Below are 244165 nucleotides of genomic sequence, written 5' to 3'. Positions count from 1 at the left end.
CGAGATTTAAAAGACTGTTACTTCATAATCGAAAAAGTAATAAAAAAGAGGAAAAAATCGGACGGTCGCGTAGAACTGTATGTCAAGTGGCAAGATTACGACCCTACATTTAATTCTTGGATACAAGAAGTGGATTTAAAATGAGTTTTTACGTAACGCTACCTTCAGATTCCTCGTCATTATATTACCAAGATAATAGCGTTGGTAAATTTCGAACGTATTTAGCTGAACCGTTAAGATTTGAGGAACAGTACGAAGTTGGGTTAGCGGAAATAAGCTATCCTCGGACATGGCATAACGTTCGAAAACCTAATCTATTGGTTATTAAAGACCCTCTCGAATATGATAAAATGACTGATAACCCTCTAGTTAAAGACCCTCTCGAATATGATAAAATAATTGAAGTTCCCGCGGGTTTTTATAAAACTCCGGAAGAACTATTACATGTTATGAACGTCCACAACCAAGAAGAAGAACAAGTTACATTCGCTTATTTAAATTATTCTAATCGAATTAAAGTTAAATTGCAACCGAAAATCAGAGCTGTAATTGGCCCCGATCTATCGATTTTACTAGGTTTTAAGGATAGAAGAGATAATGATTTCACCATTTTAAATTCAATGATAACCCCCTACCCAGTTGATATGAACGCTGGGTTACATTCCTTATTCGTTTATTCCGATCTGGTTGAAAATAGCGTTGTTGGGGATAGTTTAGCACCTCTATTAAGAATCATAAGCGTCGAAGAGAAAGCCGAGTCTAATGGGAAAACAACTACAAAAATATTTTCACAACCTCATTACCTACCAGTCGTGTGTAATAATATTAAGACTATAGAGATTAATATAACAGATGATTTAGGTGAGCCAATACAGTTTCATAGTGGAAAAGCTCACGTTGTATTACATTTTAAACCCCGTAAAATGTGGACTTCACTATAAACCTTTAATCATTCAGGACACACCTTCATTCTAGCTTAAGAGAGCGAACAGTTAACATCATGAGGTCTGAATATTCACCTTCAAGAACTGATTATGAAAGTTACTATTTAAACCAGGTTGGTTTCGGTGGAATACCTGTATATAGAGGTTTAGCCGTGCAAAGAGGACATGGACTAGGAAATATATTATCTTCAGCGTTTAGATTCGCGGTACCTTTACTGAAGAAAGGCGCTACTTACTTGGGAAAAAAACTTTTAAGTACCGGAGCGAAAGTAGCGACCGATGTTGTTAGCGGAGTCCCAATTAAAACAGCGCTTAAATCGCATTCTATTAACGCTGGAAGGGAAACTTTAGCTTCAGCAGCTGATGAAGCCATGAGACTAACATCTTCAGCTACGGATCATATTAAAAGAATGACGGGTTCCGGAAATAAAAGGAAACGAACTCAATCGAAAAGCGCCATTTCAACAGCAGGCAGGATAGCGAAAGGACGGTTCCCTAAACGTTCTGATATATTCTCATAATGTCCCTTTTACACCCGCACTCAGTTGAGTGTATAAATTCCGAGCTAGATTTGTTTCAAGTACCTATGACACAATCTTCGATTATTGGTGGAGAATGGGTTGAGTATAATCCAATATCAAATATAGTTGATAACGCATCAATTACATTTTCTATCAACGGTAACTCTGAAACGTATATAGACCTTTCACAAACTTTGCTGCACGTTCGAGTTAAGGTAACTAAAGATAATGGTCAACTACCGCAACCCGCGGTTCCAGGTGTTGCGGGTGGGGCCGCCGGAACTCCAGCCGACAATATCGCCCCCGAGAATTTGTTTCTTCATTCGCTTTTTAGCGACGTCCACGTATTTCTTAATGAAAGATCAGTAACACCTTCCAGTCAAAATTACGCTTATAAAAGTATGATACAAACTTTATTAACGTTCGGAGATTCTGCGAAAAAAAGTTATTTAACGAGTTCACTTTTCTATCGGGATACGCCTGGAAAGTTCGATTCATTTTTCGATAACGATGGTTTCTCTAAACGAGCGAGTTTAGCGCAAAAAGGGGCGATTGACTTGTTAGGCGTAGTCCATACTGATTTATGTCAACAACCACGCTTTTTATTAAATATGGTTGATTTGAAATTTAAATTCGATAAAAATAGAGCAGCTTTTTGCGTTCATTCCGACGTAAAATGTAAAGTGGAGATTTTATCAGCTTCCCTTTATCTGAGGAAAGTTAAAGTGATACCGGAACTATCGCTCGCTCAAGCCAAGGCGTTACAATATGGAACCGCTAAATATCCTGTAACTCGTTCGGAGTGCACCTCATTTTCTATACCCGCTGGACTTATGGCTAGTGTGCAAGATCATTTATTTACCGGACAAGCACCTAAGAAAGTTGTTATCGGGTTTGTGGAACAAAAAGCGTTTCTAGGAGATTTGAAAAAATCCCCGTACAACTTTCAACATTTCGATTTATCAAGCATTGGATTGTACATTGACGGTAGCAGCGTCCCTCATAAGGCGTTATCTCTAAACTTTGAGGAAAATCTATATATTCAAGCGTATTGCAATCTTTTCATTCAAACTAATCAGTGGAACGTAGATGAAGGGAATCAGATAAGTCGGGAAGATTACCCTAACGGAAATTGTTTATTCGCGTACAATTTAACCTCGGATCTTAATAACAACGCTAATCACTTGCATCTTGTAAAAAACAGTAACCTGAGATTAGAATTAAAATTTGCAAAACCGTTACCGGAGACGATTTCCATTCTAATTTACGCCGAGTTTCAAAATTTGATTGAAATTGATAAAAATCGAACCGTGATTTTCGATTACAGTAATTAATGGATTCGCTACAGATAACTAAAATACTTGAAAAAGATTTAAGTACTAAAAGTATATTTCAAGGCGTGTTCGCGGCTGACAAGCTACCTAAATACGTAAAAATATTCCCTTCTCTATTTATTGTAAATACCGATACGAGTGCTGAACCTGGAGAACACTGGGTTCTAATATATTTTTCTAAACATAAAAATTGTGAATTCATGGATTCCTTTGGAAACCCGCCAGATTATTTTAAATTTAATGACTTTATTGAACGAAACAGTAAAACTGTAACTTTTAATTCTAATCAATTACAGAGTAATTCTAGTAATACGTGTGGAGCATTCTGTATCTATTTTGCTATAAACAGGTGTAAAGGAATAGAAATGTATAACATTGTGTCTAGGTTTAAGAAAGATAAATATGTAAACGATAAAATGATTAAAGAGTTTATGTGCAAAATGTATTCAATAAAATAATTTTTTACAATTTATAGCAATAGCAGTTTTTTTTTTTATATATACATAAATACAAGCATTCATTATAATTTTTCAATATCTTTATGACCGTGCGCTAATGTACGAACCCCGCAGGGTAGAATGTATCTCTTATCATCATTTGGTGATAAACAAAGTTTTCTAGTATTTATAGTAAATAGTTCATGCTTGAAACTAGCTATACGCATCATCTCGGCTGACATGGTTTCTTGATTAAAAAGACAACGTTCATAGTCTTCGTGGCGGATGACGTTTCTAATAACGTTCATGGCAACGCCCTTACAAACCTTTTTATGGTTTAAAATTGACTCTAAAGATTTCCCCAATCGCAACTCCTTTTCTATCTCTTCAGCGGTCTTAGACTCCCCGTACAATTTAATAGAATAAAGCTTTGGACGAAGTCCTACAAAGCTTTGAATTAACTGCGAATTTGTCTCGTCTTTAAAATAACCGAGAGCTTTTTTATTCTGATTAGAATGAAGGAAATGCGAAGGTGGATAATCAGAGAAGTCAAAGCGGTTTTTATGAACTTCAAAGTCTTTATAAACATCATCCGTCTTAATGTTGTACGTTAAACTGTCTGTAAATATTTTATATATTAGTACTATTTAAATAAAAAATGCATATTAAATTAAATTACCAGTGTCTGTAAATAATAGTGATGCTTTGTCCCCATACGTATTTTTTATGAATCCATAATGGAACCGATACATGAGCTCCTTGGATAAATCTAGAATGGTGAATCCGGTAAATATAGGCCGGTTAAGAACAATTTTAGCTCTCTTCTTATGAGCGCCGGCTAACTCTTCATTAAAGATGGTAAAGTGTTCAAACTGCGGGGAACTTGTAACTTTTAACATTCTTTCTGGTTTATGAATCAACTCGAAATTTATATGCTTCCGTAAATTTTCCATTGTTTTTCTAAAGAATTAAATGAAGTAAGGGAAAAAACAGCAATAAATTATTTAAATTGATTTACCCGAAAACAGAGTTAACCATTAGTTTCCAGAAATTCTTTTCAAATGAACTCTTGGATAATTTCCTCTGTTCAGTGTTGAATCTAACATATTTTTCTAACCATTTTCCTTGAGTGAAGGTTAGAGCTCGATGAACCTTGGTTATTTTCAAACCTAATTCTACATAATATTTTAAATTGCGGTAATGTACTATGTATTTCTCTTTATTATTTAAATTAGGAAGAAGTTTTGGTAGACTTTGATTCTCCTTAATATTTAATTTTCCTAAGAGATCTTTGGAGTATGGAGATAGCATATCATGTGTAATAACTTTAGATTCCGCCGCTACTGGGAGATCGTTATGTAAGTCATGCAACTCTGGAGGATATTCAAGATCCACCTGCAAAGGAAACAATTCTTTAAAAATATAATTCAATAATTATAACACTTGTTATTTACCTCTAAAATGTATCCGTTTTCAACGTTATTGGGAATACTCAGAATATTTTCACTGAGTGTTTGCAAATCATCCTCCTGAACCCACTGGAAGTCGCCTAGCGGTAGTGGTTCACACATAACAGCACCGTACAAATTATTAGCATCTTCAATTAAGTTAAATTAAGTTAATTAATATAATTAAAATTAAAATAATAAAAATAAAAAAATAAAAATAAAAAAAATTATTTATTTTTTTAAAAATGTAAATTACCTAAATAGCATATATAACTGCTCTCTTTAGACGAATCATATGTGTCGGCCATATATTTGTTATTCGCTTCAGAATAACGAGTTGAGATCATTGAAACACCGCCTCGAATCCCTAAAAATTCAATGTAAATACAATAATATTTAAAATATCACAAAAGCGTTACCCTTTTCAATAAATAAGTGTTGATCTATATCAAGTATGAGATCGAGGCGAACATCGGTCATCTTCAAAGCTGCTTGCCAGGCTAAACCTGGTGCGGTGTAAGCGTGAGCGGGATCTAATTTATAATGGGTTATAGATAATGTTCTAAAATTTTCAAAAACGTCGGCTAAGAGCAACGCATCGCTTTTCACATAGAAGTCGGTGTATTCCCCTACGAAAACCGAGGTTAAGAGATTTGAAATATTTATACTATAGTAATTTTACCTAATGTTTGAATATTAAACGCTGTCCAAACATTTTGGGCGTGTAAATAATCAGATTCTAAAATATTTTGATTTTTCAATGAACTGAAAAACGCTTCTCTAGGTGGCAGCATCGTCTCGTCAAATTTCTTTTCATCGTCCATATACTCGTATGGGTAGACCCCCTTCCGCAAAAGCAGTTGAACTTTCTCACTTTCAAAATATTTCTTAACAATCTGGAATTTACTGGCTCCTTCCAAAACGAGATTAGATACTAGAGCATCGAGGCTATCACTTAGAAATCGATAAGAGTCTAAAAACCGAAATCTCCCTAAAAAACAATAAAATTAATGTTAAGGTTAAATTCATAATTAAATATATTTTACCTAGTTTCAGCGAAATATAATTTTCGCTAGTGGAAGGAATACAGTCAAGTGTCTGTTCCTTAAAATGACCAATCTCCTGACATATAAGATGTAAATCGTATCTATGAAGATTTATTATTATTAGGTTTATTTCCTGGTTAATTAACTTAATAAATTCACCTGCTAAGGTTATGAAGGAAAATAGGGATAAATTCTGGAACTTTCTTTTGAAGATTACAGACGTTATGCGCTGGCCCCCTATATTTGCCGCTGAAATGGCAATGATCTCGAACAGCGGGCATATTTCCCTGATTTAGCTGCTTCTGACAAATGTAGCAATGCGTAGCAGCTTGAAACTGTTCCTCCTCCTCCGGGGTAATAATCATTGGTACATTTGTCTCAATGAGTTCCATCAACTCCTTCTCTAATTCCAGAATAGACTCCAGAAATCTTCGAGTTGCATCTTGTCCTCGATAGCAATCGGTTCGAACAGGTACACCTATAAGTATCCTATTGTAATATATCTAAAAGGGAATTTTGTCAAATAACTTACCGTCAGGTCCAACAAACACCCACGAATACGCGCAGCTGATGTGCATGTTTACTTTGCTGGTATTTATATCGGGATCTAGATCACATCCTTGAACTCTCGGTAGGATTGCTTCAAAATCGGCGTAAAATACATACTGCACCTAATAATTTCATTTCATTAAGAGTTAAATTAAATAATTTTTATTTTTACCTTTTCTGTCCACTCATATTTATCAAAATAAACCGTCTTCTTCTTAGTAGGGAAAACTGTTTTTTGGACGCCGTGAGTGGCGCATTCTTCGATATGCGCATCACGTCGCTGTTCAGCGTTGCTTCCACTGAATCGGTGAAGACACATTCTAATACAGAAAATAATTAGTATATTTCAAACTAATATATTGGAAACTAAATTACCTGCAATAATAACTTGTATTTCTGTGTTTTGTTAGATGCTGTAGCAGTTTTCCTAGGTCTCGTATAAGACAGTAATGTCTATTCCCATCGTCAATATCTTTAGTTTCGTCGGTGATGTATAGCAAATCAACCTCCCTTTCCTTACAACACTTGTTAGCGCTTACGTAAAGGGGGAATATGTCTCCCGAAAAGCCGAACACAGATATTGATAAATTATTCATTAATTCAAATTTTTTAAGTTCCGTAGCGTTTAATTTGAAAGGAAAAGATATATCACTGGTATCAAGTTCATTTTCATAAGGTGTATATTTGGAAACACGATTAGCGTTTTGAGTCCGAGGAACTGGGTGAAGTTTAGCGAGAATTGACCAGAGAAAACATTTCTCGTCATTTTCGTTTCTAATATTAAGAATCGCGTGACGTCGAGATAGTTTTTCAGGTAGTTCCATATACGATGACCCTCGCAACGGTTGGTAAGATGCTACATTTAATTCTACATACAGAACACGGTCAATTACCCAACCCGATCCTATCAAAAATATAATGTTTTAGTTCAAAATATAACTTATAAATTTTAGTACATACCTGTCGCTTCAAAGTTTTCCGCTGCTGACTGTATTGTTTCAAGACATTCATTCAGCTGGCTTTCAATGACATCGGGCGTTAATGTTGTTTGCATAGTGCTCCGGAAATAGGGTCGTACTTCCGCTCTTTGTTCCTCACCCCCTAAAGGTCTCATATAAACAGATCTTACGAGTAGGAACCATTTAATTCCACGTTTACTGGTGAGTCTTTCCATTAGAAATTTACTGAAAGCGGCTCGGTAACGTCCGATAAACATCCCCGCATCAATATCATAGTCTTCAGCATTGTAACGGATAGATGCTAACGTATCATTCAAGGCCTGGACCATACTTGGAGATGCTGGTGGTGTTTCATCAAGTATTGATGAGGCGGGAACAGGTGATGGCGTTGGGTTGTTGGGTAAATCCGCTGTAGATGGTTGGATAGATTCCAGTTGAATTTCTTGAAGCAGACTAGGTGAAGGTGGACGGTATGGCGATGGTGGACGGAAAGATGCTAGCGAACGTTGCATTGGTGACGGTGTGCGAGACAGGTCCATGGGTTCGGAAGGGCCGGGTGCGTTCAAGTCATGAGTTCGTTGATGGCTCTTGAAATGTTCCAATCTAGCAACATTCTTACCACATACTTCACAGACAAACGTATGTCTATCACCGTGTACTTCTCTAACATGCCGATTTAAGGAGGACTTGGTAGTGAAACTTTTCGCGCACGTAGGGCAAATATGTTGGGCTTTAGGCATCTTGAATATAGCTACCGCAGTTAACCGTGGAATGACCTCCTACAACGCTATACAACCTCTTTTATAGTATATTCAAGTATCATTTGAGAACAATACGTTTCTCATACTTAAAATATTCGTTTGAAATACTCGTGAGATAGGTTCAAGTGTTAAGCATATTTAAGTACTACTTACGCGTTAATGCTATTAAAATGAAGTTTAAAAATATTTCCATTCTACTTTAACAACAAATATTCCATGACGTCAAAACACTTCAATTCAAATTAACCGCGCCTCCCGGGGAATCTGCGCACGCGCCGCCTAGGTTATCAATTTTTACATCATTTCAACTTATTCCGTACGATAAAACTTGATAAGATATACGTTCAAGTATCTTTCGAGATAAGCGTAGATAAATGAACAAGTTGGCCTGGACACAATATGTTGATATACGGGAAAACAAATCGTCGCGAGAAATACCCTAAATACATTGACTTTTCGATGATTTTACCCCCATTTCATCCCTTAAATCCCGGATTTCGATCCCGAACCCAAACCCGAACCCGGGATCGATGCCACACCCTCACTTTCCTTCTACTTACTTGAAATGTTGAATGGTCAAATGTTTTAATTGTCAGGAATCCGATGGTGGTTTTAGAATTTATCTACGAGTAGTAGTCTCTTCGGTAGATCATTCGAAACGATCTAGTGTAAAATGTTATCGATTACCAATTTCCAATCTTAAACTCGGGTTTCTAAGAACTGTTTTGAGCTAGTAGAGCCTTCTCAGTTTGCGAGTTCAAAAGTACTTACGCTACGCTTTTGATAAAAAATTTTGAAACGGATACGTTATTGAACCTGGAACCCGAATTAAATTTTACAATTTCGAAATATTCAAATAATATAAGATTTAATTCGAGGCGCGAGCTAATTTTCCGTACCTAGGCTTAATATTCCGCCTTTCTAATGCCGCTTCACATTTCAATCCAGATTTCATCACTTCATTAATTAACTTGTCAAATATTTAAATCAATTGAAAATTTGCTTATGATATGCAAATTAAGATTTCAATTTTGATGTATATATTCCTCGGCATAGTTTGGAGTTTGTGAACACATTTTATTTTTAGGAAAACGCGTTACTCAATACGGCCCGGTCTTTTGACAAGTTCATTGAGCGGCTTATTTATTAGTGGAAGCCGGGGTTACTAGTCTAGGGCAACGCCAGCCTTATATAATCTACTCGAGTTTTTTTCGCGCCTTTGTCTGCCTTTCTCAAAGTCAAGTTGAAGGGTTGACAACCAGACCTTTCGACATTGACGCTTCGTTTAATATAACTAATATGATATCCTTCGTGTTTCTTCTAAGTTCGAGGTTTGGCGAGGCCATGTGGCGAACAGCTTATATTCTAGTTAGTGCGGGCTCCTGGCAAATAAAAACCCTTTTGTAACTCACGTAGTACGTCATTTGTACATTTGACCTCGGCAATTTTCATTTCTGCCTAATTAAAAGCGGTTTCGAATAAGACCAATTTAGCAAGACCTCCACGTCTGGGGGGTAGAACCTATTAATCCTCATCTAAGCCCTTATTAGATAGATTCAATTTTTGCTTGTAACTTTGGATGGCTCTATTTAACTGTCTTTGACGTATTTCTTTCGAAGTTTAAGAACGTGTTTTTTTGTTGTTTCTAGTCAAACCTGCTCAATTTCCGCGGTAATTATTATATTCAAGGTAGTTTCCCTACCTTAGTTCCAAAACTAGGGATCTCAATAAACTGAATTTGTGTAAATAATTATTCAAATTTAAAAACCATTATTTTTTAAAAATGGTAAATAATAATATAATTATGGGCACGATTAGTAATATTTTACAGTGAAACAAAGGTTGAAATACTCTATCAGAAAAACGCCAAAAAAAGCAATTTTTCTTAAGTAGAGTTACCTGGTTTTGGAACTAAGGTAGCTTATTTTTAAACCAACTTTCCCGCTAATAGTTGTAAACTTTACCTATTTTCACGCCTTAATTTAACTAAACAAATTAGCCTTGATTGTATAAAAACCGGGAGAAAATTGTGAACGGAATGCACCACGTTTTGTTAATTTTTTTTAATAGTCTTGAATTTACTGTGGCGCAATATCATTTTTAGGATTATCGTTCTCTGTATTTTATTATTTTTTTTTTGCCCCATTTCAATTTCGATTTCCACTTTCTTTCAAGATGACGTATACAATATTTCAAAGTGTCATTTCTTTTATCTTTAAAAATCCAATATTTGATACAAAATAATCTAAAAATCGCTAAGTACTGGTTGAAAAATTGGGGGTTTGGGTTTTCGTATTTTGCATAGCCTGTACAGTACAACCCTTTTGAAACAGGGCGGCTCACCACCAAAAGGTGGGAGCATAGAGTGCTGTCATGGTGGCCACTATTAACACTATACAGCTGTGACGTTACAAGTTTTCAAAATCGTATCAAACGAAAACACTCTATTTGGGGAAATTTTTCTCGGTTAAAAACTAGAGAGAGAATGACCTTGTGGTTTCATGGAATATTTCAGCTGTCACTAAACATTTTTTGTTGTACATTTACGTTGAAGATTACCGATGCACCAATTTTTGGCCCTGTTGATATTTAGTTTTCCCAAAATGGTTCTCAAGAAAGTAAAATTATTTTAATACCAAAGGTGGCCTAATGGTTTCCCTGAGATCCTCTGAAAAAGCGTAGCGACCTATTCCGAAGTAGATCTCAAGCGATCCAGATCTATCTGGCTTGCCTGATGAATTACCCAATCCCTGGGCGGGGTTAAGGTGTTTCGACACGAGAGAGAGAGAGACTCAACTTTTGTTATCTATCGAGTCGTTTTTCCAGAACTTTAGATCCCTCTATTTCTGGAGCGACACTCCACAGTTAAAAGGAGTTCCATAAATCACAATAAAAGTTCCATCCTTTTTTCGAAAGTGATATCGAAGTCATTTGTAACACGGGATCCACCCGTGTGCCGGCTACGGGCTTTGCCCCTCTTCATTCCCTCATTGAATCGAACTAAAGGGTTATCTTTTTTACGGTTATTGTTATCGGACGTTTTTTACATCCTGGAAAACCTTCGGTTCGTTATTGAATCAGTTGTGCAAATATACTCTTTGAAACAACTGATATTTTGTTATTATTCCTGACGATTTTTTTGTTTATTGAAGGGTTTTAGATAAGAGCTAATTCCTTTGTAAACTATTTAATATTTTATTCGGTTGCAAATGAGTGTAATTTATTGCAGAAGAGCTCTCTTTTATAGTTTTACTCGTTTTAGTTTAAAATAGCTCCAGCGAAATATACCAAGTCATTTTCTAGATTTCAAATTGCCGCGTTGACCTCTGTTGTTTGTCCGTCATAGATGGGGACACGATCTCGAGGAAAGGGACGTGTTTTGTAAAACTTGGAGATTGCGTCGTAACTTTACAATGCGCAATACTTCATTAGGCTTAGCTTTAAGGAAAAAATTGACAAATTTTTATATCTGATATTATATATAATTTAGAACGGTAATATCGGAGTAATATCAACGTAAGTTATTCATGTATGGGATAGTTATAGAAATTTCTACCTGCATGATATCTTGAAGTAATAGTAAAATGAGTAACAGTCATCACTTCTGCCCGTCTCCAACATTGGCTGAAGTAACTCATATTGACAGTTTGAGCAGAGATTTTGGCCAGCTTTACATGAACCAAGATTACAGTGATTTGAAATTAGTGGTTGACGGTAAGGAGATAGCCACGCACAAAATAGTTCTTGCGGCTAGGAGCGAATATTTCAGAGCCCTCCTCTTCGGAGGAATGAGAGAAGCGTCGCAAGACACCATACGATTAGAGGGGCTCAATCTATCCGCTTTCGAAGTTCTATTGAAGTACATCTATTGCGGTAAAATAGCTTTAGCTGACTTTCGAGAAGACCAGATTTTAGAGATACTGGGTCTTGCCAATCAGTATGGTTTTCTTGAACTGGAGGCTTCCATATCCGACTTTCTGAAGGGAATTCTCAACATCCGAAACGTTTGCATAATCTATAACAAAGCAACATTATACCACCTGGATTCTTTGGCAGAAGTCTGTTGTGGTTTCGTGGACAGACACGCTCTGGACATCTTGCATCACGATTCCTTTCTCAACCTTTCCTCAGTTGCTCTTAAGGCCATGATCAGTCGAGATTCGTTCTGCGCTCCGGAAGTTGATATCTTTAGATCAGTTTGTCATTGGGCCCAGCAAAATCCCAATGCGCCGGTTGGAGATATCTTGAATACCATTCGTTTCCCATTGATGACGTATCCAGATCTTTTGAAGGTTGTCAGGCCAACAAATCTTGTTAGCCCTGATGCGATTCTAGATGCTATAGAGGCCAAAATTGAAAGCAAAGATTCGGATCTTAAGTATAGGGGATATTTAATGCCTGAAGAAAATGTTGCGTCATTGAAACATAATACCCAAGTTCTCCATGGGGAAATGAAGTCTGCACTATTAGATGGTGATGTAAACAGCTACGATATGGAAAGAGGATTCACAAGACACACCATTGATGAGAGCAATCCTCAGGGAATTTTGGTAAAATTAGGGATGCCATGTATCATCAATCATATGAGAATGCTGCTTTGGGATCGAGACATAAGGTCTTATTCGTATTACATTGAGGTCTCTGTGGATCAGAAGGATTGGGTCAAGGTGGTGGACCATTCAAAATATTTGTGCAGGTCTTGGCAATCTCTGTATTTTGAGCCCAGGGTAGTGAAGTATATCAGAATTGTAGGGACACACAATACTGTCAACAAAGTTTTCCATGTTGTGGCTTTCGAGTGCATGTTCACCAACAAACCCTTCAAGCTGGAAAAGGGTCTGATTGTTCCTAGTCATAATGTGGCCACAAGCCCAAATTCCTCCTGTGTCATAGAGGGAGTCAGTCGTAGCCGAAGCGCTCTGATCAATGGAGATATTGAAAATTATGATTGGGATTCTGGCTATACTTGCCATCAGCTCGGGAGTGGAGCAATTGTAGTTCAGTTAGCGCAAGCGTACATGATAGACAGCATGAGGTTATTACTCTGGGATTGCGATGATAGAAGCTATAGTTATTACATAGAAGTATCCGTCGATCAACAAAATTGGAGCTTGGTAGTTGACAAGCAAGAGGAGCAGTGCAAGTCATGGCAGATTGTCACATTCCCTCGACAGCCAATCGTATTCATCAGGATTGTTGGAACGCATAATACAGCCAATGAAGTTTTTCATTGCGTTCATTTCGAATGTCCAACTCAAATGTCAACTTTTCAAGATGCAATTTCAACGGACAATTCTTCCGGAGAGCTGGTTCTGAAACCTAAAACTATCATTGTGTAATTTACCAATTGTTCAATCATTTCCAGTCTTGTAAATCAAAGTTTGAAAATATTTTTTGTTGTGAATAACATAATGTAAATTTTGATTATTTTTAAATAACTATTTTTGAAAGAAAAGAGATGAATCCTTGCACAGATGAAATATTCTGTAGACGTGTATTACGAAGAATAACGTATCACTTATTGTTATTTAATTTATACTTTCAAATACGAGAATATATTGAAGTAGCAATTTTTCAATACTACTCGCTATGATGTAAAAATTGTCATTACTTAATTTCTAGATATGTACCGATAGTTACGAGTAAATTAATGTACCTCATAGAATTGAATTAGTAATGAAATAATTATTGACCTAGATATCTGGCTGCTCAATTAATACTAATAAAAACCAACTCAATACTAAGCGATTTGACTGCACTCATTTGAACAATTTTTGGCTAGTGTTTAGCAGAATATCTCAACATTCCATTATACTTGGTTACGAGATATTTTATTCCGTAAGAGTTTTCCATTAGACTGCTGGAGATTTTCTCAGACATTATTCATCTCACCTTGATTGAGAGAAAAATGAACGTGTTGAATGCTTTACTTCAGGTCTAAATAGGAATACAAAAAATATTTGCTCCAAGTGGGATGAGTATGTAAAAAAAAAATTAAACCTTAAATGTTGGTTTTGGAGATCTCAAGCATTCGAGAGCGGTAAAATGTACATAACGAACAAAATTGCAGTGTTTGTAAAATTGTAAGTTGTAAAGAAAACAATAAGTTAGTTATTCTAATTTTATTGGCCAGTGAGTGCCATGTAATGATGATTCCTTTCCATTCCTTTTATGAATGTTTTTCGTGAAACAATTTTTTATAATCTAAACCACCACTAAATAAAGTAAAACTCCTTTAAATTAATTTTGTATGGGAAACTGAGGAACTCTTTGGGTCTTTTTTTTAAATTACATAAAAATAGGTCAATCTTGATATTTATCCCTGGCAGTGGCGTAACAAAAAACACTTGGAAAGCAAAATATAAATTACAAATACTTTTCTTTTCTCTATAGTTGTACTAACAATTTTTTTTTGACCATACACACTCTCGCTATAATATTATTCTCTAAATATAAATACATATACAATAATTATTTTTTTTACAAAATGTTACAACAAAGTTAATTCTGTACATTCAATATTATCATTACCCTCTCCTCTTTTACAACCAAGCAGTATAATTACATCATACGATGATTTAATTATTCTTTTTAAATTAAATCTGTACAAATTTCTAATGGTTTCGACTAGACTGCTCAGAGTATCTCGTCACTACTTTAAACTAATCTCTTAGCCTTCGGAAAAATACAAATTGGGCAGTCTTTCTCAGGGAAAGCGGTTTTTGCAGTTTCATAGGAATGCGTAATAGAAGTTAATTATGCAGTAAGTTCAAGCGCAAGAGTTTTCATATTTTTCGTCTGGTTTCAGGGGCAGACTGAAAGGAGTTTTATTCTTGGGGATAAGTATTTAATTTGACAAACTGGGTATTGTAATTTTTCAAAAGTCACTTGGCTAGAATTGTTCTTTTAAAAATAAAGGTTCCAAAAAAGGTCGTCAAATTATTAATTTCCAAAATTATTGAGGGGCGGGGGGAAACCTCTCCGAAGTTACGTCCCTGACTTTTCTAACTGAGAACTGCACTGCTTAAGTTTAATTATACATTTGAGAAACTTCGAATCAGACTTCCAATTTTTCAATTTTGCATATATTCGTTATTTAAGTTAAAAGTTAGTGATAATTTTTTAGATTTTAAGAGGCAAGTAATTAAAGTGCATAGCTGCGTTGCGAAACAACTTGACTAATTTAAATAGGAATGCAGTGTATATTGGGGTTAAGAATTCCTCAAAGGCCAAATTGAAGTTAAGTCTTCATTACAGAGCAAATTTATCACTGTTTTGTCTTTTACATATGGTAACCACGTAAACTCGTTTTAACAAGCTCGTAGATCAACTGATTCATTTAAAATTCCTATTAATTTCGTTTTATCACGCAATGAGTAAAGAAAGAATAGTTCAGCTGCCTTTAAAGTAAATAGCACTTCAGTCCCAAGGCCATCACACGTTTTTTGGTATTTAAAATGATAATACTTTATATATGAGTGATGTAGTTCAGTTTTTACAAGTGAAATGTGATGAGATAAAACAAAAGTTTTCTTCTTCAAATCTGTGGTTATATATAGAACTATGATAAATTATTACTGTTTTTATATGATGCTAGCTGGAAGTTTTTCAAATACATCAGATTTTTTGGAAACACTGCCTCTTCTCCTTGAAAGTGTCCCCGAATTAACTCCGCCACTCGACTGTGTGGTCATAGTAGTTTCGGGACAGCCACTATGTACTAATAAATCCTGAACCTCTTGCGTTCCAGTATTTTTAGCATAAACCAAAGCAGTTCGCCCATCAGAGTCCAGAGCCTTGACATTGGCATTGTTCTGAAGTATTCAAATAGATAAAATTAAACAATTATATGTAACTTTCTTTAACTGTGCCTTTTTCTGAGAGATTTTCTCAAATTAATTTAACTTTTTAAAATAAATGCTATCAATTGCCCAGTTTGATTAATTAAATTATGGTGGCCAAAGGGGAAATCCTTTTTAATTTTAATTAAAGGAATCTAAGCTATAAATTTCATATAAAAATAAGATTTTAAATATTGTGGGACATTTAACGAAAAGCTGAAAAACTGTTTTACCCATAAGAGCAACTGAGTAATTGGCAAATTTCCCATTGCTGCTGAGAGATGAAGAGCGGTCCTAGGGTCCCTTGGACCAACTGCGGAATTAACTTGTTCAGTTAGGGTTCCAGCAGCTGATGAAATTGCTAAAACTAACGCAACTCCTTTAACATCGGCTTTGCAAACAGCTTCAATAAGTTGCTACAAGATTTGATTAGAAAAATTATAGAGATAATTTAATAGTGAATAATACGTTATATGTTTTTCTAGAGGTTCATTTACCTGACCCAAAGGAAGGCTGGAAGTACTTGGCGCAAGATATTCTTTAAACTCATATTTTGATCTGATCCATCTTTCTTTTTCTTCTCTACTTGAATTAGGAGTAGGTTTTGCTCTACCCCTTGTGTTCCCTTCCCAAATACTATTGGCAGCGCTATTACCTAAAGCCATCATTACACTGATGTATTCAGCTCTGAAATATTGAACTACACTTTAGTAATGTTCCTTTACCAGTAAAGGGACAAGATGATCTTGAAAAGGTACTTACGACCAGTCATCTAAATCTAAAGAGCGAACCCTAGATATGTGAGAGCCTAAATTTCTGTGTATTCCTGAGCATTCGATACACATAAGGGCTCCTAAGTTTAAGCTAGCCCAATCTGGATCTATCCATATTTTATAGATTAGTTTTAGTGTTTTAATTTTAATAGAATGTTAAGAGATTTGTCTTACTAGGGGCGTCACAGTCTACGCAATGCGTGTTCCCTGGAATACTGGTCCTGATAGCTTGAATAGCTCCTTGGTCAACGTTACTATTCATCCTAGACTTTGTCTTACAACTTTCATTTCCTTGTAAACTATTGAGAATTTGCTGTTCTATGGCAGACACCCAAGCTTCACGGTCCTATCATGATAATTAAGATTTAACACCTAAAAATAGTTTTTTACTTAGAATCTTTTACTGAAAACTACCTCAGTATTAGTTGCTTCAAAATGCCATTGTTTATTATCCAAAGACACTATGATAAATTCGTAGCCATCGGAATCACCCTCAAGTGCTTCGAGATTCTTAGCCCCTGTTGATTTCATTCTACGGTGTCTCTTTTTGACATTTGGAGTGTCCAGTTTAGAGAGCAGTGGACTGGTACTGGGCACTAGTGGTCCCATCAGATGACCCTCGCTTCCATTTACAACGCCTTTTAAAAATTACCCAACTTTGTATTTAAGAACCCATTTCGAAACTTAGGATATTTTTTCTAATTGTTATGAGCAGCATGGTACTGAATCTTTGTTATAACTGATATTAAATTTGTTTTAAAGGGTAGACAAGGGAAACAAAATGGGTTACCTGAGTTGGCATTAGTGATACCAATGGACAAGTCTTCGCTCCCTGCCAGGGGCACAGAGCCCCTACGTACGGACAGGTGCTGGTGGAGGTGGCTGTATGAGGAGGGTCCCAATAGGGATTCGCGTTCCCGGTCTTTGTGATGTTTGGAAGCGAATGTGGAGAGCAGGGGGGAGGAAGAGCTCGAGGAAGAGTGGTAGGAAGCTGTGCTTTGGGGATGATACTGGCCGCCTGATGGATGAGTACACGGGTTAAGCCATGTTAATGATTTATTCAATTATTTTATTATTAGTTTAATTTTGAATTTTTAAAAGAGATATAATGATTGTTAATGATAAGCTAACATACTCGAAGAACCATAAGCGCAATATAAATACTCAGTTCGGAACTCAAAAAATTAAGAGATTTCGAGTACTTATTTGTATAGCTCTACGAGTATGTATGTAAATGAAACGACAATGAAACACGTAATGATAGGTTCAACACACAATTTAAAGTGCTGTGAGAGAGGTTGCAATTTACATTTTAGACATGCACAAGGAAAAATGGAAGGATAGTGAGTGTTTTGAGTCATTGAAGAATAAAAAAATACCACAATAATATAATTTTGATATCGAAGAATAATTTAGTCAAGTCACCACCACCAACACCAAAAAAAAATGCACATTCAAAATAGTTTCACCTCTTTGAGTTAGTACCATGCCACAAATAACTTTGATTATTTCAACAACTCTAAATTGTTTGTTAGTCAAATAATTATAGCCCCATTTACTTAAAAGTCAACTTATAATTATAGAAATACCTCCAGCAACATTCAGATTTCCCAGATCCGAAACCAGCTCATTGACCTGATGAGAGGATGTACTGGTTGATGTACCACCAGCTGGTCTAGACCCTCTTGGTTTTTGGCCTGGGATCTTAACAGTCGTGTGCATTAGTGGTATTTCTTTACCATGTACATCGTCCATGTAGTCCTGTGGGTCACAGTTTTGGGTTAGTTATCTCTCTTACGGTCATTAACTGTCTCTATAAGAATTCTTACGTGCAAACTTGGATGGTATGTCAACCTCCCGTCATTTGTTAACGTAACATATTTCTTCTTCCATTCTTTATTCAGAGCTTTACAACTTCTTTTGTAAAGATAGCCCTGTCATGCCAAAATATATAAGCATCCTTCTTTCCTAACTATTTTTCAAAAACATTGTGAATGGTACCTGTCTTATAGGAATGACTCTACCGCTTCCAACTTCTCCATTTCTAAGTTTCTTGTCATCATCTCCCTTCTTCAAAGGCTGGATACGTAAAATACCACATATTTTACATCAAATTAAATTTCACTGTAAAATAATGCATATTAAAATTACGGGGAATAAGTTAGATCTCCTCCTTGTTTTCCTGGACGTGGTTGGAGTCGAGACGGGTGTTGCTAAATCTTTGTCCTTTCCCGAAATTAAATTACTAATAACACCAGTAACGCTATTATTTTGAGGTTCAATAATTGATGGCCTTTCGAGACGATCTTTTCCAGTGTATTCTCTTTCCCTTATTGTTACCACATCCTAAAAATATAGGAACACATTATTATTATTAGAATTGGGATAGAGTGCGAATGGTGGGATGGTTTACCTTCTGTTGAGTCACTGTTGGCGCTGCACTGTGAAGATGGTTCATTGCGTGACTTGGAGAAGCGGATACAAAATTGTTGGCTTGCGAGGCTACTACCATGGCTGGTTGTGAAGAGTGGGAGCTGAAACCGTTATTTGTGATTCCTGCAGCTGTCATTGTGACAGAATTAGTTGGTCCCGTTACTGTTGTGGGGGGTGCCTGGTTTCCAGGAGCAACCAAATAATTGGTTCGGAGTGGGTGGCCTACTGGGGTGCTCGGTCTAGAGTTGGTTGGCGTTAAAGCGGTAAACTTTTGTTGAACAATCTTTTGACAGGCTTTAAAAAGAGTAAAAATATAAATGTTGTTATTTTTATAATGGAAATGTAGATATTGTACCTATCATGCGCATAATAAAAATCAAACAAAGCATGCTTAGCAATATTTATCTGCATTTGTCTTAGAAAATAATTAGATTATTCCTTCTCAAACCAGCGCAAGCCAATTTATACAATGAACCATTGAAGCATGGCCCCCTGCACGTGCTCGCTCCGCAGAGCGAGCACGTGCAGGGGGCCATGGTTTAAGTTTTCCAAATAAATTTCTTTTAAGATCTATTAAATGTCACCAAAAGTAAATGAACTAAAGTTATCAAACTGCTATACTCCCCATGTTGGAGGCGTTTTCCTTAAGAAGATACATTTTGACCTTGAATTTGAAATTTTGCGCGCTCCTAGACCGAAAAAAAAACCGTTTTTGTTTTTAGGAACAGTGGCGTAGCGTGTATTTCTTCCACCCGGGGCAAACCCTAAATTTGCCGCCTCCCCCTATTTTGGCAACTAAACAAAAAATCGGTGAAAATTCTGTTGCTCTGTTGATTGCAAAAGGATTCAAGTCGTTTTAAAATCAAAATTTTGTTCCGCGTGTTTTTTGCAACGGGAACTCTTTAATGCAATGGTCAATATTAATTTGTACCTCTTGTTCGATTGCCAAGATACCCAGATTTGTTAATCTCAACGTGCACATTGTAGACCTTCAATAATTTTTATCACTTTTCCGATCCACGATTTCGGCCGGCGGCGTTCGTTTCAATTTTCCAGGCCGCTGGCCGCCTCCTACATCTAAGCCTCCCGGGGCCATGGCACCCTTTGCCCCTCCCACGCTACGCCACTGTTTAGGAACCAATTTTTATACATAGAAATAGCAAAAGTGACATAATTACCAAAAGTGTGTTTATCGGACCTTTTCCCTAATGAATGTTACGAGCGAAATACAAGTTGGGAGGAGAGAAGGGAAAGTACGCCTTGGGGAGGGAAGGAAGTTAAAACCAAAAAATAACGCCTCTTAGTGAGGAACGGAGGATCTAAGTAGCACTGGTCAAAGTTAGTGTATTTTTTGTCGTTCTGTGGGGATACTATCGCTATCCAGGACCGGACTTAGAGATCTTGGCCCATAGGCAGATAAGGAGTCTGCATGGGCGCCCTTTTCACCATAGAAATCCCATAGGTAACTAGAATGCTGCCGTGTAACTGGCAAATGGGCCAAACGCCGTGGCAGACGATAGCCAGATCTCAGCCAATCAGAGCTCAAAGAGTGGTTCTGCCAAGAATTTAATGTCTCCAGAGAGAATGACGTCACCTATCTCCCGCTATAGTAGCGGATCCAAGGAGGATTATTATCCTCCTTGGCGGAACCACTCTACGGCCTCTCATTGGCTGAAGGTTCAAGGCGAACTGGCGTCAAGCTCGGCCGTATGCGGCAGCATTCTAGTTACCTATTTCTATGCTTTTCACGCGCTGCATTTACTCTTATCCCTGGAACTAGGCTGTGCCTGAATTTCCCTGATTCAGCGTAGAAGTCTGAGCTCTACGGTTATATTACTAAATAAAAGCTCTTAACAATCGTCGTCTAAATATGCGATAACTATGCAACATTTCGATTTAAGGCTGCGTCCGTAAACTGCCAGGCAGAAATTTTTATAATTTTAAAACAAAATCTTCTACCTAGGAATTTATCCAATATCAATTACGATTGATATTATAGATTTACGCCTTCGAATACAGTAATTACGGTCTCTGAAGGGCCCCTTAAAAAGATGGGCCCTAGGCTGAAATACGGCACTGTCGCCATCTATCTACGATATAATACCAATAGTCTTTTATATGGTCGATCTCGAGTCGAGCATTTATTAAACCTTTAGCATACGAAAGTACAGGGATTGTCACACTTTTGGTAGTTATGTCACTTTTGGAAATAGCTATATCCACAATTCCCTGGTGCAATGTATCGCGTCTAAAGACAAGTATGGAAATTAGCTTTTATTTGACTCAATTTTCTCATCATTTTCATATGGAAAACGCCCTCCGATTCTGAACGCTATTTCGATAACTCCGGTTCATTTACTTCTGATATTACCAATAGAGATGTCACTAACTTGTAAATAATTGTTCAAAGGATTTTTTGATATCCGTTTTCGTAGCTAAGAAGAGGGGGGGGGAAAGCAATTTCACATTTTCACTTCATTATCTTTATTCTCATAAAAGCTACAACTTGGGACAAACAACCTTTGAATAAATGGCGGTTACGTTTTCGGGCACGGGTGAATTATTAAGACCGGTCTCTTCCTAATTGAGAACTATATAGGGACGAAAGCTGGCTTATAAGGGGAAAAAAATCTTTTCGCTTGGGCTCCCTGAGAAGGTCTCCCAGGAAACACCCAACCAGAAAAAAAAGAAGGCCATTAACGAAATTGGGCTTTTCGCAAAAAAGGGAGAAAGGAGGTTGTGGAGGGTTGAATCATTGCTGGTCGTTCAGGTTCGCTCACTAATTAAAGCTATACTTTTCACTTTTTCAAGAAGTATTTATTCATTTTTAGAGATAATATATTTTGCGTTTCCCATTCTACCATACGATCTACTAGTATGCTCCTCCACTTAAGAGTAAATTAGATAGGCTCGGTTTCTAATAAGTTTCGTGCGTAGTTTAAACTTTGGTCAGAAGTATCGCCGCCTACCGACTGAGTTTTAAATCAAATGTGTGAAAGCTTTCTGCTCATTCAATATTATCTCGATATTCAAGCTGAATTTTTCAGTTAAAGAACATTCTTTTTCAAAAGTCGTCGGCTATTTCTTCACACATTTAGTTGACACGTTTTAAAGTAGATGGCGCTATCTTTTCTAAGCTCGAAGCCGACGCTACTGAAACACACGGGGTCGTTTCCCCCTCACGTGTAAGGTGAAAACTAGACATACTCACAACATAACAATTCTTCTTAAATATAAATAAATACATTCTTGATTTTAATCTTTAACATAGAACGAACAACATAATATAGACTATATCATCAAAGAGTAGTATCAGAAGTATTCAAGTATATAATATAATTGGAAATGATTTATAAGTATTCACTTGGAAATCTAAGGCTTCATAACAACCACGCTGCCACCTAGGAGCAAGAAACACAGCACTCCAAACAAGGAGAACGCAACCCGTCAAAAGTCGTGCATTTCCTTGTGTACATTTTTCAATGGTTAGACACTTTAGCGCCTGCTGCCGTCGGAAGGAGAAAATTCGGAAATTGTCTTCCCCCCGCCCGTAAAACGCTCGCCCAATGAAATTTGTACACAACACTGCGTTAGCGTGTTTAAAGGCTTGCTGCGTTCTCCTTGTGTTTGTTGCTCCTAGCTGCCACTTCATTGGCGGGGCTTAGACTACGTCACACGCATTTGATTGGCTGGCTGTCGTCGATTCGTTCCTTCTCTCACTGACGTTTTTGGAGAGCTTAAAAGTGTTAATCTCGAAGTTCGTTAAGTTAGGAATAAATTCAAGAAATCAAATGAGGAATAATATTGTAAATATCTACAGTTACTATCTGGGTACGAGACTTCCTAGTGTATACGCGTATAATTTCCTGATTATATACTCAGTGGCGGACTGGGTCTAATATTTTGGGCTGCCAGAAGACAAAGTGCCCCAGCTTTAAACAACTATAACGCTATCATGTTTAAGGGGCCCACTTCATGAACGGTTGTTGGGGCCCACCTGCCATCGGGCAGGTTCACTCTATGGCCAGTCCGCCACTGTATATACTTCAGTTAGAATTGAATTCGGTGAAATTAAGATGTTCACTCACCATCTTGAAAAACTCTCTCTACGTTGAGTCCGTAAGTGGCGCATGTTTCGTAGTAGGAACAACGTTTCAAGTCGCTGGCAAGTTTCCTGGCTCTGGCGTCGTCAATTACTCGTGGATTACTCTCGCTGATCGCGTCTGCCAACAGACAAACAGAACCAAAAATGAAATCCTCTCTCGAGTGCCGGGGGAGTAAATCCTCTTTTCAATTATAACCGGATATCGACATGTGGGTCTGACTCTGAGATCCCAGCTTTTCAAGGACCCAGGGATCACCCATAAATATGGCTTACCACCCCTTTCAAGACAACCCACTACCCTAAACGAGCACCATACCAAGACTCCCTACAGGCGTTATTAATTCGACAATTTATAACCGTAATGAAATAATAAAGAAAAAAGTCGCGTACATAAAGTAGGTTCAGTCATAGCCGCCATTTTGAGGGGTGGTTTTTCCTCTGCATCGGAAAGAGTGTGGGTGACATTATGTGACGTCGTAGTGTCAATACTTTATTAATTATCATGTTTGTCGCGTACTCCGTGGTTCTGGCCGTCATTTACTTTCTCCATAGGAGCGTGAGTGACGTAGTTCAAGTCAAGTCAAGTTCAAGTTTTATTATTATTAGTGTTACCATGAATGTATTAATTTTAACCATGAATATTGAACTACATTAGGTAGTCTGGCCCATAGATAAAATAACTTCGTATTTAGATAGGAAACTTCAATGGGGCAAACTGACTCTCACGAGATTGCCCTGACATCTAGTGACTGCGCCAGTTGGCTGTATTCTCAAGAGCGTAGAACGTATTGAGAAATTTGAGGACGGAGTTTTGGGAATAAAAGTATTTTGCAAGGTAAATGTCTTCAAATATACCAGAAACAGCGTTTAAAACAAACTTGAAATCTTTACTGAATGCTATTTATTTAGTGAAATTTTTTTAATTTGCTCTCAGTTCAAGAAAAAGTACTTTTAATACATATAGCTCGCTTAAGCCTTTGCAATTGGGATTGCGTTAAACCAAGGTTCTAGTACGTACATCGAGTAGTTTCCTATCTATATATGAAGTTATTTTATCTATGGTCTGGCCTCAGTCGCTAGGATGGGAGGGGCTTAGTTATTATGACGTTGGTCACGCGCCGCCACCCAAAAATTGTATTGACGCATTTTGAAATGACGTTTTAGCGCGCGACTCTACAGGTACACGTCTTGGGCACACAGCCTTTTTTGCGTGCTTTTTTGACCATAACATGTAGAGGCATTTTCACGCGCCAAATTAATGCAGAAAGGCACCGCCCATCTTAGCCCCAGATGGTAGAAAGGGTAATGATATAGTTATTCATGGTGGTACGTAATAGTGCATTACGTCGGCATTACATTCCCCTCATTGACTGGCCCTATGCCTAATGCCTTATGCCTTCTCAATGTTTACTTTGGGATCACGAAATACTCTTAGTTTTTTTTCTAATTTATTCCAAAATTGTTATCTTTGATAAAGGATACGCCGTAATGAAGTATATTTATTTTGGCTAGTCTATAGATATATTCTGGGCTTCACAAAACCCACCGAGCCAAACCTCTCAAAAATCACGTTTACTTTAGATAATAATGTTTTCCAATAAAAATCGATAGTGACGAGTCGGGAAGCTGGCGCTGTGGACATTGTAAAAAGCAACATATTCTCAACATTCCGATCAAATAACGTACAGGGCGAATATGCCCTTGGCAGTGAATGAATTTGAGAGGACAGGAAAACGAGGGTTAGTACAGTAACTCCCCGAATAACGATACACCCCCCCCCCCCACCGGCGTGTATTCCCCCCTCCTCACCAAAACCCGGGAGACGCCGCGGATCAGAAGGATGCGGAGAGACTGACGTATAGTCTCTTATCATCTTGAGCTTCACGTCGATTGGCGGCGTCACCTACCGCTTTATACCGAAGCTAGCGACGGGTACGGTACGGCTACCTGTTTCAATCTCAATTATCAGACGACCTTCGATCCAACCCAGCCGCAGACAGCGGGACGTCAATAAAATCTCCCCTCAACCGGCAGAAATAGGAGAGCGGGTGGCGTCCTCAACCTTCGCAAGAGGGTATCCCCCGAGGTGTTAGAGTTAGGTGGTAATTCCCCCTTCTTCTCGGGTGGTAGTACCGACTGGGATCGTACGAAAACATCCTTTACTCGGCGCCGAGTTTAATTCACTTTAGTTAACTAAGACATTAGCCACCTTAGGAACTTTCTTCGGGTTTCTCGTAATGAACTTTTACCTTGAACGTGTCGGGGTTTCCGAGTAAAGTCATCAACGCGTCCTCCCGCGGGTAATTAGGCGTTTCTTAATTAGACGCTGGGGATTTGTTGGAAATTATTTAGATTTCATTTTTTTCCCTCTTCCTCTAACCCTTTCAAACATTAAGGTTATCAATTTTGAAGGCTCATTTACATTAACCTACTGAAAACTCCTTTCCTACCCCGGAAAAGATAAACGAAATTTTCTCCTCGAGACGTTTGAGCGGACCGTTCTAAATAAATAATCCAGGCTGATTTACGAGTGATGGTGACGTCTAGACGAACCTTGAATTTTTTTATTTCCGACTTCCGGTAAATAGACCTTTGTGTTTGAAGTTGTTAAGTTTTCCCAATAAGCCTTTCTATAAAGTCATTACGCTTGCCCATGGACCAAGAATCTAAAAGGAACTAACTGTTCAGGCTTTAAAAAGCACGTGTTAATACTGGGAATAGGAAAATCACGGGTAATTTTAGTTCAATGTGGACCAGCTTGGCGTCGCTGAAGTCGATTTCCGGCGTAGTTTCGTACAGAAGCTCGAGCGTTCACGTTCGATGTTGACAAAATGGCGCCGTTGTTGTCGGTTAAATGATTTGGCTTAGAAAGTTTTTGACCTTTTATTTTTGAAATTGGGCCTTTAAAAGTTTAAGTAATGGTAATTAACCATTGTGTTAAGTAAAAATAACCAGTAAGCCGCGTATGACTGAGGTTTTTTAATCAAATTTATTGGAATCCATTTAATTTCTAACCTAACTTTCTCGCACTAAGTCCCAACTCGAAGTGATAGTTGAACAGAATTCTTGAGGCGCTTCAAAACGTCTGATGTACCTCAGTAGGCCTTCCGATTTAGGCCACGCCTACCGTGTCAAAATATCAGGAAAAGTGAGTCCCCTTAAATTCTTGGTCCATGGCTTACCCAACATGTTTAAATGTATCGCTTTCGTCACGAGATACGTAGGAGTTCAGTTCAATTTTGAAGGTTAGATCTTTATAAAAAGGGCGACTCGTTGAATTTTAATTAATGTCTTGTTCAACTTGTTAAAATAATTCACGCGTCCTTAATATTTTAACGTAAAAGGCTCGCGCATTTTTTTTAATTCACGGAACACGCGCAAAATCGCTCGAGCCCTTTACGCTAAAATATCAAGACGCGCGTGGAACCTTTTAACAAGTTGAATAAGACCATTGACAGAGAGTTTATGCTAGCTTAAGGAGAACGCTGCTAGCCTTTAAACACGCTAACGCAGCGTTGTGTACAAATTTCATTGGACTAGCCTCTACGCTGAACGTTTTACGGAAAGGGGGAAGACAATTTTCCTCTTCCGAAGGCACCAGGCGCTAAAGCGTCTAACCAATGAAAACTGTACGCGAGAAAATGCACGACTTTTGACGGGTTGCGTTCTCCTTGTGTGGGGTGTTGTGTTTCTTGCTCCTAGATGCTATTGGCTATCATAGTGAAACGTCACTGCTACGTCACGAGTTACGCCCCCGATACATCTAAACAAGAAAGCCAATGTTACATTATAGAAAGGCCTATTTGAAAAAGATTGGATTTTATTTCCATCCCCTACGCATTAATCACGTTTACAAAAAGTTATCTGCCAAAATTTTTAATTTATGTAACAACGACGTCTCGATTTACGGATGGTTTTTAGTCAAACAATGACTTTAGGATGTTTGCAAAGGCCTCAAAAATGATGAAAAAATAGTATAACGCGTATTTTCCTATTTTACAGGTGCTTGCGTGAAGAAAAAATAATGGAATCACGACAGACTAGCAGATGACATGACGAAAGTTTGGAAGTAGACGCTGTAATCCATACCGCGACTTGCAAAGACCACCTGCCATTATCCCCGATGCTATTTGGTTGCGGAAAAAACCGGATTTTCCCCAAACCTGGCAAATGGACAAAAATGCTACTATTTTGTCTATATAAATTAACATGGTGATTTTTAAGAACTTCTTAAAATGTGATAAAATTAGCGAATAAGAAGATAAGTCCATTAAGAAAAGGGAGACAATGTGAGATCTTTGTGGCCTAAACGAACTGTTTTCTGGAACAAGGTGGATTCTCTAAATATTTGTTATAATTTGTCTACCTGATATGCAAATAAACTGAAAGCCTATAGTAACTTCAAAAGAAAATCAATCTATGACTGTACCAACTGTACAACTTATTCGTTCAACCATCAAAGCCCCATATTCGTCTGGAGGTGTTTATTGCCGATTTTGTTCAAAGTCTGGCGTAACGTAGATCTATATGAGATATGAAATTTCCAAAAAGGAGACGTTGCACTACCCGTTCGATTTGCCATGGCAACCGAAAATGTCTTTGATAACTTAAAACAAAAATATGATTTTTTTCCTCATTTTACTCAAAAATTGTTACAATTTACCCAAAAATGATGACCTAAATGTGGCACAAATTACCCATTTCGCGATTTTAATATTTTTTTAAATTTTCGTGGAGATTTTTTGTTATCAGTGGTCAAAAACATTTTCGGTTGCCATGTCAAATCGAATGGGAAATTTCATATCTCATATAGGTCTACATTACGCCCGACTTTGAACAAAATCGACAATAAACACCTCGGGTATTCTCCTTGTCAGTAAATATTCGATTCCGCGTAGTCTACTCCCAACGGGCACTCAATGTTCTGGTTAAAAAAAGCACAAGCAACAAGCTTTCCGATTTAGGTCCTTTTGATTCATGGTTCGTGGTATTTATATTATTGTGGAAATAGAAATTAACTGTCACCTAGGAGCAACAAACACAAGGAGAACGCAGCCAGCCTTTAAACACGCTAACGAGGGGTTGTGTACGAATTTCATTGGACGAGCGTCACGAGCCTTTACGCTGAACGTTTTGCGGGCGGGGGGAAGACAATTTCCGAATTTTCCCCTTCCGACGGCAGCAGGCGCTAAAGCATCTAGCCAATGAAAAACGTACGCAAGAAAATCCACGACTTTTGACGGGTTGCGTTCTCCTTGTGTGGCAGGGTTGCCACAAAATTTTCAGATTCAAATTCCCTGACTATTCCCTGTTTTCCCTGACCATTTTAAGAGATTTTCCCTGACTTATAAAGGGCAAAATTTTTCGTTTATATTTTACTTTTATTACAAGTTAATAAATTTGGATGGACTTATATTTCAGTAAAAAGGTTATTGCAATGTTGAAAAAATTAGCCAAACATTCAAGGAAATAAATGATAACCGTGGAATTTGTCATACATCTAGAGTTAAATTACCTTCAAAAAGTGCCCAGATAAAATTAAATTCCCTGACTTTTCCCTGAATCTAAAAATTCCCTGACATTTCCCTGACTTTTTAGGCCCATTTTTAAATTCCCTGACTTTTCCCTGTTTTCCCTGACGTGTGGCAACCCTGTGTGGGGTGTTGTGTTTGTTTGTCCTAGCTGTCACAGTACACAGGCTTCATCGATTTAAAAATGCCACTTCATCTTTATTTTAAACTTCTATTCGTTGAAATTTTCCTTTTGGTCCACTTGTCTTTGTCTAAGGTTTAGATCGTTATTTTTAGCTAACTATTTCTTAATAAAATACGAGTTGTAGAATGGTGTGCTTCAGGAAGCAAGGTTTTATTTGTACCAAAAACATTTCACGGCGCTACTTATGTTAATTTTCGAAATTAGGTTAACGAAAAAAAATGTGCCCCCTCACAAAAAGCTACTGTCCCCTTAACGAAATTTTTCTCGCTACGGGCCTGGATGTTTGCCTCATGGCGCCTTTATAAATCAAACCCCAATTCCCCATTCCTCGAAATTGTCCACCTGATAATAGTTTTACGTCGTTCTCAATCTCCAGACCATTTTAGGTACCGTGATAACGGTAAATATACCCTCCGGAATTCGGGAAAATTCACGTTATTTCCAAGTAGAAAAATCCCGAACAAAAGATTTGTTTCTTCGGTAGGCTGGCGGGAACTTTTTATAAGTTTTATAACGATCAAGATTCGCCGAAAGGAGTAGAAGAATCCTAGTGCCGTTTGTTCTCGAAGCCGAGTCTTAGGCTAAGCCCGGGCTCGTGCCTAGCGGGGAAGAGGATAGACAGGCGCGTGTTTAAGGGCTCCTGTCCGCGGGGTGCGGAGGGGCAGATAAGGGGCTCTTCCTCTCGGGAAAAACGATCGAGTCTCGAAGCTTTGACAAGAGGAAGGCGGCTACTCTTTTTCCTCCTGATTCCCCTCGGATGGAGTTATTTCGTGTCAAATGAAAAGGCGGCCAAATTGAAGTAGAGGCTGCGATTGATGATAGAGGCTGCCTCGGCTGATGCGCCAAGAAGGGACCTTTAATTAGTGTTTCTCATATCGGGTGTTTTTTGCTTGGGTAGTAGGGTTGTTGAAGGGCGTTGGGACAAGGATGTCTGCCGAATGCTAGCAATTTTAGTCGATTTGCGCCCAATTTGGCGTTGACATAAATTGGATTTTTCACAATTTCGATTCGTAGTTTTAATTATTTGATACTTTGTCTAGCCAAAAATACTTTTGTGCATGTTTCATAGAATGTTCTTTTAATCAAGGAATACGTCTGCGCATGTTTCATAGAATGTTCTTTTAATCAAGGAATACGTCTGCGCATGTTTCATAGAATGTTCTTTTAATCAAGGAATACTTCTGCGCTTGTTTTATAGAATGTTCTTTTAGTCAAGTAAATACTTCTGCGCTTGTTTTATAGAATGTTCTTTTAGTCAAGTAAATACTTCTGCGCTTGTTTTATAGAATGTTCTTTTAGTCAAGTAAATACTTCTGCGCTTGTTTTATAGTGTTCTTTTAATCAAGGAATACTTCTGCGCTTGTTTTATAGAATGTTCTTTTAGTCAAGTAAATACTTCTGCGCTTGTTTTATAGAATGTTCTTTTAGTCAAGTAAATACTTCTGCGCTTGTTTTATAGAATGTTCTTTTAGTCAAGTAAATACTTCTGCGCTTGTTTTATAGAATGTTCTTTTAGTCAAGTAAATACTTCTGCGCTTGTTTTATAGAATGTTCTTTTAGTCAAGTAAATACTTCTGCGCTTGTTTTATAGTGTTCTTTTAATCAAGGAATACTTCTGCGCTTGTTTTATAGAATGTTCTTTTAATCAAGGAATACTTCTGCGCTTGTTTTATAGAATGTTCTTTTAATCAAGGAATACTTCTGCGCATGTTTCCAAAAATCATTTCACCTCGCGCAGGAATCGAACCTACAACCTTTGGCTTACCGTCTCAACGCCACTACCATTGGACTACCGAGGACACTAGTAAACAGGTCTGGGACATCCAATTTACGAATGATTCGATCGTCACACGTAGCCTTTGACAGCACCTAGCTAGGGGGAGATTTTCTTCTCGTGATGACGTCACTTCGTTACTAGCTCTCAGTAAAATATTCCCCAAAGTGACAAACTTATGGAACAATATTATAGAATTATGGTTGTAGGTTACGGTGTAAATTGCGGTGACCACGCTCGCGCATTGCTTAACCATTTGTTCCAGTTTGATCATTAAAAAAAATGGACAGTTGGACTTTGATATTGTTTAATGTACAAGTGTTTGTTTATAATAATTTATTATTTAAAAAACTATTTTGGTGAACTGGGTGTTTAGGTCGTCTACAAAGCGATTTCGGCTTTAGCGCCATCCCATAACAGCCAGAGCAACTACATTTTTTTGGAAATTCGTCTGCTAGTTATTCTAAACTTTGGAATTTCTCAGGCAGTAATGAATTTTAGTCGCGAAAAAACTCCGATTTTAATAGTGGAAACAAATTCAATATGTTTAAATAGTTTAGGTAGAATGCGTTTTTATGGGAGTTAAATAATAGGAAGATACTGCTGCTTTGATAATTGTCGTAGCAGGAAACTATAGAGGTATACACTTGGAATGTCTAAGGTTCCATTGGGACGGTGATTTGAAAGCGCGTTGAGAAAAAGGCGGGGCTTAACTACGTCAAGTGTAAGACGTAACACGACAAGGTTTGACGCGAAAAGAATGCGTCGTCATGGTAACAAATAGGCGATCTTCCCGCGCAAAATATGCTTATAAAAGGATTTAAAAACCTCAATTTGTTATCGTACTTAATATCGCGAAAGAAATGTAGTGATACCTAATTTCAGGTATTTGTATGTTTATAAAAGAGATAATCAGGTAAGCTAATAATATAATAACCATGACTAGGCTTAATGACGAGTTTTCGTCAAATTAGGGTAGCGTGGCGCGAGTTTTCCCGCTTTAAGACACGCCCGTTTATACGAGCTTCATCACGGCCGTAAAAATCTTCCATAGACATTCCAAGTGTATACCTATATAGTTTCCTGGTCGTAGTTATTATAAGAATTTAACTTGTTACCACGTTCCTAATCGGGAGAAAATCGGACGAATCAATACACTGGAATCAATTGATTCAATCTTATTCCATGGCTCTTTCCGTGAAATTAAAAGGTTCCCCAAAATTAAGCCGCGTATTTTTGGTGAAACGACCTCTGAAAGGCGGGTGGGGGGTGCGCGGATAATGACCTTTAAAGGCTAGAAATCTTTCTAAAGTCGGGCTAATTTACCGCCATTTGAAGCTTTAACGGCCCGCTAACCCGGAACTGAGGGGGTTGAAAAGGGGGAAGGGTCAATTTTATTCGACTCGTGATTGGCTTAAAGCGAGTCCCCAGACCGTAAAGAAAAAGTTAGAAAAAATCGACCGTACAGAAGTCCCATTTCATGAGGTTGGAGTTGGCCTTCCTCGACTCGCCAAGCGTGAACGATACCAGCACCCTCTGCCGGTGACGTCAGCGCCACTTTTTTACCCCTTTCGAAGAAAATGCGACCCCCTCGTTCTTGTTCGGACCCGAAACTTAAGTCCGGTCAATTTAACGCAAACTGTACGGCACGGGAGCCCTTTCAACGCGGCAGATCCGTAAATCCCCGATAATCAAAAACAGGTGGCCCAAAGCCCCAACCGCCTCTTATTGGGGCCCAAGGAAAAATGATGAATTTGGCGCGTACAGATCGAATTTTATCTCGGTCGCTATAAATAGGCATTCTGGAATTGGTCGATGATGCTAAAGAGGAGAGGTTTTCCGGGACGTGTTTTCGCTACCGAATAGATGTAGGTCAATTGACCCTTTGGGGCCTCGCCGAAAGGGCCAAGGTCTTTTATGGAAAGGCGCCTCCGTTTAGCGGCTGAGATATGGCTGTCAATGCCGAGAAAATGTTTGATCTCCTCGGTAGCTCGCTTGCAACTGATCCCCTGGATTTCAACTCGGTCAAACTAATGGTTCTTGGGACTTTTTCGTGGAATTTATTTCATGGGTCGTGCTTCGTACCGAGTTTAAATGATGTGGCTAGTACTTCTACGGTTTTGTAAGGCTTATGTTAATGCTTCAATTTCGCGAGAAGATATAAATTGGCATTATGCTGGCCTTTATCCCCATTGGAATTATAGCTTCACAAGCGCCACCTTGATTGTGAAAAAAGTACTAATTATTATTATTATTTTAAATTAAGTATAATTTAATTATAACTAAAGCAAAAATTGCTATTTTAAAATACTATTTGCGTACTTTAAAAATTATATTTTAATTATAAATAATTAAAATTAGAATGCAGGTGGCGCTACCAACGGGCATCTACTCCTAAAGAGCGAAAACATTTTACTGAAGATACGAAATGGCTAAGCCTAGGCTAAATTAAGAAATATATGATTAAAGCCCAAGACACATGCCTCCGCCTAATTTTTCAAAGACTTGTTTATTTAATAAACAATATGAAGATGTAACATAATGATTTACCTCTACACTACTATTTAAATTATATTTAGAAACTTAAATAAACATCCGCTAATTCACGAGTCACTACTCCATATTCCATAAAAATACAAAAAACAATCTAAAAAAGTTTCCATAATTCATCGATAGATGGCCCGTCGAACGCCATAATTCCTCTGGGGCGCCATCTTGCAGTTCGCAACGGTCCCCCACATTTCGCTTTAGAATTCTAGCCTGTGTATATAAGCCGTGACTAGACTTACAAGTTTCCTATTTCACGTTTTCGAGGGTTTGCTTAACCTGTCTATTATTAAAAGCTATCGATAAGAGTTTTATTGAGTAGTAGCAGAGGTCAATAACGTACATATTACGGAAAGTATCCAAGGTTGTAATTTTTTTATTTTTAAATTAAAATCAAAACAATTGATATTTAAAATAAAATAGATTGTCTGTGTGATTTTATTGATTTTTGAACATTTAATAGCCATTTTCCAGTCTAATTGATGCGTACTTTGCTTCGATCGATTCTATAATCTAAAATTAAATCTTAGTTAAATTTAATTACTTCTAAACATTTCCCAATGAAATAATTTTAGAAAATCACTATGTATATATTCTTCTGAAACGGGTTTTGGAAAATCAGCCGGGCCTGATGTTTCAAGCGATTAACATAAGCAGTATAAATAAAATATTATGAACAAACTTCTGGTAATAGTAGAAAAATATATGGCAGGAACCTAAAAACATTTCCTATACCATTTCACGCGCATACAGCTAGGTATTTGAAAGATTTTAAATTTTCACTATAAGACCTAAGCTTTCTGAATTTTTAAAGACCCTATTTTATAATGCAACTTTTTAAAATTTAAGAAAAAAATTCTGTCATACTGAAAAGTTGAAGTTTTCTTAAAATACTTTCAACTAACGCTTACCGAAAAAAAGCGACACCTTTTCAAACTTTTCCTTATTAAAATTATAAGACTAGACTAAGGTCTATTTATACGGCCAAGAATGTGTTCATTTTAACAGAGAATATGCAACCGCATCTATAGCCTATGTTTTCAAGATTCCCCGGAAGATATTCTCAGACTACAAAGAGTGAGAGCCTGCGATCATCAGAGTGTCTTCCCCCTTACCGGGGGACAAATTACACTAGCAAAGGCGGAGGGGCGTGGTTTTTCTATAGGGAATCACCAGGCGAACTTGGTGCCGTGTACATTCTCCTTTAACTTAAATAAATTCTTGAGACGGTATATATCCAAAAGCGCCAAATATTTTAATTTTATTTCGAGCGACTAAATTAACCCCCTTTTGGCAGTAAACCCATTAATTTTTAGCGCTCCAATAAATTCGAAAGGATCGGTGATTTATTTCGAAGGAGGGTAATAAATTGATTTTGCGCCTATCTTCTTTGGATTCTTTTCGCAGATCATTCCCAAATTCTTTAAACATACAGCTTATATTATAGATAAAACCGGTTTATCCTTTTAAAATGTTTTATCAGGAATCGCTGAAAATATTTATACCTTTATTTTGTTAAAAAAAACACACTTCGAAAGTCACGAGTTTAACTAATATATTTCGTTTTAGCTCGGAATATAAGTGGGAAAATATGGTAACTTAAGTAAAATAATTTGGTGGACATTTCAATTAAATGGTGGTAAAATCTACAAAGTGAAAAAAACTTGTACTGAAAAATATTGTTATTTATACGTTTATTAAACCTAGAAACCTAGAATTGCAATAATGTTTGTATACATAAATTTTAAAGATCTAACTTGGTGTTGCAATAATTAACTGAAATTTTATTTGAGATTTATTCTTTTAACTGCAATTTCTTGTTCTATGATTCATTATTTAAAATTCCGATTTACCACGTTATTGCATTCGTGCATCGGTCATGACATTGATAAATCACGAGGTGTAAAATATCCTTATTTAATAATTTATCTAATATCGATTTGTAGGAAAAAAAGCGTGGAATGTCATATGATCTTCTGATTTCTTCGCGTGGTTATTTCAATTACCACATAATGAATTTATAACTACCAAAGTCTTTGACGGGGAGACGGGAGAGTGGTGAGATGATAAATCAATTTTGATGGGGATAATATGACCATTATAAGAGGACACGCCTTTCAAAAATTAATTTTGAGAGGAGGCGTACCACTTGTTAAACGGGCGATTCCCTAATATTAAAATTATACTATTTTTACTAGCGTGACTTAAATTAATTAAAGTTAGTTTTTTTTAAAAAAGCATTAATTTAAATCACGTAATGCATTTCATGGAACAAAAAAATTAAAAATAAAGCGGTTTTAAAATAATTTCATTTACAAAACCAATATAAACTTTATAAATGAAATTTTTCTTAAAACTTTAATTTAGCGTTGTAATTTTCCGTATTTTTCCGAAAAAAATAACAAAAGTTATTTTCATGATAAGTCTAATATATTGTTTTCAAATTTAAATAAAGCAAAATTTTCGCCTAATTTTTTCGAATCTAAAAGTAAAACTAAACCTATAGACTAGTTTAAACTGATTAACAATGTAACACTATTAATGTTTTGTAGTATGTTTACTGTTATTAGACATTTCATATCGATAAAAAGTTAAAAACATTCAAAACCTTTCAATTTTTTATTTTTCCGATTTGCGGAAAATTTTCCGCATTTTATTTTTCCGGAAAATTAACAACACTACTTTAATTAAATATAAACAAATTGAAATATATTAATATAATTAATTTAATGAATACCTCCGAACAAACCAAAGTTTTCATAAATTAAACTGGAAATTAATTACTTAAAAATCAATATATTCATTAAAATAGATTTAATTTTCTATGAAAAAATTGTCAACCCGGTTTTTAATTGGTCATATATAGAGGTCGGCGGAACAAATAAATTAACCGCAAAAATTTCAATTGATCATTAAAATTAGTATTATTGGTTTTATACGAAGTAATTATACGAATAAACAACGATTTAACATGCAAAATTAATAATTTTTTTCGAATATTTCTGAATAATTCTCGGTTATGGATAAATATAAACAATCGTATAATTTCTTATTCAAACACCGACCTCTAGTCATATATTATTAGATTGAAATATCTGAAGGTAATAGGTAATATTAGATTGAAATATCTGAAGGTAATAGGTAATATAAGGATTGCGCACTCACCCTGAGTTCCGACGAGAATGAGAGGCAGATCAGCGGCGTTTCTGAAGTGTGCCATTTTGGTGTAGTAATTGTACAGGGCGTTGAAGGAAGGCTCATTTTCCAGGCTGAATACCAAGATGACCGCATCCACCCAACAACTGAACTACAATTGCCATAACAAACGAAAAAGAAGAATTAAATTACAGACCTATTTCTCCGCGAATGTATTAAAGGGGAGACGCATTGCGCGTAAATTGGGGAGAGAAACAGTTCTTCCACTTCCGGCTGCCGCGAGATTCATTACGAGTAATTACACTCAATTCTTTGCCAACAGAAAGAAGCCGTATAAGAAAACTTCGCGACCAATTTCGCCGAAATGGCGGATATACTTCGGAATTGAGACAGAAATTATTACGTCACGTGAAAGCTACCAATATTCTTTGGCTTAAGGAATTTAGCTTTGTTATAAAGAGGTTAAGCTACCCCTCGAAAAAGAGTAGGGGAAACTTGTAGCTTGAGTGTAGACGTAAACTTTAGAGCGTACAATCTAGACGACTACAAGTTCCCCGTACACGTTTCAGAGGGGTAGCTTAACCTGTCTAATATTTAATTTTGGGTTTGGAACAAACGTTATTTCACGCTCAAGATTTATTATCTGGACCCATTCCCGAACTGATTTAAAAAACGTATTTTTGAGAATGAAAACTATGTACTTCCTTCTCTTAATGGTAGATGGATAATCTTTTCTACGTAAAAAATATCCCAAGAAAATTTACAATAAAAAAATGTTTATTCGCTCATTGACATACTTAGTTTTAATTTTATTTTCCCAGACTATATTAGGAATTGAACTTATAGCTACGGCGTAGTTAAATTATTTTCCTATCGTGTTCAGATTATACTATAAATTGAACTTGTTACGGCGTAGTTATTTTTAATTTTGTTTTCAAATTAAACTGCTATTCAATTTTATGCCAATATTCAAAAATATATTTTTTGGAACTATTTTTAAAAGAATATACAATTTCGAGGCTTAAATTTATTCATTTTGCTGTTTCGGGTTGAAACTATTAAAATTGATTTTAAAATTAAAAAAATGGCGCGAAGTGTATTGTCGCAACTTTACACGCAACGCGGGGAAACCGTTATCTACAAACAGCGACACAATACTGATGTTTATTGTTTACTTACGTTACGTAGTTTATGGGGGGGTTTGGGGAACCGGGGGTTCGGCTGCGGGGTGTCAGGAACTTCGGTCGCCTTCAAACGCGTCGGGTCGAAGCTTCTATCCGCGCGTCTGACTGTGTCTGAGCCGTGGTCCGAGTGAGCTCGCGGGATGCGAGGGACTCGACGCACCGCCCCAGCGTCGCTGCCGGTTGTTATGGCAACCCTGACATCCCTGACCCATTTCTGCCCCCTCCCGGGCCGCCTAGTGCCCCCGTTCTCCCCTTTTTAGACGGAGTGCCCCCATAGAGCGTCTTCTCCCGTCGGTCGGTCGGCTAGTACAATGAAAGAGGCAACCTGGGACACGGGGCGACACCTGGCGTTAGTTCGACGTATTAGAGCGACGAGGGGGAAGGTAGGGGGGCTTTCCATTTCGTTTGGAGAGCAGTCAATAGAGGCCCGGGCGTCTGCTTTGCATTATTGCCACGCGACGAGAGAAAGCTAAAAACTACGGAACGCGAAAAAGGCGTTGCCATGGTTACCCGACCCGATTCCCTCTCCTATTCCAATTTCATTACCGAGGTCAGCCGATAGCGCGGAAAGTACCGAAGGATAAGGTACGGTTTGAATGGTACGCCGCCAGGGGTGGGTAGCCGGGTTACCACGCACTCCCGTTGTTAGTCGTTCGTCTTTGGCGATTACCGAAAATCCCAAATCTCCTTTCTGCCTTACGCGACTAAGCTAGCGCGTTTCTGCAAATTTATTTTAAAATTCAATTTAATCGGAGCTATTTTTATCGGTAATTACGTTCCTTTTTTTGGGTAAGGTAATATCGGGGTAAATTTTATTTTATTTCACGGTTATTTGGCAACGCGGAATTGTATTCTAAGCCGTAAAAAGTAAAACGGAAATTCAAGCTAAAGTGGAATCCAGGGCCCCCACTCAAATCTTCAATTTTTTATAGGAAAAATAGGATTATTTTTCTAAAAATATAGGACTTTAAAGGACTAATTTTACAAAATTATAGGTTTTTATAGGACTATATATTCTATTTCATTTACTAACTTTATGCATTTAAAAATAAAATCTATATTTAGAGAAATAAATCTTTGATTTTCACTTAAAAAATAGAAACTATTTAACCATTTTACCACAAAAAATATACTAGTAGCTAACCACGTTAACAATAACAAAAGTATGGACTAGAATGACTTGGTATAGGAATTTATCCTATAACATCTAGCAATTTCACTGCTTGGTGGGATTTGAAATGAGAAAATATCAAAATTATGGGATTATATAGGACTTTTAGGGGATTTTGCTAAAAATATAGCATGTTATAGGACATTTTTGAAAATATAGGATTTTATAGGAATTATAGGACCTCTGGGGGCCCTGGGAATCTCCTCTCCGACAAGGTTAAAAAAACACGATGCCCTTAAAAAATAGACCTTTCAAACGAAACTCTGCAAAACGCCAGATTTTGTTATTTATCCAACCACCATTATCCGCAATGCGTAGTTGAAAGTTCTAGTGGCGATATTCTGACTTCCGGTTTAATTTCACAGGGTTCGTACGAAATTTTCGGTGTTCAAATCCCTGACTTATCCAGTTTATCCCTGATTAATTTTTGGCAATATCCCTGACCTTTTTGTTAATATTCCGGCTAATTTTCATCATTTTACGTTTTCATAGATAAAAGTGCAAAGTGAAACAATTTTTTAAATACCACAAACTGAATTATATTTAATAAGAGCATACTGAGGTCGCCTCTCTCCTCTCCGGGAAAAGGTGCCAGCTATGAGCGTGCAAGAGAAGATAAACGTTTGTTGACTAAGAAAATCCCTGACTTTTTACGATATTATTTATATCCCTGACTTTTTTCACTACATTTGAAATCCCCGACTTATCCAGGATATCCATGTTCCGTATGAACCCTGTTTCATTGGTCTTGTCGTTGTACGAAAAACAAATTTGTGAAATAATGGCTGATTTTTTTATTAAACAGAAATATATTAATTTAGATGATGTTTATTATTAATTTAGATGATTTAAATTGAATCTTTTTAATTTTAATAGTTTTGTTTTTATTGAAATTTAAATATTTTACGAATCTTTTTAACAACTTGATTATTAATTTGCATCGAGGGGCAGATCACTCTTACAGGGTGTCCTAGTAAACAAGATTAAAAAATTTAATCATTTTTAATTATCATACATCCAAAGCTATGGAATTCAATTTAATCAATTTCATAATTATTCAAGTATGTGATCTGCCCCTCTATTTACAGACATGTCTAAGGTAAACCCAAATTCAAATTAATATTAATTAAATTTTGTCTCCGTTTAAGTATTATTAATTTAGTTTACTCTGAATTGGCATTGCTACAGAAACTGCTTTTGTTTCATAAATACATTGAAGTAATAGGAAATTGAAATCAATGAAATTTGATTTAAAAAAGTGATTTAATTTATATGAAATTTGATTTAAAAAAGTGATTTAATTTATATGAAATTTGATTTAAAAAAGTGATTTAATTTATATGAAATTTGATTTAAAAAAGTGATTTAATTTATATGAAATTTGATTTAAAAAAGTGATTTAATTTATATAAAATTTGATTTAAAAAATTGATTTAATTTATATGAAATTTAATTTAAAAAATTGATTTAATTTATATGAAATTTAATTTAAAAAAGTGATTTAATTTATATGCAATTTGATTTAAAAAAGCTATTTAATTTATATGAAATTTGATTTAAAAAAGTGATTTAATTTATATGAAATTTGATTTAAAAAAGTGATTTAATTTATATGAAATTTGATTAAAAAAGTTATTTAATTTACATAAAATTTGATTTAAAAAAGTGATTTAATTTATGTGAAATTTGATTTAAAAAAGTGATTTAATTTATATGAAATTTGATTTAAAAAAGTGATTTAATTTATATGAAATTTGATTTAAAAAAGTGATTTAATTTATATGAAATTTATTTAAAATTATCTTATTTAAAATTGAAAAAAGTATTATTTAAATGAAATTTAATTGAAAAAATTATTTTACAGGAAATTTGATTTAAAAAGTTCTTTATTTATATCAAATTGATTTAAAAAGTTCTTTATTTATATCAAATTGATTTAAAAAGTTCTTTATTTATATCAAATTGATTTAAAAAATTCTTTTTATCAAATTGATTTAAAAAATTATATCAAATTGATTTAAAGCAGGAAAACCCTCTAAAATTCCTCTATTTAAAACTTAAAAATATTTTGAAACGAGAAACCTACTGAAGCAATATAGCGACTGGTTTTTTGGAAAGTTTGAACACTTTGCGCATAATGGCTGTGATCCATTTGAATTGAAAATGAATAAACCTTTCAGACCCGTCGTGAATGCAATCTCTCTCCATACACTCACTATATCTTGATCGGAACCAACGTTGTATTTCCTTTTCCTGGCCCAACCAAAAAACCCAAATCGATTTCCGAACGTACCAGTCGAATTCATATCGAATTTTCGCGAGTTTAACTCTGAGGAGGATCAGACCGGAGGGGGGGGGGGGGGGTCCATCGGTGCCTCCTCGCAGCCTCCCGTTTCTCATTTCTTATCGGACTGGTACCTCCGCCTATCGGCATCTCTATCGATTTTGGATTGAAAAGGTGTATAAATAGAAATTGGGATGAGAAGATTTCCCATATATAACGATATTGCGGCAATGCGAATGATGTAATATATTGATTGACTTTTGGGTGTTATCTTTTGGTTTTTTAACAAATTAGGGGTCTGGGGCCATAGTATAACTACCACCCGGGCCTCCAGGCTTAAGCTGAATACGGCCCTCGCTGATCTTTCCCCTAACCTCGTCTCGGGGCCCCAGTTTTAGGCACAGTTCTCGACTTAAGCTAAAATAGCAGGGTGACCAGAATTCCTATATTTTCCTATATTTTTAGGCCTTCCTATAAATTCCTTAATTTTCCTATATTTTCCTTTAAATTAACGCTCTTTTGAAAATGAAAGACCTTTTTTGTAAGTGTAATAGAACATCTAGTGAAAACATTGCACCTTTCGAACCAAATCTGGAAATGTACGGGCTTTGTAAGCCCGCTAAAAATAATTATCAATATTCTAGGTGATTACAGTCAAAGTATACCGATATGCAATAATTACCGTATTATTTTTCCTATATTTTACTATAATTCCCTTATTTTATTTCCTGTATTTTCCTATAATTAACTTATTTTATTTCCTATATTTCGCCTATTTCATTTCCTGTATTTTCCTATAATTCGTTTATTATTATTTCCTATATTTTCCTATAATTCGCCTATTTTATTTCCTGTATTTCCCTATAATTAGCTTATTTTATTTCCTATATTTTCCTATAATTCACCTATTTTATTTCCTATATTTTCCTATAATTCACCTATTTTATTTCCTATATTTTCCTATAATTCGCCTATTTCATTTCCTGTATTTCCCTATATTTCACTTATTTAATTTCCTATATTTCACTTATTTAATTTCCTATATTTTGCTTATTTAATTTCCTATATTTTGCTTATTTAATTTCCTATATTTCGCTTATTTAATTTCCTATATTTCGCTTATTTAATTTCCTATATTTAGCTAATTTTATTTCCTATATTTTCCTATATTTCGCTTATTTTATTTCCTAAATTTAGCTAATTTTATTTCCTAAATTTAGCTAATTTTATTTCCTATATTTTCCTATAATTCGCTTATTTTATTTCCTATATATTCCTATAATTCGCTAATTTTATTTCCTATATTTTCCTATAATTCGCCTCTAAAATTTATATTTTTCCTATAAAATTTTCAAAGCCTTTCCCAGGTAACCCTGTGGTAGGGTCCTCTTTCCTTAACTTCGTTTCGGGGCCACCAGTTTTAGGCAAAGTTCGGGGCCCATAGGCCTACTCTGTCTTTGGTTAAACCGCCACTAGTCTGGAGAAAGATATATTTTTCTTTTGGGACTGTCTCAACATAGTTGTAGACTCCAGAAAAAGATGCGCCTTAAGCGCAATAATGCTATGAAATAATTAACTAGCTTCGTTCAAAGCCAAAACAAATTGTTGGGTATACATTACGAAGTTACGAACGTAACCTCATTTTTTGCTCCGAACAAAATAATCACCATGGATACGACGAGAGATATAGTTCAGAGTTACCATGGAGATGGCGTGGTAAATCTACCGGTTGAAGTACATCCTTTAGCGAAACTAGTTAATTAATCCATGAATAATGCATTGTAGCACCCACAACAACTTTCAAACTGTATCTTAGCAACTGCCACGGGGCACGGAAAGTCCCGAGGCCACTGCCCAGTTTGTCCATCAAGTAGGAGAAATTGGATGACGAAAGGTCATCGAAATACCATACATCACGTATTACCAGAAGTAAATGAACCGAAGTTATCGAAAGAGCGCTCAGAATTGGAGGGCGTTTTCCTCATGAAAATGATGAGAAAATTGAGTCAAATTAAAGCTTATTTCCATACCTGTATTTTGACTCGATAAATTGCACTTGGGAATTGTGGGTATAGATATTTCTATGTATAAAAATTGGTTTCATAAAAACCAAAACGATTTTTTTTCGGCCTAGGAGCGCGCAAATTTCAAATTCGAGGTCAAAATGTAAATTTAAAAGGAAAACGCCTCCAACATGGGGAGTATAGCAGTATGATAACTCCGGTTCACTTACTTCTGGTATTACTTCAATCGATTTCTTCTCGAAATACATGAAAAATCAAGTAAATAGTCATATCAAATTAGAAATATTAAAGCAATTTAATGAACTGGATTTCGACATCGTGTATGATGGTAAATTGCCTCGGTTGGTGGGCGTTTGTCGTGAGACTCACCTGCAGCTCCGGAGTCCCGCCTTCATCCCTGATCAATAAGAGGTAACTTTGACCTTCTGTCACCACCTCCTTCTTGAATCGGCCTCCTACTCAAGAAAGAAACGTTTTGTCTTAGGGATAGACGACTGGCTTATTTCATTCTAGCTAGCGTCTCGAGAGGAGTATGCCTTTTGCTATTCTTACATCATCGATGGATACTTCTCTCTTAACAGGTAAATTATATACTTCTGGTCTCATTTATTTCTTAAGTAACTTAATAACGATAACAGGGTTCGTACAAAATTTCCGGAATTAAATTCCCTGACATTTCCAGGTTTTCCCTGACCAAATTGCCAAATTTTTCCTGACCATTTTTGTTGAATAAACAAAGTTTTTTTGAGGTAAAATCTTTAAAAAAATTATTATGCATTTTCAATACATCTTTCATTTTAAAATTCCCTTACTTTTTGGCCCATTTTGAAATTGCTTGACTTTTCCCTGACGTTAATTTTGGAAACATTTTAAAATTCCCTGACTTTTCCAGGTTGTGTACGAACCCCGAATAAGTATGACAATTACCAAACATTATTACCGAAATGATTTTTCAGAGTTATTGCGAAATCAAGGTTTAGTTCTGCACAGAGCCCCTAATGTCTAATAAGCCTTTCTATAAAGTAACATTGGCCTTCTTGTTTATATATATCTTGCGCGTCACTCGTGACGTAAAAGTGACGTTTCACTATGAAAATTCGACGAGTCACCCTTTCTATAAACATCTAACCTTCAAAACTGAACTGAACGCCTACGTATCACGTGACGAAAGCGATACATTAAAACAAGTTCGGTAAGCGTAATGACTTTATCGGGGGGGGGGGAGACAAATTTGATTTCCATCGCGTTAGGTGACGTAAATTTTAAGCAGCCAATGAAATACCGGGACTATTAGTTTTATTTGAAGCGGAGGAGCGTACTGGGGGGACCAACGGGTGGATTGAGAGAAAGGCTAAAAACCATCTCGACATAGACATTCTCCCTAGGTATAAATAAATACATTCTTGATCTATATATACATATATTGAATTTTTTAAATTTAAGCTAATAAATAATCAATATAGAAGTTTTTATTTTTTAAAACCTATTTTGGTACTCTACAAAAAAAATTCGGCGGAATCTCCACCTACAGGTAGAATTCAATGCAACATTAGGGAAGAGTATAAGAAAGATTATATTTAAACCTAAATTATAGCAATTGGCGAGTTTTTTCTTTTTCAAAAATACTATATAAAAATTGATTTAAATCAGCCAACCCTGAATAATATGGTATAATATATTACTCAATTTGGTTGCAAGTCCAAGTCGGAGCTCGGTGAAAGTGTCAGTGTAAGAAAATTTGTATTAAAACAATAGGAAGAGCCAGGCTTAATTTATTACGTTACTTGCGATTGTAGTAAATTATAAACTGTCCTTTCGCTATAGGTATTTTGATAAGGCCCCTGTTGAAGGCTGGTAGCTATATAAGTAAACAAGACCTGGCTAACTGCTTCCGGGGTAGGATGTCTGATTAAGTTTCGGCGGTCGATAATGGGGATGGCGAAACGCTATAGTAAATAAAGACGTATTTTTCAAACTCTTCTTGTTCCACGTCTGACCTACATTCCCTAACTGGCTAAAAATGTTCACTCTCTAAGCAGCTTCTTTCAAATAGGCCTTTTTCCTTTAATTCGCTCTCCTTCGAAGCTCCACGCGTATCCGCGGATGGATTCGCTTGAAAAAAATCTATTTTTATTCACTTTTCACCCAACGTCTTCGATGTAAAGATACTAAAATAGTTTTTGTCAATAAATCACTTTTTTTAACCTCTTTTCGTTAGCCCGATCAATATGGAGATTCCGCATTTTCAATATTCCATTGTCTTTTTATTTGGGTAAATGAGGACACGCTCGAAGGATCTATAGTTAATTTCTAGTTAAGAGATTAAATCGTGATTAAATTTTTAATCAAGATTATTTGTAAAATCTCCATTGTGCCAGTTTCAAATGGCCAATATGAGATTAAATTCTAACTATCGCAATATCTAGTCCTCATAGAACTCGTCGACGTTAAATTGCCAGATCTAAGTTACAGTTAGGTTGGCTCGACTAATACGACCGCCAGATGTCGTTTTGCATCATTAACCGACTCTTCCGCTATTTACGAACTTACGACACAGTCGCCGCCCTTCGGACGAGGAAGGAACTCCGAAGAGCTCGCTTATAGTCTGCCTTTAATCGCTGTACTATAGTCTACTCTTCATGTGGATAGTCCGTTGAAGTTTCGGCCAAAGCAGTTTAGGGACTTTGGAGTTAAATTAGTAAATAGTTACCTTCGGGGCTTTCATCTTGCATATAGGAACCGGTCAAGTATCGATGGACCAAGGCGGACTTTCCGCTAGACAGACTACCTACTATGCCCAACCTCAGGTCCGGTACTGTCCTGCTTAGCGTCCATTCTTGACTGTTCACGAACGAATCTGAAAATAATATATATAATCAATTTAATATGTTATTAATTAATTAATTGATTATCAATTTTCAACTATTTGAAATCCAATAGTCCTTTAAATAAAAGACCATCCATAGCCCATTATAGAGTTTGTGCTGCCGCGAATGGACATATAACTGGTTTGTCTATGGTTTCTCTTTACGCTGCCAAAGCTGATAATTTTCTACGCATAGATCTGGCAGCATTTTTCAACAGGGGGCAAGTCAGTCAGAGAGGGGTTTATTTAAGCGCCGAGTACCAATTTATCCATATTGATAAATTCAAAATTGTTGAGAGCTATCGAATTGACCGCGCTCACAGAATCGTAGGCAACTTAATCCTATGACCTTAATAAATCCGATAACATGTCCGCCAAAGCAATAGTGTTAGAACTAAAATAGAATCAGGAGGGAACTCGTAAAGAGAAGATAACATTTTCGGGGGTTGACAATTAGATTTATTCACTTCCTTTCTAGCGTACGTCATCATTTCCGTGCAAAAAAACATCTGTGGTTCCAAAGACAATTCTGTTGCAAGCAAACAGAAGGAAGGCTTTAAATGACCGATTCCCAATTTGCAAAATAAATATTTGCTTCTAACCACAATATTTTAAGAGCTCTTTTACAGGGTTCGTACAAAATTTCCAGAATTAAATTCCCTGACATTTCCAGGTTTTCCCTGACCAAATTGCCAAATTTTTCCTGACCATTTTTGTTGAATAAATGAATTTATTTAGGTAAAATCTTGAAAAAATATTTATTACGTACATCTTTCAAATTCCCTTTGGGGCAATTTTCAAATTCACTGACCTTTTGGAAAAAATTTCAAATTCACTGACCTTTTGGAAAAAATTTCAAATTCACTGACCTTTTGGAAAAAATTTCAAATTCCCTGACCTTTTGGAAAAAATTTCAAATTCCCTGACTTATTTATTTATTCCCTGTTTTATTTGTTAAATCATAAAAAGCATCTGGTAAGAATTCGCGCATTTAAAAATCGACCGTAGTTTAAATTTTGGTCACCAGTATCGCCGCCTACCGACCGAATTTTAAATTGAATGAATGAAAGCTGTCTGCTCGTTCAAAATTAACTCTGCGCAACCGCTTAAAGTTCAGCCGAAAAACATTGAAATTCAAAATCGTCTGCTATTTCTTCACATATTTAGTTGACGGGCATTAAGGCAGATGGCGCTACATTTCCTAAGCTCGAAACCTCTAATGGCGTCAAATACGAAGCGATTTGTTGTCCGCGACCAATAGTTGATTTTATAAAATGTCTTTACGCTTGCCCAACTTGTTGAAATGTTGCCCTGGAATAGTTCAGCCAATGCCTAAGAATGAGTTCATAAGCTCTTTAGTGGGAGAGATAACGGATCCACAGCTGAAGCGGGGAGGCAACATTTCAACAAGATGGCCAAGGTTATTTTATAAAAAGAACTATTCCTTAAATGTGGCGTTACTTTTTAAGATGTAACGCGGAATGAAAATGCTGCGAGAAGGTCACCTTGACTTATTTTACGTTACTTATTATCAAAACATTACAATCTCATTACGCCTAGCCCAGTCGTATAAAATAGCAAGCGTGTATTCCTTTTTTGGCTGAAAGTCGTTAGGCAAATGAGAGTAAAACACGATGTTTGTGTGATGTCATATGATTATCCGCGTGTATCGCGACCAAAGGGGAAACGCCCACTTGGCGTCTTGGCGCCAAAATCAATGTCATTGCTCTCTCTATCTATTACTCAATTTCAATTTTTTATTTTTACGAAAATAAAAACGCCTTTTTTTCATATTATAGGGTTGAATTTTTTTTTTTAAAGAATAGTTATTTTTTTTTATATGCCTTGCGGTGGAACTTGTAAGATTTTAACTTTTTCGCAACTTCAATGTGAAAATATGGTAACTTAACTATGTATATTTTCGATATAATAGAAAGTAGATTCCTAAATCAGGTATCTCCCAAAATTCTATTTGACTAGAACCACCATTTAAGTTTTAAAAATACTATAACGCAATGCTTTTTAAAAACGGTTTAAAAAATATAAAACTTTGAAACTATAAGGGCACTATTTTTAAGATTTTAATAAGTGAAAGTTCAAATGGCCTAATTTTGACTAATATATAATTGTTATTAAATTAATAATTGATATTTTAAAATGTGGTTAAATTAATAATTGATATTTTAAAATGTGGTTAAATTAATAATTGATATTTTAAAATGTGGTTAAATTAATAATTGATATGTTAAAATGCGATTAAATTAATAATTGATATGTTAAAATGTGATTAAATTAATAATTGATATGTTAAAATGTGATTAAATTAATAATTGATATGTTAAAATGTGATTAAAGTAATAATTTATGTTAAAATGTGATTAAATTAACAATTGATATGTTAAAATGTGATTAAATTAATAATTGATATGTTAAAATGTGATTAAATTAATAATTGATATGTTAAAATGTGATTAAATTAATAATTGATAAGTTAAAATGTGATTAAATTAATCATTGATATTTTAAAATGCGATTAAATTAATAATTGATATGTTAAAATGCGATTAAATTAATAATTGATATGTTAAAATGCGATTAAATTAATAATTGATATGTTAAAATGTGATTAAATTAATAATTGATATGTTAAAATGTGATTAAATTAATAATTGATATGTTAAAATGTGATTAAATTAATAATTGATATGTTAAAATGTTATTAAATTAATAATTGATATGTTAAAATGTTATTAAATTAATAATTGATAAGTTAAAATGTTATTAAATTAATCATTGATATTTTAAAATGTTATCTAAAATAAACCAATATTTTTATGTTAAAATATTTAAACTCAATTTTGAAAAACTAGTATACATGATTTTCGTTCTGGGGAAAGCATTTGGTCCCAAGCACCGAAACCTCGAATATTAACTTCATACAATGGGTTAAGCGGATTTTCGCCTCACTGCATTCTTAAATTTAGATTTTAGAAATTCCTTAGACAAAAAAAACCAACATTCTTCATTGAAAAAAAAAATGTGATTTCGTTAGGTATTTTTTGTTATTGACTTGAAACAAATATTCTTAGGTTTCCGCTCCATTTCAAACTACGTTTCATAAGTAAAATACATAATTAAAAGTGACTTTTTTATGGTTTATAAATAACTAAATATACCTAAAAAGGGTAATATACTTCTGATATTAGTAACGCAACAGGGTTGCCACAAAATTTTCAGATTCAAATTCCCTGTTTTCCCTGACCATTTTAACAGATTTTCCCTGACTTATTAAGGCCAAAATTTTTCTTTTATATTTTACTTTTATCAGAAGTTAATAAATTAAGATGAACTTATATTTCAGTAAAAAGGTTATTGCAATGTTGAAAAAATTAGCCAAACATTCAAGGAAATAAATGATAATCGTGGAATTTTTCATAGATCTAGAGTTAAATAACCTTCAAAAAGTGCCAAGATAAAATTGAATTCCCTGAATTTTTACCAATTCTTAAAATTCCCTGACATTTCCCTGACTTTTTAGGCCCATTTTTAAATTCTCTGACTTTTCCCTGACGTGTGGCAACCCTGCGCAACTTGGCTACGTAACATTTAATTCAGATTTAACAACTTCCAATTAAAAAACTGTTTGAGTTTAATTAATTGTTCTTCCTTTAAAAAGTGGCAATTGTCATACACGTAATATTGGATAATAAATGAACAGCCCGAAACCGACAATTTCTTTTTTAAACGTCCCCTATTAAGTGTCCGAGGCTTAGTAATAAATAGCTGGATGCCATTAATTACGTTTTTATCTCCGGTATTATATTAAAATGTCGCTCCCGAAAACATTTCGCTCCAACGGATTTTATTTCTCTTACTTTTTGTCCCCAATATTTAAAAAAAATGAAACAAAGACACTCATTGTGAAATTGGGCATAATTTGAAGCAGTCGGTGGGTGCCCACCCCAGCCGTCGTATTAGATGACGTCATACTGAACGCGTAATTTCAACGGTGCCCAAATTATAATCCTTAATTATAGCTTGCCCCCACAACCCCGTCCTCTTTTTTCATACTTTTTAATTTAATGGAAATAGACTTGTTGCCTTTATTTTCACTGTCTAGTTTGGTTGGATGCGAGTAGGGTTTAGTTATCACGATAGACCGCACCACTTGACAATGGTATATTGACGTTTTACCAAGTATTATACATTTATATTTAGGGAGAATGACAATGTTAAGCTTTGCTTTCAATCTCCTTAGTGCTCTAACAGTAAGCAGGGTTGTCACAAGTCAAGGAATTTTTAAAAAAGGCCTAAAAAGTCAGGAAAAGGTCAGAGAATTTACGAATTTTTAAAAATTGGAATTTAAAAATAAGCCAAAAAATTCAGGGAAAAGTCAGGGAATTTTAAGAATTTGTAAAAAAAATTAAAAATAGGCCTACAAAGTCAGGAAATGGTCGGTGATTTGTAAAAATTCAGGGAAAAGTCAGGGAGTTCAATGTTACTCTAGATCTATGAAAACTTCTATGATTATCATTTATTTCTTTGAAAGTTTGGCTAATTTTTTCAACATTGCAAAAACCTTTTTACTGAAATATAAGTATTTAAATTTATTAACTTCTGATAAAAGTAAAATATAAAATAAACATTTTGGCCTTAAAAAGTCAGGGAAAATCTCTTAAAATGGTCAGGGAAAATCAGAAATAGTCAGGGAATTTGAACATTAAAATTTTGTGGCAACCCTGGTACGGGATTTTGAATTTTTATTGTGGATTTGTCTAAGAGAGCGAAATTCTTGGATTTTGGATTTGTTGATTTTTTTCCAAGTTTTGTACAGTATTTGGTCAAATGTACGACCCCGGCCATCGGTTCCCTAAAACTAATACCTTCACTAAATGGTTTAACAGTGCCAAGTTATATTGGAATTTTGGTCTGTTTGACGTGGCGAATACATAATGAGCCGCACAAGACGACAATTTGAGTCTCAGTTCAGGGCTGCGCCCTTGGCCCGTTTCGTCTTTTCTTAAAATAATACATAAAATCCATTCAATATTTGGGTTGTAAATCATCACATTATTATTTGATATTGTGTCTCTAATGGCGTTCTCAGCTAGCAATTATTTTATTAACGCTTTAAATTAAGAGATAAATTATGTAAAGAGGTCACTGTCAATTATTTTCGTTCCGTTTTATTGTAAAAGAGGAATAATTTTTGACCCAGTTGAGAACACTGCGAAAGGAAGTAATTTTAAGAAATTTTGAACAAAATATTTATTACAAAAATCACTTTTTTCCTCGTAAGAAAAGTAGAGTAAAGTATTGTCAAGCCTGATACTCACTTACACAGTAGAATTTAGTGAGTTTATCGACTAAAAATTTAAAAAAACTGACTAAATAGCGACTGAAAATCTACCAAAAATGGTAAAAAAAATACCGATTTATTGGGTTTTTTGACTAGTTAAACAACCATAATAGTAACTATATAACCATAGGAAATTATATCACTTAGGCTATTCCACTTCTACCAAGTTTTTATCACTAATAGCTTTTTTTCAACCGCTTATTTGCTAAATAAAAACGGATTTTGATTATGTTTTATTATTCGTAAAAAAAGGGTTATAAGACAGTTTTTTTACGTTCAATTCTTACGCTAAAAATTCGAAAAAGTGATACATAGTAAATTGTTTTTGGGAAAAGTGACTTTTAGTGACAGATTTAAAAAAAAAAGTGATTTTAAGTGAGAAAAGTGACTCAGTATCAGGCCTGTATTGTTTAAATTCGCGGTTTAAATTGTGTTCTGAGATTCGAAACGACCGCGCAATCTCGCAAAACAAAATTTAAAATTTAGATTCTATAAACAAGATTTTTCCTATTTTTCAATACGAATTTAATATCTGGGCGTTATTTCATTAGCAAAATATTGTTGTAGAGCCCTTGTTTTCACCATCCGTGTTTTTTTATACGATTTAAAGGCTTCAGGGGGTTAAAATAACCGCGCTCCGAAATACTAATATGTATATAGAACCGCGGGAAAAAAAAGTGGTGGGAAGAGAGTTAAAAGGTGGTCCTTGAACGAAAGAGCCCGATTGTATCCAGCGGTACAGCCTATACCCCTTTCCCGCGCCTTTGTCACCGCAAACCCCCTTGGATACGACCCGCTTCCCACGCTTTCTGGGCGCGACAACTCTCATTTGAAAATTGAGGGTTTACTGGGAAAATATCCACGGCAGGGTTTCGCGGATATTTTTATAGCATCCTGTTAAATTGAGTCGGCTACAAACATCCGATAAATACGCGACTATTTGCGGAAGTTGATCATTTATCTTTTACGAAGCATCTACCTCGACCATAAAAATTAAACTCGTACCTAACTATACTCGGGAAACGTTTTAGTGATGATAAAATACGCGAAAAAGTAGATTAGTCCATAATTAAAAGGGATAATATAGCTAAAGCCTAAACAAATTTGAAGAAATTAAAAAACTTACTAATAACTCGTACCAATAGGTCTTCGAAATTCCAACGGTAGACCGGTTTGTTTAGGCTTTAGCTATATTATCCTTTTAATTATGGACTAATCTACTTTTTCGCGTACTTTATCATCCTTCTCACAGTCCATAGGTGGTTTCTTCTAACTTAACTTATCGAATATACTATTCTCCACCATTCTCCCCCTTTTCGGCTTTCCGTTGCTATGCAACACGTTTTGAAATTTTTAATGTTTAGGCTTAGTTTCTCTTTTCGATATAACAGTCGCCAGCCAGATTTCCCGCACGGTACTGATGAGTTCCAAATAGAACGAAACCGGTCTACCGTTGGAATTTCTGGTTATTTTATTTAGTTTTTATGTAGTTTTTTACTCGAAGATCTATTTGATCCGAGATTCGCGTCTTTTTTTGTTTGCTCGAAGACCTATTGGTACGAGTTATTAGTAAGTTTTTTAATTTCTTCAAATTTGTCTATTTTATCCCTTTTAATTATGGACCAATCTACTTTTTCGCGTATTTTATCATCCTTCGCACAGTCCATAAACATTTTAGTGGACTAGACTTCGATTACAGCTTGTGGAAACTCCGAACAACTTCTTCCGTATTGAGTTTGCTAGTTATTTCCTTCGAGCTCTTCGATTTCCCATTTCCGTAAATTTTGCATAGTGAGTGTAGGGAGCTGTTGGTTCACCTGGCACCTTGCCACCACCCTAATACCAAGAACGTATATATGTATAAGAACGTTGAACAAAAGGCATCGCTTGGGCCATGATTTAATCGGTTTCAGAATAACTTCGCCCTAAAATCCGCGTGCAGCGCGCGCTTGAACTAGAAACGGTTTTAGCCTTTAGCGCGCGCCGCACGCGGTTTTTAGGGCGGAGTTATTCTGAAACCGATTAAATCATGGCACCAGGCGCCAATTAGATCGTTCAACGTTCTTACACATATATACGTTCTTGCTAATACTCATTGCAACCGGCCACCTGAATTAATGGCATTAGAAGTCGGTAGTTGACTCAGGTGGCGCCATTGATGTTACCCTAGATCGCATTTACTTAACTTATACAGGGTTCGTACGAAAATTTCTGATCTAAAATCTGACTTTTCCAGGTTATCCCTGACCAATTTTTGCCAATATTCCTAACCTTTTTGGTCTTTTTTTTATTATTTTAGGTGGTTTGGTTGACTAACTAAAATCCCTGACTTTCTACGAAATTATTTAAATCCCTGACTTATCCCTGACATTTTCCCTCCATTTTACAGATCCCTGACTATCTAGGTTTTCCAGGATATCTAGGTTCTGTACGAACCCTGTTATATATAAACCATATTTTCTTTGGAAAAATCACCATATATTGTATTTCAAACGAATAACACAACTATGGGTACTTATCCCGTAAGAAATATCTTATATATTTCTGGTATAAGTAAACAATGTCACCTGGCAGTGCTGGCACTAAGGAAAATGAAATAAGATTGTTTTTTAGCATTTAATAGTCATAATTTACGGTAGGGTTGACTTCACAAATTTCGAAATGTTCCGGATGTATTTATTATTATACGCTTCCCACCCCCCTTCCGTTTTGTCTAAATATGGTCGTCTTAAGAGACACTTTAAAATTGAAAAAAGTTCACAAGAACAAAAAACGCGTGGGTTTCTGTTAATCGTTTAAAGGCGAAACTTCAGATGTATTTAATTCAGAATGGATAGATCAAATCGGCATATGGAGAGTTTTCATTTTGGCAATATCATTTCTATAAAGAAGCCTATTTCTAACCCCCTGGCGCCATGCCTTTGAACCATGGTTGCCATCTTCGTACAAATTCTAGAGAAAATGTCTAATAACCGGGGACATTTTACCTACCCACGCGATATTACCTTAATTTAAAATTAATCGACTTAAGAGGTTGAGAGAACGTGTAATTTAATTCGCCATTTCTGTTCGATCGTAACACCTGTTCGATGTTTTTAAATTAACGATTTAGTTAATTTTTTTAATAAGATTTTTAATATTTGAAATGAAGTAATTAGAATATAATTTGACAATTGATAATTTTTTTAATAAAATTTTTAATATTTGAAATGAAGTAATTAGAATATAATTTGACAATTGATAATTTTTTTTAAATTTTTAATATTTGAAATGAAGTAATTAGAATATAATTTGGCAATTGATAATTTTTTTTTATAAAATATTTGGTAAGAATGTAATGTTTCTATGCAAATGATGCAAATCATGGTCCTAACAGCGTTAAATTAACCACTCTTGGGGCCAAATTTATATAATTTCTGTAGTATTTTTTGTAGTCGACGAAAACTATCCACAGTGAGTCAGTGGCGTAACTAAGGACCCGCAGACCCCGCGGGGCCCATGACATTTTCACAAAATAGGGGGGCCCTTTCGTTTTAAGTATTGATTTTTTAATTTATTTAGATTTTTATATATTTAAAAAAAATATTCTTTAACCATTGGTAAAAATGTAGAAATCTGGCACATATCCCCAATATTTTCAGAGAACTTGTAAAAATGGGGTAAATAAAAAAATCTTTTTTTTTTCATAAAAGGGCTTTTTGATATCCGGCGGGGGAGCCCATAAATTGGTCATTACGCCACTGCAGTGAGTATAAAATTTTTGATCAAGAGATGGCTCTGGTGTCAATGGAGGTTGATGAGGGTGTATCTAATTATAAACTTTTAGTTCAATTATTACGTCATTAACAGTTTTATTTTACGCCCCCCCCCCTAAAAAGAGACACCAAAAATGTGGAATTACCGCTATAGAAAATCGTTAATATTTTCCACCTGTCGGACACTTTCGCGTTGCATCTTTATAACTTGTAAGCCTCAGCCTTCCAACACATTCGATATCCGTATACGTAGATAAAGGCTAGTAGAAGGTGTTAGGGCTAGCGTTCGGAAGATGCATCGCGTTGGAGAAAGTTAATCGGTGCTTTATAAAAGAAGGTTTCTTCGGCGTATAATCACGAAGGTTTCTGGCGAGAAACAACAATTTGAATCGAATCTATTCACGTTCTCGTGATAATCCTTCATTTAATCCGGACAAATTCGGGAAACGGAAAACGAAATTCAAACTAAAAAACGCGAGGTTCATGTTGGGAAGGTATAACAACGCATTCGTGATGGTACTTTATTTGATTCGTGTCTGAAAGGGGGGTAGTGAATGCGAACACCCTCCAAAGAATATAGCCATGAAACCATAAATACATCACGATCATAACATAATATCGTTACGCTGTGTTCGTTCGTTTCCCGTTCAAAAATAGGACTAATTTTCTTTCGAAAACAATGAAGAATTGTAGATATTATTGTTCCGGCAGATAATGGCTGATTGTTATGAATACAATCCTTTTTTTAGATTGTGAATTATTTTGTGTTTAAGTTTTTATTTTTCGAAAAGTCGTGTTATTTGCCTCGAAACGTTGTGTTATTTGCCTCGAAACGTTGTGTTATTTGCCTCGAAACGTTGTGTTATTTGCCTCGAAACGTTGTGTTATTTGCCTCGAAACGTTGTGTTATTTGCCTCGAAACGTTGTGTTATTTGCCTCGAAACGTTGTGTTATTTGCCTCGAAACGTTGTGTTATTTGCCTCGAAACGTTGTGTTATTTGCCTCGAAACGTTGTGTTATTTGCCTCGAAACGTTGTGTTATTTGCCTCGAAACGTTGCGTTATTTGCCTCGAAACGTTGCGTTATTTGCCTCGAAACGTTGCGTTATTTGCCTCGAAACGTTGCGTTATTTGCCTCGAAACGTTGCGTTATTTGCCTCGAAACGTTGCGTTATTTGCCTCGAAACGTTGCGTTATTTGCCTCGAAACGTTGCGTTATTTGCCTCGAAACGTTGCGTTATTTGCCTCGAAACGTTGCGTTATTTGCCTCGAAACGTTGCGTTATTTGCCTCGAAACGTTGCGTTATTTGCCTCGAAACGTTGCGTTATTTGCCTCGAAACGTTGCGTTATTTGCCTCGAAACGTTGCGTTATTTGCCTCGAAACGTTGCGTTATTTGCCTCGAAACGTTGCGTTATTTGCCTCGAAACGTTGCGTTATTTGCCTCGAAACGTTGCGTTATTTGCCTCGAAACGTTGCGTTATTTGCCTCGAAACGTTGCGTTATTTGCCTCGAAACGTTGCGTTATTTGCCTCGAAACGTTGCGTTATTTGCCTCGAAACGTTGCGTTATTTGCCTCGAAACGTTGCGTTATTTGCCTCGAAACGTTGCGTTATTTGCCTCGAAACGTTGCGTTATTTGCCTCGAAACGTTGCGTTATTTGCCTCGAAACGTTGCGTTATTTGCCTCGAAACGTTGCGTTATTTGCCTCGAAACGTTGCGTTATTTGCCTCGAAACGTTGCGTTATTTGCCTCGAAACGTTGCGTTATTTGCCTCGAAACGTTGCGTTATTTGCCTCGAAACGTTGCGTTATTTGCCTCGAAACGTTGCGTTATTTGCCTCGAAACGTTGCGTTATTTGCCTCGAAACGTTGCGTTATTTGCCTCGAAACGTTGCGTTATTTGCCTCGAAACGTTGCGTTATTTGCCTCGAAACGTTGCGTTATTTGCCTCGAAACGTTGCGTTATTTGCCTCGAAACGTTGCGTTATTTGCCTCGAAACGTTGCGTTATTTGCCTCGAAACGTTGCGTTATTTGCCTCGAAACGTTGCGTTATTTGCCTCGAAACGTTGCGTTATTTGCCTCGAAACGTTGCGTTATTTGCCTCGAAACGTTGCGTTATTTGCCTCGAAACGTTGCGTTATTTGCCTCGAAACGTTGCGTTATTTGCCTCGAAACGTTGCGTTATTTGCCTCGAAACGTTGCGTTATTTGCCTCGAAACGTTGCGTTATTTGCCTCGAAACGTTGCGTTATTTGCCTCGAAACGTTGCGTTATTTGCCTCGAAACGTTGCGTTATTTGCCTCGAAACGTTGCGTTATTTGCCTCGAAACGTTGCGTTATTTGCCTCGAAACGTTGCGTTATTTGCCTCGAAACGTTGCGTTATTTGCCTCGAAACGTTGCGTTGTTTGCCTCGAAACGTTGCGTTGTTTGCCTCGAAACGTTGCGTTGTTTGCCTCGAAACGTTGCGTTGTTTGCCTCGAAACGTTGCGTTGTTTGCCTCGAAACGTTGCGTTGTTTGCCTCGAAACGTTGCGTTGTTTGCCTCGAAACGTTGCGTTGTTTGCCTCGAAACGTTGCGTTGTTTGCCTCGAAACGTTGCGTTGTTTGCCTCGAAACGTTGCGTTGTTTGCCTCGAAACGTTGCGTTGTTTGCCTCGAAACGTTGCGTTGTTTGCCTCGAAACGTTGCGTTGTTTGCCTCGAAACGTTGCGTTGTTTGCCTCGAAACGTTGCGTTGTTTGCCTCGAAACGTTGCGTTGTTTGCCTCGAAACGTTGCGTTGTTTGCCTCGAAACGTTGCGTTGTTTGCCTCGAAACGTTGCGTTGTTTGCCTCGAAACGTTGCGTTGTTTGCCTCGAAACGTTGCGTTGTTTGCCTCGAAACGTTGCGTTGTTTGCCTCGAAACGTTGCGTTGTTTGCCTCGAAACGTTGCGTTGTTTGCCTCGAAACGTTGCGTTGTTTGCCTCGAAACGTTGCGTTGTTTGCCTCGAAACGTTGCGTTGTTTGCCTCGAAACGTTGCGTTATTTGCCTCGAAACGTTGCGTTATTTGCCTCGAAACGTTGCGTTATTTGCCTCGAAACGTTGCGTTATTTGCCTCGAAACGTTGCGTTATTTGCCTCGAAACGTTGCGTTATTTGCCTCGAAACGTTGCGTTATTTGCCTCGAAACGTTGCGTTGTTTGCCTCGAAACGTTGCGTTGTTTGCCTCGAAACGTTGCGTTATTTGCCTCGAAACGTTGCGTTATTTGCCTCGAAACGTTGCGTTATTTGCCTCGAAACGTTGCGTTATTTGCCTCGAAACGTTGCGTTATTTGCCTCGAAACGTTGCGTTATTTGCCTCGAAACGTTGCGTTATTTGCCTCGAAACGTTGCGTTATTTGCCTCGAAACGTTGCGTTATTTGCCTCGAAACGTTGCGTTATTTGCCTCGAAACGTTGCGTTATTTGCCTCGAAACGTTGCGTTATTTGCCTCGAAACGTTGCGTTATTTGCCTCGAAACGTTGCGTTGTTTGCTTGAAACGTTGCGTTGTTTGCTTGAAACGTTGCGTTGCTTGCTTGAAACGTTGCGTTGTTTGCTTGAAACGTTGCGTTGTTTGCTTGAAACGTTGCGTTGTTTGCTTGAAACGTTGCGTTGTTTGCTTGAAACGTTGCGTTGTTTGCTTGAAACGTTGCGTTGTTTGCTTGAAACGTTGCGTTGTTTGCTTGAAACGTTGTGTTGTTTGCTTGAAACGTTGTGTTGTTTGCTTGAAACGTTGCGTTGTTTGCCTCGAAACGTTGCGTTGTTTGCCTCGAAACGTTGCGTTGTTTGCCTCGAAACGTTGCGTTGTTTGCCTCGAAACGTTGCGTTGTTTGCCTCGAAACGTTGCGTTGTTTGCCTCGAAACGTTGCGTTGTTTGCCTCGAAACGTTGCGTTGTTTGCCTCGAAACGTTGCGTTGTTTGCCTCGAAACGTTGCGTTGTTTGCCTCGAAACGTTGCGTTATTTGCCTCGAAACGTTGCGTTATTTGCCTCGAAACGTTGCGTTATTTGCCTCGAAACGTTGCGTTATTTGCCTCGAAACGTTGCGTTGTTTGCCTCGAAACGTTGCGTTGTTTGCCTCGAAACGTTGCGTTATTTGCCTCGAAACGTTGCGTTATTTGCCTCGAAACGTTGCGTTATTTGCCTCGAAACGTTGCGTTATTTGCCTCGAAACGTTGCGTTATTTGCCTCGAAACGTTGCGTTATTTGCCTCGAAACGTTGCGTTATTTGCCTCGAAACGTTGCGTTATTTGCCTCGAAACGTTGCGTTATTTGCCTCGAAACGTTGCGTTATTTGCCTCGAAACGTTGCGTTATTTGCCTCGAAACGTTGCGTTATTTGCCTCGAAACGTTGCGTTATTTGCCTCGAAACGTTGCGTTATTTGCCTCGAAACGTTGCGTTATTTGCCTCGAAACGTTGCGTTATTTGCCTCGAAACGTTGCGTTATTTGCCTCGAAACGTTGCGTTATTTGCCTCGAAACGTTGCGTTATTTGCCTCGAAACGTTGCGTTATTTGCCTCGAAACGTTGCGTTGTTTGCTTGAAACGTTGCGTTGTTTGCTTGAAACGTTGCGTTGCTTGCTTGAAACGTTGCGTTGTTTGCTTGAAACGTTGCGTTGTTTGCTTGAAACGTTGCGTTGTTTGCTTGAAACGTTGCGTTGTTTGCTTGAAACGTTGCGTTGTTTGCTTGAAACGTTGCGTTGTTTGCTTGAAACGTTGCGTTGTTTGCTTGAAACGTTGCGTTGTTTGCTTGAAACGTTGTGTTGTTTGCTTGAAACGTTGTGTTGTTTGCTTGAAACGTTGTGTTGTTTGCTTGAAACGTTGTGTTGTTTGCTTGAAACGTTGTGTTGTTTGCTTGAAACGTTGTGTTGTTTGCTTGAAACGTTGTGTTGTTTGCTTGAAACGTTGTGTTGTTTGCTTGAAACGTTGTGTTACAAGCGAAAAACTTACGCCCCACAAGTGTTAGTTAGCCGAAATAATTACTGATAGCTATGTGTGGAGTGAGGTAGAATTGACGTCATACCCGTATAACACGTATTTGGCCTATAGTCCACCAAAATGTGTGTTCATTCTAGATATAACTCTTAGTAAAAATTTAATACGCGGAAGATAGACGCACTTATTTGAAATGTAATTATACACTTCTACGTTATCCTACACAATATTAATGGAGGGAAATTTAAATATTCCGTCGTTTATACCAGATGTATTTGCGAAACGTCCGTCATGTATCATATGTAGGTGGAAGGAGAGGCAAGGCGTAGGAGGTTGACGGGCCATCTTCCTTCCGTTCAAGTGTCACCGATAAAACGAGCGAAAGGATCGGGACATCCTTGACTACGAAAAAAGAGCGACTAAATTTGACGCGCCTGAGAAAATTCAGCTGTCCATACTTCAAGTAGCGGACATCCATAACTAGGTTATTATTAACTAATAGGCGACCCCCCCCCCCATCCCCTTACAAAATACGCCCACTTTTTTGAAATTTAGTTTCATTTTATATATTGTAACATTTCATCCGTTATGCAATTGTACATTTTATAGATTGTGACATTATATCCTTTGTAGAATTTATGGATTGTGACATTATACCCTTAGTAGAATTTATGGATTGTGACATTATACCCTTAGTAGAATTTATGGATTGTGACATTGTCCTTTCTACAATTGTACATTTTATAGATTGTGACATTATATCCTTTCTAAAATTGTACATTTTATAGATTGTAACATTTGGTCCGTAGTACATTTTATAGATTGTGACATTTTTTCCGTTGTACGATTGTACATTTATGTCATTTGATAGATTGTGACATTTTTTCCGTTGTACGATTGTACATTTATGTCATTTAATAGATTGTGACATTTTATACGTTGTAGATAATTTTTTTTCCCGTTGTACAATTGTACATTTTATACGTTGTACAATCGGACATTTTATACGTTGTACAATCGGACATTTTATACGTTGTACAATCGGACATTTTATACGTTGTACAATCGGACATTTTATACGTTGTACAATCGGACATTTTATACGTTGTACAATCGGACATTTTATACGTTGTACAATCGGACATTTTATACGTTGTACAATCGGACATTTTATACGTTGTACAATCGGACATTTTATACGTTGTACAATCGGACATTTTATACGTTGTACAATCGGACATTTTATACGTTGTACAATCGGACATTTTATACGTTGTACAATCGGACATTTTATACGTTGTACAATCGGACATTTTATACGTTGTACAATCGGACATTTTATAGATAGCGACATTTACCCTTTCTACTATTGTATCTTTTTCGCAAAATGAAATGATTCAAACCAAGAGGATATTGCTCAACTATCAGACAGCGTTCCTCTTAAATAGGAAGGTTAATTTAAATGAACACTTCCCAGATAAAAGATAAGGTTTGATAGACATAATGCACTGATAGTGAAATGAAGCAAGCCATAAAATTAAACTACATCCGTTTGTGTTTCACGTGTTGGAAATCTTTCATTTCTAATCGGAAGAATTAGTCTTGTTTATCGGAATCACCTGTTTCGATAATTATTCGGTATAAACAGAACAATGTTGGTCTATCGTTATTAATTCCGTTGAATTACACCAGAAGTAAATAGAATAACTAATTGGTAAGTATACATATCCGCATACGCTTGAAACGTTATTGTCGTTGATTTATCAAATAGATTCCGGAATTGACAATAGTAGATGGGAAATTCATTATTTAACGAATTACTTTGCGCAGTTTAATTTTGATACTTCACGCGTACTACAGGCGGTACATTTAACCGATTTGCTATTCCCATTGAAAACTGTATCAGGGTTCGTACAAAATTTCCGGAATTAAATTCCCTGACATTTCCAGGTTTTCCCTGACCAAATTGCCAAATTTTCCCTGACCATTTTTGTAGAATAAAAGAATGGTTTGAGGTAAAAATGTTGAAAACGATTTCCTTTCAAAAATTTATTTGCCTGATTTTTTTGGGTCATTTTCAAATTACCTTACTTTTTGGGACCATTTTCAAATTCCTTGATTTTTCCCTGACATTTTGGAATCATTTTCAAAATCCCTGACCTTTTGGGATCATATTCAATTTCCCTGACTTTTCCCTGACCTTTTGGGATCATTTTCAAATTCCCTGACTTTTCCAGGTTTCCCAGGTCGTGTACGAACCCTGTGTATCTATAGCTGCGAAGATGACTTGATACAATGTTCAAATTTATATCCAACTAGAATCAAGATATATCCAATTTTGTTTGGATAAAATAATTTTGACCCAAAAGTATTTTGGATTGTAATTTTCAATCAAAGTCGAATTTGTATCAACACAATTTTCGATTAACTTTTTGGAGTAAAAATCTGATCCACCATTTTCGTAAAGAATGTCTCGGGTGCTATAGACGGATACTTATCTCGTTAGGTATAGATTATATACTTTTGATTACACGTATTGAAATTGTTGCTTAAGTAATGATGATGTAAACGTACAGTTGGCAATGACAAGGCCTTGGAGAGCGCGGCGTGGCGATCCGCTTTCCCGCGTAATAAATGTCATCTATAGCGTAGGCGCGTTTTCGCAGACGTAGTCGACTTTTTGTACCTCTGGAACAACTCTGCCCCCTCCCCTCATTACACGCGATTTTATCGAAGAAATATTTACCGGCTGTATCAATAGTTAACGGAAATTACACTATTTTAAATAGCTATTTGATCATATGGTTCCCATTCAAATTCCATAAAATTAAAATACGCAATTACACCAGCTAAATAATTTTATATAAGTAATAATCAGCTAGGCTAATATCCAAGGCACCACCTGTGACCTTAGGTCCAAGTCATCTAGCGACTTTTAATACTTTTAAACAGGTGGCCGGGTGACAATGCGTAGGAGGGTGGTGGCAAGCCAACAGCTCCCTACACTCACCGCACCAGATTAATTAGACAGATTAACCACCCCTTTAAAACTTATTGTGGTTAAACCCTAGATGTTTTCGAGGCGTGAGTTTAACCTATCTCATATTACGGTTTTGAATTAAAAATGGTCTCACGGTTTGTAGAAATATCAAAATGAGTGTCATAGGTGTCTATGCCATATTCACTACCGCTAAAATGTACGGCGTTTTAAGAAAAAAAAACAATAAGTTAAAAAAATTAGTAAACATTTTAATATAAAGATTATAAGAATAAGTTTCACATTTAAACCAAATTATCGGTAATACCTTCTCAATTTCCTTACGAAAAATTACGTTCCTTGTTTCGTTTTTGAAGTTATGTAAATAGATAGTAACATTTTGTACTTAAAATATATTTATATTTACGTACATAACTAAACAATCCTTAATTTATAACGGTAAAAACTAGCCGAAAAATATATATTTATATAAACAGAAGAATATAATATATTTCTTCCTTCCTTTAGCTGTTAACAAAATATTTTTTCTTTGGAGAAAAGTGCTTATAAATAAGTTAATAATTTAATAATAATTATAAGTAATTTTTACATAATTAGATAAATACTTATCTCGATATACTGGATATTCCTATCGCAAAAGAGTGATATATACTATGTACTTCTGATATAAGTAAAACCTGGATATTCCTATCGCTAACGAGTGATATATACTATATATAAAAATGCAGCGATATGGGTGTATATGATAAAATCATTGTAAATGACGGTTCAGTGCACTGTCATACCATTTTATTCTAATTTTTTATTGAAGTTTGCAAGAGCATATCCGAATATGTTTCTTTTCATTTTACCTGATACATATTTTCTATCACAAATCGAATATCGTGGTTTTTATTTGTTTACACTCGTAACCCCCCGTCTAAAAAAGGTATGATCTAGCTTCTGAAGTTTGGCGTAAGTGGCGCGGCCAATAAAATAAAATATTCTCAGTAGTTAATTAATCAAGAATTTTCTTATTTTTAAATGTTTTTCTGAAAACATTTTCCTAATACCGGTATCGGCCAATATCGGCTTCGCTAAAGCCGATATTGGCCGATAGCGATATTAGAAAAATAGGCCGATATATCGGTGCATCCCCAACTATAAACTTCTGATATAAGTAAATCAAGAAATGGTAAACAGACCTGAGAAAACCCGTTGCAATTTCACTTTACTAGTATGATTCTTTTTCTTCTTGAGTCTAACGGATCGCCTCCTCAACAACGAGGGCATCCTGGGTAATTTCAATTGCATAATCACGCACTTTTATATATCCAAATATATTCGACGAAATCCGAGCGCTTTTCCAGATGACGGGCGAAAACCGCGAACAAGATAGAACGCGTGAAGCGTCCGAATCGAATTCTGGCGGAGATACGAGCCGCGTTTTCAATTTCCTCGTCGCTTCACCATCTGTGGTATCGAACAAATCGGGGGTCAAATTGACGCTGTTCAACGTGTTGAGTGGCCGACAAAATGAAACGGTTCAAACACGCGCATCGCCGCTAAATTGCTCGCCACAGGTGACCCAGGACACCTAGATGAACAAAACCTGATGGTCGAGAAGCGTTCGCTCAGCTCGCCTTTCAAACGCTCTCTCTGCCGCTCTGATACGCGCGTTTCTATCCTCCAAAACCTTATTCAGCCGGAAAGTTCCGCCCTCCCACTTAGTTCCCCGCTTTACGGATAATTTTATTCTTGTATTTGTCTGTCTGTTTTGACGTCCCGATAATGAGACCTTGGACCAAAACATTTTTATACAGTATATGTATATCCATAAGTTAATTATTAACTTATGGTATATCTTCAAGGATACTGTTTTTTTTAATAAAAAGTAAATCAATTTATTTTTTAAATTTAAATCGGATTTTTAATTCTAATTTATTTTTTTGTTTTATTTGTTTAAAAATAACTAAACTATCTTTTCCGGTCTTTTACCTGTCATATACTTTTAAAATAAATCTTAATTAAATTGCATTACTATTACTTAGTTTGCACCGATTTGGTTTGTATTGAAATTTGTTTTGGTATTTTTATAGGGATGTAAACTTGTAACCTCCTGTCTAAAAAAATGCTATGATATAGCTTCTGAAGCGGCCAGTCAAATAAAATATTATCAATAGTTAATTAATCGAGATTTTTCTTATTTTTAAAAGTTTTTCTTGACAATATTTTTCTAATACCGGTTTAATTATTATCAAATGTATAATGAAGTTTTTTTGGTTATTTTTACCTTGGTCAGGCAAAAAGAGCACATTCAAATTGGGCCGATCCCATAGTACTTACCATAAGTGTGACTCTTCATATTCTTCACATGCACAAATTGTACTGAGAGCTATTCACAAGACAAGACTGCATTACGGGCTTCGCCGCCGTTTTGCGTCCACTTGCTCACGCGTCACACGTAGCCTTTGACAGCGCCTCGCTAGGGGGAGATTTCCTTATTGTGATGACGTCACTCCGTTACTAGCTCTCATTAAAATATTCCCCATAGTGACACACTTATGGAACAATATTATAGACTTATGTATTTGCTTAGTAATGCTAATTACTACCGAGTATAATATTTAACTTGTCTGTATTATAAAAACGCCTCTAACGTACTTATTGGTAATTTAGTTACTTATCATACTCGCAAATATTAATCAACGGAAATGCTTGATTCGGTGCAGCTCACATCAATCGCTTAATTTATCGATATGAAGTGTTTTTTTTTAAAGAGACCATAATACCGAATGTTCCTATAAACATCGAAACCACTGAAACAATCTAATCTATTTCTATTCTTCATTTACATACACTCATTTATCAACAAAAAAATAACTCGATAAGAAAAACGCGCGGAGCTACTCGAACGCGACGCCTTGTTTCATTTAATTTGACGGTAACATGTTTGGCATTTAGGAGTTCGAAGAGTAAATGGTTTTTGAAGAGGGAAATTATTATATAAAAATGTGTTGGGGGGCAGCCGGCTTGCTGGAACGTGACGTAATAATTGCGTCACGCTCTCCTCCGCACGTGATTGGACCGTCAGTCCGTCACTCGTCAATTATATCTTTCCTCCTTTTTTTCGGGCGCCTTCGGCAGTGTGTCACGGAACACTGCACCGCGCACTAAAAGAAGGACGGACACTAATTTGCATTTTAAAGAAATTTACATTAATAATTAACGATTCTGGTGTTTGGTAATGACGAAATTTTATGACAATTAAATTTGGTTATTTTTCCGGATTATTATTTTGATAATGACCTTGGAATATTTTTATCTAAATTACGCGTGTAGTTAAATATATATCGGGGGATTGGGGAAAGGTGGTTTACTTATAAATTGGTGTAAAGGTAATATTTAGTTAGGTGTTTGGTTTTAAAAATTACGTAAGGTTACCTAAGTTGTAAACACAACCAAATCTGTGGAAATTATTTAATATCATAAACGTAAATTGTAAAAATATTTAATATCATAAACGTAAATTATAAAATATTTACTATCATAAACGTAAATTATAAAAATATTTAATATCATAAACGTAAATTATAAAATATTTACCATCATAAACGTAAATTATAAAATATATAATTTCATAAACGTAAATTATGAAAAATATTTACTATCATAAACGTAAATTATAAAATATATAATTTCATAAACGTAAATTATGAAAAATATTTACTATCATAAACGTAAATTATAACATATATAATTTCATAAACGTAAATTATGAAATATATAAATTCATAAACGTAAATTATGAACGTAAATTATGAAAAATATTTACTATCATAAACGTAAATTATAAAATATTTAATGGCATAAAGGTAAATTATAAAATATTTAATGTCATAAAGATAAATTATAAAATATATAATTTCATAAACGTAAATTATGAAATATATAATTTCATAAACGTAAATTATGAAAAATATTTACTATCATAAACGTAAATTATAAAATATATAATTTCATAAACGTAAATTATGAAAAATATTTACTATCATAAACGTAAATTATAAAATATATAATTTCATAAACGTAAATTATGAAATATATAAATTCATAAACGTAAATTATGAACGTAAATTATGAAAAATATTTACTATCATAAACGTAAATTATAAAATATTTAATGGCATAAAGGTAAATTATAAAATATTTAATGTCATAAAGATAAATTATAAAATATATAATTTCATAAACGTAAATTATGAAAAATACTTAATATTAAACAAATTATGTAAATATTTTAAATTTTTCAAATTATGAAAAAATTAACATTAAACAAATTATAAATTTTTTAATATTAAACAAATTATAAAATATTATGTAAAATATATTAAACATGAAATACATAAATTTTTAATATTAAACGTGAAATACCATAAATATTCAATTTTAAATGTTAATTATGACAAAATTTAAATTTTAAATGTTAATTATAACAAAAATTAAATTTTAAACATGAAATACGTAAAGGTTTTAATTTTAAAAGTGAAATATGGAAACGTTGAATATTAAACGTGAATTAAGAAAAATATTTAAAATTAGCATAACATCTGATAACGTACAATATATTTGTAATATTCCAATTTGTATTTAAAATCGTTGAAACTATTTAATAGTCATCAAGAATCTAAAATAATTAATATTTAAATCATAAAATATGTAAAATATTTATTATTTAAATCATAAAATATGCACAATATTTAAAATTTAAATAATGAAATATGTACAATATTTAATGTTTAAATCATAAAATATGTAAAATATTTATTATTTAAATCATAAAATATGTACAATATTTAAAATTTAAATAATGAAATATGTACAATATTTAATGTTTAAATCATAAAATATGTACAATACTAAAAATTTAAATCATAAAATATGTACAATATTTAAAATTTAAATAATGAAATATGTACAATATTTAATGTTTAAATCATAAAATATGTAAAATATTTATTATTTAAATCATAAAATATGTACAATATTTAAAATTTAAATAATGAAATATGTACAATATTTAATGTTTAAATCATAAAATATGTACAATACTAAAAATTTAAATCATAAAATATGTACAATATTTAAAATTTAAATAATGAAATATGTACAATATTTAATCAAGAATGTATTTATTTATATTTAGGAAGAATGATTATGTTGCGACAATCGTCGGGCACGTTGAACGCCTTTCCCCGTCTCGCGCGGGGGGAAAGACAAAACGTCACTGGCGTTTGATTTCTATCGCGTTAGGTGACTCAAATTTTAAGCAGCCAATGAAATACCGGGACTATTCGTTTTATTTTAAGCGGAGGAGCGTACTGGGGGGACCAACGGGTGGATTGAGAGAAAAGCTAAAAACCGTCTCGACATAGACATTCTCCCTAGGTATAAATAAATACATTCTTGATTTAATATTTAAATCATAAAATATGTACAATATTTAATATTACACATTAATTGTGTAAAATATTTAATATTACACATTATTTGTGTAAAATATTTCGAATTAAACATGAATTATGAAAAATATTTAAAGCACTTATTATGAAACATGAATTATGAAAAATATTTAAAACATTTATTATGAAACATGAATTATGAAAAATATTTAAAAAATTTATTATGAAACATGAATTATGAAAAATATTTAAAAATTTTATTATGAATCATGAATTATGAAAAATATTTAAAAAATTAATTATGGAACATGAATTATGAAAAATATTTAAAACATGAATTATGAAAAATATTTAAAACATGAATTATGAAAAATATTTAAAACATGAATTATGAAAAATATTTAAAACATGAATTATGAAAAATATTTAAAACATGAATTATGAAAAATATTTAAAACATGAATTATGGTAAATATTGAATATTAAACATGATTTACGAAGAAGATAGAAATTTAACATCAGATAACATAAAATATACAATATTAAAAATTGTTATTACATCTATAATCGTCATGAGAAATGGTACTAATTAAATAATAACGAATGAAAAGTCGAGTAGAATTTCGTAGATAGGGCAGTGACACTTGAACTAGGAATGGAAGCCAAATAATAACGGATTTCGATCGTCAATTATTATACGTGTTTATCTAGTTATAATGAAAGAGGCGCCTTTGAAAGCGGGCATTTAATTGACGTTCCCGAAATCTGCTTTCTCTTGAAGCGGCCCAGTCATTCATAGCGCGCTACCGCTCTCAATCAGTGCGTGAAATTTGACGGCCCAGGCGAACGCGCGTCTTTGAATAAATCAGAAAATATCTCTCGATCCAAGAGTCGTCCTTTAAAAGGAAAGGGTTGAAGAAACTGCTATTCTCAATTTCGGTGGCTGCGTTTGTAAGACATGGCTTGATAATTACCGTTATTACCACGCGTTCGAGGGAGAGTTAGAATGAACATACCTTCTATTAGTCAATCAGAGCGTAATGCACTCCATTCTAATTTGGACCCCCCCCTTTCTCTAGCCCTTTATGATCTTACATCTAAATTTGGATTTATTTTATCCTTGTTATTATATTATATTTTTAAGGGGCGGAGGTTATTGCAAGCATTGAGCCATAGGCTATTTCATAATGGATAATAAAAATATCTAACCAAAATAAACCATTCAAATTTACATCGCTTACCATTGTAACTAAAGCGAGAAATTAAAAAAGAACGAATTGATCATAAGTTTATAACATTCGTTATAGTACGATACCACTAGTTAAACACTAAGCCCTCGCTAAATAAACAATAAACTCTCCCTAACTACACAATAAAATATCACTAACTAAACAATAAACTCTCACTAACTAAACAAACTCTCAATTAACTAAACAATAAACTCTCACTAACTAAACAAACTCTCAATTAACTAAACAATAAACTCTCACTAACTAAACAATAAACTCTCGCTAACTAAACCATACACTCTCACTTACTAAACCATACACTCTCACTTACTAAACCATACACTCTCACTTACTAAACCATACACTCTCACTTACTAAACCATACACTCTCACTTACTAAACCATACACTCTCACTTACTAAACCATACACTCTCACTTACTAAACCATACACTCTCACTTACTAAACCATACACTCTCACTTACTAAACCATACACTCTCACTTACTAAACCATACACTCTCACTTACTAAACAATAAACTCTCGCTAAATAAAAAATAAACTCTCACTAACTACAAAATAAACTCTCACTAACAACACAATAAACTCTCACTAACTAAACAATAAACTCTCACTAACTAAACCATACACTATCACTTAACTAAACAATAAACTCTCGCTTAATAAACAATAAACTTTCACTAACTAAACAATAAACTCCCACTTACTAAACCATACACTATCACTTAACTAAATAATAAACTCTCACTTAACTAAACAATAAACTCTCACTAGCTAAACAATAAACTCTCGCTAACTAAACAATAAACTCTCACTAGGCTCACTAGCTAAATAATAACTCTCACTAGGCTCACTAGCTAAATAATAACTCTCACTAGGCTCACTAGCTAAATAATAACTCTCACTAGGCTCACTAGCTAAATAATAACTCTCACTTAACTAAACAATAAACTCTCACTTAACTAAACAATAAACTCTCACTTAACTAAACAATAAACTCTCACTAACTAAACAATAAACTCTCACTAGGCTCACTAGCTAAATAATAACTCTCACTAGGCTCACTAGCTAAATAATAACTCTCACTTAACTAAACAATAAACTCTCACTTAACTAAACAATAAACTCTCACTTAACTAAACAATAAACTCTCACTAACTAAACAATAAACTCTCACTAACTAAACAATAAACTCTCACTAGGCTCACTAGCTAAATAATAACTCTCACTAGGCTCACTAGCTAAATAATAACTCTCACTTAACTAAACAATAAACTCTCACTTAACTAAACAATAAACTCTCACTTAACTAAACAATAAACTCTCACTAACTAAACAATAAACTCTCACTAACTTAACAATAAACTCTCACTAACTTAACAATAAACTTTCACTAACTAAACAATAAACTCACTAACTAAACAATAAACTCACTAACTAAAAAATAAACTCTCACTAACTAAACAATAAACTCTCACTACCTAAATAATAAACTCTCACTACCTAAATAATAAACTCTCACTAACTAAACAATAAACCCTCGATAACTAAAGAATAAACCCTTGCTAACTAAACACTAAACCCTTGCTAACTAAACACTAAACTATCACCAGATAAACACTAGTCTCTCACCAGATAAATACTAATCTGGCGACAATTTAGCACTGGTTCCTCGAAATACCAGTTTTTCTAAACCAACCTCATTCGTGAGTCCGTAACATAAATCAAAAATGTGCTGCCACCTAGTTCTAGAAACCTTAACTTTCAAAATCGGTGAAATAAACGTCATATTCGAAAACAATATCATTTAAAATTCCCTCCCGTTTCTGGTTTTGACTTACAAGCAAGCGAGCGAGTACGCGAACTATCGGAAACTTTCTGGAGAGCGTGTCGCCACCTATGATCAAAAAAGTGAACTATTTTCATAAATTAGCCTGTAGAATATTTTTATATATATTAACGTGATCATAGTGGTAATATAACGTCCACGTAAAAATAACTTACAAAAAAATACATCTAGTTTGGAGAAAATTGAAGAATTTGAATTTTTGTAATAACAGTAATAAATCGTAAATGCCCGTTTTTGTGATCCAACAAAACGGGAAAAACTGGTATAAAGACGCTGCTTAGTTTGTTTCCAAGTCTCGCCATAGCGCGGATAATATAAAAAACAGGAATGGAAAAAAAAAAATGGCCGTGGAAGTGCATCCAGCTTTTTCGGGTTTATAAGGTCAAGAACGCCGGATTTGATACTTTGATTATAATGGGGTATTACGGGATTTGTAAAGAGATTACTCTAGGCCAATGCAGGCTACGCGCAAGTACGTTTACTTTCGACCGCCCCAAAACCGCCATGGGCCGAATTACACCCTTTTACCGGTGCCTTTTATGTAATTTCCCGGAAGAGCTTTGTAGAAAACCGACATTCATTAACTTCAGAAAGGAAAAAAACAACGTGATTAGGGATAAATTGTGCTTTACCGAACACATTTTTTAAATTGGTTAACATGTAAGTATTGAATGAATTTTAATGTAATAACGTAAGTAGCATAAATAAATAAGTATGACAATTAGGAAACATTTTCACCGAATTGATTTTCAGTGATTGGGAATTAGTTAAATCAAGTTTTAGTTCATCACAGAGAGCCCTAGTGTCATGTTATTACGAGTGTAGTAAATTATACACAGTCTTAATAATAATGATGATAGTGTTGATTTTCACTATAGGTATTTTGATAACTAGGAGCAACAAACACAAGGAGAACGCAACCTGTCAAAAGTCGTGCATTTTCTTGTGTACAGTTCTTATTGGTTAGACGCATAATCGCCTGCTGCCGTCGGAAGGGGAAAATTCGGAAATTGTCTTCCCCCTTTCCGTAAAACGTTCAGCGTAAAGGCTCGTCCAATGAAATTTGTACGCAACACGGCGTTAGCGTGTTTAAAGGCTAGCTGCGTTCTCCTTGAGTTCGTTGCTTGAATATGAATAAATTAATGCTCCTAGTTGATAAGAAAGAAGTAAACGGATTTAGCTAACTACTTACACGTAACTATGATGTTACTTATGGAAATAATTTTAACTAGTATGCCAATTTTTAAAATTTCATTTTTTTAACTTTAATTTTTGTTTTGCAAGAGTAACAAGAACGGACGCGGTAAGGACACGGCGATGACGTCATACGTATTCGCGTTTCGTAATATAATAGGGATATCAACAATCGAGGAAACCACACTAAAAATCTATAATTGGAGATAGTCTATCGTAGGCAAATACACCTCTACAACGAATGGCGCGCGCGTAGACTTTTTTGTCGGAAAGCCGTTTCCGACGCCCACGCCAATAAGAGGTGGCGCCACTAGTTCGTGATCCAGACGTCGAATCAATCGGCACTTCAATCCTCCCTCTTCGCCGGCACATTTTGCAGTTCATCCCGGTTATCTTTCGCGTAGACTATACCCGCTGCCGCCTTTGTCCAGTAGCGTCAGGTTTATCCGGACGTGGGGTTTACCGCACTCCGGTCACAGACTCATCGACTCGGATCCCCCCCAGCAACCGATGAAAACGAAAATGGGAAAAAAAACACTACCTTGAATAATATTGCGAAGCTATTTCTTGGCTCCCTTTTCAGTCGTATGAAAATATTACGTTCTTTTTTAGTAGTCTGCTTGGCTATCTCTATTTTGAGTACGTGCGGACTGTATTGAATTTCTTGAATTATTTCGGCGGTAGATGTCGCGGTAGATAGATCACTCGTTTTAATAAATGTCTTTTTTTCTCTAAAGTTAGTGGAGTGTTAAAAATTCACAGTTTTTATCTTAAATATTCGAACATAACTTTTACTTATTCCCGCCAATGTTGTCAATACTATAGGTTTTGGAATAGGTTTACTTAAGGTTTAACTATTCGGTGTTTTATGACGGTTTCTATTCGTTAAGCGTTGTTATTTTAACAGGAGTGACTTTAAAAATCAAAATTAAATTTAAATTTAATTGGATTTATTAATTTGTGAACAATTAATGGCTCTTTTTCAGTCTAATTCAAGGGCGTATCCAGGATTTTATTACGGGTGGAGTTTGGTCTACTTGATGGATATTTACTATCAGTTTTAATATTTAAAATATTATTATTTCATTAAATTTAATTACTATTTAATAGTGTTGTTAATTTTCCGGAAATAATAAAATGCCCAAAAAGTTCCAGAAAATATTCCGAATTGCAGAAAATAAAAAATTGAAACAAATTTCTTTTTAAGGGTTTTTAATTTTTTAACTTTTTATTGGTATAAAATGTCTAATATCAGTAAACATACTACAAAATATTAATAGTGTTACATTGTTAATCAGTTTAAACTAGTCTAGAGGTTTAGTTTTACTTTTAGATTCGAAAAAATTAGAAGAATATTCCGCTTTATTCAAATTTGCAAACAATCATCACATGAAAACTTTTTTTAAATTTTTTTCGGAAAATTTTCCGAATTACAACACTACTATTTAATTTTATATCAGATTAGTTTTAGAACCTAACTACTGCCATTATTTAATCCACCCGTTTAAATACGTTATTGATTTTTAAAAAACCTACATTTAAACAAATTGATTTAAATTAGTCAAACCCGTTATTTAAAAAAAAGTTCGCATAACTTAAACCTTAAAATATCACATTATAGCTGCTAAGTCATCAAGCAACTTTTAAAGCCATTAATTCAGGTGACCGGGTTACAATGCGTAGGAGGGTGGTGGAAAGCCCTTCACGCCACGCGAGCCAACAGCTCCTTACACTAACTATTACCGTTAACCTCACCATTAGTTCCACATTAGCCCTTGACCAGGGTTGCCACAATAATTTCAGATTCAAATTAACCGACGATCAGTGGCGTACCTGAGAACTCAGAGCCCCCCCCCCCCCGAAGCTTTAGGCCCCCATTGAAGCTCGAGGCCTCCCCCCCGCACCGTGGGCCCTGCGGACCATCAGCTACGCCACTGCCGACGATTCCCTGTTTTCCCCGACCGTTTTAAGATATTTTCCCTGACTTTTTAAAACCAAAATTAGACAATTTTTAGCTTTATATTTTACTTTTATCAGAAGTTTATAAATTGAAATCAACCTACATTTCAGTACAAAAGTATTATTGCAACGTTAAAAAAATTAGCAAAACCTTCAAGGAACTAAATAATAGAATTTGGAAGATAACTAGAATAAAAATTACCTTAAAAAATTGTTCAGATAAAATTGAATTTCCGGATTTTTTACAAATTCTTAAAATTCCTTGACCTTTCCCTGACTTTTTGGGCCCATTGTTAAATTCCCTGACTTTTCCATGATTTCCCGGACGTGTGGAAACCCAGTTGACAATTATGGAACTATTTATAACCCTGGTAAAACCATAAGTTAATGATACCTCTAAGTAGACAAATGGCTATGCTGCCTATGGCGGATATGCTTGTCCAAATCGACCTATGTCTCTCCGTACTGCGTATACACTTAACATACACTTGGAACTGCCGAAGCTGACGTTTCTTTAATCCCGTTTGGTGCAAGGCTAGCTTGAACTTCCCCAAAAGAGATAAATTTCGGTATTCCCTTAGAAAATTCTTCCCCCCGCAGAGGCAAAAGAACGTTTATTTTTGTTATTGGTTTATTTCTCTCAGCCCAATATAGTTTCATTCTCGACCGCACAGCGGCGCTGGGTCCGAGATATTTTTCAAATCTTTCATTTTCGCGGGAATCGGAGAGACATCATATTTTCTGGACAAAGATTCCACCTTGAAAGGGCTTATTTGTCTACTTAGAGGTATCATTAACTTATGGTAAAACCTAGTGGGCTAAGATCAAAGCGCAGGATTCGCTCACCTGAAAATTTTGAGGGCGAGAGCGCAAAAATCTTTTAAAACTAATTTAATTTTCTCCCTTTTGTTCAGCCACGATACAAAAGAGCGGAGCCAATTTCGTCTCTCTGGCCTCGAACTCCGAAATATGCCTCGCTGGAATAAATTAAAGAGCTTCTCATTGCTCATTCGAAGCGTAACCCGCGCGGGGGAGCCACCGGAAAAAGAAGGCACCCGCGAAATGCGAGATCGGGATTTTACGGCGAGGGTGGATTTCTGCCTCTTCCGATAAATTCTCGCGAACGCCTTCCGAGAAGTCGAGAAAAATGCGCGTCGGAAAGGCAGTTAGCTAAGCCTTGCCTTAAAGAAACATTCGATACTTCAGTGCAAAAATACGGCAACTACCCTATAGATCGATTTACAATTTAAAGGGGTAAATTTCATCTGAGGTAACGTGGTGATGTCGTTTTTTGTTAATAGATGGCGCTCTGATAGTAACATGACGTCATAATTTTGATTTTCAACGATTGGTCGAAAGTTTTCAGTTTTTAGTGGAGAACGGTTTTGTCGATATTTAAAATACAAAATTCTCTTCTCTCATTAGATAGTTTAAAATTGTATTATAGTGCCATCTATGGCGGAGAGTGTTAGCTACTGTTAAAATTAATTGCTAATTTAAATTACAAAAATTATATATTTTTAATAAGAATTTAAAGTACTATAATTTAGTAATTAATTAATAACTTTTTAAAAAAGGTTAATTTTCATAAAATTTATAGTGTCGCCATCTACCTCAAACCTTATTAAATAGGAAGGTACCTCGGGTGGATTTCGCCCCTTTTTGCATATTTCCCTGTAGGCAATATGTGAATGCGTCTATTCTTAAATAAGGAATTCATCTTAATTTGGAGTTCATCGAAATTGGTTTAAAACGTACGGAAATTAAGTTATTTGTAATAGGTTAAATTTATAATAAGAAATACAATAATAATAATAATCAGCACCACCTTAGGCCCAAGTCATCGAGCGACGTTTAAAGCCATTAATTCTGGTGGCCGGGTTACAATGCGTAGGAGGGTGGTGGCAAGCCCTTACCCTTAACCTCTACAAGTTTCTATGGAAGGGGAAACCGAAAAACTCGGGGGGAAACCCCTTTAACCAGTGGGGAGAGAACTTGCAAACTCAACGCGGGAGTTTTCCCAGATTTCACCCAGTGCCACAATCTGGGATCGAACTCGGCTTCTCTTGTTGCGAGGCGAAAGTGCTAACCACTCCGCCACCCCACTTATGTAGTGTTACTGTTTTAGTGAGTAGTATACTGCTAATGTTATTAGTGTCGTAGGCATACGTCATAACTAAGCCCCACCTTGAAACAGCTGAAACTAAATTAATTTACCGTCACAGATCACGTGGCAAAAACGGCACACGATCCTGCGAAATAATCACGTGACCGCCATGGGCGTCTTAATGTCATGGCCGACCTATACGCGTAACCCGTTACCATGTCAACGAACACAAGCTACACCCACGAGAAAGCTATGAACTCGAAATATCCCCCTGATTTTTCTGAAATAAATATAATAATACGCTTATTATATACTTATGAATTTTACAAATCTTTGAAATTAACATTAAATTTTTTGTAACCAAAAATGTACAAAATAATAATAATAATAATAATAATCAGCTAGGCTAATACCCAAGGCACCACCTTACGCCTAAGTCATCCAGCGACTTTTACCATATACTTTTCAATAATAATAATAATAATAATAATATTATTTTTTTAAATTTGAAGATAACAACAAAAAATGTTGAAATGCGTTTTGAGTTAAAATGTCAAAATCTTTGCTCTGTTATTTCCCAAAACAATAAAAAAGTGAAAAACCATCCAAGTTATATTTTCCAAAAATAAAATTGTTTGTAGTTGCCATACTGTCGCACTTAGATAGCGAAATATCTAAAAATAAAGGATTTCTGGGAGAGCTTTGTAAAGATGAAGATAAAGACGAGGCGATGTTTCCAAATAGTAAATCCCCGAATTGCGCCGGAAAAGATAGAAGTTTGGCTTCACCGCGCGGCTCGTGCGTAGCGTACGAAAGCGTGACTCCTACTCGGAAGCGAGTGGGACGGTGTGGGACTTAGCGGCGTGATTTATTTACCCCCACACGCGACTATACGCCGTTTTAGATCCATCCTGCCGCGAGTGACGCCATTTATAAAGCCACGTTCACACGTTTTGCCTCATTTCGATCTCTCTTCGTTTCCAGGCCTCCCACTCAAATCTTCAATTTTTTTATAGAAAAAATAGAATTATATTTCTAAAAATATAGAACTTTATAGGACTATTTTTACTAAATTATAGGATTGTATAGGACTATATATGCTATTTAATTTACTAACTTTATGCATTTAAAAACCAAATCTATCCTTACACAGGGTTGCCACAAAATTTTCAGATTCAAATTCCCTGACTATTCCCTGTTTTCCCTGACCATTTTAAGAGATTTTCACCGGACTTATTAAAGCCAAAATTTTTCTTTTATATTTATCAGAAGTTAATAAATTTGATGGACTTATATTTCAGTAAAAACGTTATTGCAATTTTGAAAAAATTAGCCAAACATTCATGGAAATAAATGATAATCGTGGAATTTGTCATAGATCTAGAGTTAAATTACCTTCAAAAAGTGCCAAGATAAAATTGAATTCCCTGACTTTTCCCTGAATTTTTACCAATTCTTAAAATTCCCTGACATTTCCCTGACTTTATAGGCCCATTTTTAAATTCCTTGACTTTTCCCTGTTTTCCCTGACGTGTGGCAACCCTGTTACATTGTTAGTGAAATAAATCTTTGATTTTCATTTAAAAAATAGAAACGATTTAACCATATTATCACAAAAATATACTAAAGTAGCTTACCATGTTAACAATAACAAAAGTATGGACTAGAATGACTTTGTATAGGAATTTATCCTATAGCAAAATCTAGCAATTTCACTGAGTAGCGGGATTTGAAATGGGCAAAATATCAAAATTATAGGATTTTATAGGGCTTTTGGGGGATTTTGCTAAAAATATAGGATGTTATAGGACATTTTCGAAAATATAGGATTTTATAGGAATTATAGGACCTCTGGGGGCCTTGCGGTTCGTAGCGTTTGGAAATCTGTTTGTTCACCAGTGAGTTTTGAAGAAAATCGGGCACGAGTAGTATAGCAGTTGAGTCGCGTTTTGAACCATCTAATTAAAAACGAATTCACACGGAAGAATTTTTTGTATTTAAATATGTAAAAAGCTGGAAAATTATTTTATTGTAAAATATTAATAAAAATTTTATTAGGCGCAAAAAATCCACGATTGTCGATTTTCTTGAAAATTAAAGAATCGCTGCCAAACTGGGAGGGTAGGTGTGAACGCGGCTTACAGGGGCGCACCTGGTCGACGCGTTCGTAATTTCATAATGGAGCGTCCATCGTTGTCTAAGATGGCGGAGAGGAGGGGGGGGAGGGAGTGTCGTGTCTAAAGGCCATTTCCCGTTCTCCTTTAACCGCGTTATTGGCACTTGGCAGCCTTCTCGAAGCGCGGGCATCCAATATAACATTTCGGCGGTGACAAATGATGATGGCAATGAGTGTCTCTTACCAGAAGAAGAAAATGCGGCTATATGGATTTTCGTCCACTCGTTCTACGTGTACCGCCTCCTCTACTCTACTCTGCTCCGCAATGTCCTCTTGAAGAAGTTTTTCATTGGTCCGAGTATTGCGTTTTATCATTACTATAAATTTGTTAGTGTTTAGCTTTTTTTGGCCTCTTTTTTATTTTGGACTTTTCTACCTTTTCAAGGATAATATCGCAATGGTTTCGATCTGATGCTTAAAGGGAATATAGCCCCTCGAGTGTGGTAGGGGAGTGGTTAACACTTTCGCCTCGCAGCAAGAGGAGCCGGGTTCGATCCCAACTTGTGGCACTGGGTGAAAACTCGGAACAACTCCTTCCGCGTTGAGTTTGCAAGTTATCTCCCCACTGGTTAAAGGGGTTTTCCCCCGTGCTCTTCGGTTTCCCCTTCCATAAAACCTTGTCTAGGTTAACGGTAATAGTTAGTGTAGGGAGCTATTGGCTCGCGTGGCATGAAGGGCTTGCCAACGTTTGCAGCTCTCGCCACTCTTGCCTTTGGCTTTAACCCCTTAAATATTGCAGGTTATATTATCTTTAAAGAAATTCGGATCTGATAATTGAAAAAATATCGCTTCTGATAATGGAAACAATATCAGATCTGATAATGGAAACAATAGCGGATCTGTTAATTGATAAAAAAAATCGGATCTGATAATTGAAAAAAAATCGGATCTGATAATTGAAAAAATATCGGATCTGATAATTGAAAAAATATCGGATCTGATAATTGAAAAAATATCGGATCTGATAATTGAAAAAATATCGGATCTGATAATTGGAAAAATATCGGATCTGATAATGTAAACAATATCGGATCTGATAATGGAAACAATAAGGGATCTGATAATGGAAACAATCTCGGATCTGATAATGGAAACAATCTCGGATCTGTTAATTGGAAAAATGGGATCTGATAATTTGAAAAAAATGGGATCTGATAATGTAAACAATATCGGATCTGATAATGGAAACAATATCGGATCTGATAATGGAAACAATCTCGGATCTGATAATGGAAACAATCTCGGATCTGATAATGGAAACAATCTCGGATCTGATAATTGGAAAAATGGGATCTGATAATGGAAAAATATCGGATCTGATAATGGCAACAATATCGGATCTGATAATTGGAAACAATATCGGATCTGTTAATTGGAAAAATGGGATCGGATAATTTGAAAAAATGGGATCTGATAATGGAAACCATATCGGATCTGATAATGGAAACAATATCGGATCTGTTAATTGGAAAAATGGGATCTGATAATTTGAAAAAATGGGATCTGATAATTGAAGAAAAAAGGATCTGATAATTGGATAAATATCGGATCTGATAATTTAAAAAAAAACGGATTTGATCTGACCACGCAGGCCTTCACGATACCATGAAGTTCGGACTGATCTAAGGTATAACAACGAACAGGTAGGCGGTTTGAAAATGTAAAATAATTTAGTATAAGACCAGTAGACAATGCTTCTTTGTTTTTAGCTCTCAGAAATATGAAAATTATACACTAAAATGATCCTATTCTATTATTAGAATGATATCAAGGCCGTAGAATGATATCAAGGCCGTAGAATGATATCAACGTGAAGAACAGACGTCGCGTCTAGACGTAAGCGACAGTTCGCGCTGACAAAACTTTGTCCCGTTTCCCCATCCGCTCATTTCGATTTTATAAAACTTGGCTGTAAGTTAACTAAAAGTCGGCTTTGGAAATGTCCATCCGGGCTCGCTGTCCCTTCCGTCCCGGTGTCCCTCCCCTGTTTTCCGGTTCGTCTGCCTCTTACCGAGGAATCCTTTTGTTTTTCGCAGACATCAGCGAAAGAGCCCTTCCAACCAGACGAAATCGATACTTCTTCGCATCTTTAGCTCTCGAATTTAGCACCCTCTCCTGGATGTACGGCCTGCCAGATTCAAGGCTCGAACGAATTCATTTCACCGTCACACCTGTAGACTAAAACCCGGTTCGATATTTTAGGAACAACCCCCGAACCGTGTTCTAGGAGAAGGTGACTAGCGGGAACTAACAAGGAGACGACCCGAGGTGTAACACACCGATATGGTTCAAACTCGGGGGTTTGGTTGACCTTCATGTTACTTGAAACACCCTAAAGAGAAATGTCTCCATAAGCAACCGTTTTGGCATGGCGACCAAAAATGTTTTTGACAATACAAAATGGAAATTTTCCTATTGAAAATAACATGGTAATCTGATCAATTTTAAGGGTACCCCCCTTTAAAAAAATAATTTTTTTTAAAATGCTAAAAATAGAAAATATAAATATAAAAATAATGAAAAAGTTCGAATTTGATTAAAATTTTTACACGGGGTACCCTTAAAATTGGTCAGATTCCCATGTTATATTCAATGGGACAATTTCCATTTTGTGTTGTCAAATAATTTTTGGTTGACATGGCAAAACGGTTGACTATGGAGACATTTCCCTTTAGGGTTTTTCAAGTTACATGAAGGTCTACCAAACCCCCGAGTTTGAACCAAATCGGTGTGTTACACCTCGGGTCGTCTCCTGTAAGTATACCAACATTAATAATTAGGTTTTGTATATATTAATAAGTTCTTCTAGCTATTTTATTTAATTTAATTTAGTTTTTCACTCGAAGATCTATTTGGTCCGAGTTTCGCGTCTTTTTACGAGCTATTAGTAAGTTTTTAAATTTCTTCAAATTTGTTTAGGGTTTAGCTTTATTATCCCTTTTCATAACGGACTAATCTACTTATTCGCTAATTTTATCATCCTTTACAATGCAGTCCATAGGTGGTTCCTTTTAACTTTAAAAATTATACTGTTTTCGTAATGAGTTCTTAAAATACTCAGTTCACTGATTTATGGTTTTTAAAGAATCAGACAGATGGCGCCACTGTTTCTCATAACTTGTTATTACGTTTATGGACCGAAAACCTATCGAGAGACTAGCCCCTCTTTTCAAAAACACACGGCTTAGAGTATTAGAAGTTCGTAGCGTTAGTCATGGCTAAATTGTTTAATATAATTTATTATCTTAAGGAAAAAGCATGGGTGACGTTCAATGACGTCATAGTGCCAAGTCCCTATACTGGGAATCATGATTTCACAACGAATTTTAGTTCATTTCGCACAAACTTGGTGTCGCTGTTGTAGATTTCTCATCCTCTCACGTATTTAAATAAAAAAAGCTAGCTTCTAGCTCTATTGAGAATCTTCATTGACGATGCTCAACGAACCGCTGAAGCTCTGTTTTTATTGTGATTTTAAGCCAATTTGGAAAACCAACTTCCTATTTAGGAAAAAGTTAAATCGTACAGAAATCCAGATTAAAATGTAATCTGTCGCGTAAAATTGTATCGCCTTTAAACCATTTCATTTTACAGGGTTGCCACAAAATTTTCAGATTCAAATTCCCTGTTTTCCCTGACCATTTTAACAGATTTTCCCTGACTTAATAAGGCCAAAATTTTTCTTTTATATTTTACTTTTATCAGAAGTTAATAAATTCGGATGAACTTATATTTCAGTAAAAAGGTTATTGCAATGTTGAAAAAATTAGCAAAACATTCAAGGAAATGATAATCGTCAATGATAATCGTCGAATTTGTCATACAGGGTTCGTACAAAATTTCCGGAATGAAATTCCCTGACATTTCCAGGTTTTCCCTGACCAAATCGCCAAATTTTCCTGACCATTTTTGTAGCATAAAATTAAATTAATGTTTTGAGTTAAAATCTTGAAAAATATTTATTATGTATCTTCAATACATCTTTCAAAAATTTATTTGCCTGATTTCTTTGGGGTCATTTTAAAATTCCCTTACTATTTTTGTTGGACCATTTTAAAATTCCCTGACTATTCCCTGACCATTAGGAATCATTTTAAAATTCCCTAACTTTTCCCTGACCTTTTGGAAACATTTTCAAATTCCTTGACTTTCCCAGGTTTTCCAGGTATTCCAGGTCGTGTACGAACCCTGTCATAGATCTTGAGTTAAATTACCTTCAAAAAGTGCCAAGAAAAAATTGAATTCCCTGAATTTTTACCAATTCTTAAAATTCCCTGACATTTCCCTGACTTTTTAGGCCCATTTTTAAATTCCCTGAATTTTCCCTGTTTTCCCTGACGTATGGCAACCCTGATTTATGCTCAAACCCCTGGCGGATAAAAACGTTCCATCCCTAGGAGTATATTTCTTACGTATAAAATGAGAAATTTCCGAGACAAAGACTATCGAATTTGATCCGGGCTTCTAGATTTAATTCTTTTAAGAAGATTATAGCTGTTATCTTCCTCTTCCTCCTGTCCGATTCGCCCTCTCCCTGGATTAGGGTGGCTGCGGGGTACTTTTTCAGTCAATAAAGGACTACCTTTCGGGTTATCTGAAGTCGAAACAGCGGGGAGTCCTAAAATAGACATGTCTGGCTTTTGTAAATTCACCAGCCATAGATTTTATTTATTTTCACTTCTTCCTTTTTTCGCGAACGCAACCGAAACTTATTTTCTATTTTTAATCCTTCTTATTCAAGCGTCCAGGGTCAGATTTTGTCGCCATCTTGGAAAATGGCCGCCGAACGCCCAAACCGAAAGGTGCAATATCCCCAAAACTAATAAATCTATTACGACGAGTATTTGAGGATCGATGGAAGTTACTGTCTCCCGACACGTTGAACGTCTTCGTTGCAGGATATCGCCACCATCTTGGAAAATGGCCGCCGAATGCCCAAACCGAAAGGTGCAATATCCCAAAAACTAATAAACCGATTACGACGAATATTTGAGGATCGATGGAAGTTACTGTCTCCCAAAACGTGGAACATCTTCATTTCAGGATAACGCCGCCATCTTGGAAAATGGCCGCAGCACTCAAAGTATGAAATTTCCAATATCTTAAAAACAGATAAGTTGATTTCGATGGAAATTTCGGGAACAAGAAAAATGGCCGTAACAAGAGTAAATTTGATGTCTATAACATACAGTAAAAGTATTGTCGGCCATCTTGGAAAATGGCGAATGCCACGAAAGATGTAACAGTATAATAAAAATAACCCAAAATTATAAGTTTTCGTTGATATTATATGTAAAAATGGTTCTTTATTTATGAATATTCTTATTGTGACCATTTTGACTTCGAAAAAAGATTTTGAACTACAAGAGATAACGTTTCCGCTTCCCGAATATAAACTTTAAGCACTTAAATTGAAGATCTAATTAAGATTAATGAAATAACGTGGTTATACGCTTTAGGCCGTAAGATGGAAAGACTGTAGGCGAAACACTATCAACTGAAAACATGGTATCGCGTGAGGCCAAATCGATCAAAGCTCGTTTAATACCTAATCTCTGTTGCGTTTTCAAGAACCTTAAATAATTCGATGTTTTATACATTAAATTTAAAATTATCTGTGTAGTTCAGTGTATAATTTAAAGATTTTACGAAGAAAGCGATGTCTTCCGTGTGCGATTATCATTACACTTACCAAAATACGCCATTTAACCACAATTTATCGAAATCGAGCGGTCATTTTCCAAGATGGCTGCCATAGATAAGTTAATGTACTCTTCGGAAACGGGTAAAGGGAACTTGTAGGTGTGTACGCGGTAAAGCTACGTGTATTTGTTGTCTAGATATTTGAAATAATATACTTTCGGCGCGGTGGCCATTTTCCAAGATGGCTGCCATAGATAAGTTAATGTACTCTTCGGAAACGTGTAAAGGGAACTTGTAGGTGCGTACGCGATAAAGCTACGTCTATTTGTGGTCTAGATATTTGAAATAAAATACTTTCGGCACGGTGGCCATTTCCAAGATGGCGGAGAAAGCAGCGACGACAACGTAGCTACATTTGGGCCAGATCAATAGTTTCACCTCGAAATATATATTTCGAGGTGAAACTAAAAAGGGATATCTAGATGTAGTCTTGGAGCTAATATTTACGAAACGAAACATTTTTTAAGAGCTTAAAATAGTTTCAGAGGTATTTAGTGATTAGCTAACGAGATAACACGACACTACTCAAGGTTAGTCGAGCCCGAAGCCAGTTAAAAGGTTTCAATTAATTATCTAATTTAAAATTGTTTAAATAATTTGAATAAATACTGTATAAGTGAAAAATACAGGGTTGTCGCGTGGATAAGTCCGGAAATTTCCAAATACTTAAAAAAGTCAGAGAATTTTAAGAATTTGTAAAAAGCCAGGGAAAAGTGAATTAATTTAAATTTATCTTGAAATTTTACGAATTTGACTTAAAAAACCTAATATTTGTAAAAGTTGCAATACAAATAGTTTAGTTAAAACATAAGCTGAAGGTTATTCATTATTTTCTGTGTTGCCTAAAATTTCTAGTTTTCTTAAAACTCACTATAACGTATTTTTAAATTATGATAAAATTAAAATTAAAATATAATATAATATAATATAATATAATATAATATAATATAATATAATATAATAAAAAAAATTGTCTAATTTTGATCCTTAAAAATGGTCATGGAAATCAGAGAAAAATCAGATCTAAATGAAATCAATCTTTTAAACTAACCCGTGGTGGTTATCACCGATTTTGTTGAAACTCAGGGGTTAGGTAGAACCTATGGTAGTAAAAAAAATTCGAAAAGGGAAAAGTTACAATGGGCTTTAGTTTTCCTAACGGAAAATGTTTTGGACCTCTCCATTTAAAAAAGCATGGGATTTTCTCGGTTACCCAAATTTTGTAAAAATTTAACCAAAATTGATCAATTTTAGTATTTTACGCAAAATCTTTGACCAATTTTACCCAAAATAGGTCAAATTAATTTTTTTGAGTAAGTTTTGAAAATTTAATTTTTTAAAATTAATAAATAGAGATTTTTTGTTTTGAGAGGTCAAAACATTTTCGGTTGCCATGGAAAAACTAAAGCCCATTGCAACTTTTCCCTTTGGCAATTTTCATACTACCATAAGGTCTACCTAACCCCGAGTTTCAACAAAATCGGTGATAACCACCACTAAAGAAGTCCCTTGCACACTTAACGGTGAAAATTGCAATGACCTAGTGTTGTCAATTTTCCGGAAAAATAAAATGCGGAAAATCGGAAAAATAAAAATTTGAAAAATAAATTACCTTTTAAGGGTTTTTAATGTTTTTAACTTTTTATCGATATAAAATGTCTAATATCAGTAAACATACTACAAAACATTAATAGCGTTACATTGTTAATCAGTTTAAACTAGTCTAGAGGTTTAGTTTTACTTTCAGATTCGAAAAAATGAGGCGAAAATACCGCTTTATTTCAATTTGCAAACAATATATTAGACTAATCACGGAATGAAAACTTTTTTTTATTTTTTTCGGAAAAAATCGGAAAATTTTCCGGAAAAAAGGCCTCGGTTATTTTCCGGAAAGTTTTCCGAGCGGGAAATTTTCCGACTTACAACACTACGAATGACCCTTTGTTTTGGCTGACCCCGAAAACCTTTCTGTCTCTAACAACTAAAACCGTCCACAGAGAGGAAACGTCGCCGAAGAAACGAGAGTGAAACACGAGGCGACCGACACGTTTTCGTCACAGATTTTTGTCCGACGCTAAATATGGCTTCCTTCAAAAACCCTCTCGCATTGCGTCACTCTATACCGTGACGTTGGCCACGCCTACCGTTCAGATTTTTTTGTTGTCAATTTGGGGGAGTTTCGCGTTCCCTAAACTTGCTCGTGAAAAGTAGCTGGCACCTGGGTACATTATTACCTCTCAACCGGAAGAGCTTTTTCTCTCTCGTTCTTTTTGCAGCTTTCCCGAATAAAAACAATTTTTTATTTAACATACACATAAGTAATCACGGCGTCCCCCTAGTGGCGAAGGAAGTAAACTATCTTTAAAATTATAAATGACTCAGGGCTCCAGTCGCTTATGATGGAATTTACCCCTCTCTTTTTCTCTACGGGCGCAAAAGGGTAAAAACCTTTTGGTTTATTCCGGAGCTACGTGATGATGTTTTCCGCCATTCTACATAGGTTTGCCATAAGTAACAATAAATTTAAATTAAAAAGTATGAAAGTTTGGTTTCATTTTTTTCTAACAACATTTTTTCTGCGCGAAACGGTCGGACATTCGTAAAAATCCCTTACACACTGGATAAAAATTATTTTAGAAATCTTGAAATCAACTTTGAAATCATGAATATGTCGAGTTACCTGGTTTTAGAAATAAGGTCGCGAAAAGTAAACACGTTAATTCACATTAATTTTTAGACAAACCGTATTTTTCGAGTTACCTGGTTTATGAAATAAGATATCGAAACGCGAACGAGTTAGATGGCGCCTGTAATAGTGCGTACTTAAAATTAGAATTTCTTAAAGGGAATATAACCTTCGGAATTTGGTGTGGACACCAACGTTTGCAGCTCAGGACGCTCTTGCCTTTGGCTTTAAAAAATGTTTGGCGCCACTGTACAGGGAAAGGATAAACATGGAAAAATCCCCCCCTTACGATTTTGATAAAATTTTGCACAGTTGCTTAATATATCAATGTAAGAATTAATGCAAAATTTAAATCTGCCAATTATTTTTTCAAGAGATACAGGTCCGAGTAAATTTTTGCATTTTCCTTATATTTTCAATGGGAAAATGGGAACAATATATCGAAAACTAACAGAAAGATTTTGACTAAATTACAAACACTGCCTCCAAATTTCATGAGCAACATCCTTAAGTAGTTTGATGTGTGATTGTTCCCCAAGGAAAATGCAAAAATTACTTGGACATGTATGGACTGTATCTCTTGAAAAAAAATTGGCAGATCTAAAACTTTGCATTAATTCTTACATTGATATATTAAGCATCTGTGCAAAATTTTATCAAAATCGTTAGGGGTGATTTTCCCATGTCCTTTGAAAAATTGAAGGGGTCTCCCATTAAGATTTCTTTTGCAGGTTATATTCCCTTTAATCCAACCGAAACGCAGTTCAGAAATGATCAGTACTAACTAAAAATATAATATTCAACCAAGTAGCTCTTCATTTAAAAAAGTATGTAGATTTTAAGGCGAAAAATAGCCAAAAACCACTAAAATTGTAAAATGATTATTTTCTTGAGCTCCGATTTGCAAAATTTATAACGGGCTACCCGAGGGGCAGGTCACTTCCATTTTGGGTGCGTCTTAATCATAGTAAAATGATTAAATCAGGGTAATCGTGATTAAATCAGGATAATAAAGATTAAAAAATCTAATGAATATAATCGGTCGAATCGAAAATTTATCATTAAAATCAAAACTAAAGTACGATTTAATAATACTAATCACGATATAATTTTATAATCATGATTTAATCATTTTAAACAGATTTAATCATTTTAATCATGATTAAATCAGATTTAAACATTCTAATCATGATTAAATCAGATTTAAACATTCTAATCGTGATTAAACGTGATTTAATCAACTTAATCGTGATTAAATTGAATTTAATCAAAATAATCACGATTAAATTGAATTTAATCAAAATAATCACGATTAAATTGAATTTAATCAAAATAATCACGATTAAATTGAATTTAATCAAAATAATCACGATTAAATTGAATTTAATCAAAATAATCACGATTAAATTGAATTTAATCAAAATAATCACGATTAAATTGAATTTAATCAAAATAATCACGATTAAATTGAATTTAATCAAAATAATCACGATTAAATCGGATTAAATCTTTTGACGTGTGCGTCGTTAATCAAGGAAGTGACCTGCCCCTCAGGGCTACCGAGGGCATGCCATATGCTTTCGATTGACATATCATTTACCCTTATAGACCTAATTGTTGAAGAATTATGAGTTTCTGATTTCGGAAGTAACTGTGAGATTCAAAATTCCGTACGCAAAATTTGCGAATGCACGAGCACTACAAACATTTCGAAATAGCGCAATACGGTGTCAAATGGACTTCCGGCAAAGCGTTTTCTGTCTCGCTGAAATGTACACTTGAGCCCAATATAGTCAACTGCTCAACAATACCAGGTGTCATTCACTACTGACAACACCTGTTACTGATTGGATTCACGTTGACCTTCGAACAAGGTTAGTGGTTTGAAGGTCAAGATAAAGTGAATACATTTTTTTTAAAATATAAATAACATATTTCAATGGAAAAATTAAAAATGCCAAAAAAAAATTGTTTATAAAATAATTCCATTTCAAAGCAAATCTGAGCAAACTCAATTATTTAGTAATTAAATTAAGATAAAAAATAAGATTATATAACTGATAGAAGGCTAGTATCCAAAAATTAGACTGAAGAGAGTCAATAATAATTTTAAAAAAATCAATAAATTCAACAAATTTCACAAAAGTGACATAATTACCAAAAGTGTGACAATCCCTGTACTTTCGTATGCTAAAGGTTTAACGAATGCTCGACTAGAGATCGACCACATAAAAGACTATATATGGACACCTTTCTGGATCTTTTTTTAGTCTATGGTATTATATCGTAGGTAGATGGCGATAGCATCTCCACAGAACGACGCAAAATCAAAAAGTACACTAACTTTGACCAGTGCTACTTAGTTCCTCCGTTCCTCACTACGAGGCGTTATTTGATGGTTTTAAATTCCTTCCCTCCCCAAGGCATACTCCCCCCCCCCCAACTTGTATTTCGCTCGTAACGTACACACTTTTGGTAATTATGTCGCTTTTGATTTAAGTAACTAAAAAACCGATTGATAATATTTATATTCAAAAACAAAAAGTGGCAACCGTGCATTCAAAAGCCACAACATTCGGAATCGATTTACACTTCAAGGATTTCCTCACCATTTAAATTTGAATTGCCCATGGTGGCCGAAGCTCTACATTTTCGCTTGCCCAACTTGTTCCAATCGAAATTAAAAAAATCCCCATCTACTTTCCGGCGTAAATTTGGGCGAAACGCGGGCTTATTAAACATTGGTTAGTCACAGTTGGTTGCGTCCCTAAACTTGTAATCACCCACACGAAGCCCCCCCCACAATGGTTCGCTTTCTATGTCGGTAGAACAGGACCTTAAATACGGGACTGCTCATAAAATAATCAACGGTGACAAATTGTCTGTCGCCTTACCTTGTTAGTTGTCACCTTGAATTATTTATATTTTTCAAGCTCTGTAATTTTGATTATAAATAACTAATTTTTTTATCTTTAATTATAATTTATTTATAATTGTTTATTTCCGTTGATTATTATTTCAGGGCCCCACTCAAATCTTCAAATTTTTTATAGGAAAAATAGGATTATATTTCTAAAAATATAGGACTTTATAGGACTTTTTTTTCAAATTATAGTATTTTATAGGACTATATATGCTATTTTATTTACTAACTTTATGCATTTAAAAAACAAAATCTATATTTAGTGAAATAAATCTTTGATTTTCACTTGAAAAATAGAAACTATTGAACCATTTCATCACAAAAATATACTAGTAGCTAACCATGTTAACAATAACAAAAGTATAGACTAGAGTGACTTTGTATAGGAATTTATCCTATAGCTAAATCTAGCAATTTAACAGAGTGGCACGATTTGAAATGGGCAAAATATCTAAATTATAGGATTTTATAGGACTCTTTAGGGATTTTACTAAAAATATAGGATGTTATAGGACATTTTTGAAAATATAGGGTTTTATAGGAATTATAGGACATCTGGGGGCCCTGTTATTTGTTTATTATTTAATATTTGATTTACTCTACTCATTTATTGCTAAAAATAAGATAACTTCAAATGTACATCAAATTAAAATTTTTGATTTAAAGAAGAAGTAATATAATAAATATAATATAAATTTACTGCTAATTATAAAATTACTAAATAAAAACACGAATTATTGCGTAAGTATAAAAATAATTTTTATTTCATAATTAAGGTATTCATATAATACTGCTAATGTTATTTGATGGAAAATTAGTGTGGCCAAAGTACATCACGCAAAGCTATTACATCGGAAAAGAATGTTATAAAGAAGTTTAGGTTTGTTAGGCGGAGTAATACAAGCTGTAAATTTTCAGTTGTGATGCGGCTTGCCGATAAATTGTCACTCCTCAGAAACTGATAAAATTAATTTTAGTAAATAAAGTTTATATAATTCTGATTAAATCGATTTTAGTAAACATAAAGGTAAAGATTATATACTTCTGGTTAATTCGATTTTAGTAAATATAAAGTTTATAAATTTCTGAATTATTCGATTTTAGTAAATATAAAGTTTATATACTTCTGATTAATTCGATTTCAGTAAATATAAAGTTTATATACTTCTGATTACATCGATTTTAGTAAATATAAAGTTGATATACTTCTGATTAATTCAATTTTGGTAAATATAAAGTTTATATACTTCTGATTAATTCGATTTTAGTAAATATAAGGTTTATATAATTCTGATTAAATTAATTTTAGTAAATAAAGTTTATATAATTCTGATTAAATTGATTTTAGTAAACATAAAGATAAAGATTATATACTTCTGATTAAATTGATTTTAGTAAACATAAACAAAGATTATATACTTCTGATTAAATCGAATTTAGTAAATATAAAGTTTATATACTTCTGATTAAATCGATTCTAGTAAATGTAAATTTTATATACTTCTAATTAAATTGATTTTAGTAAACATAAATATGGAGATTATATACTTCTGATTAAATTGATTTTAGTAGATATAAAGTTATATACTTCTGATTAAATCGATTCTAGTAAATATAAAGATTATATACTTCTGATTAAATCGAATTTAGTAAATATAAAGTTTATATACTTCTGATTAAATCGATTTTAGTAGATATAAAGTTATATACTTCTGATTAAATCGATTCTAGTAAATATAAAGGTTATATACTTCTGATTAAATCGATTTTATTAAACATAAATATAAAGATTATATACTTCTGATTAAATCGATTTTATTAAACATAAATATAAAGATTATATACTTCTGATTAAATCGATTTTATTAAACATAAATATAAAGATTATATACTTCTGATTAAATCGATTTTATTAAACATAAATATAAAGATTATATACTTCTGATTAAATCGATTTTAGTATATATACAGTTTATATCATGCTTAAGGTATTAAAATGATCAATATAAATTTAGCAATTCAGGGTTGCAATCCTTTTATGGACTCCCCCTCACTTGGCGATTTTAAATGATAGGGGCAATTTTGGTGGGGTACCATTGGGATTATGCCGGGTAGCTTCGCTACAGGGGCTTCGACGTATTCTGATTAAATTGGCTCCACACTCTCTCCTTTCAGATTGGAATTTTTGGTCGCTCGAATCACCAGTAATTTGGGGCTTTGGGGGTGACGAAAACAAGACCCCTTATCATACCTCCTCAGCCTCCCGTTCATCGACGCTTTCACGTATAATAAACGCGTCAGGCGGAGAGCTGAATGCTTTTAATGACGGCTTTGAAATAAATACCAACGCGTCATCGTCTCCCATTGCTCGAAAGTCGATGTATTATGCAGGAAGTATATTTTAATGATAATGTCACACCGAGTGTGTGACATTATGGATTGGTTCTAGCGGTTTCGTTCATTTCATTCGACGCTAGTTATTTATACGACTATAGTTAAATTATAATTTTTATCTCGTACCAACCATTACTAAGGGTTAATGTACCACCTTGATTGTTTTACTTTGCATTGGTTACTAATTGGCACGAAAATGGTTTGATCGAAATTCCACAAATTTATCAAGCACAATTTGATAAAGAACATTTGATCCAATTTAATAATATGTTCAATTATTTTTATCATAATTTCATTAATTTGGTTTTAACTATTACTTAAGTTACTAAAATCATAATAAATTATTATGTTACTTAAAATACAAAAATCATAATACACTATTATTATGTTACTTAAGTTACTAAAATCATAATACACTATTATGTTACTTCAGTTACTAAAATCGTAATAAAGTATTTTGTTACTTAAGTTACTAAAATCAGAACAAACTATTATTATATTACTTAAGTTACTAAAATCATAATAAACTATTATTAAATTACTACTTAATTGTCAAAATGTATACATATTACTTAAGTTACTAAAATCGTAATAAACTATTATTATATTACTACTTAACTGTCAAAATGTATACATATAAAAATATTTCCCATTGTAATTTATGAATGTTTAATTATTGTGATATTGTACTTTATATGAATTTCTAAATATTGTCCTTGAAGGTCTGTACTGTAATGTTGATGTGCACATTAAACATGCTTTTATTTTATTATTATTATTAAGTTACTAAAATCACTTTTAACTACGTTATGTTATTATTAATATAATAAAAAATAAGAGACCCAAACTAGTTTGTTTATACCTCGGTTTACATCATTTGCATCGCTTTATTTAAAATACCGTTCTTTACACCTTGTTAATATTATTAACACTTAATACTACCAACCCGGAAGTTCGAACTGCAAATTTGCATATATTTTTTTTTTGGTACGTTATCGTACGCAAATTTGTACTAATTTAAAAACTTGATATTTTGAACGAACGACCACTACTCGTTTGTACAAGTGGTTGCCCTTTCGATACCGGTATACCAATTGCGTATCACAACCGAGTGATAATAACACTAGCCTAGAATGTATTTTTCCGCGATGTAAATATACACGTTGTGACGTTGATAGCCGCCGTGGGCGACCCCCCGGGCCATATCGGCACAAGAGAAGCGTTACTCGATCTACTTTAATTTAAATTCCTTCCGTCCCCACGTCGCTCTGCCTCCCAGACGCGTTTCCGATAGAAGTTCGCGACATTGAATATTTTCAAGTTTATACTTTTAACTTATCGATAAAACTACTTTTAATCAAAATTGTATCCCGCCCAGATCAAAATATCGTATTTCCGAATTTATCTCGTAAAATTAATGCGCTTTTCGTGACATTGGCCAAATATTATCTGTTGGGAATTATAAAAAATGTTGGCTAGTTGCATGGGATGTCATATTTCTAAATAATCAACTTTGCTCGATCGTTGCCATCATTTAAAGTGCTACGATTATTTACAGTTCACTTTATTCAGCGTTACTCCCGCGTTTTATTTAACGGGAAAAGAGGCCCCCAGTTTTACATGTTTTTCTGCATTCATTATTTAGGGTTTGGCGCAAAAGTGCGAGGCCCAGCTTTAAGCCTCGGCTGTTTACGCTCGCGTCTTTGGCGTGTATCGTATTTTGGTCTATTTAAACCCGGTTGATTCGTTTAAATAGACGAATATCGGAAAAATTAACCTTACCTTCTATGCAGACGACGTGTTCCCTGATTTGTTGCGCCAATAAAGGGTCTGGAATTACCTCCAGAAGGTCGTAAATCGCGTAAATACTGGGATGAACGCTCTCGAAACGTTGGATTTCTTGCCTAATTGCCAGCGAATTGCTGTAATACGGTTGCTGTTGTTGTACTCCATGGGTTCGGTTATTCATTTTGCGATAAGAATTTGTCAGCTAATGCGTACCAAAGGCATATTGTTCTCGAATCGTGGTAATCTGTTTCGTAAAAAAACGCGTTTTTTCCACAGCCTAGGCTCACTCAGGGTTTAGCGTACTGACTCTCGGGAAGAGTGCATTTGGTTTTCCACCAGTACAAGATCATTCTTAGGGTAGGTACGCAGCGTCACTGTCGGCGAGGGAACCTGAGAGAGCCGCAGGGAAAGGGGGATCTAGCTTTTACAGCGCTCTTTGGATGAATCGAAAAGTTGGCTCCACCCTCCCCCATTCACAAGCCATTTGTTTACGATGCATAAGTTAAACGCATTTTTAATTTATTTTACAATTTTTAACAGTTTGACCCACACCAAAATGTTACCGAATACGTTTTATATTTGATTTAATACGTTTACTAGAAATTTGGGAGCTAAATATTGACGTCCTTAAAAAGTTGAGATGATCAAAACATAGATGGCGCACACGTTCCAATATTTGTCGTTATATTCATACCTACAAGTAAGAAGCATTTGTCGATGTAAGAAGTATGGACATTCTGACGAATTTACTTATTTTTTGTTAAACTGATATTTATATGACAATATAGATAGGGTATAATAAAATTTATATTATAAAATACGGTATACAACTGTTTTAATTAATTAAAAATATGTACAATTTCATACATACATTGGCTAAATTCTTATCACTAAATATTAAATCATGGTTTGTCTTTCATTTTCTTAAAACCTTCCTGAAAAAATTAGGTTTTCTTTGATAATTCTTTATAAAATGTAAAAGATATAAAGCATTACTTTTAGCTCTTCTGAAAATTTGGAAGAAAAAGATCCAACGCGTGATGCTACATCTTTTAATGCATCTTCAGATTTTTTCAATGTTTCTGACCCCTCTATCCTCTCAATGCTTTTTTCTCCAATTATTTTACCTTTTGTGAAAATATAAGCAGTGAGTTGGGCAGCTCTCCTCATAGGATATGATTCAGAAAGCTATTTGAGAGATAAATTGAAATATTTCGTTTTAACAGAAGAATATTTTTAAACAATACGTACTTTTGTGATCATTTCTTCATTATTCAATAAATATCTTCAAATTAAAATTACATTAGTATGTGATTGTAATTCAACTATAATTTAAAATAAATACCTTAATATGATTCTGAAAACCATGATTTCTTCCAAAATCTTGGTATGATTACTTATAGTTAGTTTACACTGTTCTGCACAACATAGTAAAGTTACTGCCAAATATTTTCTGACTTTAAATCAGACGACGGTATTCACTGTCGCATTTTATTGATGCCAGATGGCTCTAGCGCAGCTTTAATGTAATCAAGGTTAAATAGTTTGTCTATGGTATATGGTCTATAGTATTTTTATTACGTTGAACATCAGATGGCTACAGCTGTTCCGTTGTCGATTGAAAAAATAAAAAAAAAACATTTTGAAAAATATACTCTACTCTTGGCGATAGATGACGGCACCAGCGCTATTGTCGTCGATTTTCTCGTTCTCTATTTGACCCCCAAATTGAGCCCCCCTTTACGAACACGTTCGGAATCTCCCATTCTTTCTCCACAATCTCCAGCAGTGCGCGGAGTATCGCCGCCAGTCTGCGAGTCGGTTAAGAGTGTTTTATTAGCGTCTGCTCGTCGTAGGTTTTGTTTTTATCGGGTTTGAGAGATTACAAAAGTTAAAGTCGCGACAACATTCGTCGATAAGAGCGAGTGGGACACCGCGTGGGCTCAATTGGTAAGCGTTTCGTCTATTTAACCCAAATACAGTCTAGGCCCTAGGACGAGAAATTTCCCCGTCGAGAGTAGGATGAATCACGTTTGCCTACGTTAGGTATAAGCCTTGTCTCTGATACTATAACCTACTGCTAGAGAAGCAGCAGCTTGATTTGTGTTTAGTCTGGGCTAGTGAGTGAGTTTACATTGCGAACCCGTAGATCTTTCGAGGGAGGGAATAGGAGGACCTCGTTGAGTCGACGACGTGGGAGCCGGCAAAACGCGCGCGTGATATACTTTTAGACTCCCTTTAGAGAGCGTTAGAGTGCTATCTTGTAGGACCTTTTTTTGGCGTATTTTACGATACTTTCCCTCTACCGCTAAGTTGACAGCTATTGTTTTCAGCCGTTTTTATATCCACTAGACAATAGAGTAAAGACATGTTGGGCAATTTTCAAAGGGTTTCCAACGTAGTTGGTCTTTAAAGTTGTTGACAATATAGCGGAAAGAACGACATAAACTAACCACCTGTATAGGCCTATAAGTACTTCTCAAAGACACGGGGTTAATTTAAAATACAGTTACCGTAGATATTATTTAAATTTGATTCGTAAAATGACAAGTAGGTGAAATATTGGTTGTTTACCATATAAAATATAGGCCTCGGCCTGTCAAACGAGACCGAACTGTCAATTTTTGGGTCGACCATGACGCGTTTGACGTTGGCTAACAGGGTTTTGATCGCTTTTTATGGGGACATATCGCGGCAAATTTAAGCGTATTTTTGTCGGAATATTATGAAGGCGAAAAAAACCGTTTATATCAGTATCTCTCTCTGAATTGATGGGTATACATCGTACGTAAAAAATCGTTATGGGCCAGGAATCCGTGCATTATACATTAGCTATTGATTATTGGTCACGACCCATATTTTTTGTTTCAGTGGACGGGACAGTTACCAAGTTCTTTTCACGATTAGTTAGACACGGTAAGAACTGTACCGCAATCAGCGTTTTCATTGGGAACCCATTTGGACCCTAATTGCCCCTCATAGCCAGTTATAAGTTACTCGAATATTCTCCATCTTCGGATACCAATGTAACCACTCCGACTTTCGTCATGATAATTAAATTAATTGGTGGTATTAAATTAATTATCGGTTGTTTAACGGACTGGAAGACGTTCAATTTGTTGCCGTCTCCCTTTTCGCGGAATTTTTACCGTCCACATAACACTGGTAAATTATTCATATTTTAAATAACCAAGTTCAGACATTCCAAAAGATAATAATAATAATAATGTTAAATGAGCTTTCTTAATATTAAGAAAGCTTATTTCATATTAATATTATTAAGATGTATAGCGTACCAAAATATAATAATGATGTTAAACGACTGTTCTTAATGATAGGAATAATTTTGGCTAATTCCGGTATTTTAAATTTTGGGGTACGGGTGATTAGTTAAGAGTTCGAATACCTATAATTTCGTGGAATCTTAATTTATGGTTGATTTCTCACGGCGAATGGCTTAGCCGTATGTATTAGCTAGTGCAGTCACCCCTTTCACTTTCGCACAGCCGAGACGATGGTTTTTTAAATTCCTCCTGATTTCTAGGCGTATTCAGTTTCAAGGACGGAGGTGCAACGCGCCACTAATGTGTTTATTTTCTACGAAGACTACAAATATTGTATTTTTTTGCCGGCTCCCAGCCGTTAAAACAAGCGCTTGAACATTCTTACTCGGGAACGTGTCGGGTTTACGAATGCTCTTATTAATCGTATGCCGTGTTTACGCTCGCTATTCGGAATCAGCGTGTCAAGTCGGATAGATTCTTATATTAAGAAATGTCTAGACTTTACAGTTTTGTAGCTTTTAACTGTCGGACGAGTTTGAAATACGGTATTTTTAATCTTTTTTACTACACCATGTTTTTAAGCTATTTTCAAATCGGAAGGGATCAAAGCTTAAGTGGGTTTATTACTGAAATTTAGTTTTTTTCTTATCAGGGTAGATTTTTTTTCCTCCTTATCGTAGTTATGTCATAAATGGTACTCTACAAAATATTCCTGTATTCGCTTTAGAGTAAAGCTGTTCTTAATAAAAATTTAAAATATTACCAGTAATATTAGGGATAATTTAAAAACGTCTTCAGCAAACGAGGGTAAGGGATAATTGAACAAGAAATCGCGTTATAATTTAGAAGAGTTCATTCAAAGGTTTATAGTCTACGGCCAACCGGAGACAATGGTATGACATACTTAATCCGTGAATAATTTATTTACTACTTTTAAATGACTATAAATATTGGCATTTAAATAAACGGACTTAAAAAGGGTTCGTATCTTATGGCAAACTCGTTTTAAACTGTCCTTTATCTTTCAAAGTGGCTTCGTTGACACTTGATTTTACAACATAATTACGTAACCTTATTGGCAAAACAATCGTAAAATTAACCTTAAAAAGTGACAAACTATTTGTTTTAGTTCCATATTTTTGTGAAAATATAATTTAAACTTAATTCCAAAAGGCATTTGTTCCGCTATTCCAATTCTGAATAGCAGCCGTAAAAGTAAACCATCCTTTGGTCCATAGTCTTCAATAGCGCGTTGTTTTTCTTTTTGTTAATATTTGGTCCATAGGAGGCTTCACTCGGCTACTCCCGAGGTCATCCTGAGGTCACCCGGGCTGTGGCGGGCCCCGTACGAATTATAATCAATTTATCTTCACACTTAATTAACTCTCTAAAGACTCTATCCGAATCGTTAATCATAATTTGATTTTCCATATAGAATTTCGGGGCGACCATCTCGTCCGCTAAGAAGATACGCGTCTCCTGTTAGTAATTATTGGGCTACAATGGTGTCGCTAACCTGCGAATATTCCGAGGTTGCTTAATATAACCGCGTTAACCAGTTTCTATTCTATCCCTTTAAGTCTATATTTTGGAATTTGGGGATAATATATAGACATAAATTCAATAGGGTTGTGCAAAATATTTGGTTAGACCAAATAATTCGATCGAATATCAAATCGAATATTCGATTCAACGAATCGAATAGCACTTAGGAAAGTTCGCGAATATTCGTTTTTCTTGATCAAATAGTTGAATATTCGAAAAGATAGGAAAAAAGTATTTGGTATTTTCAAATAGTTTGCAAACTGGTCGAATAACCGCGGATCTTTTTCAAATTTGTTGAGTTTGAAGGCCATCAGAGGAGAACGCTAGGGTAGTTAAACTTTAAAAATGCGTATTTTAAATATTGTTTGTAAAAGTCTTCTTTGAAAAAGTTTAGTTTTATAGTTTAAATTTATTAAATAAAATAAAATATATATATTATACATTTGGTTTAGTATTTTACTATTGCAAGTAAAATGAACAGTGATTTCAATTACTTTTTTATTTTTTGACAAATATGCAAACTATTTGGTTATTTCAAAACCAAATACGTCGAATTATTTGGTATTAGAAATACTATTTGGTATTTGATCAGTTAACTGGCTTAAAATTTTGCACTAAAAATATTCGACCAAATTATTTGACGTTATAAATATTCGATTTGGTATTTGACGTGGCTTGAAAAAAATTATTTGATATTCGATTCGATCCCCAAAAAATGGTATTTGCACATCTCTAAAATTCAATAACGTAACCAGACTGATATAACGCGTCTTTGATGGTAACAAAAGATACGCAACCAACAACGGTCAAAATATAGGGCCAAAATGGTTGGCAAGACTTTACTTTTAATGAAACTAGAATCGCGGTAATTCAATTCAATTCAATTTCAATTCAATTATTTATTTATTTAGTTATAAAAAATATTTTAATACCTCAATACAAGGAGTTGAGGGCCAAGTCAATAGTGACTTACACTAAATTTGTTTTTGTTGATTTTAGCTTCAAATATTCATAGTCAATATTAAAATCAATATCAACCCTGTGAATAGTAAAATTTTAAATATTTTGTTACAAGTATTTCAATTATTATGATAAGATTTAATGCATAGGGATATTCACCACCCAAGTCATCGAGCGACTTTTAATGCCTTTAAACAGGTGGCCGGGTTACAATGCGTAGGAGGGTGGTGGCAAGCCCTTTATGCCCCGCGAGCTAACCCGTTAACCTCTACAAGTTTTCCAATATTAATTAAGAATGATTATGAGGCGTGGGTTTTTGGGAAAAATTAAGTTAACATTTCAATACGGATGAAATTTTCTATAATAAGTATTGTTTTATTATACATTTAACTGTTAATCGGCTCTTGATTAATTTTTTTAACATTTTATGAACTTAAACGTGTACCGGTACTCCTTTTGGTGCTCATTCTAATCCTTTAAATTTAACCGTGCTTGCCAAGTATGTCACTTTACAAAAACTACCTATTGTTTAAAGTACCGAATTAGAACAAGGTTATAATATTCTTTTCACCCTCATTTTAACAGTATTGTTTTAATTTATTTTAACAGTATTGTTTTAATTTATTTTAACAGTATTGTTTTCATTTATTTTAACAGTATTGTTTTCATTTATTTTAACAGTATTGTTTTAATTATTTTAACAAACCTTTAACAAATTTGTAAAATATTTAAATTTATAAATTTAAACGAAATTTAGAACAAAGACTGGTTTGTAAATAATAACCAAATTTTATTATCCTGTTAAAGAAAAATAAGTTTAATTTTTTTCAAAACCGCGTTACTTAATTTTTATTTTCACTTTTCATTTTTTTTTATGGATTGTATTTAAAAGCGCGCGTAAAATATACGCGGTACCTTTTGTACCGCTCTGAGAAAATTGTAAATTCGTGCACGCGCCCGATTCCGCGCATTATCTAAATTGTGTGGCCGGCCAGCGCCAAAACATCCCTGCTAGGCTGTTTTCTATTTTCCAACGAAAATAAAAAAAAGTGCCAAAAAACGCCTTTTCCGGCATCTGAATACGTTCTTTTGAATTTAGGTCAAAACTCTTTACTTGGCCCGCGCGTCTGGATGAAAAGAAAATAGAAATTAAAATTTAGAAGAGGTTCCTTTTTTGTAGTTTTAACCCGGGGGGGATTTCACCCCGCTCGTAATGGCTCGGGAATTTGTAAACGATATTGAAACTAAATATGTAATGAAAAAAAAGATTACTTTCTCCTGAAACCTGAATTTTCCCTTCTTAAATTTGACGGATAAATTTAATTTTAGATACTGGTCTCCCTCGCAAATTTCCAGTTGTAGAAATAAATTTAATTTAATTAATTTAATCTATTTTTAATGCATCCGGAAAAAAAATTTCAAATTCCCTCGTGTTATTGGAATGATTATAAAAATAAATCTTAATTAATATCTTAATTTTTTCCGTTATTTTATACCATTATTATATCTTTTATCATTTTTGTTATTTAACGGGTTTAGCTTGACGGAAATATTTTTTCATTATATTTAGCCTTTTATATTTGTCGAACTCTGATTTTGGTCTTATTGATGGCATAATTTTATTCCGGGTAAATTTATAATATCAGAAGCATATAATATGCATCTTAAAAGAAGTGTTTAATATACCTCTTGTACGAAAACTGACGTTTTTCGTTTGAAATTTCCCTTGTTTTTGCAAAATACTTTTCGACATAAATTTCCTTTGTTTTTGCAAAATACTTTTCGAAATAAATTTGTTTGTAAATAAAGATATCTAATCTTAACATTTTAATTTAAAATTTGGTTGTGTGACGTCATAAACTGTATATGGTAAAAGGCGTGGTTTATTCTGCTATACGTAACACGATTATTTGTTATCATTTGTTCGAATGCCGGAAAACAGGAAAACTTATTTCATTTGCCCGAAAAATTTATCACAACTTTTGTTGGTGATTTAGTCGTTCAATTTATGTTACTGGCGAATTTCATTTGTTCGAATAATCGTTTGTCCGTTTTTTCGAACATTAGGAATTGGTTGTTTTTTTTTAATATTGTTAATATAAGAAAATAGTAACATTAACGTGAAACTAACCTAACCTAACCTAAAATATCCACAACATTCAACGCAATTCCCACTTACTATATCGGCCAAAGGAAAAATGGACATAATAGGATAAAATGATTAGACATTATAATGCTTATATCCGTTTATTATTGAAATATTTTACATTTCATTTTTTACGATATTTACAATGTAGTTTTTTATTTTTTATTCTTGCTTTTAAAAAAATCCGGACCAAAAAAAAACAGCAATAAGAAATACTAATTTATCGACAGAATTCGGACAAGTGATGCTACCGATTCGGACGAATGAAACAAACAAGTTGTCCAATTCGAACAATTGAAACATTTGTTATTTCGGCGGTTCGGACGAATGAAATTCAAACAAATGTACCTACCCCATATTTTGAGGTCGATTGAAACCATATTGTATTTTTATAGTCCACATGTATACTTATCTAGTAAATCATATATTATATACTTAAGATAATCGTTTGAAACTTCGTTTGATTACCTAAATGACCTATGCAACGTCACAAGAAGATAATGAATTCGAACCAAAATTTTCAAACGCCCTTTAAATACGCGGTTTCTTATAGACAGCTTATCCAATTTGACATTGCCTTTGGCTGGCGCTACTTCGATTGAGTTTAACATCCTACGCATTTCAGTGGGCGAATCACCAAATCATTTGTGTATTTAGTATGTTTACTCTTATAAAACTATAATTTTTCGTTTAAAATAAGGACATTCAATAGGATGTATTATGTTGAAACGTAGCTTAGCGTTAGGTTTCGATCCGACGTAGACTTTGGAGGGAATTTACCTCTTATATTTCGCGCAACTTCCCACGTTTCTACATAAAGAAATGTCTGGATTGTTGTTTTCAGATTTAGTTCAAATATCGGATTCTATTGGAACGATTTTAAGTTACCGTTTTATGCAAAGAAGGTGCTTATTGATAAATTCTAGTTCGTTTTTTTTGACATTAACACAACTTTGGAATATTATGTTTTTTTTAAGAATGAAATTTATTTGATTTAAATCTTTTTTATTTCTAAAAATTGTCACTCTTTGAATTTTTTTTAGGATTTTGGCATTATCACAGGATTGTTCATTTTAGCGATTTATTAAATGAAATTGAATTTGTTTTTTATTTTGATTTTTAAATATTTGTATCTTTTGGCAAAATAATTAATAATTTGCGTAAAGCAGTAATGTACACGTTTAATTTAAATTAATAAATTTATTATTTTTTATTTACTAATTAATTTAATTTAAATTATTAAATTTATTGATTATTTTTTATTTACTAATTATTAATTTAATTTAAATTATTAAATTTATTGATTATTTTTTATTTACTAATTATTAATTTAATTGTTATTTAGTTGACTCTAAATTGTCATAGCTACAGAAACTAATTTTGTACATTTTTCATAAATATATAATATATAATACGCCATTTAAAATATAATATAATAATAATAATAATAATATCTGGAGTCATTTAAATCGTACATTTAAGTCAATTTAATTTAAATCAAACAATCCTGAATTATTATTGCCCATTGATTTCATAATTTTGCTAAATTTTAATTAAGATTTTCCAAATTTGAGGCATAATTTTATTTTAAAATGACGTTTTTTCCCGCGTAATATTGATCGCAAGCATAAACTATTTTTATTATACTCGCACGCGTTTGTAAATAAATGAGATGGTTTTGTCATGGGATAATATTTGGGGAATTATTTATTTCGGACAAGCGATTTTTATCGTCACAAACGTGGGTTACAAATCATTTAGTAATAATTGTAAAATGGCTGGGTGTTTTTTCGGTCTTACGATATGGGAAGCAACGTGGCTTTCTTGATTAATCGAATCATTTCTTGGGGCGGGGGAGGCAGACGTTCCATCCCCTTTAATACTCCCCTCTGATGGCCGCTTCTGGAATAACGTTGTAATTGTAGGTTCGCCTTCTCTGTAATTTGCGGATTGTTACCAGGATCCCTTTTATTTTCTCTTCTTATTTTACTTCTGGCCATACGCGCCGCCGCTATGGTCCTCTTCATAGTTGACAGATAATATTTGGAAAATGTAAAAAATGTGTATTTTCTTAATTTTATATTGATATTAAAAAATATTCATATAAAGATTCTTAATGAAGCATATAAAAATGCGTGGTAAATAAATAAAAATGGGTAGTAAAATATATAAAAATTTCGTAGTGATAAAATATATAAAAATTTCGTAGTGATAAAATATATAAAAATTTCGTAGTGATAAAATATATAAAAATTTCGTAGTGATAAAATATATAAAAATTTCGTAGTGATAAAATATATAAAAATTTCGTAGTGATAAAATATATAAAAATTTCGTAGTGATAAAATATATAAAAATTTCGTAGTGATAAAATGTATAAAAATTTCGTATTGATAAAATGTATAAAAATTTCGTAGTGATAAAATGTATAAAAATTTCGTAGTGATAAAATGTATAAAAATTTCGTAGTGATAAAATATATAAAAATTTCGTAGTGATAAAATATATATAAATTTCGTAGTGATAAAATATATAAAAATTTCGTAGTGATAAAATATATAAAAATTTCGTAGTGATAAAATATTCATTAATAATATATTATAAATTAATAGCATCTAGTGGCGGCACTAATAATTCATTTGGGCCACGAATATAAAGTGAAATGTTATTTCTAAGATTTTTCCGAATATTCCATAGCGCTTTATCCCAGACCAAGAACCTTTGGTAATTTTGATTAATAATTTTAGTAAAATAATTTTATTATTTGTGAATAAAATCATAAATATTTTTTTTAAATTCTAGTAACCATATTTTTATTATGTAATACAATAAATGTTCGAACTAAATTTTATCAAAATATTTATCTTCGTAATTACTTTGATAGACCTCAAGAGTTTATTTTTAATGCGGGTAAATAAATATTTAGGGGAACCGCGTAGTGCAAAAATTAATTTCGTTTGTGTACGTCACGGAAGGCTTGGGCTTAACATAGATCTCTCGTCCCACTGAAACACAGTTGTCAGGTCATTGTTTAAATTTATAAGTCAAATTTTAGAGTAAAAAAGTTGCTTGTTTCAATGGCGTTAAAAAACCGTCAATCGGGGGGGGGGAGCAGTTTACTCTTAGAGCGTGATGCGAATTATGCGCAAAAGTAAATTTTTCCACTACATTGGCATTCTCCTTAAGTATAAAGAAGTACATTTTTCTTACGAATAATGATTCAATTGCCAACCGAGATTCCGACCACGATGTCCTGAAACCTTTTGTCCGAAATTAAAAAGGCGTCTTTGTAGATTAAAATGGACATTCGGCTCCATCGTCGCCACCCTACGTTGGTCCTTGTGTATCCTCCCAGGGGTCGGGGGGTAGGGGTAGGCCCCAGAATCCCCGGACTTCTATTTTTATGGAATGAAAAATTAACGGCACGAAGCTAAGTGAAAATAATTGGTAGTCCCCGTCTCCTCCCCCCCTCGATCTAGGTTTTCAGCGAATGGGGGGTGGTCCCCCTTAAAAAGTCAACCGTGTAATGTTTCGTCTTAGACAATACAAGTTGCCAGCGCCAGTAAATTTTAATTCGCGCTCCTCGCACTCGATGCAAGGTGAAACTGACTTCATTTAAAAAGGAAAAATATGCAAAAGCGAATTTTTGGGGCGATGGGGTTTAGTATTTCCTGCAGAATATGGCCTTTGTTGCTTTTATTAAACGTTCTGTCTGAAAAAAGGGGGCTTCGTTGTCGTTTGAAATATCAGATTTTTCAACTTTTAATTGCTTGAAAGAGGAAAAGACTTAGCGTTCCATACAGAACTCCTTGAGAAAGACCGTCTGGATCTTACAAATGTTGACTTTGGCTTTGCTCTTTTTCGTCGAGGATTTTATGGGAAAAGATTTTCTAACTCAGCCGTTATCGGAATATATGGTATGCGCAGTTTTACGTTTTATTCGTTTTACTCTACGTAAAAAAAGGATATTGAGATGGATGTAAGATAAAATATATTTTACACGTAAATTTGCAGCTTTTATAAATATTATCAAAATTCTTTTGCTTTCTTTATTTTAATTTGATTTTAAAGGGAGTAAACGAAATCCTTAAAGGGAGTAAACGAAATCCTTAAAGGGAGTAAACGAAATCCTTAAAGGGAGTAAACGAAATCCTTAAAGGGAGTAAACGAAATCCTTAAAGGGAGTAAACGAAATCCTTAAAGGGAGTAAACGAAATCCTTAAAGGGAGTAAACGAAATCCTTAAAGGGAGTAAACGAAATCCTTAAAGGGAGTAAACGAAATCCTTAAAGGGAGTAAACGAAATCCTTAAAGGGAGTAAACGAAATCCTTAAAGGGAGTAAACGAAATCCTTAAAGGGAGTAAACGAAATCCTTAAAGGGAGTAAACGAAATCCTTAAAGGGAGTAAACGAAATCCTTAAAGGGAGTAAACGAAATCCTTAAAGGGAGTAAACGAAATCCTTAAAGGGAGTAAACGAAATCCTTAAAGGGAGTAAACGAAATCCTTAAAGGGAGTAAACGAAATCCTTAAAGGGAGTAAACGAAATCCTTAAAGGGAGTAAACGAAATCCTTAAAGGGAGTAAACGAAATCCTTAAAGGGAGTAAACGAAATCCTTAAAGGGAGTAAACGAAATCCTTAAAGGGAGTAAACGAAATCCTTAAAGGGAGTAAACGAAATCCTTAAAGGGAGTAAACGAAATCCTTAAAGGGAGTAAACGAAATCCTTAAAGGGAGTAAACGAAATCCTTAAAGGGAGTAAACGAAATCCTTAAAGGGAGTAAAAACTAAATCAAATGCTAATACGTGGTATTTGTTTTAACGCAACTAGTGATCATCATGAAGGAAGTTCATACTCCCTTTAATAAGACGAATTTTTATTTTCTTAACCAAAACATTTTATTGAAATATATTATTCTTTATATACAGTTATTTAATTTTTCCCAAACTGATTACGGTATTTAATTTCAGATAAAATAATAAGATTAATTTGTATTATATTAAATTTAAAATAATATTCTTAAATACTAAAATATTACTAAATTTATAATTTTTTTCAATTGTATCAAAATCTTTTATTTTCAATCAATACCATGGTGATCAGAGTTGGTTGATTTAAATCATAATTTAAATCAAGTTATTTAAAAAAATCATTGATTAACTGTATTTCAATGAAGGAGTACAAAATACCAAAAATAGGTTCTTAAAAAATTAAAATACATGGAAAATCTGAGCAAACTAAAATATTAAATAATTAAATTTAATTAAGATTTCATTCAATTCAATATTAGCTAACTGATAAAAAGTAAAATATCTATTAATTACACAGGAACAAATCATTAATTGTATATATAAATCAATAAATTCAATATAATAAAAAAATCCGGTTTAAATAATGAAAATCAAATCATCGATTTTTTTTAAATAAAAAAAGTGCCAGCCCTGATGGTGATTACGGTATTTGACTAATCTGTATGATATTAAGCCCAAGCTAATTCAAAAATCAGGATGATATTTAAATATATATTTTTTAATTTATATTTTTTCTTAAATGAAAGGTTTGCGCCGAGTTAATAAATTTTTCTTTATTTTTTCTCTTAAAAGAAATTAACCGAGTTTCCGCTGTAAAAAACTCGGGAAATTTCAAATCAGATAAAAATCTTAAAACCGGTGAACGTACTTATATATTACACATCTTTTTTTTTAAATTTAAATATTTCGTTTTCTTTCCTTGTTGTTCAAATTCCTTCACGAATGTAATAGAAAATTGACTTAAATCTCACGGTAGCATTTGTTGACTAGTTTATGTCATTGATTTTTGTAACAGCAATCATTTTCGAGTTATTTTACGGGCTTTCAGTTAAATATATTACATTTGAATAATAGTTTCAGAGAGAGACAAGAGTGGAATGCGTTATTAAGATAGAGACCGCTGGTTTAAAATGTTTACCTTTTTGGCATTTTGGCGCGTTACTTCAAATCGATCATCCAGAAACCGTTTTATATTTTGAATGGTTATCCCCATCTATTTTCGACCCTTATCATTGTGGCGGTTGGTCGGAATCGCGGTTGACATTCGATACGAATTTAGAGTAGTCTGTGATTTGAAACGTAAGTTGGACCCATTGATGCTCCAGGCTTGGTGTCGATTTTTTTCCTTTTCAGATATTTCAAATTTTTCCTTTAAAAACTAAAATTTTTTCATAAAGGTTATTTTACTGGTTTTCCTCGCTGTATATTTTTATTAAAAAATAAACTAAAATGGCAGTATCAACTATTGTCTAGTTTTCCTCATTCGAGTCGGAAAACGTCAGTTTTTTAGGGATCAATTAGATTTTTTTAAAGGGAAGTAACTTACTGTTAGCACTGGTGGAGGAATAAGGGGTACAGGGGTACATTGTACCCCTCAGATTTCATTCGGGGGTATATGTCTGCATTCTTCTAGCGATAGAAAATAATCCCAAAAATCGTATCAACGTAGTCATTATTCCCAAGTATAAATTTACCAAATATTTATTTGAAAGGTTATGCTTCAAATTTGAAATATATTTTTACGTGTCATTTTATCTTGGTTCGTAATTATACACTTTTCTTAATCGGAAAAATTCTAAGAATTTATTATTGCCGAGTTAAAAATATAACTAAATATAGTATAACAATCTGTAGGTTACGCGTACAATTTTAGTATGAATTTCACGATTTCGATTGTCAACTTTGATCGAGACCGTAGGATATTAAAAATAATCCGTGAAAAAGTTTCAATCGGAATAGGTCGTCGACTACTATCTCCCCCCCCCCCATGACATATCCGCGTTTGACTTATATTCTTTAAGCCAAATCGAAGAAAAACTTCCCCTTCCCATTTTTATCAAGAAATTCTATTTTCCAACTTTGCGAATAAATTTCTTCCTCCTGGTACTTTTTTGATGAAATAAAAACCTGGTGTTGAAGGTTGACTTTCTTGTAGACGGGAGGAGGGGAGTGTGCGGGTCGTGTTACGTAGGTTGGTAGCTTTCGATAAATCCTGGGCTATTTTCAGGGTGGCGATATTTGAAAAGACATAGTGCCCCCCTCCGCGCGAAACGTGCGAGGAAGAGGTTTTCCCTACGAGGTACGCATCTTTATAGCCCCGCCAATTAGGTCAGTGGTCCTTCGCAGTTTTTTTTTCTCCCGATAAAACCGGACTTCTATTTTCAACTATCCAGTTGAAATCGACATTTTTGGGGTTTGCGCTTTCGTTTTGGCCAATACTTTCGGGGACTTCTGTTTTGAGGTAATGTAGTTTTGGATGGTGCGCCAAAATATCCACTCGCGTCTCATGTTTTTGTAGTAATTTTAGATTAGTCCAAAAGATAATATACGCAGCTCGTACCATAGATTCAAAATCACTGCGTTACGCGAAGTCAATAGCGTTTACCCTCTTAAACTAGTTTAATTTAGCTTCTCGAGTTCGACTTCTACTGCCATCTATGCAGCTAGGTTGGTATTAAAATCGGGTTCTTTTGTTCGTTCGGTACAGCCATACGTATGTCTGATATCGGCTTAGTCGCCACGTGAGTTAGTGTCGAAACCAAATAAGTAGACGGTTTTATCGTTTTTTGAAAAGGCATAAAACTTCATCTCAAAAATACTTAAAATAGTCGCATTATAGCTTAAAATTTAAAGAAATTTTCCAATTTCGAAATGTTGGTGTAATAACAAATTTCCATTTATTTATTGGCGTAACGTTTTATGAAATCAAAGTAGCCAAGTATTGATGATCTTTTAGAAATAATGAATGAATAAATAAATAATTTATAAAGCTACTGTTCCAAAACTCAGCAAGGCCATGCTTAATAGGTTACTATTTTGAATAGATATAAAATGTTCTATAACCTCTAAAAGTTAAATATTCTTCGATAATCTTTTTATTTAATTATTAATTAAAAGAATGAATTCTTTAAATTTGCATGTAATTTGTTTTAATAATTTCTTATAATGAAATGCTCTTCGTAAATCACTTCTATTTGAAAAAAAAATATTTAAAGTAATTCTGTGTGCGATTAATTAATCAATGAATAAAATATCTTCTTTAAATTTGCATATATATATTGTATTCTTTTAATAATATCTAATGGCTAATCTCGTATAATCTTGAACACTCCTTACGGTGAATATATAATGAGTGGCGATCTTGTTTCGTATCGAAATATCCTCGAAACAAGTTTTCTTCGATGGATCGTGTGTGGATTCCTTTTAAAAAGTGGTTTATCTCTGCAAAAACAGAAACCTGTCCCGCCGGGCGACGGAATTGCGTCCAAATTCTTGACTTTCTCGCGGTGCGCCCACAGAAATAAAAAACATCACCCACGTCTATTAAATTGTTGCGGACCTAATAAATACTTCGGATCCCGCGTGTGTTCGGCTCAATTACTCTCGGGAAGACGTTGCCGTCTTAGTCAACAACCCACGCGTCGCTCCGCGTGTGTTCTGCACTAACACGTTGTATCACACGCTTTCTTGAATAGCTTCGATTCTTTGCCAAAACAATTCTTTAAATTGGCGCTCGCCTGGCATACCAACCTAATTCCAACTCTCCTTTTTAATTGCCAGACTCGACCAAGTTATTTGTTTTCCTTCTATAAGGTGACCTTTTTCAATTGCTGTTTTTTTTTCGTTTTGGAGTACGGATAAATTGTGTCAATTTTCTCCGTGGCTATAACTTCGTTTCTTCCGTCATTGGTGTTCGTTGATGACGCGCTTTACAAGAAAATTTACTGTCTTTTAGGATTCATACTGACTTTCTTGGTGAAATTGAAATATAGTGTAACAGTTGTAGCAAAATCCCGACTCAAAGGGCTCGCGTAACTCTTCAAAAGTAGGGGTCTTAATAGGACAGGGGTAACAGATCTTTGTAGTAGGGCACTGATCATACGGATAATTTTAATCATTTGAAATTTCAAAATATCGAGGTGGAATATGCTAGAATGCATCAAATATCGAGGTGGACTATGCTAGAAAGCTTCGAATATCGAGGTGGACTATGCTAGAAAGCTTCGAATATCGAGGTGGACTATGCTAGAAAGCTTCGAATATCGAAGAGGAATATGCTAGAAAGCTTCCAATATCGAAGAGGAATATGCTAGAAAGCTTCCAATATCGAAGAGGAATATGCTAGAAAGCTTCCAATATCGAAGAGGAATATGCTAGAAAGCTTCCAATATCGAAGAGGAATATGCTAGAAAGCTTCCAATATCGAAGAGGAATATGCTAGAAAGCTTCCAATATCGAAGAGGAATATGCTAGAAAGCTTCCAATATCGAAGAGGAATATGCTAGAAAGCTTCCAATATCGAAGAGGAATATGCTAGAAAGCTTCCAATATCGAAGAGGAATATGCTAGAAAGCTTCCAATATCGAAGAGGAATATGCTAGAAAGCTTCCAATATCGAAGAGGAATATGCTAGAAAGCTTCCAATATCGAAGAGGAATATGCTAGAAAGCTTCCAATATCGAAGAGGAATATGCTAGAAAGCTTCCAATATCGAAGAGGAATATGCTAGAAAGCTTCCAATATCGAAGAGGAATATGCTAGAAAGCTTCCAATATCGAAGAGGAATATGCTAGAAAGCTTCCAATATCGAAGAGGAATATGCTAGAAAGCTTCCAATATCGAAGAGGAATATGCTAGAAAGCTTCCAATATCGAAGAGGAATATGCTAGAAAGCTTCCAATATCGAAGAGGAATATGCTAGAAAGCTTCCATTATCGAAGAGGAATATGCTAGAAAGCTTCCAATATCGAAGAGGACTATGCTAGAAAGCTTCCAATATCGAAGAGGAATATGCTAGAAAGCTTCCAATATCGAAGAGGAATATGCTAGAAAGCTTCCAATATCGAAGAGGAATATGCTAGAAAGCTTCCAATATCGAAGAGGAATATGCTAGAAAGCTTCCAATATCGAAGAGGAATATGCTAGAAAGCTTCCAATATCGAAGAGGAATATGCTAGAAAGCTTCCAATATCGATAGAGGAATATGCTAGAAAGCTTCCAATATTGAAGAGGAATATGCTAGAAAGCTTCCAATATCGAAGAGGAATATGCTAGAAAGCTTCCAATATCGAAGAGGAATATGCTAGAAAGCTTCCAATATCGAAGAGGAATATGCTAGAAAGCTTCAAATATCGAAGAGGAATATGCTAGAAAGCTTCCAATATCGAAGAGGAATATGCTAGAAAGCTTCCAATATCGAAGAGGAATATGCTAGAAAGCTTCCAATATCGAAGAGGAATATGCTAGAAAGCTTCCAATATCGAAGAGGAATATGCTAGAAAGCTTCCAATATCGAAGAGGAATATGCTAGAAAGCTTCCAATATCGAAGAGGAATATGCTAGAAAGCTTCCAATATCGAAGAGGAATATGCTAGAAAGCTTCCAATATCGAAGAGGAATATGCTAGAAAGCTTCAAATATCGAAATATCTTCAAATATGTATTTCAGAGCCAAATTGTGTATTTGAAGTAGGGATGTTAATTTTCCGGAAAAATAAAATGCGGAAAATTTTCCAGAAAAGTTTCCGGAAAATTTTCCGCAAATCGGAAAAATAAAAATTGGAAACATAAATTACCTTTTAAGGGTTTTTAATGTTTTTAACTTTTTATCGATATAAAATGTCTAATATCAGTAAACATACTACAAACATTAATAGCGTTACATTGTTAATCAGTTTAAACTAGTCTAGAGGTTTAGTTTTACTTTCAGATTCGAAAAAATGAGGCGAAAATACCGCTTTATTTCCATTTGCAAACAATATATTAGACTAATCATGGAATGAAAATTGTTTTTATTTTTTTTTCGGAAAAATACGGAAAATTTTCCGGAAAAAACGCCTCGGTCATTTTCCCCGGAAAATTTTCCGACTTACAACACTAATTTGAAGCTTGTGCGAGTTGTCCGATAATAGCGTTTACAATTAGCCCCGTAAATGATTGGGGTTTTTACAGTGTCGAAAAGAAAGTTAGTTTTATACGGTTGTGTGTTAAGCGTGCATATGCCAGATAGTCGACGTTTTAAGATCCATCGCGCCATAATGGACAATGCGATCTGGTTTAATCGCTCTCTTTCCGAAGGTTAATTCCATTTTTGAGCGTCGCCCTCATTACACCAGCAGAGAGAGATGGAGTCGGCCTTTTTTGCCATTTTAAATTGGCGCTCCTTTCGTTTTTCAATGTTGTGTTTTTGCCGGTCTTGATTGGATTTTCAAGTATGGGTGGGTCCCCTATTGTTTCCCGCGTAACAAGCGGCCGTTGTGCTTTACCCCGATCCGTTTTCCTCGGGGCTAATTTAGCCAGTTACCACGTACGAGTGGGTTTGTTTTTCTCTCTCTCTCTGCGATATTAAGTAATAGCACCGGTTTTTGCGGCGATTGTTCGTGTCGGTGGCCTACCTTGAAAAACACTTCCTATTAAATCGTTATTTTTTGCAAGATTAATCATGGAAAAGTTCTTTGTTAAATAACTGTTTGTTTGGTTTAATAGTTGTTGGTAAAATAGGATTTTTCGTCCATTTTTAAATTTATTTTAAGTACGCAACTTTTAAAAAAGTGTTTAATACAAAGCTACGATAGTTTTTAACCCGGAATTCAGATGGTTTTTTAGTAAAAAGAAAAGCGTAAACAATTGGAATTAAAAGTAGATTTATTCTAGGTTTAGTAGAACCAAGTTGCCAACCGTTTTTACTCTTCCTCTGGGACTTTCTTTATAGGACCTGTATTGTACAGGAAGTTATTTGGCATCCTTTTGGGTTATATTTTGATTTGGGTACATTTGTTCGAATTTAATTCGTCCGAACGGTGGTACAAATGTCTGAATGCCGGAAAACAGGATCGTATGTCCGAAAACGTATTTCATTTGCCCGAAAAATTTATCACAACTTTTGTTGGTGATTTAGTAGTTCAATTTATGTTAACTTTACTGGCGAATTTCATTTGTTCGAATAATCGTTTGTCCGTTTTTTCAAACATAAGGAATTGGTTTTTTTTTGTAACATTAACGTGAACCTAACCTAACCTAACCTAAAATATCCACAACATTGGACGCAATTCCCACAAAAAACAGCAATAAGAAATACTAATTTAGCGACAGAATTCGGACAAGTGATGCTACCGATTCGGACGAATGAAACAAACAAGTTGTCCAATTCGAACAATTGAAACGTTTGTTATTTCGGCGGTTCGGACGAATGAAATTCGAACATTTGTTCCACCGTTCGGAACATATACCTACCCCGATATTTCGTGTCTGGTTTTCAAGGACAAATATTGACATATCCGACCGAAATTCTCCATTGAATGCTTTTAGATACTTATTATAATTTTGAATGCGACATCTCAAAAGTAAAGAATAGTAACCCGAATTTTTAGCAGATGGAAATTACGACCTTGAAAATGTATTGGTTTTTGGACCAATGTAATATTAAATTTCATATTGCGTTTCCGTTTAAAAACGGATTTCCTCCTAAAATAGCAACGACTCGATTTGAGTTGAAAAAAACTTGAATCGTTTAGCTTCACGATTGCGTAAACATGACTTCAAACGTTAAACGACTTCTTAATCACGACATTTTTTCACCCGAAGCTATGAACTCGAAATAATCGTCTAAACCACTAAAGCGTTTAAGAGCGGGTGGATTCGCTTGTTTAGCTTTCAGTCATTCCGGGGAAAAATATCGGTAATTGAATCAGTTCCACGGCTCTAAACGCGTATATTTCAAAGCTCTAAATACCCATATATTTAACCGGAGTCTTAAGAGAGACCTTCTAAAAGTTAAGTGGACCGTCTTTGTGTAAAAATAGAAATTTGAAATATAGGTAATTCGTTGTTTCTTTATTCGAACGTCAAAATAAACCCTTACGAAATGTCAGATAAGGCTTTCTTGCACTCGCTTCAAAACTAATGTAGTTTTAAAATGTTTGATTTGAAAAACAATTGGGACTAAAAAGTCGTTGTTGCTTTTGGTACTTTTTGATTTTAATATTTAATAAGATGAACCCTAATTTTAAAAATGTTTGCTAATTTTTTGCCATCGTCAAGTTTTAATAATTTTGCCTTAACAATTTAGAAATACATAAATAAGTGTTTCCATAAAATACAAAAAATTGAAGTATAAGATGGTGTTTTCTTGACATCACGAGCTCAAGTTTAACTTGTTTCTCGGCACGAGCGATTTTCACGCGGGCTTTTAAAATCCCAAGGTTTAAATGACGTTTTTGCGCTCGACACTACCTTTACCGTATGGGGTATAATCCTGCTTATTTACCTGCTTTTATACCCTAACATGGTGGCTTATTAAATGAGTGACGTAGAGATAAATTAAATTTGGAAAAATATATTCAGATTAGTTACCTAAAATGAGCTCAGTTTCTTTATTGAGAATTCCACTTACTACCAATTTTAACAAAATTCCAAGTTGCCGTACTTTCGACTCCGGTAGAGTTACATTGAGGGGGTGTAAATTTGGGTATCTCCCCTCCCCCTCTTCTGTACCATATTATTATTACTCGCCTGCCAAGGACGAGAACGTGGTTTAAATTCTTTTTTTTTGTATACGCGCGGCAGTTTTTTGGTCGTGATCGCTGGCTCGAGACTATCAGAAGCATCTATTTAACAGTCTTCGTCCGTCTTGGTCGGCGTGTTAATTCCCCGCATTCCTCGCGACTACTAGCCTAGTTTTGTCCGGTACATTTGCGTGCCGGCTATCGATAGGTAGTGATACGCGTTTTATTAAACGCGTTACTTCTTCCGGTATCATAATAGATGGCTGCTAAATATGTTTGTCCTTTTATAGTCGTATGTAGGGTGTGCGTTATTTGAGCCTGTGTTTGCTTAATTGTCTTCGCTCTCCCACCGGATTTTGGACTTAATTGTCATTCGAGTCATTTGATTTCGTGTTTACATTGGAAATAATGGCTTTCAGGATTTAAAACCCATTTTATTTTACGTAAGTTTCGTCTTTGGTTTTAAAATACGTTTTTCATTTTATTCGAACGTAAATACAATTTAAATTTTATCTTTCCGTTATGTTCAGTGCATCTCTGCTCTTTCAATTTTGGGGTTTATATTTCAGTTTGCATATCGAATGATTTCCGAAACTTTTAATGATTTGTGGTGGTTTTCTCTGCGACGAGTTCTCAGATAACCGAATAATGTAGAAACGCGACCTTTATAATGTAAAATCATTAAAAAATAATTAAATATCCTACATCTGAGGAATCAAATATCCGATTTTCAAAAGAGTGGAAATTTAAGGATATTGGGTATCAGACTTTCAATTGTATTAAATCTGAGGATATCAGATAGTATACTTTTAACAATCCGAAAACTGACGATACCAACTATCCGAATTTCGACGTTCGGAAATCTGAGGATATCGGATAGACCTTTAGCAATCCGAAAACTGACGATATCAGCTATCCGAATTTCGACGTTTGGAAATCTAAGGATATCAGATATTAGACTTATACCAATCCCAAATTTGAAGATATCAGCTCTCCTAATTTCGACGTTTGGAAATCTAAGGATATCAGATATTAGATCCAAAACCTGACGATATCAGCTCCGAATTTCGACGTTCAAAAATCTGAGGATATGAGATATTAGACTTAACAATCCAAAACCTGACGATATCAACTATCCGATTGTCAACATTCGGAAATCTGAGGAGATGGGAAAATCGATTTTCGAAAATTAGGAATCCTATTGTTGTTTTCCCCCCCATACGTATATTTTTATTGCTAGACGAAATATAACATAAGCTTTACGATAATAACTTAAAATATAAATTGAATTGAAACTATGGAAGATAATTCTGGCGAATTTACCCGTAACTACTGCGTATAGGAAAACAAATCACGAAAGGCCTAATAATTCCTTGAAAGAGTATTAGGTCTATCTATACCGAGCGTAAATATATACTACACAATATTTGAAAATATCGAATCCAATAGTTCGGGGATTTAAAGGGGAACGGCCAAGCTTTTCCTAATATGGCCTTATTTCCGGATGAAAAGATTAACAAGACGTTCAATATACTAACACGTACCTTTTTTTTGTCTTGAAAAAATAGCTTTTGGCCCAAAAAGATGAAACGAAAAATAACGCCAGGTGTTTGGGTTTTAATTTTCGCCGCCATCTTAGGGGCTGATGCCAGCGCCCCTAACCCCGTATGAGCGATTTTCGAACTATCCTAACTTTTAAATCGCGCAATTTAGGCTTAGGTCTATTATAACTGGAACGCGCCGCGCGTGCAAAACCTATTTTTTGCGTCTTCAGCAGCGCGCGCTTTTACGTTGTTTTTCCGTCTCACCGACTTCTCACCAGGTGTCGTGGCGGACGCGCGCTTTTCAATTTCCCGAAATTTCTTAATTTTATTAAAAATTAACCACTCAATATATTTTGATGCGGTTTTCGCCATAAATTTTAGTTTTTAATGGGCTATAGGGCTATCCAACTGGTTAAAGCTTGACCGTTCCCCTTTAAGTTCAGACTAAAGTTATTTCGGAGCAGACCAGACAAAATCGACGTTCTTTCTTCACGGTTGGGCAAACACATGCGAAATATCATTAAACATCCTCGACGTGATGTCATCGTCTCTATAGTGGAAGCCTAGTTTTATCCCACTTGTTCCCACGGTGGTCGCCATTTCGTCCAAATTACTCTCTAAAAACATCTCGTATCCTTCAAAAGTTCTCGAAGAAACGGCTCAGATAGTATATCTCGTCGGTATTTTTACTTCTTGAATCGCGCCAAAATAACCCTTTGATTAAAATTCCTTTTCTAGAATAAATAAAATTTAACGACGAGTCTTCCCTTCCTGATTGCGATACTTCCAGTAGAAGAAAACAAAATAGAGATGCACTCTGACTTTCCTGGTGTATGAAAGCCAGGGGATATTATGTACCGTAAACGGGTGTAACTTAGCGTATATGATATGGTGGGTGGAGTCTGAGCGTCGCCGAGTTGATGCTTAGCTTCGGAAATGACGCGTCGAAGGGGAATGGCTGTTATTATTTTCTTTGCACGAAGAAGATCTCATTAAGGGCTGCCTTTTTTCGGCCCAGCCTGGCATCTCATCAAAGTAAAACGCCGAAAAAGCCATAAAGGTCACATCCCATAACCATAATCATCCCCGGATCTTTTCCCTTTTCTCCCCCCCCCCCTCCGACCGGACCTGCCTTGAACGGTACTGTATAGGCCGCTGGAATGAACCCTGCCGAAATTCATTCGTTGCCGGATATATGTTATTGCGTTATCATATGTTAATTAGTTATTTTGTGGTTGTGCGTGTTTTGTATTATATTCCTTATTTGCTTAATTGACTATTTGATTTTTGAGGTGTGGGTGTTTAATTATATATTCGGGTTTTAATCACTTTCATTAAGAATGTATTTTTATAGCTTTAAATACCTCGGTTTTAGTCGGGAGCGCCCTTGGTTTCGTGACCTCTGTTTTAGTCGGGAGCGCCCTCGGTTTCGTGACCTCTGTTTTAGTCGGGAGCGCCCTCGGTTTCGTGACCTCTGTTTTAGTCGGGAGCGCCCTCAGTTTCGTGACCTCTGTTTTAGTCGGGAGCGCCCTCGGTTTCGTGACCTCTGTTTTAGTCGGGAGCGCCCTCGGTTTCGTGACCTCTGTTCTAGTCGGGAGCGCCCTCGGTTTCGTGACCTCTGTTTTAGTCGGGAGCGCCCTCGGTTTCGTGACCTCTGTTTTAGTCGGGAGCGCCCTCGGTTTCGTGACCTCTGTTTTAGTCGGGAGCGCCCTCGGTTTCGTGACCTCTGTTTTAGTCGGGAGCGCCCTCGGTTTCGTTACCTCTGTTTTAGTCGGGAGCGCCCTCGGTTTCGTTACCTCTGTTTTAGTCGGGAGCGCCCTCGGTTTCGTTACCTCTGTTTTAGTCGGGAGCGCCCTCGGTTTCGTTACCTCTGTTTTAGTCGGGAGCGCCCTCGGTTTCGTTACCTCTGTTTTAGTCGGGAGCGCCCTCGGTTTCGTCTGTTACATTGAGTAGGTTAACAAATTCTATACATCGTATAATATCATTGTTTTGTGATACGAGGCGAAGTGGGCGTACTTAGCGTTTTTTTTTGGTGTCGATTTGGAAACTTTATAGTTTTTATTATTTTTTCGTGGGTGGGCATATTACTTTTCAAACTCTATTTTCGTGGCGTGCCCACCTCCCTCCATCCACTTTAACACGGGGCTCGGGTTTCAATCGCGTTGAACTTGGAAGAGAGGCCTGCCGGGTGGCGCCGCACCCCTCCCCCGCCTCGCTGGTGGTTCTGGCGAAAATACTTCTTCGCTTCGCTTCTTCACCTTAAAGGCGTCAATCCTCGTTGTTAGGTATTATGCGCCCTCTCGTGGCGCCGAGCTTTCCTTTCCGGTCGCCAGGTCGCGCCCTTTTGGACACACCCACTCCGGTGCCGTCGCGCGCTCTCTTTAAAATGGGCGCGAAAATGCCTGTTTTCTCTCATCTCTTTCGACACGACGCGCTCCGGTGCTCCCGCGGGGTGGCGCTGTTGTACCACCCTTTCCCCCCCATGCGCCCCATTCTTTGTTGTCTTGTTTCTCTCTTTTATTCTCTTATTCCGATATTGCGTCCTTTCGAGATTTCTTTACACTCTTGTCCTCTGGCGAGCTGGGCGGCGAGGCGCGCGCTTGTCATTGGTTACTAAGTAGCACGTGTCCGAATTCGGAACGCACCGGGGCGCCCTCGGCGCGGATAATCCCCAATGCAGGCTTGTCCCCGGTTTGACAATCCAAGCGGGACTCCTCTTTAGTAAATAGGGACCCGCGGTGAAAGATGAGCTTGAAGGAGTTTCGACGCATTCCGGCCGAGGCTTAGCGTTTCTCTTATTGAAAAAAAGGCGGGCGCGAAAAAAGTAATTGCGCGTTTTTCCAGATCGTTGAATTTCATTTGTTTTGTCGCGATTTCTTGCCAGACTCGTAGAATTCTTTATTTTATTTCTATCTCTGTCTTCGCGTCACCGACTTCGCAGCCCTCCACCCTTTTTGTTTATATTCTTCTGAATATTTAAATGCTGATGTGTTGGAACTTTTTTCCCGTCTTGCATTTCGGGGCCGACGTAGAAATCGTTACGCCGAGTTATAGACTCTTTTACGTTCAGTGTCTTTTCTCTCATTCGATCCTTTTTGGGGAGAGCTTGTTTTATGAAGCTGTCACAACCTCCGAAGTCGCTCTTTCGGGTTTTTTTTCCTAGTTCTATACTCCTTATATTTCCAGCAGACTTTATTTTTTACTTTTAGTTCGGGTTTCTTAGGCCTTGGGTTACTCCTTTGTTTTTACGTATTTTTTACTTTATTTTTTGAATCTTGTAATGCTATTGCCGATGTTCCGCGTTCTTGCCGAGGTGTATGGTCTAGAATTTGTTTTTACTTGGGTGTACTTTTTTTATCCGCTTGGATTAGAGGTATTTTTCGGAGATTTTCATCTATGAACCGCGCCTCTTTTAAAACTAATCCTTTTCTATGGGGAAAATAAAAAGCTGGATGATATGGTTATCGCGATTTGGGGCGGTTGAATTATGACAAGTAGGAATGTTATGGCCAACGCGTTGTGATTTAGAAACTTAAAAAATACTTTGTAGATTTGCTCTTCTAACTTCGTTACATTTTAAGATTGTGACTCGTATTGATAAAGAATTTTGGCAGAGTTGGCAATGCAAACGTTTTTGTCGGCCAAGTTTTGAAGCACGGTAGATTGTAAGTCCTAATACTTAAATCTACGAATTTTCGTACACATTCTTAAAATTTAATAAAAATATTAATCCCCCCCTTAATCAATGTAAATTTACATATTTTGTAGAAGTAGTATTTTTGTAAGAATTGCTAATAATTTTTTCCGTGAGAAAAATCTTAAAGTGTTGGTTGCACGAAATTTTAGCTATGGCTAATTAATCATTCATTAGAAAGAGCAAACATTTTATAGCAAGTACAGAAAATTTCATCAAAATCGGTTAAGTGGTCTTTGAATTATTATAAAAAGAAGTCGAAATGGTGGAAATCGAGTTTTTCGGCGAATTTCCAGACTTTCTCGGCACCCATGACGTCAGAAAATGCGAAGCGTATCATTGGCTAATTGTCTGTAATACATTTCTTTACATCTGGGATTAAAAGCGGGTTGATTTAACACCCAGGAAAAAGTCCTACGCGGTAGTAATTGAAATAGGCATACACAAGCCTACGTAGTAGAAAAACGATATGAAACCGAAGGCTCCTTGGAAATTCATCTTAAAACGTCGGGTGGCGCGCGCGTAAAATAAATATTTTTTATTTCGACAATAAGCCTAATATTATGATTAAAAACCTCTGGTTTGAAAACTTCTACAAGTAAACAGAATCTCTCCACTTCAGTTCCTTCTATTTTAGGAATAAAACGGTCTATTTTGAATTTTTTTGGGGGAATTAGCTTACTGCAAGAGCTTGAGACGGTTTGAGATCAACGCTAATAATCGTCTAGAGTTTAAATTCGTCTCAACTTACAGGTAGAGGATCCGAAGTACTTATTGCCCGATTGTGTTCAAAGTCGGGCGTAATGTAGACCTATAGGAGATATGAAATTTCCCAAAAGGAGACGTTGCACTACCCATTCGATTTGCAATGGCAACCGAAAATGTCTTTGATCACTTAAAACAAAAAAATATTCTTTAAAAAAGCATCTATAAATTTGAAAATCACGAAATCAGGTAATTTGGACCACAAGATTTTTCCTTATTTTACTTAAAGGTTGTTACAATTTTACCTAAATGTGGTCCAAATTACCTGATTTCGTGATTTTCAAATTTTTAAATGCTTTTTTAAAGGATAATTTTTTGTTTTAAGTGATCAAAATATTTTCGGTTGCCATGGCAAATCGAATGGGTCTCCATTTGTGAAATTTCATATCTCATATACGTCTACATTACGGCCGACTTTGAACAAAATCGGCAATAAACACCTCGGGATACCCTCCTTGTTAGTCATTCTCGCTAAGCCTAAATAAATACATTATTGTTATATCTAATTAGGTCCATAATTTTAACCTATATAATTTCAAAGAAGGAAGGTCACCAATAATTTCATTACGGTGTTAAAAATTCTCTTAAGCCACGCGCTGTTCGAAATAACAGTATAAACTCTTATTTGAATTTGAACCATATCTATACACATTACCATCATCTTGATTGATATGGTGTATTTTTGTACCAGTAAACGTCGTGGCGAGCGCGTAAATGCGAAAAAATCGCCGCCCGATAAGAATCGAAAATTGCGAGCACGTCTTTAGCCCACTTTCTCAATATCTTTCCAAAGAATTTAGACCCCAGGAATGGAAAGAAAAACCGTTAATGTCTCAGTTTCGAGTTGACGGGAGAGCTTCCGGCTAGGCGAATCAATAGAACCGGAAATAAGCCTGTCAACCTAGGTATGCCTTTGGAGGCTAGGGACAAGCAAATTATACTAGGTGGAGCTGCAGTTTCCATTCCTGGGGTCTAAATTCTTTGATCTTTCTTTCGGTATCTTCCAATTTTGCAACTTCGGAAGAAGAGAACTTCTTTGAATCATTTCCAGTTTCTCGGCAGCTGTCTTTGCCGCGTTTTGTAAGATCTCAAATGAATCGGGAAGAATTTCGTACCATAATAGCGACTACCTAAATTCGGTATCTTCAAATCGAGGCACGCGGCTAAAACGGGGCTAAAACGGACAAGATGCAAATATAAGATGTTTCCCAGAATTTGGGTTTCTGCCAACCCCCCCGTAATCTTAATTGCTCCCTATTAATGGAGTGGATCTCTTCCGCCTCTTCTGTTTCGCTAAATTAATTACCTTCCATTTAATTTTCCCCCTTTTGTCTTTGATGCGAGCCGAAGACGAGGTAGGGCACCATGAGACATTTGGGTGACATAACCTGAATTATTTATTTAAATGTGGGTTGATTTTTTGAATATAGATTGTTACGAACCCGATACGGATCGCTTATGGAACAATGGGTGAAATTATCGTCGCAGATTTATTCCGTAATTAAAAAGGTCATTCGAATTATAATAAGGGTCATATCTATAAAGTATGAATTATTTAATATTTTTTTCTTCAATATTTGACTTCAAATTATAGATTTGTATTAAATATACGCGAGTAGGAACAGGTTTCGGTTTTTAGGTCGCGTATTTTTATTTAAAATATCTTAAGTATAACTTTGCAATGAATAAATTTTACATCTGACTTCGTGGGAAAAGCTTTGGAACTTATCAATTTGCTGGGTTTCGTCTAATAAGTACAGCCAAGAATGCATTCAAGTATCTACGAATAAGGGAATGCGGGGATTTTAAACGTTACTCTAGCATACTTTGTACCATATTCTTTTAGGTACTTGAATTTATTCTTGGTACAACTAAAAAATAATAAACGTAATGTTAAGTTAAAAGGAACCACTTATGGACTGCATTAATTATTCACTCGAAGATCTATTTGTTCCGAGTTTCGCGTTTTTTGTTCGCTCGAAGACCTATCGGTACGAGCTATTAGTAAGTTTTTAAATTTCTTCAAATTTATTTAGGGCTTAGCTTTATTATCCCTTTTCATTATGGACTTATCTACTTATTCGCCAATTTTATCATCCTCTACAAAATAATAAAGTCAACCGAAACTTACTAATTATTGGGGTCAGACTGTCCTAACTGCCAATTTCCGTATTTCAAAAAATGTGCGTATGATTTTACGAGTTTTGATAAACATTACTACATTCGCGTGTTTTGACAAAAAATAGTTCACATTTTTAGATTTAAAATATTTCGTGGAATGTTTGGCATTCCTATAGTTCTTATTCGAAAAATATTTTTATTATATATTGTTAAAGGCAATGTTAAAACCCTTTTAAAAAATAGGTTCAGCTATATATTATTCGAAAAATCTTTTAATTTAAGTAAATTTATTTATTTTGCCTCTTTAAATATTAATACACGTGTATAAAAATTTTGTAAGAAAATGTAACTAGTATGTAACTTTGAATTGTCTATTTAAAACAGTTTCACTTGTTCTATCCTTACGCTAACAAATTAGAAGATTATTAAAAAGATATACGATTTATTACGTAAGTTAGAAAAACGTTTTATTACATAATTAAAATATTCAATTATCTAATAATTTAATTACTCCGAAAATTTTTAACACCTTAAAATTATTAAGTAATTTCAATATTTTAATTTTATATTATATATTTTAATTTCATGATGTGTGAACATTGCAGGGCTCCCCGCAGGTCCCGAAAACACCTAAAAGTCCCTATTTTTCGTAAAATCTTGATTTGATACCCTATTTTATTGTAATTCAGGGAAACCACCTCAGGCTTAAAATATTTGTATGCTCAAGGATTTTACTAAATAGTCAAAGCTGAGATTAAGTCGGTTTTTGTGATAGAAAATTTTAAGAAAATATAAATAACAAGTTCTCATTTGGTTTTACATTGATCACTATTTTCCCCTATTTTTATCGCGAAAAGTACCTTTTTATTTTTTCTTCAGATATCGATGGGAGCCCTGACATTGTCTAAACTTTGCAAGTAGTCTCAGGTGGTTTTACTGGTCCAATTTTCGATGGCCCGTTCATAATCTAACTAGTGTATAAAAGGGCTACTTTAAAACAAGGTTATAGATATAAATACAGATTATGAGATGGTACGGTTTTGTACGTGGCACGTACGCTTTTCCTGGTGTCAAGAATGATTTCTGTATTTTGTGGGCCGCCGAAATATACATTATACGGGGCGCCGCCGATCTTTTCTCGGCGCGCCGCTATTATTTTTGATCGAAGTTGGCCAACGATGAATAATATTCTTTCTAACGAGATGTTCGGTTTTCCCAACGTGTTCATAGTTTTAATTAGAACATAGCGCCGATTTGATTTGGGTCGGCGGCGGCGTTTCGCGAAAATCACCCGGCGGCAGCGCGCCACGCCGAGTTTTCCAAAATCCTTGGCGGCGTTGAATTTTTTCGGCGGCGGCAGTGTGAAAGATTATCCCCAAAAAAAGTTTACGAAGGAAAAAAAAATAGTTACATGAAAATGTCAATAACAATTCAGCGGCGGGATCAAAATATATCGGCGGCGGCGTTGGATTGGTGGTGATAGACTTTAGTTTTAATAACTCAAGTCTCAATCTTTATTTGTAAGGTCTGGAAACAGTAGCACTGAAAACTTCTTATAAAATAGTGTTGTTAATTTTCCGGGAAAATAAAATGCGGAAAATTTTCCGCAAATCGGAAAAATAAATTGAAACATAAATTACTTTTTAAGGGTTTTTAATGTTTTCAACTTAATGTCAAATATCGGTAAACATACTACAAAACGTTAATACTGTTACATTGTTAATCAGTTTAAACTAGTCTAGAGGTTTAGTTTTACCTTTAGATTCGAAAAAATTTGTTGAAAATGCCGCTTCAGTTAATTTGCAAACAATATGAGACAAATCGTGGAATGAAAACTTTTTTATTTTTTTCGGAAAAATACGGAAAATTTTCCGGAAAAAAGCCTCGATCATTTTCCGGAAAATTTTCCGACTTACAACACTAGAATCAATAAAGAATGCACACGTTAATTTCTAGTGCTTTTGTTAATTATTTTAATTTTTTTATATTCAAAAACTAATATTTAATGCTTACGCCGAAACAAAATTGTCGGCGCGCCGCCGCCAAGCGCTTTAAAAATAGGTTGCGCCACCGCTGTCCATTTTTCATCGGCGTCGAACTAATAGAGAAACTGGAATTCGAAAAAGTGTCTCGGAATCGCCCGATTTCAAAACAATATTGGCCCTCACTCCTGACGACCTCTATACTGTAAATAAGGACCGCGTATTGAATATTAAATAATTTCGGGCAAACTTTACCCCTCCGCCCCGTCCTTGTCTACGCTGTCAGATGACCGAGTGGGTGATATGGTTAATGTATAACGTTACGAGTGGAAAGCTAATACATTTTCACCTGCGCGTGCCGCCTCACGTCGAAGGGGAAATAAATCATCTTTACCTTGTTACGCCGACTTACTTCCCGCCCCCACACGTATTGACGTCCCCCCCCCCTGCTGGCTAGTTACTTCCCGCCCCCCCGGGTTGCCTCCCCCTCTTACTTGTAGATGGATGTTGGTTGGAATAAGATTTTTCGCCTTTTCTCTAAAGATTAATGTAAATTCGATACTCAAATGGGTATAGGGCTTTCACGCGATCTCAAAATCTTTAGCGTGAAAGGTTAGTTATTGGGGCTGTAAATATTTTTATATATCACAGGACAAGGCTTTGTTTCGAGTGACCACGAATGTGCGTGTAATTCTGGATAAGAAACTGGTCGAAATTCTCATCCTTGGACTTCCTCCGATTTGTCTGCTAAAATTAAACGCATTTTCTTAAGGTCTTGAGTATGCAAATGACCTTGGCGTTAAGCCTTGGGAAACACTTATAATACTGAAACTCTCTTTTCGCGGTTGGAATTTGTTTTTGCTATTTTACCCACATACCACCGATTGCTCCAACTGAAAAGTTAAATACGACCAAGAGTTTTCATATAAATTCTATGGTAGGTAACAATCTAGAATTTTTGAATTTTTTTGGGTAAATATTTAACACCAAATTTTAAACTGGCAACCTCGAGGGTGGTTTGGTTTTTTAATTTTTTACAAACATTTAAAAAAAATATTTAATTATAATATAATATAATATAATATTTCATTTTAATGGGTTTTATTGATTTTAGTTTATAAATTGCCTTTTTCTTGACAAATTGATTAATAATTCGCACACAGCGTTAATATAAGGTGAAATGTATTTAAATACATTAAATTTAATTACTACTTGTAATTTGTTTGCTTTGAATTATGGGTGGCATTGCTAGATAATCTGTTGTACATTTTCATAAATACATTGATTAAAGAAGGGATTTGAATAGCCTATTATACTTAAAATTGATTTAAATGGGACAACCCTGGGCAATCTCAAAATTGTATTTTGTTGATTAATTTACCGAGTTGATATAATCATTGGCGTTACATTCCCGAAGCCAAAAACGCGAGGTAATGTTTAGAGAAAAAAATCAATATTGAATTACAGGATTTAATTCGTGAACCGTTCGTTACGAGATTCGTTTAATCCCGATAGTGTTTTCTGTGTACACTAGGGCAAAGGCCGTAACGCGTGCGGTCTATACATCGTACGTGTCCGTGTAGTACGAAGAAAAGTTATTGGTTCTGAATAAACGCTTCCCCACGCAACGATCCATTTTGGATAAAGTGACTCCCCATTGTAAAGCTTTGCCTGCCTATGAAAGCGTAAGGCGTAACGCTGATCAACATAACACCCATTCTCGGGCGAACATTTTAGCGATTGCTTTGTTTCCAACTAGGTCCTAGTACAATAAAATTCAGGCACGATTTTTAAAATGAGGGGAGGTGTTCTTTTAATGTTATACTGACCCTCTTTGGAATGCGCCGGTATAAATTCGACTGCGTTTATCCGGTGAAGATTCGAGAAATAATTTATACAGTCTTAAGTGATCCTGTAACATAAACATTTTCGTATGCTTCGGAAATGGTCCTACGAAATCCTATAACTCCATTTTTTATCCAATATATTATATATTTCTTGAATATTGCTGAGGCTGTTGATAAATGTTTTGAAGAATGTTTCTTGTTGTATAATCTTTTATTTTATTTGGAAAGGTCTGGCTCTCCAGAGAATTGTTATTCCTGAAAACACGTGTCTAAACGTACAATGGTTCCCAATTTTCATTAGACGAAAATTGTCTAGCAACGTCAAGTATTTTGTTAAATCTTAATTTAATGGAAAAGTCGGGAAATGGGAAAATGGGTCTAATAGCCAGATTAAAATAGTAAAATTTTTAAGAATTTAATTGTGGTTACAAATGGATTTTTTTTATTATCGGTGAAAAATGGTGTAAAATTTTGGGTTGGAAAGTCAGCGGAAAAAATCAGAAAATTTTAAGAACTACTAAATTTAATTTTGGTTGCGAAATGGAAAATGTTTACTAAAATATAAATTAAAAATTGCCAAATTTTGGCTGAAATATATGTCAGTGAAGAGCTTGAAGCTTAAAAACTGTGGCAGCAATTAATACGTTAAGTCGTTTCTTAGAAAACAGGTCTATTTCAATGTATTAACCCAGGAATACGGATTCCTGCCCTATAAATCGTGATTCAGATCTATTAAATTCTGACCTTAATTATTATTATTATTATTATTATTATTATTATTATTAGGGATGTTAATTTTCCGGAAAAATAAAATGCGGAAAATTTTCCAGAAAAGTTTCCGGAAAATTTTCCGAATTGCGAAAAATTTTCCGCAAATCGGAAAAATAAAAATTTGAAACATAAATTACCTTTTAAGGGTTTTTAATGTTTTTAACTTTTTATCGATATAAAATGTCTAATATCAGTAAACATACTACAAAACATTAATAGCGTTACATTGTTAATCAGTTTAAACTAGTCTAGAGGTTTAGTTTTACTTTAAGATTCGAAAAAATGAGGCGAAAATACCGCTTTATTTCAATTTGCAAACAATATATTAGACTAATCATGGAATGAAAACTTTTATTTTTTTCGAAAAAATACGGAAAATTTTCCGGAAAAAGGCCTCGGTCATTTTCCGGAAAATTTTCCGAGCGGGAAATTTTCCGACTTACAACACTAATTATTATTATTATTAATATTATTATCACGTTTTGAATTTTTTAAACTACTCTCAATATTTAAAAAAATAATTATCTACTCAAGCAGTTTGAGACCCACTGTGTAAAAAATATTCGAATTAGTTTAAATATAACGTATAAATTCGTTTACCGATAGATGGCGTTAGGGTTTCCCCAATAGGAAACAACGTTAGACGTCACCTTGGAAACCTCCGTGTGGTAAATCTCCTTCCAGTCTTTCAACGGCCTTAAAAAAAAATCGGTGTAGGCAAGCTAACTTAACAGCGCGTGAAGAAAGCTATCTTTCATTATTTTTCTTCCACCAGAGTCCGCCACTATCCCTCCTATTCTTTTCCGTGTTCAATCTCACTTTTAACCTTTTTAGGTTATTTGGTGATGTCCCCTTTCCTCCTCCCCAGTAAAAACCCGAGATCGAAGGTTATTAGGGAGAAGAGCAAATCTTTGGGAAATAACTCGCGCGCGCTCTCTGGCTGTTCAATTTTCTTCTAACCCTTTATCAAAACCTTAAAAAAAAACCTCGAAGATTTTATTTCCGCGATGTTATTTTTCCTCGCCCGTCTATAGTTTAAAACCGGAAAATATAAAGGTTTTAGACAGTTTTCAAACGCTAAGCATTCACCGTAAAATTAAGTGAATTTTTTATCTTTTGTAGTTCTCGTTTTATTTTGTTCTTTTTGAATGCTTACGATTATTAGAGGCATCCTTTTCAAACAGGTCCGTTTACTTATCAAATTGCGAGACGCTCATGAGGTTAAACGCGTGACGTTTATAGATAAAGACAGTGCTACGTTTGAAGACGTTTTGTCGAGGTAATTTGTGACTGTGCTGTTAAGGAATTTCTCATTTAAACCGTCTAATAACTGCTATTTGCGTTTTGAACATTTAGTTAATTTTCACAACTCCATGCGTATACAAATAAAGCAATTTAGCTACGCGTTACTAAGTTGTCATAATCTAAAAAAATAATAAGCTATTAAGACATTATGGAATCTTTAAGGCTATATAATTTACATGTATATAGTAAAAACCATTTTGCACAGGGTGTACGAATAATACGGATACCAATTGTCTCGTCTGATCTTTTTTTTGACAATTGTCGAGTCTGATCGGTTTTTTTGACAATTGTCGAGTCTGATCGGTTTTTTTGACAATTGTCGAGTCTGATCGGTTTTTTTGACAATTGTCGAGTCTGATCGGTTTTTTTGACAATTGTCGAGTCTGATCGGTTTTTTGACAATTGTCGAGTCTGATCGGTTTTTTGACAATTGTCGAGTCTGATCGGTTTTTTTGACAATTGTCGAGTCTGATCTTTTTTATTGACAATTGTCGAGTCTGATCTTTTTTATTGACAATTGTCTCGTCTGATCGTTTTTTTTGACAATTGTCGAGTCTGATCGGTTTTTTTGACAATTGTCGAGTCTGATCGGTTTTTTTGACAATTGTCGAGTCTGATCGTTTTTTTTTGACAATTGTCGAGTCTGATCGTTTTTTTTGACAATTGTCGAGTCTGATCGTTTTTTTTGACAATTGTCGAGTCTGATCGTTTTTTTTTTGACAATTGTCGAGTCTGATCGTTTTTTTTTGACAATTGTCGAGTCTGATCGTTTTTTTTTGACAATTGTCGAGTCTGATCGTTTTTTTTGACAATTGTCGAGTCTGATCGTTTTTTTTGACAATTGTCGAGTCTGATCGTTTTTTTTGACAATTGAAAAGTCTGATCGTTTTTTTTTGATAATTGTCGAGTCTGATCGTTTTTTTTTGACAATTGTCGAGTCTGATCGTTTTTTTTTGACAATTGTCGAGTCTGATCGTTTTTTTTTGACAATTGTCGAGTCTGATCGTTTTTTTTGACAATTGTCGAGTCTGATCGTTTTTTTTTGACAATTGTCGAGTCTGATCGTTTTTTTTGACAATTGTCGAGTCTGATCGTTTTTTTTGACAATTGTCGAGTCTGATCGTTTTTTTTGACAATTGTCGAGTCTGATCGTTTTTTTTTGATAATTGTCGAGTCTGATCGTTTTTTTTGACAATTGTCGAGTCTGATCGTTTTTTTTGACAATTGTCGAGTCTGATCGGTTTTTTTGACAATTGTCGAGTCTGATCGGTTTTTTTGACAATTGTCGAGTCTGATCGGTTTTTTTGACAATTGTCGAGTCTGATCGGTTTTTTTGACAATTGTCGAGTCTGATCGGTTTTTTTGACAATTGTCGAGTCTGATCGGTTTTTTTGACAATTGTCGAGTCTGATCGGTTTTTTTGACAATTGTCGAGTCTGATCGGTTTTTTTGACAATTGTCGAGTCTGATCGGTTTTTTTGACAATTGTCGAGTCTGATCGGTTTTTTTGACAATTGTCGAGTCTGATCGGTTTTTTTGACAATTGTCGAGTCTGATCGGTTTTTTTGACAATTGTCGAGTCTGATCGGTTTTTTTTGTGACAATTGTCGAGTCTGATCGTTTTTTTTGTGACAATTGTCGAGTCTGATCGTTTTTTTTGTGACAATTGTCGAGTCTGATCGTTTTTTTTGTGACAATTGTCGAGTCTGATCGTTTTTTTGTGTGACAATTGTCGAGTCTGATCGTTTTTTTGTGTGACAATTGTCGAGTCTGATCGTTTTTTTGTGTGACAATTGTCGAGTCTGATCGTTTTTTTTGTGACAATTGTCGAGTCTGATCGTTTTTTTTTGTGACAATTGTCGAGTCTGATCTTTTTTTTGACAAATATTTGAAAAAATCGTCTATATAGACTTTGAGCTGTTTCAGTTGAATAAATTTTAAAACCCTGTATGTACGATAAAATGCGGGTTTGTATATATCATTAAAAATACTCGTTTCTGGAACCATTTAATTAATTTTAATTGAGATTGATATTATCACGGTCACCCAATAACGGAGACACGTAATGAAATACAAGGGCTTGTTCATATTTATGAACCAGAAACGGGGGGGGGGGGGGGGGTGCTCGTTTAAACTGCATCGATTTAGCATCGATCGATCGACGTTATTTTTTTCTATTAAATTGGTTTTTGCTTCATACTGACTGCTAATGGCATATTTTGTAGCCTATGACAGCGTGGTCCATTAGGTTTTTGCCGATTTTGTTTTCCTTGATGTATGCGCCCAAGTTTTTCGCGAAGGCGAAGGCGGGGGGAGGTTGTATTGTCAACAGTTCAGAATGTCGGACGTCACGTATGTTTGAGAAAGTCGCGGCAAAAATTGAGTGGACTTGTCTTTTGCTAGATTTCCACGAATGAGCGACGTATATACGTTACTACAGTACGTGCATGCTATTCCTGATGAGTTTTGACTGGTTTCCGTGTGTGACAGTCGATTTTTGTTTCGAGGGCATTTTTGGATCCTAATGGCTTGGTAGGGACATGCCGGACTTGGCGCGTTTGTTTAGAAAGAATATCCGGATTATAATAAAAAATATTTGATTTGTAAAAAAAATTAAATTTGATTTGTAAAAAAAATTAAATTTGATTTGTAAAAAAAATTAAATTTGATTTGTAAAAAAAATTGAATTTGATTTGTAAAAAAAATTGAATTTGATTTGTAAAAAAAAATTAAATTTGATTCGTAAAAAAAATTTGATTTGTAAAAAAAATTAAATTTGATTTGAAAATATTTAATTTTTGTTCCACGGTAAAATTATTTAAAATTTGTAAATATTTTAAAAATAACTGCTACTTCATGGAGTTTTTTTAAAACATAATCATTTAAAATTTGGGTGCTTTCGGACCGCGGTCCTTCGTCAGCCAAGCGTCGAATAATACTTGCTTGGTTTGGCGCTTGTTGCAGCTTACTTCCAGGGGATATTAGGCCACACTTTGAAGCTCTCTGGCGCTCTTTTAACTCATCGTAGGAAAAGGTTAAAAAAACCAGGCATACTTCTCAACTCACATCTACAACTCCTTAAAATTTTTGCATAACCTTTTAAAACACCCTGTATAGGGTACCTCGTATTGGCACCTTCTCAAAAATGCGATACGCAATTTATTCTTTTTAGAGTTACATTTACGATAGTGTATTAAATTGAAATTTTGATAAAATGCCAAGTTTTTTTGGGGGGGGGGGGTATTTTATTGTACTATTTGTTCTCTCTAGTGTTGTTAATTTTCCGAAAAAATAAAATGCGGAAAATTTTCCGCAAATCGAAAAAATAAAAATTGAAACAAATTAATTTTTAAAGGTTTTAAATGTGTTTAACTTTTTATCGATATAAAATGTCTAATATCAGTAAACATACTAATAGTGTTACATTTTTAATCAGTTTCAACTAGTCTAGAGGTTTAGTTTTACTTTTAAATTCGAAAAATGAGGCGAAAATACCGCTTTATTTAAATTTGCAAACAATATATTAGACTAATCATGGAATGAAAACTTTGGTATTTTTTTCGGAAAAATACGGAAAATTTCCGGAAAAAAGGCCTCGGTCATTTTCCGACTTACAACACTAGTTCTCTCGTTATAGATGGTAATCGAACCGAAAACATTATAAACATATGAAAAATTTAGACTGACATGTTTTGCTACGAGCCGGTTCTTATTATTATTTGTGATTATTCAAAACACGGCGCATCGATTTCTTGGATTACATTTTTTCCGAAGTATCCTTTTTAGTATTTCAAGTTCCTTCTGTTATGAGAAATTTTTGTTTTAGACTTCTGGTTTTTAGGGTCGTTACGTATATAATGTTGTTGCGTGTGTTCATGTAGAACTCTCTTTTTGGAAATATTGAGTTATCGATTTACGCTGTGACGTACTGGTACGCCTATAGATTGTTGTTAAAGTCATTTGGATACAATTTCAACGGTACGTGCCTCTGGAGATCCGCTTTAAATATTTTAGCGTTTGAAATTGTTTTCAAGATTTTGCATAAAATATCGCGTCCGACCCATTGTATATTCTAATAATGTATTTTAGCCCCGAGAAAAATAGGCCACAAATAGACTACCCCCGGTAGGTGACTTTCTTAAAACTCGCTTTGTATTGCGGGTATGTTGAATAAAGGGGGTTAGAAAAGAGGTAAACATAGATATTGTTACGGATCTAATGCTGTTATATTTGTATGCTAATTTTTTAAAAATTTTCTTAAGCCTTTGAAAAATGCATTAAATTAAAGGAAAATACACTTTCTAGTTTTCTCCCTCCAAAGTTGGGATTTTTGGGTTTTTCATTGTTCAATGTATTTTTAAAACATTTTAAATAATTATCTCAAAATAATGAATCAAATTATAATCTAATAAAAATAATGAATAAAATTATAATCTAATAAAAAAATTAATGAAATTATAATCTAATAAAAATAATGAATAAAAATTTAAATATAAGGAATTAAAAAATCAAAATCTAACTATGATGAATAAAAAATCTAACTATGATGAATAAAAAATCTAACTATGATGAATAAAAAATCTAACTATGATGAATAAAAAATCTAAATATGATGAATAAAAAATCTAAATATAATGAATAAAAAATCTAAATATAATGAATAAAAAATCTAAATATAATGAATAAAAAATCTAAATATAATGAATAAAAAATCTAAATATAATGAATAAAAAATCTAAATATAATGAATAAAAAATCTAAATATAATGAATAAAAAATCTAAATATAATGAATAAAAAATCTAAATATAATGAATAAAAAATCTAAATATAATGAATAAAAAAATCTAAATATAATGAATAAAAAAATCTAAATATAATGAATAAAAAAATTTAATGACTAAAAATCTAAATATAATGAATAAAAAAATTTAATGAATAAAAAAATAAATATAATTAATAAAAATCTAAATATAATGAATAAAAATCTAAATATAATGAATAAAATTATTTAAATATAATGAATAAAATTATTTAAATATAATGAATAATTTTTTTTAAATATAATGAATAATTTTTTTTTAAATATAATGAATAAAATTTTTTTAAATATAATTAATAAATTTTTTAAATATAATTAATAATTTTTTTTTAAATATAATGAATAATTTTTTTTAAATATAATGAATAAAATGTTTAAATATAATGAATAAAATTTTTTTTAAATATAATGAATAAATTTTTTTAAATATAATGAATAATTTTTTTTAAATATAATGAATAAAATGTTTAAATATAATGAATAAAATTTTTTTTAAATATAATGAATAAATTTTTTTAAATATAATGAATAAATTTTTTAAATATAATGAATACATTTTTTAAATATAATGAATAAAAAAATTAACGAAAATATAATCTAATAAAGAAGTTTTCCCCTCAAAAGTCTCACAAAAACTACTTTCTCCAATACGCAAATCGCACTGTGATCAAGATACATCCAGTTTCGTTTGGATCAAATTATTGGATAAACTTTTTATAAAGTTAAATATCATACGGTAATTGATCAAATATAACGAATTTTGGATTGCAATTTTCGATCAACATCAAATTGGGATTTCCACAATTTTAGGTAGTTTACATTTCCTTTTTTTATCTGATAATGCAAGGTTAAAATGAGCAATTATATAGTTTAGTATTTAAAAAATACAGTACCCTATGGCCCTGATAATTTATATTTAACAGAAACCCAAAATATCTTTGGGTGTAAAAGTATATAATTCTTCCAACCAAATTAAATCGTAATTTGTCAGGTAACACCAAAAATAAAACTCGTACCACTGTAAGGGAACAAATATTTTGACATAATTCCAGACAGTATCGTACGCTAAAGAATGTTGTTAATTCTTTAAATAGCGAAGAAAAAAATGGAAATTCTAGAGCCATCGTTTCACCCGCTTTATAGAATATAATTCTTTGTACTAAAAAAGTCCCAAAATACGGCCGTAATTTTTAACCAGGAAACTGAGTACGTGTGGAGTTTCTGTTACACAAAAACCAGAGCCCCGCCATATCACAAAAGATGAACCCTACGGAACGTATCATTTTCAAAAACTAAAAGAGAAAAGGGGGGGAAATGAAACAAAAACAACAAAAAAATAAAAATCCTAAAGATAAATCATTGGGTGAATGAAATATGAAGAGTCCAAAGACCTCTTTTTGAACCCTTTCATTCTCTTGGCTTTCCCTTTTCCCATTGTGTTCATCACCTTTTTTTCTTCCCTGGACGACTGAAATAATTGAAGAGACGATGAGACCGTCCTTGAAGTTTCATTTCTTTCAATGAATTAAAAACGAAAGCTTTTTTCTTTTCAATCGTTACTCCGTCAGCGATATAAGAGTGTTTTTGGAATACCTTCAACCGTATCGTAGGGGGGCCGGGGGTCCTCGTACGACTTTCACTGCATTCGTAGTATACCACCTGTTCCCGCCGTTTTTCGTGTTCCGTACGAAAAACATTGAACCTGGAGTCTCAACCTCAAACAATACCTTTAAATAATTAATAACGTGTCAGAGTGGGCTAGAAAGATTACGTTTCACAATTGATTTTTTTCGCTGAGCGAGCGTTAGATACGTCGATCGTTCTATGTACTTTTTATTTATTTTTTCCAATAAAAAGTTCGTAGAGTGTTAATCAATCATTTTTTCTTATTTTTTTTAAACAAACTTCGCGTTATTTTATAAACTAACTTTAAAAGGTATACTGTTCTAAGGGTTGTTACTACGTGTACAATATATTGGGACCGTATAACGTTCCCTAAACTAAAAATATATATAGGATAAATACGAAATGTTTCTTCTTGAATTTTAAAATGGAAACAAAGGGTTAAATTTAATTTTCGGTGGATGTCAAACTTTTTATTGATATATTTGATCATAGACTCAACATTGGGTTTCTTTAACCTCAAATTACTGGGGTGAAATCGACAACTTTTTCGAAATGTTAGTAGTTACGTGAAGTAGTGAATAGGATTAAATAAATGTTTTAAGACTTAAGTAAAACCACTTTATATTTACTGTTAAAAAAAACGTGGTACTAATTCATCTATATATTATTTTAAAATGGTATTTTAGATGATATTTCTGCTCTAAATGTCGATGCTAGAGTATTTAAGGTCTTTGAGACATTTGAGTAAATTTTTACCTTTCATTTGGTGAAACCTTCAGACTAGTTTCAAAATGGCCTCTAAAAGGCTAAATGTTTCGGTTGATAATTAGATTTTTCACTTTAAGTACTAACTCTTAAAAGTTACTCGCGAGTGGTATTTCCCCCATCATTTTTCGAGTTTGATTTCGTCGAATGGCGTCGTCCTAATTAATTTAAACGATTTCCCCCGAAGCGATTCTGTAGGGTAAATTAATGTTGTTTACATCGAAGCTAAAACTGTCTCTCTATTTGCAGACTCTCGTCCGTCGAAGCTCAGGCGCGGAGGGAGAGCGGATTACGGTTTAATCCTATTCCGAGGACCATACGCGTAAGTACAACTCGGTTACGTATATACTTCGAACAGTTGTCGTAAACCTATTTCGAGTACACATTTTGAAAGGTACGCGTACGTTTAGTGAGTGAGTGAGTGAGTGAGAGGGAGGGAGGCGAGACAGCGTTGGAAAAAAGCCGGCTTTTCTACGGTTATAACCGGCTAAAATATAAACAGTACCTTTTACTTATGTAAGTAGAAATTGTCTACAGTTATTGTCGGAAATAAGAAACTAAACAAATAAAGCGAAATAACTATATAAAATAACTGAATTCTTTTGATTTACTCGGGATATTCCCCCTAGTTTTTGTGTATGACGCACCGACACGCGACAGAAGCGAGGCAGCGAACTTTGGAACCTACCGAAAAACTGGTAAAAGTAAACCGGTGTCTAAATATGAAACAAAAAATAAACTAAATTTCTAAATAAAAACTATTAATTTAATAAAATTTTCATATTGTAATTTAAAAAAAGCCACAAAAATCTGGATTTTTTTCAAGTGGCTATAACCGGATTTAACCAGGTGGCTATATCCGGTATGGCTGGTTCTATGCCAACCCTGTATAGAGCCGAAACCGTGATCAATATTTATTGCCGGGCTGAATACAGGCGCCTATGCGCGTGTATAAATAGAATCTTAAACATTCAACGTCAATTTAGCGTATGGCGTATATCCATTAGGTATGTAGCTTTCGTGTAGCTAGCTACTTAAGGTCTTAAAAAGAACTGGACGGAAAGACCAAAAAGGGAGAATGCGGGGTTCGAACCAAATCATTATCCACTATATCACTAAGCCTAATGTCATTTTACTCGGTTCTTATCTCCGGCAACGTGGTTTTGTGTCATGCATTGCGTAAAATGAAATATAAATGTTTTAGCCGTATTTCCAGGTTTTTATCGGTATTGCGAAATTGAAATTGCGGGCTGTCCGTATTTTAAGTTCGAAATGGAAATTTAATGTTACTAAAAAATCGAGAAATAAATTAAGATGGAAGTAAATAAGGTATTCGTAGAAGTGTCCCTCTATATGCTTTTAAAAGTGAAACTTGTATATTCGCTGGTTGCGTATTTTGAAAAAATAACGGGCACCCGCGAAGGTAAGTAAATAACATAAACCAGGGTTGCCACACGTCAGGGAAAACAGGGAAAAGTCAGGGAAATTAAGAATGGACGTAAAAAGTCAGGGAAATGTCAGGGAATTTTTCGAATTTGTAAAAAGTCAGGGAATTAAATTTTATCTTGGCACTTTTTTAAGGTTATGTTTTAGACCAGATCTATGACAAATTCTATGAGTATCATTTATTTCCTTGAAAGTGTGGCTAATTTTTTCAACATTGCAATAACCTTTTTACTGAAATATAAGTTCATTAAAATTTATTAACTTCTGATTAAAGTCAAATATAAAATAAAAATTTGGACTTAAAAAGTCAGGGAAAATCTCTTAAAATGGTCAGGGAAAACAGGGAGTAGTCAGGGAATTTTAATCTAAAAATTTTGTGGCAACCGGTAGTGCATGGTCGATTTTTACTTTTAAAGAGATTTATCATATACTTCTGATTAAAATTATCCACTTAAAAGTGTCCAATAGTGTAGGGATAATTTAATTTTAAATTTAAATTTTCTTATTTAATTAAGCAAATTGTGAATTTGGCCAATACCAACATGGAGACTTAAACTTAACCGCCCCAAATTGGAAGCAATTGAAATTATACATAGCTCCCGTTAAACGATACGTAAGGTCCCAAAATCGAGATGATATTTAACTATAGGTAACATCTCGAAATCGTGAGGAGTTTAACATATACCAAATGTTTAAAAGTAGGGAAAAGTGTAACCATAAGTAATATCGCAAAATCGACCGGAATAAGTAGGGATAAAAAGTGCAATATCATATATTGGGAATACACCAATATCTATAAAGAATTTACCGCGTCAGTAAGCGAATAATTTGAACTCTTAAAAATTGAGTGGCTCAATTCGGTAGCATAACATTGGGATTTTAGCTTTAATTAGAATATCTCTTACCACGTAATGTAAACAAGTTAATTTAGGGACATAGCGATTCTAATTAACTCACGGGTTTGTGGAAATGTAACTTATTTTTAAATTAAAAATAATTCTCGCATCGCCGGCGATACGACCGGTAATTAGTCAATGCTAATGAACTGGGTTGTTTCCTTAGAGACGAAATTTGTGAATGAAACCTTTAAGGGTGGATCACTTGGAAACCACCGTGCCTCTACTTGTTCCGCTAGGTTGATTGTCAGCGCGTAAAAAAAAATGTATTTGAATATTTTTTATTGCCGGTATGCGGTTCGCATTCCACGACGGAGGAATAAGAGTCAGTGTTCCATGATAAATGTCATTTGAATTGGATCAATTTAAGCCGACCAGAAATCTTTCGCGCGAAAAAATATCTCCGTCCTAAACCCCTGGTGGTAAGCCCGCGAAGTAAACGCGCTTACGCGTTTAAAATTAAGTTAGATGATAGAATAATATAGCCATAAATATCGTGGATTGTACCTCCGCTCCCGACATTCTTAGCGCTACCACCTAAGATTCTACCTATTTCTCGTAAAAAAAAAGGTATTTAGGAATCCCTACAGCGGAAATTTTATTTTTACATTGACTCGATTTGGTAGTCATGGCTTGGTAATTTTCAATCCCCGGTTTTTTCTTTTTTAAATATTTTTATCGGATATTTTTCATTTTTATTTTGGTAACTCCGTGACATACAATCTTTATTTCGGCCAATCGTAGCTTTTTTTTTAAAGAAATAAATCTTAATACGAAGATGCCTTAATAATATTTTATCATAGACTAAGAAAGGTAAACCTTTCTTAGTCTATAATTTTATACACCAACAATTCGACGAGCAAAAATCAACCATGTTTGAACCCTTAAACCCGGTTTAGTAAGCCTTTGTTTGAAAAAAGGTATCTTAAACCTAGGAGCAACAAACACAAGGAGAACGCAGCTAGCCTTTAAACACGCTAACGAAGGGTTGTGTACGAATTTCATTGGACGAGCGTCACGAGCCTTTACGCTGAACGTTTTACGGGCGGGGGGAAGGCAATTTCCGAATTTTCCCCTTCCGACGGCAGCAGGCGCTAAAGCGTCTATCCAATGTAAAATGTACACAAGAAAATCCACGACTTTGGACGGGTTGCGTTCTCCTTGTGTGGGGTGTTGTGTTTGTTGCTCCTAGCTTAAACTAAGTTTATTTTTATATTTTACTAATCGGAGTCTAAACCCGGTTTTATGAATTTTTTTAAGGAATAAAAAAATCTTAGACAAATTATGGACCAATACGCTTACTTGGTCCATGGACAAATAAAATACTTGGCCCCTATCTGGATTACGCGTTTGTTTTAAAGCAGTGCCGCTTGTAGCGCCACGGTTTTCGATATTGGAAAGATTTCCACCTTAAATATTAGAGAACGATGTTAGATTTAATATCTGAGGCTCGTCAACTAACTAGTTTTTTCTTATATACAATGTGTAACTCCAAACTAGTGTAAGAGTTATGTGAAGGAATGAAAAAACTCAACGATTCAAAGTACACTATATAGCTTTATAGTGTACTTTGAATCGTTGAGTTTTTTCATTCCTTCGCATAGTTTTTTCTTATGAAACGGGTCCATAGAGTTTTTTTTATTAATAAACAAATATAATTTATACATTTTCATATCTGTACGGTACTCTATCGAATATTTCTGTACAAAAAAACTCAGGGCCGCCGAGAGCGGGCCGGGCCTCGGTAAAATAATAATATCGAGCCCCAAGTTAGCCGTGAGTACTGGAGATAGCGCTTCTATTTCTGGGAGAAACACGGGAGAAGTGTACCTCGTTTGATCAAACCAGGGCCCGCAGGGTGCACGGGCTTCCCTCCGCTCTTGTCGGGCCTTTGTATTTAAGGGCTTTAGGCTAGCACAATGTTTCTATAATTGCGTAACTTTGAAACGTACCATAACTCGAGATACTTGACTTTTACTCTCGGGTAGAATGTGAAGTATGGTCGCGTGTATTTGGTCGGTTACCTGTTTAAATTTGCATATAAATGACGAAGAATAATGAATGTTGGGAGGCCCATACTCGTTTGGTACAAACATTTTGCCACCTTTTCCCTCTTAATGTTTTGTAATCTCGTCGAAAAGCTATTCCACCTCGGTATGAGTGCGGATTCTTCCAGTACGAGTATATAATATCCCAAATTTTTTTCTCGACTTTAACTTTGCCATGAAATTTCCAAACATTCTTATAACCTTCGTTTCTCTAGAAAAAACATTAATTTGCATTTGAGTCACGCGCGTTCAAACCGCGTTGGGAAACTGGATTTTTCGGAACATCTCTCTCTCTCTTTGCACGCGAAACCTAAAAACCCGAATTATTTTTATTTCGATCTAAATTTCTTTACGCGTAAATCGATTGGCGGAAGTATTTGAAATAATTATCAAAAACAAAAACGATCACAATTTCAATTCGTAAGTGAAGTTATTATTTTATTTTATTTAAATTATTGTTAAATTTCCAAAATCAATGTGTCTCAAATTTAAGCAATTCCGAGTCCGGATTTTGATAGCGTGATGACTATTAAGATAAGGTAGCTACAGGTCAGGGAAAGGTCGGGAAATTTTTATAATTTGTAAAATGTCTGGGAATTTAAATTTATCTAGAAATTTTTATGATAGTAATTTAACTCTAGTTCTATAATTTATTTAGTTCCTTAAACTTTCTAATTATTTTTAAACAAGGTTATTAGTTAAACATGAGTCATGAAGAGTCATCTTTATAACTTAAATACAGGGTGTTTCAAAAGGTTATGCAAATATTTTAAGGAGTTGTAGGGGGTGAGTTGAGAAGTATGCCTGTTTTCCCCTATTTTCCTACGAGGAGTTAAAAGAGCACCAGAGAGCTTCAAAGTGTGGCCTACTACCCCCTGGAAGTAGACTGCAACAAGCGCAAAACCAAGCAGCAGGGAAATACGAACATTAAGGTTTGGATTCGTGTGATAGGTAAAAAGGACTTTGTAAACAACCAGCGTAAAAAAGTAAACTTGAAAGCTGAACAGTATGGGATGGAAGAAGGATCTGGTATACGCCATGCCAGTAGATTCTGACATTGATTTGGTGGCAAGGATCCAAGCCGCTACCGAACAGATTCGGAACACACCGATCCCTCCTTCGACGCTGTCTACTTTGTGTAAGAATTGAACGACGAAACTTCGAACATTTATTGTAACTTGTACAAAATACACGTTCTCCTACTTTGTTCTTCTGTGTTTTATTAAACTCATTGCTCATTTCTTATTTACTCATTTGTTTTTGGTTATTTATCACAATTCCCACGCATTCGCAGATTCATCGTACACCTGAAATCTCATTTCCCTGCTTCTTGGTTTCGCGCTTGTTGCAGCTTACTTCCAGGGGCTAGTAGGCCGCACTTTGAAGCTCTCTGGCGCTCTTTTAACTCATCGTAGGAAAATGGAAAAAAACCGGCATACTTCTCAACTCACATCTACAACTCCTTCAAATTTTTGCATAACCTTTTGAAACACCCTGTATAAATTTAAGTCCATTGATTAACTTATGATAAAAGTAAAATATAACGTTAAATTGTCTAGAAGTCAAGAAAATCTTCAAAAATGGTCAGGAAAAGTTAGGGGAAATTTGAATCTGAAAGATTAAATGTAAGCACGCGGTAGCTGTTTTGAAATGACTAAAGCGCGTAACCTTGAAGCGAAATATTTCCTCCGTACAGTCACCAGCGGATGTCTATCGTAATCCAGTATACGCGAAAATGCTTATAATACACGGTCCCTCGAATCTTGAAATATAACAAGTCCGTCTAGATAACTTCTTTTTGTTTGTCCATTCCGCCATGTTTTTTGCATATTTTATACCGAGTCATAGCCCAAAATTCATTTTTGTAGGAGCTCGAAGGTATATAGTTAGCTGTCGTTCGGATGAGAACTAAACTAAGGCTACGCCATTGACTTTCTCGTATTCCACGCCTCCGCTACTGTTCCCAATTACGCCCGGATCCGAATATATCTGGCATGCAAATGCCGCGAAAGATAAACTAGAAAAATGTAAAAAGTTAATATCTTTTTCAACCCAGCGAGAAGTCCCTTTTTTGCAGAAACTGTTTTTAAGTTTCTTGCCTCTCGCTCGAGCGGCGAAATCCCTCGCTGTATCATATATAATTCACTGGAATTGGCTCTGTACCTCCTCCCCCGTTGTTGTTATTTTGCGTACGCCTTATCTACTCTCCCGAAAAAGAAAAACTTCATAAAGTAAAACATTTTTTCCAAGTAGTAGATAGCTTCGACCCGGTTTCTCTTAGCCGAATTCTCTTGGTTTGTCTAAATTTTAGAATACTTTTGAAATTTTTAATTGTCGTTGGTACGTTTGTGTGCTGTCACGATCGACTGTCATTTGAATTATAAATATTTTTTATTCTAAAGAGAACAGGGTTGCCACGGGACAGGGAAAAGTCAGGGAATTTCAACAGGTAATTTTACTCTAGATCTATGGTAAATTCTGTTATTATTATTTAGATCTTTGAAAGGTTTTTCAACGTTGAAATAATTTTGTACCGAAATTTAAGTTATATCGAAAGTTAAAATTTCAGCCAGAGATTCCAACAGTAGACTGGTTTCGCTCTTTTGGGGTTCATCAGTACTGTTTAGGAACTCGGGCCTAAGGTGGCACTCTGGATGTATATTGAAATATAAGTTGATTAAGTTTATTAACTTCTGATAAATGTAAAAGTTAAAAACTGTAATTTTGGCTTTAAAAAGTCCGGTAAATAACTTAAATGGTCAGGGAATTTGAATCAGATAATATTGTGGCCACCCTGTATAATTTTATATTTTTGACTACATTTTCAATATATTCCTACAACTGAACCAATTTTTCGTACGTTAGCCGTTGCAATTACCTGTTTTGATTTAGATATACCAAAACGTAAAAATTTGAAAGCATTTCGAACAAAATTACGTTAGTTATCATTTCACGCAGACTCACGCCCAATAATTTTCCACCTTATTAGAATTTGTCGCTCGCACAGCCAATTATTTAACCAAATTTCCTTTAAAAACCATGGGTTTTCACGTATTAGAAACGTATATTTTTATCATTTCTGTACAATTTTTAGTTTATTTTTCCTTTACTTCCCCAAAAAAAGCTATAAAATCCTTTAAGTCGACAACAAATTTTCTGTTTCCTATAACTTTGTTTTTCATCTTGTATTTTAACTAAAACCGATCGATTTTAAATACAGGGTGTTTCAAAAGGTTATGCAAAAATGTTAAGGAGTTGTAGAGGGTGAGTTTAGAAGTATGCCTGTTTTTTACATTTGCCTACGATGAGTTAAAAGAGCGCCAGAGAGCTTCAAAGTCTGTCCTACTAGCCCCTGGAAGTAGGCCGCAACAAGCGCAACACCAAGCCGCAGGGACTTTAAAGACTGTTTAAGTTTACTTTTTCACTCTGGTTACGTCGATTTGTTTACCAAGTCCTATTTTACCTATCCCACGAACCCAAACCTTAATGTTCGCGTTTCCCTGCTGCTTGGTTTTGCGCTTGTTGCAGCCTACTTTCAGGGGCTAGTAGGCCACACTTTGAAGCTCTCTGGCGCTCTTTTAACTAATCGTAGGAAAAAGAAAAAAAAACAGGCATACTTCTACACCCTGTATAGTCAATATGATAAGAATTCTCGCCACTTAACACTTTTTATCACTGATAAAGAGCTAATTGTCTGGTTGTTCTAATTTTAAGAATTGTAAGAATTTTTTAGAAGTAGTTCTCATTAAGAAGCCAAGGTGCCAGCTTACTTAAAACATACAACAATTAAATATTTTAGTACTTAATAACATTTACGCAATTTTTATGAAATAGACGATGTTTTTTCCGTACGTAAATTTTAAAAACTCAATTTAGCTTTTATCAGATCAAATGAAATAGTTAATAAAAGCCTCGACGTGTCTGAGTATTTTAGGAAAAATAACAATTTATTATTATAATTGAAAAAAAGGACGCGAGCCAACAATTGTCTTTTAGAAAAATAAAATTGAACGCGTGAGTCCCCAAGAAGTCTATTGTTTTTCTAACAAGCAAGTGTCGCGGCACTTCGAAGCCATTTTTAGACGACAGGGCGAAAAGCGGGCCTAACGTACGAGGGTTCTGTTCCATACTCTGGACTCCATCCGGGTTTATTTACTAAATTTGGCGAAAAAGAAAAGCTTTTTGTTAAACAAACTAAAAAGGGAACGCCGTTGCTGAACCCAAGTAGCTTTTCAAGTAAGCGGCTATCTTGAATGGAAAAGACGAGAGGGGCCTAGAATGCGCGCTTTAAAGAAGCCCCCCTCTGCCCCGGAGGAACGCTATATAACAGGCCTAAAGGGCACGATGAAAAAAAGGTTTCGCGTACTATAAAAATAAGCGAAACCAAACTGCGCAAACACAACGCCGAAAAACAAAAGGCAAACAAATTAAAACGCCACAGACTCGAGTGAGGGGATGCTTTAGGAGTCACCTGCTAGCGTCAGACAGAAAATCTTTGTTTATCCAAAGGAGAAGATAAAAAGCTAGCCTTGTATTTCGTAATTGTCGGAATAGCTTGGTATGGGAAGAGCGGATACTCGCCTAATTTTCCGACTTTAAACAAACTCTTTAACTATACTGAGCCAGCGAAAACGGGTTTCCAATTTTAAAATTTCAGCGACTAAAGAGTAATAGCGTTTTCTATTTGATTGCTCAAGATTCGCTCTGAATCTGTCTCTGACGTCATAGATCTCGCCCCAATCGACTAGAGTAAAACCGCAAATGGAACATTCCATGAACATATTCCCGCGATTTGTTGTTTTTCGTTTGCTTGTAATTGGAATTTTCGCGTCTTGGTATGCCAGTTTGCCAAAAAATCTAAAAGGAACACGCGAAAATTTGCTCCGATCTCGATCTCGATCCGTTGATCTGTCGAAATCGGCAGATCGGTTTTGGGCGATCTCGGAGCACCCGAGAGTGGGAAATGGAACACGCGAAACTTGATCGGAGCAGATCCGAGCCCGCTAATGGAACATAAAATGTTGATCAGAGCGATCTAGAGTGCTCGAGAGCAGTCAAATGGAAAACGCTATAAGTTTCATATATAGATTTCCGGAATAGAAACTGAACTACTATATATTTTTATCGTTCATTTGATGATATGGGCTTTCCGAAAATGTAACTCACTTGATGAAATGCCGTCGTTAAGTTTATTTAATATTAAAATTAAATTTACGTGCAGTGCCCCGCTGTGGCTTCTATTTTGAACGATAATTTTATCGCGCCTAGTTTGTGACGTCATGGACTATGGTTCTGTCTGAATTTTTCCCACTACATCCGGTAGATTATGCAGGGTGTTTCAAAAGTGTATGCAAAAATGTGAAGGAGTTGTAGGGGGTGAGTTGAGAAGTATGCCTGTTTTCCCCCATTTTCCTACGAGGAGTTAAAATAGCGCCAGAGAGCTTCAAAGTGTGGCCTACTAGCCCTTGGAAGTAGGCTGCAACAAGCTCAAAACCAAGCAGCAGGGAAACGCGAACTTTAAGGTTTGGTTTCGTCTGATAGGTAAAAAAAGACTTTGTAAACAAATCAAGGTAACCAGCTTAAAAAAGTAAACTTAAACAGTATTAAAAGTCCCTGCTACTTGGTATTGCGCATACTTCTCAACTCACCCCTCACAACTCCTTAAATTTTTTGCATAACCCTTTGAAACACCGTGTATAGTCCCCACTATCCTACCAAAATGATTCTTGTAATATCAGTGCTAGATAAGTGTGAGCGCGTGTTTTTAAAACTATGTAAGCACCCACGTACAAAATTCAGTAGTAGAATCTCATAATTCTATAGGGGATTTTTCGGATTCGTCCACGGAATTAGAAGCGTCTAGATTTTGTATCTATGTTGGGGATAGCGGCCAATGATAAATAACGTGTAGTCAATAACGTCCACCACAACGCTAAAATTCAAATTGTATTGGCTGTTCTACTAATTATTTCGAAATAACTACGAAGTGAAAAGCAACGAAACTTTATATTTGGGTACTTTAAACGTAAGCGCTTCGTTTAATAACAAGATTAAGGCGGTAACGAATATTTTGCAACTTACTCTTTAAATTTGATTTCTTTTGCTGGCATTGTCCCTTGACTTTTCCCTAAAAGGTTTAGAACGGGCCTTTTTTATTTTTATTTCCTGTTTGGTGAAGGTGACCACAAATTCTATATTTTATAAATTTTATTATATCTGACTATTATGATTAAACTTTCGTATATATTTCTACTATTCAGGATTTCTTAGTAAAAGAAACTACAAAGCTGGAATAAATTTTATCAAAAATTGTAAACGTCAGCTAGCTCGTGATTCAGATTGAAGCGTAGAAACACTCGCTCATTCAGGCGCTTACAAATGCTTACCTTTATAAAATCGTTTTTCAAACATAAATATTCAAACCTATATTTTGTCTGTAATCTGAACAAATTGACAATTTCATTATTGTCCTTCGTTTAAAAACATTTTTTTTAAATCCACTTCAAATTTCCTGTTATTCCTATAAGAAGTGTCGGTCTACCCTGTGGTTACCCTGCTTATATTATAAACTTCCGCTACAACTAAATATCTTAACTATTAAAATACTTCTCTCGCTAGATATTTATATAATATACTTCTGGTCATACTGATGAGTCTACATTCGCTTATGCTATTTTTTATTTTGTTCAAATACGACCTTACACAATTGATGTAATTCGCGTTGTCCATTCTTGTAGATTGGAAATCTTCGGTAGAAATTACTCTAAAATGTGGCCGGAAAATTTTGGGAAGTTAGTTAATTACGATCTTGAACGAGGAAAACTTAAGCCAAATTTAAAAATGGGTGAGATTAGGTATTTCAGTCGGAAGTTGATTCGGAAAAATATACTCTACAGTCCGGTCTAATGAGTTAATTCGGAAGCTAATTGAAAGCTTTTATTTAGTATCTGGCCAATATCAATACTCTTTCCACTTTTTCAAACTCGAGCGTTTGTTTTATTTCAAGGTCAGAGGTGTGAAAGCGGGAATTCCGTTCTCCGGAAAGTACTTAAAAGACGTGAGATTTTTCACCCCTAATGGCCTTAAATTTCCTCATGGTCAAAAAAGATCTAAAAATCAACGACGTTGTTGAAGATATACATTACTATGTTATACAATACAATAGAATGGATTGAAATATCGTCTGGAATATATCACCGCCCTGGCGGATAATTATGAGAAAAACACGCGCACTGTGCGTAGCAATGGTTGTCTCTGTGTGTGTTCATTACTTCCTCGTGAGTACCATTTCCGGTACTTGGCGCGCCAAGAAATAAGACAAAGGACGCCGCTAAGGTTCGCGCGACGGACACAATGCTTTCTTTTGACTTTCTTACACGTATAACCTTTTCTCCCTCCGAGAGTCTGTTGACCTAAGATGTGTCTGAAGAGTGCGAATCTGTATGTAGACACCTCGGGGCCAACTTGTGGTAACTCGATTTACCAATAAAATTCACGTCGAAGCTTCTTATTGGATTTTTATCTAACTGGCATTCCAAAATTTGGTTATTATTATCACGTCAATATGGTGAATATCGTTATTTTCTACGCAAAATATGTTACCTTATTTTCTACAGAGAATTTCGTAGGCCTTTGAATTATTTAGGGTCTGTAAAGTTTAAAAATTTATAAAATTTTTGACTGTTCTAAGTTTTCCCCTGATAATGTATAAAAATTTCAAGTAGTAGCGGCTCTTTGAGGCTCAAAATTATTAATTTTCCAGGCGGCCCTAATCACGAGAAATAGACTTAGCCAAATATTTTCGAACGAGACGGTTCCAGTAAATATTTGCTTAACCGCTATACAAATAAACACAAAGGCCTATAGGCATTTAAAAATATTTTGACATAAATTCTCAGAATAACGGTTATGGACATAAATGTAAACATTCGTTCGAATGCGAGTTACCGTATATTCGTTCTCAGGTAGCGCCATTCTTCCAAAAGACGTAGATATTACTTATTTCCAGACGTGGCTCGCAATTCCAAATATTAGGAATGAAAGGAAGAAAGGTAAACGTCGGGGGCATTCAGTAGGGGCAGCTAGTCACCTTCACCTTCCGGAATATGCATTCGAGTCAATCCAACGCGTTTTACTTTCGTTTCAATGGCTTGTCGTTGTTCTTCTTTCTACGGTATTAAACCTCTCCATCCCATAATAGTATCCTCTCTCGGCGGCGGCGGCGACGGTGGGGTGCGATATCCCATTCTCGGGATCATTAAGCGGAAGAGGGGTCATCTCACCCACCATCGCCTCATCAAACAGAAATCTGAAACTTTTAACCCGGCCCTCAGCCCTTCCTGCCAAATCTCTTCTCTGCATGCTGGGTATTACGACGATGTGTTCGCTAATGCCCACAGCGAGTTATTTTAAGTCTCGTATTTTCGAAGCGAGTGACTCGGAAAGTTCATTTACGGCGCGGAATTGTTTGATTTGACTTCTCGCGGTGACTCTTCTTCGACCGTGTATGTTTTAAACGTGACGCTATTTAAATTAATTTCAATGTTAATTTGTAACCGAAGCTGCGTTAAAGGTCGTCTGGTGAGTATAAGTTTTTATATTTTGATTCTATACTTGATTCTGTTTATAGCCTAATTTAAGTGGCGTTAAGCCCGTACTAGAAAACGTGATTTATCTTGTACAGTCTGCACTACTGCTTGTCGTCTAATTATTCGTTACCGCCTCAATTTTGTTATTAAACGAAGCGCGTACGGTTAAAATACCCAAATATAAAGTTTCGTTGCTTTAGATTTTTCTTAGTTAATTAGAAGTAATTAGTAGAACGACCAAACCATTTGAATTTTAGCGTGGTGATTGATGTCATTTACTCTCCGTCATTGGCCGCATCCCCAACATAGAGTTTAGACTTGGATCTAGCAAGAATATTATAAGAATTATCTTGGTAGTATAGTGGGAACTATGTAACCCACTAGATGCAGTGGGAAATATTCTAAAAAATCCGTAGTCAATGACGTCACAAACTAGGCGTGGTAAAATTATCGTTCAAAATAAAATCCGCAGCGGGGCGCTATACGTAAATTCCATTTTAATTTTAAATAAACTTAACGACGATATTTCATCAAGTGAGTGACATTTTCGGAAAGCCCATATCATCAAATGAAAGAAAAAATATAAAGTAGTTCAGTTTCTATTCCTAAAATCTATATGCAACTTACTCTTTGACCTCTCTCATAATAGAGACTAAGAGGTACGTTAAAAAATTTAAGGACAATTCGTAGAGCCGGTAAAATAAATGAGTTTCAACTATCGCACTGCCATCTATCGTCTTTACAAATAACTATTAGAAATTGACTTTTCGCACAGTGGCGTAGCTGAAAACTCTGTGCCCCCCCCCCCCCCCCCGCAAAAATCTCGATCGGGGCCCCTTTTAAATTTTTTTATGGTGAGTAGGGCCCCCGAAGCTCGGGGCCCTGCGGACCATCAGCTACGCCACTGTTTTCACAACTTAATGCGTAAACTGACGTCATAGTTCATCGAGGTCACGCTTACGTATGACGTAAAAGTACCATCCTTGTCTGCTTTTTCGTTTTTAACATTCAGTCATGAACGAATTACGTATATTTAAAAGAAACTTCACAATTTAACTTCAAATATCAGGAAAACTTTCAAAATGTTTTCTGTTGTTCCTTAATCTCTACACTGACTCTATTCAACCGCGATTTTCGGCCACATACTGAACGTATCTAAAAATCGTCACACGGCCTGTTTTTAACGTAACTAGCGCCAATCACCTCTAATTCCTATCAAACCTGGTGCGGAAATATGATATTCGTTGATACTCCCTTTAACTCTTTAAATCGGAGGTAAATAGCAACTATACGTAATCATTTTATTTTTAATTGGAACGTTATTAAATTAGTTAATTCTAATTTATATTCCTAGAATTTAGCTCATTTAAACTTTGAATAGACATTTAAGTTCAGATAGTTGTAATTACATAAAATATCTTTACAGCTAATTCTACCATGAACAAATCAAATTATTTAATCCATGATTCTACTAAGGAAACATAAAGATAAAAAAACTTAATTCACAATATAACCCTAAGCTAGTTAAATCTTTAAAGCAATAAAATCGACGCACTTTTAGTTTCAAGCGAGTTAGTTTGTATGTAAATAATTTTAAAAAAAACGAGCAACGAAGGAATGAAATGACTCCTAATAGTCATTCGCAATTTAGACGAGGCACTTTTATATTTACTGCGAGGAATTAAGTAAAATGAGAAAATCAGCCCGAAATTGGGCATTTGTGACTCCGGCCTTTCGTCCCCGACTCGAATTAACAAGACGACGCCAAGAGTCGTGTTAATGACGCCGCGTTTTGATAATTACAATTAACACCCCATTAATTTATCTCGCGACTTTTATTACTGGAAATTAGGGACTCTTTCGTATATACGACCATATTCGCAGAAATAAAATCGGACCAAAAATATCATACCCTTAAAAACGCGTGAGGGTTGTACAATACCTGAAAATTGATTTTGCAGATGTGTTTTCACGCAATGCGTGTTCTCTAAAACTCTAGAATGTTTGTTCAGATAAAACGTTGCTGCAACCTAGGAGCAACAAACACAGCACCCCACGCAAGGAGAACGCAACCCGTCAAAAGTCGTGGATTTTCTTGTGTACAGTTTTCATTGGCTAGACGCTTCAACGCCTGCTGCCGTCGGAAGGGGAAAATTCGAAAATTGTCTTCCCCCTTTCCGTAAAACGCTCAGCGTAAAGGTTCGTCCAATGACATTTGTACACAACAATGCGTTAGCGTGTTTAAAGGCTATCGGCGTTCTCCTTGTGTTTGTTGCTCCTATAGGTGCAACTATAGCAACTGTTTCCGGAAAATATTCGACGCCTATATGGGGTACGTTCAGTAACGCAAATCTGAAAAAAAAACTTTTTTCATGGTGTTAGCTTGATGAGCGTTTGTCGTCATAGTGACGTAGGAACGAGGGGCTGATCACTCCGCGTAATCGGTGTACAGAGCCGTACCTTTGACTGTACTAATGGAATTACGCGTAATATTTGAAGTCCCTACCTTTGGCAGTGCTAATCTAAGCGTAATCCGGTGTACAGAGTGGTTAGCCCCTCGCGTAGGTAGTTACTGAACGGTGTTATTTCTAGTCAGCGAAATGTTAAGGGGCCCCGAAAATCAGAGGAAGTGAAATATATTATTTTCAATAATTAAAGAGTTGGTAAATGACGAATTTGTTGACGACCATATTCTTTATTGTTGCAATGATTAGTCTTTTATTAAAAAAGCGAAAACGGCCATTGCAGTAGCTGAGGCATTACAATTAAATGATAGGCCTTTGAAGTCAAGACATCAAAAAACCTTCTCTCCGAGATGGTTTTTTTTTATGAGCATCGGATGAGCATCGTGACGTCAAATCGGAAACGCGAAAAATCGTACAGTAACTAAATGTTGGCATCGATTACTCATCGATGTTTTTGATGAGCGTTACTGAACGTACCGAGGGTGGGAAATGTTTTTCCCCTTAAAGGGGCGTAGTGAGTGTGCCTGTGATTTTACGGGAGATTCTTCGCCCCTTTACTAGCTTCTTCGCCCCTTTACTAGCTTCTTCGCCCCTTTACTAGCTTCTTCGCCCCTTTACTAGCTTCTTCGCCCCTTTACTAGCGTCTTCGCCCCTTTACTAGCGTCTTCGCCCCTTTACTAGCGTCTTCGCCCCTTTACTAGCGTCTTCGCCCCTTTACTAGCGTCTTCGCCCCTTTACTAGCGTCTTCGCCCCTTTACTAGCGTCTTCGCCCCTTTACTAGCGTCTTCGCCCCTTTACTAGCGTCTTCGCCCCCCCTAGAGAAAGTACGATAGATTCCACACAGAAAGGCGTAGTTTAGCTTCGGTACATCAAGAGGCTGGTCTCCTATTCTCCGTTAACCTTCGTAGGTTCTTGGTGTTGTGAAAATGTCCGTCTTTAAAGGCGACGTATAAGCCCCGAAAATAAACTTAATAGCTCGGAGCTCCACCCGTTATAAACAAAGTAGGAAAATCCTCGCCCAAATTAATGGTGATTATGTACGCAAATGACCATGTTGATGTTTGCCGATGACCCCTTCATATAACGTCATACTGGCTCTTTTAAAATCGTTACAGTCGCTGAAGGTCGCCCCTGTTCCGTATATTTCGAGAATGACCGCTGACGCCTTTAGCTCGCTCAGTTTCTACCGCGATAGACTTCACCGAATCCTCCGCCCCCGTTTTGCTATCCGTTTATTTCGCCAAATCCGAGGGGGTCAAATATTTCGGGCCCCCTTGCGTACTTCTCATCCTATTTATGGGGGGGGGGGGCAAAGCGGGATTGAATTTAATTCCATCAACTGCGAATCAGAATCTTTCGCTTGGCAGAGTTTGCAACGCTCCTTTCTGGGCTTAATATGTTTAGTCGCGTCTCTCGTTTGGGCAGACGCCTGGAGTAATTTAGTTTTGAGACTTTGCAGTATATTAAGTTTATTAAAACGATGCCGTGCCGGGTTGTTAGGCCAATTTAAAGCTCCGAGAGTTAAATTCTATTTGACAATAAACTCTTGGATTTGTACTCACTCGAGCTTCGCTCCGAGAAGGCCACTTATGTCTAATCGCTAGTAGATATTTAAATGCCCACTATGTAGTTTGTTAGTTCTTAACACTATTACTCTTATAAGTTTTAGCTCGCCGTTTTGGAATATGGTGTTTCGAAAGAACTATTTGAAGTTTACAGCCTTCGGTTAAACCAGGAATCCATACCTCTACTTGGAATGCTTATCCTGCCGTATCGCGTATAGTAAGATCACTCTGACGGCTTTGGCCCCGCCTACGACTGATAAAATCCCCTCTCACGTTGTTGTTTGATAAGTTAACATAGTGACGCAGGGTTGCCACGGTACCTGGAAAACCTGAAATTCCTGGAAAAGTCAGGGAATTTGAATATGGGTATAAAAATCAGGGAAAAGTCGGGGAATTTTAAAAATTAGTCTAAAAGTCAAGGAAATGTCAGGGAATTTAACTTCGGGTGCAAATAGGAAACTTTTAATAAAATACAGATTAAAAATACAAAATCTTGGCACCAAAATAAGTCAGGGAAAATCTCAGAAGATGGTCAGGGAAAACCTAGAAAATTCAGGGAATTTGACTGTGAAAAAACTGTGGCAACCCTGTGACGTCAATAAAACCGTCGGCCACATCGAGACGAAAATTAAAAAAAAAGTTTCTAAGTTATTTGTCATTTTTTATTTATATATATTTTGTGTAGTATCGCCTGCCAGCGCTCCTACCGAGAACGTCGCGAAACCTTTCCACCCAAATTCAAATAACTTGCTTAAAAACGTAAGATGAAAGAGCTAAAGATATTGGGTCTTAAGTTATTCGTTTATTTTGGGCACGTATTTAGTATTTGGGCGGATATCTTTCCAATATTCGACAACATGGCACCGCAAGTGCTGACTAATCAAGCTTGCTTTCCTAAACGTGTGCTAAATACTTCACCATAAAAGTTACCAAACTTTTAATCAAGAGTCTAAATATAGATGTTAGACTAAACGTACCCGAATTGAGCTCGTTGGACATTTAATTAAATATCGAACAACCAAAAGGGTGACTTGGAAGGAAAAAAAAGCGCTTCGAATTCTGTACTAAATAACCCCGTAATTAATAGTATAAGTTTATATCTTTTTGCAAATTGCCAAGTTTGGCGTTGGGGAAAACTTTAATCGGTTTTAATCTTAACGTGGCGAGGCAGGAAGCTAATTTCCTTCTAGCCTTTCTTTCAAATTCATTGTTGTCATTTCGTAGTGAGGGAAAAACTAAAGTCTTTTCTTTTCAATAAGGTTTTCTTTATTTTTTCGCTTACGAAAGAGTATCCCCCCGTTTTCAATGTATGGAACTATATAGATAAAAAGTGTATAAACCATAGGCAGATTAGGACGAACTTGTGACACGTTAAAAAAAAAGCTGGTCCCGATTTTTGGTGTTGGCCGCTCGCTAAAGTGCCTGAAATGTCCTTCGGGGAATAAAATAGTCCAATGTCTTATCACGAGCGTAGCAGGCCGCCGACACATCGCCGGATTCGGCTCATTAGGGAGAATCTTCTATATCCCCTTTGGTGGCCAAAATTCCACTCGCTACTTTTAAACTTTATTATTTTTCGAAATCTCTCGATTACATTTTTTCGCGTTTTTCTTCATAAAAATATATTTTGGGATTAATATATTTGATGTGGGTTTAATTTCCCCCGCGCTTATTAACTTTGGCCTGATCTACATCTCGATTCGTTACCTTTAGGTTTTCCGTAACGTATCGGTTTAAATTTGCATATTATTTGGAATGGGATACGCGCGTTTTGGTTTGGATGTATTAATCTCGCGCTAAGTATTGACACCATTTGTTGAGGTTATACATTTTTTATTAAAGTTTAAAGGTAATTTTGAACAGTGTGAACTATACCATAGATAGCGCGACTATACTGACGCGATAACCAAATTTATCAGCTAGTACGTGGTTTGATCCGGGTGTGAGAATGAACAATTATTTACCTTAAAAAGTAATCTTATCGGTAAAAACTAAAGTTAAAGCTTATTCACACCATTCAACTTTTTTTCTCAATAGAGACTTGGCACTCCGTAGCTTTGGCCATGGTCGCCATTGTGGTCATATTTTTCTCCCCATGATAAAAACTATTGAAAAAAAACTGACGTAGCACTGCCAAGTCCCAATATACCGATGGCCCAAGACGTCTCGGAAACCGAATTGATAAGTTAACAACTTCTTGATCTCACTAACGCTTTTGAATGGTCTGTTTTTATAACGAATCGGGCTTTACGAACTTGGGTCGAAAACTATTTTAGTCACATAGGTTGCGCAAAAATGCGAATAGTAGAAAACCGTGAAAATGTTGGTTCGTGTTGAGCTCTCGATCAAAATTCAATAGACCACCTGAAAGATAAATTTGTCAATTAATTTGTATGTACATAATATTTTGCAACAACCCAAAAATAGCCCATGGATTTCAAACACAGACATCAGTGGGGTGTACCCGGCAGAAATCCCCCGTTGTCGCAATATCTATTTGTACTATTGCGGGGGCCCATCGAATGGGTATTTGATAGCTTTGAAATCGTTAAGGCAGTAAATCAAGAATGTAATAGCAAACAATTTTCGTTGTGAAACTTATATTGAAACTGTCCTTTTCATTAGTCTATTTTCGTTGGTCGGAAAATTAATTGAAAATTTTCAGGATAAAATTGTTTATTTTAATGAAAAAAAATATATTTATGAAATGTATATAAAGTATTTTATTTTTAAATATGGTACTTTCAATAATGGTCGTGGATCATCTCATAGTCACGCTCCCTAAATATAAATAAATAAGTACTTTCTTTTAAAAATATTTGAATCTATTCTCCAGACCTATTTGGCCTTTTCAAGCGCTTGTATTATTGAATTCATCCGCGAACAGCAAATTTGTAGGCGTTTATGTCGAGGGAAAATAACTATATGCCCTTTCAGGCCGGAATATACGGGTATATTAATTTGTCCTTCGTTGAAAAGGGGGCAGTGTTGGCTGTCCGTATGCGAGAAGCGGCTCGCTTGACGAGTTAATGGCTTATTTCCATTAAACGCGCCGCTCTTCGCTCTACTGTCAACACTGATTGGCCGAGAAATTGGATTTTTGGATGGAAATTGGAGAAGAAGGTCAGGGTTTCTCCCGCGCGCCACTTTTAGCCTATTTGACTGTCTATGTCGAGAGTGTACGCTTTCGTAAGAAACGGAGTGTATCTTGACAACTCGCAACGGATTGGAACGCATTCTCGCTGTTGCTATACGAATTTATATGATAATTTAATTTCTCAGAAATTCTAATTAAGTTTTGTCCCAATTCGAGATTGTTTTACATACTATTGAAGGAATTATAATTGGAGGGTCGTATAAGACGCCCGTGTCCTTGTTAAGTCAAACTTACGATTTCTTATCTTCTAATCGTAACTCCAATTAAATTTGCTGAATTTAATTTAATTGGGTGAGTTGGATGGTTTTAAGTTCAAATTATATTATTATTGCTGGATTTTTCGAATATGTATATTTCGCGCAGCAACTTAACAATACAAATGAGATTCCGAATGAGTGTATGAATATTTATTTATTTTTTAAATATTAATGTGTATAAAGGGCTACACGGTGTTTTGGGGGTAGAGTTAATTTAAAAACTTTACTCGTGTTAAATTACAATGGTTCCACTAATGTATTGCAGTATAATTTAGGTGCGTACTGGTTTGGTGACCGTTAAACGACATAGTTTTCAGTCTTTCTCGGTGGATTACCTGTAATTTAAACGTTTTACGAAACGATTTTATAATATATTCCGTTATGATATTTATTCTTATATTCCGCCATATTTGGAATATTTAATACCGGATCTATATTTCCAAAATGAATAAGATGGCCCTTCGCCAATATTTTAAAGCAAAGTAATTAAATTCATCCTTTTAATTATACATATAACTTCGTCCCTAATTCCCGAAAATAAGTTTTTACGTGACATTATCCTAAGCCTTTTCCCCCCGGCCTTTTAGCGATGGCCGTCATCCTTACCAACTTTATCGTGAAAGATTTAGAAAGCGTAATTATAAAATAATGCCTCCATACAAAATCAAATCAGTTTTTTTTTCCCCAGAACCAAAACACGATTTTAGGCGAGTAGGGGAACTGGAATATTTCTCGATTAACGCCTAGTAAGTCCGAGTCGTAGGCGCCAACACTTTTTGGCCAAATTAAAAATTTAACATTCGAGGTAAAAATAATTAACGACTTTTTTTTCCGCTAGGCCTCGCTCGCTTCATCAATATGCCTCGAGCATTTTACGTGAGAATGGCGTATTTTTTTCTAGTCCAGTAGGGCGGCATATCGGGTCCCTGGGCCAATATCGTGAATTAGAAAGTAAACGCTCTGTCTCTTTGATAATGAAGATATTCGCCTCTGGCCTTGTTAATAATTCAGTGTTATTATCGAAAAATCTAATGTATAGTCTCTATAATGAATGGTCCGTTGCTTTCGGGATAGCTTCGTATTTTCCGTCCATGGTTCAACCGAACCCACGCGGCTCGCTTCCGAATTCAAAATAGAGCTACCTCGAGGGGGAAAATGTGATAACTTAGAAATGTTATTTTTTGTTTTATTGGTTAGCGGGTAAACGAATATTTCCCGGCAATTGGATTAATGTATAAGCGATTCCATTTTCTTTTCGATTGTCAATTTAGGTGATTACCATTTTAGCTCGTCAGGCAAAATCAATTGTTAAATTGCATAGAAAAATCGAACGCTTCTTGTTTTAAATTACTTGACGAATTTCAATTCTACATATTACAATATTTTTTCCTTACGAGCTGAAGTAAAGATTTTATTTTTCATAAATATTAGTTACGATGTTCTTAAACAGAGGTAATTGTAATATCACAGGAAAAAAACAAATATCAATTTATTTTTTACATTTGGTAATTTTTTCTCCTATGACGTACAATTTAAAATTAAATTTGATACTCACATTTGGAAAACGAAAATATGGAGCTTGAAAATTGTTTGGTATACAGATAATATGTAAAATGTCTTGTGGTTTTCTATTGAATACTATAAAGTCTGTGTTCGTACACGACCTAGAAAAGTCAGGGAATTCGAAAATATTCCCAAAAAATCAGGCAAATACATTTAAAAAAATACATTTTAAACATTTTGTAAGATTTTACTTCAAACCTTTCATTTATTGTACAAAAATGATCAGGAAAAACCTGGGAAATTCGGGGAAATTCATTCCGAAAATTATGTGTGAACCATGAAAGATAGTTTTTCTTATGTTAAATTCAAATAGGTGTTTCCATAGAGTATACTCTATGGTGTTTCTATGAAATACGGTAGGTCACGTGTAAATGGTTTTTTCTACGTCACTAGCTATAGAGTCTTGTCGTCTGTTACGATTTTGAAAACTTGTAACGTCACAGCTGTAGTGTTAATAGTGGCCGCCATGACCGTTAACGTTTTTATCAATAGGCAAATTACAATGGTGACGTCGCAGGGTTTTAGACGACAACACTCTAGAGTTATTGAAGATAGAGAGCGAGCGATGGGGTCGATTAAAGATTTTGGAATTCGAAGTCCACGTGCGAAACGCGCGTGCCAATAAAGTACTTTAAAACTTAAGCTCGTGACGCGGAGATAAGCATTTTGTGTTTTCAATTTTGTTTTATTTTATGGAAACACCTATTGTTATAGCACTCTTATTAAATTAAGTTATCGTGGCTGTTTTTGCTAAAATTTCGAGTTATTGTATTTTCGCATTCGGGAAGCGAAATTTTCAACATCCTCGGCTGAAGCGAATAGCCGGTGGGCTTTGTAGATAAAATGGAGGGGCTGTCTCATCCCACTTTCGCAAACCAGTTTCCCGCTTTCCCGTTATTATTATTTATTTTGCATTATTTTGGACTGGATTTTTACACAATTATCTGTGTTATTTATCCCGTGATGGATACGATTCAAACGAGAATAATAATGACCACACTCTTTTTCAAGGCTTTAGTAATTGACGTTTTTACTTGTGTTTTTTTTGGGGTATTTGTCACGCGTAATGGTACCGGTATTGGATATTCTTCAGCGTTTTTTGGGACATAACAGAGGTACTCATCCTGAGTTTCATCATAACCATGGTAGCTGCTACTTTTCACCCCTAATACCATTAAAATTATTTTTTTTTAAAATTTCGTTCCTTATATTTTTGTGGTTAAAGCATTTTTTCAAGTTAGTGGTGATTTTGATAATTTAACTGGCATTTTTCTAAGCGCATTCATAGCTCATCAAAGGATGAATTTGTACATGCTCATAGGTATAATTATCTTTAAACATTCATGGTAAATCTGCTAAATTTAGTATACATTTTTGACAATTATATTTTAACCGTCGCGTATTAGTCAAATTTGATAGTTTTTGGCAGCTCTAAATAATTTGAATTCTACCATGTCAAAACAAAGGTTATTATTTTACTCTCCGATGTCATAATCAGAGTTGATTAATTATTTTATCCTACAACGTCGAAAAATATATTAAACTTCAATCACCTAGAAACCCTATTATTAATTAAAAAAACTTTCTACTTAGAAGCGTGTTCAAACGATTTTTAGCGTTGCTTTGATGTCCGAGGATCATTTCAACATTGTCCTTTTCCTAAAGCCTAAATAAATACATTCTTGTTTAAACCGAAAATGAAAATTTCAAGAAATATCCCCGGATAAACGTAATCATTTTTGTAGGCTATTAATTCTCGGCTAAACGATATTTCGTTCTAACCTAAAAAGCTAAAGAACTGGTATTATGACATTTTCGGTTTTCCCATTCGATATAGTAGAGAAGGGGAGGACTTACAAAGACACTAATTACGTTGCACGAGAACTGGCAATTTGAATGAGTCATTTGGCTCCGCATTATAAAGAAAACCCACCGAGAAATAAAAGTAGGGAAAGGGGCAAATGTCGCCGTATGTAGGATGGGACCGGGCAGGAATCCATACCTCTACGTGGAATCCCTATCCAGCCGTATCGCGTACATGGTAAGATCACTCTGACGGCTTTGGTCCCGCCTACGAGAGAAAAAAATCCCCTTTGCACGCGCTCCCCTCTCACGTTGTTGTTTGTTAAGTTAACATAGGGAGGTCAAAAAAACCGTCAGCCACATCGATACGGAAATCTGCCGCGATAAGCATTCCAAGTAAAGGTATGGATTCCTGGACCAGGCGATATTGTCTCTCGATGAATATACGTAATCCCAAGAATTGATTCAGGTTAACGAAGAATATGTTCTCGATAAAAAAAACCACGCCCCCTAGTTTTCCACGTGTTACTCTTCCCCCATTTTGTCGGTACTCTGACCAGCAGCGTTGCCAGACGTCCTATAATTATAGGACAAATCTATAATTTTGCCACAAAATTTTCGGTGTCCTATAATTTTAGGACAAATCTATAATTTTGCCACAAAATTTTCGGTGTCCTATAATTTAACAGTGTAATATATAGGGCGTTTTTTCCGATTTTTTTATATTGATGACCTATAAATCCTATAATCTGAAAATCTCTTACTGTAAGCGTTAACCGTTGAAGAATTTCTTGGATCGCAGCCGACGAATGCGATGAATAGACGTGTTTTTATTATTTTTAATATTTTATTTGTTTTTATTTAAAAGGTTTTATTTTACCATACGTCAATGGGTTTATTTGAAAGTGAAATTTTGTCAAACATCAGTGGTATATCCGATGAAAAATTGAAACTACCGCCAAATACAATGTGTCCTATAATTTGAACTGGAAATCTATAATTTTTAGTCCTTGGGACTATAATTTGATTTTGGCTATCTGGCAACGTTGCTGACCAGGCCCTTTCCCGGAAAGGGGAAGACACTTTGGTAAGGCGGAGACTATCGTCCGGGAACCAGTGGCTATAGCGAGCCACGCATTCTCTGTTAAAATGAGCACATTCTTGGTAATCCACGTCCGTGACTGGTTCGGCTTTGGACGTCCCGAGCTTATTGACGCGGACATTAAATAAAAAGCGAAGCGTACTAATGGACGATATACTCCTTTTTGTTCCGACTTCCTTCGCATTGAAACTGCGACACGCCGCCGGAGAAAGCGACTACTTTTTGTCCATAATTTGCCAATTTTCTATAGAGCGGGATGCGTATTAAATACAATGAAATAACCTTGTGAAATTTCATTTTTCTAAAATATATATTTCTAGTGGCACGGGGATTTGTTCCCGTCGAGATTTCGTGACTTTGAAAAAGTGATACAACGTAAATCTTCCTGGCATTTTTCTCAGTATTTTTATTTTTGAGACTAAAAGCTATAGCCTTATCAAGAATAGCTGGGTGGTGTTAATATTTGTAAGGTTCATTGAAAAAAATGAAATTAAGCTGTTACTACCGATCGTTATTGACATACATTTTTTTCTGGAGTTTATTGGATCTTACCAAAACCCTTACATTCAACCACTTCAGAACTTCAAGTCTAGAACCATTTTGGCTAAGTACAAAATGTAGCATCCGTTTTTCTTAAACTTTATTATCGGTGCGCCATCTATATTTTGCGAAGAATTCTAATTAAATTTATATTTAATTTAAGCATAACGATCATTTCGCGACATGAAACCGAGGATTCCGACATTAGCGAATTTTGGGTACGGGATTTTGAATCTCAAAGTATTTCAGTAATCAAATTGATTTTGAGATATCAGAGTGCAATTTTGATGTTGGTTTCTTGTAGGGATGCACCGATATATCGGCCTATTTTCCTAATATCGGTATCGGCCAATATCGGCTTAAGCGAAGCCGATATTTTTCGATACCGATTTTAGAAAAATATTTTCAGAAAAACATTTAAAAATAAGAAAATTCTCGATTAACTATAACTACTGATAATCTTTTATTTGGTTAGCCGCGCCACGTACGCCAAACTTAAGAAGTTAGATCGTACCTTTTTTTAGAAAGGGGGTTAAGAGTGTAAAAAAATAAAAACCACTATATCCGATTTGTGATAGAAAATATGTATCACGTAAAATTAAAAGAAATTTATTCGGATATGCTCTTTTTTAATGAAAAATTAGAAATTAGTGTACTGAACCGTCTTTTACAATGATTTTATCATATACACTACTGTTATGATAAATTACTTTTAACATCGACCGATATTATCGGCCACGAATAGCCGATACATCGGCTGTACCCACATCGGTGCACCCCTAATTTCTTGTTTCTTAGGCTGATTTCTAAAATTTGGAACTAATTTTCACCCAGAGTTAGAGATTTTCCAATTTGATTTCAAGATTTCTAAAATCATTTTCCGAGAGTACGGGATTTGTACGAATGTACATGGTAATTGGTAAAACACAAGAGGCGGCGCTAAAAATGTTTCAGCAGTTCGACCAAATGTCTATAGCAACGGACCGTAGATCTCAAAAGTCTTACTTTTCGAGGAGGAAACTTGTAATGTAAACATGTACGGTCGTGTCTACGGATTAGTCGAGGAAATGTCTGCGGGTTCGAGAGTAATTTATGATCCTACACGTACATTGCTTCTTTTCTGAAAACGAAATGCATTGCATTTTGCAGGAAAATGTTTCAATAACTATCATACTATTCCACGTGCCATAGGCGTGTATTCTTGTTAGTGGATCCAACATTTTAAGGTTTGCTTATTGCTAAAACAGTACCGAAAACGGCTGTATTCATTATGGAAATTCGTCTTGAAACGATAGTTGAAGGTTTGCGGATACAAATCATAAAAATAGTTTGAAATCGATTTTAAAATATAAAATCTACGGCAAAATAATTATTTAAAATTAAAACCATTCCGCGGTAAAAAAAATAAAAAAATATAAAAAAAGTCAGATATCTGAAAAATATTAACATTTCAATTGCAGAATTGCATATAGGTGGAATTTGAATTGAAAATTAATATCTATCATGAGGGTATTTAAATTTTTCCGGAAAAATAAAATGCGGAAAATATTCCGCAAATCGGAAAAATAAAAAATTAAAACATTAAAACATTAAAAACCTTTAAAAAGTAATTTAACTTTTTATCGATAGAACATGTCTAATATCAGTAAACATACTATAAAACATTAATAGTGTTACATTGTTAATCAGTTTAAACTAGTCTAGAGGTTTAGTTTTACTTTCAGATTCGAAAAAATTAGGCGAAAATTCCGTTTTTTTTTAATTTGCAAACAATGTATTAGACTAATCATGGAATAAAACCTTTTTTATTTCTTTCGGAAAAATTCAGAAAATTTTCCGGAAAAAATCCCTTGGTCATTTTCCGCGGAAAATTTTTCGAGTTACAACACCAAAACATTCATCAGAATTTAGTAGTTTCAGTTCGTAGCTTTGGCTATGGCTGCCATTTTGTGCGGGATTTTTTCTCTATGGGAAAAAGCATAGGTGACGTCGTGTCACGTGATACTGAAATCACTGTAAATACCAACAAAAAAACTAGTGTAAAAACATCGTAACTTGAAAAAATATTATTTTGTAAATAAAAATAAAGATTTGAAATCTTTTTATTATATTTTTATCGTGAAGTCTATGAAGTCCGTATGGTAAAATATAGAATATAATGGAAAAGATCTAGTCAATACTTGTTCGTCTTAAAACATGGTAATTCCACCCCAGCGTCGCCGTGTAATTTGACACGTGTATCGCGCGTACAAAAACCGTGAAAGCCAGTATCGGTAACAATTCCCTGGCAAACAAAAGTCTCTTATTTTTACTGAATTCGACGTTGTAGAAACCTTTGTCTCGTACAACGTACTACGCTATTACAAGCGTCCAAAAATTAAAGCCGTTGCCGGCTAAATCCTGGTAACGAACTTGTAATGGTTCCGCTACGGCTAAATCCGTATAATACGGTAAAACAGTGACAATGTTACCTTAACACGCTAAACCCAAAAGGGGGGTGTACTATTAAAAAGAACTAGAAATAAAGGAGAAAGAAGGGGAGAGGGGTGAGACAGGACAACTTGGGCAAACAATGGCGCTGTGATTCCGCGCTTTTGAAGACCGCAAAGCAAACAAAAAAGGATGGAAACGGAGGTGTTCGGGAAGAAAAGGTGGTCGCCTAAAGTCGTTTGGGCGAACTGTTTTATAGATTAAATGCCCTTTTCATCTCCCCGTTAGCCTTATGGCGAGAGATTTTAGCTAACCCAGGCTTAGCGTTGGCGCCGGTTTAAGGCGTTGATGAGGTAAAGACTGCGCCCTTCTCCACGGCCGCGATTTGATTGTGGACTCTTCGGTATACGAGGAAAACGGCGTATTTATTTTACAGTCGCTTAGTTCACGAGGGTGGGGGGTGTCCGACCCATTTTCAACACGCGTTTAAGTAAAGGTACTCCGGCTTGACACGCGTTTAATCCTCGAGGCTTAAGGCTCGGTCGGACCACCGACGCCCTCGCTACGGCTCTTCCCGGCCGATTTTTCTTCGCGAAAGTCTCGGAATTTCGGCACCCAATTCTCCGCGTTTCGCATTCCCAGAGGCGTCCCATCATTTTCCCCCCGCCCCCAACCACTGAGACACTCCATAAATTAGTGTCCTGTCCTGTCTAGTATCGTCTTTGCATTTTTAATTTTTATTTATTCGGATCCACTACGATATACGCTGGTGTAAGCTGATTAGTGTTTATTTTTTTTATTTTTTTCGGTTCTACAGGGAGTTTCAAAAGGTTACGCAAAAATGTGAAGGAGTTGTAGGGGGTGAGTTGAGAAGTATGCCGGTTTTTCCCCATTTTCCTACGATGAGTTTAAAGAGCGCCAGAGAGCTTCAAAGTGTGGCCTACTAGCCACTGGAAGTAGGCAAAACCAATTAGCAGGTAAATGCGATTTCAGGGGTACGATAGATTTCCGAATGCCAAAGCATGGCCCTCCGCTAGTCCATAATCGAAATGAATATCCGCCAGTTCTTCAGAAGTGAACTCCATCGTTGCAGTTGAAAGTGATGAGAAATCACGACTTTAATTACTGTTTAAGTTTACTTTTTCACACTGGCAACCTCGATTTGTTTACAAAGTCCTTTTTTACCTATCACACGAACCCAAACCTTAATGTTCGCGTTTCCCTGCTGCTAGGTTTCGCGCTTGTTGCAGCTTACTTCCAGGGGCTAGTAGGCCACACTTTGAAGCTCTCTGGCGCTCTTTTCTCTCTTCATAGGAAAATGGGGGAAAAACAGGCATACTACTCAACTCACCGCCTACAACTCCTTAAAATTTTTGCATAACCTTTTGAAACACCCTGTATGTGACCTTTTAAATTGCCATTAGCCCATCCTTTAACGTTGTTTGCGGGTCCACGAAGAAGCATTTGTCAGAATTCGCTCATGGCATATTTCTAAAATTTATTAAAGCCAATATTTTCGCGTTTTCTTTAGCCATTTTTCAGTGTTAATATCAAATTTTGTTATATTCTCAACCGGGAATTTGGTGTTATTCTTATTTTCCTCAAGCTTTCGTGTGGTACATGTTAAAATCGCGTCTGCTTCAGCAGGGTTGCTATGCATTTTCCGTCCTAAATTATTTATTTCACGTCGAAAATGTATGGCAACCCTGTTTTCCAGCGACATATTAACAGGGTTGCCATACATTTTCGGTGGGGTGGCGGAGTGGTTAGCACTTTCGCCGCGCAGCAAGAGGAGCCGGGTTCGATTCCAACTTGTGGCACTGGGTGAAAACTCTGAACCACTCCTTCCGCGTTGAGTTTGCAAGTTATCTCCCCACTTGTTACAAGTAGTTTCTCCCCGAGTTTTTCGGTTTCATCTTCACCTAAGTGTAGGGAGCTGTTGGCTCGCGTGGCATGAAGGGCTTTCCACCACCCTCCTACGCATTGTAGGATGACTTGGGCCTAAGGTTGTGCCTTGGGTATTAGCCTAGCTGATTATTATTATTTATTATTATTAAAATGGCGTCTGCTTCACCATGTTCCACAGGAAAGCTTCCGAAAACCGCCGCTTGAGGGAAATAGGAATAACACCCATTATCATTTCATAATAATAATGTTTATCCAAGCGTATCTCCCGTGGCTATAGACTCTTAAAGGCCGACTACATAAATCTTCGGTTTACTCTGTCTTTCACTGGAAGTAGGATTACTGCAATACACGTGTGCCATGCAGTCAGCCTACTTCCAGTGAAAGACAGAGTAAACCGAAGATTTATGTAGTCGGCCTTTAAACGCGCCTCCCCAATCGCCCGCCATTACATTGCAGTCTACGGGGAGGCTTGCTCGTTGGTTGTCTGTACGATAATGGCGGCGCCCAGTAAAAGTTTCTAAAAAGAGTGTATATGTAGCAGAACATTCTGGGCGGAGCTTTTTCCCTTTACGCCCTCCTCATACGTCAATCCAAGACTTAATCACGCCTCTTATTGGTTGATTGAAGGAAAGACAAAATATATTAATATTCCTTTTCGTATAATCAACGGGATTGCGTTTCTATAAAATAAGCTACGCTTGCTGGACTTGTTTTTATGTAGTCACGAAATACGTAGAAGTTCAGTTCAGTTTATGTTTAAAAACAGGGTTTCTCGTCGAATTTACTCTTATGTCCAGGGCTTTTCGTAGTAAAACCATGAATCTATTTAACCCATGAATATTCAACTGGAATAGCCTAGGTAACCTCTGGCGACGCGTGGGGCGGAGCCAATTTATAGCGACGGAGTCGAAGTAGAACTCAGCTGTGTCAGCTGTTATTTATAAGCAGTCGAAGCGTTAGTTCCTAAAATGACGCGCTATGGTTATGTTTCCTTTTTGCAGTACTTATCATTAATCTATTTAAATAAATAGATCTATTTCATATTATTATTAGAATAGATTTTATTAGAATAAAATGATAACAAAGCATTTATTATTTAATAATAATATGGCAAAAATGACTCAGGTTTTCTTCCAAAGTTTCACCGAGGCTTAGCTTTTCAGAGATAGTTTGTATGTTTAAATTGTTATAAATCTCACAGACACTCGATAGCGTAAGATTGCTTTCAAAATATCGGATTAACATTCCTTTTTAATTTTTATTTTTATACTAGAAAGAATTATAACTGTAAAGCTTATTTTGAACAAAATAACGTGAACCGTACCTGAGAAGTCATTTCGCGGCTATTCTGCTCTCCGAGCTCTCGTAAACTATCTGGCGCTAAAATGACATCATTTCCGAATTCGTTCTTATTGGCATAAAGAGTAAATCACTCGTATGGCGCGAAAATAGGCTCCGCCCCACGTTCCCTCAGAGTATACCGTGGCTAATGATAGAGTTGGATATTCATGGGTTAAATAGATTCATGGTAAAACGTCATCGATACGTCACCCGTGACGCAGCAGCAACATCAAAACCAGAAGGCCAGTGTTACTTTATAGGAAGGCCTATAGGCTCGGGTGCGTAGTTTAAATTTTGGTCATAAGTATCGCCGCCTACCGACCGAGCTTAAAATTGAATATATGAAATTGTCTGCTCGTTCAAAATTGTCATAACAGCTGAAAGTTCAACCGGAAAACCTAGAATTTCAAAAGGTGTCTGCCAGACTTGGAAATAGCGGGTGTCCTGGTGACCGTAGGGCCCCCGTTAAAAATATCAGATGGCGCTATATTTCCTAAGCTTGAGGCATATTGAATTGAGTTGCCCATATTAATATATTTTAACTTATTTGTCCAAAAGTTTGGCAGCACTGTACATTTTTCTCGCTCTGAACAAGCCGGGGAGTCGATGTAAAAAAAACAAAATGGCGGTTCGCTAGCGGTCTTTGTTAATTTAAAGCCTAAATCAACTAAGTTTTCGTTTTATTTTTCCTAATTAGAGAAATTACCACGCAGTTACGATTGTAAAACTAACTAATTTTTTTTAATTACTAAACACACACTCAAGAAAGTGACGTCACTGTTATTTACAACGCGCTACCTTAGTTCCAAAATCAGGTATCTCAAAAAATTCAATTTGAATAAAAAATTATTTAATTTTTAATACTTAGCATTGGGTAATGATTAAAAAAAAAATAAAAAATATAATTTTTAATATTTTTAATCTAAGCGAAGGTTGAAATGATCTTTCGAAAAACGACAAAAAAAGCAATTTCAAGTAAGTCGAGTTACCTGATTTTGGAAATAAGGTAATATCTCGTCGTGGGCATAGTGTCCGTGGACGAGAGAAAAATTAACAATATAATAATTCCTGGTAGACGATATGAATTCCCTCTTTGAAGGTTCGCGTCTAAAAGCGCTAAAAGTCGCACCTACGCAAAGCGAATGAAGTATGGCGTATTCCCATTCCGCCGAGTTTTTCAAATTCCGTCCGGATTGAGGAGGAACGGCCCGTTATTAATGTTAGAAAAGGTCGCGGCATGGCGCTGTCCGCGTTGGAAGCGCTGGAATTCTCGAGGCATTAACGCGTTGAGGCGTCGGAATATATAGGTAATACACCTCCGCTGAAAAGTTACTTTTGATTTATTCGTCTGCTATACGAACTAATTTAAAGTTTTAATTAGACTTAATGTTAATTAAATTCTAGTAGTTTCGAGTGCCGTTGAGGGTATTGGCGCGTGTTTGGCATTCTCAAGGAGAGAGCGTTCTTTTGGTTTTTGGACCAAATAATTCGAGGTTTAGGTATTACTTTCTCGTATATAGAGAGGATGGCTTTCTTGGTTTGGGAAGATTCATTGAGTTATTGCGTTTATTTTGGCCGTCGCCGTTGACTTATATTCCTCCATTAATAGGCTGGCGAGCCCGCAATTTGCATGCGATAGGCCAATTACGGTAAGCGCGTGTTCCGACTCCATTTTCTCGATGCGGGTCAACTCCCCCCCCCCCTCCTCCACGCTGGCATCGTAATGACTCGCTTTCGAAGTTATTCTAAAATTAAAGGCGATTTACGGATTTAGCGAAGCCCGTGGATTTCGGTAATAAACACCATCCACCCAAGGCGAAGTTTACGGATTCCACCGCGAGATGGCAGCGACAGCGATAGAGGTGAGGAGAGTAAGAGACTATGCTTTGGAAACTGCGTATATTATATTTCTGTATTTAACGTAATTATATTAATTTAAGGACAGTGTAATGTAGTTACCTCTAGGTAATTTCAGAAGTGTATCACATCTTTTAGGTGATAAGTATCCAGTTAAGAGTCTTAGGACGTAAAATGAGGCGTGTACCTTCGGAGGCTTGAGGCAGTTCAAAAGTGTATCGCATCTTTTAGGTGATAAGTATCCAACTAAGAGTCTTAAGACGTAAAAATGAGGCGTGTATCTTCGGAGGCTTGAGGCAGTTCAAAAGTGTATCGCATCTTTTAGGTGATAAGTATCCAACTAAGAGTCTTAAGACGTAAAAATGAGGCGTGTATCTTCGGAGGCTTGAGGCAGTTCAGAAGTGTATCGCATCTTTTAGGTGATAAGTATCCAACTAAGAGTCTTAAGACGTAAAAATGAGGCGTGTATCTTCGGAGGCTTGAGGCAGTTCAAAAGTGTATCGCATCTTTTAGGTGATAAGTATCCAACTAAGAGTCTTAAGACGTAAAAATGAGGCGTGTATCTTCGGAGGCTTGAGGCAGTTCAAAAGTGTATCGCATCTTTTAGGTGATAAGTATCCAACTAAGAGTCTTAAGACGTAAAAATGAGGCGTGTATCTTCGGAGGCTTGAGGCAGTTCAAAAGTGTATCGCATCTTTTAGGTGATAAGTATCCAACTAAGAGTCTTAAGACGTAAAAATGAGGCGTGTATCTTCGGAGGCTTGAGGCAGTTCAAAAGTGTATCGCATCTTTTAGGTGATAAGTATCCAACTAAGAGTCTTAAGACGTAAAAATGAGGCGTGTATCTTCGGAGGCTTGAGGCAGTTCAAAAGTGTATCGCATCTTTTAGGTGATAAGTATCCAACTAAGAGTCTTAAGACGTAAAAATGAGGCGTGTATCTTCGGAGGCTTGAGGCAGTTCAAAAGTGTATCGCATCTTTTAGGTGATAAGTATCCAACTAAGAGTCTTAAGACGTAAAAATGAGGCGTGTATCTTCGGAGGCTTGAGGCAGTTCAAAAGTGTATCGCATCTTTTAGGTGATAAGTATCCAACTAAGAGTCTTAAGACGTAAAAATGAGGCGTGTATCTTCGGAGGCTTGAGGCAGTTCAAAAGTGTATCGCATCTTTTAGGTGATAAGTATCCAACTAAGAGTCTTAAGACGTAAAAATGAGGCGTGTATCTTCGGAGGCTTGAGGCAGTTCAAAAGTGTAACGCATCTTTTAGGTGATAAGTATCCAACTAAGAGTCTTAAGACGTAAAAATGAGGCGTGTATCTTCGGAGGCTTGAGGCAGTTCAAAAGTGTAACGCATCTTTTAGGTGATAAGTATCCAACTAAGAGTCTTAAGACGTAAAAATGAGGCGTGTATCTTCGGAGGCTTGAGGCAGTTCAGAAGTGTATCGCATCTTTTAGGTGATAAGTATCCAACTAAGAGTCTTAAGACGTAAAAATGAGGCGTGTACCTTCGGAGGCTTGAGGCAGTTCAGAAGTGTATCGCTTCTTTTAGGTGATAAGTATCCAACTAAGAGTCTTAAGACGTAAAAATGAGGCGTGTATCTTCGGAGGCTTGAGGCAGTTCAAAAGTGTATCGCTTCTTTTAGGTGATAAGTATCCAGTTAAGTCTTAAGACGTAAAAAATGAGGCGTGTACGTTCAAATACTAGGAGCAGTTCACGGAGAGTTGTCAGTCCGTCGGTACGTAATGGTTTACTTTGTCATTGGCGAAACAAACTATCACTAAAACAATTACATTGGTCGAATAGGAAGTGTCATACTTATCTTTATTATCCACTTATGGTTATACTTAGGGATAATTTCTACGGCTAAATCATCGGATTCAGGGGTATCATGGTCGAATTTCGCCACGGCGCTTGCCTCAATCACGTTGTAAGACGTCTGTTTTAGAGAAGCAATGAGGTTCCCAGCTGAATTGATTTTTTATTATCAATGCTAAAAATCGTCTTAACATAATCATTATTCCTAAGTATAAATAAATAAATTTTTGGTATTAACTATTCCACATTTTGAGGGAAAAAAATCATGTATTTTCAAGAAAAGGATCCTTTGAAATTACACAATCAATATAGTTTTCTATATTTCAAAAGTAGACAGAACTTTTTAAAAATGTCACCGAAGTTGGGTTAATATGTTTAAATATATAAGTTTAATGTGATAACGTGTTTATTGGAATGAAATTTTTGAGTTTTCTTCACGGTTTTAGAATAATTCAACCTTTTTTGGTCTTAATAATTTTCCAAAGTGGAGAGGTGCGCGAAAGAGTTATAGGTTTTCTTGAACCTCCCCTTTTTGGTATAGAAAATCATTGGCTTCTTCATAAAGTACGCGGAATAGAAAAAAGTTCTCTTTATTTCAACGAATTTTTGCTGAAAAAGATTTTCTGAATTCATCGCGGTGTATTGAGAGTAGTGTTGTATTTTTGGCTCCTTATAAAATATCATTGACTGGAAAAAAATTAACCGTAGAAAAAGTGGTGGAAAAGTCTCGAGTTTCTTATATATTTGCAGACCAAAGGGTGTTATATATTTTGCCCGCTTTGAAGTTTTCGCGAATTACGTTAGGTAACGCTGTCCGTTTTTCGCCGTTCTCAGCAACTAGATGGCCCTAGGGGCGCTGATAAATCCGTGAGGCAAACTGCGGTAGCGTGGCCCCGAGGCTGTAAAGCTCGCAGCCCAACGCGATCATTCAATATTGTCCGATTTGTAAGACGCGGCGCGCGGGCCTCGGCTTCCCGATGTAAAGAATCTCTAATCGGGCCTCGGCCCATCCACCGTCTATGAGCGAGTACTTCCTCTAATAGACGATACAAATTGAGCTATATAATCGTAGTCTCTGGTATTATATAAATCCCGCCGACTTTCCATCGTTCTTCCCTCATTGGCGGAAATAGGCGTGGCTTTATAAAAATCCACCAATCATCTTCGACTTTTTTTTGCAGATAACGGATATCCGTCCCCGGATATTTTGCTCCCCCTCAATTCCCCTTCGCCTTCTATATATAATCCGAAGACTCGTCTTTCTGGTCGCTTAGACTTAGAATAAACGGGCTAGCCTGAAGCGGCTATCGTTTTTGCGTCTTCCGGACAAGACACGTGTCTTCGGGCTTTCATACTTCTGATTAATAATCCCCACCTTTTACTCGGTTTTACGGTGCACGGTATATCGGTTTTATATTAAACACCCGTAACAAATGTAATATATTTCACGCATTTTTATACAACTAGAGGGCGTTCGGTCGTGAAGTACCCTTTGTAACTTGTTGAAAATTTTGGGGGTTCTCGGATTTTTCGGAAATTATATTTTTTTTCTGAAACCGAAAATAATACCCTCGATTTTTTATACGGTGGAGGTACTAAATATGTACCACCTTTTTCCGTTTAGAAAGAACCTTATTTAAGGTTCATTGAATGTATAAAAATTCCGCTTTTCTCGAACACAATATAAAAGCAATACTGTGTCGGTCTTTTTCGGATATTCGTCCAGTTAACCGCCCAGCTCGTGTAAAGGCGGGAGGGATAGGCCATAACTTGACTATTTACCAGGGCTTTCAGCGGCGCTGTATTGTTAACGCGTCCTCTCTCGAGATAGGAGCTGACGAAAATCGAGGCGAAAACCGCGCGAAATCTTAGACTATATAGTATTTCCTCGTTATATACCAGGTAGATCGCGCTGCTAGAAACTTCCGGTTTCCGCCAAGAAACATCCGGTCGTTCTTCCTCGCTAACTTCCCCCGTGGCTTTAAAATGACGAGAGGAGAGAGTCCGATATTTGTCGCCGATAGATGGCGACGGGAGCGCGGAGCGTCGGTGTTGGCTGGCGATTTTTAACTCCGATCTGGCCCTTCGTAAAATCGGGTTCGTTCCCCGTTGCGAGCCGTTCTCGGCTCTGATTTCTGGAGAGCATTACGCTAGCGTTTTCCACACGCTATTGTTCGCGCCAAATAAAACTATACCAGTTTTACGACTGTTTACCCATAACGCCGGTCGTCACTAGAAAGGCACTTTAACCCTTAAAAGCTTTTAAATCACTGATTAAAATCGTTTCAATTTTATTTCCTCCTTTATTTTTAACGATTTCTGTACGTACTTCTTACGTTTTTAAGGAGAGTATTAACGACACTTTTATTAAGAAACTCTTTACCTTCTAAACGGAAAAATCTGGCGTTAGCGTCTTATTGTTAATCCCCGCAGCAATCGTATAAAAAAGTCTATAAAGTTAAAAATCGGTGCCTGACCCGCCACTGGCCCATTGTATCGAGAAAGAGGCCTTCTAAGACCCGAGCGGACCATTTCTATACGGTTCCTTATTTTGTAAAGGAGCCATTGAAAAGGTAGTATTGGGAAGATTTGGGGATCTTCGAAGGAAAGAGAGAGCCCGGGTTTAATCCTCCGCCGTCTTGAAAACGGGGATTCTATAATCCGGAAAGGATTATAGTGTTGCCTAGGATCTACCCCTTGAACGTCGGCTCCCCCTTCCACCTCCGTTTCGGGTCGAGCCGTCTCAGCAAAAATCTCTTTTCTTTCAAAATAATATCGGCACGTGTCTTGAAAAGATAATTTTGGAAACTATATATATATATTATCAATCGTATCGCTTCGAACCATACGGGATTTATATTAATTTTATATATTTATATATATATTAAAGGACAAGTTTGAAAATCTAAATAAGGATTAGACACTGGCATCATCGCGAATCCAGGAATAGGACGGTTAGTTAACTTCCTCTAATCAGTTGCGACGTCAGCTTCGCTATTTAATTTTAGTAGAATTATAAAATATATTTATCAGATAGGAGTATAAAATATATATATTTCTATACTGTTAAAGTTATTCTCTTCACGATCCTGATTATTCAAAATAACTTTCGAAAGAAAACGAAATACGTAATTGTAATGGCTAAGACTTGTACTTCTGGGAAATATGCTTTATGAATTACTAAATATTTTCGCATTTTATCAACTTCCCATAATAAATGGATCTTTATATCCTATCTATATTTGTTTCTTAGCTTTTAGTTAAAAATCGAGTTTGATAAATATCTTTTTTTTTTACATTTCTCACCGACTAAAACTTAAAAGTTCGTTAAACTTCCATGAAATGTTCTAGTTTTAATTTCATTTATTTTTAGGGTGATTCAATTTAATTCCTAGCGTTATTTTTTATTACGCCCGTTAATATTTTACGAGTGTAGGTTACTTCATATACGCTGAAATTTCCTTAGTTTACTTCATAAATAAAATCCGAAATTCCCACGCCTTTATTCTTCGTTCGAGGAAGTTTCATTCGTTGCAACAAATTGTGTTAAATTCGTAGGATGTTGAAGACAAAGATGAAACTGTATTAGTAACGTTACCTAAAATTTTAAGACATTTACAATATTAATTACTCTCGCGAACGGAAGGAAAATTCTCGTATTGTTTCGGTGTTTATTCTTGAAGCGTGTTAAATTGTATCTATAACCCACTTTCCGTAATAATATTTTCGTTCTAATTTACGTAATTTTTCTTTTAACTGATAGGATCTTTCGGTGTAGTTGTCTGTATTTGCGATCTCCGATGTCAGAGGCTTGAGTCGCATCGATGACGAATCCAGGGCCCATTGCGAGTCAGGCTTCGCCAGTGTCCCGTCAGCTGTCCTCGGCCGCGACGGTGTCCCGCCATCGATGGTGGCCGTAGACACTTGGAAGCCCAAAGAAGCGCTCGTTTATCGGAGAAAGTGTTTCCGGCGTCGGGGAGACCCCTTTGCTGCCGTCACATGAGGCATCCGTTGCTACAAGGGCGACTCTGGTCCAGGGTGTTCCAGGTAAGGACTTTTTCATTAGCATCGTATCCAGGGCACGCTCGAAAATATTATTCTTAAGAAAATTATAATTGAAAGCACGTTGGGTACACTTATCCGGGATTCTTTTGGGCTGTTTTGAATTTTCTGAGTTTAGTAAAACGTTTAAACCTTTGGTCTAACACAGCCTGTTCTCGGACTAAAAGTGTACTATTTTTACCATAAAATGATTTATTCGCCTGTTCTCGGACTAAAAGTGTACTCTTTTTACCATAAAATGATTTATTCGCCTATTCTCGGACTAAAAGTGTACTCTTTTTACCATAAAATGATTTATTCGCCTGTTCTCGGACTAAAAGTGTACTCTTTTTACCATAAAATGATTTATTCGCCTGTTCTCGGACTAAAAGTGTACACTTTTTACCATAAAATGATTTATTCGCCTGTTCTCGGACTAAAAGTGTACACTTTTTACCATAAATGATTTATTCGCCTGTTCTCGGACTAAAAGTGTACTCTTTTTACCATAAAATGATTTATTCGCCTATTCTCGGACTAAAAGTGTACTCTTTTTACCATAAAATGATTTATTCGCCTGTTCTCGGACTAAAAGTGTACACTTTTTACCATAAAATGATTTATTCGCCTGTTCTCGGACTAAAAGTGTACACTTTTTACCATAAAATGATTTATTCGCCTGTTCTCGGACTAAAAGTGTACTCTTTTTACCATAAAATGATTTATTCGCCTATTCTCGGACTAAAAGTGTACTCTTTTTACCATAAAATGATTTATTCGCCTGTTCTCGGACTAAAAGTGTACTCTTTTTACCATAAAATAATTTATTCGCCTGTTCTTGGATATGAGATTTACTCTGCCCCGTAAACTATTCGCCTGCTTTCGGACCAAAAGTGGGCTCTTTATAGCCTAAAAAGTTTTATTCGCCTGTTCTCTGACCAAAAGTTTACTCTTTTTACCCTGAAACGCTTTATTCGCCTGTTCTCGGACTAAAAGTGTACTCTTTATAGCCTAAAACGTTTTATTCGCCTGTTCCTGGTATGCAATTTACTCTGTCCCGTAAACTATTCGCCTGTTCTCGGAGTATTAGGAATACTCTGTCCACTCCTTCTCAAAAGCGGTTGTAAAGAGAATAAACTGACTGATTTCCCTTATAAGCATTTGTGAAACGGTCTGGTCTATATAAAAATGTACATTAATTTTGATTAGTTATCGACGCCGGTCAATTTCCCAAGCCTATTATTTTTTTGGGTTGGAAGTGAAGTTAAGTTTCTAAGTGTGATTGAAATGTCAACACAATTTGCTTCTACCAGAAATATGGGATTCTATTAATATTTAACTGAAATTAAGGATTCTATTAATATTTAACTGAAATTAAGGTTTCTATTAATATTTAACTGAAATTAAGGATTCTATTAATAGTAAACAGTTAATCCACTTCTACTTTGAAAAAATCATGCCAACCTTGTTTTAAAAGATTGGACATAAAACGGAAATTTTTCTATGTAAATAACCATGTTGATTGCGTGCAAAGTCCGTAAGTTGTGAGATAATATTTGATCTGTGGGTGCTCTTATTTGAAAATTGCGCCTTCTATACATCAGATAATGAAGTTACTCGGGTGTTTATTAATATTAAATGCCGACCGCATTAGTTGTGTCGAGTAACATTGATTTCGAGTATAGCAGTTGATATGAATAGATGTTTCTGCGTAGGAATTAGAGAGAGGAACAGAAAGTGTAGCCCCGACAAGCAAGGCCCTAAAATAATCATCGTCTCAAAGCTACGCGGTAGGCCGATTTACTTCCGGTTACGTTCCGGATTTCTGTTGGCTGATCGAGAAAGAAAAATAATTTCATTTTCTACACTCTCATTGGCTGATTAAAATTCTTATTTCTTAATCATTGAGCCGGGAATCAGGATTTCGCGGGATGTTGATGAGAGTATTTACATTAATTTAAATTAATTTCATTAGATTATTATTATTTGTAGGTAAGGGTTTCTTTAATGGTAATTTCTTTAACATTAATAACTCCTCAATCAAACATTCCAGAGTTCTGTTTATTATGGTCAGTAGGAATCTAAACAGAAAGACAACAAATCTTATAAAGCTTAGGCCTTAGCGTTTGACGCAAAAATTATTTACCTTTTCTAGTCTCAATTGCATCCTATTTATACATTTCTTTTGTTACATTCAACGATAAATTATTTACCGTCGATTGGAACAAATTAAAAGTATAATATTAACCGATAATGTCCAATAAAAATTAAATTGTTGGGCTTTAGAATTTTAATAATCGAGTTAGATCTATACGAAGTTGTAGCAGACAACCGCAGAAATGACCCGTGTTACGTCACAAACTTAATCCGAAAAAGAGTAGGCCTAATCTACTTGAAGTCGGAAATGTTATACTTTCCGAACCTCTCTAATTTCTATGGTTTCTGTAAAATAAAATATATAAAAAGTAAAAAATAGAATAAGTTGCTCTTACGTCACAAGACACAGCTTTATTAAAGTGTTGGTTGCACGAAAAATCGATAGTAAGAAAAACGAATGAATGCGGGCATGTTTTGAAGCCCAGGACGTTTTCTTTCCAAAAATGTCATTGTCGAACCAAATTTCCAAGCCTAAGTGTATTAACTTTGAGTCCGAAACTGACCTTTTTCGCTCCCCAAAATGCTGAAATTTTCGGCGAATTTCTCTCCTCCGTAGCACGAGCAATTTGGGGCAAATCAAAGCTGTAGTTTTATTCCTTAAATAGAAGGAACTGAAGTGGAGGGATTCTGTTTACTTGTAGAAGTTTTCAAACCAGAGGTTTTTAATCATAATATTAGGCTTATTATCGAAATAATTTTTTTTCACGCGCGCGCTATGTGGCGCGCGCGACCCGACTTTTTAAGAAGAATATTTACAAGGAGCCTTCGGTTTCATATCGTTTTTCTACTACGTAGGCTTGTGTGGGCCTATTTCAATTACTACTGCGTAGGTCTTTTTCCTGGGTGTTAAATCAATCCGCTTTTAATCCCAGATGTAAAGAAATCTATTACAGACAATTATCCAATGATACGCTTCGCATTTTCTGACGTCATGGGTGCCGAGAAGGTCTGGAAATTCGCCGAAAAACTCGATCTCCACCATTTCGACTTCTTTTTATAATAATTCAAAGACCACTTAACCCTTTTTGATGAAATTTTCTGTACTTACTATAAAATGTTTGCTCTTTCTAATGAATCATTAATTAACCATAGCTAAAATTTCGTGCAACCAACACTTTAATATATTCTCGTACGCGCGATTTCCACGAGCACTAGAAAAACCGATATCCCTCAGGTGACTGTAGCGCGCGCTCGTAGACTTGTTAAAGAGCCACATTTAAACCTAGGAGCAACAAACACAGCCCCACGAAAGGAGAACCCGTCAAAAGTATTGCATTTTCCTGCGTACATTTTTCATTGGTTCGACGCTTTAGCGCCTGCTGCCGTCGGAAGGGAAAAATTCGGAAAATGTCTTCCCCCTTTCCATAAAACGTTCAGCGTAAAGGCTCGTCCAATGAAATTTGTACACAACACTGCCTTAGCGTGTTTAAAGACTAGCTGTGTTCTCCTACAGTAAAAGCCTCTTTTTCGTTCAAGCTGAACGTTTCTATTTTAACAATTACATAATTGAGTTATATTTTTCTTATTAAGCTGAACCTTCCTCTAGTGCTTAAAATAATTTTGATAATTCCAATATTAATAGTTAACGAGATATAAGGTCCTAACTAAAGGGTAGTTTGGGCGCTTGCCAAACTTATTTAGCTCCGGGGGTCCGAATTAAAACGTAATTACTTAATTACTTTTATATTTAAAATTATTTTAGTCATTAAACAAGAAGCTGTTCTACACTTAATTTACTTAAATATTAATTTTATAAGTTAAAATACAAAATTTAAAGAGTTCAGCTTAAAATGGCACGAAAGTATACAATGTCCACTGTAGTCTTACCCCTTAAACCCAATTTTTCAGAGAAAGTTATCTGGCAAAACGTAGAAAACAATCATGTCGTGCAAGTCCCGTGGCATTTTTCCGATTGGTATTTTTTATCATAAGGGGGGGGAAGTAGGGGGGGAGTTCTAACACGCGACATTACGTCATTATATACCCGATTAATCTTCGTATCGTCTGCTACGGCCTTTCCCTCTTGTGGTAAAGATCGAACTCCGCGCAAACAAAATAAAGAAAAAACGCGGGGTAAACATTTACCGTAATTATATAAAAAAGAGAAGATCAGTCCAAACCGCGATATTACATTATTACGTCGTAAAATATATAAGCGCCATCTTCTCAATACAAACACTGACTCACGCGAAAAAAGAAATGAAAGAACAAAAATGAAAAAAGGACAAATCGAGATGAACGTACACATAATAGAAGTAGAAAGATAAACCGCGGTAAAGAAAGTTATCTTGCCCGCTATGTTATTACCTATATGCTTCTGATATCACCAAGAATGTATTTAGATTCGCGGAGAATATGTGGGCTAGCTTCGGGATTCTCGGATTACATACCACGCCGTCGCGTAATCCAACGCCTTTCTCCCTGTAAGGGGAGAAGATACTTAGCTACGATCAGCAGGTACGCTCTAGAGATGAGTCGGCCGGGCTAGTTTTAAAGCTCGACCCGGCCCGCCAAAATTATTCATTTCGAAAACCCGGCCAAGCCCGAGAATTTTTTTTCAATTTCCAACCCGACCCGAACAGGCCCGATAAAATTGAAACCCGGCCCGACCCGAAAAACCTTTTTATTTATAGTATACGCCTGTACTAAATGTTAGAGCGGCCTACCAGATTCAAATTTTTTCAGTAGATGGCGCTTGAAGCTCTTTGTTAAACGGTTAAAAATTAGTCAATGTGCCAATGATAAAAATTCGCTTTCTGTATGAAGAGATTTGCTGTTGCGATGAAAATAGAAACTTAAAGCCCGATCACTAATACTGTATATAAAAAGCCCGACCCGACCCGTTAAAAAAAGCACTACCCGGTCGGTCCGAAAGCCCGACCCGAGCCGTTTAAAAAAATCCCTACCCGGCCGGTCAGTTTTATATAAAAAGCCCGACCCGACCCGTTTAAAAATCACGAACCGACACGTCCCGAAAAAAAATATAAAGTTAAACCCGACCCGACCCCTTTAAAAAAAAAGCCCGACCTGGCCCGTCCCTAAAAAATATATATAAAATTAAACCCGACCCGACCCGTTAAAAAAAAAGCCCGACCCGGCCCGTCCCGAAAACAAATTATAAAATTAAACCCGACCCGACCCATTTAAAAAAAAACTTCGATATCGGAAAACGGGCCCGCCTCAAGGCGTGCTCGGGTCGGGTAAGCACGCCTTTAGTGGGTCCAAGACTCATCTCTAGTACTCTCACCGCGCCCCTCTGGCTTTCCTCGTGTATTTTAAACCTTGAACCATGGAATCTCAATTTAAGATTGAGATTCCATGCTTGAACTCCCTTTAAATGGGGAAGACACTCCGGTACGATCGCAGGCGTTCTCTCTCTCTCCGTGTAGGCGGAGGATATCATCCGGGAATCGTATTTGAGCAAGAAAATCTACAGCTCTAAATCTTTAATACTATATCGTTAAGAAAAGTGTCCTTTCTAATATCTCTAACGTCAATGAATTCAATGATAATGAAATGTAAGTCGATGTCTTCCGGAAAATCTCGAGATCATTAAATCCATTGAGTTGAGAATAATATAGAGCCCCAGACCGGATTGTCTCCATAGGCTTTAAGCTGACCATTAGTGGCAACGGGACTGAAAATCAAGGAACTTTATCATTAACCTTCTACAATGCATTCTCGTCTCGAGCCATACTGCGCGCGCATGCGAGTCCACGAGATATTAATGATCTGTCGAAGGCTGTTTAATATTGTCAACAGAAGGCGCTAGGCATACTTTGATAAAGTTCCGCGATTTTCAGTCCCGTTGTCACTAATGGTAAGCTTAAAGCCTATGGATAAAATCCGCTCTGGGGCTCTATATTATTCTCAACTCAACGATTAAAACTTTCTTGGCCACATACATTACGAAGGTATTTTAGGCTATCTAGCGTAACTTAAGATAAAGGGGTGAGACAGGGTACCCGACGAGGTGAGTTGGTTTGGACGAATCTATCGAAACCATTTTTTGCTTATTTCATCTGAATGTTACTCGCATTGCTGTGGAGGCTCTGCCCCCGTATGTTTTTCCTTGTGCAGGCCCGAGCACCAGAGTCCCAACGGGATCGCCGCCACTGTCCGTGTTCACCCGAATACATTCTTAATATTAATCTTAGCCTCTTAGGTCGTCCTAATAACACTTGGCCAGAAATGTGTTCAAGATGGCGGGCGTGTCTCAAAGGCAGGGTCTGATGAGAAAAGGTTAGATGTGATGACGTCACAGCCTCGTTATAAAAAGGGTGAAAATGGGGGAGGTTCCTAGTGCCTAATCCAATCTTTTGTCCGTCGGATCGGATAGAAAAAGAGTAAAAGAAACCTTCGTAAGCGAAGGTCTGGTTGATATCATCCGCTAATACAGTGACATCGCTTTGACACAAAATGTCTCCTGGATTTCTATTGTTCGGCTCGGCTTCCTGGCTGGCCTAAACGAAAACTGTCCATTCCAAACAATGACCAGCTTCCCCTCCCTCGATGTGCATAGGGACAGACGCGAAAAACAGGGACAAGTTCTCTTTCCTCCCATCTATACGTAACTCATTGCGGACGGCGTCATCCCTGATAAGAAAGGACATTTGCTGATTCCCCCCCCCCATCGCGCAGCCTTCTGTCCTATTCCCAGCACCCCCCCCCCCCAGCTATCATCCCGCCCTCTACTTTACTCTCTGGTTAAGTTGATTTAGTCTCGAGTCATGGCGGTATTTTGGCTAGACCGAAGGCGTACTATCGCTTTTATTACATAACTGTTGCGTTTGTGTACTGGGTGTTTCTAAACGCACTGATGGCAGTCTTACGTCAACTCAGTAAATAGAATGATAGAATATATAGAAAACATTGTCTCGGTTGTACTTTAGGCCTAGTAGCCTCGGGTCATGTTATGACTTAAGCCTTGGCTATTGGAAAGTATCCAGCGCGGAGTTTGAGAACCTCAGAATATTTGTTTAAATCCTCGTCAAAGCTATAGAGTTATTCTTATATATTTTCTAAGCTCAGCCGAAGACCCAAAGCGGATAAATCGTAATTTTCTGACGCGTTCAGTTGGAATAAGTTGATGGAATTGATAGTTAAATATTGTCGGTTTTGTCGGTATCGTTATTTCACCATTCAACAAAAAAACGATCTCTCATGGTATGGCAGCCAAACTGGAAACATTTCGTAACTTACAAATTGTTAGTGAGAATTATCACTGACGCGCGCACGAGATGCTCACTGTATTCGGCTTGAAAAGTTCGCACTTTTTCAACTTGAAGTAGGTACGTTTCGTTTTGGTTTTTGAAGAACTTTTCAGAGTAATAGGCGATATTATAAAGTAAAATGGCCTTCTTGTTTTGATGGGAAAGACTACCTTCCACTATGCTTCCATTAGCTTCCCCACCAAAGAGCCTATGAATTCATCCATAGGCTTTAATTGTACTATTTCGTCGTCCCATTTTAACAAGTTCAGCAAGCATATCCGACTTTATACTAGCGCCTATTGAAATTTCGAAAAATTGGGATGTATGTGGCTAATTTTGGAGGAATAATTAATAGAAATAAGGATCATTCTGATGCGGTAAAGTACGTATTTACAAAATCAGACATGATATTATTAACCATTTTCCAAAATTTTATAGTTAAAGTACTTAAATCCTAATTTCTGTCACTATGAAGTTAAGAATAGTATCTTTGGCTCGTTAGTATTGTCACTGGGGTGGCGGAGTGGTTAGCACTTTCGCTTCGCTTCAAGTGGAGCCGGGTTCGATGAAAACTTGGAACACCTCCTGCGTAGAGTTTGGAAGTTCTTTCCTCACTGGTTAAAGGGGATTTTCCCCCCGAGTTCTACGGTTTCCCTTTTTTAGCCGTTTTTTGGGCGTTTCGGAACATAGTGCACACGGGTCAGAGATACTAATCGTAACTTGGTAGTGACAATACTCACGGGTCAGAGATACTAATCGTTACTTGGTAGTGACAATACTCACGGGTCAGAGATACTAATCGTAACTTGGTAGTGACAATACTCACGGGTCAGAGATACTAATCGTAACTTAGTAGTGACAATACTCACGGGTCAGAGATACTAATCGTAACTTAGTAGTGACAATACTCACGGGTCAGAGATACTAATCGTAACTTAGTAGTGACAATACTCACGGGTCAGAGATACTAATCGTAACTTGGTAATGACAATACTCACGAGTCAGAGACACTAATCGTAACTTGGTAATGACAATACTCACGAGTCAGAGATACTAATCGTTACTTGGTAATGACAATACACACGGGTCCGAGATACTAATCGTTACTTGGTAGTGACAATACACACGGGTCCGAGATACTAATCGTTACTTGGTAGTGACAATACACACGGGTCCGAGATACTAATCGTAACTTAATATTGACAATACTCACGGGTCAGAGATACTAATCGTAACTTAATATTGACAATACTCACGGGTCAGAGATACTAATCGTAACTTAATATTGACAATACTCACGGGTCAGAGATACTAATCGTAACTTAGTAGTGACAATACACACGGGTCAGAGATACTAATCGAACATAATAATAATCAGCTAGGCTAATACCCAAGGCACCACCTGAGGGTCCAAGTCATCTAGTGACCAGTGGCGGCGCCAGGAATTTTCGCGATGGTAGGCAAACCAAATAAATGGGCCCCCGACCCGGGACCCCCCTTTTCTCAACGAAATACTTCAATAAAATAAAGTAGTGATGTACATGACGAACAAAAAAGTTCTAACAACAGTAAAACGAGTCCAAATATAACAGAACTGGTTTTATTTACTAGGAGATACCTAAAATATTTCTAAATACATTATCAACATTGGTTTCATTGTTATTTATAAATAATTTTTTTGAGACCCTTTCTAGATCAATTTGGGGCCCCTTGTAGGGTGATTTTGGGGCCCCTCAAAAGTTTAAGGTAGGCAGTGGCCTACCTGGCCTACCCCCTAGCGCCGCCACTGCTAGTGACTTTTATTGCCTTTAATTCCGGTGGCCGGGTTACAATGCGTAGGAGGGTGGTGGCAAGCCCATCATGCCACGCGAGCCAACAGCTCCCTACAATTACAAATGGGCATGTTAAGCGAACATGCAGACGAGTCCCGAAACAAATTATATCGCAAGGATCGAGAGTTACACGCTCGAAAACGTTCAAGAATTGACAATTTAACAGATATATTCAATAGAGCTATGGACTCTTCTGATCCAATTGTCTCCAACTATTCATTACAAAAGAGGCTAGAAAAACGAAGCGCCATTCAACTTCCGAAAGCCGCGCTAGAATTACTTAAAGAACCCGACGAACCGCCATTTCCAAACAATGAATTTTTTTCAAACGAATCAACTGATATCTCTGACGAGGACCAATTCCTTGAAGACTTCACTAGAAACACATTGAATAATATTCTATTAGAAATAGAAGAGGAATTGGAACTCGATAATTAAGAATATATATGCAAATAAGGCGTTAGTCTTACTCTTTACATTGTATCATGGAAAAATAAAACTGAATAAAGCCAGGTACACGAATGAAAAATTTTGTTTCAAAAAACTAACTTATTTTTTTTCAGCCAAAGCTAGCCCAAAACTTTGGCGGTTTTTGGGCTATTTTAGAAAAATTCTTTTTAAATTTCAAACGAATTTTTCTTTAAAATGCGCGGAGATCAACGCGTGAAAGTAATTACAACGTAATGTTGGGGTATTGTACTAGGAGACGTCGTTAAACTTTTGAAAAGGTACCTGCGGGTTTTTGAGAAGAACCTCTACCAACATGGACGAAAATGGGGTTTTTCACTTTTCTTACGGTGGCGGCAACAAATTGGGCAGTGCAAAAATTCTGAACATTTTAAAAATGACTAGCCCGATGGCAAACTACAGATTGTGATAAGTGTTGCTGCGATATTCCGCCAGGGGGGCTAGTTTCGCCGCCAGGGGTCGCAGAGAATAGAAATTTCTGTGGGTGGTGTGTATTGTCACTACCAAGTTACGATTAGTGTCTCTGGATCGTGAGTATGGTCACAACGAAGATACGAATTTCGTCCGGTTTGGTGTTCCATATAATGCCATAGCGTTAGCTCAAAGTCATCAAAAGGGAAAAACAAATATTTAAATGTCCCCGAGAACTAAGTTAATTTGTGGTCTATAGATTTAAAATCTTTCGGATGAAAGCGCGTGTCTTGGTACAAGGCCAAAATAGGGAACACCCTGTACAGAGCTATAGCGGGGTTTCCGCTTTGATTCACGAAGGATGATTTATCTAATCGTCCCAGGAATAGAGACATTTTCTTGCCCTTGTTATATACCGTAGTCGCTTAACTTAGTGGCTTATCTAACGGACTTAACCCTCGCGGTAACGCGCGCTATAAGGTCTATTTGCAGTTCCGATTCCTGGGCTACGATATTATCGTCGGATTTGCGAAGAGTCCCGCGACGGACAATGGTTCGGTGGTCGTGTCCCAGTCCCCTTCTCTTCTGTCCCCCTTTTTTTTTATCCCGGTCCACCATCTCACCCGTATAAAGAACTGCACAAAAGATCTCCTCCTCTGGACAGTCAATCGGTTTTGGGTGACCGCGGGGGAAAAAACCGCAATTTTTTGGGGTTCTTTTACGCTCGCTTAGCGACGAGGGGAAAATTAGGCCTGGGTTTCCCCAAAATTACCCCGGTCTTAGCAATAATCTTCGCCTTTCCGCGCGTCCCCTAAAGACCGCTAGAAGAGACTAGACAATGTAGGGACAAAGTTTTCTTTTGGTATGTCTTTTTCATTACTTGGGGGTCCTTTCGCTAAAAGGCACCGGGACCCGAGAGGGGGGCGTGGGAAGACTTCTCTAATCTTTGCTAATGGATTTTGCGAGCTCGGAGATTTTTGTCCGGTTTTTCTTTAGCGTCCATTGCCATTCTTAGCGCGTCACATCGTGATAAGAATCGTCCCTCATTTGTTCAAAGTTGACTTTCTCATTTTCTGGGAGGACACGGACTGAGAGAGCGTTTCCGAATCAAAATGCGACTAAGTGCGATGGCCACAAATTATCTCATTTCCCATTTTGATTCTCCCCTCCGTTAAACAAGATTTCCAATCACTACGCCAAAAAAATAAGAATCTGTTCCCTTCTGGACTTGTCGATGGAGTTGGTGTCCCCGGTAAAGATTATTTACAGGGTTTGGCCTACTATCCTTCGGAAATAAGAATTCGACTAATCCTGCCTGCGTAGATCGATTTAGTAAATCGCTTACAGGGTAACACAAGATGTCCAATTTCACCGCTTTTAGTTAATTTTAGATGGCGCCAATTTAACTTTCTGACGATAAATAATTTTTTTACTAAAACAAATTTTATAACTTTTAAACTATGTTTTATTTAAAAACTACAAACCAAAGTTAAACACAGCCAAAAATTCGGCATAGAAAGTTACCACGAAAAATTAATATACTTCGCGGTTATTTAAAATGTATACGTTTCAAACTGCTTACGCCATCTGGTAAGACTTAGATTATTTAAAAATCTTCCGCTAATGGCGGCTTATTTATCGGTGAAGACTAGAGATCAAGATCGCGAGAGAGCTATAATGTTCAATTTAAAATATTAAATCTAATATTTGGCCTATAATTTAGCGGTTTACACTAACAAGGAGACTACCCGAGGTGTAACACACCGATTTTGATCAAACTCGGGGGTTTGGTAGACCTTCATGTAACTTGAAAAACCCTGAAGGGAAATGTCTCTATAGGCAACCGTTTTGCCATGGCAACCAAAAATGTTTTTGACAACACAAAATGGAAATTTTCCCATTGAAAATAACATGGGAATCTGATCAATTTTAAGGGTACCCCGAGGGGCTGATCACTCCGCGTAATCGGTGTACAGAGCCGTACCTTTGACTGTACTAAAGGGATTACGCGTAATCTTTGAAGTCCCTGCCTTTGACCGTGCTAATCTAAGCGTAATCCGGTTTACATACTTTCTAAGAGTGGTTAGCCCCTCGGGGTACCCCCCTTTAAAAAAAAAATGAAAATGCTAAAAATAGAAAATATAAATATAAAAATAATGAAAAAGTTCGAATTTGATTAAAATTTTTAAAGGGGGGGTACCCTTAAAATTGGTCAGATTCCCATGTTATATTCAGTAGGAAAATTTCCATTTCGTGTTGTTAAAATCATTTTTGGTTGCCATGGCAAAACGTTTGCCTATGGAGACATTTCCCTTCAGGGTTTTTCAAGTTACATGAATATCTACCAAACATCCGAGTTTGATCAAAATCGGTGTGTTACACCTCGGGTAGTCTCCTTGTAAGTTTAAATTAGATTAACGTGCTTTCGCGTTGGAAATTACAATATTATTGATGCTATTTGAGAAATAATTCTCAATATTCTGCGGATAGACGAAGAATAAAGGAGTTTAAAGGCTATTCACTTTTAAAGCTCTCGATATCAAATTCGCGTTTAAATTGGATTTTAATCAACAGTTATAGGGCTTCGTTTTGACACGGGATTCGGCGATTGACGAAAACAAGCTGGATTTTCTTTTAAGCTCAGAAGGAATTGATTCAATTGAAATGAAAAAGCTTTTAACCAGTAATATTATACGGCTTCGTTAGGGCTCCCTGGACGCCCACAAACATTCTTTTTTGATCCTCGAACTCGCGCTGTATATAATAAAAGCAAAAACTAATTTCCTGATTTTATTTCTCTTTCATTGAAATGTTGGTGAGAAAAAATAACCAAGATGAAGGATGAGATTTAAACCTTTTTAAGGAGGTTTGGCGGATGTGTGTTTTCGAGAGCCAAATTTAGATCCTTATCAATTAGTTGATGTCGCGCAAGAAACGTTAATTTTGTCACCTTCTATTCTGGGTTCTATTATACATAGAATTATAACAAGTGATTTAAAGGGGCTCCAAAGTTCGGTGGTAAAATGTGTGTAAAGTCAGTAAAGTGCGAAATTTACGATTGGCTCTGCCCGCCTCTGCCAAGTCCGAGTGAGGGGTTGGGGGGAATGAAAAGCATGCTCAATTTTCTTTTTTTTTCACCGAACTTTGGAGCCCGTTTAACGCAATGAATGAAGAAAATAGTTTGATTTAAATATGCCAAACCTTTAATCGCCCGTGCCGTCCCTTTAATCGTCTTGACTCTTGATAATGTCATTTGAACCGGATTTAATAACTTTCAATTTTTGAGGTTGTCCTAATAATTATGCTGAAGTGATCTGAAGCTTGATTTTAAAACGAAAAATTGCCATATCCATTCGATATGATTTAACTTTATGGGAGTTTAATTGGAAACCTGTCTTTAATTGGCCGTCGTTTCTTCTTCTCCCGACACGTTGTTTTCTTCCTCTCCTACTCGATTATTAACGGGGGATCCTCATCATCTTTTTATAATTATGAGGGGATTTCTCTTCTTGAGGTTAATTGTTTTGAAACCTGTTTTCTTTCTTTAAATCGTTTTCTAGGTTTTTTTTTAGTTTTTAATACCGTATTACGCCGAAATTAAAAACGGGAAAAAGCGAATTTAAAAAAATGCCCAAAATAATGCTATTTTTCTCTTATTCGTTTGTTCTAGTTTCTCCTACTGGTTATTCTAATGGTGACTGTGGTAATTAACGTCGTCTTCATTGTCGATACCAGTAGGAAATTGCAGAAGGAATCTTCAGCTGATGGTAAAAAAATTTATTATTAAATTAATTCAAAAATTTAGTTTGGACTTTGGACAGGGAATATTACACTCATTGAAAAATTAATTTAACTACTGGCCAACAGCGAATATGAAAAATAAATATCTGCGTAGTAATTTTAAATTAAAAAAAAGTAATTTATTAATAATTGGAAATGAAAATAAGTTAATTAATATTAAATAAAAATACTAGAATTATTGTATAATTTAATAGAAAAATACATAATATAATAATTATTAATTTTTAAATTAATATTAAGAAATAAAATTAAATATTATTAATTGTGAAAGGTAAGCTTTAAATTATATTTTTTTATAGGGGAAGTGATAGGGGATGAAATGGGAAGAAAATTACAACATCGGCATGCGTTGCATCTTCCTGAAAGTTTGCCAAAGATTCTGACCATCGAAGCCCATTCCAGTCAATCCAAAGTGTCAGTCACAGTTGATGGAACTACGGTAATTTCCATTTTAAATAAAGTGGTTTCATTAAAAAAGTATCATTAATTTTGCAGTTTAATATACTTCTATCTATACTTTAAAAAAAAAATAGATTCTGGAAGACACGGAGGAGAACAAAGGAAGGGGCATTCATGTCTTAGTCCTTAACCAGGCTACGGTATTACTTTTTCCGCGGTTTAATTACGTAGTGTTTCCAAATTATTTCCTAAAACTTTATTATTCATATTACACAGGGTAGTGTTATGGCCCAGAGAATGTTTGACACATATTCTCCTCACGAAGATGAAGCTATGGCTCTCTTCTTAAGCATGGTTTCGGATGGACGAATTTTAATTTTCTGTATCAAAGTAATTAATTTTACTTAATTTGAAGTGTGCCTCGGTTTTATGATATGAATATTTGTCTTATGATAAAGGATGAAGGTACGTTTCAAATGAAGCAAGCAGCTCGAGATTTATTGAAAAGACTAGGCAGCAAAAAGTCTCACGTTCTTGGTTGGCGGGATATGTGGGCCATGGTCACTCAAAAAGGGGGTAAAAACAGAAGAGTCTTGTCAACTTGGTTTTTGTTTCAGATTTCTATTGTACTAAGTAACTTTTTAAATTTTTTTCTAAAGGAAAAATGTATGGAGAATCTTATAGCAAAAGTCCAGAATTTAATAGTTGGGGCGCCCCCGTATTACTTAGAGTAGACGTGCAACTAGTTGCAGTTGAAGGTAATTATTTTGTCAATTTTAAATAATATAGCATTGTTTTTAATTTTAAATACACGCTATATTTAACAGATAGTGAATGCGACTGGCCAGAAACACCTGAAAATAGGAGAAGGCATTCTTTTTGCAGTCATATAGAGGGATACGGAAGTGTTTGTAGTTGTACAGACCCTGCCCCTTTGACATTTCAACCCGAACCGGTCTGTACATCAAAATATTTATAACTATTTTTTTACTGATGTTTAATCTTCTTGGCAGTTTGAGAACAATAATATGAAAGATGTCCCTGTAGCTATTATAGCTAGCAACAGACCCCACTATTTGTACAGAATGTTGAGGTCTCTTTTATCCGCCCATGGATCTAGTCCCGAAATGATCACTGTTTTTATTGATGGCTATTTTGAAGTAATTGTATTTTTTCCGAAGTTTTTTTTTAGAAAAATAGATTTTATATAGAGAAATTAATATTCTTAATAGGAACCTCTCGAAGTTACAAAACTATTTGGATTAAGGGGAATCCAGCATACTCCAATTGGTGTTAAAAATGCCAGAATATCGCAACACTATAAAGCCAGTCTCACGGCTACTTTTAACCTCTTCCCAGTATGTTTAAATAAGAAGAGCCAAAAATTTATTTGAAAATTTCCATTATTCATCTTTATAGGAAGCAAAATACGCAATCATAATTGAAGAAGATTTAGATGTTTCGGCGGATTTTTTCCGCTACTTTAGTCAAACAGTCCGATTACTAGAAGAAGATGAAACTATATATTGTATTTCTGCCTGGAATGATCAAGGCTACGAACACACGAGTGAAGATCCTGGGCTGCTTTATCGTGTTGAAACTATGCCAGGCTTAGGTTGGATTCTCAAAAGATCTCTTTACAAGGAAGAACTCGAACCAAGGTGGCCCACTCCTGAGAAGGTAATAAGAGGGGTTTTTTATAAGTGATATTAGAAAAGTATTATCTCTAAAAGATAAGTATTCATTCGTGCCTCAAAGATGAGGCAGAATCCATTAATTGTGAATATCCACTGAAACTGTGAAAGCCTACACTGAATCAAGGCTAAAAATTTACCGTGACTGTTCGTTAAGCTTATGATGTAAAAAAATAAAAGTGCATAAGGCTATTTACTTTTCCTGCCAAAACTAAACTTTGAAAAAGAAGAAAATGAAGGTACAAATTTAAAGAAAAAGTGTAGCAGAAATCGGATCTGAATACTTCTCTCTAAGAGATCTAACACATGCTTTTGGTGATGTACTATAAAAAGTGCTTGATGTGAATATTAAAAATTATTTTTCAAAAAGCTTTGGGACTGGGACATGTGGATGAGGCTACCAGATGTTAGACAAGGGCGGGAGTGTATTGTACCTGATGTATCCCGCACATACCACTTTGGATCTTCCGGACTTAACATGAACTCTTATTTCCAAGATGTTTATTTTAAAAAGCACGCATTTAACACTCATCCATGGGCTAAATTAAAAGACATTGATGTGTAAGAAATTTGATTATTTATTCCATTAGGTTTTGCCTCTTACTTAATGATAACCACTTATAGAGTGAAAAAAGACAGTTACGAAGATTTAATTCATGACCTTCTGAAAAAAGCTATTGTGCTTGATCATAGCAAATCCCCCTGCGAAGAAAACTTCATTCCTGATACTAAAGTATGCTAATTTTTATTTTTGTTAAGCGTAAGAATTTAACCTATGTTTTTAATTTAGGGAGAAGTCTATGTTATGTTCATAAAAATGAATAATTTAAGGGATTTTACTACGTGGCTACAAGTTGCCAAAGTGAGTTTCTTAGCTTTAGTTTTTAGCGTAAAGGCTGGTATTTTATTAAAATATTTTTTGGTATTCAGTGTTTTAAAATTTGGGATTTGGATGCTAGAGGTTATCACAATGTAAGGAAACTAAATTCCTAATTAAATATAGTTGTTTCTAACATTTAACTTACGCAATTTGTTTTTTAGAGCATGTGGAGATTATTTATGAAAGGAAATCATTTATTAGTTGTTGGTGTGCCAAATTCACCATACTCGTAAGTTTTTGATACAGTTAGTTAGTTTAATTTTTTACATTATTGGTTTTTATTTCATTACTTTTCTGTTTTAAGGTCTTTCAAGCCAGCGAGAATAACTCCCATATATTTGGAAAGCCAAAAAATTGATAAAGACAATAACAGAGTGCGCTAACTTAAAAAGCGCGTTTAACAAGTGTAAACAATTTGGCCAAGTGACAGTTACGCTGAAGCGCTAAACTGTGATTTCATCATTTTGAGAGGGGAGGGACAACTGGCAATAAGCGTACTGTAACAAAAACTGTCATTACGCTAGTTTTAAAACCTACTGAGACCAATGCCATTGCATTCTATTAAACAATTTCCATTAGACTCTTCTTTCAAATTGAAAGTAGCGTCAGTGAGCAACTCCGTTACGTGGATTGCGGTCTTGGTGTGTGTAGTTAGTGGGCCACAATACACTCGAGATGTTCCTTTAGCCAAGGCCATAAAAATAATCAACTGTAAAAATATAAAAAATAAAAGTGAGCAACGACTGTGGCTATTTAATATAATTACAAAATGAACAAAACCTGGTCTTGTAAGTAGAAATCTAAGCATCCTCCATGATTTAATTCTTGATGTAGCTCTTTTACCGCTTTAAGGCCTACTTCCTCGGCTTCCACTCCTATTTATTAATTGGTAATATTATACCTATTAAAATCGTCTACTCTTAATTGGGATTGTTCACAAATTACAAAACTCCTAAAGAGGTTTTGTAGAAGTGTTTTGACAATGCTAATGTTAATCAAAATTTAATGGTGGAACTTACAATTTATATTTTTTTAAACAAAGTAAAAACAATATTAAATAGACAATGTTAATTGTAACTAAGATAATTATAAAATTGAATGGTCAGACGTATTTAAGGGTTTTTGCAAAAGGTGTTTCCATAAAATAAGACAAATTAAAAGTATAAAATGTTTTTCTCTGCATCACGAGCTTAAGCTTTTTAGTACTTTATTGGCACTTTTTCACACATGGATTTCAGATTCCAAAATCTTTATCAACTGCAGCGCCATGCTCTATCTTTAATAACTATAGCTAGTGATGTAGAAAAAACATTTACACGTGACCTCCCGTATTTTATAGAAACCCCTATTGTTATAATGGGAACAGGTTTTTGAAAACGTCTTTGTTTTTGCGTTGTGTAATTTGTTATTCGCCCTTGTTAGATCAAAACCTCTTTTTCCCAAAGCAGATCCAGCAAATTTACATCCCATCGTTGTCTCAGCCAAAATCCTAATATCAACAATATAAACTTTAGCTATAATACTTTATTCTGTAAACTCTTAAAACTTGTCAACTAACACAATTCCATTGGAGTTCCCAACTGCAAAATCCGCAGGTTCTTTCAATCTGTCTATTTGCATTCCAATACCTGGAAAGTGAGGACGAAGGTATCTTGTTGCAGTTTCTGCCATTATATGAGCCATCTTAAACAAAATGTTTTTTTCAGTCTGATGATTTAGTTATAGCTTGTTTTTTTTTACTTTTATGGGCAAAACACCAGCGACGTAAGAGCGGCCTGTTATATTTATAACTTGCCCTTTATCAGTTAAATTTATGCTATTTAAAGTGTTTGGTACTGGTGTAGTACTGAATTGAACAACTCCTCCACCTTTAGGAAAATAGCCCCTAAAATGAGCAGAATTTTTAGTTGGCTATGTTGGTGTTTCTACAGTTAAGTGTGGTAACATTTTCCATTTGACTGCTTAAGATTTAAAATTCTTCTGTGGCATAAATAATATCACCATGATTGAGGGACAATTAAATATTTGAAGTTTCTATACCATGATTTATTTCAAGTGGAAAAGCACTTGCAAAAAATGCTCATAACAGAATAAGCACATAAGAATATCCAAAAGAATTTCCTATAAGCACTTTCTTAAATGATCCAACTGTGCTGTTGGGTGACTAAATAGAAAATAACTAGACTAGATCTTTATTAATATATAGAACATGGGAGATCTCCAAAAGTAGTAAAATGGAAAACGCCATAAAAACCCGATTAACACCTTTTTAATATTCTGCAGTCAAATTTAGCGCCTAATTTCTCCACTACTGATTTAAATACCTTATTTAAAAAATATATGAGCCATATTTCGGATAATTCATTACAAGTTTATACCATTATTGTGTAATCTATTTGAGGTGCCATTTCAGCATTTGTTCCACCTTTTAATTTCAACTGACAAGGTCCATTGGCGAATAAAAGACAGGGAAAAGCAACTTGAAAGAGTAATACGATGCTTCTAATAATTTGAAGGAAAAAATTCCATTTAACAAACAATATACTAACTTGAAAATTAAATTATACCCAGCTGTTCCCGTTTCTGCTGTAAAACTGCCTGCTTTAATCTTTTGTGGAATGAATGTAATTTGTGTGGATCCCAAATCCCCACCAATTAATTTGGCATCGCATATATCTTGGACCAAACGTACACCAGCAAGATGTTGCGCTCTTAAATGAAAATTATTAAATTTCTACCATTAGTTTTTGCATGCAACAAAAACTTACCTCAGACCAGGACTGCTTCGTCCAGCTCTAATATTGGTCACTTTAATTGGTTTCCTTAGTAAGCTGCTTAAAGCTACAGCAATTCTTAAAATTTGTCCTCCCTAAATGTTTACTTTATTTAACATTCTGCTTTTCTTTACAAATACATTAAACATACCCCCTCCAAGACACTCCCATCAATTTCCAGTATGTTTTCCATGTTCCTAATTACTTATTGTGCAGTATTTAAAACTTTGCATGTCTTTTATCATTAACTTCGTACAATATTTTGATTAGAGGTTTTTGACACTTATCAGCAAAACCTTTCCCTTAATATTTAGATATCTGTCAAAATATTTATCTTATGCTTGAATGCTTTTAGGTTGAGCGCAGCAGCAGCCTGCTACCAAAATCAGCTGTTAACAACGGGAACGCTTCAACGCTACCTCATTGAGTTGGGAATATAAAACTAGATATACAATTACGGCTTCAGAAATCGGCGTTTCGCGGGACAAATTCTTCACTGACAGTAAACTTTTATCATTCGGCGGTGGCGCCTTCTATCTTTTCGAAAAAACTATAGTTTCGCAAATATCTTCTGCTTATATACTTATTTACACGTGTTCACCTGTATCTTAGTGGTAATTTGAATTTAGATATTTAAATTACTGGGAAGAAACTCAATTGGTCAACATGTGATCATTCAAATCTGAGAGAAGTGTTTCATCATGGTCAAATATGATCATGGTTGAGGCACCTTCGAACCAGCAACTCAATTTTTAAGGTAAGGCGTTTATTTGAGGCCCCTTGATTTTCCAGTTTAATGCTTCTTATGCATTTTTCCTTTATTTGAAGAATTTTAACAACACTCTCAGATGGATAAATTAACCTTTCATGATTCCGTAGGATTATTAAGCCTTTCAATGTTAAGCAATAATCATGTTGGTGATATTTATCCCTTCTTCCTGCACCAGCTCAAGCAACATTACCAAAGGCAATAACCAAACAATATCCTTCAATATAAGCTTAATTTAAAAATTTTCAATTTCATTTCATTTTATTTTTTCCCGGGTTTTGTAATTTGGTTTATATTTTAATCGTATTTGTGGATTCCTTTGCCCTGTGCTTTACTATTTTTCAAAATCTACTTTGCACTTTTTGTTGCAATTTTCATCAACATTATTTTTCTTTCAGTTTGATCTCATTTATGAATGTATTATTATGTTATAACTTTTTGGTATGTTTGTACACAAGCCGGGAACGTCTTAATGGGATGGTGAAACGCCGATATAACCTACTTTCTTTCGATTCCTCTTCTATAATTCCTTTCAAAAACGATCGTCACTCAATATTATCATATGTAAAATATTTACTCAGTGAGTGATTATGTTACATATGATATTATAGATTAAATTCGAATTTTATTAAATTAAAAACTGCGGCGAAATCGACCAAGAAAAATGGCTACCATTTTTTACCCGAAATAGTCATGTATTTCAAAAAGGCCGCGATTTGTTGTAGCGGCCAATGAATGCGCCCGTATAATCCGTGAACGACAGCCAATGAACGGCGAGTTTCTCGGGGTCATGGTTTATTTCTATCTCTATGCCAGCTTGGATATGTCCAAGGTTCATAAATACGCTAATAATGGGATATGCCAGTCTATGGTCTGTACATCTCCGGCTTTTTCGAAAATTGTTTTCATTGCGTTTGATTCATTGAATTGGGAATAATACTACTAGAATAACAATTACGATTTCGGTTGCCATGGTTACGCGTGACCTGTTCTGATAAGACTGTACGAAATTCATCTTTATAATTAGGCGGTAGCGCCATCTATATTTTGTAAAGTTATATGGCTAAAAATAAATAATTTTTAGCTAACTAACCGTAACTTTAGTTAAAAAGGATCGTGTTGACAGAATGAAATTATTTTTAAACAACTTTAAAGGTTTGTTTGTTTCGCATCAGATTCGCAAAAACATTCAATTGCAATATAGTTGCCACCACTAGAGACAGATGCCGCCACGGTAGAACGATAAAGTTGATAAATTCTCTTTATTGAACGAAATTGGTCCAGCGCCAGCCAGATTTAGTTATCCCTCTATTTATTCCCAACTCAATGGTTTGATTCTCGGACACATTTCATATTAAAATCGATTTAAAGTTAACATTGAGGTACTTTGTATAGAGAAGAGCTGTTGGTAACCTTCCGTGCCATTTTTCAACGTTTTATAAATCCGTTGCCTCCGTTATAACGGAGGCAACGCTAAATCTCTCTTATGATCTTATCTATCCTTCAAGACCAAGGCTTATTAATTATTTGGCCTTGTTTTGCAGTTTCACCAGTAAAATCTCTAAATATCGTCCGCACCCGCGGGCCGCGGACGATATTTAGAGCTCAACGTTTTTCCCCATTTCCACCTCTGCTGCGCGTATATTGGAAATTTACCGGTTTTGTCGTGGAAGACGTCAACTCAGCTTGAGAGACTTTTGTCCCTTTTTTGGGTCGCGCTATAACCTCAACCACTGGTCGTATTTTAATTCTGTTATCGGATTTAAAATCAGCGTGTTTCACATCATAGGCCTGTCTTTTCACGATTTACAATTTAATCAATAACGCCAATCACTCCCATAATTTAGAGCCCGATTTCACCTGGAATTCGGTAACCGCGTCATGTAAAAGCACTGTGATATCGAATATAGGGTCATTGCCCCCCCCCCTTGATTAAGAGAAGGCCTAGAAATGGGCAGGTGTTGAATTTTTGAAACTGGCAAAATCAAAGTTTTAGTTGTATGTATTATCTTTGGTGGAACTAATCTATCAGTATTTTTTGAATGTTTAATTTTTTGACAGCTGTTAAGTTTGACAACTAATAATTTTCGAGCTTTAAAATTTGAAATGCCAAGGAAACAAAAGAAAAAGGCAAAACGACGGGCTGAGTATTTGCGCAGCAAAGGTAATAATTTTTATGTGGTTGAACTAATATAACAATATTTTTTGAGTTTTTAATTATTTTTCTATGCAGGCCCTAATTTGGCACTTACATTTAATTTTAGAAAGCACTAATTTTTTAAAAAAATTATAAAATTGAGATGTAATGCTTGTAAAGCACCACTTCTCATAAATGGGCATATATAACAAAAACAGTTCTTTGAACTGAAAAAAACAGTTTAGAGCTCGTTAAATGTGCAGCCTTAAAGGGACATATATAAGTATTAAAAAATATTCCTGTGAACAACAGAATGACGTCATTCCACTGCTCCTCCAATTTTTAACACAAAATCTTTGATCCAATTTTGCCCACAAAGGTATCCATATTTATTTTCTTCCCTACAAGTTGAACATTAAAATTTTAAAATTTATTGTTATTATTATTATTATTATTATTATTATTATTATTATTATTATTTTATTTTTTGTTGCAGTTACTGCAATAAATAAATAATACATAATAATATTAATAAATTTAAAATTTTTAATGTTAAATGTGTAGGGAAGAAAATAAATATAAATATGGATACCTTTGTGGGCAAAATTGGATCAAAGATTTTGTGTTAAAAATTAGAGGAGCAGTGGACTGTAATTTGAAAGGCGGAATGACGTCATTCTGTTGTTCACAGGAATATTTTTTAATACTTTAAATGAATTTGACATATTAATCAACAATAAAAATAATATATGTCCCTTTAAGGCTGCACATTTAATGAGCTCTAAACTGTTTTTTCAGTTCGAAGAACTGTTTTTGTTATAATCAGGTTACTGTTCATTTCCAAAATATTAAGAAATGACATGTGCGGTACCATTGTGCGATAACAACTTTAACAACTGCCGTGGGTCGGAAATGTCTTTCCATTCTTTCCCCAAAGATGTTCCAACAAGAGAACAATGGCTAAGAGCGTTAGGAAAAACTAATGATTGGGTTCCAGCCTCAAATTTAAGAGTTTGCTCAACTCATTTTACTGCAAATTGCTATAATACTAGAAAACCTGACTCTCCATTTAAACGACGCTTCCTGAAGAGAAATGCTATTCCATCTGTACTAGACCCTAAAGAATTTAAAAAAGAAAGGTTAATGGAACCACCATTAGCAATGAAAGTGCCAGAAATTGACGAAGAATTTTCAAGTGGTAGTAGAACAGGAAGTTCTTCCTTTACTGAGCCTTTATCTGAAATCGCAGGTGTGTCAAATGAAGAAGTGGTTTTTAAAGGGGATCCTCTATTAATGCACACTTACGCTTCAAATGTATTTAATATTTTTTTATTAAACTACTTTAAGGGCAACATAAGTGGCCAGGTACAGGTTGGCTATAGAAATTAGCAGCAGGCTGCTTTTCCCATTCATTCCTCTATAAACCATTTTTGGTTTTACCACCTCTGAGTCTGACTGGTTTCATGTAACTGACCCAAAAGCCAAAACCTAGCACACGTTTCTTTTGCCCCTGCCCCCCTCGAAAAATACCTTATTGCCCATACATTTTTCTTCCACAATGTTTCGCGCCCCTCTGTGCCTAGCCACTTACATGGCAATCTAAATCAGTTATTAGTTTAATCAAATAAAAATATTTAAAATTTATAGAAATTGACAGCATCCATTGGTATTATGGCAAAACCATCGACCAAGTCGACTGGTATGGTAGCAAATCCAACTTTTAGAAGTGTAGGAATCCAAGTTAACACAATTGGTAAGCTGCTTTGAAATTTCAAATAGATAGTCATTATAAAATGAATTCCTTATTAGATTTAGGAAAATCTCGAGCAACTCAGTGTGATTTCAGTGATTTTGGCTACTCCTCACCTATCATCAAATCAAAAAGCCTTTCGCCAGAAGATATGTTCTATGATTCCGACTAAGATGAATTTGAGGAAACCAGTTGTGAACCAATTGGCTCCCCTGTAATGTCCCTTACAAGTGAAGCGAAACCGCCCGGGTTATCTTATTACCCAAATGAAAGTTGGCCTGTTAGCCAGGAAAGTGAAGACATGGAGACAGACGAGTATGTGATTTTTAGCAAGTATTGCAAGCTTATAAAGTCATTACACCAATTTTAATCATTAGGGAAGAATTTAAAATTGATGATTCACCTCCACATCTGCAAGCAATTTATTACAATTGTTTAAGATGTGCCACATTTGCCATCAAAAGTAAACTGTAGAGTTAACGGAACTTGCCTCTGCTTAACAACATCACTGCTATCCGTAAAACCCCTGGCTCCTGTACCTATGATAATTTTAGAGGCATAAGTCTCACCTGTATCCCTTGTAAGCATTTGGAGACAAATGTTCGAGATACTTTAATGTCTTTCCTCGAGAGTCGATCGTTCTTCTCTAAAGATTAACATGGTTTCTTGTTACGGCGATCTTGTTTCACTAATATGTTGTCCATTCTTGAGGAGGTCACTCGATGTCTTGATGGTGGTGACTCGTTTGATTTAATAAAATAGGCTGCAAAATTTCGTCACTGGGTGACTCGATGTCCCTACAGAATGACATCCAAGCTCTTGAGCAACGGGTGTCTTCTAATAGCGTGGGTTTCAACGCTTCTAAGTCAATGGTTCTGCATTGTGGGGATATAAACCCCTGTAGTACGTGATCTTGGGGTTATGCTCAGTGGCCGTATGTTTGGAGCTCCTCATAGTCGTGCTGCCACTGCTTATGGTATGCGCGCTCTTTATTTACTACGCCTTTCCTTTTCGCATTTCAGTGTTAAGTCTTTTACAATATAGTACAATGTATATATTCGCCCTCATCTCGAATACTGCTCTAGTATTTAGTCGCCCAACTAGTCAAAGATATTGAGCATATCGAGAGAGTACAAAAAAAAGCCACGAAATTTTGTTCAAGACCCGCCTTGATAAGCTTTGTGGCTGGTAAAAAAAGTAAATAAAAAACAAAAATGTATATATATCTATATTATTTTCTATCTGCTATATATTGTATGGCACTTTTGTTTGTATATTTCGTGTTTCAGGGATCAATAAGTGTATTTCACTTTCTTTTCCTGACTAATAAAATTATTATTATTATTATTATTATTTGCTATGGACGGAATGTCATTAATTAGTTCAACATCGATATATATATCGAAGTGGCATACGCGGGGAGCGGGGGGGGGGTAACTTAATTTTTATATAGCTCAACAACTTTTCAAGTTAGAACGACCAAATTTGCCACACTTGTTCTAATTTCTCTATCGAGTAGCACTATTACTCCAGTGGCTACTTCAGCTCGCACCTTTCCAGTTAGAAAATCTTAATTTTTCATATTTCTCATTTCTCTAAGTAAGCGAGTACTACAATTTCTACAGTGGCGCACTGTAGGTACTGACAGTCGTAGATATGTTAAAAAACGCTTGTCCTTAAAATAATAAGTATGGTGTTTCGTCTTTGTAAACGTAGCTGCCATCCCCTTTAAGATCAAGCTGAGTTAACGTTACGAGAACGGACACAAAAAATGCCATTTTTTTGGGCAACGTAGACGTTGTTATACAGAGCAGGGTCGTCTTAAAGCCGGAGCTTAAGGGCAAGTGCCCAGGGCTACAACTTCAAAGGGCCTCGTTCGGATCACCCAATTTTTTTTATTGCAGTCGCTATAGAAGTATTAAAGGTGACGTTTGACTGCAAGAATCTGAACTAAAATTAAAGTAGTTTCACGGCGACGCAATAATTCGTGGATAAAATTTGGTTTAGTAAATGTATGTTTGGAGAAGTGACTGAATGCACGAGGGCTTGGGAAAATGAGCCCAGCTAATCTGTGTATAGGCAAGTCTGCGAGTGTTAAAGGGACTGGAAAATAAGATAAGACAGGTGATCCAATCATTTCAAAAAACGTCCACTTTGGCGCGTATTCTATTCAGCGCCAAATTTAGGGAGCGGGAAAACTGTGAAATAAAGCAGAGACTGCATGCAACGCTTTTGGAAAAATCCCTTTCTAGGCCCTTTAATGGAAAAGCTGCTAATGAGTAGTTGAGCAAATAAAATTGCCCAAAGAAATTGACTCACTAAAGTTACGAAGAGTGAACGGCACTTTCGTCTAAAAATTTCAAATGAATTAATAATTTAATGTTTAAACACTACACACTAAAAATTTATTGCTGGCTTTGCTCGCTCAATAACCACTATATACTGTTGAAGTAAGCAACTGAATATCATTAAAACATAAGTTATAAATGTTGTGGTTCTAACTAAAATATGGCTATAGCAATTCTGCAAATGATTTTGAAATTGGCAAAGCTTTGCCTAAGGCCCGAAATTTAACTAACGAGGTTCTGAGTATGAACAACTTAAAATTTTTAAAACAGCTTTGTGTTAATTATTTCCTTAAAATCCCTGTAGTTCGGGTATTTTATCACAAAATTATTCACCAAATTCATTCATCGCAAGCTGACTTTGCACGGGGCCTTGCAAACCCTAAGGTCGGCACTGGTCGCCCTTTAAGTTTACTTCCCGCCGAACGAATACCCTGGTGGCTGGCCAACCGCAGAACACGTTGGCCTACCACCAGGGTTTTTGCTTCGCAGGAAAGTAAATTTAAAATTTGACAGGCAGAAGAAAACCTAGGCCTTTGAAATGTCCAACCCCACCTACTTGTATGAAATATATTGCAAATTGTGGAGGACGACGACAACACCACTTTACGGCCTTTAAACCATAAAAATGGTCTCACTTCATATCTTTTACCTTCATTAGCAACTCTAGTGGTGTTCAATTTAGCCCGAAAAACGGGCCAAAATAGTCCCCGGCTAATTTGGCCCGAAAAACAGGTCAAAATAGACACGGCCAATAAGATTTCAAAGTTGGCACTGCATTTATTTTTACCTGAGAGTACTCTTATTTTCGCGTTGTCACGAGAAGCAGACCCCGCAAATCGCGTCTTAATTCCTGTTGTGGACCAGGTGTGGCCCTAAACGGGTTAGAGTGTGAAATAACTGGTGGCTTTACCGGGGAGTCGGGGTCCAGCTCTTGTAACCCACAAGGGCGGTGGCGCACTGGGAGATGTTAGCTCTGATCAAATGGTCCTATCTCCACCTCCGACTTCGGTCAGGTTTGGGCTGGATACTGAGCTTCGGTTCAGGCTAACGGAGAGGGTCCAGGCAAACTGGCCGCCCCGGCGGATTAGGTGGCCTGCTGTGGGGCGGCGAGCCCCCATATGCGGGCACGGCGGTCCTGTTTCCCGGCCTTTTGGGCCCACCGGGATCTCCAGTGCCAGCTGTGCTGGGTTACTTGGGCTGCTGTGTGCTCGTCGTTCCCCTTTAGGAGCTCTCTCCAAAGGGTTTGACTCCTTACCTACGTAGGTAGGGTGTCGGCTGGAATTGCTATAGCATCCACTCTTAATCCCACTGCTGTGTGCGAAGTGGGGATTGGTCCACCCATTGCTGCACCTTCTGCTGGGTTGAGTGGCTTGCGTCAAAGGTGCGACCATCAGTAGTAGGGTTCTGCTACCCATGCTGGATTTGTCACCTGTCTTGGCTAGGTGGACGCTGGCGTAGGGCACTATGATGATAGGCCTCCGGTGGTATGGTCTCTGTTACTAGGTACACCGGGCTATAAATTCTGACACACTGTGGACCAGGTGTCGCATCAAGTTGCCTTTTAGCCTCAAGCCATTTCTTTACTAAAATCGGTCTTTTAATTGGGAATCTAAATATTAAATCATTGCTTCAGATAAATCCCTTCTATTCCTTATTTCTTATTATACACTTACTTATGCATTGAACAATTTGGTTTCTACGGGTATTAACACAACGTTTCGACCCATTATGGTGTTTATTAAACAATTACAATAGCTTATCAAACAATTACAATAGCTTATTAAACAATTACAATAGCCTATTAAAAATAATCTTTCTACATTAATTAATTTTGTCTAATAAGTCACTGTAACTTCGAGACGTGTTTAGTTTGCTAAGCCTATTTCTCCGTTTAAAATTTTGCGTCTATTTCGCGCGAAACAACATCACCTGAAAGTAAAATCCACGTAACTAAATACACAAATCAGAATGATATACGTGGATTTTGCTTTCAAGCTTTAGTGATTCCCACAGCTAGAGATACGACAACATCGTCGAGTGATAACGTTTCAGATTTGAATCTAAATTTTTGTCCCGCGACTAGCAGATTTCAATTGTACGGTACCTCTATGTATTCCCAACTCAATGCGCTACCTAGTCGCTACGGCCAACTTTGATAGCGGGTGAAAGAGCCGTAACAGACTTATTTATATTTTACGACAAGCACTATATAAACAATAACTTGCAGGTACTGGTTTTCAGAAATATTATTTCTTGGAAATTTACTGGGAGGCTGATTTATTTGAGCGCCTATCAAGGAGCATAGGAAGGGAGGCGAAGAAAAACTGATCAACGCGCCAGCATCCTTGTAAGAAGTTTAGCGCGAACTCAGCGGGAAAATTTCGGAAAAATGGCGGCAACACGTAGCGTAGCGGCCGCAATCTTGCCGCCTATAGACACTTCAATAAATCAACCTCCAAGGAAATCCACAAGAAGTAATATTTCCGAGATCCAGGACCGGCAAGGTACTGTTTATATAGTGCTTGTTAAAATAATGCAATTTTTCACCTTATACGGCAGCAACAAGCATTCCCTTTTAACCAGGGCCACGTCAAAATTCTGAGAAGGAATTCTTCTCTTGAGAAGAGTTCTTCGTGAGAATTTTTATCTCCGTGAGCACCATTGAGTTGGGAATATTAATCTAGAGGTCCAATCAAAACGTCGGATTTCAGTATTTCGCGAAACAAGTTTTTAAAAAATAAGAATACTGCTGTCTGCTCCCAAATGACGAAAAAACTATATCATTCTACCCGTGGCGCCGTCTATCTCTCAATAGTTCGTTCAAATAAGACGCGTTTTCCAGCAAAAAGATTTTTTTTTCCAAAGTAATGGATGGCGCCACGGGTCATATGATAACGTTTTCTCGTCATTTTAGAGAAGACGGCACATTCGTAATTTTCAAAAACTTGTTTCGCGGTTAGCAGATTTGATTGGACCTCTAGAATAAATAGAGATACAACTAAATCTGGTAGGCGCGGGACCAATTTCTTTCCATAAGGAGACTTTACCAACTTTATCATTCTACCGTGGCGGCATCTGTCTCTAGTGGTGGCAACTATATTGAAATTTATGTGGTTTATTTTTATCGTACAAATTTTTACAAAATAATGGTAAAGAAAACAGAACGTCTTCCAAAGAAGAACCCGACGGAAAAGTGTCGAGAACTGAGGCGGCGTTCCCACGTTGGATATTGAAATAGAATTTTTTCTCGAATCTTATGCGAAATTGAAATGTATGATTTCTCGTAACAAACAAACCTTTGAAGTTGTTTAAAAATAATTTTATTCTGTCAACACGATTCTTTTTAACTCAAGTTACGGTGAGTTAGCCAGTGGTGGGCATTTTTCACAATGCTTCACAACGAAGTGTACGCGAAGCATTTTTAGTTCTTCACTTCGCGAAGTGCGAAGGGAAAATACGGAAAGCGCTCTGGTTGATCACCAGATCGTGTTCAGAAATTGAGAACTGCTTCGTTAAATAAAACACATCTCGGTTACAGGCAAGATTTGTTCTTCCGCTAAAACAATTTGGGTTATTCAAATAAAAAAACGTTGGGGGACCTCCATCCGTGTCAGATATCTACTCGATCACCATGTACGACCTTTAAAACACTTCATAACCATTTTTAATTACGTTCACTTATATTTTTCCAAAAAGTGAAGCAAGTTATTATCGTTACCAACACGATAGCGCTTAATAGAGGCGTATTAGTTCAGTAACGCTTGATTAAATGATAAGGATTTGAGAAGACGAAAAAAAAAACAATTACAGTTAAAATATAATTCAGTTTAAAAAAAGGCTAAGTTAATGACGTATTTTTATGAAGAAAGAACAATTGTCACAAATAATAAAAACACACAAAATTTCTTAATTTTTTCCGACCTAATATTTCATTCATTCGTGTCAGAACTTCGGGACGACGAACGTGGGGTTAAACTTTAAGGAAAAAGTAGATTAGTTCATAATTAAAAGGGATAATATAGCTAAATCCTAAACAAATTAGAAGAAATTAAAAAACTTACTACTAACTCGTACCCAATAGGTCTTCGAGCAAAAAACGCGAAACTCGGATCAAATAGATCTTCGAGTAATAAACTAAATTAAAATTAAATAAAATAGCCAGAACGGAAAGCAACGGAAAGCTATATGCAACGCGTTTTGAAATTTTAAATGTTTAGGCTTAGTTTTTCCTTTAGATTTGACAGTCGCCAGCCAGATTTCCCGCACGGTACTGATGAGTTCCAAATAGAACGAAACCGGTCTACCGTTGGAATTTCTGGCTATTTTATTTAATTTTAATTTAGTTTATTACTCGAAGATCTATTGGGTACGTGTTAGTAGTAAGTTTTTTAATTTCTTCTAATTTGTTTAGGATTTAGCTATATTATCCCTTTTAATTATGGACTAATCTACTTTTTCGCGTATTTTATCTTCCTTCTCACAGTCCATAGGTGGTTTCTTCTAACTTAACTTAAACTTTAAGTCTTAGCACACTTGAACCTAAAACCCAAAAAAGAAGCGTACCCAATAACTAGTTTTTCTATATTGTAGGTGCATAAAGGTAACTATATTGTGAAATTATCATGTAATTTTATTTACGTTAGAATATTACATTCTGTTCAGTATCCCTTGCTTCGCTTAACCTTAGTGTATAGAGTAATAGAACTTCAATGCTTTGGCCGTCATCGGTATTTTGGGCGCGTTTCTGAAAAAAAAGGGACAAGCATTGTTTTGGTTACTTCAATTTTGATATGTAGAGGGTAATGATAACTGCGGTGCAGAATTGAAACAAAATTTCAGGCAATTGACGAACTAAATTCCCTTTCACAACTTGTTACCAAATTTAACTCAATATTAAGTATGGCACTTCTAGCCTTTACTATATTCCACGTCGGTTCGAATACTCATGCCACCATGGGTCAACCGATTGTAATGAAATTTTACATACTATACATTGTGGCTATTTGATGAAAATATCAGTGTATCAGAATTTATAGTCCGGTGTACCTAGTAACAGAGACCATACCACCGGAGGTCTATCATCATAGTGCCCTACGCCAGCGTCCACAAGCCCGGACAGGTAACAAATCCAGCATAGGTAGCAGAACCCCACTACTGATGGTCGCACCTTTGACGCGAGCCACTCAACCCAGCAGAAGGTGCAGCAACGGGTGGACCAATTCTCACTTCGCACACAGCAGTGGGAGTAAGAGTGGATGCTATAGCAACTCCAGCCGACACCCCACCTACAAAGGCAAAGAGTCAAGCCCTTAGGAAAGAGCTCCTAAAGGGGAACGGCGGGCACGCGGCAGCCCGCATAACCCGGCACCGGAGATCCCGGTGGAACTTCAAAAGGCCGGGAGATGGGTCCGCCCTCATACGGAGGCACGCAGCCCCACAGCGAGCTACTCAATCCTCCGAGTCGGCCAGTTTGCCCAGCCCCTCTCCATTAGCCCGAGCCGAAGCCCAGTATCCAGCCCAAACCTGACCGAAGTCGGAGGTTGGAGATAGGACCATTTGGATGGAGCTAATATCTCCCAGTGCGCCACCACCCGTATGGGTTACATGAGCCGGACCCCGACTCCCCGGTAAAGCCACCAGTTATTGCACACTCCGACCCCTTGAGGGCCAGCTGAAAATATAAAGAGGTTCCGAAACTAGAGCCATTTGAAAATACCCCACGTCTTTAGAGTGTCGATTGTGCAATAATCTTACCCCCAAGCATTATGGCCAATATATTTTATACATCTATGACTAATGTAATGAAAGGTTCAAAACAAAAGTACTTCAAAGTGCAGATTTCAGAAATGGTCACGAAAATTGTCTAACTTTAACGGTTTTTCAAAAATAAGGATATTTTCAAAATTGTGAAAACTTGGGGGGTCAAATTTGAAAGGAAATTCTGAAAAAGGTCATTCTCCGATTTTAATGATTTTCGTATTTTGAGAATGGTCAGACAAAAACATTAAAGGAATTAAATTTATTTACATTTCGAATGAGAGTGTTAAATCACACTTAATTTCTCTTGAAACACGTCTTTCAAAAACTTGCACAGTTGCTGGCACCCAAAGCCACCATAATTTTTTTTCAGTTTAAAAATGTTAAGAGTATCATTAGATCTTTACAGCACCAAAGTAGAGGTCGCAATACTTGATCGAACCACGGAAACTGAGGACAGACTTACATTTGAAACAATATCAGTTGGTGATTATGTGGCTGCCAGGATTGGTATGTCGCCTTAGTAGCAGGGCTGGACTTAGAGATCCTGGGCCCATAGGCATATAAGGAGTCTGGCCCCCTTTTAACGCGCTGCATTTACCCTTATCCCTGGAACTAGGCTGTGCCTGAATTTCCCTGATTCAGCGCAGAAGTCTGAGCACTACGGTTATATTACTTAATAACAGCTCTTAACAATTGTCGACTAAATATGCGTTAATTATGCAACAGTGCGATTTAAGGCTGCGTCCGTAAACTGTCAGGCAGAAATTTTGGTAATTTTAAAACAAAATCTTCTATCTAGAAATTTCTCCAATATAAATTACGATTGATATTATAGATTTGTACCTTCGAATACAGTAATAACGGTCACTGGAGGCCCCCTAGGCAACGGCCTAGGTTGGCCTAGGCGGAAATACGGCATAGCTTAGTAGTGGAAAAGATCAAAGAAGAAAATGATTTCCTTTTAAGATTCTCGAAATGCAACAAAAATAATGGTGAAATTTATTGGCGTTCGCAAAAAGACGGATGTTTCGTTCCTTTGAATTGTATTTTGTGCATTTTACCACCACCAACTAAGGAAAATATACAATCTTCATCTCGAAGGAAGGCTGACAAGTGAGGTTACAGAGAAAATGCCCACCACTGATCCAAGGTGAAATCGTGTAAAAATAATATTTATTGTCAAAGGCTTAGTTTACTACGTTCGTGGGATTATCGTAAGCCGAGCCGCCGTCTTTAGAAGTCTTATTACATTTGACGCATTTTAGCGAGTGCTCACCATTGAATTGGGAATAATACTACTAGAATTACAATTACGATTTCGGTTGCCATGGTTACGCGGGACCTGTTCTAATAAGACTATACGAAATTCATCTTTATAATTAGGTGGTAACGCCATCTATATTTTGTAAAGTTTTATGGCTAAAAATAAATAATTGTTAGCTAACTCCAGTGGTGGGCATTTTCTCTGTAACCTCACTTTCGAATATTCACTTCAAAAGAAGCAAACATTTATTAAGAAGAATTTGACGTTACACTTCAGTAAGACATGATAAAGGCGCCTTCTCCATCAAGTTTTTTCCCCTAAAAAATAGCGCTTTTGCCTCAAAAGCAAACGCACGAAGCTTCTTCTTCGGCTTTATCGCCCGTGCGAGAACCAGATCTCGAATGGATTTTAGATAGGCTTCTTTTGGTTCTAGAAGTGTGTTAAAAAAGCGAAAATGCAAAGTCCGAAAGAAGGTTTTTTTTAAATTAGTCACATTTAAGTTCGCGCCTGTGTTACAACGCGTTCGATGAGGTACAGTAATTAAATTAAAAACTACCTGTGTTTTATTGAAAAAAAAAACTTCCATTCTTGCCATGAAAATGTTTGCACTTTGTACAATGACATATTTCATTTACGTGAATTTGATTTCTGAGTACTCTTTAGGCGCGTCATGCTGAAATTAATCGCCAAGTGAAGCGCAAATAAAATCTTTAACCGAATGCTTCAGGCTCATGCGCTTCTGTAGACTTTATTAAAAAGTGAGTGTTTTGAAGAAAACACCTTTTAGAAGTACAAAAATCCGCTCGTTACTTATCGCCTAGTTGCCGAGAGGTAGCGCTTTGTCTCGTCGAAGTTGTCTATAGTATTATCATAAAATAAAATAAAATTACGTAATAAAAAGACTAGATACTTCATTTCTAAAATTGATATATTTTTATTTACATGGGCGAGCTTTCGGACCGTGGTCCCTTTTCAAGCCAAGGATTACAAATGAAAATTAAAAATGAACAATCATAAGATTTCACAAAAATACATTTTTTATACCAATTTTACGCCTTATCAATTTATTGATTTTTTTAATCTAATTTTCAAATTTCCCCAATTTTTTATATCTACCTGTCCCTTATCTTGGTTTAATTCCCCCTTATTTTTAATATATGCTGCCTCCTTAAAATTCCTTTTAAACCAATTATTTTCCTTTGATAATATTTTGGCATTTTCCCAGAGTATTTTATGTCCAACGTTCTCATTTACATGATTGGCTAACCCGTTTTCAAAACTTAATTTTTTCACTTTCTCCTTGTGTTCGTCTATTCTTTTTTTAAACCTTCTTTTAGTTTGCCCTACATAATTTTTATTACAATTACATGGTATATTATAGACTATTCCTGTTTCATTCAATTTTTCAGTTTTTGGTTTGTTCTTTATCAGAATCGTTCCTAAGTTTCCAAAATTGTTATTAATATTATTAGAGAGGGGGGTGTCCCGCTGGTGATTGAGAATTTCATTCTCAATCACCAGCGGGACACAAAGAGCTTGGCTCCCGCCGTTCACCCGCGCCTCTCCCGTTCCTCCCCCACCCGCGCCCCCATCTCAATCACCAGAATTTCTAATCACCAGAATTTCTAATCACCAGAATTTCTAATCACCAGAATTTCTAATCACCAGAATTTCTACCCGCTCTCCCGTTCCTCCCTTAATCACCAGAATTTGTTTTCCTCGCGCAGATTTCTGAAGGATGGAATTTACCCCTCTCTACTCTTAACCCCACACCTCGTTAACCATAATTTCCCCTATCGCTTCCGAACCCCTTAATTTCTAGGATATAAGCAATAATAATAACAAGTTATTTACATTTAATTTTTTATTTTAGAACTTTGTTTACATGTTAGTAGGTACTATCAGATATTCCATTAGATGGTTATCTTGTGCATTACACAATGAAAACAAATTAAAGTAGCTAAGTTTACAGGTTAATTGATTATCTACGAGTAAATTAGTAAAATCTTGTAGTACTTCCGAGGGTGATTTAAAACAGCCAAAATAAGATTTTACTTGATGGTACGAATTAAATTGATCTGGGTACAAAAATAAACCCTCGAAAGGTTTTCCATATAATAATTCGTGAATTTTTTTAAGGTTTTTAACAATAGCTAAGTATTTTTATTTTAGAACTTTGTTTTACATGTTAGTAGGTACTATCAGATATTCCATTAGATGGTTATCTTGTACATTACACAATTAAAACAAATTAAAGTAGTTAAGTTTACAGGCATTTAAATGGGGTGAAACGATCTCCTGCAACTTAATTTAATTAAAAGTTCTAACTCACGTATTTGTAGTGTTTAGCAACAGTATCGTCTGACATCCGAGGGACAGTTACAAACGTCTTCTTCTGGTACAGGTGAGAAGCTTTTGTCAGAGACCGTAGTTGCTTTTGGCGTCGGGGGAATGTCCCATTCTAGCGAAAGGTACTTTTTTTTCCGATGGTGAATTATCCCTAGCCGGACAGTTTGGAAAGAATCTAGCATGTTCAAGTTCTGGTACGTCTCCTGATTTCCATCCTTCTAATACGCCATGGCATTTGTAACATCGTACTTCATCGCCCCGCTGAATATAGTAGAATCCAGCCTTCGCTAGTTGCTCCTTAGTGACGTGCGGATTTTTCCAGTGACGAAACGTTTCAAGTCGATACACTTCAATGTCCATAGCTGATCTAGACCAAATACGTTCTATAGTTTCAAATGATACATTCGCTAAGCCTACATTTACCCCTAAGTCTACTAAACCTAATTTTATCAATATGGTTAAATTTCTACGCTAAAATTATCAATATAAATGCTTTTTTCAATATGCAAATTGTTTTAAATATGTCTAAAAATATAGTCTATTACCAAGAAAAAATAGTTACTTACTTTATGGGTAGAAATCCTTTGTCAAGCTGTAGAAAAGACTGAGCGAACCGTCAGCAGGTCTTTACTCGTCAATGTGCCGTAGAGAAATGACGCACGGAAGATTAATTTATTCCTATCTTGTTGAGAATAATTCATCACGTGATCTAAACTTCAAATAACCCTCAAATTCTATTGGCTGTCTCTCTCTGACAGTTTAAACTGCCTCTAATGATTGACGGCACATATTAACCCACTTGAGTATTTGGAAAAAACCCTTTGCTACTCAAGGAGAGTTTTGGAAATACCACGTTGACGATATCAAAATCGAGCTCTCACTTGAAAATGTTTACGGAAAACAATCCTCTTGGAAAATTGAGTTACGTAGAAGATTGCTAAAAAATGGCTATGTGTTAAGTTTTTTTCAATAATGAGTCTTATTTTTTACATTTTAAAGTATTTATTAAGAGTGAAAAATCCTATGACTACACTGACGGCATATCTTAAGTACCGGTGGAAAAATCCAGTGCTCAAAGTTCAGTTATCTTATTAAACGTGCGCGTGCACAGAAAAATGAACGAGTCACGTGATAGTAACTTAATTTCTACGCTAATCTTACCCCTACTAGACCTAATTTCTGTCTAATACATTTCCAATATATATATATATAAAAGAATGCCTAAAAATTTCATTTTAAATATAATAAAATAGCCTAGCTGATTATTATTATTATAACTTACTTTTCAGCGTGACCTTCAATGACTATTCCCAATGCTAAGACTCTTTATTGAGATAACTAAGAATTGATTCCCATGACTACCCTGACGGCATATCTTAAGTACCAGTGGAAAAAAAATCCATTGCTCAAAGTTCAGTTATCTTATTAATCGGGTGCGCGCGCACAGAAAATGAAAGTCACGTGAGAATCGGTACGTCACTGAAAATAGTGGAAGTGTCATCACTAGAGTTCTTTTATCAATATATTTAATTAAGGATTATTTCAAAGTTTAGATGGCGCCATGGTTCTCAAAGCAGTGATATTAAAAGATCTCAACGGGTGGAATTGGAGAAACGCTAAAAATATTATCGACATATTCATTCTCCCTAAGTATAAATAAATAAATAAATAAATAAATACATTCTTGGCATAGTAGTAGGATTTTAAGAAAAAAATTAAATACGGAAAATCAATTATTTTATTTTAAAGGTTTTGTGATTTCTCACCAAACAATTTCAACATCTTCAATGTAGGCTATCACATCAGGGGCATCTCAAAAATCTTTTTCCTCTGATCTCCTAGTTTCTGCCTCTGTCTTTAGTATTTATAAATATTTTCCTATCCATAAACCATTTCCTAACTGGTGGACATTGATAACACTAAAAGTTTACTTATAATAATATGCTGAAATACATTTTCCAATACGCAAAAAATTAAAGCTAGACCTAAAAACCTGTAAAGTGTAAATAGTTAAGACTAAATTTCTAAGCCTAGCCCATGAAAGTACATTTTCCGTAAATCATATCCTAACATGAATGCATTTGTTTTTTTTTTTAAAAATATGCTAATTAATTTCGTAAACAAGCATAAATTTTAGTTCGCCCTTCCTCCAAAATATCTAATAGAGCTAGTACATTCTCGATAAATATACATGTTCTTGGGGAATAAGAGACGTTTTTTATCAAAGTAAGCCAAGTTTAAAGCTTATTGTCATTGGTTCCATAACAAAAACCACATTCGGATCAAAATAAATTTATTTATTTTATTTTTATACAGATTTTTTTTCATTTTTTTTGCCTTAATTTCAATTTTGGGAGTCGGTACCCGTTTCACCGAAGATGAAGATGCTTCGTTTTATTCAGCGTTGGGTAAATCGCCGTGTAAAAAAACATCTAGCATTGCATTAACTTTTTCCTCGTCCTCGTCCGAGACCCCTACAATACGTCTCTCGATCTATAAAGTAAAGAAATCAAAATAATAAGCTAAAAGATAATCCATACCTTCTATTCACTAGTTCAATTTATCACTGTCTCATATATCCACTATCGTACATACATACATTCATACACTAACTTACTAACGCTTTAGTCTCCGCAAGTTTTTATGTTGTATAATCAAAGTTTTGAATCGAATAATAATAATAATAATAATAATTAGATCAAAACAAATTTCAAGCTTACGTTAATGTATTCCCTTGAGTGAGGGCCCAATCTTTGAAAAATCTTCTCAATGACGACATGGGTAGCTAGATGGACGTCGATGTAACCTTCGTCCTCTTGCAGGTTCAATTCACGTAAATACCAGTTTTTATATTTTCTTAACATTATTTCTAACGTTCTAAACGAAAATTGTTTTTCGTTTGGCATATCAGGCTTAAAAGAAAACCTAAGAACTGCTTTAGTTACACGCATATCCACGTTATTTTCCATAGCTAATATTTAGCCCTTAAACTTGCTCGTAATTACGAAGAATGTAAAAATGTAGAATGCTCGCTCCTATATTTATGCCAAATCAGAAATCACTTGAAATAATAACTTCATTTGGTACTTAAAAAACGGTGAGAGGTGGGAGGAGGGGTTTGGTAATTTATAAATTTTTATAATCAAATGTACCATAGCAAAAGTATATAAATAATACAAGAAGTGCACTAATTATTATTTTCGCTCGCCAGGTAATTTCGTTTGATTTCCGTTTCGCACGGACGCAGATAACATGGTAACGCGACTACAGCGAACCGATAAAGCTAATTAATAAAATATTGTCAACCATTTGATATTAGAAATGTTAAAATAAAACTTTTACAGATAAATCTAATTTATAAAATATTGCCAATTGAGGGTTTGCAAGTTAGTTTGATTATAGGTTTTGAGTGTTAGAATAGAAATAACGCTAAATACAGGGTTAAATTCAATTCAAAATAAAAGACCATGACAATAAAAAATAACCTTTAAAATATAAATCGCGAAGAAAATGAAGTAACGCGACTTTTAAAATTAGTATAAAATGTTTAATCCCTCTGAAAACGTGAAAATTCATATAGGACAAAACCCAAATACATGTTTACTGAGCTTAGCACTCTACTTTTTCAATCCTCTATTCTCAATGGTGGCCTCTATTTTTACCATCGTCTGCTTCGTAAACTTTATGGATGCATTGGAAGGGCTCAAATTAAGCTAAGTGGGTACACTTCTTGTTTAATTTATATACTTCTAACCATATTAAAGTATCAATTTTAATAAAAGGAATTCAACTTAAGTGTTGTTTTGCTATCTGAAATTCGAAAACAAAGAAGGTAGTACAGGGGTACTTAAGTTGATTTTAATATTTTTTTTAGAAATAACTTAAGTATACAGCGAAATAATCATTAGTGGTATCTAATTTTTTAAGTGCCCACATACTTCTCATCTCGTATAAAAGAGGGTCATTTTTGTACTATAAAACCATTCCATTCCTGAAATCCGCTACAGGAAAAAAGTTGATTAAGCTAAGCAATTTACGAGCGACGTCCTAGCGTACTTGTAATTAAGAAAGTAAGTACTTAGTTTTACGATTTTGCTTAAAACTATGATTTTAAATCGATAAAGTGAAACACGTAAAGTGTCCCTGACCAAAATTGTTTCACAAACATCTGTACCGTTTAATAAGATACGAGTATGATAACGATTTCTAGAGCCCTATGTTCGATAATGATTCATTAGGAAAATTTGAATATAGTTTAAATTTTTAATTACTTATTTTTTGGTTTGACTACCAATTTGGAGGACTACTGTTTTGATTTTGATATAACTAAATTTGATTGGTTTTCGAAAAGTTTTCTCTTCTACCCCCGCCCCCAGTTTATAATTATGATGTCAGTTGTAAATTGTTTTTTTCGAGTATAAAAAGGGTAAACAGAAAAATTGAGAGATAGTATTAAGAAAACAGCCAATTCGAATTGTTTCGGAATCGGCTCGAGGGACTAAGTACGTAGATATACGTCAATTGTAAATTCTAAACTTTGTATATATATTATATTCAATCATTCATTCTTACTAATTTTATAGTAATGGATCCTATTTCCATAACTTTGGCCTCGGGAAATGAGTACGTCGGTACGACAACCGAATCTATGATTTGCTTTCACTGCGGCGAATGTACGGAAGAATTGGCAGTAAGAGGCGGAGGACTCTTCTTTTGCTGGGGTCGAGAGTGCGCGCATTATCAAATGGGAGTAATTTTTCGACATGGTAATGTCTATACCAAACACATCCCAGGGCATCTTATAAAGGAGTTCCCGCCCCATCTCCGCTGTACGTACTGTGGAAGAAGAGGGTCGAAGAGAAGCCGTCGACGGGAGGAGTGCTCAGCGTTCGATTTCATGGGATGCTGTCATTACCCTAAGCCCCCCAGAGACCGAACTGTAGTTCGTTTTATAAATAGATAAATAAATAAATAAAATTGCGAATAATTTACAAATAAATGTCTATTGACTTTTCTTCATCCTATAATATAAGTTTATTCCTAAATTTTTAAGCTTATTACAATAAGATTTCTTTAAGAGAGAGAGAGAGAGAGAAAAGAATTGCTTAAATTAGGAAGTAATAATGAATCTATTGAATCCAATGTAAAGAAAATGCATCAAGATATTAACTTGGAAAATCCAAAAGATGATTCACCAGTAAGCAGTATTCAGTTAATTAAAAATCATAAACAAAAACCGACTGATTACGGTGCATCAAGATATAATATTTGTATATCTTCGAAAAAAGGTGAATCATTAAACATCAACAATGCGGTAATTTACGTATAATATATTTTATATGAAAATAATTAAAGGTTTTATAAATGATAAATTATATTATAGATTATAGGTGGATCTAATAGCAAAATAGTATACGTCCAGGTAAAGTATTGTTTTATTTAGAAGTTTAAATATTAAGTTAATGGTTTATTTTAGAATAACTATATGTTAAATGATTTATTTTAGAATAGCGTTGATACATATGGTGGTAGGACAACATTAGAAAGTAGGTATATTGATTTAAAAAAACTATCGATTAATTAAACATTTTAATAATATTTTTACATAGCTTCGATAGTATCCAGAGATTGTACGATTGTTATTACAAAATGAAACTAATTTATTTTATAATAAATATAGGTAGTAAAATGCTGCAAAAACCTCTGACTCTACGTTCAATACGTTAAAATAGATTACAATACGTAAATATAGGTGAAAAAATACTAGAAAAACACGCATACTATTATTTTTTTAATTTTTGGAAATACACAACATCCACCAGTTACTTCGCAATGACGAACTGGCTGCTCTCTTTGTCCCAGGAGACATGACCAATGAGTTGGCAAAGTACGGAAAAGACTCGTACATCCAAGAATTGGCAACAGGTGGCGCAAAAAATTACGTGTTCCGTATAAATCAAGGCGTAATTTTTTGCGCCACCTGTTGCCAATTCTTGGATGTACGAGTCTTTTCCGTACTTTGCCAACTCATTGGTCATGTCTCCTGGGACAAAGAGAGCAGCCAGTTCGTCATTGCGAAGTAACTGGTGGATGTTGTGTATTTCCAAAAATTAAAAAAATAATAGTATGCGTGTTTTTCTAGTATTTTTTCACCTATATTTACGTATTGTAATCTATTTTAACGTATTGAACGTAGAGTCAGAGGTTTTTGCAGCATTTTACTACCTATATTTATTATAAAATAAATTAGTTTCATTTTGTAATAACAATCGTACAATCTCTGGATACTATCGAAGCTATGTAAAAATATTATTAAAATGTTTAATTAATCGATAGTTTTTTTAAATCAATATACCTACTTTCTAATGTTGTCCTACCACCATATGTATCAACGCTATTCTAAAATAAATCATTTAACATATAGTTATTCTAAAATAAACCATTAACTTAATATTTAAACTTCTAAATAAAACAATACTTTACCTGGACGTATACTATTTTGCTATTAGATCCACCTATAATCTATAATATAATTTATCATTTATAAAACCTTTAATTATTTTCATATAAAATATATTAAAAGTAAATTACCGCATTGTTGATGTTTAATGATTCACCTTTTTTCGAAGATATACAAATATTATATCTTGATGCACCGTAATCAGTCGGTTTTTGTTTATGATTTTTAATTAACTGAATACTGCTTACTGGTGAATCATCTTTTGGATTTTCCAAGTTAATATCTTGATGCATTTTCTTTACATTGGATTCAATAGATTCATTATTACTTCCTAATTTAAGCAATTCTTTTCTCTCTCTCTCTCTCTTAAAGAAATCTTATTGTAATAAGCTTAAAAATTTAGGAATAAACTTATATTATAGGATGAAGAAAAGTCAATAGACATTTATTTGTAAATTATTCGCAATTTTATTTATTTATTTATCTATTTATAAAACGAACTACAGTTCGGTCTCTGGGGGGCTTAGGGTAATGACAGCATCCCATGAAATCGAACGCTGAGCACTCCTCCCGTCGACGGCTTCTCTTCGACCCTCTTCTTCCACAGTACGTACAGCGGAGATGGGGCGGGAACTCCTTTATAAGATGCCCTGGGATGTGTTTGGTATAGACATTACCATGTCGAAAAATTACTCCCATTTGATAATGCGCGCACTCTCGACCCCAGCAAAAGAAGAGTCCTCCGCCTCTTACTGCCAATTCTTCCGTACATTCGCCGCAGTGAAAGCAAATCATAGATTCGGTTGTCGTACCGACGTACTCATTTCCCGAGGCCAAAGTTATGGAAATAGGATCCATTACTATAAAATTAGTAAGAATGAATGATTGAATATAATATATATACAAAGTTTAGAATTTACAATTGACGTATATCTACGTACTTAGTCCCTCGAGCCGATTCCGAAACAATTCGAATTGGCTGTTTTCTTAATACTATCTCTCAATTTTTCTGTTTACCCTTTTTATACTCGAAAAAAACAATTTACAACTGACATCATAATTATAAACTGGGGGCGGGGGTAGAAGAGAAAACTTTTCGAAAACCAATCAAATTTAGTTATATCAAAATCAAAACAGTAGTCCTCCAAATTGGTAGTCAAACCAAAAAATAAGTAATTAAAAATTTAAACTATATTCAAATTTTCCTAATGAATCATTATCGAACATAGGGCTCTAGAAATCGTTATCATACTCGTATCTTATTAAACGGTACAGATGTTTGTGAAACAATTTTGGTCAGGGACACTTTACGTGTTTCACTTTATCGATTTAAAATCATAGTTTTAAGCAAAATCGTAAAACTAAGTACTTACTTTCTTAATTACAAGTACGCTAGGACGTCGCTCGTAAATTGCTTAGCTTAATCAACTTTTTTCCTGTAGCGGATTTCAGGAATGGAATGGTTTTATAGTACAAAAATGACCCTCTTTTATACGAGATGAGAAGTATGTGGGCACTTAAAAAATTAGATACCACTAATGATTATTTCGCTGTATACTTAAGTTATTTCTAAAAAAAATATTAAAATCAACTTAAGTACCCCTGTACTACCTTCTTTGTTTTCGAATTTCAGATAGCAAAACAACACTTAAGTTGAATTCCTTTTATTAAAATTGATACTTTAATATGGTTAGAAGTATATAAATTAAACAAGAAGTGTACCCACTTAGCTTAATTTGAGCCCTTCCAATGCATCCATAAAGTTTACGAAGCAGACGATGGTAAAAATAGAGGCCACCATTGAGAATAGAGGATTGAAAAAGTAGAGTGCTAAGCTCAGTAAACATGTATTTGGGTTTTGTCCTATATGAATTTTCACGTTTTCAGAGGGATTAAACATTTTATACTAATTTTAAAAGTCGCGTTACTTCATTTTCTTCGCGATTTATATTTTAAAGGTTATTTTTTATTGTCATGGTCTTTTATTTTGAATTGAATTTAACCCTGTATTTAGCGTTATTTCTATTCTAACACTCAAAACCTATAATCAAACTAACTTGCAAACCCTCAATTGGCAATATTTTATAAATTAGATTTATCTGTAAAAGTTTTATTTTAACATTTCTAATATCAAATGGTTGACAATATTTTATTAATTAGCTTTATCGGTTCGCTGTAGTCGCGTTACCATGTTATCTGCGTCCGTGCGAAACGGAAATCAAACGAAATTACCTGGCGAGCGAAAATAATAATTAGTGCACTTCTTGTATTATTTATATACTTTTGCTATGGTACATTTGATTATAAAAATTTATAAATTACCAAACCCCTCCTCCCACCTCTCACCGTTTTTTAAGTACCAAATGAAGTTATTATTTCAAGTGATTTCTGATTTGGCATAAATATAGGAGCGAGCATTCTACATTTTTACATTCTTCGTAATTACGAGCAAGTTTAAGGGCTAAATATTAGCTATGGAAAATAACGTGGATATGCGTGTAACTAAAGCAGTTCTTAGGTTTTCTTTTAAGCCTGATATGCCAAACGAAAAACAATTTTCGTTTAGAACGTTAGAAATAATGTTAAGAAAATATAAAAACTGGTATTTACGTGAATTGAACCTGCAAGAGGACGAAGGTTACATCGACGTCCATCTAGCTACCCATGTCGTCATTGAGAAGATTTTTCAAAGATTGGGCCCTCACTCAAGGGAATACATTAACGTAAGCTTGAAATTTGTTTTGATCTAATTATTATTATTATTATTATTATTCGATTCAAAACTTTGATTATACAACATAAAAACTTGCGGAGACTAAAGCGTTAGTAAGTTAGTGTATGAATGTATGTATGTACGATAGTGGATATATGAGACAGTGATAAATTGAACTAGTGAATAGAAGGTATGGATTATCTTTTAGCTTATTATTTTGATTTCTTTACTTTATAGATCGAGAGACGTATTGTAGGGGTCTCGGACGAGGACGAGGAAAAAGTTAATGCAATGCTAGATGTTTTTTTACACGGCGATTTACCCAACGCTGAATAAAACGAAGCATCTTCATCTTCGGTGAAACGGGTACCGACTCCCAAAATTGAAATTAAGGCAAAAAAAATGAAAAAAAATCTGTATAAAAATAAAATAAATAAATTTATTTTGATCCGAATGTGGTTTTTGTTATGGAACCAATGACAATAAGCTTTAAACTTGGCTTACTTTGATAAAAAACGTCTCTTATTCCCCAAGAACATGTATATTTATCGAGAATGTACTAGCTCTATTAGATATTTTGGAGGAAGGGCGAACTAAAATTTATGCTTGTTTACGAAATTAATTAGCATATTTTAAAAAAAAAAACAAATGCATTCATGTTAGGATATGATTTACGGAAAATGTACTTTCATGGGCTAGGCTTAGAAATTTAGTCTTAACTATTTACACTTTACAGGTTTTTAGGTCTAGCTTTAATTTTTTGCGTATTGGAAAATGTATTTCAGCATATTATTATAAGTAAACTTTTAGTGTTATCAATGTCCACCAGTTAGGAAATGGTTTATGGATAGGAAAATATTTATAAATACTAAAGACAGAGGCAGAAACTAGGAGATCAGAGGAAAAAGATTTTTGAGATGCCCCTGATGTGATAGCCTACATTGAAGATGTTGAAATTGTTTGGTGAGAAATCACAAAACCTTTAAAATAAAATAATTGATTTTCCGTATTTAATTTTTTTCTTAAAATCCTACTACTATGCCAAGAATGTATTTATTTATTTATTTATACTTAGGGAGAATGAATATGTCGATAATATTTTTAGCGTTTCTCCAATTCCACCCGTTGAGATCTTTTAATATCACTGCTTTGAGAACCATGGCGCCATCTAAACTTTGAAATAATCCTTAATTAAATATATTGATAAAAGAACTCTAGTGATGACACTTCCACTATTTTCAGTGACGTACCGATTCTCACGTGACTTTCATTTTCTGTGCGCGCGCACCCGATTAATAAGATAACTGAACTTTGAGCAATGGATTTTTTTTCCACTGGTACTTAAGATATGCCGTCAGGGTAGTCATGGGAATCAATTCTTAGTTATCTCAATAAAGAGTCTTAGCATTGGGAATAGTCATTGAAGGTCACGCTGAAAAGTAAGTTATAATAATAATAATCAGCTAGGCTATTTTATTATATTTAAAATGAAATTTTTAGGCATTCTTTTATATATATATATATTGGAAATGTATTAGACAGAAATTAGGTCTAGTAGGGGTAAGATTAGCGTAGAAATTAAGTTACTATCACGTGACTCGTTCATTTTTCTGTGCACGCGCACGTTTAATAAGATAACTGAACTTTGAGCACTGGATTTTTCCACCGGTACTTAAGATATGCCGTCAGTGTAGTCATAGGATTTTTCACTCTTAATAAATACTTTAAAATGTAAAAAATAAGACTCATTATTGAAAAAAACTTAACACATAGCCATTTTTTAGCAATCTTCTACGTAACTCAATTTTCCAAGAGGATTGTTTTCCGTAAACATTTTCAAGTGAGAGCTCGATTTTGATATCGTCAACGTGGTATTTCCAAAACTCTCCTTGAGTAGCAAAGGGTTTTTTCCAAATACTCAAGTGGGTTAATATGTGCCGTCAATCATTAGAGGCAGTTTAAACTGTCAGAGAGAGACAGCCAATAGAATTTGAGGGTTATTTGAAGTTTAGATCACGTGATGAATTATTCTCAACAAGATAGGAATAAATTAATCTTCCGTGCGTCATTTCTCTACGGCACATTGACGAGTAAAGACCTGCTGACGGTTCGCTCAGTCTTTTCTACAGCTTGACAAAGGATTTCTACCCATAAAGTAAGTAACTATTTTTTCTTGGTAATAGACTATATTTTTAGACATATTTAAAACAATTTGCATATTGAAAAAAGCATTTATATTGATAATTTTAGCGTAGAAATTTAACCATATTGATAAAATTAGGTTTAGTAGACTTAGGGGTAAATGTAGGCTTAGCGAATGTATCATTTGAAAAAATAGAACGTATTTGGTCTAGATCAGCTATGGACATTGAAGTGTATCGACTTGAAACGTTTCGTCACTGGAAAAATCCGCACGTCACTAAGGAGCAACTAGCGAAGGCTGGATTCTACTATATTCAGCGGGGCGATGAAGTACGATGTTACAAATGCCATGGCGTATTAGAAGGATGGAAATCAGGAGACGTACCAGAACTTGAACATGCTAGATTCTTTCCAAACTGTCCGGCTAGGGATAATTCACCATCGGAAAAAAAAGTACCTTTCGCTAGAATGGGACATTCCCCCGACGCCAAAAGCAACTACGGTCTCTGACAAAAGCTTCTCACCTGTACCAGAAGAAGACGTTTGTAACTGTCCCTCGGATGTCAGACGATACTGTTGCTAAACACTACAAATACGTGAGTTAGAACTTTTAATTAAATTAAGTTGCAGGAGATCGTTTCACCCCATTTAAATGCCTGTAAACTTAACTACTTTAATTTGTTTTAATTGTGTAATGTACAAGATAACCATCTAATGGAATATCTGATAGTACCTACTAACATGTAAAACAAAGTTCTAAAATAAAAATACTTAGCTATTGTTAAAAACCTTAAAAAAATTCACGAATTATTATATGGAAAACCTTTCGAGGGTTTATTTTTGTACCCAGATCAATTTAATTCGTACCATCAAGTAAAATCTTATTTTGGCTGTTTTAAATCACCCTCGGAAGTACTACAAGATTTTACTAATTTACTCGTAGATAATCAATTAACCTGTAAACTTAGCTACTTTAATTTGTTTTCATTGTGTAATGCACAAGATAACCATCTAATGGAATATCTGATAGTACCTACTAACATGTAAACAAAGTTCTAAAATAAAAAATTAAATGTAAATAACTTGTTATTATTATTGCTTATATCCTAGAAATTAAGGGGTTCGGAAGCGATAGGGGAAATTATGGTTAACGAGGTGTGGGGTTAAGAGTAGAGAGGGGTAAATTCCATCCTTCAGAAATCTGCGCGAGGAAAACAAATTCTGGTGATTAAGGGAGGAACGGGAGAGCGGGTAGAAATTCTGGCGATTAGAAATTCTGGTGATTAGAAATTCTGGTGATTAGAAATTCTGGTGATTAGAAATTCTGGTGATTAGAAATTCTGGTGATTGAGATGGGGGCGCGGGTGGGGGAGGAACGGGAGAGGCGCGGGTGAACGGCGGGAGCCAAGCTCTTTGTGTCCCGCTGGTGATTGAGAATGAAATTCTCAATCACCAGCGGGACACCCCCCTCTCTATTATTAATAAATAATAAATAATAAATATTCGCTAATTCCCTTAATGTATGGTAGTACTAAGTTTAGTTTTTCTTTTAATTCATTGTTTTTATCTTTTTTTTTGCCATAGGATCATTTTTTACTATATTATCATCAAAAATACTTTTAACACAATTTTGAGGGTATTTGGTTTAAAAGGAATTTTAAGGAGGCAGTATACAGGGTCTTTTTTTTTTGCTCGGAAAAGTGTTTTTTTTCAAAAACTATTTATAGTACCGATTTCAAATTTAGAAGGTCAATTCTCTATACCGGGGGACATCAGTTTGAGAAATTTGAGCGTTTTCGGTAATGTTTTTCACCAATTTTGAAAAATTATTTTTCGACCACTAGGTGCGAGATAAAAAATTTCTATTATAAAGTTGTAGGCCGTCATCGAAAACCCTTAAAAATTGTTCACTCGACGAAAAACAATTTATTTATCAGTGAAAATTCGAGCTTGAAAAATTTACAAGTTGGTGAAGCCAAATTACGATTGTTTGAAACGATAATTGAAAAGGGAACAAGTCTAATACAAAAGTAGTAGAGTTTTCACACTTGAAAAAATGTACACGTTTGGTTTTTAAATGCAGATATTTTATTCACGCTTTCTCTACCATTTCTGGTGTGACGTCTCGGCAAGCACTGATTATTCGTCTAATGAATTCCTCCCTAGTTTCAATGGGCGTGGCGTATACCTTTGCTTTAACGAATCCCCAGAGAAAATAATCCAGCGGTGTTAGGTCAGGTGACCTTGCTGGCCAATGCACTGGACCATTTCTCCCTATCCACCTTTCAGGAAACTCGTTGTTGAGGTGCTCAGTTACTTGCCGGGAAAAATGCGGAGGGGCGCCATCTTGCTGAAACCACAACTGACGTCTTTCAGCCAATGGAAGGTCGTCGATTGCGTCACTCAGTTCGTTCTGTAGAAAATGTAAATACCTTTGGCCGTTGAGGTTCGTCGGCAGGAAAAAGGGACCAATCAAACGGTTTCCAACAAGTCCAACCCAAACATTGACCCGTTCAAATTGAACCTGGTGATGATATTCAAAACCCCAATGCGGGTTGATGTCAGACCAAAGATGGCTGTTTTGATGATTAAAGGGCCCATCTCTAGAAAATGACGCTTCTACGGAGAACAAAACATGGCGCAAAAATTGTCTATCTTCTTGGACAGCATTTAGTAACCAGTTGCTAAATTCATAACGTCTTTGATGGTCTCCGTCAATTAGTCCTTGGTGGAGCGTAGCTCTGTATGGGTGATAGCGATTCTTACGAAGAATTTTCCACACACGATTTGCAGAACAACCCAAATCAGCAGCGGCGTTAGCGCAACTGTGACGAGGATATGCCACAAAGTACGCGAGTACATTTTTCTCGAAGTCTAAATCCGGTTGACCCAATCCGCGAAACCTAGGTTGCAAGTTACCAAATTGATTGAAATCGTGAATTGCTCGTCTTACTGTATTTACAGATGGTGCTCCATTTGGATGTCTTTCTGCGAAGATTTCAGTCACTCTTCTAAGGTTTTGCGCTGCTTCTCCATAGTAAATGGCAACTATCTCGGTACGCTCAGCTACTGAATAACGAGGCATTGTTCGAAATATTATCAAACACTGATAATAATCTCCCAAAGTTTTCCTTTAAATACCCAATGCATGTTTAGGATTGACCTATAGCCTCGTGTTTTTTAAATCCGGTCGTTTTTTTAACCAAAGTTTCAACTGGATTAGGTAATTCGGTTTCAATTATCGTTTCAAACAATCGTAATTTGGCTTCACCAACTTGTAAATTTTTCAAGCTCGAATTTTCACTGATAAATAAATTGTTTTTCGTCGAGTGAACAATTTTTAAGGGTTTTCGATGACGGCCTACAACTTTATAATATAAATTTTTTTTCTCGCACCTAGTGGTCGAAAAATAATTTTTCAAAATTGGTGAAAAACATTACCGAAAACGCTCAAATTTCTCAAACTGATGTCCCCCGGTATAGAGAATTGACCTTCCAAATTTGAAATCGGTACTATAAATAGTTTTTGAAAAAAAACACTTTTCCGAGAAAAAAAAAAGACCCTGTATATTAAAAATAAGGGGGAATTAAACCAAGATAAGGGACAGGTAGATATAAAAAATTGGGGAAATTTGAAAATTAGATTAAAAAAATCAATAAATTGGTATAAAAAATGTATTTTTGTGAAATCTTTGATTGTTCATTTTTAATTTTCATTTGTAATCCTCGGCTTGAAAAGGGACCACGGTCCGAAAGCTCGCCCATGTAAATAAAAATATATCAATTTTGGCCATGAAGTATCCAGTCTTTTTATTACGTTATTTTATTTTAAATTCTAAAGCCATGGCAGGTAAAACCTTTCAAATTTTAAAGTATTATCATAAGTAACATAATACCAAAAACGGCGCGCCTGTCAGATCTGTGGCGGCAACGCAAAATATACAAATGCACCAACCAGAAACAAAATTTCGCGCGCCCACGATTCGACGAAACTACGAGTGTTTAACAATTTTTGTTCAGTCGAAATGATAAATATAAAATATTAACGATATAAAATTCAGACTCCAGCCTTTTCCTCTACAGGGTGCTGCGAGGCCCTTTTGCGCCAGCCTGTGCTTTACCGCAATGCTCTTACTACTCAGTCGTCGTTGGCATGATGCCAGCTAAGTCGCTCGCTTTACACTCACTATTGACTCGCAACACCCGGTATAATTTGAAAGTTTTTAACCCTTTTCTTCGAGGGATACCGGATTGGTAGAAATTTAAATTAGCAAAAAGAGACCTACAAAGAAAACCATTCCGGGTTGTGGAGTTTAAGTATGGCTGTGCATTATTTATTCGTACTTTTGAAATTGCGTATTTCAGAAATCTTATAAGTTTTTTTTAAATATTAGGGTCTTTTTCATAATTTTTAAAATAAGAGGGGTCAAATTTGAAATGAAATTCTGAATAAAACCATTCTCCGATTTTATTTGTGTTTTTTTTTTCTGTATTTAAAGATTGCTTTATAAACAAGCAATCGTCTGATGTGTGATCTGTTTGTGATATCCAAGATGTAAGGCATGAAAATGTGAAAAACATTATTTCCGTGGAAAACAAGTTTTTTAAGACAAACGTAATTTTTATTCAGCTAGCTATTAAAAGACAATTACTTGACCTGAAATAAGGCCTGTGAATTATCTATGCATACTTTTGCTATTTTAAGCTTGTCAGCCTTCCTTCGAGATGAAGATTGTATATTTTCCTTAGTTGGTGGTGGTAAAATGCACAAAATACAATTCAAAGGAACGAAACATCCGTCTTTTTGCGAACGCCAATAAATTTCACCATTATTTTTGTTGCATTTCGAGAATCTTAAAAGGAAATCATTTTCTTCTTTGATCTTTTCCACTACTAAGCTATGCCGTATTTCCGCCTAGGCCAACCTAGGCCGTGGCCTAGGGGGCCTCCAGTGACCGTTATTACTGTATTCGAAGGTACAAATCTATAATATCAATCGTAATTTATATTGGAGAAATTCCTAGATAGAAGATTTTGTTTTAAAATTACCAAAATTTCTGCCTGACAGTTTACGGACGCAGCCTTAAATCGCACTGTTGCATAATTAACGCATATTTAGTCGACAATTGTTAAGAGCTGTTATTAAGTAATATAACCGTAGTGCTCAGACTTCTGCGCTGAATCAGGGAAATTCAGGCACAGCCTAGTTCCAGGGATAAGGGTAAATGCAGCGCGTTAAAAGGGGGCCAGACTCCTTATATGCCTATGGGCCCAGGATCTCTAAGTCCAGCCCTGCTACTAAGCGACATGCCAATCCTGGCAGCCACATAATCACCAACTGATATTGTTTCAAATGTAAGTCTGTCCTCAGTTTCCGTGGTTCGATCAAGTATTGCGACCTCTACTTTGGTGCTGTAAAGATCTAATGATACTCTTAACATTTTTAAACTGAAAAAAAAATTATGGTGGCTTTGGGTGCCAGCAACTGTGCAAGCTTTTGAAAGACGTGTTTCAAGAGAAATTAAGTGTGATTTAACACTCTCATTCGAAATGTAAATAAATTTAATTCCTTTAATGTTTTTGTCTGACCATTCTCAAAATACGAAAAGCATTAAAATCGGAGAATGACCTTTTTCAGAATTTCCTTTCAAATTTGACCCCCCAAGTTTTCACAATTTTGAAAATATCCTTATTTTTGAAAAACCGTTAAAGTTAGACAATTTTCGTGACCATTTCTGAAATCTGCACTTTGAAGTACTTTTGTTTTGAACCTTTCATTACATTAGTCATAGATGTATAAAATATATTGGCCATAATGCTTGGGGGTAAGATTATTGCACAATCGACACTCTAAAGACGTGGAGTATTTTCAAATGGCTCTAGTTTCGGAACCTGTTGATATTTTCAGCTGGCCCTCAAGGGGTCGGAGTGTGCAATAACTGGTGGCTTTACCGGGGAGTCGGGGTCCGGCTCATGTAACCCATACGGGTGGTGGCGCACTGGGAGATATTAGCTCCATCCAAATGGTCCTATCTCCAACCTCCGACTTCGGTCAGGTTTGGGCTGGATACTGGGCTTCGGCTCGGGCTAATGGAGAGGGGCTGGGCAAACTGGCCGACTCGGAGGATTGAGTAGCCCGCTGTGGGGCTGCGTGCCTCCGTATGAGGGCACGGCGGACCCATCTCCCGGCCTTTTGAAGTTCCACCGGGATCTCCGGTGCCAGCTGTGTCGGGTTATGCGGGCTGCCGCGTGCCCGCCGTTCCCCTTTAGGAGCTCTTTCCTAAGGGCTGACTCTCTGCCTTTGTAGGTGGGGTGTCGGCTGGAGTTGCTATAGCATCCACTCTTACTCCCACTGCTGTGTGCGAAGTGAGAATTGGTCCACCCATTGCTGCACCTTCTGCTGGGTTGAGTGGCTCGCGTCAAAGGTGCGACCATCAGTAGTGGGGTTCTGCTACACATGCTGGATTTGTCACCTGTCCGGGCTATGATGATAGACCTCCGGTGGTATGGTCTCTGTTACTAGGTACACCGGGCTATAAATTCTGATACACTGATATTTTCATCAAATAGCCACAATGTATAGTATGTAAAATTTCATTACAATCGGTTGACCTATGGTGGCATGAGTATTCGAACCGACGTGGAATATAGTAAAGGCTAGAAGTGCCATACTTAATATTAATTGAGTTAAATTTGGTAACAAGTTGTGAAAGGGAATTTAGTTCGTCAATTGCCTGAAAATTTTTTTTATCATTACCCTCTACATATCAAAATAGAAGTAACCAAAACAATGCTTGTCCCTTTTTTTTAAGAAACGCGCCCAAAATACCGATGACGGCCAAAGCATTGAAGTTCTATTACTCTATACACTAAGGTTAAGCGAAGCAAGGGATACTGAACAGAATGTAATATTCTAACGTAAATAAAATTACATGATAATTTCACAATATAGTTACCTTTATGCACCTATAATATAGAAAAACTAGTTATTGGGTACGCTTCTTTTTTGGATTTTAGGTTCAAGTGTGCTAAGACTTAAAGTTTAACCCCACGTTCGTCGTCCCGAAGTTCTGACACGAATGAATGAAATATTAGGTCGGAAAAAATTAAGAAATTTTGTGTGTTTTTATTATTTGTGACAATTGTTCTTTCTTCATAAAAATACGTCATTAACTTAGCCTTTTTTTAAACTGAATTATATTTTAACTGTAATTGTTTTTTTTTTCGTCTTCTCATCCTTATCATTTAATCAAGCGTTACTGAACTAATACGCCTCTATTAAGCGCTATCGTGTTGGTAACGATAATAACTTGCTTCACTTTTTGGAAAATTTTTAGTGAACGTAATTAAAAATGGTTATGAAGTGTTTTAAAGGTCGTCCATGGTGATCGAGTAGATATCTGACACGGATGGAGGTCCCCCAACGTTTTTTTATTTGAATAACCCAAATTGTTTTAGCGGAAGAACAAATCTTGCCTGTAACCGAGATGTGTTTTATTTAACGAAGCAGTTCTCAATTTCTGAACACGATGTGGTGATCAACCAGAGCGCTTTCCGTATTTTCCCTTCGCACTTCGCGAAGTGAAGAACTCAAAATGCTTCGCGTACACTTCGTTGTGAAGCATTGTGAAAAATGCCCACCACTGCCTTGGATTAATAATAGTCCTATTATTCATCCAAGATTTCACGACAATATATGAAGGAAGGAAAGATTTTATTTATAATTTAATTTTCGTCCACAAAAATATCATAATGTTTATTTTCAAGTAAACTTATTAGAATATTAGCCTGACATTTTTATTTGTAATTTGACCGAGGGTACGTTCAGTAACTTGCAACAAATTCAACGGTTTAAGATTTAGAAACCGGTTTTTTACTGTACGATTTTTTAAACTTCCGGTATGACCACTATGGGTATGACGTTACGCTGCTAAACCGATTGAAACCATTTAAATCGTCTGGGCGAGCCGGTTTATTTGCAGCGTGTCGTCACAACGTTAAGGAAAGTAATAGTAATGGCGTTTAACCGATTGCGTGAGTACAGAAAAGCGTTCAGTAGCTTTTGACGTAACGCGGCAAACGATATGCAACGGTTGAGAACCGCTGCAGGTCCGATTACTCTTACTGAACGCAGCCCGAGTGAGAATCTCAATCCTATCAAGTGAACTCGTGAGTAGAGATTACGTCACCTCCTGTGAGAAGGACCGTCAAAATTTTGAGAAGTGAGAATTCTCACTATCAAGGGAAGAATTCTTAGAATTTTGACGTGCCCCAGGTTGCTTTTTGGACATAATAAGGCTTGACAATTGACGGATTTTGAAATGACGTTTTAGCGTGCGACACTACAGGTACATTTCTTGGGCACACAGAGGGCCGTAGCCGCCGTAGCTAGGGCTGGGCGACGATAGGGTATAGGGGCGCCAAAATTGGTCCATATTATTATATTAGGGGGCGCCAAAATTGCAGCTCGCCCCTGGCGCCATTTTCTCTAGCTACGGCCCTGGGCACACAGCCTTCTTTGCGTGCTTTTTTTACCATAACATGTAGAGGTATTTTCACGCGCAAAATGAATTTTAAAAGCCGTCAATAACACCAAAGATAATATAACTACGTACCCTAGATTCGAAATCTCGGCGTTTCTCGATAGCCCGTTTTCTAGTTAGGCTTTTACTGAGTTCGTGCCGGAAGTCGGAAAAATCGGGCTCCATAGCAGGGTGAGAAATAAGGAATTTCAATAGATAACCCAAAATTATATTACTCACCTTTAGTTTTCTTTCGATTAGAAACTTTTTTTTAGAGCTACAGGCATGATCCATTATTGTTTTAAAACCATATAACGCAAAAATATCTGGTATCTTGAAAACCGCAAGACAAAAATCACGGTACAATTTTCACTAAAACTTTTTAACTAATGTCGGTAGCCCTGGCAGCAGCGGCTCTATGGAGGCAGTTTTTTCCGACTTCCGCCGGGAACTCAGTAAAAGCCTGCATTACGTGCAAGGAGCTTTATTTCCAATCTAGGGTACGTAGTTATATTATCTTTGATAACAATTTGTTGTGTTTACAGGTGAAAAGTTTCCATTATGTCCACAAGCACTATATAAACAATTGCTTGCAGGTCCTGACTCTCGGAAATATTACTTCTTGGAAATTTCCTTGGAGAATGCTAAACGAATATTACTGTATTATATCAGAAGTAAATAAGTCTACCCAACTTCCAATCCCAGTTGAAAAGTCTGTTCTATCAGAGCCTACGTTGCTTATTATACTCTACATTTCTCTACGACGTGGTTCAGTTTAGAGAGCACCAACCACGTTTGTTTTCTAAATAAGGCATAATTTTTCTCACAAAAAGTTGGTATTTTTTGTTCTTGTTTAATAAATAAAGTTGGTTAATGTAGGGAAGAAATTCCATTAAGTTAGTAAAACGTTAGCTCGCTCTTAATACTTCTTTAAATAAGACAATCCCCAACTATCTTGCCCCCCTGCCAAAACTTTGATGACTGCTTTGCCAGTATAGCTAAAAATCGGTTGTAAGTCAGAAGTCTAGTCCAGGTAAGAAGAACTCTGTATTAGACTTTGATGGGGATTTTATGGAAACGGCTATTAGCTTCCCTTACTTCAAGATTTTTAAATGAAATATTGAAAATTAAATATAAAAGCACGAAATTTATCATTTTATTAAAAAAATATATACACTCAAAAAAGTGCATTCTATCAAATGGGACAATCATAAATTGCAATTGACTTATCCTCGGAAACAGAGACAAGTCTGCTGCCATTATTACTATACCTCGCACACCACACTTGATCAGTATGTTCAGAAAAAGTGTGAATGCAGTCTTTACACTGAAGATCCCAAATTTTCACACATTTATCAGCAGAACTATAAACAAATATATAGAAATATAAAATCAGAATTTTTAAATTTTTAAGTTCCATACCTAGACACAAAATGCTGATTATCTGGTGAAAAGTCAACGTTTAAGACCCAAGAGCCATGCCCGGATAATGTTGAAACCAAATTTGCATGTTGTCTAAAAGAAAATAATCCAATTATTCTAATGATGGTTTTGTATAAAATAAATTATGAATAATTAGTCATCTCATATGTGAGATAATAACTTTTCAGTGTGCCAAAAATGAAATTTTGTTAACGTGATGTGGCGTTAATTATAAGATGAACTATACAACATAACCTGGTCAGAAAGCCCGAAGAATTTTCACGCTGGTTTCCAAACAAAGTTAAACTTTCACAGAATCTCGCAATCACTAAGCAGAACTTTAACCTTTCTAAATTGCTTTTTGTGGGCAAATAATTGAATATATATGTGTTTGAAATTTAAACTTTCCAGTTCACATTAGATAGAAATAATTTCAATGTTTAAGAAACCTATGGATCAGTGGGACACTTTAGAGTGATTATGCATGTATAACTTATATAAATTAACATACATATCATATATTTTTATATGACCATCGTCTGAAGCTGTTAACAACCATTTAGAATCTGGAGACACAGTCAAAGATCGAATTGGCATAGCGTGTCCTAAAAATATTAACAGTTTTTTTGATCAAACATCTCAATTTCCAATTATTATAAGGCAGAGATAGTAACCTTCGAGAGTATGGACTAACTTTCCCGTAGCTATGTCAAAGATTTTTATAATACCATCTATGGCACCACTGGCCAAATATTTCCCATCAGGACTCTAGACAAATATTTGGAACTAAAATGAACATAATTGTCACTTTAATTTTCAAATTCATACGTACAAATGCAATACTCAAGGTAAATTTCCCTGTGGTATCTAGTGATGACTCTAACTTGCCACTTTCAACACCATAAAGATTAATTTTTCCAGAATGACTCCCAGATGCCAAAAATTTTGAGTCGGGAGAAAATGTTACAGCCCAAGCGTCAACTAATAAAGAATAAAAAATTGCAATCAATTTAATATTAAAATATATAATTTCACCTGGTCCAGCATCGATGCTTTTCAATTGCTGCCCATTTTCTAGATCCCAGATCCTCAAATGACTATCAAGAGAGCTTGATGCAGCAACTATAAATATAGTATTCAATATAATATTATATTTTTTCATCAAGACATCATCTAATACCAGTTCCTTCTTGGTTAATATCAACTGATACAACTCCAAGTGCATGACCTTCTAAAATATGTCGCAATTCTAATTTCTCTTCCGTCCTAAAGAATGTATTAAGTTTGGGTTAGGGCATGAGAGTTCTTCTTTGTGTGTTGAAGTTCTTATTTACCATTTCCATGATTTTACTAAATCATCTGCTGAGCCAGTGATGACGTGATCTAGCCCGGTTTTAGAACCTTTCCTCCACGCGCAAGACCATATTGCATCTTCGTGAGCTTGAATATTAAATGAATTTAGTGAATAACCAAACACTAAGCCTTGGCTTAAAGTCGCTTACCGAGCTCTTGTTTGAACAATACAGAGTACTAAAAAATTTAGAACATTTTAAAAATCAATTTGTTACATAAACGTATCACATTAAACTTCTTACCATTTTATAGAAATTTCTGAAACTAAACTAAATCTAATTTGATCATTTTAAATAGTAAGTAGTTCCTCGTTAGCCGAATGTCACTAGTGACGGATGGACACATTCCGTTACCCGAGTTTAAATATAACGTAACTCTGGCTGCGTTCAGTAAGTCGAGTAAGTGATTTCTAAATGAGTCCGATTCCTAGAAATCTTATACTCCTACCTAGAATGCTCCCGTCTACGGGAGAACCTGATGCTAAGTCATTTTGTAGCAACGACTAATGATTATATAGTCTTTGCTTAAGATTCAGCCAATCAGCGGCCATTAATTGACTACGGCAAGCCGCTAGCGCCATAACATCGCGGTTAAAAATAGTAGAAGCTCAGAGGATTTTTACAGGATCCATCAGATTCAAGCTCGCAGAATAGTTGATTTTATAAAATGTCTTTACGCTTGCCGAACTTGTTGAAATGTTGCCCTGGAATAGTTCAGCCAATGCCTAAGAATGAGTTCATAAGCTCTTTAGTGGGAGAGAAAACGGATCCACAGCTGAAGCGGGGAGGCAACATTTCAACAAGATGGCCAAGGTTATTTTATAAAAAGAACTATTCCCATAGGTTTTTGCTGGAGTTTTTCACATGAACCACTTCAACGTTTTTGGATTTTTATTTAATGAAAGTGTTAAGATTTTTTGAACTTTTAATTTTGTTTTCATATTTACTTATTATAAGGAATATTTAAATGCCATTGTGAGGAAGATAAAAATATATTTCGTTCTGGTTCGCTTTGAAAATATTTAAGCCTAGGCCTGACATAGGCCTAACTTTTAAAATAGCAGGCAATGTGAATGGCAGTTTTGGGAGAAGCAGTGACTGAAGGTCCTTAGTATTAACCTTTGTATTTAAAGGTTATTTCACATTTAAAGTAATTAATATTATATTTATTATTATATGTTTGTAGAAACTTAGATAAACAAAAACCTTATGAAAGAGTAATTATATCCCAGAAAAAATACATTACACTAACGAATGACACTTATGACGAATTGACGGCAGTCATTGAATTAAACAGCAACAATCATACTGATAATTGTCTTCTTTTTCAAAACTTTACCTTCTATTTAATAATATGCTTTTTGTCTTAGAAGCTTAGTCAAGATAAATGTCTCGCACTCTGCTTAAATTCAACATTCCACTGTTAAACAACATAAGAGATAGTACTCAACGAAGACCGATATTTACAATGTTAAATAAAGTGTTTTTAAAAAAACGGATATTGCAGTAATTATAGTCCTGAGTTGTTGTTCCACTAGGCTCACTGAACTTCCTGAAGTAATTTTTACCAAATCATCAATTTAAAAGCCCGCCGTTTGTTAACATTTCAAATTGCTTAAGGAAACCCAAACTTTTACCTGTACAACGACACATTACCGTCCACCGCAAATCGTTTTCTACAAGTGGAAATGAAACATCGAGGAGCCATAACAACAAACAACGCAATAGTTATCCAAAACGTTTGCATATAAGAGAAAAATCTTTAAGAGTAAAAAAACAGTCTACCATGTTTAAAAACTACATTAAACTCGATCACGGCCCCCTGCACGCGCAGGGGGCCGTGACTCGATTGACGTGGGCCAATCAAATGCGGGTTCTTAAGGTGACGTAATCTAAAATCAAATTATTATTTTCAGTAACTCAAACTAGATGGCAACGAGTCGTTGCCGTAGTCACTCTTTGAATCGTGATTGGCTGATAATGACGAAACCTCCGAAAATGTAATTGGCCCATTTTGTATTTATACGGAATCATTCTATGTTATAAGTTTTCTATGGTCCGATTACTCAAGGGGGATAGGGCGTTACCTGAGTTCCAAAACCTGATATCTAAAAAAGTTCAATTTTAGAAAAAATGTTTTTTTTTAGAAAAACGACTTTTTGTAGTTTTCAAACTTGCTCCTCAATATTTTTCAAATATATTAGCAGATATTAGGTTATTTTACACATTTTCTAGGTGTGTTTTTAAATGGTGAATTTATTTTCTTTTTATTTCTTAAGTTGAGTAAAAAAAATTATTTTATTTGTTTTTGGCATTGAAATTTTTAGTTCCAAAACCACATAAATCTGTTTATTTTTTTTGAGATATGGTAACACTATCGTTCTTTCATTTCCAAAGTGTAATATATTGATTTAAACCTTATTTTCTAATAGATTTATGTTAAACTAAGTATTTTTAAAGTCAGAACACAAAAATATTTTAATAGAATATAAAAATACATTCGTTTTATAAAGACTATAATTGAACATGGAATATATAATAAGTATTAAAAAAGAGTAAACATTATGGCATTTTTGAGAAAACCTTTAATGTTGTTTAACTTAAAGGGCCCCACCGGCGTTTGAAATTCATCAGTTTCCCGCGCGAATCGCGGACATAGCTCAGTGACTATTGACACACACTCGAAGTGTGGCAATAGTCTCTTAGCTATTGATACACATTTTTGTGTCAATAGTAACTTGACTACTACGACATTGTGTGTCATTAGGGAAGAAACTATTGACAAACGGTGATTAATTCGTATTTTCGTAGTAAAAAACTAATGGATTTATGTATTAATTATGCGTCTAAGATTTCAATTAGACGTCATCTCTAGACCTGGTGGGAGGGTAGTCATTGTAGTTTGATGCAATATTTAAATACGTACTATTTTAATTATTTATCTTAGTAACATTTCTTATTGACACACCAATTGGTTTGTGTATTTATTATTGACACCATAGCGATATATACTGTCTATGCCATAGATATAGGAAACGTATATAAAGGTCTAGATAAAATATTTCAAAGGGAGTGAATACGGAGGTGACAGCTAGCAGAAACGCGTAATTTCTGCAGGCTATCCTTATAAGGCGCTATCTATCGGTAAGAAAGCTCGTGCTAACGTCGCGAGAGCCATTGTCTCCTGCTTAAAAATTATACTAAAAATCACCAACAGATGGTGTCTAAAGACTACGGCCTGCGGAAAGGTCTAGCACTTAGTACTAAAATGCCGAGGGGCTGATCACTCCGCGTAATCGGTGTACAGAGCCGTACCTTTGACTGTACTAATGGGATTACGCGTAATATTTGAAGTCCCTGCCTTTGGCAGTGCTAATCTAAGCGTAATCCGGTGTACAGACTTTCTAAGAGTGGTTAGCCCCTCGTAAAATGCTAAGAGAGCTCGTGCTCTTGGTCACGTGCCTTCCTTGGTGTCTGCTAGGTGTCAATTCCGTATTTTATGTTAGGCTTAGACGCCCCGAAATTTATCTAGACCTTTATATACATTTCTTATATCTATGGTAAAATACACAAATTTTGTGTAAGGGTAAAATACACAAACCGATTGGTGTGTCAATAAGAAATACACAAACCAAATTGGGTGTCAGCATAGACCATAACGATAGCCTGCAGAAATTACGCGTTTCTGCTAGCTGTCACCTCCGTATTCACTCCCTTTGAAATATTTTATCAAGACCTTTATATACGTTTCCTATATTTATGATTTTACCCTTGCACACAAATTGTGTATTTTTTCTTGACACACAAATTGGTTTGTGTATTTCTTATTGACACCCAAATTGGTTGATGTATTTATTATTGGCACACAAATTGGTTCCTGTATTTCTTGTGAACGTTCCTTTAAATCCATTCCCTAAAAATTTCCAGTTTCCCATCGCGACCGTTGAACAAAGTTGAGTTTTAATATTTGCAGTGCCGGATTAGCCATATAGCAGAAGTAGCAAATGCTACGGGCCCGGCGTTTCTGGAGGCCCCCCGCCTAGAGCCATTACCGTAACTAGGCAGGTAATGAAACGAGGTTAAAAAATGTAAAGTTCTCAGTAGTGATGTAGCTTCAGATTTTGGGCTCGCCAACAAAAATTAACTAGACTCCATGGACCTTTTTTTTTGAAATTTACCGTTTAGAAAAGTATGGTCATAATTTTGAATGGGCTCCCCTATGCCCGTGGGCCCGCCTGCATTGCGGGCTCTGCTCCCCCGTAGCTAGGCCACTGGTTCACAGTGGCATTCATTTAAACTTTAGCATACGAAATTTTAGGGATTGTCACACTTTTGGTAATTATGTCACTTTTGGTTTAAGCTTTTTGAACCCCAAACGGCGCCCTTCGCGAGGGCCAACCCCGCCAATGTCTATTTACGGTAATGGGCAAACTTATTACTATTTCTCATATCAGATATATTTCCGATAAACAATTTGATTTTTATCTGACCTACGGCTATCTGGTTTCGGTAACCGACGAGGCCACAAATATTTAAAACTTACTAAATTTGTACTCCCTTGTAAGGAGTGTCACTGAAAAGTTTTAAACATAATTTTTAACATTTACGTTTTGAGTTCCCGTACGGACGTAATTAGTTTTTTCCCTTTGCTAAAGATTCGTTATTATCTCCCGCAACCTACGTTGCATATTTGAATTTAGAGGTCCTTAAATTATGCTAATTATTCCTTCTACGTAGCTTCGCGTCTACTTAGTATTCTCACTATACCCAACTTTTCACAAATTTCTGCAATACAGGCTGCTGATCCCTTTAAGAATTTGCGCGGGATCTAGTAAAATTTCAATACAAAACACAACAAGAATAAAAGATGTTTTAAGAACCGATATTTCATCTCCCGCCAAATTATTTTGACACACTTTTGGTAATTATATCACTTTTGGTTAAACTAAAAGTGTTAAATAATTTGGCGGGAGATTAAATAACTCTTTAAAATCCGTACCTTTAACAGTACTAAGTACGCGAACTCAGTGTACAGGTCATCCGAGAGTGACTTACCCCTTGTTAAAAGAGCAAATAAATTATATTTCAACGACGTTAGACTTATTAAATATTTTTAACTTCAAAACGTTTAATTAAATATCCAACGGGGATGCGTAGACGAACTAATAGGAAAGCCGTCTTTTTGGAAAACCTGACTCGAAAATACCTGGGGATCCCCAAATTTCCGGGTCGGGGTCGGGGACGGGGTCCCCGTATGATCATGTATCTCATTTTAGGAGTATTAACTAAAGAGAGCTTGAATAATGAATATGGTAACAACAAACTAAAGAATTTTCTCCGGTTTAGAGTGCAATAGATATGACGCTAGAAAAATACCAGAGTTACAATGAACATTTAAGATCGATAATTTTGAGGAACCTCCATTGAGTCCATTAACATACCATCTATCATTGAACCCAATTAATATTAAAATTCTAACTACCGATACTGAGAAGTAAAATTTTGCTCACAGTGGCGGCGCCAGGATATTACTATGGGTAGGCTACTTAATTCTTTAATTTGGGGCCCCCCCTTTACTAAACAAAACTGTGACAAAACCGGTTAATTTTTAATAATTTAAATGTACTCGGAATTTATTTATTTTTAGTTGATGAGCATACCAATGCACACATGGGCAACATCCTCCAACAGCATTCTCCATTTTCACTTACAATTGTTGCAAAAACACTTCCCAGTTGCCACGCTTTATTTTATCTTTATTTTGGAAAATGGGACTCGGAAAGTCGGAAAACCGTGCAATTTATCATCTGTCTAACGATGCAACACTTTTTGAAGTAGCTAGTTTAGCAACTACAACGAATCAAGGCTGCGTTCGAAAAAATATTAGAAATCGCTGTTCAGTGTTCGCAACTTAAAAACAGCAGGCTTTTAATTCGGATTTTGATATTTCTAGTTTCGCAAATCATTTTAGGGGGCTGTTCGGGGCCCCTTCATCTAGATTTGGGGCCCCTACAAGCGAAATAAAAGTAGGCTGTAGCCTGCGTAGCCTACCCCTGGCGCCGCCACTGTTTGCTCACGAGTATCGCCGCCTTCCGACCGATTTTAAAATTGAATAAATGAAAGCTGTCTGCTCGTTCAAAATTATCTCTGCACAACAGCTGAAAGTTTCAACCGAAAAACCTTGAAATTGAAAAATCGTCTGCAATTTTTTCACATATTCAGTTGACGGATATTAAGGCTCGATGCATATATACACAAGGTTTTGCTTGTTGGTCCCACTTATCTCGGATAATATCAGGAGATTGGTGGTTACGGCGTGCAACCGATTGGCTTCTTTGCGCTGGGACATGTTAAATATTAAAATCAAATTTAAACTTAATCTTAAATATAAATTGAACCTTAAAATTAAAATATGAAACACTAAAACTGTAATAATTCTAAACAATTGTGACCCTTTAGAATATTCCCAACATTTGTAAAATCCCTTGTATATATGTATATTTCCAGTGTATTATTGTATTTTTAAAAATTGCTAATAAATAAAAAAAATTTATTTCGTAGTCGTAAACAGTGTTTTTCTTTTAAGATAAAAATTTTGATAACTCATCACTTCGACGCGATCGGGAACTATTAAAATAGTTAAGTAAATAAAAGTGATTAATGGGCTTACGCTTTTGTTTCAGTCCGGAAACCTAAGTGTAAATTAAAAAATTCAAATAGCTCTCCCCAGAGATATAACAGGACATATTTGTACCACCAGATTTTATGGGTATGGCCGTTTATTAATGACTGTGAAACTGTCTTGCGAGACAGGGTTTTGTCCACAGTGTTGAGAAGTGCTCCACAAAAAACATCATACTTTTCAATGCAAGGGGTGCTACCGACACACTAGCAGAACCAACTAGTTGACTCATCTAGTTGGGTCAAAAAGCTGGCTCTAGGGAAAAGTCCTCAACTCGCCCGAAAAATTTTGTTGTTAAATAATGCGTAATCTATTGTGGTTTGGAAGCCGTGGTCGTGTCGGGTATACACGCCTTCGCATCTGGGCGGTAGATTGCCAATAACCTAAGAGTTGGTTTCAACGAAATCCTTAAAAGTCGGCTATTCAAAACTTCACGGTCAAATTCTACCGAAACTGGGGTTGAGAGTCCAACACACTATATGGTGCCATTGTCGACCACAATTGCATTTGATTTAATTTATCGTGTTTTTACAAAACATGTCGTGAAAATCATGAATTAACCCGCGATGACTTGATGTCAAATCTCTCGTATCACAAATATAATTTGGGTCTTAGGTAGGCCATAGGCCAAGCTATTGAATTTAATTCAAACGGTTAATCTTTACGAGACCTCGTCCTTTTTTCATAAGTGACCTAGACCGCGGTATGGATGGTCCCGAAGTGACCCCCGGGACAGCCGCATGGCTGGCACCGAAACGACTTAGACAGCGGCATGGATGGTCCCGAAGTGACCCCCGGGACAGCCGCATGGCTGGCACCGAAACGACTTAGACAGCGGCATGGATGGTCCCGAAGTGACCCCCGGGGCAGCCGCATGAAAGGTTAGGTAAGTTTTTTGAACAAGAAAAAAATTGCTAATAATACATTTTTACTATAGGTCCTTTAGACGCATATGGCGTTTCAACTCAATGTACACCTAGTACACTTTAAAAACACTGTCGAAGGACGGACGGATTTCGTTTTGATAGCGTTGGGAATTTAATCAATAAATAATATAAAATTTTTGGTAGAGCAGAACCAACCACGTTAGAAGTATGGGATGAAATTCTAGACTCCGGTATATTTGAAGATCTTTTTTGTTGCTGAATAAGTCACATTTGTCGAAAGATATTTTAAATTATTATTGATTTTTGCCAAAATAGTATCTTACTCTTATAAAGTATTTTATCAAGAATTCAGACGATAATTTCAGGTAGAACTACTAGGATATTAATTTTCACTTCAGTTACCGTTACGTTATATTAAAGTTCGTAACAAAACTAACAATCAACTTAAGTCAAATTGGATTTTTGGAGAAATATATTAAAAAGTAAGTTTATGTTTGAATTTTTTTTACATGATTACCAAATACCAATTTCTATTCCATACTCGCACATCGCTCGGTAAGGGGCTCCGTCTTCTTTTCCGTTTCTAGTCGAGGGCACTCAAAGGAGCCAGCTCGGGCTGGATTTTTGTTTAGAAAATTTTACATTTAGAAAACAATTACTACTATTCCAGTATGTCGCCCAAGAAACTGAGTGGGCGCAGCGTCGGAAGCTTGCTGAAGAGAGCGCTATAGCAACAGAACGTTTGCTGGCTAAAATTTTAAAACTCACGAGTATGTGTGTGCTTCACCCATTAGTGCCGATTCCATCGCTCAAGAGTTGAATTTTAATGACTCTGTAGCGCATGTGAGAGCTGTTGCGGACGATGAAACAATTGGCCTAAACACAGAGTTGGTCATCGAAGCAGTGGATAGAGAGCCTCCACAGATTGTTGATGACAGTAGCTCTTGCGCAGCAGCCTCTGGTATTGCTGACCCAAAAGTTCTTGTAGGGATAGGGATTGCTCTTGATGATCATGAATTATACAATCTAAACGCCAGGTTGATCAGTCAAGGAGTTGAGTAAGAGGCTAATCAGAGTACTGATGGTGCCCAAGCACCACCAGCTTCAAGTATAACGTCTCTACCTTTAAATACTGATATGGGTAATTTTGAATCTCGAGATCTCTCCAACTTAGAAATGCGTTTTATTGTAGACCACGGTGCTTTCCAACCTCCTGGACCTTATCTCAAACCCAACCACCGATCATTTGACAGCAGTTTTTACAAGTGTGTTACAGTTTCAGGGATTACCTTATCCCGATATTGGTTGTCGTACAGTCACATTTTAAACAAATTATATGGCACATCATTCTGGCTATATGGAAATGTAATGCCAGCGTCTATATTCAAGATTGGAACATCCGATTGGAAGCACCTCTCTCCATGGAAAGTGCCCTGGCCATACCAATGCATGCATGATTTTTCAGCGCTGGAGAGAAAACAAAACGATCGAGAAAATGCTCGATAATGAAATTGTTGCACACGAGAAATACTGGCGCAAGGTTTTAAAACGCATAATAGATGTCATTATAACATTGTCAGCGTGCGATCTACCCTTAAGAGGTCACAGGGAAGACATCTTTAGTGACAACGCGTGGTCAGGTGGAAATTTTTGGCTATTGTTTAGCTTTTAGCCAAGTATGACCCTCTTTTGTGCGAGCTTCTACAAAAACCAAAAGGTACGAAAAAATACTTAAGTCCAAACATTCAAAATGAATTAATTGTAACCGTTAGAAATTGTGCGCTCCAAAGCATTAAAGATGATTTGGCAAAGGCTCTCTTCTTCTCAATTATAGTTGACACAACACAAGATATATCAAAGGAAGACCAACTTTCAAAACTGCTTCGTTTTGTTAAAATTCTATAGTGAAGCCAGTGTCACTATATGTGTTAGAATCGTTTTGAGGCTTCACAGTTGTCCATAGTCAAACTTCGGAATCACTTGCAAAGGAAATTTTTTACTGATGTTGAGTCTCTCACAACGATTACGAAATTACGCAGTCAAGGCT

General features: G+C 35.7%; 8 protein-coding genes across 14 annotated transcripts; 3 read left to right on the top strand and 5 right to left on the bottom strand.

The window, feature by feature from the left end:
- Positions 1–4323: 4323 nt before the first annotated feature.
- Positions 4324–8491, bottom strand: LOC149922098 (uncharacterized). Its single transcript, XM_090162246.1, has 12 exons — positions 7240–8491; positions 6655–7183; positions 6452–6599; positions 6263–6401; positions 5890–6208; positions 5731–5831; positions 5367–5675; positions 5104–5313; positions 4941–5051; positions 4691–4833; positions 4380–4631; positions 4324–4335 (listed from the first exon to the last, which is right to left on the bottom strand). The coding sequence occupies exons 1-12, from the start codon at positions 7976–7978 to the stop codon at positions 4324–4326; spliced, it is 3012 nt and encodes a 1003-aa protein (XP_090018372.1). The 5' UTR covers positions 7979–8491.
- A 2711-nt stretch (positions 8492–11202) lies between these two features.
- Positions 11203–13727, top strand: BTBD9 (BTB (POZ) domain containing 9). Its single transcript, XM_090163271.1, has one exon. It carries the CDS (start codon positions 11584–11586, stop codon positions 13336–13338), a length of 1755 nt encoding a protein of 584 aa, XP_090019397.1. The 5' UTR covers positions 11203–11583; the 3' UTR covers positions 13339–13727.
- A 991-nt stretch (positions 13728–14718) lies between these two features.
- CenG1A (Centaurin gamma 1A) lies at positions 14719–94747 on the bottom strand. Of its 5 annotated transcripts, XM_090162093.1 has the most exons (18): positions 94398–94745; positions 45717–45863; positions 43376–43464; positions 36353–36494; positions 23135–23269; positions 19027–19340; positions 18765–18959; positions 18615–18692; positions 18443–18547; positions 18203–18374; positions 17404–17631; positions 17028–17251; positions 16788–16959; positions 16603–16720; positions 16338–16527; positions 16074–16256; positions 15616–15813; positions 14719–15542 (listed from the first exon to the last, which is right to left on the bottom strand). In XM_090162093.1, the coding sequence occupies exons 1-18, from the start codon at positions 94582–94584 to the stop codon at positions 15537–15539; spliced, it is 2883 nt and encodes a 960-aa protein (XP_090018219.1). In that variant the 5' UTR covers positions 94585–94745; the 3' UTR covers positions 14719–15536. The 5 variants fall into 5 exon arrangements, with proteins under 5 accessions (XP_090018219.1, XP_090018218.1, XP_090018217.1 ...); XM_090162092.1 differs by having other exon boundaries at positions 14719–15813; positions 43376–43461; positions 94398–94747; XM_090162091.1 differs by having other exon boundaries at positions 14719–15813.
- Positions 94748–95194: 447 nt separating this feature from the next.
- On the bottom strand, positions 95195–95925 carry LOC149922095 (protein NCBP2AS2 homolog). 2 transcript variants are annotated; one of them, XM_090163611.1, is made up of 4 exons: positions 95749–95919; positions 95655–95688; positions 95400–95591; positions 95195–95338 (listed from the first exon to the last, which is right to left on the bottom strand). In XM_090163611.1, exons 1-4 carry the CDS (start codon positions 95769–95771, stop codon positions 95306–95308), a joined length of 282 nt encoding a protein of 93 aa, XP_090019737.1. In that variant the 5' UTR covers positions 95772–95919; the 3' UTR covers positions 95195–95305. The 2 variants fall into 2 exon arrangements, with proteins under 2 accessions (XP_090019737.1, XP_090019738.1); XM_090163612.1 differs by having other exon boundaries at positions 95200–95334; positions 95749–95925.
- Positions 95926–96147: 222 nt separating this feature from the next.
- On the top strand, positions 96148–193530 carry LOC149922094 (protein O-linked-mannose beta-1,2-N-acetylglucosaminyltransferase 1-like). The gene is made up of 19 exons (XM_090164266.1): positions 96148–96353; positions 137361–137433; positions 175655–175938; positions 189684–189780; positions 190114–190253; positions 190348–190413; positions 190490–190603; positions 190672–190789; positions 190873–190971; positions 191041–191168; positions 191227–191373; positions 191446–191571; positions 191633–191893; positions 192278–192468; positions 192532–192640; positions 192698–192769; positions 192838–192879; positions 192949–193016; positions 193092–193530. The coding sequence occupies exons 3-19, from the start codon at positions 175891–175893 to the stop codon at positions 193168–193170; spliced, it is 1905 nt and encodes a 634-aa protein (XP_090020392.1). The 5' UTR covers positions 96148–96353; positions 137361–137433; positions 175655–175890; the 3' UTR covers positions 193171–193530.
- LOC149922093 (RNA 3'-terminal phosphate cyclase-like) lies at positions 193164–195879 on the bottom strand. Its single transcript, XM_090164267.1, has 10 exons — positions 195713–195879; positions 195556–195656; positions 195355–195498; positions 195166–195289; positions 195053–195111; positions 194528–194672; positions 194346–194470; positions 194218–194276; positions 193568–193662; positions 193164–193496 (listed from the first exon to the last, which is right to left on the bottom strand). The coding sequence occupies exons 1-10, from the start codon at positions 195752–195754 to the stop codon at positions 193314–193316; spliced, it is 1077 nt and encodes a 358-aa protein (XP_090020393.1). The 5' UTR covers positions 195755–195879; the 3' UTR covers positions 193164–193313.
- Positions 195880–197684: 1805 nt separating this feature from the next.
- On the top strand, positions 197685–201503 carry LOC149922092 (uncharacterized). 2 transcript variants are annotated; one of them, XM_090163025.1, is made up of 7 exons: positions 197685–197873; positions 197933–198328; positions 198392–198494; positions 199321–199781; positions 200115–200220; positions 200277–200532; positions 200595–201503. In XM_090163025.1, the coding sequence occupies exons 3-6, from the start codon at positions 198437–198439 to the stop codon at positions 200387–200389; spliced, it is 738 nt and encodes a 245-aa protein (XP_090019151.1). In that variant the 5' UTR covers positions 197685–197873; positions 197933–198328; positions 198392–198436; the 3' UTR covers positions 200390–200532; positions 200595–201503. The 2 variants fall into 2 exon arrangements, with proteins under 2 accessions (XP_090019151.1, XP_090019152.1); XM_090163026.1 differs by having other exon boundaries at positions 197685–198328; positions 200929–201503.
- Positions 201504–232902: 31399 nt separating this feature from the next.
- Positions 232903–234925, bottom strand: LOC149922091 (uncharacterized). Its single transcript, XM_090162656.1, has 10 exons — positions 234793–234925; positions 234700–234727; positions 234532–234637; positions 234378–234463; positions 234233–234319; positions 234030–234178; positions 233872–233965; positions 233709–233802; positions 233198–233290; positions 232903–233139 (listed from the first exon to the last, which is right to left on the bottom strand). Exons 1-10 carry the CDS (start codon positions 234793–234795, stop codon positions 232971–232973), a joined length of 909 nt encoding a protein of 302 aa, XP_090018782.1. The 5' UTR covers positions 234796–234925; the 3' UTR covers positions 232903–232970.
- Between the last annotated feature and the right edge of the window lie 9240 nt (positions 234926–244165).

The sequence above is a fragment of the Leiobunum rupestre genome, chromosome 11 (genome assembly GCF_980474605.1).
Source record: "Leiobunum rupestre chromosome 11, qqLeiRupe1.1.hap1, whole genome shotgun sequence".
Classification (NCBI taxonomy): Eukaryota; Metazoa; Arthropoda; class Arachnida; order Opiliones; family Sclerosomatidae; genus Leiobunum; species Leiobunum rupestre.
Note: the sequence above shows the minus strand (reverse complement) of the source record. Positions and strands in the feature narration are given on the sequence as shown.

Excerpts from the sequence above, each read along its gene's own strand:
- LOC149922092 (XM_090163025.1), top strand. The coding sequence starts at position 198,437 with ATGCCAAGGAAACAAAAGAAAAAGGCAAAACGACGGGCTGAGTATTTG. Across the intron at positions 198,495-199,320 it reads TGAGTATTTGCGCAGCAAAG|AAATGACATGTGCGGTACCA; the intron begins GTAATAATTTTT and ends CAAAATATTAAG. Across the intron at positions 200,221-200,276 it reads AATCCAAGTTAACACAATTG|ATTTAGGAAAATCTCGAGCA; the intron begins GTAAGCTGCTTT and ends ATTCCTTATTAG.
- CenG1A (XM_090162091.1), bottom strand. The coding sequence starts at position 94,584 with ATGAATAACCGAACCCATGGAGTACAACAACAGCAACCGTATTACAGC. Across the intron at positions 16,960-17,027 it reads TTGAAGCAACTAATACTGAG|GACCGTGAAGCTTGGGTGTC; the intron begins GTAGTTTTCAGT and ends TTATCATGATAG. Across the intron at positions 16,257-16,337 it reads CCAGCCTTCCTTTGGGTCAG|CAACTTATTGAAGCTGTTTG; the intron begins GTAAATGAACCT and ends CAAATCTTGTAG.
- LOC149922094 (XM_090164266.1), top strand. The coding sequence starts at position 175,891 with ATGAGGCATCCGTTGCTACAAGGGCGACTCTGGTCCAGGGTGTTCCAG. Across the intron at positions 192,469-192,531 it reads AAATTAAAAGACATTGATGT|AGTGAAAAAAGACAGTTACG; the intron begins GTAAGAAATTTG and ends AACCACTTATAG. Across the intron at positions 192,770-192,837 it reads CGTGGCTACAAGTTGCCAAA|TGTTTTAAAATTTGGGATTT; the intron begins GTGAGTTTCTTA and ends TTTGGTATTCAG.
- LOC149922095 (XM_090163611.1), bottom strand. The coding sequence starts at position 95,771 with ATGGTTTTCAGAATCATATTAAG. Across the intron at positions 95,689-95,748 it reads GTTTTCAGAATCATATTAAG|ATATTTATTGAATAATGAAG; the intron begins GTATTTATTTTA and ends TTTAATTTGAAG. Across the intron at positions 95,339-95,399 it reads AATTTTCAGAAGAGCTAAAA|GAAGGTTTTAAGAAAATGAA; the intron begins GTAATGCTTTAT and ends TAATTTTTTCAG.
- LOC149922091 (XM_090162656.1), bottom strand. Across the intron at positions 233,803-233,871 it reads GTTAGTCCATACTCTCGAAG|GACACGCTATGCCAATTCGA; the intron begins GTTACTATCTCT and ends TAATATTTTTAG. Across the intron at positions 233,291-233,708 it reads CATATAAAAATATATGATAT|ACAACATGCAAATTTGGTTT; the intron begins GTATGTTAATTT and ends ATTTTCTTTTAG.
- LOC149922093 (XM_090164267.1), bottom strand. The coding sequence starts at position 195,754 with ATGGAAAACATACTGGAAATTGATGGGAGTGTCTTGGAGGGG. Across the intron at positions 195,290-195,354 it reads GCAGAAACGGGAACAGCTGG|AAGCATCGTATTACTCTTTC; the intron begins GTATAATTTAAT and ends TCAAATTATTAG. Across the intron at positions 193,663-194,217 it reads ATCTGCTTTGGGAAAAAGAG|GAGTGGAAGCCGAGGAAGTA; the intron begins GTTTTGATCTAA and ends ATTAATAAATAG.
- BTBD9 (XM_090163271.1), top strand. The coding sequence starts at position 11,584 with ATGAGTAACAGTCATCACTTCTGCCCGTCTCCAACATTGGCTGAAGTA.
- LOC149922098 (XM_090162246.1), bottom strand. The coding sequence starts at position 7,978 with ATGCCTAAAGCCCAACATATTTGCCCTACGTGCGCGAAAAGTTTCACT. Across the intron at positions 7,184-7,239 it reads GGAAAACTTTGAAGCGACAG|GATCGGGTTGGGTAATTGAC; the intron begins GTATGTACTAAA and ends TATTTTTGATAG. Across the intron at positions 6,402-6,451 it reads AATATGAGTGGACAGAAAAG|GTGCAGTATGTATTTTACGC; the intron begins GTAAAAATAAAA and ends TGAAATTATTAG.